The sequence below is a fragment of the Martes martes genome (assembly GCF_963455335.1).
Source record: "Martes martes genome assembly, chromosome: 6".
Lineage (NCBI taxonomy): Eukaryota > Metazoa > Chordata > Mammalia > Carnivora > Mustelidae > Martes > Martes martes.
In genome coordinates this window covers 78,563,521-78,851,878 of record NC_137893.1, presented here as the reverse complement: position 1 = coordinate 78,851,878, position 288,358 = coordinate 78,563,521, and the positions used below count along the sequence as shown (strand labels likewise).

At 35.2% G+C, this 288,358-nt stretch overlaps 2 protein-coding genes across 2 annotated transcripts; both read right to left on the bottom strand.

Moving 5' to 3' along the window:
* Window positions 1–65,884: 65,884 nt before the first annotated feature.
* TBC1D32 (TBC1 domain family member 32) lies at window positions 65,885–285,664 on the bottom strand. The gene is made up of 34 exons (XM_080805345.1): window positions 285,529–285,664; window positions 285,190–285,347; window positions 276,159–276,320; window positions 272,043–272,220; window positions 260,485–260,553; window positions 257,686–257,811; window positions 254,955–255,033; window positions 254,746–254,849; window positions 254,593–254,654; window positions 253,865–254,009; window positions 251,292–251,351; window positions 248,247–248,337; window positions 244,617–244,757; window positions 241,894–241,986; window positions 239,604–239,746; window positions 236,158–236,285; window positions 222,995–223,196; window positions 222,346–222,428; window positions 211,431–211,569; window positions 207,892–207,979; window positions 205,825–205,943; window positions 196,469–196,585; window positions 186,263–186,351; window positions 140,238–140,360; window positions 139,073–139,181; window positions 138,278–138,371; window positions 122,324–122,449; window positions 115,952–116,035; window positions 101,778–101,847; window positions 99,984–100,099; window positions 99,076–99,230; window positions 91,207–91,347; window positions 81,179–81,367; window positions 65,885–67,729 (listed from the first exon to the last, which is right to left on the bottom strand). The coding sequence occupies exons 1-34, from the start codon at window positions 285,547–285,549 to the stop codon at window positions 67,610–67,612; spliced, it is 3,924 nt and encodes a 1,307-aa protein (XP_080661471.1). The 5' UTR covers window positions 285,550–285,664; the 3' UTR covers window positions 65,885–67,609.
* Window positions 117,872–118,313, bottom strand: LOC308344028 (small ribosomal subunit protein eS24-like; the record flags this gene model as incomplete). Its single annotated transcript, XM_080805344.1, has 2 exons — window positions 117,872–118,168; window positions 118,236–118,313. The coding sequence occupies 2 exons, from the start codon at window positions 118,311–118,313 to the stop codon at window positions 117,872–117,874; spliced, it is 375 nt and encodes a 124-aa protein (XP_080661470.1).
* Window positions 285,665–288,358: the final 2,694 nt, after the last annotated feature.

The following is a 288,358-nucleotide window of genomic DNA, read 5'->3' as shown; positions in this document are numbered from 1 at the left end:
AATCAAGGAAAAAAGATTCAAGGAAACTGTACCTTTTGTTGTTAATGTTTTTCAGAATATCTGATCTTTTAAAGAGTACTAAATGTCAAGTGGATGCCAGATACTTACGTTGTTTGGGTTGTTGATGTTAAAAAGTTAGGCTGAAAGAGGGAAAGGAACTAACCTTTACTGAGCATCTAATGTGAGCCTGGCTCTATGCTAAGTGGTCTAAATTCATCCCATTCAATTTAAGTTCATCATAGGACTGTGAAGAAGAATTTGCTCTTTAGATCCATAGGTCAGAGCTCTTACAGCATGAAGAACTAAAATGACTCCGATGATTTTACATACTGACCGAAGCAATAATTTAAATGTTTTTGGTTTCTTTTTAAGATTCAATTTTTTAAAATAACTTTTTACCAATCTCTATAAAGTATATAGCAGGGCTGATTGCATTATAATATTTTATCTCTTATATCTGAATCATGGGCATGAAACAAATGAATAACAGACATGAAAGAGTTAAGAGATAATTAATAAATCTGTTGCAGTGGGTAGTGATATGTGTGACAGGGATAAGATTTGCGAGTCAGGGGGCACCTGGGTGGCTCAGTGGGTTAAAGCCTCTGCCTTCGGCTCAGGTCATGATCCCAGGGTCATGGGATTGAGCCCCACATAGGGCTCTCTGCTCAGCGGGGAGCCTGCTTCTCCCTCTCTCTCTGCCTACTTGTGATCTCTGTCAAATAAATAAATAAAATTAAAAAAAAAAAGATTTGCGAGTCAGGAATACCTTGAAATTACTGTATGTAGTGAAGGAGCATATAATTACTATATTTTCTTATTTTCTGTATTTTCTGGCATCTGGGGTCTTACTGACTGGGGAGAAACTAAACCTCACAAGACTCCAATTCTTAGAGACAGCAAACAACTTAACAACGCTACACCTTTGATTTTCAAAACAACCCATCCAGAGCCCTTACCTGTGACCACTTTCTTTATTTAACTCCCATATACCAAGCCAGTATTACCCCTGCTCTAAATTACCTCAAGGCCAGAAACAGAAAAATTAGGGAATACTCAAACAGCCCAAAGACTGCCAAAATTATTCAAACTATCCAGTCCTTTTCAAGCCTGCTAAACTGCTTACCCTGCGTCATATATCCCTGCCCATGGAAACCACAAAAAAGATTCTGACCAATGATCTCCCATCATTCCTTCTGCTTCCTGATCAACACTGTTGCTTCCTCATCAGCTCTGCATGGCATTCTCCCTCCTCTTGGTAATTCTCAGTAACAAGCCATCATCATCTCCTGATCTGTTGGCCTTTCCAGACCTAAATAAAAAAAAAATCCCAGGCACATTTTAATGCAAAGTAATATTCAGATTATAGTCAGTCCTGAAGATGTTTTCTTCTTTCTAACCAAAATGCCAAGGAATGGGGAAGAAATAAACCCTTTTTCATTCTACCACTACAGCTCCTTGCAACAAGGAACAGATGAAGACAGGCCAAGAAATCACAGCAAAATTCACAAGAACCATTCATTCCTAAGCAACCAATATGCCAGTTGCAAGGATCTTTGAAAGAGCATTGGGGATAGATAGATAGATAGATAGATGATATATATATATATATATATATATATATAGATATATAGATATATAGATATATAGATATATATATAGTAGTTGAGATTGGTGAAATCTAGAGTTACAGAAATATAGTTAATAAAAACTATACCTAGAACTTAATGTGTGCATTTACAAAAGAAGCATTTACAAAAGAAGACAGAAAATTGCCTATAATTTGTACAAAAGCTCTGCTGCAGTTAGACAATAGATAATGCAGAACTCAAAAGTAGAACACTGGAGAATATCAAAGTAAAATTATGATAGAAAAGGAAAGTTTCCCTCCTAAGATTTGAAGAAATGCTTGCTTATACCACAGGTCCATTATTCTAATGGAGAAGGTTTGGAAAAAAAATATCAGAACCACATTAAATATGAATTATAGCCATTCTACATAGTTCTTCCACAGCATGGGTTTAGCCACTTAATTATTCTGTAGTTATAATGAATTTTTCATGATCCTTTTAAAAATAGACATTTAAACCAACTGTCAGACCCAACTCATATTTATGGTCGTCATACTAATGCCCAGCCTAAATACACCAAGTAGTCACTTCTTTCATCCACGCTGCCTTAATAAAAAATTATTCTATCCTGGTACCAGAAATTTTGTGTGTTCCTAGTGAAGAGACAATCATAAAAACAATCTCTTTATTTTAATCGATCCAACCACCAAAGAATAAGGGTGGGGTGAAAGCTATCTGGGGAGCAATCTAATTATTTACATATATTAACAATTCAATTTACTGACTTGACCAGTTCGTACATTTATTGGTTCATCCATCAGTAAATGTGGATAGAATACTACTCTATGCCAAGCCCTCTGCTAACTTCTAGATAACAATTATGCACAAACCAACATGTTCTTTTTAAATTCAGACTCTAGTAAAAGAAGTAGACATTGAAAAAACCTCTGTGGGAAGTGTTAAAAAGGAAAGGAAACACCTATGAAAGGGAATAGTTAAGAGAATGTGAGTAGACATAGCCTGCATCAGAAATGAACTAATCAGCCATATAAGTAATTTGATGTCACTGAATATTTTTTAAAGAATATTTGAATTTTGTATTTCATAAGCATATGCTCTGCTTAGTAAATATTTTGTTGGAGAAACTCACTCAATTTAGCAGTTCTTTTATCTCTTATTTGTCTTTTATTATGTCAGAGTTGGATGTTTATCTTTTTAAAATTTTTTCTCAAAACTTAACATCTTGACCCAAGACTTCCCAAGCATTTTATCGAGCAGGAACATGATATAAATTATTAACTTTGTAAATACCTTTCTAAGGAATTTTTTCAATACAAGCAAGAATATGTGTTTCAGGAATTATTTTCTGGTCAGTAAAAATTAGCCTCTACCTGGTCATTACATGCTACATCATTCATTACTCATCTACATGAAACATGTCAATATTTTCTTGGCATGTACTGAGCTTATGTCTCTATGTAGGTAACTAATAATCTTAATAATAATCATAATGATAAAGTAGTACATAGTTTCATACATATTTTAAAACTCTTATGATTATATGCCTTTAACGAAAGAAGCATGCATGATATAACATTTATGGAGCCTTTATGATGTGCACTGAGTACCACTGGATCAAATAGAGTTTGATACTCGAGTTTAAAGATCCCGTTTTTCATACCAGTAAATTGCCAATAATTCAAGTGTGAGTGTGTGTGTGTGTGTGTGTGTGTGTGTGTGTAATAGGAAAAATCCCTAAAATCACATTTTGTGTAATGACATATATTCGATTCCATTACTTCCATCTTATTTCATTTATACTTATTAGTTATTTTCAGCATTTCTTTTTTCTCACAGCAACTCTGAAATGTAACATTATTTTATCCACTATTGAATGGGAGAATTCTGACTCTGATGGGAATGCTTTGGGCTTTTAATTTTTGAGTATGGGCTTTTTCATGTTAAGGAAATATATCTTTAGAAAAAGATGTTTATATCAGGATTTAATATTAAATTTTATCAAATATACTTGGCACTATATTAAAATAATTACATTTAATCTTTCTTTGATTTATTGATAAAGTAAGTTATGTGTTTCTAATACTGACCATCTGCTTAACCCTCACATAAAATCTTGGTCATAGCCTGATAGACATTTAATATGCATCACCTTTTCAACCGCATTATTTTATTAGTATCTTTACATCTATAATCATGAGAGAAATTGGTCTAATTTACCTTTTGTGTTTTCTCAGGTTTAGGTTTCAAACAAGTAGCTTCTGCAACATCTTCATATAAATTCTGCTGGGTGGCATAGTCCTGGGTAGGGTTTTCCAAGGAGAATGCAAAGGTATATTCAACATTCTCCCAGAAATGGAATTGCTGGATCTTATGGTAGTTCTAGTAGTTTTCCTGAGGAACCTTCATGTTGTTTAGCATAATGACTACACCAATATATATTCCCACCAACAGTATACAAGGTATCCCTTTTCACCCCATTCTCAACATCCTTGTTACTTATCTTTTTGATATTAACTATTCTAACCAGTGTGAAGTAATACCTCATTGTGCTTTTGATTTGTATTTCCCTGATGATTAGTGATGTTGGGCATCTTTTCATGTGCCTATTAGCAAGTTATATGTCTTCTTTAGAAAAATGTCTACTCAAGTCCTTTTTAATAGATGGTTTACTTTTTCACTATTGAGTTGTAGGAATTCTTTATGCACTTTAGATATTAAACCCTTATTTTTTATTATTATTTGCAAATATTTTCCCCCATTTCACAGGTTGCCTTTTCATTTTATTGATAATTTCCTTCACTGTGCAGGAGATTTTGAGTTTGATGTAGTACCACTTGTTAATTTTTGCTTTTATTACCTTTGTTTTTGGAGTCAGATCCAAAAACCACTGCCAAGAATGATGCCAAGAAACTTACTATTTTTCTTCTGAAAGCTAGTCTTAGATTCAAGTCTCCAATCCATTTTGAGTTAATTTTTGTAAATTTTTTAAGACAGTGGTCTAGTTCTATTCTTTTGCATATAGCTGTCCAGTTTTTCGAGCACCATTTATTGAGGAGCCTGCCCTTTCCCATTGTATATTCTTGCTTCCTCTGTTGTAAAATAATTGACCACAGATATATGGTTTTAATTCTGGGTACCGTATTCAGTCCCTATGTGTCTGTTTTTATGCCAATACCACAGTGTTCTGATTACTAAGTAATGTAGTTTGGAATCAGGGAGTATGATGCCTCCAGCTTTGTTCTTTTTTAAGACTGCTTGGCTAGCGAGGGTCTTTTGCACTTACATACAAATTTTAGGATTATTTATTCTATCTATGAAAAATGTCACTAGAATTTTATTAAGTACAGCACTGAATCTGTTAATTGCTTTGGGGAATATAAATTTAAACAATATTAATTTTTTAATACAAAAACACAGAATATCTTTCCATTTATTTGTGTCTACCTCAATTTCTGTCATCAATGTCTTATAATTTTCAGTGTGCAAGCCCTTTATCTCCTTGGTTAAATTTATTCCTAAGCATTTTATTCTTTTTGATGAAATTGTAAATGGGATTATTTTCTTAGTTTCTCTAATAGTTCATGGTTAGTACATAGAAACTAATTTTTGTATGCTGATTTTATACCCTGCAACTTTACAAAATTTGCTTATTAGTTCTAACAGTTTTTTGATGGAGTCCTTGGGGTTTTGTATACATATGCTCATGTCCACAAATAGTGATGGTTTTACATCTTCCTTTCCAATTTGAATGCCTTTTATTTCTTTTTCTTCCCTAATTGTTCTGGCTAGTATTACCAATACTGTGTTGAATTAGAGTGGCAAGAGTGGGCATACCTGTCTTATTCCTATTGTTACAGGAAAACTTTTTTAGCTTTTCACTACTGAATATAATGTTAGCTGTGGGCTTATCATATATGTCCTTTACTACGTTGAAGTACATTTCCTCTATACTCACTTTATTGAGTTTTTAACATAAATGGTTGCTGAATTTTGTCAAATTCTTTTTCTGCATCCTATTGAAATGATCATATGACTTTATCCTTCACTGTGTTAATGTGGTGTATTGCATTGTTTGATTTGTGGATATTGAACCATCCTTGCATCTCTGGAATAAATCCCACCAGATCATGGTGTAAAGTTCTTTTAATATAATATTGAATTCATTTGCTAATATTTTGCTGAAGATTTTTACATCTGTTCATTTGGAATGTTGGGGGGGTAGTTCTCTCTGTGGTGTCTTTTTCTGGTTTTGGTATAAGGGCAATGCTGGCCTTGGGAAATGTGTTTATAAGTGTTCCCTCCTTTTCAATTTTTTGGAAGTGTTTGAGGAAGATAGATATTAAATGAACTTATCACTTCTCAGGGAGAAACCCCATATTTGTGATTTCCTATGCTGGGAGTAGGGTTTCACTAAGACTGTGGCTCTGCCTCTCCTACCTATCTCAGTGTAGCCCTTTTATTCTTTCTTGTGGAGAAGCTTCCAGTTAGTTTTCAGGTCTTTTCCAATGGGAACTGTTCCATATGTAGTTGTAGATCTGCTGTATCTGTGGTAGGAGGTGAGTTCAGGATCTTCATATGTCACCATTTTGGACCACCCCTTTATGGTTTTTTTAGAAATCTTTCTAGGCATAGAAAACTTGCAAGAACAGTACAAAGAACTAATCCAAATCCACAAAATTCTAGTATTTTACAGAATTTGCCTTATATTTTTTGTACCATTAGAGTAGGTAGAACTATATCAAACAAAGAAGTTTCTACACAGCAAAAGAAATAAGCAACAAAATAAAAAAGCAACCTATGGAATGGGAGAAAATACTTGTAAATCATTTACCTAAAATATCCAAGAAACTTGACAACAAAAATAATCTGATTAAAATGGGCAAAAGCCTTGAGTAGACATTTTTCCAAAGAAGATATACAAATGGCCAACATGTACATGAAAAAATGGCCTACATCACTAATCATCAAGAAAATGCATATCAAAACCATAATGAGATTTTACCTCATACATGTTAGAATGATTACTATCAAAAAGATAAGAACTAACAAGTGTTGACCAGGTTATGGAGAAAAAGGAACACTTATGCACTGAAGGTGGGAATTTAAATTGGTATAGCCACTATGGAAGCCAGTATGGAGGTTCCTCAAAAAATTAAAAACAGAACTATGATAATCCAGCAATCTTACTTTTCAATATATATCCAAAGGAAATGAAATCATCATCTCAAAAAGGTGTATACACCCCCATGTTCACTGAGGCATTATTCACAACAGCCAAGACATGGAAACTACCCGAGGATCCATCAATAAAAAAAAAAAATGGATTAAAAAATGAACTATAGGGGCACCTGGGTGGCTCAGTGGGTTAAAGCCTCTGCCTTCGGCTCAGGTCATGATCTCAGGGTCCTGGGATCGAGCCCCGCATCAGGTTCTCTGTTCAGCAGGGAGCCTGCTTCCCCCTCTCTCTCTCTGCCTGACTCTCTGCCTACTTGTGATCTCTGTCTGTCAAATAAATAAATAAAATCTTTAAAAAAAAAATGAACTATACATACACACTGAAACATTATTCAACCATTAATAAAAAGAAAATCCTACCATTTGCAACAACATGGATAGACCTTCAGGGCATTATGCTAAGCAAAATAAGTCAGGCATAGAAAGACAAGCAGTATATGATATCACTTATATGTATAATCTTTAAAAAGCCAAATTCATAGAAACAGAAAAGTGGTGGTTACCATAGGTTAAGGCATGAGGGAAATGGGGGCATGTTGGTTAATGGGTACAAACTTCCATCTATAAGATGAATAAGTTCTGGGACTCTAATAAACAGCATCGTGACTATAATTAAGAGTTTTATATTATGTATTTGAAAGCTGTTAAGAAAATAGATATCTTTATTTAGATAGATTTATTTATTTTATTTGTTTGTTTGTTTGTTTGTTTTGAAAAGAGAGAAAGTGTGGAGGGGAGGGCAGAGAAAGAGGGAGAGAGGGAATCCCAAGCAGACTCCCTGCTGAGTATGGAGCCTGTGCAGGGCTTGATCTTATGATGCTGAAATCAAGAATTGGATGATCAACCACGTGCCCCAAGAAAGTAGATCTTAAATGTTGTAACTACAAACACACACACACACACACACACACACACACACACACACACACACAGGTTATCTATGTGAGAAAATGGCAGTGTTAGCTAACTTATTGTGGTAATCATTTTGCAATAATACTTGCATTAAATCATCAAGTTGTACAGCTTAAACTTACATATGTTATGTATAAATAAGAAGTTAATAATGTTGGGAATAAATAATTAAGTAAAGTTTACTATCTTAACCATTAAAAAAAGAAGCTAAACTTTCTAAAAATAGAAGAAATATTTCATATCTGAGTGACTATTTCAATAGGTCCCTTTCTATGACATCCCATTATAACATAAAGGGGGCTGCTCCTCACACAGACATTCTGAAATATTACCTCAAAGGATAGCACACTTCCAATCAGATTATCATCCTCCTATCAACTGCAGTATGAACTAACCTGAACAAAAATCTTTTCTTCCCTTTTAACTAGCCATAATTTATTTATCTTATTGTTAAATTAATTCTTTCCCATTTTTTGCCACTGAATATACCCTCTATCCAAAGCCAATCCCATCTATACGTATTAGTAGGCTCATTCACACCATTTGATAGAATGCTGCAAAAATAGAAACTTTGTTTCCTTCCCCTCCTGATTTGACTTGATCAATGAAACTACCTCAGCTTATTCACATCAAGTTTACACTTGTTGTGATCCTGCTTCTACCCAGTCAACCTCACTAGAACCAAGGTACTGGTCCAGGACTTCTAAAAGAATCATAACTGCTTAGAGAGTTCTGCCCCTCTGCCACTCTCCTCACACTGGTCTGGAACCTTATGGTTCTCTTTCCTGCCTAGACCAAATGGTCATCTTCCATTCCCAATGTGAAACAGGATGTGGAGACTTTATCAGGAACCAACTCGAGACTCGATTTTATAACCATTTATTTTATTCCATTATCCCTGATGGTCATAAAGAGGAAAGAAGAACTGTGGGGACAGCACTAATATATGTCTCAAAATAACAGAATTCTTCTCTATCCTATAACAGGACAAAGTTCAAGCCCTTTCTACAAGCACAAATTGAGGGAAACAAAAAACAAAAGTGAAACTGGTCCAGTCCAATGTGTGTACACACTAAATCTCTTTATTTTAGCTAATAATGGAAGATAACTTAAATAGATACCAGTTAAGCACATGGTGCTTTGTATTCCAATCAATTTGCTTAAAAGGATAGTAAGACATTCATCAACACACTCCGAGATATACATAACCTTACAGAAATGAAGAAAGTACTCTGGTCCCTGAGGTTTTTACAGTCAGCTCTTTCATAGTTTTGGGTTCCTATGGTACAAATACAAGTGACCCAGTGGCAACCTTTAAAAATTTCCTGTGGTCTTTGTCCTCAGAAGGCATACTTAATGTTCTGTCTCCATCCCTTGGAGGAATAATTCAGCCCCCAATAAATCCATCTCAGCACATTCTGTGCTGAGATGTTACTGTGTGACATTATGTACTTTAATTTCTTCACTTCAAATTGTGGATAATAATACATCAGAGGATGTATGAATGAATGAATACACACACACACACATTTAGAGACAGAGCATGCCCAAGTGGGGGCAGGGAGGGGAGGGACAGAGGGAAAGAGACTCTTAGTAGGCTCCATGCCCAGTGCACAGGCCAACTCAGTGCTCAATCTCAAACCCTGAGGTTGTGACCTGAGCTAAAATCAAGAGTCTGTCACTTACCCAACTGGGCCATCCAGGCACGCCAACCAAATGAATATTTCTAAAATGGAATTATCACCAAGACCAAAATTACACGGTGTTTCTAGAGACACTTGCAGATTAAGTATGTTTTTTAAAGATCCTTTGATATTTGTAGATGTTCCCTATAATGAGAGTCCTAAATCAGAATACAAAAGAGAAAAAGCAGTTCTTCCACTTGGGATATAAATAAATAGACTATTACTCCCAACCTAACTATGAAGAAAAGCCAGACAATCTGGATGATAATATCTTTATTTGAGCCTATCAGAGAACCAAGATTTTAAAACAACCAACAATTCAGAATTCCAAAGTGTGACAGGCTCGTCCAAGGAAAACTGGGAATCACAAACTATTTTGATCCTGGCAGAGCATGGGAAGAAGAAATGGCAACTGCAAAAGTAAGAAAATAAACCTTTAACAAATCTTATAGGCTTACTATAGGTTACCATCACAATTTAAAATCCTTAGAAGTCAAAGACATAAAAACGAGGCTATAAACACTTACTAGCAATTTAAGACTCCCTGCCAGTTACTCACAAGAAAGATTGGGGGCAGTACAGGAGAACTGGGAGAACTGCTCTCCCAGATTGCATAGGCACAAGGGTATGCAATCTGTTGTAGCATGGGCAACTAGCAGAAACGTAGGAGAATTCTAGGCTTTTCTCATCATACAAAGTAAAATCTCCACACTGTCTTCTCCTTCCCCACCCCAGAAACATGTTGGTGGGTCCTGGGAAAGTGTAAGAGATAAATCCTATGTGGCGTTAGGAAAAGGTCAGAAAGCACTCCTACCTGCAAATCCCATGAAAATGATTTCAGTTGCTAGAGGACAGTTAGAAAACCCACACTCCCACCTTGCATTGAACCTTAATAAAACCATCAATCATTGGGGTAAGGATAGGAAATGCACTCATACTCAAGAACTTAAGCTGACCCAAAGCAGAGGTCTATGGCACTAAGGGAAAAGCAAATAATTTGTTGTACCCAAGACCCCTCAAAAACATCATTCCGGCATAGAGGGGAAGGTGAGATATATTAAGAAAGCTCACTCCTCAGTCTAGGAACTCAAAACCTTACTAAGGCTATGAGTGGAGAAGAAAAACAGAGATCTCCTTCCCTGCCACTACTAGTAGTCTTGAAGCAAGTGAGAAACAATAGCACTCTACTACTGGAGAAAGTAAAAGAGCTGAAAGAAGCCTATTTGTGATGCAGGCATGGAAGGCTTAACAAAAACTACAAATGGTTCTGAAATAAAGGGGAAACATTCAGAATCACCAACACTTCCACCTCCACCATGTAAAATCCAGACCAGCTCTAAGGAAAAAAATGGCAGCAGTTTTCCACTTTAAGACTGTGGTGAATAACAAAAATCAGAGAAACTGCTGAAATTAGTCAAATTTCCCATACTACTAATGGCCTGATAGGAAAGGAGTTCTCACCATTTCAAGGCATAAACACTATTTACCTTATTTCTTACTGATTTTCCACACATAATATCAGCAATAAAAAAATTATGAAACAGAAATATCAGCAAGAATAATAGATCTATTGTTAGGAAATCAAGCAATAAAAAGAAATAGACCCAGAGATGCTCCAGATGTTGGCACCATCAGAGACTTAAAATGAATATGATTAATAGTTAAAGGATAGATGAAATGAACACTCTTAGAAGGAATAGATAATTCCAAAAACCCTCTATCCATCAAAGAAACTGAAACTTCTCCCAAAGAAAATTCCAGGCTGAAATAGCTCAACAGGATAAAAGAATTAATACTAATTTAAAGTAATAATCTTTCATAAAGTAGGTGAGTGTGGAACATCAGCCAACTCATTTTATTAGGTCAGAGTAACCTTATTACTAAAATCAGAAAAAGACATTATAAGAAAAGAAAAACCACAAGCAAATTTATTTCATGAATACAAATGCAAAAATACCTTTTAAAAGTATTAGCAATCAAATCCAACAACATAAAAAGAGTAATAGGTCACAAGGAACTTAGGTTTATCCCACAAAAGCAGGATTGATTTAACATTGAAAAAAATCAATCAATATAATTTACCATATTAACATACTGAGAATGTATATGACCATCTCTACAGATACAGAAAAAATCCAGTAATTTACCTAAGAGAAATAAAACATATATCCACACAAATACCTATGCCTAAGTGTTCACAGACCTATTCATTATATCCATCCCGGAAATAATCAAAAGTTAATTAATTTCTAAAAGCTTAAACAAACTATGTTACATAAATACAGCAGAATACTCATCATCAACATAAAGTCTAAACAATAGATACATACAACATGGATAAATATCAAAATCATTATGGTAAGTGAAAGAAGCCAGACTTGAAAGACTGCATGATGTACAATACCTTTTAGATGACATTTTCTTTTCCTTAAAGATTTTATCTATTTGAGAGAGAAAGAGAACATAAGTAGAGGAAGGGGAGAGGGAGAGAGAGAATCCTCAAGCAGACTCCCCACTGAGAACAGAGCCCAGTGCAGGGCTGGATCCCAGGCTCCTGATCATGACCTGAGCCAAAATCAAGAGTTGGATGCTCAAATGACTCACTCAGGCACTCTAGATGACATTCTCAAAAAGAAAAGAAAAGAAAAAGCAAAACCAAAATTTGGAAAATTTATTATGTTTCCCTGGGACTGGGGAAAAGAGAGGCATTGACTGCAAAGGGGCATGAGTGAACTTTTTGAGATAATGGATGTATTATGTATGCTGATTATGGTGGTGGTTACATAACTATATACATTTGTCAAAACTTCAGAACTGAGAATTTCATACATATACCAAAGTACAGAAAGCAGCATAATACCCATCATAATACCCACTGAAATAAGAAATAAGAATCTTATTTCATTCTTAAAGTACATTTTAAGCATTATATCAGTTCACTTAAAATATATCATTTCATATTTCCAAGTGATGAGGACTTTTTAGCATTGTCATGCCAAAGAAAAGTTATAGCTAGTTCTTGATATAATTTAGTAGATAATAAGTTATGGGTTTTTTTGCTTTTTTTTCAGATGGGAGGAATGATAGGATGTTTCTGTGGTAATGGAAATAATACAGTGGAGGGAAAAATGATGATGCAGAGAGACGCAGAAAATAATACCCTTGAGTAGGCAAGAGAGCCATTGTTTTTAGTGCACAAGTAGAATTAGTTTTAGATAAGAACACGAGTAGTTCATCTATACTGAGCAATTCATCTATAGTAATAGGTGAGAAAGTATAGTATTTGCTTTGGTTACAGATGTTAGGTAGCTTGAAAAATGGGATGGTGAGCGTGTGTGTAATTTCTCTTCTATCTGTTATAATCTTTAGTAAAATATATTTCAATTTGTTAACTGAAATGGAGGATATACTGGATGGTTTGGAGATTTGCAGAGAAGATGATGTGTCAAGTAATAATTTGAGAAATTGAGAGAGTGACTAGGAACATCCACTATGATTTTAAGAGCCAGCCTGAAAGTCGTGGTCACAGATCTAAGGGGCAACTCATCATCATGGTTAGCTATTTTCCTCCTATCACATTCAGCTCCAGAATGGTGGAACTATCTACAGGATATTATAAATTTCTGTGGATCACATGATTAACCCCAATACTCAGAGAAAATGCATTCTAGATGATGCAACACCCAATCTGAGTCTAGAAAAGTAAGTAGAGATTGATCAGGAAAAGAAATATGGTGAAAGAAAGAGTAAGGACATACAAAGAGGCGCTGAAAATACACAAAGGCAGAGAGATGACATATAAGTGCTTGAGTTTAAGAAAGTATACTAACTTGATTATTTTCCTCAAATTTAATATGTGAAGAATAGTAGTGTAACACAACTAGAAAGCAATGTAGGTCGTGGAGAGCTGTTTTATCCTACAGGCAATGAAAGGTTAATGAGTGGTTTTAAACAGGAGAGTGAGAAGTTTCAGTTGTATAGTTTGGATAAAATATTAAAATAAAATAAATATATGTAAAGACTTGTGAAGACACATGAAGAGTTGAAAAACCACAAAATAAAGCTTGTGCAGCAGTCTAGGCAAGAAGTAATGAGAATCTGAGCCAGAGCAGTGGAAAAAGGCAAGAAATGAGATCAATTAAAAATTTAGAAGGTTTAGAATTAGCAGGATTTAGCATGACAATAGAGTGATTGTGGGAAATAAATATTGGATCTTTTAACTTTATCTTAAAAACATTAAAAAATCAGCTTTTCTTACAGATATGGATTGATAATATATGGAAATAATACCTAAATTAACTCACTTTGTAGTACTGTTTAGTATATTTTACTAAGTGCAAAGATCAAAAGAGTTTAGAGACCACTGATAGATATAGGAAGGAAGTAGGAGGGAAAAGGAATATGGAAGGCTACGGTTTTTACCTGAGTGACAAAACATCCTTTTTGTTGTTGTTGTTGTAACCAAATGAGATTGAAAATAACAAATCAGAAGCCAGTATGTGTGTTGAAGTATCTGAGGGATATCTTGGTAGAGCTTTCCAGCTGACAGTTGAATAAATTGGCTTAAAACTCAGGAAAGGAAGTTACAAATTTGGAAATTAACAATGTACAATAATGGTTAAAACTTTTGAGAGTAGGTAAGCAGAAGAACACTGGGTAAGGGTAATAAAAATATTTGGTGGCAGAGATGGTAGTATTGTTGGTAATGGGTGGTGCACAGAAGAAAAGATACTCATGATAGAAACTGCTCCCTTCCCCCCAAAAAAGAAAAGAGAGAGATGCATGAGGAAAACTGAAAGAGCTGGATACAGAAAAGTATGTAATATTTCAAGGAGTATGTGATCAATAATGTCAATGCTAGAAAGAGCCAATGAAAGTAAGGAGAAGTGTCAACTGAGTTTCTTTAAGAGAGCAGCATTTTAGGAAAAGTAATTGGTAGCAGAAAGAAAACTCGTCAGTTGATAAGTGAACAGGAGTGAAAAAGGGTAAAGAGTGAATATAGACTTTCTTTTTTTTAGAATTTTGGATGAGTAGGGGAAGAAAGATTAATTCTACATATGTCTCCTTTAATTCTTCTTCATCTTCATGACTATAATTCCTCATCATCTTTAACTGGACTATACAATAATGCTATCTCCTAGGAATGAAAGAAATGAAGAAAGAAAACAGAGAATATCAAACAGTAATAATAACAACTGCAATGACATTATTTAACATTTCATTCCCATTGGGGCAACCCATTGAGGTAGGCCCTGTTTTTGTTATATTTTTGCAAATTAACTGGGACAGGTTATTTGACCAAAGTCATGCAGCTAGTAATGTAGAAATGATTGCTGCGTAGCTTGAGATCAAACTATGTGTAACCTAGAGTCAGCTTCACCCACCCTGCCTCTCAGAATCTAAATAAGATTGGACTGAAAGCCCAGACTTTCTCAGAGTCACCTCTGACTGTAATTGTCTATGTTTAGTGAATTTTTAGTCTTGGTTCTGTGTTATGAGTTTGGTCTTTCCTATCCACTCTATACTGGTTAAGAAACTCAACCTCTTTTTTTTAGCTTTCACAAAAAGAAACTCTATTTCACGTGTATTAAAAAGCCATACTTTGTAGAAAATTTGGCTAACTGGAGAGAAAGAAGTAATATCACTGAAAAAGAACACCTTCACATGTGATACCTTTGTTTTTTAAAAAGTTCTTTGGACAATTTTGCCATTTCAGGCCTCTCTCCATGTTGCTTCATTCCATCTCTTTCCCTATTTCATTGCTACTCTCAAGATCCAAAATGCTAGCATATCTTTACATTTTTTTAATAACAAGGTAATTTTGCTCTAACATTTAAAAAAATTCTTCTTCAGTCAAATTTCCCTGGTATCTTTCCTTCCAATTCTTAGTTATCAAAGTCACCTATCTTTATTTTTCTAAGTAAAAATAGTTCCTTTTCTAAAAGGAATTTCATTTCTAGTGAATAAAAATAATTTTTCCTATTCAGTTATACATATAAAAGGTTTGGACATGTATTTTTTAATCTATATTCACAATTGATTCTATCAATTATTTTTGCTGTCACCATATTTAAGGCTTAATAATTACAAATGTGGCATCAAAATAGTTACAGCAAAATTGGAAACCTGACAAAATTATAGTTCACAATTCAACTATTTTCTTTGTGTGTGTGTGTGTGTCTAGATTTTTGCTTATTTTTCTTTCTTTTATTAACATATAATGGATTATTTGCTTCAGGAGTACAGGTCTGTGAATCCTCAGTCATACACAATTCACAGCACTCACCATAGCACATACCCTCCCCAATGTCCATATTGAATATATGTATAACTTTATTTCCAATTTATGATTTAGTACAAACATGAACTTTATGAGAACCCAAAGATTTATCATTTTAATAAAAGTATATTTAATATAAGCTGCACTGTAAGAAAGCAAGAAGGAAAACAATACTATAAGAGAAAGGTACCCCTAAAAACAAAAAATGGTGCTTCCTCATGTTGATAACTCCATTTGTCATATCATATAAGGAATAGGAATAGGAAAAATGATAATTTACCCTCAAGGCTGACTTAAGTTGAAAACTACATGAAGGCAGGCATTATAATGACAAAGTAATAAAATCTGAAAGAAGTTAAACTATGCCCCAGTCATATAACTAAAATGGCTGAGTTTTCTGGAGAGCTATAATTCGTCTAAATATCACGCCTAATTTGAGCATTAGCAGCAGGAAAAGAATTAGTACATGCTACCAAAAAAAATCCCATTTTCCCATTCATACCACAAACATTTATAGAGTGGCCACTATATGCCTCGATCCATGCTAAATGACAGGAAGCCTTATTTATCTCTACCTAATTTTCCCTGTAAATAATCTCTAACTAAGTACATCAAATTTCTGTATAAATCTATTTTAATATTATTTTCTCTATATCCTAAATTTACATGTTCATATTTTATGCAGTATTCCAGAAAAAAGTTTTACTGAAAACTATATTTTAAAGTTAGAAAAATGGAGAGATGCAAGATAAACAGAAGGCCATTCTTAGTTTCTGTAAGAAGAGCACCACTCACAATTTCTGAACCATTATTGTGTTAGTTTGGGTTCTCTAGGGAACAGATTCTGAGACAGGAATTTACATGTAGATATTTTCTTGAAGTATGCTCTTAGGAACAAGATTTCTAAGGAAGTGAAGGAAGAAGAACTGGGCAGAAAGAAAATCTGAACTGTGTTACAGTGACAACAGGGGACTTAGGAGATCATACAGGAAGTTCTAGAGTCAGGATGACTTTTCATATGTGCCTGAAATTGAGGCAAAAAGACTGAGTCCTTGAAACCCCACAATGAGGAGGAGGTATTGATCCTTTGCAAGGCAAGTCCCTTTAGTTAAAGGCAATTGCTAGAGAGGGACTCACCTATGAGAGAAAAGTAACCAATATACCTGACAGCTGGGGAAATGAGTGCCTAGATCATGAAAGGAAAGACCTGGACAGTACACCAAAATATCCAGTATAGCACATCCCCAACATAATTTGGATTCAATTACTTTGTATAATAAGTTTTTCCCATCTAAGAACAGATCAAATGTACATTTTTCCTGATAAAACTTATAAGAGGGAAGTTAGAGGGGAAAACTATAGCCCCCCCACTGCTTCTGATCTTAGAGCTACCATCAATACTCATCCCTCCCTATTCCATAATCCACTCTAGAGTCCCCTCACCTTCATCTAGAGTTTTATCCCTGAAAATTCTGAGTCCCTGGTCACCATACCCTTCTCAGACAATAACTGCTTTGCTTTTATACTTACCATCAAAACTTTCCTGTATACCACAAAGTACCCCCCAAGGAACACTTGAGAGCCAAATGTATTCTTCTTGCCTCCATTATGTGACAGTAGCCTTTCCTCCCCCATAGTGATCAGGGCTAATTATTTTGCCAACACAGTAACTGCTTTCTTTGCTTGCTCTTCTCTTGCCACAAGGTACTTGAAGTGACCAGAGAACATACATAGCTTAAAATTGAATAGAATTCATGCCGTGTCTCTGGTAGATGCATCTCCTCTCTGGGACTCAAGAATTAGAGTTTCTAAGAACCCAAAATATGGGTTGAAAGCACAAATTCCCCAACTGGGTTACTTGGAATAATGATAAACTGGATCATGCCTATTTTCACATCTTGGTTCTTGGAATTCTACATTCCTATAATGATAGTTGCCTTGGAGTGCATAGTGTCCATCAGGTGCCTCAGCTGCAGCTTTAATATGCTGTCCCATTGTTCTATAGTGCCAGCAGGCTTCTAAGATAGAAGTTTCTTTGTTGTAAAGTGAATCACTAAGTCCCATATGATGTTATATGGAATACTGTGTCAGTAGATCATACATTCTACCAGCCCATGAACAGTGATGTTGGCTGAGGCTCAGTGGCAGCAAATGCAAATATATACTCAGAATAGATGTTCATTCCATCCTGGACCTGCTCTGAGCCTCACTCAAAACTAAAAACTTACAGTTACTTGTGAGTCAGCCAGGGAACAAGGCCAAAGTTTTAAGAATTATGAGATAAAATAATTTGTCCTATACTTTGGAGGGGATGGCCCAGCAGGCCCCAGACTACTGTCTATGTAAAAATTTCATTGACATAATGAACCAATAAATTTTTGTAGGGTTTAAGTTCCATCTCTAAAGATGTCATATCCTATTAACCATTTCCATAAATTTCTGTGGGTCAGTACTCTGTGAATCAGTACACACACACACACACACACACAACCACACACACCCCTCTGATATTGCCACTCATTACCTTACTTCAGATGGTTTCAGATGGCTAAGTGCTATGACCTGGTTTCTATTACTTCAGAATCCTATCATTTCCATTGTTATTAGGGAGCGCAACTCTGTATCACCATCTCTTCTCATTACTTATGAATGTACAGAGGACAGCCAGCATTGAGAAACTCATTAATGCTGGTTCCTTTCATCAGAACATTTCTTATTACTTTGGAAAATGGGAGTGTCCTGTGTATTCACAAAGTACATCTCTCTAGCATGCTCACTTCTCTGTGTCTTTTGATTTCTTCTTCTATTGTTTGTCATGACAACTCTGTCATTTCTACATCACTTAGTATGGGCCAAGCTTCTAAGAGCCAACTAAGTTCCATTTTAGTACCATTTCCTGGGACCTTTAACAGTTAAATTCTGTATCAGAAGAGAGTATTCCCATATCGGCAGAGTACTCCTTTATCCAATTTAATGTTCTATTCTCTCTTGATTCAGTTGTCCCCAGAATTCAGTTCTACAAATATTCTTTAGACTCCTGCTGGTTCATGTTGGCTAGGTCCCTTCTCTTACATACTGAGCTGACCATTACCCTGGTTGGGTTAAGTTATTGCTTGACAAAAAGAAAGATGGAGGAGAACATTTGTTGTCTATGTTATCTTCAAGAAGAATTATAGTGCTTGTCTTCAAAAAGGAAGAGCAGACCACTTCTGTAGGTTCAGAGAGTTAAAGGAATGTGAGGCTTCAAGTTTTTCAAGTGTGTTGACCCAAATGTCCCTATCCCAAATCTCAGGATTCCATACCTTCCCGATTAGAGCCTTGACCTTGACATAGAGACTTGCAGAGTCTTGCCTGCAAGACTTTTTCTATCTTCTTTATAACTAAGTCTGAGGCCTGATTCTCAGCATGTTCTGTTCTTCATCTGCAGAAGATGCATCTACTCCTATAGAGCATACAGTTTACCTTTACTAAATGTGAGCAATAAACCTGGAAATCATCATTACCTTTAACATCTACACCCCTAAAATTTTAAACTATTGAAATTCTCTTCTCAGATTCAACTTCTTCATCCTACAGCTTGGTCTACTGATCCTGCTCTAACTTAACATAATTTAATGTTGATTGTGTTCTCTTCTGATTTCATTCCTTTCTCTATCCAGTCTAAACCCATTTCAACTCTTTTCTTACAAGTATTCACAAATTCTATGGCCTTCCCAACTTTTACCATGACAACTTCTCTTACCAACCCTGAAAAAAAACAAAATATTTTTCTTATTTCTTTCCTTTGGACTATTGCACATTGCTGGAGAACATTCATGTAACAGTAGAAATCAGCTATCATAAAATTTGTGAATTTCATCTTCAAAGTGTACTCAATGTTTTCTACTCACCACTGTATTCACCAATTTCTCATAATTCTATTTGTCAATGGAATAAAGTTGTTTCTAACCTAGTCTAATATGATATGATCATACCAAATTAGATTTCAAACAAAATCTAATATAATCTATCCTTCATTCTCAATAAACTCCTTTCTTTGCAAAAAAGCAAAAGCAAAAACAAAACAAGCCCATCTAAGATTTTCTCCTTCAGCTTCAGCTTACCTCTACATGTAATCTATAACATCATCAGTCCTAATCTTCCTCAGTGAGAAAAAAACAGTATTTCTGTTCTTTTGCATACCAATATCTTCATCTACGACTTATATTTAGGAACTTTCTCACAGCAACAATAACAGCTGTCATATATTGAATATTCACCTGCACCAGTAACTAGATAAGCCCATTAAATCAATTGCAACATTTAATCTTCACCATAGTCCTTAATTATTCCCATTTAATAAGTGACAAAACTGAGGCTTGCCCAAGTTCACACAGCTAATAAAAGATAAATACAAGTTTACAAACCCTAGTGGTCTAGTGCCAGATCATCCAAGATTAGCCTTGACCAAGACTTCTTTCTTTCTTGCTAAACCTCAATCTATTCCCATCATGTTCCTCTTGATCTCTAAACATGCTCAAGTATTTTTTTTTTTTAGACTTTATCTATTTATTTGAGAAAGAGAGAGACAGAGATAGCAAGAGAGAACTAGCAGGGAGGAGAGGGAGAAGCAGGCTCCCCACTAAGCAGGAAGCCCAACATGGCGCTCAATCCCAGTACTCCGGGATCATGAATCAAGGCAGACACGCAACCAACTGAGCCGCCCAGGTGTCCCCATGCTCACGTATTTCTATCTTAGAACTTCCTTTCTTCAGTCTTGATTTCTCTTCAAACCACTCTAGTTTCTTCTATTCTTTTATGACCAAGCTCCTTAGAAAAACAAGAGGCATGCCCTATCTGCCTCCACTTTCTCATCTCCAATTCATTAATCAATCTTCTATAATCTACCTTGTTCTCTCATTAATCTAATAAAATTGCCATTAATCACTTACCTGAGAACAAGCAGCCACCTATCAAATCCATCCTGCTCAACCTCTCTGTGGTTTTCATTCTTTTCTTATTCTAGAGTCAACTTCTTATAACTCATGTTACTATTCTTATTGGCTTTCCTCTTATTTCTTAAGTCTTCTACTTCTCAGTCTTATTTACTGTTCTATTTTTTTAACTAAAACATTGGTTTCCTTGCCCTTATCTCTCATTATTCCTCCCTTGCATGCACCTCAATACAAAAACTTTAAAGAGCTGATGACTCTCCTGAAGTTTATTAATCAGTTCACTGAGCAATACTATGCACAACACTCTAAACACATTTACCGAACTTACAGTGACCAGATATAAATGACTATACAAAGCATTATGGTACATTAAGTGTTTGAGGAAGCACAAGATAGAAGATTCAGTTGTTAAGGTAATTCATTAAGGTAGATTTCTCAGAGGAGCCGTGTGTTGAAGAACCTGTGGAAAATGAATTCTCTCTCTCATCTACTTAACTTGGAAAAGATGATCATTCATTTCCCTTCATTCTCAAAGACAGCCAAAGAAAACAATTCAGCTAGCTGCTTTAGTAATCAATCCTGTGTGTTTAATGATCCTGCAACTATTTTAATTTAGTCATCCATGAAATCATAAAAAAAAAATTGTCTGGTGAAGTTCAAATTCATAGTCTTTACCATCACTTTGCACATGATCCACATTATAACCAATTAAATAAAATTTTCCCACATTTTATCAAATGCTGGAATAGGGATATTTGAAGATGGCTGAATATTGTTTTTACAAATGATTTATTCATGTGCTCAAAGCCAGTCTAAGGATTTCCTACATTTCTTTGTCTTCTCCAGGTTCCACAGTCATAGTGCCAAAACTACCCAGAGTTAGTGTTCCACAGAGTTTTTTAAACCCCATGGTTTTTTATTAGCAGTGTAACCTTCTGTTTATTACTTGAAATAAATCTTCATTTTATCATAGATATGGTAGCAACAATTACATACACATACAATTAGGATATTGTGAGAATCAATGAGATCATTTGTATGAAAGAGCCTGACCTAAAGAGGGTCACTAAACATTGGTCACTAAAAGAGGGTCACTAAACATTGGTCTTCTCCCTTCCTTCCAGTTCCATCGCAAATTGGGATTATTTTCTCTTTGCCTATTTTACCCTTCATTTATATAGCAAAAAAAAAATTTTAAAAAGAGCATTACTTTTGAAAAACAATCTTTAAATCAGGTTGTTTATAACCTGAATATATGAATATATGGTAATATCCCTTGCACCTCCAGCATATTGTGTTTGATATTCCCAAGAAAACTTAAATACATATATCTTTTGTTGAAGTCTTTGTGTACTATCAGTGCAAGAGTTATGATAAAAATAATTATAAAGAAATTGCCAATCTATCATTATGATGGCTCTGCATACTTGCTGCTTATTTTTTCCTATTTTATTTAAAGAAACATTTTACTTTTTTTTTTAACTATAGAGAAGGTAATAAAATTAAAAATCCAAGTACGAAAATGTGCAAGGGAAATTATGTCTAAGAGAATTTAGTGGACACTAAAATTTGAAAATACATGTGTTGTGGGTGTCCATATAAAATAGGGAAAAGACTTTCATTGAAAAAATAGTTAAGTTATCAAGATATCTCTAAAATGCAGTAAGAATGAAGTGTTGGTATGGAGAAAGCTTAAAATTGGTAGCCACTGAGGAGCTAAGGCCGAGGTTAATTGAATGATAAAATGTAGTGCTTTGGTGGGGAGAGGGGGAATGAATGTAGGGTTTTGTTGTTGGTGGTGGTGGTGGTGGTGGTGTTTTTGGTCTACTAAAAATGGCTTCTTTTCTAGAAGAAAAAGAAATGAATTTGAAGGAGATCAATATTACTTGAAGAACAGAAGAAACATGTAACTTATAAAACCAAGTCCACTTGGGATTCATTCCAAAGGTTTTTGTAAAAGTGGCAAATGTTAGAACTCTCTATCAGCTATAACTCACATCTTCCTATAAATTGGGATGGGATCTACAGCCTACAAAAAAAAAAAAAAAAGAATATCACTCTTTCTATAATGAAAGAACCTTTAAACCATAATGATGATCTTGTTTACTTTTATTTTCGGAGAGTATTAGTCTTATAGAATGTGCTAGCATTTTTTTCTCTGACCCATTTTATTTCACTGTTTTCAGTTAACTGACTCTAAATGGTACATCTCCTTTAGCAATTTCTAAATTTTTTAAGATTAACATTGCTTTGCATTCAAGATGCTTTGGCAGGGACTGTAATGAGAATTTTAAATTTGAGCAAAACCTCTTGAAGTTCTAAATGAGGCCATCAAAGAGAACATTCACCAGATGGAATCAGTGATTGATCTAAAGCCTTGATTCTTGTTTTTAATCTCTTGTTTTCCAGTAAAGAGAAATTTTACAGAATCTTCTCTCTTCCTAAAGATTTAAACTAAAATACATAGTTAAAATAGAGATACTATACTCTAAGTATATTTATAGAATGGAAAGTGAAAAACTTTATGTCACATCCCAATCAAGAAACACGATACTCTAAAAAGAATGTGGATATCTCTAGTTAGGGTTCCTGTTCTGTTGCTATTCCTAAGTTAATTTTTCACTGCTGGAGGGCAGTCCCCAAAATTCTCGTGCCCCCAGATGATGGCCTATATTTGAGCCGTAGATTGCTCACCAGGATCTGACTTCCTCTGATTCCTTGAGACACTGTCAGCCTGCATTTCTCAGCTCCCTTCCACCTAGGGAGAGTTTCTTCTTACTCTCTCCTTTTCCCATTTACAAACTGAGTAGAGATGTTGCTGAGAACATAATGGAGGGCAGAGGTACAACTATAAACAGTCTGGATGCTCAGTATGCTTCATGGATGTTAAGCTCAGCAGCCATTGGTTTGTTCTCTGTATTTACAGCTTGCCCAATAAAATATGTAAGGTTTTGAATATCAATTATGTTTCAATTAAGTTATTTTTAAATCTTTAAAATACTAAAAAATTAGCTTCATACAACACTCTACTATACGCAATTTTTGATAAATAATACTCAATTACAGAATTCAATACCATACCAGCACATGACATATAATAGGTATTCAGTAAATGTTTAAATTTTACTCCTTTTTAATACAGTGATTTTTCTCAGTAATAATTTCTCAGATAAAACTTAGATAAAAATAAAAAAAAAAACTTTCATTGTGTTAAGCAACTAAAATGTTGGGTCTGTTTACTATTGCAGTTAGCCTAAACTTTTCACACCATTTCTCCTTCAGAATTCCATACATACAGAGTGAATTCAATGAAGAAAAAATTTGGAAAACAGACTTCAGCTATTTAGATAATTTCACAAGTAAAATCTCTGACTGATGTGGGTTTGAAGGTTTTTAATGTTCTTAGTGAAAATAACGTCCAACCTTATCATTAGTGTCTATAATGGTTAATTTTATGTGGCAAATTGGCTAGGCCACAGAGCCAAGATATTTGGTCAAACACATCTGGATGTTGCTATGTAGGTATTTTTAAGATGAGATTAATATTTAAATCAGTAGACTCTGAGTAAAACAAATTGCCCTCCATATTGTGGATGGGTCCCATCCAATCAGTTGAATGTATTAAGAAAAAGAATGACCTACTCTGAAGTAAAGGGAATTCTATCATTGAACTGTTTTTAGATCCAGTTTCAGCATCAACCCTTCTGTGAGTCTCTAGCCTACTGTCCAACCTTGCAAATTTTGGACTTGCCAGCCTCCATAATCATGTGAACCAAATTCTTATCATCAGTCTCTCTCTCTCTCTCTCTCTCAATCATGTGTGTGTGTGTGTGTGTGTGTGTGTCCATTTTTAAATAAATAAGTCCTAATAGAGATCAAATGTGAAGAAAAACATGATTACCAATTAGTCAGTGTCAAGTAAAATGGCATCCTATCTAAATTTATCTCATCTTTTCAATTACAATTATAAACAATGAGTTAAACTTTAAAAAGACTGACCCCAGAAAGCTCAAACAGAAAAACATATGCACATGAACTGAGAGCAATAAGCCTTTTTTGAAAATTACTTACTGGGTGCTCACTCAGCAGCACATATACACAAAACTGGCACAATACCGAGAAGATTACTGTGGCCCCTGCACAAGGATGGACATCTCATATTGGGCACTGTGTTAAGCATGAGTAATGTAAAACTTATAGAAGCATGGTTCCTATCTATGGTAAGTCAGATTTTCCAAAAATAGCAGTAACAATACCTCTTAACCCTCATGCTCTTATACTATATAATTTTGATATTCCTCCTATTGAGAGGCAGAATCTGTCTCCTTCTCTTGAATCTGGATGACCTTTTTACCTCAACAAACATAGTATGTAAGAAGTAATATGATGTGATTTTCAATAAGAGAATATAACAGTGCTATGTTCTTCTGCCTTGCTCTCTTGAGATACTTATTTTGGGGGAAGCCAGATGCCATGTAAGCAGTCCAACAACCCTAAGAGTTCTATGCTGAGCCTAAACTACTTAATATGGATGGAAAGGAAGATGGCAGCAGAGTAGGAGGACCCTAAACTCACTTTGTCCCATGAATACAGCTAGATAATTATCAAAGCATCCTAAAAACCCCAGAAATTGAGCTTAAGTCTGGCCCAACAAATTTCACAACTAAAGATAGAAAAGATGCCATTCTGAGGAAGGGAGGGAATGTGGAGACCTGGTTTGGGAGAGAAATGGATTATGGTCACCACAGTGGGGAGGGACCACAGCTGCAGAGAAGGGTATAGGGAAAATGAATCCCCAGAGTAACTGACTTAGAAAGTGAGAGTGGCCAAATTTTATGAGTTCTTGCAACCTGTGGAGCTTACAGTCTGGAGTTCTAAGGCCAGTGAGCTTGGCTCAGGGAAACCCCAGATGTTTTGGGGCTGTTCTTGGAGAAAAGACAGGGCAACCAGCCTGCAAACCTCCAGTGTGGCAACTGTAAAGATGTAAAGAACATCTGGGGCCCATGGTGGAGAGGTTATTTGCTCATTTCAGAGTGTGTCCCAGGGAGGCAGCATTCACAGAGACTTCTCCAAGAACAAAGGAACTGGCAGGTGCAATTTACCTTCTCCTACCTTAGCATAAGCACAGGGCCACCTGTGGGAACCAGGATAGCACTATTCACTTGCTTACACCAAGCCCTGCCTTCACTGAGATCCAACGGAATCACCCTTTCCAGCAATGCTTGTCTTAGTGTGGTGGGCCCCTCCCCCAGAAGATCAGCCCAAACCACTGCCCATAAGTGTCTCCCAACCCAGGAGTTTTTCAGGGCCTCAGCTGTAGTGGCAGTGGTAATAGTTCTCATTTCACAAACACACACGAGCATATTTAGTTAAAACTCTCCACATTTAGGCCAGGGACCAAACACTACCCACAACAGAAAGAAAACCTCTGTAGATGACTGGTGTGAAGGATAAAATAGCCAGACCAAAACAGCAGAGCATACACAGCACAACTGGAGACCTAAAGCACCAGGCCCTGGGAAGCAGGGGACACTGAACTGCAGGGAACTACAAGGCCTCTTCTCCATAAGGACATTACCCTCAAGAAAAGGAGATGTAGCTGACTTTCCTAACACAGAAGTTGGCACAGAGACTTAGACAAAATGAGAAGACAAAGAAATTTGTCCCAAATGAAAGAACAGAACAAGGCCACATGCAGAGATCTAAGTATAACAGATATAACATAACTGATAGAGAATTTATTTTTTCTAAAGATTTATTTATTCATTTTAGAGAGAGAGGGAGAGCATGAGCGGGAGGAAGGGTAGAAGGAGAAGAAGAGAATTCTCAAGCAGAATCCCCATTGAGTGTGGAGCCTACTGCAGGGGTCAATCCCACGACTCCAAGATCATGACCTAAGCCAAAATCAAGAGTTGGACACTCAACCAACTGAGCCACCCAGGCACCCCAAAGTAATGATCATAAAGATATTCACTGGACTTGAGAAAAGAATGTAAAACATCAGTGAGACCATTAATACAGAGATAAGGAATACCATAGTAGAGATAAAGGGCTCAATAAATGAAATGAGAAACACACTTGATGGGATGAACAGTAGGCTGGAAGAAGCAGAGGAACAAATTGGTGACCTAGAAGACATAGTAATGGAAAGTAATCAAGATGAACAAAAGAGGGGGGGGAGTTATATAAGCAAAATGAAAATAGACTTATGGAACTCAGTGACTCCACCAAACATAATAATATTCACATTATAGAAGTCCCAAAATAAGAGAATGAAAGGGGGGCAAAAAATTTATTGGACGATGTAAGAGCTGAAAACTTTCCTGTTCTGGGGAAGGAAACAGATAACCACATCTGGAAGGCACAGAGAACCCCATCCTCCAAAAAAAATCAACAAAAGCAGATCTACACCAAGACATATGATAATTAAAATGGCAAAATATAGTGATAAAGAAAAATATTAAAAGTGGCAAGGCAGAAAGGGAGAGAAAGGAAGGAAGGAAGGAAAGAGACAGTTACATACAAGGGGAACACCACAAGGGCATCAAGGGATTTTCAGCAAAAACTTTCCAAGCCAGAGAGAGTGGCATGATATACTGAAAGTGCTGAATAGAAAAAATCTGTAGCCAAAAAAACTCTAGCCAGCAGGGTTATCATTTAGAACAGAAGGAAAGATAAAGACAATCCCAGACAAACAAAATTTAAAGGAGTGGTCATGAGACCACTAAACGGTTCTGCAAGAAAAACTAAAGGGGACTCTTTAAATGGAAAGGAAAAATAAAAAGTGACAATTAAAAGGCAAGAAAAACAAAAGCAGTAAAAATTGATTTTTTTTTAAATACTAGTAAAGGAAATCACAAAATAAAAGTATGTAAAAGATGACATATACCTAAAAGTATGTAAAAGATGACATATACCTAAAAGTATGTAAAAGATGACATATACCTAAAAGTAGACAAGTAAAGAATGGGTTCTAAATTAAATGACTATCAACTTAACATAGACTGCTATATCAGATGTTATACACAAACCTAATGGTAACCACAAGTCAAATCCCCTAATAAACTTGCAAAGAATAAAAAGAAAGAAATCTAAGTATATCAGTAAAGAAAACCAGCAAACCATGAAAGAAAGACAGAAAGGATCAGACAAAATCTTCAGAAACAACCACAAAACAGGTAATAAGATAGCAAAAAACATGTATCTATCAATAATTACTTTGAATGTAAATGGACTAAACATTCCAATTAAAAGACATAGGATGAAAATGGGACCAAAAAAAAAAAAAACCCCCCAAAAAAAACCACCACTAGGGCTCATTTGTATGCTGCTTACAAGAGACTCATTTTAGACCTAAAAACACCTGCAGATTGAAAGTGAGGGAATAAAAAACATTTATCGGGGCGCCTGGGTGGCTCAGTGGGTTAAAGCCTCTGCCTTCGGCTCAGGTCATGATCCCAGGGTCCTGGGGTCGAGCCCCACATCGGGCTCTCTGCTCCGTGGAGAGCCTGCTTCCTCCTCTCTCTCCCTGCCTGCCTCTCTTGCCTACTTGTAATCTGTCTGTCAAATAAATAAAATCTTAAAAAAAAAAAAAAAAAAAAAAAAAAAAAAAAAACATTTATCATGCAAATGGATGTCAAAGAAAGGGGGCAATATTTATATCAGATAAACTAGACTTTGAACAAAGACTGTAACAAGAGACAAAGAAGGACACTATATAATAATAGTGGGACAATCCAACAAGAAGACATAATTGCAAATATTTATGCAATACAGGAACACCCGAACACAAAAGTTGTTAATAAATATAAACTACTTGATAATAATACAATAATAGTAGGGGACTTTAACAATCCACTTACATCAATAGACAGATCATCTAAACAAAAAAATCAACAAGGAAACAATAGCTTTGATGACACACTGAACCAGATGGACTTAACAGATATATTCAGAACGTTCCATCCCCAAACAACAGAATACACATTCTTCTCAAGTGTACATGGAACATTTTACAGAATAGATCACATTGGGCCACAAAACAAACTTCAGCATATTCAGAAAGATCAAAATCAGACCACGCACATTCTCTGTCCATAAAGTTATGAAATTAAAAGTCAGCCACAAGGAAAAAAGTCTGGAAAGACCACAATACATGGAAGTTCAATAACACGCTACTAATCAATGAATGGGTCATCCAGGAAATCAAAGAAGAAATTTAAAAATTATGTGGAAACAAATGAAAATGAAAACACAAAGGTTCAAAACCTTTGCGATATAGCAAAAGCAGTTCTAAAAGGGAAGTTTATAGTGATACAGGCCTATCACTGGAAGCAAGAAAAATCTCAAATAAACAATCTAACCTTACAACTAAAGGAGTTAGAAAAAGAACAACAAACGAAGTCTAAAACGAAGTCTAAAAGGAAATTATAAGATTAAAGCAGAAATAACTGATACAGAAACTAAAAAAACAAACAAACAAACAAACAAACAAACAAAAAAACAATAACAGAACAGATCAATGAAACCAGGAGCTGGATAACTGAAAAAAATCAATAAAATTGATAAATCTCCAGCTAGATTCATCAAGAAAAAAAAAAGAGAAGTGACCTAAATAAACAAAATCACAAACAAGAAAGAAGCAATAACAGGCACCACAGAAATACAAACAATTAGAAGAAAATATTATGAAAAACTCTATGCCAACAACTTGAAAATCTAGAAGATAAATTTCTAAAAACATATAACCTACCAGAACTGAAACAGGATAAAACAGAAAATTTAAACAGAATGATTATTAGCAAAGAAATTGAAACAGTAATCAAAAAACTCCCAACAAAGAAAGTTCAGGACCAGATGGTTTCACAGGCAAATTCTATCAAACATTTAAAGAAGAATTAGTACTTATTTTGTTCAAACTACTTCAAAAAATAGAAGAAGAAGAAAAACTTCCAAATCATTCTGGAGACCAGCATTACCTTAATACCAAAACCAGATAAAGACACCAGAAAGAAAGAGAACTACAGGCCAATATCTCTGATGAACATAGATGCAAAAATCCTCAACAAAATACTAGCATACCAAATCCAACAATGCATTAAAAAATAATTCACCATGATCAAGTGAGATATACTTCTGGGTTGAAAGGGTGGGTTCAATATTCACAAATCAATCAACATGATACATCACATCAATAAGAGAAAGGAAAAGAATCATATGATCATTTCACTAGATGCAGAAAAAGCATATAACAAAGTATAACATCCATTCATGATTTAAAAAAAAAATTAAGCCTTCAACAACAATAACAAAACAAAATCCCTCAACAAAGTAGGTTTAGAGGAACAATACCTCAACATAATAAAGGTCATAGATGAAAAACCCACAGCTAACATCATCCTCAATGGGGAAAAACTGAGAGTTTTTTTTTTATTAATTAATTAATTTACTTTAATAAACATATAATGTATTTTTATCCCCAGGGGTACAGGTCTGTGAATCACCAGGTTTACACATTTCATAGCACTCATCATAGCACATACCCTCCCCAATGTCCATTTCCCCACCACCCTCTCCCATTCCCCCTCCCCCCAGCAACCCTCAGTCTGTTTTTTGAGATTGAGTCTTTTATGGTTTGTCTCCCTCCCGATCCCATCTTCTTTCATTTTTTCTTTTCCTGCCCCCTCCCAGCCCCCCTACATTGCATCTCCACTTCCTCATATCAGGGAGATCATATGATAGTTGTCTTTCTCTGATTGACTTATTTCACTAAGCATAATACCCTCTAGTTCCATCCACGTCATCGCAAATGGCAAGATTTCATGTCTTTTGATGGCTGAAGAGTATTCCATTGTGTATATATACCACCTCTTCTTTATCCATTCATCTGTTGATGGACATCTAGGTTCTTTCCATAGTTTGGCCATTGTGGACATTGCTGCTATAAACATTCGGGTGCACGGGCCCCTTTGGAGCACCACGTTTGTATCTTTAGGATATATACCCAGTAGTGCAATTGCTGGGTCATAGGGTAGCTCTATTTTCAGTTTTTTGAGGAACCTCCACACTGTTTTCCAGAGTGGTTGCACCAGCTTGCATTCCCACCAGCAGTGTAGGAGGGTTCCCCTCTCTCCGCATCCTCGCCAGCATCTGTCATTTCTTGACTTGTTAATTTTAGCCATTCTGACTGGTGTGAGGTGGTATCTCATTGTGGTTTTGATTTGTATTTCCCTGATGCCGAGGGATGTGGAGCATTTTTTCATGTGTCTGTTGGCCATCTGGATGTCTTCTTTGCAGAAATGTCTGTTCATGTCCTCTGCCCATTTCTTGACTGGATTATTTGTTCTTTGGGTATTGAGTTTGCTAAGCTCTTTATAGATTTTGGATACTAGCCCTTTATCTGATATGTCGTTTGCAAATATCTTCTCCAATTCTGTCAGTTGTCTTTTGGTTTTGTTAACTGTTTCCTTTGCTGTGCAAAAGCTTTTGATCTTGATGAAATCCCAATAGTTCATTTTTGCCCTTGCTTCTGTTGCCTTTGGTGATGTCCCTAGGAAGAAGCTGCTGCATTTGAGTTCAAAGAGGCTGCTGCCTGCATTCTCCTCAAGGATTTTGATGGATTCCTTTCTCACATTGAGGTCCTTCAACCATTTTGAGTCTATTTTTGTGTGTGGTAAGGAAATAGTCCAATATCATTTTTCTGCATGCGGCTGTCCAATTTTCCCAGCACCATTTGTTGAAGAGGTTGTCTTTTTTCCACTGGACATTCCTTCCTGCTTTGTCGAAGATTAGTTGACCATGGAGTTGAGGATCTATTTCTGGGCTCTCTATTCTGTTCCATTGATCTATATGTCTGTTTTTGTGCCAGTACCATACTGTCTTGATGATGACAGCTTTGTAATAGAGCTTGAACTCTGGAATTGGGATGCCACCGACTTTGGCTTTCTTTTTCAATATTCCTTTGGCTATTCGAGGTCTTTTCTGGTTCCATATAAATTTTAGGATTATTTGTTCCATTTCTTTGGAAAAAATGGATGGGATTTTGATAGGGATTGCATTAAATGTGTAGATTGCTTTAGGTAGAATAGACATTTTCACAATATTTGCTCTTCCAATCCATGAGCATGGAACATTTTTCCATTTCTTTGGGTCTTCCTCAATTTCTTTCATGAGTACTTTATAGTTTTCTGAGTATAGATTCTTTGCCTCTTTGGTTAGATTTATTCCTAGGTATCTTATGGTTTTGGGTGCGATTGTAAATGGGACTGACTCCTCAATTTCTCTTTCTTCTGTCTTGTTGTTAGTGTAAAGAAATGCGACTTATTTCTGTGCATTGACTTCTGTGCATTGACTATCCTGACTCTTTACTGAATTCCTGTACAAGTTCTAGCAGTTTTGGAGTGGAGCCTTTTGGGTTTTCCACATATAGTATCATATCATCTGCAAAGAGTGATAAAACTGAGAGTTTTTCTCCTACCAAAGTCAGGAACAAAAAAATGATGTCTGTTCTCACCAGTTTTAGTCAACATAGTATTGGAAGACCTAGCCACAGCAATCAGACAGCAAAACCAAATTGAAAGCATCTAAATTAGTAAAGAAGTAAAACTTTCACTATTTACACATGACATGATAATATGTACATAAAACCCAAAAGACCCCACCAAAAAACTGCCAGAACTGATAAGTGAACTCAGTAAAGTCACAGGATACAAAATCAACGAGCAGAAGTCTGTTGCATTTCTGTACACTAATAATGAAGAAGCAGAAAGGGAAGTTTAGAAAATAATCCCATTTATAATTGCACTAAAAACCGTAAGATACTTAAGAATAAACCTAACCAAAGAAGTGAAAGACCTATACACTGAAAACTATAAAACACTGATGAAAGAAACTGAAGATGACAAAAAGAAATTGAAAGGATATTCCATGCTCATGGATTGAAAGGACAAATATTCTTAAAATGTCTACCCTGCCCAGAACAATTTACCCATTTAACACAATCCCTATCAAAATACCACAGCTTTTTTCAGAGCTAGAACAAACACCCTAAAATTTATATGGAACCATAAAAGACCCCAAATAGCCAAGACAATCTTGAAAAAGAAAAGCAAAGTTGGAGGCATCACAATTTCAAACTTCAAGTTATATTACAAAGCTATAGTGACCAAAATTGAATGGCACTGGCACAAAAATAGACACACAGAACAACAAAAGAGAATAGAAAGTCCAGAAATAACTCACAACTGTATGGTTAATTAATCTTCCACAAAGTAGGAAAGATGATCCAATGAGAAAAAGATAGTCTCTTCAACAAATGGTATGGGGAAACCTGGACAGCAACATGCAAAAGAATGAAACTGGTCCGCTTTTCACACTATTACACAAAAATAAACTCAAATTATATTAAATACCTAAATGAGACTTGAAACCGTAAAAATCCTAGAAGAGAGCACAAGCGGTAACTTCTCTGACATCAGTCATAACAAATTTTTTTCTAGATATGCTCCTTGAGGCAAGGGAAACAAAAGCAAAAATGAACAATTGGGATTACATCAAAATAAAAGCCTTCTGCACAGCAAAGGGTACAATCAGCAAAACTAAAAGACATCCTACAGAATGGGAGAACATATTTGCAAATGACATATTTAATAAAGGGTTAGTATCAAAAATATATAAAGAACTTACACAATTCAGCACCAAAAAAATGAATAATCCAATTTAAAAATGGGCACAAGACATGAATGGATATTTTTCCAAGGAAGACATCCAGATGACCAACAGACACATGAAAAGATGCTCAACATCACTCATTACCAGGGAAATACAAACCAATACTACAATGAGCTATCACCTCACACCTGCCAGAACGGCTAAAATCAACAAAAGGGGTTGGGGAAGACATGGAAAAAGGGCAACCCTCTTCCACTACTGGTGGAAACGCAAACTGGTGCAGACACTCTGGAAAACAGTATGCAGGTTCCCCCTAAAGTTAAAAATAAAACTACCCTACTATCCAAAAATCATATTCCTGGGTATTTGTGCAAAGAATGCAAAAAATACTAATTCAAAGGGATACATGCACTCCGATGTTTATAGCAGCATTATTTATAAGAACCAACATGCAGAAGCAGCCCAAGTGTTCATCAATTGATGAATAAAGAAGAGGTGGTATATACATATACAATGGAATATTATTCAATCGTAAGGAAGAATGAAATCTTGCCATTTGCAGCAACATGGTTGGAGCCAGAGAGTATAAGTTGGTCAAAGACAAATATACTATACAACTTCACGCATATGTGAAACTTAAGGAACAAAACAAACAAAGGGGAAGAAAAAAGAGAGCGAGGCAGTCAAGAAACAGACTCTTAACCATAGAGAACAAAGTGATGGTTACCAGAAGGAAGTGGGTGGGGGGATGCGTTAAATAGGTGATGGGGATTAAGAAGGACACTTACTGTGATGACTGCCAGGTGATGTATGGAATTGAATCACTATATTGTACACCTGAAACTAATACAACATTGTATGCTTAACTGGAATTAAAATAAAAAACAAAACAAAATAGAAAAACTAATTCATATGAACAGACCACATAGAGAGATCCTAAGAATATGTGAAGAAAGAAAAAGAGACTCAAACAGCTCGAGCTCCTCCAGTCCCGTGTGTCTCCATTTCATTCCTGTGAGATAGTCAACTATTACGGACTGAATCATGACCCACACAAAATTCACATGTCGAAGCCCTAACCCCCAAAGTGACTGTATGTGGAGATAGGGTCCTTAAGAAAGTAATTAAGGTTTAGGGGCACCTGGGTGACTCAATCCACTGAGCATCTATCTAACCCTCAATTTTGGATCAGGTCATGATCGAGGGTCATGGGATCAAGCCCTGCCACAAATTAATCTCTCAGCTTGGAGTCGGGTTGAAATTCTCTCTCTACCTCTTCCTCTGCCCTTCCCCCTGCTCATGCTCAAGCTCACTCTCTAAATAAATAAATAAGTAAAATCTTATTTTAAAAAAAAAGTAATTAAGGTTAAATGAGGTCATAATAGAACTGGCCCAACAGAACTGATACCTAGATACCAGAAATCTTTTCATATCTGCACAAAGGAAAGAGCATGTGAGAACATAGTGAGAATCAAATGACTGCAAGCCAGGAAGAGAGACCTCATGAGAAACCCACTCTGCTGGCACCTTCATCTTGAACTTCTCATAATGGCAATCTAAGCATACTAATATAAAGACTCTGAGCCATACAGTCAAACCCTCCCCAAATTACTGACCCATGAAAACCATGAAAGGTCATAAAATGATGATCCTCATTTTAAGTCACTAAGTTTTGGTGTGATTTGTTACACAGAAATAGGTAATTGAGACACTGCCCTTGAGGCACTTATAGGGAAGATAAAAATATAATTAAATATCAAAATGCTGTATTAGTTATGTATCAAATTATTTGAGCTAGAAAGTAAGTAAAGAGGGAAGAAGGTTTTTTGAACTGGAAAATTTGTTTATTTGTTTGTTTTGAGAGAGAGAGAGAGCACCAGTGGGGAGGAGAAGATGGAATCTTAAGCGGAATGCACTGAGCATGGATACCAGTTGGGGCAATCTCATGCAACGGGATCACAACCCGAGCCGAAACCAAGAGTCAGACACACATCTGACTGCGCCACCCAGATGTCCCTTGAATTGGAAATTTTAAAATAGTAAATAATTAGTCAGAGGTAGACCTAGGATGAAGACAGTTTAGGTGGATTCAAACTGGGAGAAGGGAGGTATCACTGAAGTGGATATTACTGAGGTATACTATGAATTTAACTATATCCCCCAAATTTCCTATGTTGAAGCCCCAGCCACCATGTGGTTATATTTGAGATGGGGCCATTAAGAAGGTGTCTAGGTTAAATGAGGTCCTAAGAATGGAATCCTGATGTAATAAAACTGGTGGCCTTATGACAAGAGGAAGAAACACCATAGTTCTATCATCTGTAAGCCAGGAAAAGGGCCCTCATTGGAACCAGTCACCCTGATATAAGACCAATTTCCAGAACTGTGAGAAAATAAATTCCTTTTGTTCTAAGCCACCCAGTCTATAGCATTTTGTTATGGTAGACTGAGCTTACTAGTACAGGTGATTTCACACTTTTTTTTTAGGACTTAGATTGAGTATCAAACCCTTAGTAAATGTGGAAAAAAATAAAAATATGTATATCATATGTCTGCTCCACACATTAGTCTACAAGCAACCTCAAGGCAGGAGTTCTATTCAATTAGGTTTATCCCAGCACCTAGATTACTCCTCTATCTGAGCAATAGTAACTGCTGAAAGAATGGAGAAAGGGAGGAAAGAAGAGTTAGGAAACTAAAATCTTTCAGTGATACAGAACCTAATACCATCTGTAGAATATCTAAAATAACCCAGAAAAAGAAACCTTCCAGAAAGAATGAGTGGAACATTATCAAATAGTGGAATAGAACCTGCCAAAATGGAGAAAATATCCATGAATCATTGGCCTAAACAGTGTCAGCAGTACGCAAAAGGCTGGCTTGGTTTTTTGCCTGTGCTCCAGCCCACTCATTCTCAAAACTTTCTTCCTACTCATTATTCCCTAATAATTATTCAGTGCTGGTAGAATTCTGGTAGAATTACCTGTTATGACCAGTCTGCGGTGCATGGACTCCTGCTAATCCCCACCTTGCTTTCCAACCTCCAACAGCTCTTTCCTCTGCTAAATTTTCAGTGTTACTCCATAGACATCCCTCTAACTCATTGTTCAATTCTTAAATGTTAATACACATCTAGTTTTGGAAGCTTTTAAATGAGAAGAGTGCAAATAAATGTGTGCCTCACACAAATAATTTTAAAAGAAGCTAAAACTTTTAAAAGGCCAACTATGTGCAAAATAATCATTAAGAAGAAAATGGACATTTATTATGTACTTAAAATTCAAAAGTGAGTGCAAAGCAGGAAATGAAAGAAAAGTAGAAAGAGAAATTCCAGTCCAAGATCTCTCAGCATAACATTTTTCTTTGTCTTTGTGATTGTAAGCACTCATTTGCAAAAAGTAGATATTTTAGTGAACTTACTCTAGACCAAATTTTCAGCTGGCCTTTTTACTGTAATCAAATATCAAGGTGGGTAGACAGACCAGGCCAACTCCTAATACCCCTGCCTTCGGCTCCTTTGATTCCATAACTCTGGGCCAGATGGCCTATAGGATCTCATTGGAGGGAACAAATTGAACTAAAATTTCATCTTCCTTTACACTGAATATTACTTTGTAGTGACTTGCTATTTAATCTTAGGTATAACTTGATCCCTCACTACTCTACAGTTTCCCCTAAAAGGAGTTTCCAAATTTACTTTTAATATAGATACATATTTCCTACTGGATCTCTTCTTGGATCTATGTGTTACCAAAACCTATTGGATTGTGGATTATGTATAAAAGATATATAATTATTTCTGAATATTACCCAGTTCCAAATATGTGGTAAGAGTCAAGCCCTATATTGCAAAAAAACTAGAATTTTTTCAGTGTCCCAAGTATAAGCCACATATAACAACTCTGTGATATAGATAAACACTGAAAGAAAACAGGATTGAATTATGTATGATGAGCTGTGAAAACACTGCTTTCCAGCTAGAAGGCAACACTGAGTTTTGGGTTGAAATAGGTGACATCTATCTTACATCCTCCATGACTATTTGCGGACTTGGGAGAGCAGAACTACTCTGACTACAGCTTATCCTCAAAACCAACTTTAAATACAACTGGACAACAAAGGCCATAAATATTGATTGATTGGTCTGAATGGAAGGGTGTGCAACTGGCTCACAAAGAAAATAATTTCTTTTGAACAATTATACTAGGTAAGATTATAAAGTAATTTTTAATTTCCACAAAATACACACTGAAATCAATATCTTTACTTAGCAAGTTAAATGTTGCACCATCTAATTCATATATAACATTTAGAATTTTCTAATGCTTACAGAGTACAAAACAATGTATAGAGTTATCTGATGGAATAATGATTATTTCAAAGTTTAGTCTCTGACAGAAATATCTTAACATGCAACCCACTTAGTGCTGTTTCAGATTTATAATTATTTGTTTTTAAGAATTTTGAAAATAGGACTGTCATGAATTTGTGTTTACATCCCTAATGTAGCTAGATTTTAGCTTCTAGAAAAAAAAAAATTCTGGGCTCTGATGACTCTGTGTGGGTTTAGTCTATCTCTATAGCACTATCGTGCTAATTTGACAATGGATCCTTTTTAAGTTTGTGATCCCAAGACTTCATGTTTACCCTGACTTCATTTGGACTTTTTACTGCACTCAGGTAGCTTTGGGGCACCCTAGCATTTCTCTGCAACTTACATGGCAATGCTAACTCATACTACATCCTCACTTCTCACCCTGTATTCCCTGACAACCTGTGAATTATGAGTGAGTCTTCACTGGGTGATTGCTTTGTGAAGAAAAATGAATAATTTACCTGATAATCATGGTCATCTATCAGACTATGCATTTTTTCCTAATAAGTGATTTTGCTATGTTTGCTTAAAACTTACACTGAATTTTTCATGAGTTGGATGAGTGCTTTCCAGCATCTGTTTATGTCAACTAACATTTTCTCTTTTTTTTTATGAAATGAAACCTTGGAAGATGAGAACAGAAACTGGGTGTTTAAAAAAGATATATTACCTTTCAGATTGGGGGCTCTCTGTGCCTGAATTATAAGAAGGTCTCCAGAGGTTCCAGAGTGATTTAATTATTTTCAAATTTTCTGTTCAAATGATCACATGCTGCTCAGCATATTACGTGTCATTTGCACACTTCTTAAAGACCAAATTGTACTTGATGTTTTGAAAGACAGGAATCATGGGAGGTGAGTACTTATATTTATGTACTTTTTTTTAAATTAACATATAATGTATTATTTGCTTCAGGGGTACAGGTCTGTGAATCATCAATCTTACACAATTCACAGCACTCACCATAGCACATACCCTCCCCAATGCCCATAACCCAGACACTCTAACCCTCCCCACACCACTCCCCTGCAACCCTCAGTTTGTTCCCTGAGATTAAGAGTCTCTTATGGTTTGTCTCCCTCCTGGTCCCATCTTGTTTCATTTTTTTCCCTTCCCAGCTCCCCAGGGACCCCCCCTCCTGCCCTGCTTCTCAAATTCCTCATATCGGAAAGATCATATGATAATTGTCTTTCTCTGACTGACTTATTTCGCTTAGCACAATACCCTCTAGTTCTTGATGAGTAAAATCTAAAGGTCTGAGCACTAAAATCTCCTATTTAAAAGCTGGCTTTAAACCTTACCAAAGCAGCTAGTAGGTCTCTTTGATAATATTAAAGGCACAGGGGTGCCTGGGTGGCTCAGCTGGTAAACGACTGCCTTTGACTCAGGTCATGATTCCAGGGCTCTGAGATAGAGCCCCACCCCTGCATTGAGCCCCCACACTGACCCCCAAATTGAGCTCCCCCATCAGGCTCTCTGCTCAGTAGAGAGTCTCCTTCTCCCTCTCCTTCCACCCACCCCCCCCACGCTCTCTCTCTCAAATAAATTTTTCTACTACCAATGGAATAGTGAAAATGATAATTTAAGAATAAGGTTGTGGCAAGCCCTAGTCCAAAATGAATTGGATTTTGAAAAGTTATGGGCAAACAGTACAAATAATAACGGTCAAAACTTAAACTTACTTTTAGCAAAAATTTTAGAGTTTAACTTAGAAAATGAAAATATATAAAACTTAGTTAGTGTTTTATAATTTAGTAATCAATTATACATTATCGTATTTACTCTTCCCTCCTGGGATTTGGATATTAATATTGTATTTTATTTATTCTATTTATTTATTCTATTTATTTGGAGGATAGTAAAGATATAGGAAAGTATATAAAGACCGCTCACCCTGAGTGTATAGCACATTTTTTACATATATATGGGCCTGAGTAATCACACCCAACTCAAGATATAAAACATTTCCAGAATCCCATAATTTTCCACTATTATTAATTATCTCTGATTAGTTTTGTCTGTTCTCATACTGCATACAGATAGAACCACAGAACAAATGTGTTTGCGCCTGACTACTTTCTGTCAATATAATATCTGTAAATTTCATCCATATTGTATCATATATCACAGTTGATTATTTTTTATTGCTGCATAGCATTTCATTGTATGAATATACCAATATTTATTTATCCATTCTCCTGCTAATATTTTTGCTATTATTAATAAAACTGTGAACATTTTGCATAATACTTTCATTAACATGCACTCATTTGTCTTTGTATGTAACTGGGAGTGGAATTGTTTGAACTTAGGTTACATGTATATATATGGAGAAAATGCTGAACAATTTTCCAAAGTGATTATACAACTTTATATTACTACCAGCAACATATGTTCCATTTGTTCCATATGTTGCCAACACTTCATACTATCAGTCTTTTTAATTTTAACCATCAGGTGGATATGTAGTAGTATTTCATTGTAGATTATACTCATTTTAAAAATAAGAAAACTAAATTCAGAGCAATTACATGGTTTATCTATAATTACATATATAATATTAGCTATGATCCCAATCTTGGTGTCCTGATTCTATATTAATTGTTTAGTTTTTTCTATTACACACTAGTAGGGTTCTTCCTTCCCTCCTCTTTTTTCTATGGTCTTTTCTTATCTTTGTAACTTTTGTTATGAAAAATTTCAAACATAGAGAAAAGCAGAGGAGTACATATAATTTAGATTTAACAATTGTTCACACTGTGCTATATTCATGTATTTTTGCTAAAAACTTAAAAGTAAATTACATACATCATGACATTTTACCCCTAAACATTTCATTCTGTACTTCTAAAATACAAGGATATTTTCTTATGTAAAATAAGTTTTATCTCAACTCCATTAACAATAAGCCCGATATTATCTAGCAACTAGTCCTCAAATTTATCCAACTATTATAAGAATGTGTTTTACAGCTGTTTTGTTCAAAATAAAAATCAATCAAGACCATGCATTCACTTGCTATGATTCTGTGATATTTATAAAAATTCAAGGGCAAGTTTCAATTTTATTATTATTATTATTTGGCAAAGTGTAATATCAAGCCTTATAAAGGTTTTTCTTTTCATATTAAAGTCTAAGTATTATAGAACATGGGATAGCTAAACATTCTCTTAATATTTATTTAATATTTATTAAAACTCTACAATGTGTTCAGACACTGGGTACACTGTGAAAGAGTGGATATTACAACAAGATATCAAATACTGTTTCTTAAAAACAAATACCCCAGCGGTGCTCAAGTAAAAGAATATGAAAAATGCAGTAGATACGGAGAAAAGAATTAGTAAATTAAAGAAGATATCTTGGTCTTTGTTCTTTAAATGATTACTATTAACTATGCAGCTTTTTCTCACATATAATTTCCATTCTCAGTAGGAACTGATTAACCTTTTATTGCTACTATTATTACTAATGGGTGGAATACCAGATGAAAAGAGTCTGTATTCATTCTGAATAGAAAATCAAATGAAGCACACACATCGTTCTCGGTGCAAAACTGTATTAGATTTTTCTTGCTGCTCCAATTAAAATTTGAGTTTGTTTAAATATTCATGGCATACCTAAAGCAAATACATACAATAAAAGTTTACTGTATTTTTTGGTTTCTGTATTCTATAAAAATGTGGGCCACTAAATACACCAGAAAGAACTACATACTCATAAAATAGCAGAGGGCTGACCAGCTAATTTAAGATTGCTGCCACTTCTTACCCTCATTAGTCTTAAAACTATTGACCACCATGTATTACTGCTCAGTTACTTCTGGATTATTAATATTTGCACAACTCTTAACCTTAAAAAGGAAAAAAAAAATCGGCGGTGGGTGGGGGTGAGAAGTGGAGGTGTTCCTACCTGCTGGATAGGTTTCTTCTGTATTTAGAAGAGAAAAATAAAAATTTCTTCTTAGGGAATTGATCATGGCCCCCTTGACTTTCTCTTTTAACTATGTGTCTGCCAGTTATCTCTGCAAAATATTGCCAATTTTCGTTTCCTCGACATTTGGTCTTTTCTAGAGGCTCTACCAGGAGCAGCATAGGGTCCGCCTGCCAACAGGAGGAAGTGAGTGCTCCACTGAGGGTCATGAGAACAGGCCTTGACTTTCCCACAGCTAACTCAGTATTTGATATGAATATAGGGAATGCCAGTCAGACGGAGGCTGGAAGTTACTCCAAGAGCTGAAGACAAGTCCAAAAACCAATTGTTTTCCTTATAAGATTCACTGATTCTTCACTGGTGTCCAACATGTTGGTGAGAACTTGTGGTTTCTTTCTTAGTTTTGAGAGCTGGGGGAAGGTTGTCAGGATATGACCTTTAGTGGAAATAAAGTCTGTACAAAACCAAATGTTTCTTACTAAGGCTTCTGCCTCATAACTTAAATCCAAACAGTTAAAATAAATACATAAGAATCATTCAGTACACACCACTTCAGAAATCAATAGCTTCTTTGAAGCCACAGTAACACTTTAAGTATGCTTGACTCAGATACATAAATTTGGTTGGCTGGAAAGCTAATTACACTTTCAACTTGCTCTAACAGAATTTCAACAATTAAAAAATACATCCGCTGTAATCGACATCGGACAGCTGTTAGAATAGAATCGTGAGGTAACGAGGAATCCAGGCATCGCTTGACAGTCTTCTCTTTGTCCTTTTGCTCATTTTGAGGGGTGTGTGGAATTTTACCGGCAGCAGCAACTGTTGGCCAAATGACAGTCCCATTCTTCCTCCGCAGGAACCACAAGATGAAAGTGAGGAAGAGAAGTCCCGCACGCAGGGCTTTCCCACCTCCTTTACTTCAAGCCCCCTTCGCTCCAGTGAGGAACTCCAGGACGCCTGCGTGGTACCCTGCAGCCTTTGCGCCCACACGTCGGACGCTGGCCCTGCTACGTTTCCACGTCTCGCGATGCGACTGTCGGAGAACTGCTCACCAGTTCCGGATAGAAAGCACCTGGTTTTGGTGTTGGAGCCTTTCCAGCCTGTCGCTGTCATTTTTATTTCTTCTGGAACACAAACAAGCAAGGCAGAGAAAGCACTCATCAAACATCCGGGTAGATCCCCTTGCGTCCTCCCTGGCTCTCTGACTCACTGCGCTGTCCTCTATCTTCCCTCTCCCTTTAACCAGAACTGTAAGTTATGTTGGGAGAAAAAGCAAACTCTTCCAAAAGGTTATGACTAGTTGAACCAGAGGTTTGAGCCATATAGAGGATCTATTTTTCCTTTCTCCAGAGTGGCAGTATTTTACTTACGAAGTTACTGTTAATGTTATGGTGAAATTATGAAATGTGTGCCAAAGGAAGGCTTTCGGTTCCTGGCAGAATTTTTTTAAAATGAGCACTGAATGCTCGATCCTTTAGGAAAATCAACCATAGAGGAAAACAAGGTATCTAGAAATAGGGGGAGTGAAGTGTGGAATCCATGAAGACTCTTTCGAGAGAAAGCGAATTCAGCTATACTAAATGTCAGAGTGGCTCGAAGTAATTTGGCTTGTGGCGCAGTAAGAAAATAGTTTGGAGGGGCGCCTGGGTGACTCCGTAAGTGTCCGGACTCAGCTCAGGGCATGATCGAAGGATTCTAGGATCGAGTCCCATAGGGCTCCTTGCTCAGCAAGGAGCCTGCTTCTCCTTCTGCCTCCAGCTCCCCTACTTGTGCTCTCTCTCTGTCAAATAAATAAATGAAATATCAAAAAGAAAAAAAAATAGATGAGGAAACATCTTTTAAACTTTAGTTTTGTCTTTCCCTGCTATGAATTTGGAATCATGCCTACATTCTCACTACAGAAAGCAGGGGAAATTATCATACATTAATGAAGTTGTCTGTGAGAATAAAATGATGGCCATGCAAAATTTCTACTTGCTTAAAATGTTGTCTGGAATAACGATTGGAATTGACAGGCTGGGCACTAAATCCTCTGCCCCTCCATCTGTAAACTCCTGGGGCTCTTAGATTACAAACTAGAAGGATAACCTCCCCCAAATGTGATTTATTCCAAAGAAGAACCCTCACCTGATGAGATGCTTAATGGAAAGATAAATGGCAAAGATTACCCACTGCTTTGGGGAAAGACGTGCTTCTGTCCTAAGGCTTCTAACCTCCTTTGTCCTTGATTTCACCAGGGGGGAACACGCTACAGTCTGGCCCTTATAATTCCCCAATACATTTCATCATATTCAGAAGCCAGTATCTCCAGGTAGATAGAAGTACACAGGCCAAAATTGTACTTACTAGTAGAACAGATGGACTAAGTGTCTTAAATCAACTTCCTCAGAAGGAGAACCTGAGATGGAGAACCTGAGATGAAGGTTCTTGTGAACAGTTGGGGAAGTAACAAGGGCATAGTATCAGTAACAAGAGCAAAGTACTATTGGTATTGTAGCTTCAGTCTGATCCTTTAAAAGTCACCACACTGGGCATTCTCCTGACTCAAGCCAAAGTAGCAGGAACTCTAAGACTTACTTATTTTAGAGAGAGTGTGTGGGCAGAGGGGAAGAAAGAAAGGGAGTCACAAGCAGACTCCACACTAAGCCTGAGGTGGGGTTCCATCTCCATACCTCAAGATCAGGACCCTGAAATCACAACCTGAGCCAAAACCAAGAGTTTGATGCTTAACTGATTGCACCACCTAGGTGCTCGAGTAGCAGGAATTATATACTCATATTGTTTATGGAGACTAAGAAAGGGGGAAGAGGCAATTTGCCAGTTTCCCAGATCTCCATAGGTCATGGACTTCAGTATTTAATAACCATTCTCTATAAAAGAGCTGCTGGTGTTGGCTGTTGGAAAAGAAAACCCACCAAATACTAGGGGATCTGAGTGGAGCACTAATATTAGCAACTTAAATCTACCTCTTGTACCTTTCAGATCCATTTGCATCTCACATTAAGTTTACTCCATCCTGTTATGGTTTAAATTATTTTTCAGAGTCCAACCACGTAGTAATTTGAATAGGGTAAGATAAAGAATTGTTAATTATAGGGGATTAGGGTAACAAAGGATTCCTAATAGGAAGCAAAGTGAATTCTAAATTACATGAATAACATTCTAAATAACAGGAATGCCAAAAAATGCCAAGGCTGAAATAGAGCCTAACAAAAAAACCTACTTAATATAGTCATGAACATTTGGGAGAGAATATGGAAAAATAGACATACTGAGAAAATCTTAAAGTTCTTATATAAAAGAAATATAAATATTAACATCCTAATAGGCAAGAAAGTAGAAGAACATAGGAAGAATGGGAAAAATTTTTTAAATATTAAAAATATGCAAATATATAATCATTGCCAATTTACATTGATTTAAAGTTAAAAAGGTCAGGCTGTCAGTCTGGAATTTTTAAAAATCTGGCTACATGCCCTCCACAAAGGGTACAAAAGTTGAAAGTTGAATAAAAAAGTATCTGGAACAAAGGAACCAAATGATGTTGCTCTACTGACATTACACAAAACAACTTTAAGCCAAAACTTTATAAAAGTCTCTAAATAATACTTTTTAGAAGACTTAATTCACCAAGAAGCTACAAAACTGTTCTATGTATACAGGCATAAAATAAAATACCCTCAAAATATATAAAGCAAAAATTGAATAGTAGGAAAAAATTAACAAATCCACCATCATGGCAGGTGATTTTAACAAAGCTCTAAATCACTATGACATAAAATGACACATAAGGAAATTAAAAATACATTTGTAAACTACTAGCAAGTATAATTTTATATACACACAAGTGCAGATCGCATTCTTGAATGACAATTGAAGCAGAAGTGAAAAAAAGATGAGTTTTTAAAAATATATGTATTTGAAAGATTATAAAAACTTTCAAAGAACTCAGTAATCAGACTATCATAATGTAAATTTTAAAATGCATAGAAGTAAATGAAATACTAACGTACCAAATCTTCAAAGATACAGTGACAGATGCCCTGTAAAGAAAAATTTTAGCCCTAAATATACATTTTAAATAAGAAATTCTGAAAATTAATAAATAAACTCCCTCACTTAGAATTTAATAGGATAAAGATAGAATAAATCCAAATAAAACAGAAGGAAAGGATATAGTTAAACCATATTTTTTAAAAAAACAATAAAAAAAAAACACAATAGGGATGATCCACAAAATCAAAAGTTGGTTCTTTGAGAAGGGTAATAGACTAGCCAAACATCTTGTAAAATATCATGACAAGAAAAAGAAGAGAGAGAAGGCACAGGTAAATAGCATTTTAATGTAAAATGGGACACAACTATAGAAATAGATTTTTTAAAGACAAAACTAACTGATACAGTTAAATAATGTAGTTAAAGAATTTAAATGGATGTATTTCTTAAAAATGTTACTTACAAACTTAAAAAAGAAATAATAGAAACCCACAGTAGTTCTATGAAAAGGTTTTTTAGTTAAAGGCAATCATTAAAAATTTTCCCACAAAGAATATACCTGAGTTTTAGAGGAAATTCCACCAACTTTTCAGGGAAAAACCATTTCAATTTTGTACACTTAAATATATATAGATATACACATCCATATATACATCCATCTATCTATCTATCTATCTATCTATCTATCTATGTACAGGCACTGTTTCACTTAACTAATCCAGAATAATCTCAATGCAAAACTGAGAACGCACATTATAAGAAAGAAAAAATGTCAGCCAATCTGTCACATAAGCATAATGCAAAATCACAAATAATATATTGGTGAACCAAGTTTAGATATTTATTGAAAGAGTAATACGTTATATCCAAGTAGGATTTATTCTGGGAATTCAAGAATGGTTTAATATTCAAAACTAAATCAATATAATTCACCAAATTTACAGAATTAGGGAGGAAAAAAATCACAGAATCATATCAGTCAGTGAAGAACATGATAAAATGAAAAATGCATTTTTGATTTAAAAAAAATTACAAACTAGGGGAAAGATGACTTCAATATGAAAAAATGTAGCTATAAAATTCTATTGATAAGGGAAAAACTGTGCTCTAAGATGGCTGACCAAATCAAGGGAATTCTAATACCTGTCTTAAAGCCCTTCCGGTTCTTTCCTTAATGCGTTTCCCACACGAGCCAAAAGTACTAACTATGTGGAAGTAGAAGGGTATAAATTACCCTCCCTGCTTGTGCTTGGGACTCAGACCCTTGGAGAACCATCTCAACTGAGCCTGCAGGTGTTACATAAACCTCCAATCTTCCAAAGTTCCCAAGTGCCACTTGGTTCTTCAACCAGGATCCAGTCCAGGTTCCGTAACATCATAAATGTTTTACTAAATAGTGCGAGGTTAAAAGATTTCCTTTTACAATTTGAAACAAGACAAGGACCTCCACTGTTGTATGTTTTATTCAACATTCTACTAGATGCTTTAGCAAATTTTACTAGATGGCTTAGACAGTAAGAATAAATAAAAAGCGTGAAGATTGGAAGGTTAAAAGTGAAATTTCAGTTCTAATCATATCAAAGTTGATTGTGTATAAAGGAAATCCAAAAGAATATACAAATAAATTATTAGAACAGACTGCTGGATAGATGATTGCTTTGTACAAATAATTTGCATTTCTACATATCAGCAACAAACAGAAAATTAAATCCAAAAAATTTCAGGTAGCATGAAAATACTAAATACCTACAAATATGTTAAAAGTTGTGTGAAACCTTGATACAGAAAACAAAAACAGATTTATTTTTAAAAATAAATCTTAAAGAAATGGACTGATTGGAAGACTCAATATTATGAGATGTCCATTCTTTCCATTTTTTAATCTAACCATTCAAAGCATCCCAAACAGAGCTTTATCTATTTTCATTTTAGGCCTGGCAGAAGAATTAATAAGCTGATCCTAGAATTTGTATTTAAATGCAAAGAACTAAAAATAATCCAGAAAATCTTGAACAAAGTGAGCTAAAATTATTTGCTATATATCAAGCTCATTAAAATGTAATAATTACCTCTGTATGGTATTGGTATAAGAATGAACAAATGTACAAGACGAATCAAATAGGGATCCCAGAAACAGACCTCAAACAGATATAGCACTTGATAACTGACAAAAATGTCACACTAGAGCACAATAATTTCTATATTTCAATAATAAGATAAGCAACCCAAATAATAAGATAAGATAAGCAATTATCAATAATAGATAATTTCTATATTTCAATAATAAGGTAAGCAACCCAATAATAAGATAAGCAACTGTAAACAAAAAGGACAAGAGACTTTAACACATAACTTACAAAGGAGAATATCCAAACAGCCAGTAAATCTATGAAAAGGTTTCCCATTTTAATAGTAATCAGATAAATACAAATTAAAACCACAATATACCATTCCAGTTTGGGGATAAAATGAAATACTCACATTTCACCCTATCTCCATAAGTGAATACAGCTATAAAACCTTGTCAGAATGCATGCAACAGCCGTTAGAAGACAGACAATTAAATATCAGAGGAGGATTGCAGAAGACCAAAAAAGACTTTGTCAGTGAATTTGACATTTTGTCCTTTCAGTATTTACTGACTTGAACTCAAAGCACTGGTGACGCAAAAAATGTCCCAAAGTCGGAGAATCTCTCTAGTTCTGGCTCTAGAAGCTGGAGAGGGAACTACTTCTTTTTTTAAAAGATTTTAATTTTTTAGAGAGAGAGCACAAGAATGAGGAGTGGGAGAGGGAGAGGGAGAAGCAGGTTCCCATTGAGCTGGGAGCCTGATGCAGGGCTCAATACCAGGACTGTGGTATCATGACCTTAACTGAAGGCAGACACTTAACTGACTAAGCCATCCAGGTGCCCCTGCAAAGGGAACTTGTAATGGTCACAGAGAGACCAGCATTTTGTTTGTATCAGAGTTTTTTGTTTGTTTTTGTTTTTTTCTCTTTATCTGTCCATTGTCTGTTATCCTAGCCCCCTCAGCACTTCCATGGTGATAGTGGTGGTGGTGGCAATGACTGGTAAGGAGATCCGGCAGGAAACAAATTTTGATATTGGGAAAATTCTCTTCCAGTTGGTGAAGCTAGGGTTTTAAGAAGGTGAGGCCAACCCTCATTGCTTTCTCTCTCTTTCTGTCACTTGGCCCTAGATATGAGCACAAGTGTGAAATTATGCAGCAGAGGGGGTAATTAAACCCCCGACTCCTAGTGAAAGGACCAAAACCAGTATTTGACCACCTATAGCAAAAGTAATAACAGTATAGTAAAATGTATGACAGTATTGCAAAGAGGATGGGAGGAATTGGAAATAAACAGTTGTAAACTTACACTGTAAACTTTTTATACTTATCTGAAACAGTGTGATATAATTGGAAGATAGGTTGTGATTAAAGATAAAAGGTATTATATTGTATATACATATAACTATTGTCATGTTATATATAGTTATAGATAACTATAATTACATAGTCACATGTGCATATATAACTATGTATATATAGATACAGATAAATTGATATAATAATATGGCAATAGTAGAGATAAAGTGAAGCCTGAAAATACTCAGTTAACCAAAAATAAGCAGAAAAACAGGTAAGTTAAACAACAGAAGTAAGAAATAGAAAAAATTAGAAAGATGATAGGTTTCCATCTAATTATACCAATAATTACATTAAACATAAAAGATTTAAATACCAACTGAAGGAAAGATTTGATAAAAAGCAAGACTTGACTACCTGCTGTCTAAAAGCAACCCAGTTTAAATACAAAGACATAGATAGGTTAAAAGGATAGAATAAGATATACCGTGCAAACTGGTATGTCTCTATTAATAAAAGACAAGGTAGATATGAGAACAAAGAATGTTACCAGGGATAAAGTTGGGATATTACATATACATCATTCGGCTATGTCCAGGAGACACATAAGTCCAGGAGACATATAAGTCCTAAATATATATGCATCTAACAAAAGAGCTTCAAGATGCATGAAGAAAAACAATAGAATTAGAAGCAGAAATAAGCAATCTACAAGTATAGTTGTATATTTTATCACTCTATCTCAGTAATTTATAGGAAAACTAGATGGACAGAAAATCAGTTAGTACATTAGTAAAATTAGTTTGACCTAAACAGGACTATGAACCAACTTAATTAATTTTATTGTATACTATACTAACAACATCAGAATATACAGTCATAAAGTGTAAATGAAACCAATAATGAAGTATAGTCCATATATTTGGCCTTAAAAGGGCTTAACAGATTTTAAATGATTAATATCATATAAAAGGTATTCTCTGATCATAGATTTAAACTAGAAATTAATAACCATAATATATCTGGAAAATCTCCAAATATCTGGAAATTAAATAACACACTTCTAATTAACTCAGGGGTCAAAGAGGAAGTCAAAAGGAAACTAGAAAATACTAATTGTATTTCTTGAGCTGAGTGATGGTTACAGAGTTTCACTTTGTGAAAATTCACAAGCTGTACATTTTATTTTGTGTACCTTTCTGTATATATGTTATATTTCTCAACAAAATAAAACTTGAAATGGAAAAATTACTAGAAAAATATAAGTTAGCACAATAGAGTAAGAAGAAATAAAAAGGGAAATTGGAGCAAGACTGCAGCTACGGTAGACAGCCTACTTGGGTAAATTCCCCAAGTCCCTACAAAATGAAAGTAATTAGGATAACAAAGAAAAAAAATCCACAGACAAAATCTACAATAAACTAAAAGACAAGTGGTCTCCACAGATTCCAGAATTAAGTGAGTATGGACAAACAGCAAGAGCAATAGGATATGTGTGGTGCCCAACAAAAAGTGAAGGTAAAGCAAAAAGACCTGTAAGAATGCCAGAATCTGACATGTCAGCAGGTATTCACCTCTAAAACAGAGTCCCTCCTCAACATAGAGAGCTCAGTAGGCCAATCTCAGAAGAGTAGGCAAATTTATGACAGAACTCCTAGGTAAGAGTGAGGGAAAACACAAAATTCAGGTGAAGCTGGTGTGATATAGACCATAGGAACTTTTGAAACAGCCAAACACAAGCTCTCTTTTAGGATAAAGCCCTAAAAGAGGAGAATTTACTCAGAGAATCCAAGTTAAGCCAGACAGAGACACACTGGCTAAGAAACAAGATGGATAAAAATGAGAAAGGAGAGTAGAGGGGACATAGAAAGGTCATATTTTTGTACACCTCAAAATAACCTTAGAAAAGGGAGCCCTAGAGCTGAAGCTAGCAGTATCTCCTGGCTCACACTAAGAGTTCAAGAAAACCTATCTTAGTTATATCTTACACATACTTCAGCAACAGAAAAGAGAGTAGTCAAATCTGAACAGTTATGTAATAAGGTTATATAAACTCTCCTTTTTATGAAGACTAGCAAAATCATTACCTTTATTAAGTGGTGACAATTTACTATGTTACAGGATCATATACGAGAGACAGATGGTGGGTTGTGTGGACCTCATTTGTATCAATTGTGTTCAAGTTCTGGCCAAAAAAAAAAAAAAATGTACTAATATAACTACCATAATATACATAAAACTCAGAGAGGTGGAATTTTTGCCTGGTGGTTTCTTGTAGTTAAAATGCATCACCGGGTCAGTAAAGTATCTTAAAGCATTTAAGGAAACTTTTAGTAATAGCAGAGAAGATAGAAGATGTTTGCACAGTGATGGATGACAACATAAACCTAGATCTATTAAATTCAGGAGCTTGCATCATTAATGTCAGTAATTATTTCAAGCAGTGACTGCCCAGAGGAAACGTGGTCCACGCCACTACAGAAAACAACATAGCAATAGCTTTTGGCCATTGTACAGATTTATGGCTCTACAAAAACTCATTAGTTTGGGCTTTTCTATTCTTCCTTCAAACACCTGTGGTGAGTATAATGAAATTTGGACTAAATACCCAAAAGAAAGAAGCACACACTTTTTGCAGGTAGAGGTAGGGTTTAGGTTCTGATCAAATATGAAGCCTTGTGACTATGTTTCCAGCTGGGCCTTAACTGAGTTTCCATGTTTTCAGGCCCAACTTCTGAAATTTTCAGTTTACATTTTGCTTTTCTTTAAGATTTTGTAAGTGGGTGCATCTTTATTTTTTAAAAAATGCTATTTATTTCTGTCAATTGTATAAATATGAGTCTATCTGGTATGGTTTCAGGCATTTGTGCAACTGCCAAAAAAATCTGTCAAAGTAGAAGTCTGAAATAATTATATAAACTCAGATATTAAAAATATTTTCAAAATATTTAATATGCTATTGAAAGTATAGCATCACCAGTAACATGTCAACTAAAGAGGACCAGTGATGCTGTGAAAAAAATATTAAATCCATTGCTAAAAATTTGGAAATAAGACTCACAGTTAAGGTTTTGGTAAACTATTAAATTACTCTTTGTAACTGTTTTACTTCTTCCAATTCTAATTTTCCCCTGAGATACTAAAAGGAAAACTTCTTATTTCGAATAAAAAACAAAAGCAAAATCTTTTGTCTTGGACTATCAAAGTAGCCTAATCTCATTTCACCTACACTTATTCTGCGCCTACTCACTTGACTACCACTTGTCTATTTTCTGTATAAGACATCTTCCTGCCACATTATTATCCCACCTTCCAAAATCCCATCAAAATAATAGAAAATGGGTAAAAAGATATCTAATCCATAACAGCTTTGAGGATTGAAATTGAGAATATCAAAAAAGTAATTTCTGCAAGATGGAAAGAAGGAACTATATTGACAGGTAAGCCAGGGTTGGTGGCAATTCTTTTTTTTTTTTTTTTTTAACGATTTTATTTATTTATTTGACAGAGATCACAAGTAGGCAGAGAGGCAGGCAGAGAGAGAGTGGGAGGCAGGCTCCTTGCTGAGCGGAGAGCCCAATGCAGGCTCGATCCCAGGACCAGGTCATGACCTGAGCCGAAGGCAGGGGCTTTAACCCACTGAGACACCCAAGCGCCCCTGGAGGCAATTCTTGAATAAGACATAAAGAGAGATGAATCCAGGGCAAAAGCTATTTCTAGGACAGTCATCAGTTATGGAGGGTGAAGGAATTGGAAAAGAGAATTGGGACAGAAATCAAAGCTAAGTACTTTCTGAAAACATGGAACATTATATGGAAGAAGGGGTGGGACTCCAGGATTGGGGGTGAGGAGGTAGAGGCATAGTCAGTCTGCCTGTTTGATTCATAAATGCACAAAGGAGAATCTGCCAGTGGATGAATTTAAAACATGTATGTTGAACAAATTAATAAATGAATGCAGAAAGATTACTCTTATTATTTACCAGCCATGAGGCAAGCAAATTGACTGAATTGTAATCCTGGAAGCAATTAACTCCAAACCCAGAGTTACAGAAATTTCAACTTCACCTACTCCTCAAATGAAACTAGAACAATCAGAGAAAATCCTAAACCACAATCTTATTCAAGTGTTCACACTATCCCAACCCTCAATACCAAGTCACTAGTGTTCCTAAACTTCTACTTGCAGCCTCAGCCATTACTGTAGTTTATGACTCCTCTCCAGTTGCACCTGGTTATTCAGTGTTGTAGGTGCTACCATCCTCCAGCTCATCCACTGGGAGCCATAGCTTCTTCCATCTCAACAGAGAAATTTCTGCTTGCGCTAACACTGACTTCAGTCACCTTAGATAACTGATTTCCCAGTGATTAAATTTTGTTCCACCGAAAGCAGCTATATTCTTTTAGTAAGTTGTGTCACATTCCTCAAGGATCAGGCTGAGGGGGTATTTGTGTGACATACCCCTTCCTCCCATGTTTAGACTCACTCAATAAAAATTTACCTTGTGTCCTGAGAGGCCACAGATCTTTGGGAGTCTACTGAAACTTGAGCCATGCAGAGCTGCACTGCTTTTGGCCAAATTCTGTTACTCAAGACCCTTAATCCTGATACTAGTATCCCCTACTTTTCAAAAGTTTGTATTATGCCACTACTCTTTTACCAAAGACCTACATTAGTACCTATTTTCATTAATAGAAGGAAATCTGAAGAGGATTTTTGTTTTTACAAAAAAGGTGAAGAGTGAAGAGAGTACTCAGCATTTGTTTTGCAGCAAGCAGTTACACAGACAAGTGCACCCCAAGGAGTGAGAGTGGAACCTCCAACCTCCTTCCCCAAGACCTACACTCAGCATCTCAGCATCCAGTCACAGGTTTTGACTGTGTGAGTATCTGCCTCATCTCAGGGTTTGTTTTGTGTGTGTGCATCCATCTGTTAACAATATGTGTCCTAAGGTGTTAGAAAAGCCCGAGAGGTTATTTTTGGGGTTTCAGAATGCTCAAAAAATTTTCCATATAAATTAATGGTACTTGCTTCTTTGATCTATACCATTTTGGCTTTGAACATTTTCGTAGGAACACTCTACTTGCAGATAACAAGGGAAACCTGTATTTGCACATATGATCCTAGTTTTGGTCTTTCCTTCATTGTCTTTTCAAACTGCTTAGGGAATCTTTTGCACAAAATACTTCACTGGCCTGCTAAGATGACCCAGATTTCCTGAAATGAATGGTCCTCTAGAGTAAGCTAAATAGTCATTATTACCGTTGTCTACTCAGGGTGTTTAGAATTTTTCCAATTGAGTAGCATGGCAACTACACTATTTTGTTAATCACTAGAACTATTTTAGGACCATAGGTTTTTGTTTTTGTTTTTTAAACTTGGAAAGCAACCATGAACAATATTATGATTATAGTATTATTAGACTGGCTTAGTCACATGAAGAGATCAATCCCCTTTCTTTTTAGTCATACCATATTATTCTGATTTCAAATCCCTCATTGTCCTGCTTTGCCTCATGTATCTTAATTTTTTCATCATGTTCCAGAGAGGTTAAGATTTGTTGAGCCAAATTGATATTCTGATAGTTCTCAGTGGTTTAACATTGGTCACTCAAAACAGGAATTTTTATGGTTTAAAAAGTTGCAAGAGTTTCTGTGATAAGTTTGAGCCACAAAATTAGAGTTGATGCTGTGAATTTTGTTTTTTGACATTTTTTAGCTCCATTGCTAAAGTCTTGGGTTTTTTTCCACATCTTTTCTTTTCCATAAACCAGTATCCCTGCACCCTCAACATTCATACTAACAATCTAGTTACTATTTCACTATATTTTTCTTGGGGCTCATGTAACAATTTACACACACACACACACACACACACACACACACATTTTGTTTAACACAAAAACAGTCTCAGACATATATTTTTGTGTATCTTGATTTTTACATTCAAAAATACTTCAGGGACGCCTGGGTGGCTCAGCTGGTTAAGTGGCTGCCTTTGGCTTAGGTCATGATCCCAGTGTCCTGGGATCGAGTCCCACATCGGGCTCCTTGCTCGGCAGGAAGCCTGCTTCTCCCTCTGCTTCTGCCTGCCACTCTTCCTGTGCTTGCGCTCTCTCTCTCTCTCTCTCTCTCTCTGACAAATAAATAAATAAAATCTTTAAAAAAATTATTTAAAAAAAAAAAAACTTCAAGAAAACTCTTCAGGTTAGCTGAGAAAGCTCTAAATTATGCGCCTTAATGGCACAGTGTGAGGACATACCGGGCTTTGGTCACCCCTTTCTTATTAAGGAGCATTCACATTGTTTCTAGTTTTTCATCATTAGAAACAACACTACCATAAATATCCTCAAACCAGTGTCTTTTATATGGGTGCCTTTATTTCTATGGGAATCACCTCCAAGGAGAAGGGTGACTGGTTCTAAAGATATATGGACTTTTAATTTTAATAGATCTTGCCAGATTGCTTGCACACTTTGTTTCTCTGCCAACTATACATAAAAGTACTGCTTTAGAGGTTTTACATATTTTAAAATACAAAATTTTAAATTTCTATCCTAATACATTTCAGACATTGAATACTTTAAAAGGATGAATTATTGCTGATAGTTAGTACTTTCTATTAAACTTTCAATACAAATTTTATGAATCCAAGCACTATAGTTTCTCCTAATTTCCCAACCTCATCTGCACTAGCAATATTGCCATCAAATTAAAAAATGACAACAAAGAAACCTAAACAGATGGCCTTTCTTACTATTTTCCTAGGCACTTAATATCCTTAGAATGCAGTTTACTGCCAAGGTTACTGTAATGGTTTCAATTTTTGCCTTTGCAGCATTCAAGTAAAGAATTAGCTCTCCTCCCTCTCTGTGCTAAAAATAGTTTTACTGTTGATTAGGGATTTTGTTTAAACTGAAAGAAAATGGAAGTAAGATGAAGCTACATAGTAACATCTCAGTCATAATGGATTCTCAATATAAGGAATTCTAATAGGCAGCAGTCTTTCACTGTTCATGTTCAAAGGCAAACTGTTTTAAGACCGTCTTTCTCAATACCTGGTTATCATTTTTGAAGTGTCAAATACCCATTAAATACTGGCTCATTATGATTATAGACCAGATTCAAAAAGAGTTCAGACTTGTTTCAGTGATATATCTGTAGAAAAAAAGTAGGTAAAGATTATTGTAGTCTCACAAATTATCTTAAAATAGTGTTTTATTATTTACACTGAAAAGTATTGTATTTATATAATTCTTTGTTTCCATGGACTACACAGTAAGTATATCATCTCCATCAGTATTCCACATTACTTATCATTCTCATCAGGAGTCCTTTTAACTGAGGTGCCTGGGTGGCTCAGTCAGTTAAGTGTCTGCCTTCAGCTCAGGTCATGACCCCAGCGTCTTGGGATTGAGTCCCATGTTGGGTCCCTGCTCAGTGAGGAGCCTGCTTCTCCCTCTCCCTCTGCCTGCCACTCCCCCTGCTTGTGCTCTATTTTTCTGTTATATAAATAAATGAAATCTTTAAAAAAAAAAAAAAAGAGTCCTTTTAATGAGAAACACAAAAGCAGTTCATAGTGTAATGCCTAGTATGGCCACTGGTTTAAGAATCACATTTAATAAGTTTATTTTGAAAATGCCAGTGGGACATGGATACAAGATCACCTGAATTAGGCTTCAGTAACGTGGTACAAAATATTAGAACTAAAGGTTAGACTAGGGTGATCCCAAGAAGTTAGCTGTTTAGTACCTTCATTTTATGTCAGAAGAAATGAGGCCCATAAACATTCAGGTGCTAAGATGACATGGTTCATTGTTCATGGTACCAAGACTAAAATACACACTATTAACAATTCTGTTCCAGTGTTCTTCACTGCACTATGTAATATGATTAAATTTGAAAGGAGATTAAAGTTAGGTAAAGCTCTAGAGTGGAATATAGAACAAGGGTACCTTGGAAGGAGATCAGAAAGGATCAAAGCAGTTGATTCCCTAAGGAACTGTGGGCAAATGATGAAGAAGAGGTACATTTCCTAACCAACAGCTTTGTCCAGGGCTTTGTCCATACAGCATTTAAAAACAGCATTAAACCTATTGTCAAGATTCCTGCACAAAGTGAAAACAGTGGAATTGAAATAACTTAAAGTAAAACAAAAAACAAAAAACAAAAAAACACAGTAGGGATGGTGGCCTTTCAAGGTCACATCCTTTCATCTGCTCTCTACGGCTGTGTTTTAACAGTCAAGAGGATTCTATACAGTGCTTTGTTTTAGCTTTGCTCTCATTAAGGACTCATAAACTTAATTACTTAATATTCCTTAAGAAACACAGCTTGAAATAATTACTTCATTAGAAAAATTTAGCAGTGTTCATTTGAATAGATTCTTGTTCTAGAATTGCTGAAGGTTTTATTTGTCCTTTTATTCTGAATGCAAACCTCTTCACCTTCATGTGTCTTATAGAATTGCATTTCAAATTCTGTTTAAGAAGAAATTTAAAAATCCTCCTTTAAGTCAATTTGAAGGATACTCCTTATTAGCATAAATCACAACTTAAGAAGTTCTAGAGATAGGCACTACTGGGAAATAACTATGAGGTATATGGTATATGATAAAGACTAAAGAATAGAAAACTTTGATTTTAAATGTTTTCAACATAGCATTTCAGTTGTAATAGATTAATGTATTTATTTCAGAAAATTTGTTGAGTAAAAAGTGATTGCTAAGCTAGAAATTCTTCAGAGAAGTCTTTAAAGAGAATTTGAAATAAAGCAGATTATATTTGTAGTTACCAGAATATTTAAAGATGTTTAAGTTTTGGGGTGCCTGGGTGGCTCAGTGGGTTAAAGCCTCTGCCTTCGGCTCAGGTCATGATCCCAGGGTCCTGGGATCGAGCCCCACATCGGGTTCTCTGCTCAGCAGGGAGCCTTCTTCCCTTCCTCTCTCTGCCTGTCTCTCTGTCTACTTGTAATCTGTCAAATAAATAAATAAAATCTTTTAAAAAAAAGATGTTTAAGTTTCAAGATTAATTACTACATCTTGTTCCTCTTCTGTTGAAAAATCTTCAGTAATACTCACAACCTGCAGGAGAAAAGTCTGAATTATTTGGCCAGTCAAGTTTATCTTCCAGTATTTTCCCTTAAACAAAACCTCCACACTAGCTAGAGGGTTTCTTTCATTGCTTCTGGTTGTCTTACTCTGCTCAGGCTATTCTCAATATGCCCTGTACTGTTCCTAATGTTTTGCTCTATTCCTGTTGTTCTGGATGAAAATCCTGCTACCTCCATGGTCACTTAGCTTGAGGTAATACCTGCTTCGGTAATACCTGCTTCCTCTGAGTCTTCCTATCACAATTGCTCTCAATACTGTTCAGAGCTTACAAAATATGCACTTGTGTTCTCCTCTTTTCTTGTACAAGTTTTATCACTCTCAATCATAAACTCCTTGAGGGTGGAGATTATCTTAATTTTCTTAATTAATAATTATTAATGCAAGATTGATTTCTTCCTTGGGTCACAGTCCAACCTGGGTTGGTAGAGAGGTTTTGCTTTGCACAGATTCAAGTATCCAGGCTCCAGGAGCACCAGGAAAAAGAAGAGAAAGCACGCAGAGAAGGCACACCTGCTCGTTATGCCTTCGCTAGCTTACTTAACATCAGTAAAGCTGATTAAATGCCCTGCAATATACTTAGTCCAGGAAGAAGAATCTGTGGAACATTATCCAGTCTCTCCTGTACCTATCATCCATTCTAATAAATACTTTTTTTAAGCCCAAATAATTTCACGATAGAAAGAAAAATACTAATGTGAGAAATTTGCTCTAAGGAAAATTAAAATGGAGGCAGTTATGTTGATATAATATGGGGATCATTTGACTAATAGAAGCATTTTGGTTTCCATTATCTAATGATTTCCAATGTAACTGTAGTTAATTATATCTGATGTTGTAAGAGAAAGGATTTTAGAGATGCTCTAAAAAAGATGAAATTTAGCATTTTAGTTAAAGACTAAATATAAACATGTTACTCAATAAAGAACTGACACTTATTCTGATAGCAGATCAAAGCCTAAATCCTGGATTAGATGATCAAATTTTAACAGCCAACATTTTAATAACTGTCTTCCCCAATGTATCTCAAATGCACTCTATTAGCAAACATGACAGTCCAATTATTTCCATGGTGCTTAGCATTTCATGGTGGCCTACTGCCAACAGTAGAATATGGAGTGGGAAACATGCCAAGGAAGTTAAATGATTTTAAAAACTAAAATATTGCTAGTGGTGAAAATTCAGGTTTTATGTGAGGCTAACTGCCCTGACCCTGTTTAAACTCATCAGATAAGTAGGTGCCAAAGTATTTACTTAAGTAATAATTCTTAATATTCTGCTGAAAAAAAATGGAGGTAGGTCAGTTTTGCTACAGAGAACATGTTAGCAAATTTTGTCACATAAAACATTTTATTTATTACTGGAGAATATAAAACAATTCAAAAATACATTGCAAATCCATTAATCTGTATCACATTGATCTGTATCACAAAATCTAAGGTATGAAAAAATTAACCTTTCAAAATAGGAAGGAAACATAGGGAAACTGAATAAAGTACAAAGATATGTCTAACCTTGGATTGTATAGGACTTTTCTGTCATTTTATAACCAGTAAGGAAAACATAAAATAGGAAAATATGTTACTCCTGGAAAAAGCTGAATGACAGAAAAGATTATAATTATACCTAAGAGCATCTGATCCACAGTAGGAATTTAATAAAAATGAATAAATAAATAATACAGTTGAAAGAGGTTTGAACTTAAAGTCAAAAGAACTAGGTTCCAGGCTATGCAATCACCAACTAGCCTTATGATAAAAAATAATAATAATAGCCACAGTTTGCTGAAAAAACATATGCATTGCAATTATAATCCTATGAGGTAAGTACTACTATTATGCCCATTTTACCAACAAGTAAACTGAGGTACAGAGGAATTAAATAACTTAATGACAGAGCCAGGATCTAAATTCAGGCAGTCTGCCTCCTGAGCTCCCAGTTTTATCTACTGAATTATATTTCTCCTCTATATAATCTTGGTACCCCCTTCTTTACTTTCTGAGTCATAGCTTCATTTGTGAAATAAAGATTTTTGGATTACATGTCTTCTAGCATCTTCTGTATTTCTAAAAAGTTTATCCAAGTGGATTTGCATTTATACATGTAATTAGTACTCTAAAACAGAGCTGGCAAAAAACTAAAAGACTAGATAGTAAATATTTTAGTTTTACAGGCCACACATACTGTCACAACTCTTCAATGCTGCCATTGTAAAAGAGCAACAGATAATACATCAACAAACAGTGTTCAGTAAAACTTTACAGAAAGAGGCCATAGTTTGTTGGCTATGTCTAAACCATCATATATAAAACAGGAATCGTTAAGGACAGGCTTAGCAAGAACAAATTTAGAAATACTTAGCATCATTGTGCTAAGAGAGACCTTGACACATGAGATGTTCAAATCTTCTGCCTTCGGAACTACATCATTTAGGATACTTGACTCTCTACCTGGTTATACAGATTCAAACACCAAATGTACCTGTCCGTTTTTATAAATAAGAGATAAGCACACATAGTATATTTTAAAAAGGTATTTCCAAATAACGTTAGGTTGCTGAGCTAGGTCACACAAACCTATCAGATGTGTGTTATAGCCAAAATAATACCAATATGCAATGAACCACTCACACATGCGTACACACACACAGAAGGAAAACACACATATATTTTTGGTATAATTGTTGCTAAAGAGAATTTAATAAACTATTATTTTTACTAAAAATACATTCCACAATAAACAATAAGCAGAAAACATATTTGTAACAAGAACATAAGTTGTTTCCTCCCTGATTTACCTATTAAAGGAGTGGCGAGGAAAATGAGGTCTAAGGTTTCAAACTGTGTTCCTTCTGTATTATTGTAATAATTCAAAACAACTTTGATATTTTGTTCAGCAAATAATCTGATATTCTGCTCTGTGCCTGGCACTGGGCTAGAATTTCTGGGAGATGAGAATAACCTTTGCCTGTGTCCTTTTGAAATATATACTTAATTTTGGGGAGATGACATTCCCAAAGAAAAGTATTTGCTACTGATCCATTTGTTGAATAACAATGCTGGCATTAAATAATGAGAGTGAAAAAAAATTAAAATAATAATACAAGAAATAGCAAGTAAGGCTATATAATTATTTACAAGAGGATAGTTAAGGAACCTTTTATAATTTAAGAGAAATGAGAGAATGCTTTGGATTAGAGTGACCCAGTAAAGTTTTGGAGTTTACTGGTTATAAGGTTCCTACACTAAAGACAAAGTAGTGTAATATTATTTGAAGGTAGACTATGGATAACTAAAGATGTGTAACATAAACCTGAAAGATTCACTAATACAAAGAAAGAAATACATCCAATAAACCAGTGAAGGGCATAATATGGAAATCAACTAAAACAATCAATTAATCCAAAAGAAGGCAGGAAAAAAAGGGGGGAATAAAAACAGTTGAAACAAACAGAAAACAAACAAGATGATAAATGCAAATATAAAATGTAAACCCAAGCATATCAATAATTACATGAAATGTAAATGGTCTAAACAAGGTCTACAATGTAAAGGTGTACAAGGTTTACAAGGTAAACGATGGCCTAAACAAGAAGGCATGATTTGCTAAGACTGGGGAAAGGGAGCTAGACCCAATATGCTGCCTACAATAAAATCACTTTAAATATAAAAATACATAAGGGTAAAGTAAAATAATGGAGAAAGATCACCCAAATCCTAAACAACAAAACAAAACCTTGGAATAGCCATATGAATATTAAATTCAGAAGACTATTAAATATTAGATACTAAATTCAGACTTCAGAGGAAAAAAGTATTACTGGGATAAACACAGTTATTTCACAAGGATAAAACAGTTAATTCATCAAAAGTATATAACAGTCAAAAATTTATACACCTAATAATTGGCCTTCAAAATGCATGAAGGAAAAACTGAACTGAAAGGAGGAACAGGAAATCCACAATTATAGTTAATTTCAACATTATTCTCACAATAGCTAAAACAAGTAGCCAGAAAGGTCAGTAAAGATACACAAGACAAATGATACCAAATAATTTGATCTGAGATTCACAGACCACTCCACACAAAAACAGCAAAATATACATTTCTTTTAAGTTACATGAAAAGCATTTATGGGCAGATAATCTGGAACATAAAATACATTTTAATAAATTTAAAAAGATTAACATAAAGAATGTTCTAGCTACAATGAAATTAAACTAGAAATCAGTAGCAGAAATAGAGTTGACTGTTGAACAAGAGTGTTTAGGGAAGTGGACACTCCCACTCCCCATAGTGGAAGATTCACATAGAACTTTTGATTTGCTCAAAAATGTGACTACCAATAGCCTTCTGTTTACTGGAAACCTTACTGATCATAGTCAATTAATACATATATTTTGTATATTTTATGTACTATATATTCTTAAACTAAGCTAGATGTAAAAACGTTAAGTCATAAGGAAGAGAAAATACATCTACAGGACTGCACTGTAAAAACAAAACAAAACTATAAATGAACCTGCATAGTTTAAATCTGTGTTGTTCAACTGTATACCTGGAAAAATCCCAAAATATATGGAAACTAAATTACATATCTCTAAATAACCCATGTATCAAACAAAATCAAAAGGTAAAATATAAAGTATTTCCAACTATATAAAATGTGTAAGCAACAAATCAAAATTTGTGAATGCAACTAAGGCAGTACTTACTGGGAATTTCAAAGCACTAACCAGCCATACTAAAAAAGTAGGATCTCAAATAAATGACTTTAAGAAACTAGATAAATATGAGCAAATGAAACTGAAAGAAAATAGAAGGATAATAAAGTTCTGAGTGGAAATCAATGGAACAGAAATGGAACAGAATCAATGGAACAGAAAAAGAAAAATTGCTGAAACTAAAAGCTGGTTCTTTGAGAACATTTATAAACTTCTAGCCAGACAGATCATGAAAAAAACATAAGATGCAAATGAACATTACCAAAACTGAGAGGAGTGACATCATCACAAATTCTACATGTATTAAAAATGTAACAAAGTAATATTACAAACAATTCAACACCTATAAATTTGACAGTTTGATAAAATGGAGAAATTCCTTAAAATAAATCACCAAAGTTCACTTAAGTATAAATATTTTGAATAGCCATGTATCTATGAGAGAAATTAATTTTCTTTTGTAAAAAATCTTATCACAATGTAAGTTGGTGCAGCCACTTTGGAAAACAGTGTGAAGATTCCTTAAGAAATTAAAAATAGAGCTTCCCTATGACCCTGCAATTGCACTACTGGGTATTTACCCCAAAGATACAGATATAGTGAAAAGAAGAGCCATCTGTACCCCAGTGTTCATAGCAGCAATGGCCATAGTCACCAAACTGTGGAAAGAACCAAAATGCCCTTTCAATGGACGAATGGATAAGGAAGATGTGGTCCATATATACTATGGAGTATTATGCCTCCATCAGAAAGAATGAATACCAAACTTTTGTATCAACATGGATGGCACTGGAAGAGATCATGCTGAGTGAAATAAGTCAAGCAGAGAGAGTCAATTATCATATGGTTTCACTTACTTGTGGAGCATAAAGAATAACACGGAGGACATGGGGAGATGGAGAGGAGAAGTAAGTTGGGGGAAATTGGAGGGGGAGACGAACCACGAGAGACTGTGGACTCTGAGAAACAAACTGAGGGTTTTGGAGGGGAGGGTAGTAGGGGGTTGGGTGAGCCTGGTGATGGGTATTATGGAGGGCACGTATTGCATGGAACATTGGATGTGGTACATAAACAATTGATTCTGGAACACTGAAAAGAAATTAAAAAAAAATTTTTAGATCTTATCACAAAGAAAATTCCAGGCTTCACTGGGAAATTCCATCAAACATTGAAGGAAAAAATATAATACCTTTTATACAAACTTCTAGACTATAATACCATTTCATATAAACTTCTAGAAAACAGATGAACACTTCTCATTTTATGAAGCCAGTATTATCATGATACCAAAATCAGAAAAAGAATACAGATCAATATCCCTTATGAACATAAAAATCCCTAATAAAATTTTAACAAATCAAGTCTGACAATATGTAAAAATGATAAAATATTATGACTAAGTAGAGTTAATCTTAGGAATGCTTGATTTGTTTGGTATTAGGAATATTGGGAAGTTACATATCAACAGACCAAATAAAGATGAAACTCATGCAAAGATTACTTTCACATAAAGTATTCGATAAAATCATTTCCAAACAAATTCTATTCCTGAAACTCTCACCAAAATAAAAATAGAAAGGATTTTCCTCAACTTGTTTAAGGCATCCACAAGTAACCTACAGCTAACATAATTGCTGATGTTGAGACACTTCCATTACAACAGATTTATCAATTTTTCTTTGCAGTATTTATCTTTTGATAATCAGCTTTATTGAGGTGAAACTTAAAATACACTCATTTTAAGCACACAATTCGAAGTACTTTTAAAAATATAGTCATGTAGCCATAATTACAATTATGACATAGATGTCCCCTCTGCCTCTATGCAGTAAATCCCTTTTCTTCACACCCAACCCCAGTCTAAGCCCTGGAAATCAGTAACCTTCTATCACATAGATATACCTTTTTTAGAACATCATGTAAATGGAATTCTATGTATACTTTTGTGTGCATCAGTAGGTGGTACTTTTTAATGCTGAGATGTATTCCATTTTATGGAATGAATTACATTTGTTTATCTATTCACCAGTTGGGTTGTTTCCAGTTTGGGACTATGATGAATAAAGCTGTATTATTCATGCATGCCTTTGTATGGAGATATCTTTCATTTCTTCAGGGGAAATGCCTACAAAGAATATTGCTGAGTCACTCAGCAAAGTGTGCGTTTAACTTAATTTGAAAAAGAAAAAACAAAACAAAACCCAAACTTCCAAAATGGCTGTTGCAGTTTTCATTCCTATGGTAATGAGTCTCATGACATTCACTCCAGCATTTTTCTCTTCAGCATGTTTTCCTTTCTTTACTGCATCATTTCCACTCACATATAAACATGCTTCCATTCTCCATCTTAAAAAAGTCTTTGACCCCACGCCTCCTCTGGCTACCACGCATATTCTCTTCCCCTGTTCAGCAATGCTCCTAGAAGGATCGGTCTCCAGTCTTTCCTCTCAGCATCAATTAAACCTGCTCCAAACAAACTTCACTACTCCATCAAAACTGTTCTCATCAAAGCCACCAAATCCAGAGATAAATTCTTGTCATCTTTAAAACTACATTTTCACAGTTTAAAGTTATTCATCTCTCCATGAGGACTGTGGACTGTGTGAGTAGTAGTGCTGTTATTTTTCCTATCCTGAATATTAAAAATATTACACGTGCAACCCTCAAAACATGTCTGTTTAATGAACAACCAAAGAAATTTCTTTAACATTTTGAATTGGAATATCAAACTAGAACATGCCATAATTTAATAATCATAGATTAAGTTAGAATTCTATTAAAGTTAGATTAATTTTTGAAATTTACTTTACCTTCACAGATTCCTTAGATGCCTATGCATTATGAGGAGGCATAACTACAGAGATGAAATTCTGAAAACAGGTATTCAAAGATTTATATACAAGTGCTTATATTTTCCCTTTTGTTTATACTGTTTTCACATTTGTTTACACTGTTATCATAAAATATAGTTTCTCATAATGAATCCTGTAAAATGTATGAGCTACCCGTTCACAAAATAGAAATAAAGTCTGTCCTAAGGACTTATACTTTAAATAATTAAAAACAAAACTGAAAGTCAAGGCAGGGTTGTGTTTATTTCTATTCTAAATAGTATTCTTAGAATAATAGGTACAAAAATAATTTATAATGCTAGCTACATAAACGACCATATTTTACATTTTATTTCACCAAATTGCTAGGTCATTGTTCATAATACATTTATTTAACAAATGAACACAAACGCCTTCTCGCTTCAGCTGAATTCACTTTTCTAAAATGTAACTGTTATTATCTAGATCTTACTTCAGTTTCCAATAAAAATCACCAATGAATATTATAAAACTAAGATAGTTCCTTCTCCATCTATATTTCCAAATACCATGTAAGAGCTTTTAAAAAGGAAATAAAGCTGCAATTTCTTAGTATCAATAACAGTAACTCAGGAACAGAATGGGAAGAAATGAAACCATAAACATGTATTACAGCTTTCCAAAATTAAGTTTGAAAGTAGACAAAAGCTTGGTATTTTGAGTAACCTACGACTCTCTTACTTAACTCCTATCAACCAGAGCTAAAGGGAGCAATATGTCAAATTAACTTGCTCAATTTTCTTTTCTCAACTTTTTCAATGCCCTTTATGAACACCATTACTGAGCAGCTACTGTTAGCATTAACAGCATAAAACCCAATTTTGGAAGGTTGATATTACAATAGCCTAAATATCACACAGCTGAAAACTGTACGGTGCCAGTTGTTTCATGATAATGAAAGGAAAAATGAGTTTGTGGATGAGCTATTTTTGGTTTTAGAAAAAAAGCCTTCAAAATGGTTTTATTGGTTGATTTATATTTAAATATAAGTAATGCATACAAAATGACTACCACCCATAAGTTAAAAAAATTTGTTAAAATTGCTAACTGAAAAATATTTTTGTGTATTATTTTTCATATATTAAATGTGACAGTTATAAGAAAACAGACTTTAGCAAATTGTATTAATCTCACTGGAACAAAGCCTTCTATTTAAATAAAACATTGTGTTACTCATTTAAAATAATTTAGAAGTTATTCTCCTTAATGTTTTTAAGTTCAGTACAAATAAAATTTATCACTAAGAAAAATGCATAACAAATGAAAAGTCAAATGCTTATCAGTATGAAATAACCAATCTATCTTCTAAATGAACCATGTAGAGCCTACATTTCACATGAAAAATTGTAAGTTGATATAGGTATCAAAAACAATTCCTAGAAAAACAATTATGTCTGAGAACAATAGTTTTCTTAGCATTTGCTATGATAAATATCATTTATTTCCTCCACATGTAAAATTAGTAATTGTGGCTTTGTCTATTTTCCTTTATAGGTGCAGACAAAACATGAAGAAAATAAATGTCTTCCTTGTTCGTATGGACTCTCTCTCTGGCTAGTTAAACAATTATTTATAATGTTGATGCTTCTTTCAAAACTCATTTAGAAAAAAATATTTTAATCTTCTGGTAAAGAAAGAGATGTCAGTTGGGATCAGCTTTTAAACGTAAAGAACTATAAGTAAATTAGATCTGATTCTAAAACAGCCTCAGAAAACAACGAACTTAACAAAAATGAATTTACTTCATGTCACAAATTGAGCTAATTCCTAATCGAATATATGTTATTATATTGAAAAAGTCCCAGTACTGATTCACAATATGTGTATTCACAAAGCATATGTTGTTTTAGACACAGAAGACAATCAAGTCCTCCTGTCTTCTTTACAAATAAATAAAACATGACATTAAACCGTGCGCTCCACCATCTATGTGCTCTGCACTCTAACATTCCGCATGTCTCTCAGCACTACTGTTCGATAGTTTTGTTCCAAAATCTCCATGTATTCAAAGTAATCACTCACTCGAAAACCATGCAGTGCTTCTTCCTGTCAAAAAATACAAAGAGAAATCAATTCGCTTGCGTAAAGAAACACAATTCTTAGTTGATGAATTTTAAATAGTTGACTTTTTTCAGCTATAGATGAGGGCTTTATGTTGCTAGCAAATGTGTAATTACTTTTTATGTAGTAGGCTATGTATGTATGTGATAGCAAGAAATCATGTACCTATGAAACAAGCTTGTCTGTCTATAAAACCAAATACGTTTTACAGCTAACAAAAAATAAGACAAATTTTTACTTAATGAAATCTTCCTACTATTTTGGATAAAGTTTCAATTATAGAATGATTGTTCACATTTCTAATGAATAAAGGCCTTAAAGCTTATCAAAGGATACTATAATGTTACAAGAAATATCTGTTCCACAGCTCTGAAGGTTCATAAAACCTTCAATAGTCTATAACTCATCATGTTGGTACTGTGCATGTCTATGCTAATTCTGAATTTAATGGTTAATGTCCCAAATGAGGCACTCAAGAATAAATTAAAACAGTAGGAATATTCACTTAAAATCCTGGAGACTTTAAGGGAATTGTACAGCTATTTCTTTTAACATTTCTAAATACAAGTTATGAAGTACCTACCCTCCAAAAATTCTAAAGAAAAATCATATCTAATCCAATGTAGTATTATGGTCAGAGTTTTGGAGGTTATTTTAAAAATTGGACAATTCATGCCCTTCTAGAGATTACAGTTTAGAGATAAAAGTACTAACAAAAACCAAAAGCAATTCAAAAAGAACAAAAGATAATATACTACTCTACCAGATATTGTGTTTGAGGTGATCAGTTTATAGATGAGATACACGAATGTATAATGACTAGGAAAACACTACACGCAATTCTCAGTAAGGATGAATGTTTGTAAAAGCCTTCCTCAAATGTTACTGCTCATTTATTTAAGTGATAGTTCTCAGCTTGCAAATGACTTGGGAGAACTTATACTTATTTTGCCCTGTATCACCTGAAATATGGATAACCTGGAGGAATAGTTGGTACATCAAAAAAAAATTATTACTGATCTACAAGTCTGATGTTATAGCTCAAAAAAATTAAATGATGTTAAGTTGTATGTGTAACATTATAACACTGGCTAGAGCTAAGTCCTCCCAACATAAAAATTTGAACTTTGGGCACCTGGGTGGCTCAGTGGGTTGAGCCGCTGCCTTCGGCTCGGGTCATGATCTCAGGGTCCTGGGATCAATTCCCAACTCGGGCTCTCTGCTCAGCGGGGAGCCTGCTTCCCTCTCACTCTCTCTGCCTGCCTCTCTGCCTACTTGGGATCTCTCTCTGTCAAATAGATAAATAAAATCTTTAAAAAAATTTTTGAACTTTACCCTTAATTTAAAAAATAATTGTTATCTATTCTTTTATTTCTTCATTAACTCATTCATTCTTGATTATAAGCTGAAGACACAAAGGTTAATTTGGCAGGTTCCTGTCCTAAAACGTTAACAGCTGAGGTATATATTGTGTCTCCAGTTTTATGTGTAAGCAACTCAATCAAAGGGAAGATGTTCATCTTATGAATAGCAGAAATACTGGGTCTTTGTAAATTTCTCTCTTATCAAAAAAATATTTCACTTTGCTTTTGGGGAAAAACAGGATTAAAGTAAGACAATTCTTACTGTTCAAAAATTCACTTTAAACAGTTACTGTTTGTCGTAGGTCATGGAACTATTTATGAATTTAACCATTCTTTTCATTCAAATTACGTGTGATTTGGCACTGATCAACTCCTCATTAAAACTTTAATGAGGAGTTTGTATGTCAGTGGAGAGAAATTATAGTAATGTGTTATTCTAACCAGATAAAAACCCAATGTCTGAAAAATTGCTCTACTGCATACACATGATTTTTAAAAGAATGCTTATTGTTCATTAACTGAATCACAATAGGAGATGACACCATTTGAATAATAGCTCTAATAATTCTTTTCTGGGCAAAAATATGCAAAATCTATTGAACATCTTTTAATTACTGTTCCACTTATGGAGAACCATTGTTATCACTTGTTTTACATATATTTTTTCCTTAAAATATTTTTTGAATTATGGCTTTAATTTTTGGACATTAATTTCAAAATAAAGAGAAAATACCCTGATAACTATTCTGAAGAGACACCCATAATGCAAACTGGTGCAGCCACTCTGGAAACAGTATGGAGTTTCCTCACAAAGGTAAAAATAGAACTACCTACAATCCAGCAACTGCATTACTAGGTACTTCCCCAAAGGACACAAAAATACTGATTTTAATGGACACATGCATCCCAGTGTTTACAGTAGCATTATCAACAATAGCCAAATAATGGGAAAAGCCCAAAGGTATATCAACTGATGAATGGATAAAGAAGATATGGTACATGCATACACACACACACACACACACACACACACACGCTGGAATGTTACTCAGCCATCAAAAAGAAATAAAATCTTGCCATTTACAGTGATGTGGATGGAGCTAGAGAGTATTATGCCAAGCAAAATAAGTCAAAGATAGATACCATATGATTTCATTCATATGTGGAATTTAAGAAGTAAAACAGATGAACATGGGGAAAAAAAGGGAGGCAAACCATAAAGTAGATGCTTAACTATAGAGAACAAACTGAGTGTTGCTGGGGAGGAGGAGGATGGGGGATGGATTAAATGGGTGATGGGGATTATGGAGGGGCCTTTTGATAAGCACTGGGTATTGTATCTTAGTAATGAATCACTGAATTCTACTCCTGAAACTAATATTATACAGTATGTTATCTAAGTGGAATTTGAAACAAATAAAAATGGCCAAATAAGTCTATAAAGGTCATTATTTCATAAGAGAAAAACATTCATTTTTAAAAGAATGTTTTTAAATGATGCAGTTCATTATTTAAATTTTACAATTTATAACTCTGAATAAAATCTTCAGAATCTCTAATTCTACTTTTTATCTTCACAGTGGTGTATTTTTCATTTTATCCTAAATGTTCTCTAATGACTTTAGTGGATAACTTTAATTTGTAATTATAACCATTTAGACTGCCAGCTTATCATTCAATTTATAGCAGACAATTTCTTCAGAATACTGCTTTATCATTTTGTTTATAGATCTCAGTGTATTGGACTCTGTAAAAAATATGAATTCACTTATTTTTTTTTTCAGTAATCTCTACCCCCAATGTGGGGCTTGATTTTATGACCCCAACATTAAGAGTTGCATGCTGTCCTGAGCTAGCCAGGCACACCTGAATTCCCTTATTCTTTAAGTAGGCAAACATATGTAATTATATAAAGCAATACTATCCCTTTTTATATAAACAATGGACTATTTTTTCTAATATGTTACTTCTGAAGTGGTTTATATCTTGGTTACAAGTTCATTTTGAGCATACTGCATTTTCTTTTTTGTATCTTAATAGCTTTTCAACCAGTGATTGGCTCTCTTCATTAACGCTAGGTTTCAAATGTTGACTCATCAAAAAGCATTAAAAAATTACTATTCTAGGGTGTCTGGGTGGCTCAGTTGGTTAAGCATATGCCTTTGGCTCAGATCATGATCCCAGGGTCCTGGGTTTGAGTCCTGCATCAGGCTCCCTGATCAGTAGGGAGTCTGCTTCTTCCTTTCACTCTGCCTCTCCCTCTGCTTGTGCTCTCTTTCACTTGCTTGCTCTCTCAAATAAATAAAATATTTTAAAAAATGCTGAGCCTGGTGGGTATTATGGAGGGCACATATTGCCTGGAGCACTGGGTGTGGTGCATAAACAACGAATTTTGGAACACCGAAAAAAATAAAATGAAATTTAAAAAAATAACAAAATAAAAAATAAAAATTACTATTCTAAACCACAATATTTCATGTGCATTCAATATTACATGATGTGGCATATACACAGCTTGTCTCTCTCCTTTGTATACAGAAGCCACTTTCAAATATGTATTCACTGATTTTTCTTTTACTATTGAGAACATTTAACTAGAAGGTCCACTGAATTTAAGGTTTTTAAAAAGGTAACCAGATTAGTTAGCGAGAGTCAACCTGATATACTAGAAGGAGTACAAGATTTGGATTCATACCAAAAAGGGTCCAAACTCCCCTGTACTAGTTACTAGATGTATGAACCTGAACCTGAGGAAGTTTACTAACACTCTAAGCCTCAATTTCTCCTGTGCAAATGCAGACAATAATGGCATAAAGTTGTACTGTCTAGACTCCTTTTCCTGGACTATAAAACCTTATATGATTTGGCCCTGACTCCTCTTACCGTTCTATCTCACCTCGTTCTGCCACAACGGTCATCTCAACACTTTCTAAGTGGGTCAACCTCATGCTTAACTCTAAGAGTCTGCATTTGCCTTTCTTTCTATTTAGAAGAATTTTGCCCAGAAGTCCTTGCTTTGCTTTTTCCTTTGCTTCATTCAGATCTCTGCTTACTCTCTCAGAGTGGCCTTTGCTGGACTCTATACAGCATCTCTGACTTAGTATGACTCTCTTAAGATGTTTGATTTCCTTATGATAAGATCTATCAATACCTGAAGCATTATGTATTTTTTTTAAAGATTTTATTTATTTATTTGGCAGACAGAGATCTCAAGTAGGTGAAGAGGCAGGCAGAGAGAGAGAGAGAGGAGGAAGCAGGCTTCCCACTGAGCAGAGAGCCCGATGCAGGGCTCGATCCCAGGACCCTGGGATCATGACCTGAGCCTAAGGCAGAGGCTTTAACCCACTGAGCTACCCAGGCGCCCCTGAAGCATTTTGTATTTATTCAAATACTTGTCTACCACTAGAATGAAGGTCAGTGTGGGTAGGGACACAGCCTGTCTTTTAACACAGCTGTGCCTGGGACACAGCTGTTGTACAACAGTCGAGTAAGTCAATGAGTGAATTAATAATACCCATAAATCCCTTTGCCCGGTGCCTGGCATTCAATAAGCACTCAGGGTGTTAATGGTTTCATAGTAAGAACATCTTTATTTACTGATGGTCTCTAAAACGGCTAAGTTAGATTTTCTTGATCACGCTACAAATCTATAATTGTATAGATGTTGTTCAACATCGAAGATTACTGACTCATCTGTTTTTCCACCCCTTGACAAAAACATAAGGGAATATTTCACTTAAAATATTATATTACTGTCTTTTCTTGCAATGTCTCAGAAACGTGCCCCTTACAGAAACCAAACTATACCTATGCTTTCAAACATTACTTGTATCAGTTAAAGTTTCCAAAAATAATTTCTAGCAAAAATGTTTTTTATTTTATTTATTTTCTAAATATTTTATTTTTTTATTTGACAGAGAGAAAGAGAGATAGAGGGGGAAGCAGGCTCCCTGCTGAGCAGAGAGCCTGATGCGGGACTCGATCCCAGGACCCTGAGATCATGACCTGAGCCAAAGGCAGAGGCTTAACCCACTGAGCCAAACATGTTAGAGCCACTGAGCCTCTTAAAAAAAAAAAAAAGTTTTTTAGAGCTACTCCAAGTCTTGTAAATCTGGAATATGAATCAAAGATAATGCCTTTTGGGGTGACAAATTATACAAAGTACAAAAAGACTGGGTATGCTAACACTACATGCCTTAGTTTTATGACTTCAGGATCAAGTTTAAGCACGTTTGCTATATTATTTCCCAAATTTAATTATTAATGCATTTGAAAGATGATTTCAAAAAAAGACATAATAGTTCTTTATTAAGTCTGAAGAAAAGTCACTTTGAATAGGTTAAATGGGAACAATGAGTTGACACTTATTAATAATCACCTGGAAACATATAAAAGTTTAGGACAAAAGGTGTAGAACTTAATATACCAAGGTAACTTAAAGGATTTACATGGATATCAAATCTTACATAAGAAGCATCAAATTATATAGTAAGAGTCACATGAAAGAAGGAGTTTTGTGAAATTGGCTCTGCTCTTTACCTTTGCTAGAGATGATTTTTTGTGTAGGACCTTCTTTCTTGGTCAAAGTGGTAGAAAAACAACCAATCTGTAAGTAATGTTTTTTCCAGTATGTTTCTCCTGGGGTGCTTGGTATAATCAGAAATCCCAGAGCTCAATAGCCCCAAAACTATTAAATCTCTGGGGTTGGCATCCTGGATTCAAGTCTCAAAAGTAACATTTTTACATAGTCAAAGGTTTCAAGCGATTTGAGATTTTATACTAAAACCTGGCAACTCAGGCCTGTCACGAAAATTGTTTGGGTAGGTCTGGGGAGGAGTCCAGATATGTCAGTTTTAATAAGCACACTAAGGATCCTCAGGATTAGGGAAGTTTATAGAGTGTGTGTAGCTCTGGACAGAGTACGAGGTTCATAAGTATTTAGGAAAGACTATGTGATTCTTAAAAGATTTTAACTCATATAACCTCACACTGATCATAATGGCTAGAATTAACAACTCAGGAAACAACAGATGTTGGCAAGGATGCGAAGAGGGAACCCTCTCACACCATTGGTGGGAATGCAAACTCGTACAGCTACTCTGGAAAATTGTATGGAGCTTCCTCAAAGAGGTAAAAATAGAACTATCCCAAGAACCAGCAATTATATTACTAGGTATTTATACAAAGAACACAAACATAATGATTTGAAAGGGCACATGCACCCCAATGTTTATAACAGCAATGTCCACAACAGCCAAAATATGGAAAGAGACTAGATGGCCATCAACAGATGAACGGATAAAGAAGATGTAGTGTACACACACACACACACACACACACACACACATATACAATGTAATATTAGTCAGCCATCAAAAACAATGAAATCTTGCCATTTCCAATGACATGGATGGAACTAGAGGGTATTATGCTAATCGAAGTAAGTCAGGCAGAGAAAGATAAATACTGTATGATTTCATTCACATGTAGAATTTAAGAAACAAAGCAGATGAATATAGGGGAAAGGAAGAAAAAATAAAATGAAAACAGAGAGGGAGGCAAACCATAAGAGACTCTTAACTATAGGAAACAAACTGAAGACTGAAGGAGGGGATGGGGGTGGAGGGATGGGGTAATTGGGTGATGGTTAATAAGGAGGGCACTTGATGTAATGAGCACTGGGTGTTATATGCAACTGATGAATCGCTAAATTTAGCCCTGAAAGTAATAATCCAGTATATGTTAACTAAATTGAACTTAAATACAAAATTTAAAAATAATAAATAATAAATTAATTAACTTTAACTTAGCTGAGGGATACGTGGGCATTATGTGATGACGAGAGAGATGATCTAATCCTGGCGGGGTAAATGAGGGAATAGGCATTGATCAGATACAATATAAGAGAACGATCCTGACCTAGATCTGAAGTGTATATCAGGTATTACTATGATTTCCTAAAATATCTACAGGGCTAGAGAAGAAAAAAATGGAAGCAAAGTATATGGTCTAGTTATGGACTCAGAAAAAAGGCCTACATCCTTTGCTGTGCTTGTATACAATCTTTTTCTTCAGTTAATAACAAGAGAAGGATGGGACAGGGATGTAGATATTCAAATAACTGCTATTTTTTTTTAAATGCACTTGCTATGTGCCAGACAGTGTTCTAGAAGTATTTTACAAAAAGGTATCATTTAATTCCTCAACAATTCCATGTAATAGGTATTATTTCACACCTAATTATACAGATGAGAAAACTGAGGCACAGAGAGGTTAAGCAAGGTGTCCAAGCTTACAAAGTGACAGAGCCAGAATTTGAATGCAGGCAAACCCAATGATACAAGAACAGTGAAAAACACTTATTTGCAAACCACAGTTAACATAAAACCGAACGTGTTTTATCTATTCCCTCGGATGATGAATTATTTTTTGTACCATCTATACTTTTGTCTTTTAAAAGCTTAGCAATTCATGTGCTGTTTCTCAGACTGATCGCCATTCCTTACCCTGTCAACATGTTCTGGCAACAGCTGCAGGAACAACAACAACAACAAAATTCCTCTTGACAATTTACTGATTGGATTGAAATTAATTTGATTTTTTTCATAATTATAAATTGATTTTGCCATAACATGCAGGATTTAGTTGAAGCATTTTAATTAAGTATCTTGAGCATTCACAGCCTGATTTTCACTGCAAGGCAATCTTTTCCTAACCTGGCATTTCAGTGACGTTTTTCCCAAGTTGAAATCAATTGAATTCACAAACTAAAACCAAGATCACTGCCAACCTATTATCATGCTAGAGAGAAATGCAATATAGCCAGTTGGCTAAAACAGTGGGTCTTCTAAAGTACTATTAAACTCTTTCTAAACTGGCTTGCTTGCATGAGTGAGTGAGAGTGAGTGAGAGTGGGAAAGAGAGAGAGAGGGGGAGGGAGGGAGAGCGAGAAAGAGACAGAGATGCTCCACTTAAAAAGGGGGGGGGGCAGCTGGGTGGCTCAGTGGGTTACACCTCTGCCTTCGGCTCAGGTCATGATCCCAGGGTCCTGGGATCGAGCCCCGCACTGGGCTCCCTGCTCAATGGAGAGCCTGCTTCTCCCTATCCCTCTGCCTGCCTCTCTGCCTAGTTGTGATCTCTCTCTCTCTGTCAAATAAATAAAATAAAAAGGAAAACCAACAAACTTTAGACTTTTAAGTTCACTGGTATATTTAAGAGTACTGTGCTTATTTTTCTAGAGCATGTTTTTCTTTCTGGTAAGTGTAATGCTCACATATTTTCTGAACCATCATCTGTCACTGATAAAAAAAATCCAGGACCCTAAATCCAAGGACTAAGTAAGCCCTTCAACAAACCTTCAAAGGTTGTCTTAGCTCAGGACTGATCTATCAATCACCACGTGTGGGAGTAATGCACTCATTACACATAATATATAATGCTGCTCTATTATCAAACCCACTTATTTATTGTGTCTACAAAGAAAATGTGAAAAACTCAGAAGACACCTTGCTGATATCATCTTATACCCATGCCGTTCATTTAATCATTTAGTGATTTAGTCAAAAGAGGAAAAATAAAGTGTTTGGGGTTTGAGGGGGGGATTTTGTTTTTCAAGTAAACTTGGCCTGACTATTCATGTTCACCACCTGGTCTAAGAAATTCCAAATCATCTTTTTAATACACTGATCATGAAGAATTGCTCAGTGGGCTATCAGAAATGTAGGCAATGAGTCTAGACTCCTAATTGCCTAATTTAAAATCTTGAGCCTAAACCCAAATGAATACAAATGGGTTAATATTGTTTCTATACTATATGCTTCAGACAGATTATTATTATTCCTAAAGCAATGCTTCTATCATGTCACTCTCTGTTAATAAATGAAACTTAAACCAGGAAAATTTTAACTGCATATTTTCAATCTTCTGGAACCATCCCATTACCTGAAGTTTCTCAGGATAACTGATAATGGTTGAAAACATGTTTGTGGTTTTCAGTGTTTTGGAAACTTTCAATTGGGCCTGATTATTTGAATATATTTATAACAGATGGCTTGTTTTATCTATTTTTATATAATGATTCAATATCCCCCTTTTAAAAAGTTTTATTATGAAAGAAGTATGGACCCATTCTTCATAAATAAAAACAACAACAACAACAAATATACTAAAAAGTAAAAGTCCTCTATTCTACTCCACCTCTACAGAAGCAATCATATTTAAATATGTAGTGTCAGGAGATAACATGTAACCTATATAAGAATAGTATTATGGCTGTGGTTTATAGTTATATGGATAATTACTACTTTTTTTTCACCCTTTGTACAAGTCTGAGATTTCTGGATTAGAAAGTATAAAACACAATTCCCCAGGTTTAATACCTAAAACTACAGTTGAATGAGAAATTTTTAAATTATATAACTATTTCTGACTTGTCTTCAAGGGAAGGAAAAATGAACATCACTTTATTAACCAAAGTTTCATGACTGGTTAAAATGTGAGTAAATGGAAAAGAGTCTATATATGTTTATAAACATGGGAAACAACAGGTCATAACAGTGCTTAATAGAATAAAGGGGCATGTAATATTATTTAAATAAACCATGCTAGAATTTATCTCACAAGAAAAATAACTGCCCACCAAAAGAGGTCAGTGAACTTGAGACCTACCTGTTGGAAATAGAACAAAAAATAAAATGAAGTCCAATATCATAAAGATATTTTTCCTAATCCCTCAGATGAATACAAACAGAAGGAGTAAGGTTAGTTCCAGGACAAGTACCAAAATTAATTAGTTCCTTTGCCAACATGTTCTTAGTTTGGATTTAAACCAATTCAATTAAAATTTTAGTAATTTAAATAGGACTTGAGTAATAACCTTTTCCCCCCTCATTTAAAAGATCTTTAGAATTTATCAAGAAGTAGTCAACAAAGAGAAGAAACTGCAATAAGCACCAACATCAATTAGATTTAAAGAATTTAGTAATGTTTGTTTTTAAATGTGAACAAAAATAAGTTCATCTTTCTCTTATATGTGTTATTTGTTTATTCTATCAACAAGTATTTATTAGGCACCTATTACATGCCAGGCCCTGTTAAAGGCATTAAAAACATATTAGTAAATGAGATAGACAAAAATCACTCTCCTAGTGGAACATACACATTATACTGAGGAAGACTAACAAAAATATATATTAAAAGATTTTGGCTACGACAAACACTGTAAGAGAAACTGAAGTGGGATAAAAGGTTAGAGAATCACAGGTTAGAGGATATTGTAAGTGCTTGGGAAAATTTCAGACTCTGAAATTCCTATAATTGACCACGGTAATAATGAAAGTGTCACTTACTAAAAAGAAACCCATATTTTGTCCTCAACATAATCCCCATTTGTTTAACCATCCCTGTTCTCCAAATTACCTCTTTCAGATAATTGTTTTATTTTTCTACATAAGTTTTCCTTTCACGTGTACAATCATTGTCTTGGTATATTTTTTCATTAAAAATGTTCCTAAGGAGGGCCTGCATGACTCAGTCGGTTGAGCGTCCAACTCTGGATTTTGGCGCAGGTCATGATCTTGTGAGATGGAGACCCATGTCAGGCTACCTGCTGGGCATGGAGCATGCTTAAGATTCTCTCTCTCTTCCCTGGCCCTTCACTCCCACCTTGCTCATGCTCACTCTCTCTCTAAAAAAAAAAAAAGTCCCTGAGCTAACATTCTAGGGATATATGTAAAAAGTTTGAGACCTTTTGAATTCAGTATTTATGAAATAAAAAAAAAAAATTTTTAAAGATTTTATTTATTTATTTGACAGACAGATCACAAGTAGGCAGAGAGGCAGGCAGAGAGAGAAGGGAGGAAGCAGGCTCCCCGCGGAGCAGGGAGCCCAATGCGGGGCTCGATCCCAGGACGCTGGGATCATGACCCGAGCCGAAGGCAGCGGCCCCAACCCACTGAGCCACCCAGGCGCCCCTGAAATAAAAATTCTTGATAGTTTGGCAATCTTGAGTAATCAGAGGCATTTATTTATAGAAAATCATGATTAAAGGGAAAAGAGCTCTGAGTGGTAAAGAATGATGGTAACATTAAAACCACAATGAGATACCACCTCACACCAGTCAGAATGGTTAAAATTAACAAGTCAGGAAATGACAGATGTTGGTGAGGATGCGGAGGAGAACCTTCCTACACTGTTGGTGGGAATGCAAACTGGTGCAGCCACTCTGGAAAACAGCATGGAGGTTCCCCCAAAATAGAGCTACCCCATGACCCTGCAATCACACTACTGGGTATTTACCCTCAAAATATAAATGTAGTGATCCAAAGGGACACCTGCACCCCAATGTTTACAACAGCAATGTCCACAATACCCAAACTATGAAAAGAGCCCAGATGTCCATCAACAGATGAATGGATAAAGAAGATGTGGTATAGATATACAACGGAATACTATGCAGCCATCAAAAAGTGAACTCTTGCCATTTGCAATGACATGGATGGAACTAGAGGGTATTACACTAAGTGAAATAAGTCGATCAGAGAAAGACAATTATCATACAATTTTACTGATATGTGGAATTTGAGAAACAAGGCAGAGGATCATAGGGGAAGGGAGGGAAAAATGAAACAAGACAAAACCAGAGAGGGAGACTAACCCTAAGAGACTCTTAATCTCAGGAAACAAACTGAGGGTTGCTGGAGTGGAGGGAGGCAGGAGGGATAAGGTGGCTGGGTGATGTGCCATGGGGAGTGCTATGTATCGTGTAAGACTGATGAACACAGACCTGTACCCCTGGGGCAAATAATACATTATATGTTAATTTTAAAAAAGCAAAAAAATGATAAAATTAATTAACATAAATTACTTGTTGAGCTAGAGAAAATCTAGCAAAGGACAAATGCTGGTTTTGGTGTATGCATATATATGTGTATTTGTGGGATGGTGAGGGGAGCAGGGGGAGGGAAACATTTGAGGGAATCTCTCAAATTCAAGGAGAGATTTTAACTTAGGGTTGGAGTTCCATCAGGAATTGCACACAGGGATGTATTTATATAACCATATTTCTTAAAGTCCAGAGCTTCAAAACTCACATTATTGTGACATAGAAAGCAAGTTATATCTTGTTTTAAAATATTAACTTACATAATGTAGTGACTTTTTATTTATTTTTTTTAAGATTTTATTTATTTGCCAGAGAGAGAGAGAGAGTACACACAAGCAGGCAGAGAAGCAGGCAGAGGCAGCGAGAGAAGCAGGCTCCCTGCCGAGCAAGGAACCCGATGCGGGACTCGATCCCAGGACCCTGGGATCATGACCTGAGCCGAAGGCAGCGGCTTAACCAACTGAGCCACCCATGTGTCCCTGTAGTGACTTTTTAAAAAGAACGTTATGATAGAATAATCTTTCATGGAAATGTTCTATAAACATAGGTAAAGGTTTAAAAAATGCAGAATATGAAGGCATAGGAAATTACATTAAATGTTTTTAAAATATTTCAAACCTCTATCTTAACATAGTAACTTGAACTTTTAGTAACTAGATAAGATATAAGGAATATATAGAGATTGATACAGATATAAAATACATCTTGTGGGACAGCACACTGGCTAACAGCTTAGCTCCTTCACACTGCAGTCCCACCACTCCCAAGTGCATCATCCTGAGCAACTTAAGTTGGTGCCTCAATTTCTTCATCTCTAAAATGAGAATAATAGTACCTACTTTTTTTTTTTTTTAAAGATTTTATTTATTTGAAAGAGAGAGAGATCACAAGCAGGGGGAGAAGCAGAGGGAGAGGCAGACTCCCTGCTGAGCAGAGAGCCATACGTGGGGCTCGATTCCAGGACCCTGGGATCATGACCAGAGCTGAAGGCAGAGGCTTTAACCTATTTGGCCACCCAGGTGCCCCTAGTACCTACTTTTTAAGGTTGTTTTCAGATGACTGTCGAGAAAAGTGTCTGACATATAAGCATCCCATCAAAGTTAGCTATGAACTCTTTATTTTTTTAAGATTTTATTTATTTATTAGCTATGAACTCTTAACCACCGTTTTCCCTCTAAAATTACTTACTTTCAGGAAAACTTGCAGATCTTGAGTCTGAGTGTGCTGCAGAATGTCTTGCTGCAGATGTTTGAATATAGCTATACAGATATATACTTGATAATCAGGACCAAGGAAAACACAGGTAGCAATATAATGGCAGATTTCTATCCAATCCAAATAATTCCAAAAACACTGAGTTATCCATTGTAGACAAATCTAGAAAAAAAAGAAGTCACTTCATTAGAAAGCTTATAAAACCATATTTTTAAAAGGCAGTGATCACTAACTCACACAAAACCAATGAAGAGCTTGGCATATGATCCAAATAGAAAGACATCCTACATATTAGGATGCTTCATCTACTTGCCTAATGCATGAGAAAACTTTCATGGCCTAGGGACTCGAAACTTAGAGTAAACTGATGATGTTCCCACTGCTCATTTACCTATTGCTAAATGCCTTCTTTATTCATACAGTCCTCCTCTTACCCACAACAGCAGTCTGCTCTCTACAGATAACAAATGCTAACAGATCATTTTAATTCAGAGATGGGAGTTTCTTCTACCCTACCTTTAATCACAGAAGTATAATTATGCAGATGACAGATTGCTAAATGTTGTATTAATGCAAATGGACTCTTGCTGAATCAGAAAATAATTTAAACCAAACAGGACTGTATAACATAAAAACTGGGAGCTAATGTAGAAAATAATTTAAAAGTGAGATTTTTACAAAAATCATTTATCTTACTTTCTGAATAACATTCAGATTGTTTAGCTTATAAAAGGAATACATGCTTATTGAAGGAAAAAATAGAAAAGATTAAAAAAAAAACATAGTAACAATGGCACAGTGGTTAACACTGCTAACATTTTGGTACATTAATGTTATGGGTGGAACTGTGTCTCTCCCCCAAAAAGTATGTCCAAGTTCTAATCAACCCACAGTACTTGTGCTTGTAACAATATTTGGAAACAGGGTTTTTACAGAGGTAATCAAGATAAAATGAGACCACTTTAGGATAGGTTAGTCCTATCCTAATATGACTGGTATCAGATAGGGAAAATGTGAACAGAGAAACACATACATACAGAGAGAAGATGAAAAGGCACACATGGGGAATGTCATGTGAAGACAGAGGACTGGAAAATGGCATTTACAAGCCAAACCATCTAAGGCTATTAGAACCTAGGAGAGAGGCATCAGAGAGTTCTTTCCCTAGCACCTTCAGAGGGAACACAGTCTTGTTAAAACTTTCATTCTGGACTGCTCCAAAACAGGGAGTCAATAAATTTCTGTTGTTTTAAGCTACCCAGTTCATACTATTTTGATACTGTGGTCCTAGGAAACTAAGATAATTACTTTCCAGTATTCTAATTTTCATTTATGATTTACAAATTGCCAGTGAAGAAATATTTCCTTTGCTGAATCTCTCTTTTACTTTTGTTTTTGGGGTGGGGAGCCGGGAATGGGAACAGATCTCAATTATCTCAATTTGTCACAGATCTAAAAAAAAGATGCAGAAATCTTCCTTTTTTGTTCTATTATTTTATCCTTTAAAAGATATATTCTTGAATACTTTCTAAAACTCAGTTTGTATAGATCTGATTCAATTTTGGGGAATGTTGATTCTACCTTTAAGTAGCTTGAACATGGTGTATTAGTCTGCTCGGGCGACCATAACTAAGTAGCACAGACTGGGTGACTTAAAAACAGAAATTTATCCTCTCACAGTTCTGCAGAAGTCCAAGAACACAGTGTTGGCAGGGTTGGACCTCTCTCCTTGGCTTGTAGATGGCAGTCTTCTATGTTTTCACCTGGTCTTCCTCTGGATATCTGTGTCCAAATTTCTTCTTTTAAGGACAGCAGACAAACTGGATTAGGGCCTACCCTAATGTAATCTCATTTTAACTTAATTACTCCTTCAAATATAGTCATTCTGAGGGTAGTGGTGGTGAAGGTTTCAACATATGAATTTTGGGGGTGGGGTGACACAATTCAGCCCGTACCAGACGGTATTAATGAATTTTTGTTTTTCCATGTGTTATTACTTATGTCAACCAGTAACATTATTTGCAGATATTACAGGCATATCTTTTCATCTCATTTTCTACTTGCATTTCCTATTATTGATAATGCCAACTACATATCACCTATATTTTCTTCTGGTTTTTTACTGCAATTCCATTCTTAGGGAAAATTTTTTGCTTTATAAATATTATGACCCCATTCTATAATGCTCAAAATCTAGTCATAGAGCCTATGAGTTAACTCAGTATTGAAATTTTATCTATGAATGTCCAATGCTATCAACAGGCAGAGTGTATTTAATTTCCTTTTCTCCCAACTTTAGTCTTAGCACTAATAGGATTCTTCTCTCAGATCTTGACCTGAAGGGTCAAGGGTCTGCTTGGCATGCAGAGTTCATTACCAACCTTCTATTGCCCACATAATATGGCTCTACTGCACTGGGGAGAAAATATCTTCACTATTCTTACTTTGCTAGATAGGTTGAAGCACTCATTTTTTGAGAAGTAAAACTTTTAATTCCCTTAATGCACTACTGCCAGGGTTCCGTCTCTGTTCTTTGCTATAGCTAGTAAGGCCAAGCAACTTATGCCATGCTAGGTTAATAAAAATGAGTCTCTGAATGAATTAAGGAGAAACAAACGAAGAGTAGAAATTAGTACAAATGATCCCACAACCAGAAAAACCAGTGCCAGAAAAAGCAGTTCCCATTCAGTTGTCAGTTTTAGGCAAGGGTGAGTGACATGTAGACAGCGATGAGGGGGTCACAGCTTTTGACTGTCTTCTTTTTCAGCAGTCTTACTGCCCTACAGGTTGGACGGTGTGAAACTGCTGATCCTCAACTATTTTGATCTTGAAGTCTCACAACTTTATATGGTTCAAACAAAGATATCTGAACATAAGACATATGTAGGGAAATATTCACTTTTATTGGTTAAAAGAAAGTCACCCCAGAATCTGCAATTAGTTCTTTCTTATACATAGTTATTAATGCAGTTTTCTGGTGCTTACATACATTCAAGCACTGTTTTATTACATTGTCCATTTTTATTCCATTAAACGGAAATAATGCCTGCCTTTTTCTATGTATGGGAAATTTAGGAAAGGAAAATGATTATAACTGAAAACACTTTGAAAGTACACAAAGCACTATATAATATTACTCTATAACAAAATACAGATGTTTATTTTCATTTACTATTTATCAAGTACTTAATATACAAACAAGCATTATAATTTTTAAGTAAACAAAAGACATTTAGTCCTTGCTCTCATAGAGTTGACACTCAAAGGGGAGATGTGCACTTTTTTAATATATGTCCCTCTTCATTTGGCAGAAATTATATCAGATATTCCGTGTGCAAGATGGTTCAGAATTATTAAACTGTAATAGAATTCTAAAATCGTATTCCCCTAGAAGAGTGAGCAATGAGTCACAGTATTTAATCCTTAAGTAAATAACTTCTCTATAGAATGCAAAGGTTTGCAAATCAGCTAACAATCTAGAATTCTAAAAGGACAGAGGAAATAGCATGTGTCTAAGCAGAATGATAAACTCATAAAACACTTTTTTATTATGGAATTTTTCAAATATATATATATATATATATATATATATATATATATATAAAAGGAAAAGCAGTTCATGAACCAGGCCCATCACAGATTCGAAATTTTGATTGGGAAGGTTCTTCAGCACATCCCGCCCCCCCCAAATAGGATCCCCTTCCTTAAACTTTTTAAAATAAATAGATCATAAGTTGTGATGAATTATATGTGTTTGCTTTAAAACATACAGAAAATCTGTTACCAGCGGCATCAGTTTTTCTTTTGATCTATCACACAAGACAAAAATAATCTTAGAATACCAGCACTACTACAAGCAATATAATTACTTAAAACAGTATTTTTGCTGTTCTTTGTCTTTATGCAACATATCACTCTACTCTTACAGTCAAATTACTGTGTTTTAAAGTGATTTAAAGTGATAGGTTATACTATCAAATATGTACTGTTGGGTTCATTTGCTTCAGTTTGATTTTATATTCTTAGGGACAGAATTTGTTTATTTTGTTGGTTACATGTATCTATATCACCATATGAAATATTTAAATGATTCCAAAGTAAAAATACAAAAGTAAGGTATATTCCTTCACTCTTCAGCTCATTCCTTCCTTATCCCTATAAGCAATCGTTTAAAAAAATGTGGTATATTCTTTCATGTTTTTAATAAAACATATTTGTACATGCATTTGTATCTTTAGTCTTTCTTATATAAATGGTAACATACTAAACACTCTTTTTCTTCACCTTTTTAACACTTAACAAAGGATCCTGCATATCATTCCAACACAATATACCGAGGTATTTTTCTTTCTTTTTTTTTTTAAAGATTTTATTTATTTATTTATTTGACAGACAGAGATCACAAGTAGGTAGAGAGGCAGGCAGAGAGAGGAGGAAGCAGGCTCCCTGCAGAGGAAAGAACCCGATGCGGGGCTCGATCCCAGGACCCTGGGATCATGACCTGAGCTGAAGAGGCTTTAACCCACTGAGCCACCCAGGTGCCCCCAGAGGTATTTTTCATTTTTACAACTGCATGGTATTCCACCAAGGATAAACCATAATTTTTCAACCAAGTCCCTTTCGATAGACATTTGCAGTTTTTAGTCTTTTGATACTAAAATCAGTGCTATAACAAACAACTGTATGTATTTTCCAATTTTTGTCAGATAATTTGACAGATTAAAATAATAAATTTAATTTGATAATTATGATTAATTTTATAATTAATATGATAATTCGATAGATTTCCATAAATGAGACTGCTGGGTTAAAGGATAAATGCATGTAAGATTTTGCTAGACACTGCCAAATTCCCCCTTATAAGTCCAAAAAATGTACTGCATTTTTAAAACTAAGAATTTGAGTTCTTATATTCATGGAAATATATTAGTAATGAAATAGTTTACAAAGAAAATGAAACAAACTAATTACATTTGTTTTTATAGTAAACCAATGTTCCTTAAACCAATTACTTTTAAAAACATTTAAATGGTGTTTTAGGCTTACAAGGAAAGAAAATCATTTGTATGATATACATCAAAATACACCACAACCTTCCGAGGAAATTTTGCTCTTCAACCATACTTAAGCTTCTAAAGGACATTAAGATGTAACATTGAGATAAACATAATTATTTTATCTGAGGAAATTATTCTCACTTGTATCTAGATTTAAAAAACAATCTCCAAAAAATGCCATAAGAATTAGGTAAAAAAAGTTTGGTTAAAACAATTTTTTAATGGATACCTGATTAAGTCAGAATAAGTATGAACTAAATGACCAAGCTTTATGATTCAAAGACAATGTTTTTAACAACTCCTCTGGCCCTTATTTTATTTGCTCTCACCAAAGAAAGAATATTAGCAAAAAAAGAAAGAAAACTAATTTCAAAATCAAAAGATGTGGCTTCAAGTGAAGTCCTTGCTGTCAAGGTAACTTCAATAAGTCAGTTGACTGACTTCACGGATTCTGAATTTCTACTTCTGTCTCATGAAGCAGTCAGAATTTTAAGTGAGATAAGCTCTAGAAATACATCTTTATACTGCATAGGGTTGTTACACATAAGAGTATTTCTGTTGTACTTCTAGGCAAGATACTGTGTATCACACACCCAAAAAGAACCTGTAGATAAATCAGGCACACATACCTTTAAGGAACTTTCAACTATTAAAGAGGTAAAGGACAAAATAACTATTCCACAGGGCAAGATAAAGATTTCTACCAGAAGTATAGAAACAGTACACAAATTCAAATCTACTTGTAGTTCATTAAAAAAAATTTCCCAGGTGCCTGGATGGCTCAGTCGTTAAGCAGCTGCCCTCGGCTCAATTCATGATCCCAGAAGCCCTGGGATCAAGCCCCGCATCAGACTCCCTGCTCAGCAGGAAGCCTGCTTCTCCCTTTCCCACTCTCCCTGCTTGTGTTCCTCCTCTCCCTGTCTCTCTCTCTGTCAAATAAATAAATAAAATTTTAAAGAAAAATTTAAAAATTTCCATTTGGACCAACATAAAGAGTAAGTAGTTGACACAAAGATGTGGCAAACAGAGAAGGAAGGTACTATTTCAAAAGGCAACATCAGCAACATGAGAAGAAGGAAAGCCCAGGGAGATAGATATATATCTATATCTATATATCTATATCATCTATATCTATATCTAAGTCTACATATATACATATAGATATATATATGCATTTATGAATAGGAGCATGAACAAGAAACATTCTGTTTTGCATTTATATAATTCTGCACTTGCAAAAAATACAATGTCACAAAATACAAAATGTAAGGATAGTTGTTTTTTTTTTTTTTAAATCCAGTCTTCATGATAGGAGGAGAAAAAAACAGCAAATGAGAAAAAACCATGAGGTTTTTCTAAAAGTATATTCAGAGGATTATCCATGTTAGCCCATTTGCTGACACAGTATAGTACATAATGATATGCAAAATAATGACCCCCAAGGAATTATAAATCATTAAAGATATGTGGTACTTCTTAAGCTAGGAAAGTTAAATAAAGTACAATAAGGGAAGTGTTTTACCAAAGGATAAAATTCATCAAAATGTTAATTAGAACATGTGATTTTTCTGTTCATTTAAAAAGGAGGACTACGTATTTGAATTTCTATTTTCTACTCTGTCACTCTTAAACTCTAATCAACACATATTTCTGTTTTAATTTTTTTGTATTCTAGTTAAACATATATTTTTACTCTAGAGATATGTGTTTTTTATTTAGCAACCTACTCACAAATCCTTCATTAATCAACCAATCCCTTAGTGTCTGTAAATACACAACTTCAAAAAGCACTGCTCCTAATTAGATCAAAATGAATAAGCTTTGAAATACAAAATCTGTATCCAAACGACTACTTAAGAACCTATACCTATTCGTTACTTAAAAGTTGTTTCTTATTTTATAATTAGCAGTAAAATGGCATATAGTATCAACAAAGCAATGATATATACTTAAGGCACAAAATGATTAGCTCACATCAGGAGCCATTAAAAAGGCATTTTTACATTAACTAAGTTACGAAACATAACAACATCACTGCTTAGAAATAATGCAGTGGGTTTTATTAGATAAATCTGCTACATATATGCAAGTTCAAATTGATAAATGCCAAAATGATAAAAAGGTATCAAATTGATACAGTGAGGCCAGAGGTACTGCAAGTTTTTTCCACAGTTTGTGATAGTCCATTTTAAAGTTAAAGGATGTATGTTAGAAACTAATAAATGACTGTAGACATTAGACAATATACATTATATTACTCAAGACTAGAATGGCAAAAAGAGCTCTCAGGAACATTTTGTTACCTAGATTGGATTTTTAGAAGAGTAGAAAGAATAGATTGTTGAGCTTATAGTAAACATTTAAGTATCTATTTCCAGCAGAATTAAACATTTTATGATTCAAAATTCCCAAAAGTATTTAGGTACATGCTAAGTGGGAGCTACAACTAGGCAGGAAAGAATATTCTTTTTCATTACACACAATTCCTTGTTATATTTAGACTTATTAACTTCAGGAAATTTAAAACTCAACAAGCACAGTAATCAGATGCAAGTAAATGTAATTACATGACATAAGGGCTCTTCAAAATAAGTATAAAGGCACATTACCAAGAACTATATTGTGTAGTTAAGAGGAAAAGATTTCCAGGAGGACAAATCCAAGGAAATGCAACCATTGTTTACTATTAAGAAATCTATCAACGGTCACCTAAACTAGTCAAATAAACCCCAAGATCAAGATAATCTTAACCCTAAAAGAACTTGTCAAAATTCAACATTATTATTTGATTAAAAGAAAGGAAACAAAATTCAATTTTTACATAAAGCAGAAGGATTCTTCCATACCATGACAGGGAATAATTCTCTTAATGGTAAAATACTAGATGATGTCTTAATAACTGTTCAAGTCTAAAATAAGCAAGCCACTATTTAGAATTATTCTGGAAAAAATAACAGAATTTAATTAAAAATGAAAGAGAAAATACATTACAAAGTTGTAAAAACACAAATCTAGAAAAAATATACAACCTAATGATTATACAAAATTTAATACCTTTACTAATTATTAACAGTAACCACAAAGGAAATAAAATTGAAAAAGAGATTTCAAGCTGCATTAATTAGAACTATCTGTAATAAGAAAGATACTACACCTATATGGGAAAAAATAGACAACTTCAGTAAAATATAGTACAAAGAAAATAAATGGAAAAATTACTGCATTCCTAGACAGGAAGGCTGAGTATGGTAAAGACATAAACTGTAAACTACTTTAAGAAAAGTGAACATAATAGCAATTTAAATTTTATCCTAATCTAAATGCCCAATTTAAACCGGGAAAAATCACTTTAGAGGTCACATAAAGAAATCAATAGAAATAGCTGAATTAGCTTTTTCAGGGGGAGTTAGGAAGTGTATGATAGATTGATTCTTACCAGCATTAAGACATAAGAATGTAAGAAGAAAAATGTAATAAATAATACAATAGTAAATACATAAAAACACTAACAGTAAATAAGTCAATAATAAATTACAGTAGTAAATAAAATACATAACAGGAATTAAAGAGATCTGGATAGTGGGCCACTTTTAAAGAACATACAAATCAATAAGAAACATGCTAAGACAGGTAGGCAATTAAGAAGATTCAACTATTAACTAGGCTATGAAATTATAGTCAACCTTGCTAATGTTTAAAAATGACAAAACTTTAGAAGAGAAAATGCTACCTATTAATCTAGCTATTAGCTTTGAAAAAGCCTAATACCCAGACCTGAAGAACAGATACTTTCTCCATTTCTGTTAGAAGAGTAAGATCAAAGCAAATTGACAACATGCGTCAAGAGTCTTAAAAGTGTTCATATCTTCTGGTTAAGTATTTTCTACCTTCTGGAACTCTGACTTACAGATTTAATTCTAGGGGTATCTGGATGACTCAGTTGTTAAGCATCTGCCTTCGGCCTTGGGTCATGATCAACCCCTGCATGGGGCGGGGAGCCTGCTTCTTCCCCTCTCCCACTCCACCTGCCAGGCTCCCTCTCGCACTCCCCTTGCTTGTGTTTCCCCTCTCGCTGTGTCTCTCTGGGCCAAATAAAAAAAAAATAAAATATTTTTTAAAAAGGTTCTTGAAAAAAAAAAAAAGATTTAATTCTAAATTATAAAAAGGTTTAAGCTCTAAAATTTTAAGTTGTAGCCTGCTTATACCAGTAAGAAACAATTCACCTCTCCACCAATGAAGGACTGCCTATGCACAGGAGGCACTCCTGCATATGACAAGCATAACTCCAGGCCCTAGAAAAATCATTACTCCTTTCCAGATCCCAAGAGCAGAAATAGAGAGCTGGGTTTTTTTGTTAGGTTAAGATACAGTATGTCAAATACCAGATGTTCAGTGTTAAGAACTCTTACCCACAGTTACCTCACTTAATCCTTACATTAGCCTTATGAAGCAGATACTATCTCCATTAAAAAGCCTACATGTCACAGACCTCCAGAATGTCTATGTCCTTGAACAGCTTAAGTTGAACTTGAAATTTAAATGCTAAGGATCTACTATAAAGAAATCTGTATATTGTAACAGACCTACAGGAAAAAATGCAATTTAGAAATTTAAATAGAAAAATATGAATACTTACAAAAAGGATCTTATTAATTTAAATGTATTTCCTATATTTGAAGAGAATTTAATTTTTTTTTTAAGATTTTACTTATTTGACAGAGATCACAAGTAGGCAGAGAGGCAGGCAGAGAGGGGGTGGGGGGAAGCAGGCTTCCCACTGAGCAGAGAGCCTGATGCAGGGCTCCATCCCAGGACCCCGAGATCATGACCTGAGCCGAAGGCAGAGGCTTAACCCACTGAGCCACCCAGGCTCCCGAAGAATTTAATTTTCTTTAAAGACACTGAGATCTGGGAGTTGAAGAAATGCTATTTCTTCTGGCTTACCTGGGATGGTGCGAAACCAGACATGTGAAAAGCTGAAAACACAAGTGGCACCTCCACCTTCAGGAGCATTTCAATGTAGTGAGTGCTGCAAAAATATACTGGATGGATGCCAGATTGTATAGTGTCAGTAGCTAGGTATCTCTGTATAAAAAGGAAAAATTGAGAATTAATGAACATGCAACTAATGTAAAATAATCAAATCAACTTACCTAAATATTTTGCTTTGAATTGCTACTTCAAAATTAATGTGGTGGCCTAACAAGTTACTGCAAACATTGTAATTATGTAAGTTAAAAAGTCAGAATGTTACAAAGACCATAGAAAAAATAAATCTTAATTAAGGCAATATTTATACCTTCCAAGACAAAGAAATAAAGTTAATACTGTAATTCAATGCCTGTGGAATGAAGGGGATGGCTGTTGCGTGGAAGAATAAATGTACAAGTACACAAATAATAAAACTTTACATTTTAATACTTGAGCGTACATCTGTATGCTTGCTATCTTTGGCTCTGGCCAATGATTCTATCACATTAAAAAGTTTTAGTTTGTTAGGTCTTTGGGATATTTGCATAGTCCCTTTTTTTCTAAGATAACATTAACCTATATCTGAACTTGAGTTACTAATAACTGAAATTAGGAACTCTGTAAAAAATTTATCACGAAACTGGGAAAAACGCATAATGCATTCCCATCAAAGTTCTTAGACCAGCTATTTTGTATATATTTCTAAAATAGTTACAAATTAATCTTATATAAATTATATATTTTATATTTATTTATATGTCCATTTATATATGTGTGGATATATACACACGTACCTTACAAACTTGCATTTTTCAGCAACTTCTTCGTAAAGTTGGTTATATTTTTAGTTTGGCTCTTAGGTACAATTTATGTCATCATGATTGCTCTATAATTCTTCAATGAATGTTACTATAAATACAATATCTAACCACAACATTTTAAAACAAATAATAAACTTGGCAGGTATCATTTTGTGTCAAGAAAAACTGACAGACTAGCAACTATACCCAATAGACTTATACTAAAATTTATATTCAAATTAGTTCTGAAGAATACATAATTAAGAAACTTTCAGAAAGGCATTTATGTTCTTTACCAGGTAACTGTAATAAAAGGAAATTAATGCTTTTAAAGTAAAACAAATCAAACTTACATATAACAATTATATATGAGTTAAAATGAGGATTTATTTCAAACTTTATTACTAAAGTGCTCTTAAGGATTTAGGTTTGAGTTATATACTAAAATTTCTGAAACCAGTGAGATGATTTACCAGTGATTTTCCTGTTTTATCATTCATCATCATAAAGGACAATTTATCATTTCATAGGAATATATCATAGGAATATATATGTAGAAGTATATATTTTATGACAAGTTCTCAGAGATACCTTGGAGAACACATTCACAAAATAATTTTATATACTGATGACTGGAGAAATACTATAGCATATTAAGTGGACATCTTACAGCCAACCTCAGATGAATGTCTAGGACAAAAAATAAACTTTCTTTTGAGTAGTTAAAAATAATATAAACTAAGGGGCACTAGGATGGCTCAGTCAGTTAAGCATCCAAATCTCGATTTCAGTTCAGGTCATGATCTCAAGGTCATGAGATCGAGCCTAGAATCAGGCTCAGCACTCTGCAGGGAGTTTGCTTGAGATTTTATTCCTCCCTCTACTTCTCCCTCTGCCCAAATAAACATCTCCCTCCCACCCATCCCCGCACACATGCACACATGCATTCTCTCTCTCAAGTAAATAAATCTTTAAAAAATATATATACACATGTATGTATTTATACACATATATTTTAATATGTATATACTAATGTATATGTATACACATATATAAACTGAGAATCTGTATCCTTTATCTTCTTTTATGAAACACACACTTCACTAATGACTACTTGTCTAATAGAACTAATGAGTTTAATAGATGCAAAAAAATCAACTTATACATATATATTAATTTTCAATGCAAGCTTAGGTAATAATTTTCTGAATATATGTAGAATAGTAATGCAAAAAATGTATGTATAAGAAACAGTTCTTATACAGTATCATTTCTATGTTGCACTGAAAACAATATATTTGGAGTAGGTGTATTTAGAGATGAAGATGAGACTAATTACACTCTTGGGAAAAAACAAGCTATTATGTAATGGAGTCCCAAAGCTCAGGCAAGAGTTCTTCTACTCTTGTAGATTATCCTCTCTTGGAAGAAATTATGCCATACTTTTTTGTAACCAACATAGCTCCCAGCACCAAGCCTTGCACAGAGTAGATATGCAACAAATTATTGACTGAATTACAAGAAAAGATGTTAATGATTATACATTGTAATCATAGTACACTCATTTATAATAAAAGTTTTATTAATTGGTCTATTAATTGCCATTACATAACTCTAATTTATAGTAAATAGTGTTCATAAAACCAGATCAATAATAACTCTAAATCACCTAAATACAACACAGTCTTCTAACTCATCTAATTATAAAGCCTGTTTGTTATACTTTTAGTGTTTTGATGTATTTTGCTTAGTCACAACTCTCTGAAAAGATGGCAACTCTTAATAAAAGTAACTCTAATAAAATTCAGAATATAGGATTAAGCACAACACATGTAGGAAAACAGTATTTAAAACATCATGTAAGTGACATAACATACAAACTATGCTAAAACTGTGAAAAAGAGTATCAGTAAAAACTTTTGGGTTGGGATATACTAGTAAGCATCGTAACACGAAGCAAGGACTTTATAAAATAACATTCTTTAGAGTATTTTATTTTAGTGATTAAAAATGAAAGATATGTGCCTTCAAAAACGGACTGTGTAAGCAGTCTTTTGGTTTTTCCCTTCCACTATAGGTAGTTCTGATGAGTCACTCCAATCCCGACACTAAGAAAAATCTAATTCCAAGTTGCTATGGGAATTAAATAGAAAGACCTTGTAAGACAAACTCTCCAAACCAGTTTAAATGGGCCCAAAGTGGTCCAGTCCAGTCCTTCAGTCTGGGGATTGGTGTGCGGAGAATGGGCCATGCTGACTGGGCGATGCTGCAGTCAATGTGTGCAGCACGTGGGTCATGCAAGAGGGGAATAGAAAACATTTTTTCTTAACTCTGATTCTATTATTCTAGAAAATAAATCTTTCTCCTCTCCAGGGGGGAAAAAAAAAAGCACATGGGAAAATGGAATCTTTAAATACGGCTCTAAGATTTAAAGTTATATATAAAACAATGGGGTTTTGACAGTAGATTTCTGTCCTACAAGTGACTGGTCACGTGATTTGCTATTGCTAATGCTGTGCAAATGGTTACAAGTGTGCCAGGACATGCTGATGGTTGTAAAATTTAAATCTAAATGTACATTTGAATGGTATTAGAATTGTTAACTCTAAACTTCCTGTGTTAACTGTTTTTTATTTTATGAGGAGTAAGAGAGGAATAAATATATAGATCCACACACATTTTTATATATATAAAATATATATAACTCTCTGATGCTCTTCCTGTTGAACTACACCAGTTCATTTGACTATTACTTTAGCTTGATTCATAATCAATGGAGCTTTATCTGTATGTGAATGTGAAATAGTTCAGTTTATATTTGAATTTAATTTGTTCTCCTTTTGTGTATTTTTTTTATTTCTTTATTTATTTTTTTATTTTAATAAACATATAATGTATTTTTATCCCCAGGGGTACAGGTCTGTGAATCGCCAGGTTTACATTTTTCACAGCACTCATCATAGCCCATACCCTCCCCAATGTCCATTTTCCCCCACCACCCTCTCCCATCCCCCCTCCCCCCAGCAACCCTCAGTCTGTTTCTTGAGATTGAGTCTTTTATGGTTTGTCTCCTTCCCAATCCCATCTTTTCATTTTTTTTTTCCTACCTCCCCCCAAATCCCCCCGCCTTGCATCTCCACTTCCTCATATCAAAGAGATCATATGATAGTTGTCTTTCTCCGATTGACTTATTTCACTAAGCATGATACCCTCTAGTTCCATCCACGTCGTCGCAAATGGCAAGATTTCATGTCTTTTGATGGCTGAAGAGTATTCCATTGTGTATATATACCACCTCTTCTTTATCCATTCATCTGTTGATGGACATCTAGACTCTTTCCACAGTTTGGCTATTGTGGACATTGCTGCTATAAACGTTCGGGTGCACGTGCCCCTTCAGAGCACCACGTTTGTATCTTTAGGATATATACCCAGGAGTGCAATTGCTGGGTCGTAGGGTAGCTCTATTTTCAGTTTTTTGAGGGACCTCCACACTGTTTTCCAGAGTGGTTGCACCAGCTTGCATTCCCACCAGCAGTGTAGGAGGGTTCCCCTCTCTCCGCATCCTCGCCAGCATCTGTCATTTCTTGACTTGTTAATTTTAGCCATTCTGACTGGTGTGAGGTGGTATCTCATCGTGGTTTTGATTTGTATTTCCCTGATGCTGAGTGATGTGGAGCCCTTTTTCATGTGTCTGTTGGCCATCTGGATGTCTTCTTTGCAGAAATGTCTGTTCATGTCCTCTGCCCATTTCTTGACTGGATTATTTGTTCTTTGGGTATTGAGTTTGATAAGCTCTTTATAGATTTTGGATACTAGCCCTTTATCTGATATGTCATTTGCAAATATCTTCTCCCATTCTGTCAGTTGTCTTTTGGTTTTGTTCATTGTTTCCTTTGCTGTGCAAAAGCTTTTGATCCCTTTTGCGTATGTTTTTACTAACAGAAGGCATTATGTGGTTGTTACTTTTATTATAATTATTGCTTCAGATTAGGTATTCCTATAAGGAAATAACTGATTTTTTTATCTTTCATAATCTGTCATTTTATTAAAAGCTTTTATGTTAAAATAAGGCAAACTCTGAATCTTGATAAAATTCCATAAAGAATTAGTACATTATCATTTAGGAAGTTGTTTTCTTTTAAGAACAAATAATAATGAAAGACAATTCAATACAGTCAATGCATTAAAGGATTCTTCTGATCTCAGCAGCTTCAAAGAAAAAATATTTTCAAATTATTTATCTCACATGAGTAGATAGTTTATAAAAGTTTAAAAACTTCAAATTATTTCATTATGTCCTATATTGCTCATCCAAGGTCAGTTTTTTCCACCTTTTTTTTTTTTTAAATTTTATTTATTTATTTATTTGTTAGAGAGAGAGAGTGAGCGAGCACAGGCAGACAGAGTGGTAGGCAGAGGCAGAGGGAGAAGCAGGCTCCCTGCCGAGCAAGGAGCCCGATGTGGGACTCGATCCCAGTACGCTGGGATCATGACCTGAGCCGAAGGCAGCCGCTTAACCAACTGAGCCACCCAGGCGTCTCATTTTTCCACCTTTTGATGCAATCTGCTTACAACATTCTTAAGAATGCAGAGGATCAACTATCTTTTAAATACATTTTTAAAATAAATAAATAAATTTTGAAAAGTAATAAAAGCTTACTGTCCTTTACATATTTGTATTTATATATTAATTCATACACTCAACACCTATTTGTTGAATTAATTACTACTGGAAATAGTTTGGGACACATTGGTAAACAAAACAGAAACTACTGTCCTCCTAGAACTTACATATTTAAGTGTTTAAAAAACCAAACACAGAAATTAAGCAGCATATTAGGAACTGACATAGGCTATGGTAAAAGAAACAGGGTAATAAGGTTGAAGAATGTGGGACTGGGGCACAGGCTGAAGCTTTTTTGAGGTTGATTATAATAATGAGATTGAGCTAAGGAAGGTAAACTAAAGCCAAAGTGTCTCACCACAACTGCAGATTAACTTATTTTATCAACCTGCATAGGAAGTATCACCGCAATGTTTGAGACCAATGGAACAAACAAAATAGAAAAGGGATTACTTTTTAAATAATGTATTAAGATTACTACTGAATGTATTAACAAGTGGCATAGAAAAACCACTAATCCATAAAATGATTAAATCAAAAACATTTAAATCATAGAGTTGTGACTACAGAAGCATTAGTAACTACATTTAGCTAACAGCTCTAAGACAAAATCCCTGAAGAGGAATATTAGCAGAATGTTATTTTATAAAGAAGCACTAAAACAAATTCCTGGTAATGAAATAATTCAACTTGGTATATTGAAAAGTTGAAAAGAAAAAATGATACTATGTAAGGCACTTCCTAGGTGTTCACTGATGGTACAGCTGCACCAACAGAAAGGTGTCAAGGTGTCAATGGTGTCAACACCATATTCAATGATGTTATCAAAATAAATCTAAATAAATCTAAAAAAATATAAGCTGCCTGATTAAGTCCTTCCTGATGGGAAGAAACCCTATTAGAGCACAACATCACTGTTATGTTAAAAAATAAAATAATGTCTTATGAAAAGTTTATAGATTCAAAACAAAAATGCAACCTTACAAAATTATGGTTAAAAAAAGTTGACTGGTGGGACACCTGGGTGGCTCAGTTGGTTAAGCGGCTGCCTTCGGCTCAGGTCATGATCCCAGCGTCCTGGGATCGAGTCCCACATCGGGCTCCTTGCTCGGCAGGGAGCCTGCTTCTCCCTCTGCCTCTGCCTGCCACTCTGTCTGCCTGTGCTCACTTGCTCTCTCTTCCTCTCTCTCTCTCTGACAAATAAATAAAATATTAAAAAAAAAAAAACTTAAAAAAAAGTTGACTGGTGATATCTGACAGTGTCACAATCTGAACACTAAGCTAGAAGAGTTAAGACTAGTGGAATGCAAGTATCATTTTCACAATACTTGACATGAAAATGTATGATTGGATTCAAAATCTATATTCATTATCAAAAGATTTTTCAACAGTACATTTGTAAATGGAAGAAGGGAATATCTACAATTTTTAAAATCTTCATGTACAATTTAAAGAATTATTCAAATTCTGGTTAACAGAAGGAAAATAGTTCCACTGATTAAACAAAAACTGGCACACATTCTTTTGCCATTTGCTTCTGCCTGTTCATGTGAACAAATTTTACATTTGCTAAAGTATAAGAGCTAGAAATTCTTATTCAGGAATTATGTACAGCTATTTTAAGCAAAAAAATGATAAAATTTCAATATTTATAATATATTCCTCCTTGATTCTTTGCCTTTATATTCCTTATCACATATACTGTGAAAACATGTAATACATGCTTTCATTGAATGCCACATATTCTCTCAATCCATTAACTTTATCTTTGGGAGTAATGTGATTGCACTGTCCACATGCAGTATGTCGTAGGAGAGGTTTGGGAAGTGTGAGCCTAACTTGTATAGTAGACAGTGTCCCCAGGTTGGAGATTTTAATGGCAGTAAGTAAAACAAAATACAGAAATGTTAGTAAACTGAGGGATGCTCTTACCTCTAAACTCTAAGATCTCATGAAGCTAATAAAACCCTTTAAAATACACCATAATACTATAATCAAAATCATCATAGATTTCCAAACTCATCATAGATTTCCATATTCTGTATAGAATACGTTTACAATTTTGACTTATTTTCTTATGTTGTAATTTAACTGACTTTTTCTAACAAAGCAACAATTAAAAAAACATTCAATAGCTCTTTTTACTTTTTTTTATAATTTACTAGATGACACGTTTAAAATTTAATAATCCATCTATTATCACTAATCTTTCATTCAGTTACCTTTAAGTAAGACACCAAGCATTTGGGAAAATGTCAAATCTGTATCTTCAAAGAGAATCAGTCAAAAAGCATTCAGGTAGAAAATGAACATAAATTATTACAGAGCTCTCTACAAATAAGATCCCAATGAATTTAAATAGGATCTGCCTTAAAATTTAACACACTCATTTAAAGACAGAGTAAAAAGTCTTACAGAAATATGAAGTCTTGGCAACCAAAGGAAAGCAGAGGTCAGAAGCCTGGAGAACCGCTGAAGAAATCTCAGTGTTTTTTCTTTGTCCCCCAACATTATCATGAACAAAGAGGATACAAACCAGTCATGGCCAGCATAAGTCCCCTGCAGGCAGACTGAAAAACACAGTTAAGGAGTTTTTGCATATTTTGTCTTACAAGATGAAATATAAGAACTCTATTAATATTCATTTCCAGGATCCCTATCAGGAAAGAGATACTGATACTTCAGTCTTCATTTTATCTTCAATCAATTTATAAGCCAATGTGTTGTTTATTTATATAAGTAGAGGAGGGCAATGGCACTAGCAAATGCAGAAAAAAATATCTGTTTTGTGGCAACACTTATTCAAGTCATTAAAATCATAGTACCTTCTCTTTCTCTGGTTTAGGTTATCTGCTAAATTACTAACATAATCAAATATTTAAAAATCCATATATTTTTAGAATTCAGTAAGGCAAATGGCTTGTATACTTTTTTCTCTTCAAGTCAAATCTATTTCTGAAAAATAATCAATTCAAGTAAAATAAATGTATGTTCTATTGTTATTCTAAATTTACTAACTCTAGAATATTCTTATTCTAGATATACTAAACCTATTTTTAAAAAATTTCTTATATGTATCTGAAAATACAGCCAAATAACTTTAATTACTCAGTTTAAGATTAAATAAGTAAGACTGAATTTAGTAATTACTACCCAATTTAATAAAATTCGTATTTAAAATACAGAATACTATAAAGGTACATCAACGAATCAGCAATATAGGTTAAAGTATTATTTTACTATAAATGTGTTAAGGTACCTTATCAAAGAACTATGAAAAACACATAATGTTCAACTGCTGTGAATCCACTCAAAAAGGATATGAAGAGAAGATTTAATGGGAGCTTGCTGCTGTTTTAGGAATCTCTCACAGTGCTTGAAAACCAAGGTAAGATCATTTTCTGCGCTGTCTTTTAACAGGTTGAGGAACTTGCCATATCTACATTAAAAGCCCACAAAACATGCAAAATGAAAAACTTCAGGCCCTGCATTACAAATTCACTTTTTAAAATCCATCAAGTGTAGTCCTCTTGAGATCTCAAGGTTTTAAGTTTTCTCCTACTTCTACCATAACTATGCTATACAGAACACTCAGTAGGGAGAGCTTTACATTAAGTGTATGTTCCTGATAATCATATTTGGATTAGCAGTAATTATCTGGTAAATACTCACAACTTTAAAGGAAAATAAAACAATAATAGAGAACAAAATGCAGATACCGTAGATGAGAAGAATACAAGCATTTTTTCCTGAACTTAACCTAAAACATGTAATGTTGACAGGGTAGACTGACTAAATGTTAAGTCTAGAAGCAATTTTAGATTTCATCTTATCCAAAGGTTCTGAGAGGGAGTATTTCCCCTCCTGCAGCCGCCTGGGAAATTCATGGGGGCATTTCTGATTGCATAGTGACTGCGGACACAAATAGTAGTTGGTGAGTAATGGAGGTTAGATGTGGGGCAGTCCTGAACAACCACTTACAAATGGCCTGCCTATTATTTGCATGGATGAAGAAGCTATTTATAATTATCTGAAACCAATTCTGCTTTATATAATATCATAAAATATTTTTTTCTATATTTTTTATTATACACTGAATGCAACTAAATGTGTAAATCAGGAAAATATAGTACTTTTGTTGTTTGAAGCCTAAGACTTGTTTCCATTTTGGAAAGTCACTTTGCCAGTGGCAAAACTTGAGCCGTATTTGAAGCACCAAAACATCAGCAATCTATTTGCAGCTGCGAAAGTCACAGTGATTCTATATGGCTGACAGCTCAGTCATATACTGTAGCTGGGTATAAACATTTCATTACAAATCACTTTCCATTCACATCTTACCAATAAGACATTATACTGAATTTAAAAAATATGTGACTAGCCTGCTCATGTTATCTATGGATTCCATTTCAGAATAGAAATTGGACATTATAAAATAAAAAGCAGATATAGGGTCACAAAACAATGAGTTACATGCTTTATGTGATACAGACGGATTAGCCAGAATTACTATCACACTTTTCATTATAATGCTATGAATTTACTAAAAATAGTCATTTTAAAAACTTCCATAGATTCTAAAGATTACCCACTGAAGTAGGATGGAACTGTGAAATCCCCATTTAGTAAGCAAGAGAGGAGACTCACTCCTTAATTCACAGTCTGCTGTTTGGCTTCTTTTGAAAATTACTATTTGGGTACTAAAAATTCAAACTACTATAATTAGTTTATTCATTTTTAACTTCGGCATCTATCCTTAAGGTACTTTTGTACTCATTACCATAGCTTGACAATTAAAATCTATATTTTTAAAAATGGCATGATTGTGCTACCAATGTGCTGATTTTTACAATTCATTTTTCTAAAAAACCTGCAGTCATAGAGGCTTAAATATACTGTAATTAGCCTCTGAAATGATAATGAACCATAACTGATTTACCAGCAGAGGTAATTTAATCATGTGCCAATATCTCCAAAACAAAGTTATTATTTTCTGAATGATAAACTCTGCATCTAAAGTACACAAAATAGTTGGTTGTTAAATACTATTAAACACATATCAGGTAGATAAAACAAATTCTAGAAATGCACAAGGGAGATATTTCCCTATAATATACCTGACAGTCATTTTAATGCCAAGCTGCTGCACAGATGAAAGACTTTCGTTCTTCACATTTGCATCAGTAGCTAAAAACAATAGCAAACTGGGTTATAAAAATGTATAAAAGTCTGCATAATAATCACATTTTAATTGAAAATTGATTAAAGTAATATTTTTACATATTTTAATGTGAATTTTGAAAACATTGATGAATTCGTTCTTTTAAGAGCTGTCAGTTACATTTTCAAAGAAATTAATAGGAAACTTTTTACAAATAACTTTTCTCCTATAAGAGCCATTTAAAAGCATATTAAGTACAAAATAACTAATTGTAGTTTTAAAGCAACCTATTTTTACTCAGCTCTCAGAACACAAAAGCTCTTAACCCCAAAATGATGTAGAACATTGTACGTTCATTAACCAGTGCATTTATAAGATTTTGATTTACAAATATGTATAAGTATGGCTGTTCACTTAAAGATTTAAACATGAGTGTCAAGAAGGAATAATCAGTATACTGCTTATAATGTATAACAATATATGAGGTTGGGGTGAACAAAGTTCTTCCAGCAGGTGCATCTTCTTTGAGGAGTAGGAGTTTGTGATCTATGAAAAGTGAAGGGGCTATATGGGATATATAGGAGAGGTTGAAAATTTAGATTGGTTCTGGAGAACATGGATGACGAAGCTAACAGTGAATGCTCAGTAGCATCATTAGAAGCACTGAGGGTTCTAGTTGTAACTTTCAATTTTTGGCTAAAGAAACTGTAGCGTGCATGTGCAAACACACACATACACATGTAAAATATTAAGGAACTTGTCCATATAGTTATCTAGTGGTAAAGAGGACTAAAGGCTGGGTTTCTCATACTCATGTCAGTAGGGTTTTTTTTGTTTTGTTTTGTTTTTGTTTTTTTTGTTGTTTTTTAACAAAGCTAATATTAAACTACGGCTTATTTTTTTAAAGATTTTTTTATTATTTATTCATTTTTTTATTTAATTGACAGAGATCACGAGTAGTAAAAGAGGCAGTCAGAGAGAGAGAGGAGGAAGCAGACTCCCTGCTGAGCAGAGAGCCCGATGCAGGGCTTGATCCCAGGACCCCGAGATCATGACCTGAGCCAAAGGCAGAGGCTTTAACCCACTGAGCCACCCAAGTGTCCCCCAGCCACCCACCATTTTTTTTCCTCCTATTAAACACTGGTGCATCTCATCCTATTAGCATAATCTACTTAACTTGTGGATTCATTCATTCCTTTTAATACACCCTTTCTGATAAAGTAAGTGTGAAGCACGATGCTAGAAGCTATGGGGGATAAAAAAGAAATCATACATCATGCCCTAAAAGAACTTTCCATGTAGTGCCAGAGATAAAATTCGTATATAGATAACTCTGATAAAGATGTTTTAAAGGACTAAGTGGAACAAGAATGGTACAGATAGAGTGTTCTGTGAATTCAGAAAGAGAGAGAGATTACATAGAAGTGGCACTTAAACTGAACGGTAAAATATGGCTAGACTTGAGATCTACAGAGATAAGGAAGAACAACAAATTAAACATCACTGTTATCAAACATCTACTCATTGGACCAGCAATAATTCATCTTTTAGCACTCTTAGAGGTAAGGTACCCTGTTTCTCCTAGTTTGCCTAGGTCCTGCATGGTTTTAGCTCTGAAAGTCTCATGCCCCAGGAAGTCCTCATAAGCCCAGCCAAACCAGGCTAGTCTTTTACCTACCTACAGTGGTCATTTTCTTTAAAAATAAATAAATTAATTAAAATAAAATAAAATTGGGGCGCCTGGGTGGCTCAGTGGGTTTAAAGCCTCTGCCTTCAGCTCAGGTCATGATCTCAGGGTCCTGGGATCAAGCTCTGCATCAGGCTCTTTGCTCAGCAGGGAGCCCTCTCTCTGCCTGCCTCTCTACTTACTCTCTCTCTCTGTCAAATAAAAAAATAAAATCTTAAAAAATAAATAAATAAAATAAAATAAACTTAAGAGCTCAGTTAATTTCCTGACAAGCTACATCTGAGTTTTACTTATTCGGTTCAGAACACAAACTTAGCAGTATTTTACATTTGGCCTATAAAGAGCAGTTAAGCTATTTTTTATAAACTTAGAATTCCTCCCTATTTAGAACTCTAACTATACTAATAGATGTAAATTCTAGATGTACAGATTGCTAAGGACAGTTTTGCCCCATTTATAAGAGCCAGTATCTTTCTCCTACACACACACAAAAAAAATTGAGTTTCTATTACTTTATACCAAAAACATACATGTCACATGTCACATATTATTCTCACTCTCATAAAATGGCCAATTTTTAAACTATTAATCATTCATATGTTCCCTATAATTTCAAGTTCTTAGTCTTATCAAGAGCATTTTTTTAATTTTTTTATTTTTTTAAGATTTTATTTATTTACCTGACAGACAGAGATCACAAGTAGGCAGAGAGGCAGGCAGAGAGAGAGAGAAGAGGAAGCAGGATCCCTGCAGAGCAGACAGCCCAATGCGGGGCTTGATCCCAGGACCCTGGATCATGACCTGAGCCGAAGGCAGAGGCTTTAACCCACTGAGCCACCCAGGCGCCCCTCAAGAGCATTTTTAAAAAGTCAGCCATAATTTAAATAGCTGTACCAATGCCCATTACAACACAATCAGATAAAATTCATTTGGGTAGTGACCAGGAAGTTCCTTCTATGTCAGTACCTGAATACACTCCTGGTGATCCTCTATTTTATTATTAATTATATTTTAGTTTCCCAAGTTTAAATAACATTAAGACTTTGGTGCTGCAGTGTTGGTGACACTGGCTGACTTTGCAAAATTTAAGTAGTTTCAATAAAATATGTTGCCTTTATATATGTTCATAGATGTGAAATAGACCTACCTCCTATCAACTATCATAATAGGGTATTATAAGATTGCTTTTTAATTAGGAAGATATATTTTATTGAGGTATACCTTATGTTCAAAGAAATATAAAGATTTTAAATGTACAGTTTAATTAATTTTGACAAATGCATACAAGCTGTATAACCCACACGCTTCTAAGATATGGAATATTTCCCTCATGTAGATGTCCCCTTATGCTCTCTTCTAGCCAATTCTTGCACATCCTTCTTCGCTAAACCAGACAGTGTTCTGATCTCTTTCACTGTTGGTTTAGCTTTACCTAGAACATCATATAAATGGAATCACATAATATGTACCCTTTTGTGTTTTTTATTTCTCTTAACACAATGTTTTGTGATGCATTCCATATTGTAACATGTATCAATAGTATTTTTTTATTGCAAGTAGTATCCCATTATGTAGATATGTTGAAATTTGTTTATTCAATGTATATCCTGAAGTTTATTTTTTTGTGACATTTGTGTTTCTTTTCTCAGATTTTGACTTTCGTGAATAAAGAAGTCTGAACATTCTTGGGCAAATATCAAAGGTGAGCCATCACCTCACACCTGTCAGAATGGCTAAAATATAAAAAATAAGAGATAAAGTGTTAGCAAAAATATGGAGAAAAAAGGACACTTGTAAACTGTTGGTGGGAATATAAACTGGTACATCTACTATGGAAAACAGTATGGAGGTTCCTAAAAAAAAAAAAAAAAACAGAAATAGAAATACCATATGACCCACTAATCCCACTATGGGGTATTACCCAAAGAAAATGAAAACATTCAAAAAGATACATGCACCCCTATGTTTACTGCAGCATTATTTACAGTAGCCAACATATGAAAGCAACCTAAGTGTCCATCGACAGATGAATGGATAAAGAAGATATGGTATGCATATGTGCATACATATATGCGCACACACAGACACACACACAGAGTATTACACAGCTAAAAAAGGATAGGATCATGCTATTTGTAATAACATGAATGGACATAGAGAGTATAAGTCAGACTGAAAAAGACAAATAACACATCATTCCACTCATATGTGGAAAAAAAAGAATAAATAGCAGAATCAGACCTACAAATACAGAGAACAAACTGATGGTTGCCAAAGGAGAGTGGGGTGGAAGGTTAGGCAAAATGGGTGAAGGGGTTTCAGTTATGGAATGCATAAATCCTGGGGATAAAAGCCACAGTATAAAGGAATACAGTCACTTGATACTGTAATAGCAACACATGGACACAGAGGGCAGCTACGCTTGTAGTGAACACAGAATAATGTATAAACTTAATGAATCACTATGTTGTACACCTGAAATTAGTGTAACTATATGTGTGTCAACTACACTCAAAAACAAAACAAAACAAAAACCACCACAGTTCTTCACGCTGAAGAGAAATGGTACCAGATGAATACACGGATACATACACATACAACACACATTAACACACATACAATGGTGTAAGAAATTGTAAATGTATGTGCAAATATAAATAACTTTGTTCTTGTTTCTTAATTTACTTAAAAATAATTGATTCAAAGGAATAATAACATGTAAAAGTAAAATGCATAGAAAAAATAGTAAACAGGAAGGACAAATGAAAATAAACTTTTGTAAGGTTCTTATGTGAAATACATGGTATTAATTCATAGTAGACAAAAATATCAAAATCATAGATAAAATTTTAAAATATCAGTAATCATGTAAATGGGCTAAAAACACAAAAAAAAATGGCAGAAATTCTGAGACTGAATTAAAAGCAGGAAGCAAGATGCAACCACACGCTATATATCTTTAGATGCCTTTTAAACTAAAAGACATGATATTAAAGATGGGAAGACATATTATACTGACACCAGTTATAAGAAAGCTGAACGTCTGTATTATTATCAGACAAAATACATTCCAGGGCAAGGAGTATTACAGATAAAAAAGACTTTTTAAAAATAACAGCATGGTCAATTCATCAAGAAGAAAAAGCAATACTAAATATTTATTTACCAAATTGGAAAACCTTACAATACATGAAGCAAAAACTAAAGAATTAAAGGGACAAGTAGGTAAGCATAAAATAATAAAGGGAGAGCTCAACACTACTGTATCTGTGTTTGTACCAAAAGCAAGACAAAAATTCAGAAACTATTTAGAAAATCTGAATAGCATGAGCAACTAAATTGCCCTTCTTGGTTATTTACAGAACACTACAACTATCAATTCTAAAATATATATCCTTTCACTTGTCAATGGAACATTTACTGAGACAGAATATTTACTCACCATAAAAAGTTTTAAAAATTTTGAAAGAAATTAAATTATACAGAGTATAATCTATAAACACAAATAGAATTAAAATAGAAATCGGTAACAAAAAGATATCTGGAAAATCTCCAAATTCTTGAAAGTTAAGCAACACACTGCAAATTAATCAAGGTCAAAGCAATCTAGCAAGCTAAATTAGAAAATATTTTTAATGAAATGGTAATTAAGACATTTCTAAACATGCGTTGGGAGGCAACTAAAGCATTGCTTAGGGGAAACTTTATAGCTCTATATACTTATATTAGAAAAGAATAAAGGTTTAAAGTCAATGATCTAAGCTTCCATCACAGAGGCTAGAAAAAGAAGAGGAAATTAAACCTAAAGTCGGCAGAAAAAAGAAATAAAACACAATAGAAACCAATAAAATAGAAAAAAAAGTAGTACAGAGGATATCAATAAAACAGAAAAAAAAGAAGTACAGAGGATATCAATAAAACCAAACGCTGATTCTTTGAACAGATCAATAATATTGACAAATCTCTACCTGGCTATAAAGAAAAAAGAGAAAGAGAAAACACAAATTATCAGTATCAAGAATAAAAGAGGAAATATCACCATACATCCTACAGGCCCAAGAAGAAATAGAAAATCTGAAGTCTTACATTTATTAATGAAACTGAATTAATATTTAAAAAGCAGACCATGAAGAAAACTCAGACCCAAATGGTGTCACAAGTGAATTCTATCAAATAAGTAAAATAACAATCTTGCACACTTGTAAGCACAACATAACCATGATCCCCAAATAATTCAAAGACATTAAAAGAAAACTAATGACCAATATTGCACATGAATATAAATAGAAGAATATTTTTAAAATATTAGCCTTTCAAATTCAGTAATATATTAAAAGGATGAAGTATCATGATCAAGAGGAATTCATCTGTGAAATTCAAAGTTGGTTTGACATTCAAAAATCAATGTAGAACTTTTCTCCTAAGAATAAGAACAAGTTGTATATTCTTACTTATATACTCAATTAAGTTTTGACAAAATATAAAAGCAATACAATGAGGTAAGAAAGATTTTCAAACAAGTGTTCTGGAACAAGTAGATATCTGGGAAAAAAGATGTAAACCCTTACCTCACACATACACAAAAAAATATTCAATATCGATTATAGACCTGCAGGTAAAAGGCAAAGTATTAAGTATAGAAAACTATCTTTACGGTCCTCATGTAGGCAAAGATTTTTCTGAACAAAACCCTGAAAGTACAGACCATAGAAGAAAAAAAGAAAAGTTGACAAACTGGATTTCATCAAAATTTCATCATGAGACATTAAGAAAATAACTAGACAAGCCACATAATGGAAGAAAATATATGCAGTATAAATTGGACAAGAGATTGAATCCATAATCATTATATAACTACCACCCATAATTCAAACATAAAAAGTCATGAAACCCATATAGAAATAATGGGGGTGAGTGAGAAGCAAAACACTTGCACAGACATCTCAAAAGAAGTGTTCAACATCATTTGTCATCAGGAAAAAGCAAATTAAAACAACATGGAGATATTACTGCACACCCATCGAAATGGCTAAAATTTAAGATGGAAAATACTGAGTGTCAGTAAGAATAAGGAGGAACTGGAACTGTCATATGATGCTGGCAAGAGTGTAAAATGGTACAACTATTTTGGAAAATGGTTTGGCAATTTTTCGTAAAATTAAACATACTTCCATTCTCTGATCCACGAATTCCACTTCTCCGTACTTTATAAAAGATTGATTTTTATAAACTATTACCAGAACAGTTTTAACTTCGATTAGATGAGAACACTTTGAATTCTAGTACATATAAAACTGGATTATTAAACATGAGAAATATTTATCTTCATTAATACATTGATCTGGCACTTGTAATACTAATGTTCCTCTTCTGCAAAAGTATGACACAGCTAAGTATCTTTACAGTAAGAGGAGTGTGAAGTTGGCTAATGGTGCTAATAATGAGTGTCCCTGATGCCATTGTATCCTATACATCATGGTGGCTTCTAGGAGAAGATGCTGACCTCTCTGTCAATGAAGAATGGAATAGTTAAGGATCAAGGTGAAAGTAGTTACCCAAAAGGATTATGACACTTAAATGTTGTATGATTCAGGTTCTTACTTCTTTCCTATGGAAGGAAAGAGTCATTCCAGAGTGGTCTAACTGTCGTCTGAGGAGTCCTTTGAACTTTTCTAGGATTGTGTAAATAATTTCCCAGATCTATTCTCTCTCTAAAAGTTTATGTTTCTGGGCGCCTGGGTGGCTCAGTGGGTTAAAGCCTCTGCTTTCAGCTCAGGTCATGATCCCAGGGTCCTGGGATCGAGCCCCGCATCGGGCTCTCTGCTCAGCGGGGAGCCTGCTTCCTCCTCTCTCTCTGCCTGCCTCTCTGCCTACTTGTGATCTCTGTCTGTCAAATAAATAAATAAAATCTTTAAAAAAAAAATAAAAAAAAAAATAAAAGTTTATGTTTCTGTATATTCAGAGTAGAAACTTAAATCTGCACATTTCAACAGATAATGGTTCCCAATTACAGCTGTACATCAAAATTCTGAGTTTTTTTAAAAGTAAAGACAAATACACTTCACTCCATACTGCTGATGAGATTGCTGAGCGTGAATATCCAGTCATTTGTATTTTTAAAGACCTCTACAGCTTATTTCCTCTGCACTGAACTTGAGATCCACATTTAAAGGAATAAAAGTTTAGATATAGTTAAAATCAGACAGTAATACTCCATTTCACAAATTTCACTTTAAATAATGTAGTGGTTAAATCTTCAAAAAGTGGTTAAATCACTTTTTAGTGAGAATATACGGGGGTATTAAGCATACCAGAATAAACATCAAATACCCACTCAAAAAAACCCCTAATATTCGATAGATACAGGGACGGTAGTTGAATAAAACCCATTTGAAAAAAATAAAGTTTCCAAGCAGGAATGAAGAAATCAGAAAGTAGTTTTCTATTTACTATATATTTTACTAAAAGAGACACTTCAATTTTAAATTTGTGTTTGATATATGACAACTTGACAAACGGAAACAGATATTTGACTACAAAAGTTCAGTGAAATAATCTTTTGTTATATACAATCTGGACTAAATACAACTTGTGAAGCAGTAATTAAAATCTTCAGAAATAAAACTGATGGGATAAAATTAGTAAAATTATTAAAATTAATTTTTTTAAATTAAAATTATTATTTAATATTAAAATTATTAAAATAAATAAAATTCAGTGATAAAAATGGATGTCTTCACTGGTAACCAGTGACTCACTGAAATGTGCACATCTATGTGTAAGATACATAATAGGTGCTTAACAAACACTGAATGAATGAATACATAAATGCAAAAATGAATGAATAAGAAGTTGCACTGCATATCAAATGGAGCAAGTTGGAGAAGGAAATAGATAGGGACTTAAAAATATATTCTGTACATTGAAATTAAGTAATAAATGGATGATATAACTCCTACTCCCTGGAGTCACTATGAAAAGTATAACAAGTTACTGATAAAAAGTCAAACAAACAATGACACCTGTACCATCATACTTACCCTACTTAATGTCTAATTTAATCAAAGCATTAACTATTTGAAATAACCAATCCATGTAATTGTAAATATAATGGTCTCAGAAGAAAATGAGTTGGAAAAATTGACTTAATATTGACTGAAATTGCTCACTCTCGTAATGCATTCTGTTCTATTTTTGGTTCACAAAGCTAGCACATAGAGCAGTAGAAGAAATGAAATCTATTCTGCCTGGCACTTGGCTAATGGTGTGGAAAAAAATTAATTTTCAGAAGAGCAAAGAATTTCTCCACTGGAATACATTTCCATGGTTAGAAAAGCAGTTACTGCTTGGCTGTTTACTGATTCTTCTGAAGTCCTGCTGTAACTATCTAAAGTCAAAGAACTCTCACCACCCAAAGAAGTCAACCAGTCAGTACACTCTCTCCTACTTCCTTCCTTTCCCAGAGTTGGTGGGCAGATTCTGTTGCTTCTCTTTAAACACAGGGTTATAAATATCCATTTTATTGAACTCATATGGACATAAAATTCAATTTCTTGTGGCCAAGTTACTGTAAGAGTGTCAGCCCCTAATTGGTATAGTCAGCATTATTTAGAAAAAAGGATTTCTTTCCATGTCTTTATGCTACTACCCTTTCCCGCAAGACTCCTTCTCTCCTACTTTTTGTTTTAGCCATACTAGCACCACTCCTCTTGCTCCAGTATTGCTTCTTCCTCTTGTCTTTCACAATGGCACTAGTCAACACTGATCACTCTTTCCACTAAACACCTATCACACTTAAAACAAAACCCTCATTTGACAATAACCCAGTACAAATACTATACTTAAAGGCACACTGCCTGAAAATAAAGTAGCCAGCTGAAAAATGTCAGTTTTCTTTATTTTATTTTACTAGTTGTTGCAATTTATTTAATTCATCATTTTAGGTGGATACACTATTTCCCCCACTTGAGGATATCATAATTAATTCATATTATATACTTCCTTGCAATTATTAAGCATACTCACAAACATGCTCCATAAATGGAAGGTGGCAAAGAGCATATTTGCTGAATATCCAAAAACTGTATAAAAGATTTTTGACAATATATATTAAGTTTAAAAAGTATTTTAATAATCAAAAGGTAAAACAATACAAAATTTTCTGATTTCTTTCCAACTGTTTGATAAGCAACATAAAGATAAAACATTAAAAATATTTCCCACCTTTAAAGGAGTACTTAGTTTATCATTTAAAGAAGCAATTACATTAGGAAAAAAATAATCCCCAACTCATTCCAGGGAACTGAACCAACAAAAAATTAACATCAGTTAAGACTTGGAAAAATACTTATATAGACTTATAAACTGCAAATGTGCAGAACTTTGTTCATTCCTCTTTCTTTAAGGGGATAAACAGCTAAACTAATTTGATTTTTCCAGATCTGCAAATTTTATAATAGATTGGAATCCTGAGGGAACTAACAACAGATGGATGATTGTGTTATTCTAATTTCAGCTACCTTAGGGTTTAAGCAAGCTGTCATTTTTAAAAAGATAATCAATTTCTCATTTCAAGAAACATGAAAAAATACTGAATATATCCATCTAGGATTTTCTTTTTTATATCGAAACATGGTTTTTATTTATTTAAAGTAAATACAGTGAAATTTTATAATAGGAAATCATTGTTCCACCAGCACCCCCCCAAAAAAGAGGTGAAGGGTGAGGATATCATGGGAAGAAAATGATATTAACAAGCTTACCGTATCATAATAACATATATTATACAATCAAACAGGAAGTGACTTTATTTTTGGCTGTACTCTAAAATTCCAGTGGAGAGCTGTTCAGTTAGAGCCTTTAAAGAATTTAAATTCACATTTGGGGTTTATCTGCCTAGAAAATACATTCAAAAGAGTCAACATCTGACATCTTCCACATCATAATTTAGAAATTCTACAAAGGGCACTGAATATATACACACTGAGCAATTAGTCTTGTTGAGTATTTAGATTATGTATACAACATAATGTTAATTTTAGATTATCACAGAAAATATGATACAACATAACAATGTGCCAAGGAGAGCTATAGAAATTGGAGATTATAGTGAAGACTAGGGAGATACCCCCCTCTGGCCATGCAAATCTCCATAATTATCACTTCTTATTTCCTTTCATACTCATAGACTTGACCAATAATTAATCTCTGTATCTCTCCATATACATTTTCAGGTTTATTCATAAAGTTATAATTTTCTTCACAAATATTTTTCTTCGAAACTCTCCTCACAATCTCTGTTTTCCTTCCTCTGTACCTCAGTCTCCTGATTTTAAAAGTGATGATTATGCCTACTGCAAAGAGCAGTTATAGAGTTGAATAATATAATACACATTATGTACTTCAGCACACTATTTAACTCACAAGAGGTACTCAATAGGTATCAAATGCTTTCACCTACTTTAATCTCTATTTAATGCTACCTTACATTTTCTTCTCATTTCTTTGTTCTCATTTTCTTAAGTTCTCTTTTATTCCTTTGTCAAATTTGCATTAAAGGGGCTGTGTAAATAATTAGGTATATGTTCATATGTGTATTTGTAAATATCAATATATTTAGAATTACTACACAAATGTATTGGTGTGAATACAGATGCTGATGTTACAGTTTATATATTTAATTCAATAAAGATATATCAAATACTATACCAAAGGTACAAAGGAGTTTGAAACCTAATGGAATAATCTGAACTAGCCACATACAATATAATAAATATCAAAACGGTAGTTTAAAATGAATATAATGAGCAGAGAAGAGGAACATCTACTTCAGAGTAAGAGGGAAGTGAACATTTTAGCTGCAACTTTACCGTTAAGTTTTACATTATCATATGGGGGAAGAAAAGCTCATCTAGAAGGAACAGTAGGAGCAAAGTTTCAGTGGCATGAATGCACAGGGGGCCTTTGATCAGTGGTGAGTAATAGGGCCAGAAGTATAGGCTGGGCCAGACTGGAAGCATATATTTTTCTTTTTAAGGAAATAAGATGTATAGTGTCTAACTTGAATAAATATTTAAATGAGGATTTCTTCAGCAAACAGAGAAGTCATGTTACCCTTATAAGGAAGAGGAACACTATCCCTTGATTATTTTCATAAGTCTCTGCTACTCCTCTACTTTACTGACCCTCATGCCTGGAGATTCATCTCTGGCAGATTTCAGTTCTGCACTCTAGTTCATCCTTTATATAGTCACTAAAATAATCTTCCTAAAGTACAGATGAGTCAGGTAAAGCTTCTGCTCGGAAATCTTAGAGGTTTAATCTATTGCCTGTTAAAATTAAGACAAACTGATTGGCACTGTTTATAAAGCCCTCCCTCCTTCATTCTTTTAGCTATTCGTTCTTTTATTTGTCAAATATTTCTTAACACTGTCATTCTAGTTGCAGAGGATATGACAGATAAGACATAAAAACTATGCTACAAGAGTTTACTGTCACATGAAGAATTAGACATTAAGTCAGAATATGAGAAAGACATGACAGAGATGCATACTGGCTTTATATACTAAGCTGATGATTTAGCAATATGTATTTCCAGCCCACACCTTTCCCCTAAATTCCAGATTCAAATATCCAATGTATAAAAAATACGTTCATTTAAATATATAACAAGTATCCAAAACATAACATAAAAGCAAGCTCTTCACCTCCTCTCTCCAACTTATTTTTTCCCCCATTCTTCTTCATCTCAGTGTATGATAATTTAATCCTTCCAGTGACTTGGATCAATAACTTGGGAGTCTTCTTTGATTCCTTCCTTCTCTCACATGCCATTGTCAATCTGCTACTCAATTCTGTTGGCTCGATCATCAAAATATACCCAGAATCCAAATACTATCTCCCACTGACATCCTCATCCAAACCATTACCACTTTTCATGTGGATCTTCTTAATAGCTTCCTACTTCATCTCCCTGCCTTAGCCATCTTCCTCCCTTCAATCTTTGCTCAACTTACCTGCCACAGCGATCTTTTTTGTAAAAATGTAAATCAGAGCCTGTGTGGCTATGCTCAAGACCCTGCAGTGACTTTCAAAAACCCTCTATCATCCTTCCCTCTCTGACTTCAATACCGACAATGCTTCTCGCATACCATGTTCAGCCATACTTGTCTCTTTCCTGGTCAATAGCTGGAATTTCATCTCCTGAAAACATCTACATATCTTGCTCCCAACTCTGCTAGTCTGAACACGATTTAATAATGTAACCCCCATCCCAAGCTAGCACTCCCTAGCCTTCTTTCCTGCTTGGCATTTCTCATTTGCCACCATACTATTTGATCTACTAAAGATTGTCTGTCTTCCCACAAGAAGGCAAGATCTTTTCCCTCTTTTGTTTATTGCTGTGTCTAAATGCTTATAAAAATTCTATATGCATTTCATAAATGAATGTGTCTTTGGGTGGGGGAAGGGAGAAGCTGGCAGTCCTGCTAATAGTTTAGTGTTCCTGAAAAATAAACAGAAGGCAGGGAGAAAAAGACAAGATGCCAGAGAGAATGAAAATGTAAAAAAAAAAAAAAAATGTAAGGCTTTGGGTATCATGGAAAGAAGTTTAGATTTTATGCAGTGGTCAATGGGTATCTTCCAAGGGGCAGAGGAATGAGTAGGTCACATTTGTACTTCAAAGGTCACTTTGAGAGCAGCATAAAGAATACCTTTGAAAAGAAATCAGATTCTAATCAGCGACACCAGGAAAAGAGGCTGTTGTAATACCCTAGGCAAGAAGTAATAGCGGTCTGAACAAAGAAGAGATCAATCAAGTAGATAAATTTGTGATCTATTAAGAACATAGGATTAACATAGTTTGGTAATTGAGAAGAAAATATGGACTTAGATCATTTTCCAGTTTCCAGTTTAGACGGACAGTAGATGACTGTTTTGCCCACCAAAACAGATAATGTAGAAAAAAGATACACATTAATAAGGTATGATGAGGTGAGGGCCCTGCTGGACATTTCCAGTTTGAGGGTTTCTGTAGCACATCCAGGTGATGTTTACCCATTAAGCAGTGAAGCTTATAGTAGATCTCTGAATAGAAGATGTGAATTTTGAAGTTATCAATATATGAGGTTGGTAAAATAGTACAAACAAATGAGATCCTAGAGGATAGTGGATAGAATCAAAAGAGAGGAAGACACTGCCTTAATGAAAAACAACTTTTGATGGGTAGACAGGAAAAAAAGAGGTCAAAAAGGAGTTAGTAAGTTACAAGAAAACCCAAATATTTGCAAAAAAGATATAGAAAGATATTCACACTGTACAAAGCACAAAATGAGAAATTTTTAAGATGAGAAACCTTGTGCATATTTTTAACCTAATTAGACAGCTCTATGAAATACTATTTTTTAGATAATTGTTTTTTAAAATTCAAGATGCTCAAAACATACCTATATATTCCACTGAGGGGAAATAGCATTCAGAGAGGTTTTCAGAGATATGAAGCACAAATTTTTCAAGCAATTCCAGTAAATCTGTAATAAACAAGAGAATAATTAGGATATTAAAGGTCAAGAATAATACATGATAATGTATCTCTAAAGTCACAGACTAGTAGATAAAAGTCATCTGAACTTCTTCACAGTTATACTCTTAAGGGGGTCCAATTCAAAACACATACCACTTTAATATTCATAACAATGTTTCTCATGTAAATTAAATTTTAATTGCTTCACTGCGAACCTATTCAATGTAAAACTGGAAAAGAATCATCTGTTATCTTTAGATTCTCTAAGTATTACTTCAGAATTTGCTAAATGATTTTGATACAGAAAGAAAATCATCACTAATTAGGCTATAATATCTTACCATCATTATTCACACATACAGGAAAAATTTTCTGAACTCCAAGACCACAATCAAGGCATAACAACTCCCTTCCCTTTCAAGACCAGGACATATGATATGTTTTATACACTTTGCAACTTTGTATCTGTTCGAGGCAACTGGATCATAAGTAAACTTGCCAGTAGTTGGGTGGAGGGAAAGATGCAAAGGCAGAACACAGGATTTTTAGGGCAGTGACACTCTTTTCTATGACACAACAATGGTGGATAAACTTCTCCATTATACTTTTGTCAAAACTGATAGAATGTGCAAACACCAAGAGTGAACCCTAATGTAAACTATGGACTTTGGATGATAATGATGTGTCAATGTAGGTTCATTGATTGTAACAAGTGTATCACTCTGATGTGAGATGTTTATAGTGGGGGAGATTGTGCATGTGCAAGGCATAGAACATATATGGGAACTCTGTGTACCTGCTGCTCAATTTTGCAGTAAATCTGAAATTGCTCTAAAATATAGAGTTCATTAATTTTAAAAAAAGTTGGAAAAGATGCCTATCTCTCAGTGAAACAATAAAGAACTGTGTCCAAAAAAAAAAGAAAAAGTAAGCTTTTCTCTATCTGGTTTAGAAGGGACAAATGATTCTTTCCTGGACTGGACTGATAATGCCATATAGATGATGCCACTATGATTGCATATATTATTCTCAAAATGTACATAATCAGTTGTATATATCTGCATATATTACTCTCAAATGTGTGTGTATATATACATATCAAATATATAAAAATATATTTGCATATATTACTCTCAAAATGTATATAATCAGTTGTATTACTCTCAAAATGTATATAATCAGTTGAATTATACTTAATATAGTATCCAGAATTGTTTTTTTGGAAAGAAATGTATGAAGTAAATGATATGCATATACAGAATATATATATTTTATATATTTTATTGACTGATCTATATTAACTAAATATAATATATGATATATATTATGCATAACATGTGTTATATGTAATATTACATATAATATATAATAATCTATAATAACTATGTTAATTAAGTGGACCCTTTTTTCATATCCAAGTACATTTTAAGCACATAAGTCATAAAGAAAATAAGCGTTGAACATGTGAAAAATGTAAAATCAAACAGGAATAACATGTGCTTTCCAACAATTGTGGCTCTAACAAGCTGCATACCACAGTATTTTAATGGCTTAAGATAAAAAAAAAATTTTAATCACTGAACTCTATTCATATTCTGACTTCAAATTAAAATAAGTATTAAAAGGAATAATTAAAGTATTAAAAAAGTATTAAAAAGAATATAGTAGTTGAGGGTCAGAAAAGGCACCAGTATTGTCAATTATTTAAACTTACAGTTGTTGTTGTGGGTTTTTTTTCACATTAACATTCTTAGTTTATTAATCCTCTCATGAAAAATCTGCACAATCACCACAAATAAAACCACTGCAGCATCTTTACTCCTTCTGTTGTCCAACCTCCAGCTCACTTTTTGCCAGCACCAACACTGGCTTTCACAGTCCCCCTGACTTTCTTCATTCTGTTCTTGCGTTCTTTTCGCTGTTTTCTTGAGGTCTTTTTCTTCTCATACAGACCATGTCTTGCAAGTCTATGTTTGGGTTCATTTCTCTTTGCATAATCCAAGGAATCATAAATCATGCCAAAGCCAGTTGTCTTGCCACCACCAAAATGGGTTCTGAATCCAAATACAAATATGACATCTGGTGTGGTCTTGTACATTTTGGCTAGTTTTTCCCGAATTTCTGTCTTAGGTACTGTTGCCTATGACATCATGCCTATGACTGTTGCCTATGACTGTTTCTGTCTTAGGTAGTGTTGCCTAATGGACATCAATAACCATTTGTTTGCGCTGAAGTAGTCGGTTGGTCATGAACTTCCTGGTCCGGATAGTTACTGTGTCGTTCATGATGGCGGCCAAGCTTCAAGCAGCCGGAGAGGAAAAGAGTAAACTTAGAGTTGTTTAACTCTTCTATCTTCACATGCATAGGGATAAATTCTCTCACTCACAGAAAAATCTTTCAAAGTTTTTAATCCACGAATCTATACATAAATAGCCCTTAGGTGAGAGCTGTCAACCTCCATGTGTTTGTTTATAAGTCATTTAATATAGAGAGAAAGAAATGAAACAAGAAGAAACCGGAGAGGGAGACAGAACATAAGAGACTTAATCTTAGGAAACAAACTTGAGGGTTGCTGGCAGGGGGGCAAGAATGAGGGGATAGAATAATGGGATGATGGACATTGGGGAGTGTCGATGTTACGATGAGCACTGGGTATTATATAAGACTCGTGAATTACAGACCTGTACCCTTGAAATAATACAGTATATGTTAATTAAGTGAATTTAAATAAAAAATGCATAGTCTCTTGAGATCACAATTTAAGAACATCTCAATGATTTTTAGAAAATCATTCTGAATTAAATGACTAAAATGTGAGATACACATTAGTAACAAAGGTTATATAAAAAGTTTACTTTAAATGGAAATATCCATTTAACATTATAATTATTCTCATTTTAGCACAACCATATGGTTGCTACACGCTATGCACTGAAATAAAGTACCTAAGTTAATGGGAAAGGTCACAGCATACCGCTAAGCAATTCTTTGAATCCTATGCCCAGAATCGGGTTTAGCCATCAGACAGATACCTAAACACACTTCAGTGAATTGGGAAAATTATCACATCTGTGGCGCTAAACACAATATGATTTGAAACTTAAGAGTTACCAGACTAATCACAGACTTTGCAAAGCACACTATTTTCTGGCAAGTACTGATCTTGAAATGCAAAATTATGCTATTAGGTACATACACTGGAGGCTTTTAGACAAACTACTCCACACTGTCATAGACAAAAATTTTATCACCGAACTATCCAGAGAAGGTTTTGGATTTCTACTGATTCTAATAGATTCATTTTGCCCAGGAAGCCTATGAACAACACTATGCACTTCCAAATATTTTGAGGGATAGGCTATAATCATGGAATGATAATAAAAACTGATCTATATATGGTAGTTGAACCTGTGGCTAAAATCTCATTGGCACATCTAACTTATCACACATAAGTGTAGCTGAACTTACATAATTCCTAGAGTGGCTATTTATCTCAGTATGACTAACCACTCGTCAATTCACTGAAAATTTCATCATCTATAATTCAAGGAAATTAGTTCATATCATGAAACACTTAACTTTAAACACAAATTATTTCTTAATATTATTGTCCAGAAAGTAAACTATAAAATATTTTTTCTTAAAAAATTTTTAAAAATATTTTTTTGTTAAAATCTTAAGTGGATCTTTTTATTTCAAATGATAGACCTGGAATTTCTAGAAAGGATTTTAGATCATAAGCCACCCTCTTTTAAACATACTTATTCCATGGGGCTATGACACAGATTATAAAAACAAAATGCATAAGATATGTGTGTGTGTGTGTGTGTGTGTGTGTATACACATATACACTACAAAGGGACATGGGTTTATCTAATGAGGAAAAACTGAGGGCAGATTGTTCAGGGATACTTGGATATAACTGCTTTCTCCCTTGGCACTGCTATCACAACAAAGCTGGTTCCAAAACTAAGGCAGCACAGTGTTTGTAAACATGCAAAATTTCTCCTGGATTCATCCCTTTTTAATTCTTTATCTTTGATCATTGTTAGCGTTGTCTTCAGATCGTAAGATAATTACACTAGAGACCCAATTTTTTCCCAATCAACCCATGTTGCATGTAACCACCAGAGGTTGTTCCTTGAATACTTGCTTATTCAAGAAGTAAATCATGGCCGTCATCTCCCTACCCCATGAAGTTAACACTATGCTCATAGGCTTCAGGCAGTTTACAATCTTACTGCACCCAACCATATCCACTTTTTATACAAATTATTATGAGCATATTCAGATTATTTTTCTCAATGTTCTCAAGTAGTTTACATTCATTTTCCTCTATATTTTTTAAGAAAACTTCTTTCGTATAATTACAGAATCTCATGAAGTTGTGAGGATAGTACAGAGATACAGAACCTCCTTTATCCCTTCATTTAGGATAGGTCTGCAGTTGACAAATTATTCATCTGAGAATATCTTAACTTTCTGTTCCTGAAGACTATTTTCAATGCATAGTGAATTCAGGTTAACAGTTCTTTCTTTGAGCATATGAATGTCATGCCACTTCCTCTGTCCTCCGTCTTTTCTGGTGAGAAGTCCATGGCCAATGATACTGATTTTCCCCTGTAGGTATGTTGTTTCTCCTCTGCTTTCAATATTTTTTTGTCTTTAGTTTTTAGAAGTTTGACTATATTGCATCTTGGTGTGGATTTCTTTGGGTTTACCCTGTTTCTGGTTCTTGAATCCATAGATTTAGATTTAGGTTTCTTGATAAATTTGGAAAATTTTAAGTTTATGTTTCTTCAAAGACATTTATAGTCCTAACCTCTTCCCAGGTCTCCAACGACACAAATGTTAGACCTTTTGTTATGGCTCCACAGGTCTCTGCAGCTCTATTAATTTTTTTGTTTTGTTTTGTTTTTCAGTCTATTCCCTCTCTGCTGATACCTTCAAGTCACCAATTCTTCCCTCTATCCATTTTATTGTTGGACCAATCCATTTAGCTTTTTATTTTGGTGATAGTATTTTCACTTCTAAAATTTCCTTTTGGATTTTATTTCTTTGCTGATTACTTTCTAATTTTAAATTTGTTGCAGGTATGAGACAAATACATGTGTGGAGGGAAAGGTGGAAGTTTGGGCCTGTTAACACTGAATGATAATGAAACTCCTCAACTTTCTAAGTGTCCTCTGCTATAATTCTAGCAAGGAGCAGCAAGGGTGTCCCATTACTGACAGGTAAGGAGGGAAGTCCAGGCTGTGCCCAAGTCTTGTCAGCAGGATTTTCTGTGGTGTCTGGCTGGATTAAAGTGGTCACTTCCTATAAAAATGTGTCTTGATAGCTACCCCTTTCCTGGTCCTTTTGCTAGAGAGAGTAGGCATTTGACCTATTGACCCCCACCTTTTTATATATCCTGCATCTGATGGCATTCTTAATCACTCATTCTAGGATATAGGAGGCAAAAAGAAAATCTGGGGAATTCATCTCTGAGCTGCCCATAGATTATATCACTATTCTCAGAAAATATAATTTCTCCAACAACAAAATATAAACATTTTTATTTCCAACTTTTAATTTTATAACAAATGATATAAATATGAAAACTATAAAGCATGGCTAATGAAGTTGACAATTTTAGTTTTCAAAAAAATCTACCTTATATTTCCATTAGAACCTTTTTCTTAGATCTTTATTCAAAATAATGCTAATTTATAAATGATAATTTTTAGAAAACAAATGCACATGTAAATACTTGAATATAAAATAATTTATTTGCTAGTTTAGGAAACATAGCTATTCCCCCAAAATAAAATTTCAGTTTCCTTAAGAGTGACTAAATTTACTTGGCTAGATGTGGCAGAGTTTCAAAATATGTGTCAATTAAAAAGTCTATAAAGTTTCCAAAAATATAGCGATATGGTATATTCAAGTGAAAGTTGGTGAAACTGAGCAAATACCTAGTTGAGACAGATCAGTCTTCCAATTGATTTAAAAAAAAGTTTAGTAGTTTCTCAGATTTCAGTTTTTTTTGGCAGTTTTTATGCTGCCTAAAATTTTATTGTCATTAAGGGGTGAAAGTCAGTGGGCCTCTTCTTTGCCTTCTCTCTGGTCCCCCGCTTCCCTGCATCTTAGATTATAATTTTTGTTTTCTAGGATCTTAAGTTTCTCAGAAGTCAATAGACTTCTGGGATCCGTATTATGTACTCCAGAAATGTCAACGCTGATCTTTAGGAAATACAGCTTTCATTAATACAATTTTCATAACAAAAACACCCCAAAAATTAAACAACATACTTACTACTTCCACTGATTATATCAGGTTTGGCCTTCATCATTTTGCAAAATTGTCTTCGGCAGTTCTCTATCCACTCAGTTTGTTTATCAGACATTTTGAAGCATAACAGAAGTTTTCCAAAATCATTGTCTAATAAGAAACATGGCATGCTATATTATGAGATGCTAGAAACACTGAAAAGTAAGAATTAATGTTAAATATGTAAACAGTTACAAATTCTAGAAATAGTATTTGGCTTTCAAAAGAAAACACATTTTTCTATAATTACATCTTATGCCATCAATTATACTTATTAAAAGCCTATAAAATGAATTCATTAAAAGCTCATAAAATGGATTGACTTATAACTCTAATTCTTGAATGTTCTTCTTCTTATATGAACATGATTCATTACTGATATCTGAAGTAACAGACATCAAATAACAGATGTGATAGTGTAAGATTTCACTATATAGACTGACATGAACATTATACTCTTACGCACATTCAGACACAATTTTATTCACTTCTTTAAAACCAAAAAGAAAACATAAGCACAGAAAATTTCTAGTCAATTATTAATTTCCACTTCTTACAAAGAATTATACCAAAAATGAGTGGTGCTGAAAGAGTTTCTATGGCTAAAATATAACTTCTTGGGGCGCCTGGGTGGCTCAATGGGTTAAGCCTCTGCCTTCGGCTCGGGTCATGATCCCGGGGTCCTGGGATCGAGCCCCACGTCGGGTTCTCTGCTCAGCAGGGAGCCTGCTTCCTCATCCCTCTCTCTCTGCCTGTCTCTCAGCCTACTTGTGATCTCTATCTGTCAAATAAATAAATAAAATCTTTAAAAAAATAAAAAATAACAAAAAAATAAAATAAAATATAACATCTTTCTAAGCAATTTCACGAATACATGGCAACTTCCATATAATTTTATTTTTTCATTTTTTTTTAAAGATTTTTATTTATTTATTTGACAGACAGAGATCACAAGTAGGCAGAGAGGAAGGCAGAGAGAGAGGAAGGGAAGCAGGCTCCCCGCTGAGCAGAGAGCCCGATGTGGGACTCAACCCCAGGACCCTGGGATCATGACCTGAGCCGAAGGCAGAGGCTTTAACCCACTGAGCCATCCAGGCGCCCCTATTTTTCCATTTTAACTTTAATTTTATTCCCATGAGATTTTTCCATCTTCCATTTTAATATCATTCCCATGAAATTTTGTATAGAAAATATCTATAAATAATATATTAAAAAGGATGCAGGTGTCCTTAAAAAAAGGGATATAGAAGCATACAGGTATAGGTAATCACACAAACTCATACCGTTTAATACTTTCCTTGAAAGAGATTTTAGAATCAAAAAGGATAAAGAGCCTTTTTAAAATAAAGGGTCGGGGACATCTGGGTGGCTTAGTTGGTTAAGCGGCTGCCTTCGGCTCAGGTCATGATCCCAGCGTCTTAGGATCGAGTCCCACATCGGGCTCCTTGCTCAGAGGGGAGCCTGCTTCTCCCTCTGCCTCTGCCTGCCACTCTGTCTGCCTGTGCTCACTCTCTCTGACAAATAAATAAATAAATAATCTTTTAAAAAATAAATTAATTAAAATAAAATAAAGGTTCAAAGTCCTGATGCCCCTGCCCAATGATGTGTCTGGGAAAACTAACACTACAGAATATATCTGCCAAAGCTCTCTTTCAGCTGATAAATTATAAGAGTGGTCAATGTAATACTAGGAGAGAGTTTCAATCACACAGTCCTCATGGTTATGATATCTAAAATAATATGTTTAAGTATATAAATAATAATTTATTTAAATATGTCCCTATTGGACATGTAGGTCACCAAAAAAAAAAAAGCCACCTCTCATCAAAGCTACATAGTCTTTTATACAAACACAAGTATACAAATAAATATATCAAACATATACATACTCACACAAGTATACATATGACCCAGAACGAATTGTGTTATTGAAAGAATGTGTAATTCAGATATTCAGTTCTAATCTATTCTCTTTGAAAATATTAAGACCAAATGATCCTGTAACATTTCATAAATCGCTTCAATCAGAAGCAATAACTAGAGAAAAATTAACGTTATTAAGTCAAAGGAGAAAATTATTCTTTTTAATAAAAACTCTCAAACCTTTAACCTAAACCCAAGAAATATCAAAGCTGATAATTTTGCTGAAAATTATGTTATTAATAACAAAGTTATAATGTTAAATGCACCTTAATATGAATTAGGTAAAAGACTTAATTCAACAGCATTAAAGTAATTTTTTATAGTTTCTATTTAGAATATCTACATTACTTATTTTCTAAGAACAAACTACCTAAAGCCTAATAAGAATCACTAGTGGCATAAGATTGCAAAGACAAATGTGTTTTTCATCTGCTTCCTCCTCTATATCATCTTTTCTATCCATGTGTAACCTTTTATAACTACTACTTACCTCCTTCAAGTAGAAGATGCCCATGTAGTTCTTTTGTAAATTACCTGCTATTGAAGAAATCCTGTATTATCCATTCCCTCTTCCCTCCTGCCCTACACGCTCCTCTTGCCCTCCTATTCCTTCTACATTTGCTATTCTGTTTTGCTTTTTCATCATCTCATTCTAAGAAAAAGAGCACAAGGCTCCACAATTGTAAATAGTACTAAAGCAGCAGATGTGGTATGCATGTGAATCTACCAGCTGGTGGAGGGGCTCAAGGGTCCAATTCACCTCAAAATTAGAATTTAGGCTGAGCCAGAGACAGAGTGACTACAAAGACTCCTAGAGACAACTTGGTAGCCTTTATGTATGTATGTATGTGTATGTGTATGTGTATGTGTGTGTGTGTATATATATATATATAGATAGATAGATAGATAGATAGTTACATTTCCCCAGTCAGTGAGAGTGTGAACTTTTCAATTTGCATTCCTCACATTTAAAAATATTTAGTGATCTGATATAATACTAATTTAAAAATATATATACCTGAGATATTTAGGTTTGAGGGGAACAATGATTCCTTTATTCCCCCCTCCAAATCTGGGACCAAGTAGTAGACAGGAGAAGATGAATGGAGTCCAAGAAATCTGTTAGTACTGAAACAGCTAAAGTAGACACCATTACTTGGATCCGCTGCCACATAGACTTCCAAATGTCTCCCCTAAACTGAATTAACCTATTTAATCACAGACAATGATAGACAACCAAAGGTCTCTGCTAAATAAAAGGCACCAGCATAACCTAAAGATAGGCTAACTTGGGGGCGCCTGGGTGGCTCAGTGGGTTAAAGCCTCTGCCTTCGGCTCAGGTTGTGATCCAAGGGTCCTGGGATAGAGCCCCACATCAGGCTCTCTTCTCAGCGGGGAGCCTGCTTCCCCCCTCTCTCTGCCTGCCTCTCTGCCTATTTGTGATCTCTGTCTGTCAAATAAATAAATAAAATCTTTAAAAAAAAAAAAAAAGATAGGCTAACTTGAAAGTACAGCCTATACAAGTAGGTTAATCCAAGATTTTCCAACCTTCTCCCAATTACCCCACCAAACATTCTTCCTACCTTTGTACAGAATAAGTGGGCAAGTTCAGAGAGAGGCCAATGATATTGGACCAGCAAAGGCCCTTGGACATAGAGAATGAGGCAAGAGGAAATGGAATCACAGGAATGGTACTATAGGAATACAATAAAGTAGTAACTGTGTGAGTAAAGCAAATATGAATCTGATGTTTTCCCAAAATTTCTATGTTTATAATAACACAAAAGAATTAAAACCCAGAGTTTTGCTTCTGGCCACAGTGGAGGTACTAGGAAGTCTTGCTGTCCTGCTGTAAACAACCTGAAAACTGAGTAAAATATAACAAACAACTGTTTCCAAACATTAGGCATCAGGCAGTACACAGGACTATTTTTCCTGAGAAAAGGAAAACTAATGTGGTGAACTTCACAACTGGCCTTTTTCTTGAAGGCAATTTCAAGATCACTATGCAGGAAGGAGGATGATGCTATGGAGGTCTTGCAGAGTTGAAGAGACAGAAGTCAAATTTCAGAGATGGAGGAGGCTAAAATTTGGGGATCATAATACTGAAAAGGAAGAGCAGAGCAAAGAACTACAGAAATCTATGTAAGTCCTTGTCAAGCTGATTGCAAAATAATCAGCTAAGCAAATAAAGAATGAAAATCCACAAAGTTGGGCAAAAAACAGTTCGGAGCTTGTAAAATGAACAATTCCCAGAATACACTTAGTGCTAGCTGATGCCCAAGTTCCAGAGTGAAGAGTCCTTTAACTACCAGGTAGTCCATAAAGGTACCAGAAAAGTAACACCTTAGTAATAGAGTTAAATGAACAATAGAGGCAACTCTACACCACCATAACCAAAAAATGAAAGCCCTGAAGGATCAAACTGATCCATGAATAACTTGACAGCACTCCAAAAACATGTCCATTACTAAAGAAAAACAAAATCTCCCACTCAACAATGTAAAATGAATGACAGCTGATATTCAATAAAGAAATCACTAACATGAGAAAGGGGAAAAATGTGGCTCATAACCAATAGATAAATCAGCTAAGAGATCCAGAAAGGACTAGAGTGATATGATTAGCAAATATGTTAAAGCAGCTTTTTTTAAGTCTTTAAATATTTAAAAAAAATATGAACAGAACCAAATGTTTTGGTACAATTTAACCAAATTGCACTTTATTGATACTGGAACCCCATTTGGTAAAGAGATAACAAATGGTACATGTGCCAACTTGGATGCATCTCAAAACCATTATGCTGAGAGAAAGAAATCAGGCACAAAGTTTCCTATATGATTCTATTTGTATGAACTGCAAGTATAGGAAAAACTAATCTTTGGTAGCTGTTCTCAAGGGGACTATGTTTTGCTCTCCAGGATTAGTTCAGCAGTCTTTACAGACATTTCTGATTGTCGTACCTTGGAGTGGGGAGTACAGAGAGAGTTCTACTAGCATCTAGTGGGTAGAGACTAAAAAATGCTACTAAAAATCCTACAAGGCACAGAACAACACCCTCTGGCAACAAGCAATTACCTAGCCCAAAATATTAATAGTGCTGAAGTTGAGAAATCCTAATCTATAGCAGTGGGGGAAAAAAATCAGTAATCACCTGAGGCTGGGAATAGAGAACAGATGACTGCAAGGGAAAAAGGGAACTTTTGTGGAATCATGAATGTGTTATATACTTGATTATGGTGGTGCTGATGTGTGCACAGACATGTCAACATTCAAACTATTCTTAAAATAAATGTATTCTGTTGTTATAAAAATTGATTATATATACCTATGTGTATGTAAATGTAGGGTATAATTGAAAGTGACAGTGACTAAAAGCCTCTAAGCATATTACTGTCACTAAAATATGAACAATTATAGTTCCTAATTTGGTATAAAGTCTGTATAAGAACTCAATAAACTTTAGTTAAAAGTATGGACATGTATAAAATGATTCACTTGCAAGAGCCCTAGTCACAATTTTATAGTAAAGTGTTTTAAAGTACAAATTTTTAAAATCCTCATTGTTTTATCTCCTTAAGAGGTTCTAGCTCCTTTCTGGGTTCAATCCAGTCTCCTGTAATGAAATGAATATTCACTTCTTAGGGTTAAATGAGAAAACAGTTGATCTATTTCCCCAGGAAGAATCCAGGTTTATATTCTACACACTGAACACAATTTCTCTCTTAACTTACATTTTTTGTATCAGCTGTTTTTATGTAATTATTACCCTACAGTATTATTTTTAGGAAAGTACCATATCATAATTTAGGTTCAGTGTATTAATTATACATCTAGTTATGAGGTTACCATGGTCAAGTACTGTTTTGTTTTCCCAAAAGTGGTTTGGTGTGTCTAGTGAGTATATGCACTTCTTCTCTTTGTTCCTTCAGACCACTATGATTTACAAACAATGCAAAGTTGGAAGAGAAAGTAAAAAATCTATCTTAAACTCATTCCTTAAAACCATTAAGGAAAATGGGAAAAGAGGGGGAAGAGAACATCAAGTTTCATGTTCACCAATCATAGCTAACAATATTTCATATTTAAACTCTCAAATTCTTTGTTTTGGTGAGCACTATAATCTTTTCATACTTGAGGATACTGTATAATTTTTTCTCAAAAGATCATTACAAAGAAATGTTATATTGATTATAAGATTATTATAGACAATATAAAAGGAATCTCAGTTTCAAAGGGAGTAAAATATAAGCTCAATATAAATGCAGAGAGAAACTGCTATTTACACCGAAAACTTTTAGTTTCCTAAATGCAATTGTGAATGCCCACTTTACACAGAATATCACAACAAATTCTACAAAAGAAACAAAATAATGGAAGATTTCATTAACTAGAAACGGATCCCTAGGCTCAATTCAGATAGTCACCTATGTCTTATCCTGAACCTTATTTGTGTAATATTTACTTTCCATTTGTATTTCTGCTTATCTTCTTCCATGTAGTTTAACATAGTCATTTCAGTTTACTTTTATTATAACATACAAGGGAAGACTTTGGAGTGGTCTCTGAGAAGCAACTGAAAAGATGCCCAAATTCTATTAGTTCTCTGTCTATCTCTAAATTTGGGAGTTTCTAAATTTATTACACATTTTCAATTTATTTGAACTACGGGGGCTCTTAATACACGGCATCTGTATTTTACACATGTTATTCCTCACTGTAAGTTGTATCACTTTTTCTTTTTTAAAATATGTAATAATCATTTACTATAAAAGAAATGAGTCACATTTTCAAGAAATGAGGAATTCGCTTTCCCCTATCACCTGCACTTAAACCAGCAGGTGATCTGTTTTCCCTGGTTGCCATAGATATATATGTTGCAAACATGAAGTAATAAGTACATGAAAATAAGTTTTATTATTCAAAAGTAAATACTTACTCTGATTTGTAAGCTAAGTATCTCAACAGATGCAGCTCAAGATTTACTACACTGAAAAGAAACCATAATCTCATACTCCTAGTCCCCTCACTTAACAGAATGATGTCAAATAAAAGTCATTTACCTTCATCTGCAGAAAATAAATCTTAATTAAAAGGTTAGAAACAATAAGAAAAAATATTAAGAAGATGTCTGACTTGACATAAAGGCCTAAATAAGCAGTTGATAAAAGACAGAATTCATCACTAAAAATATTTTTAGACTGACTATAGTGCAAGACATAATTCAAAAAGCTTTTTAAAATCAGAACAAACAATATCCATCATTATGTTACACTGTATTTTATGTAATGCCATACTATTTTCAAAGTACTCTTACAGTTTTCCCTATGCATTCTGTCCTCAGTTGACTGGAGAACAAACGGTAATGCTAAATCTTACATAATTTATCAGACTAGCAATGAAATAATCCACTCAACTTGTTAATTGGATAACTTTCACTCTTTTATTAAAATGTAGGAGCAATTATGGTTCATCTATTCTCCCTTTTTTCCTCTTAAAAAGTTTACTTCTACATAGGTAGGATTCCAATTTTGATCTATACTATCAGGATTACATAATGGATTGTTATCCCATTTGTAAATTTAGAAAGACAGGAAAATAATTCATTAAGGACATGGGCATGGACTTAATGTCTTAAAAGACAGAAATTATCAAAGTGTCAGCAAGAAGTAGTATCACTGAATAAAGGATTAAACCCAGTAAGGACACAAACATTTATTAAACAAAATCAATATAGATTCATGAGAACACGTCTTGTTAAAACAAGAACATTGTCTCAATGACAAAATTACAGAATTAGTAGTTGAAAAAGCTAAATTTCAATATCTTTTCACGCAAATTATTTAAACTACCAGCATGTTTTGAGAGCTAGGATAAAATATGTTGGTACAGTAACAATGTAACTACAAAACCCATAAACTTAACTGCTCATTCACTGCACAATGCCTAACTCCAGAGACAGAGAATATGGTACTCTTGTTCTTCAGTTCCATCTCTAATTTAGAAAGTTTCTCTATTAATACTTGTTTCTTTCTACTTAACAAAATACAGTGCAATGATTATCTTATAAACAGTAGTCTGCAACTACAAAATGTTCAAAGTGAATTCATATATAATACCTATCAAAAAGCCTTTTCTAGCCCCAAACATATTATTAAACATTGCCAATAGTTTGCATTTTTGTTTTTGCTTTTATGAAGAACCAAATCTATGCAAATGATATAGATTTAATACAGTAACTTAGATCAAGTTTCTCACCTAAGAAGAGAATATGGTCCTCATGGACATTTGATCAGTACCTGGAGCCTAATGATTCAACATATATTTTATACCCAATTCATCCAGAGCTGAAAATGTGCAAACTGAAAATTAAGTTTTAACTAGAATTCACTTCAGTTTTGTATAATATCCTCCTTCCTTTTCCTATTAATTTGAAGGAAGAAAAACTACTTCATGCTATTGGGGAAAGATAGTATAATGAGATAGTTATATCTCATAGATAATGAACTTTAAAATGATCTGTTTTCTCCTATAGGAATAATATCATCTAAAAATATCCAACTAAAAATATCTGAACAATCAGACTATAAAGATTTAACATTATGTGGTGCATTCCATCAAAGGGAATGATTATCACCATGGAACTTACTCCTTTATATAGTATTTGAAAGAGAATGTTTTGCCAGGCAGAAATTCAATTTCCTATCAGATAAGTAAAAATGCAGAGAGGAAGCAGTAGAGTTAAGATACTGAAGCTGAAAAGATTAAATTTGAAGTAATCACAGAATAAAGGCTGTACATTTTTTGGTTATTTTTTCAATTGTGGAAAAAAATGAGATGTAATACTAACAATGTATACCTTTTATGTGCTATAAAAACATAAAGTACCACTTTGTAAATGATAAAATAACTATAAAAAGGTGTCCACTTCATGAATGATATATACAGAAGTCTAGCTCAAGGGGCTTTCTAACTACAAAGCTATTGATATTCTAGAAAAATGAGTGAGACCAGAGATTATTTTAGGTTTGAGTCAAAACTTCTAAATTTACATAGCAGCCTGAAAGGAATTCCCAACGTCCACCCACAAAGATTTGGAAAATAGAGTTTGATGATGGGAAAAATAGAGAAGAAATTCAACAGACACCTATTGTTGCCTACTACCTACGGCAGACAGCGTTTTTGTCTAATGGAAGTTACACTGCAGGGCAGCAGAGCGTGAACAAAAACATAAACTCATAGTAAGGAACGGTGCTATGAGAGGAATCCACAGGAAGCGGGACAGACAGACGGAAGGGAAAAGGTGTGTTTTAGATAAGGTGGAGGTAACACGGCTCTGAAGAAGGAACATTCAGACTCAGCATAAAAGCTTAAGAAGGAATTACCTGTGTAAAGAGGAGAGGTAGTACTCCAGGAAAATGGAACATCAAGAGCAAAGGCCCAGAAGCATACACTTAATATTCTGAGATATGAAAGATGTTCCCCAATCATATATCCCTTAAGGAATTTATACTCAGAATATATAAAAAACTCTTACAACTCAATAATAAAAAGACAAAGCATTAAAAAATAGGCAAAGGATGTGAATAGTTAATTTTCCAAGGAAGATATATAACATGAAGAGATACTCAACATTATTAGACATCAGGGAATGCAAATCAAAACCACAATGAAATAGTGTACTTCATATCTACGAGGATGGCAAGATCACAACAGATGAGGAGGAGGAGGAGGAGAAATAAGAATCCCATAAAGCTGTTGGTGAAAAGGTAAAATGGCACAGCTGCTTTAGAAAACTGAGCCCGTTCCTCAAACTATTAAACACAGAATTACCATATAACTCAGCAATTCTACTTCTAGGTATATATTCTAGAAGAAATAAAAACATGTTCATGCAGAAATTTGTACACGAATGCTTATAGCAGCATTATTTAATAGTCAAAAGGTGGAAACAACCCAAGTGTCCATAAGCAGATACAAATATATAAACAAACAAATTATGGTATAGGCACATAATGGAATATTATTTAATCATAAAAAGGAATGAAGTATTTATCCATACTACAACATGAATGAAACTTAGAGATGAACCTTGAAAACATTACGCTAAGAAAAAAGTCAGTCATGAAATACCACATACTACACTATTTCATTCATATGAAAAGTCCAAACTAGAGAAATCTCTAGAGATAAAAAGAAGATTTCAGTGGTCGCTTAGGGCTGGGTGAAAGAAGCAGGGGAAGAGGGAGTACTGGGTTTCTTTTTGAGGTGGTAAAAATGTTCTAACGTTTTTTGTGGTGATAGCTGTATGTATCTATTAATATACTAAAAAAAAAATCACTGAATTGCATGCTTTAAATGGGTGAATTGTATAGTATGTTAATTACCTTTCAGTAAAGCTGTTTTTAACAAAATAAAACAAGACCCACAGGGTTATACAGAATATATAGGTCAATTACTATAGAGACAAAAGCCATGAGATGAAGTCAAGGGTAAGGGAGAGAAAAGAATGGGAAAGTGACACATTTATTTACACAGCCGGCTCACATTAGCTGTTATTGTTTACTTCTCAGAAAGCCCAAAGGAGGTAAATGTTTTTCTTGTTTTGTTTTGTTTGTTTTTTAAGGAAGAGCCTTTGGAGGGATATGTGGGTAAAGAGTGACTATGGAGGACTTGCAAGGAACATGCAGAAGTTTACTTGCATTACGAGTAACTGATGTATTTGAGGCTTTCAATGAGTAGCCATCTGAATTTCTAGATCAAAGAGCAATGCCAGTGGCCCTGCGAGTCAATGCTGTGCTTTTACTGCTCTGCTGGCCCTGTCAGGGCTACTAGACACAAACAACCCATGACACAAAAACTCACTCTACTTTGAAGGTACCAGCCCCAGCTGAGTGAATACAGATCCAAATGATTTCCTGATAGAGACAGGCATTCCACAGTAGTAAGGTATATAGAGTACAGATGTAATCTAGATCGCTGATTATTTTATAATTCAGCCTGAATAAACATTATAAAAGTAATTTAAAAACAAAATGAATATAGGATGCTAGAAAGGAAGACCAAATTTCTTACTTGCAGATGTCTCGCTAAGGCATGCTATTTAATAACCAGAGCATGCTATTTAATCCCTCAAGTCATTTTTATTTCTCAGTACGAAAGTACCAAATTTCTGTTCCTCTTTAGAGAAAGAAGTCCCATCCTGAACACACCAAAATGGAATGGAGTAGAACAGACTAGCCAATTAGGGGTATAACAATAATTCCTGGGAGATCTAAGTTTAGCTTAGGGAAACAAAGCAATCTGTTTTGTTTTGTTTTGTTTATCTCACGATCTGTTTCATACAGAAAAGACATTATGAGTTAATTTCTAGTAGTACACTTTAACAGCTCCTGAACACACTAACCTGTACTGGCTTTTAACCACACTACAACTCTCCTTTCCCTTTTATCTGCTGCACAGGTAATAGTAAGTTATTACACTCACAATATTCTTCCAATTTATCTAAACTCTAGGGTAACAGAAATATAATATTCCAAGTTATATCTACCACATGAAAGGTAACTTTATCATGTGTATAAGATTATTTATATCATACACACATTATTTATATATCACACATTTATACATCAAACATATATATACACAAGTGCACATGTGTACATATATACCTGTACAGGCTTATATATGTATACACATAAAGTTCATATATACATACACAAACAGATAATATTAATCATTAGCTTTTAAAAGGCTTTTACATTTTAGAATGGTGACCCTAAAATAGTGCACAAAGAAAAATAACTGAACCAGATGATATCTTGAGATTCTTATTTACAGATGAAGATAAATTATCTAATAGCTAACACTAATGCCAATGAGCTAACAAGAGACAATTTAACAGATGAGGAGATGCTAACTGTAGCAAGGAGGATAAATGTAGAAGCTGGGAGACAAATGAGAGGATGTCACTACGTGCACACAACCGAAGCTGATTTTTTTCCCCCATAACAAGGAAATGATATCCCAAAATTTTGCAGTGCAAATGGCAACTAAAATAACATCTATCAGAATCAATGAATCATTATTTTCAAATTTTAAAAAAAGCAAAATGAAAAGTATAAGAACTCCTGTCTTCCAAACAGCTATGTTTTAAAGTATTATAAGTTTAAATACAGTATATTTAAAATTGTACAATGTTTAATTTATTGAGCTGTATTTAATCAGAAGCATACTTTCAATTTAGCTTTAGAACTGTTAGAAATTCATTTGGCTCCATTTTTCTCACTGAGTTCACAGAGATATCTCTATGATGTTCGTTCTGGATTATCCACTGGTGCCTAGATTATTCTCTCCTGCTCAACAAAAACCAGGACCATTATTATTAGGAGGAAGTATTAGGTACTACTATTAAATTGAGGATAATGTCTTAGTCAAATACTTATATTTTAGGGATAAACAGAAAGCAAGAAGTTTTGTCCAATATGGTGAGGAAATGTGGCATTAAAGAGGTTTGAAATGTGGTACTGAAGTAAAACAGAGCTTTGACAGGAATGAAGCCACAACCATACTGGGCCTTGTTAGCTATGAAACCATTGGAGGGTTTCAATTAAGGAGTAATGTGATGCAATCCACATTTCAACAGCATTACTCTGGTTGCTGTGCTGAGAACACATTGATTACTTGGCAGATTGCTGCAATAATACAAGTGAGAGATGACGGGTGTGCATGAGAGAAAGTGATTTCAGATAGGCAGAGTCAAGAGCATTTGCTGACAAATTAGATGTGTGTATGAAGAAAAAGGTAAGTCAAAGAATGCCTTTAGGTTTATCGCGCAAAGAACTGGAAGCAAAAGTTGCCATTTCTGAAATGAGTAAAAATAATCAAAAGAATAGATTTTGAGGGAGTATGAGAAGTTTATCTCAGATGTGTTAGGTTTGATGTGCTTATTAACCTTCCTAGCAGAGGTGTCAAGTAGGCAGTTAGATATGAATGCAGACTTCAGGGGAGGGATAGGGGTTAGATATATAAATCAGATAGCCCTCAGCATACTGGACATTATTTTAGTCATGAGATGAGATGTTCTCCAAGAGTAAGTCCTGCTAGAAAAACAGGCAACTAAGAACTGAGCCCTGGGGTACTCCAAAGTTAAGAAGTTAGAGGGAAGTTAAAGATCAAACAAAGAAGACAAAAGAATTTTCCAGAAACAAAGGAAAATCCCATCATACATTTTCTAGAAGCCAAGTGAAGAAAGTGTTGCAAAAGAAAGGGAGGGAGTGAACATGTTGAATAATAATGTTAAGTCTAGCAGGATGAGGACTGATCTACACAGTAGATTTAATCACAGTGTGATGGTAGGGGCGAAAGCCTAGTTAGCTTTGTGGATTCAAGAGAGAGCAGAAGGAGTTACTGGAATACCAAGATTAAACAAATTCCTTCAAAGAATTTTGCAAAAAAGAAAAAAAAAAAGGACAGATTTAAAAGTAGATTCAAAAGAAGATATTTAAATATGAAAGAATTAATAGCAGGTTTTTGGTTCACAAAGAGCCACAATGGAGACCCATCCACACCACTCCCCCCAACAAAAAAAGAGCAATAAAGGAAAATGGAGAACTGTTAGAAGCAGTATCCTTGAGAAGAAGATGGAATGTAGTGCATGAATGGAGAAGCTAGCCTTTGTAAGTTAACATTGGCAGTTTATTCATAGTAACGAAAACCCAAAATTGCAATAGATTCAGCTGAGTTGGTGCTTATCAGGAGCACGTGGAAGATTTTTTCTTTGCTATTTCTTCCGTAACCTAGAAAACAAAATTATCATTGGACAGGATGGACAGGGATGAAGTGAAGGTTTGATGAGAAAGATTTTAAAATGGTCATCTAGGAGAGTGGGAGAATATGGACCCAGGGACACCATGTATGACTGCCCGGCAGTACAATGGGCCCACTTCCAGTTAATGACCATTCTGCAGTTATCTTCTGGGCTAGTCAGAGATATTATTATTATTCCCTTTTCTAAATCACTCACAAGAGTAGAGCAAGGAGTAAAATTATATTCCTTTGAGCACCACTTCCTAGGAATTAATGATACATCTTCTTTCAGGGAAGTGTCCATTTAACCTTATTTTTCTTATCTTTGTCTTCCTTGTTCTGTTTAAAAATATAAGGGACACTTTTTTTAAATCAAACTATTCTGAAAAATCAAATTATCAAATATGACAGTCACATAATGAAATTGATAATGAACTTGTTGTTCAAAAAATTAATATTTGTTACCAAGTGAAACTTAGCAAAGATAACAATGCTTCATTGTAATAAGGAAAAGATCAGGAAAGAGTTGGGGTACCAAGAATGGACCATGTCTTAATGCACATTTTATCTCCAATGCCTAGTGAAGCACCTGGTAATTAGGAGAGGGCAAATAAATGATGAAACCTACAACAACAACAAAATATAAAGGCATTAAGAAGACTGAAAGTAAGTTAGGAAAGCATGAGAGTGACTGAGAAAGGCTTGGGTTTACTGAAAGATGTGAATCAGTGGGGTAAAGTGTTCAAAGTGGAATTCTCTCAAGAGTTTCTTATTGAAAAATACTTCCTACCACTCACACATCTCTGAAATCAATAGTTTAGGTTGCACAAGAAGAAAACAAAGCCAGAATTTTTAGTGCATTATAAAGACAAATATTAAAAACTTTAGGGACACTTGGGTGGCTCAGCCAGTTAAGCATCTGTCTTCAGCTTAGGTCATGATCCTGGGGTCCTGGGATGAGAGAACGATGTTGGTAATCCCTGCTCAGCAAGGGGTCTCCTCTCTCTCCCTCTGCCTCTTCCCCTGCTCATGTTCTCATGCTCTCTCTCTCAAATAAATAAAATCTTAAAAAAAAAAAGTTAAAAAGCTCCCTTATGTTCTTTCTTTCTCTTTTCCTAAACTCTAAGTAGACAGAAATGAAAAAACAAAGCAACAAAGCACAGTTTTTGTTCCTATCCATCTGTGAAAAAGGTAATATATATCTCGAACACTGGATAGAAATAAAAACAATACATATCAATGAATGGCTTCTCTTAATTGTTCGAAAGCAAATAAATGTAGGGAAAAGTGAAAGACATGAAAACCATTTTTTCAAAAATCACTCCATAAAATATTAACCTATGTTAAATGAATCCTTTTTTCTAGCACAACTTCAAGAATATTGAAGATCACACTGACATAAGATTTAACTTCTCAAATTAATGAGTACTTTGATCATATATCTTCATATTTCATCTTGGAATTCTCTAATCTAAAAATGGCTGGAATTTTCATTGCTCTCACAATAGTCTTCAGCTATGCTGGCCTTATGGTTGAACTTGGATTACCAGCTGTCTTACCTCTGGTTTCTCTTGCCCTGACACCAAATCTCAAACATCCTGAACTACTCACAGTTCTCTGAATATAATGTGCTCCTTTCAATCCTCTCTGCTGTTTTCCTCAGTCAAAAATGCTCTTATATTACCCAAAAAACACATATTTCACGCCTTGCATTAAACACTGATTTCTCTGGAAGGGGTCCTAGCAGGCTACACATTTGACTATTTAGTTTCTATCATACTGCACTATCATACAATTATTTAATTGTATGTACTCTCCAAAAGTTCATGAACTCCTCTAAGGCAGACACCTGAACTTTTATTATATTTATATAATTTATATAAATAGACCAGTCTTGAGGACACAGAACTAACCTATGGCACGCAGATACCAAAAAATATCACTCTGCTGAATAAAGTCCTATGTATCTAGAACTCATCAAAAATCATAATTCCTTTGTTTAAACGAAAAAAAGGTTCTGATAAGAATTATTCAGTAGCATACAAATAATTTAGTAAGAAATTTACATAGAAATAGGCATAAATGTATCCACATACACAAGCTGTATGAAAAATAGTATGAATCTCTCATAACAATACTTTTTCTTTTTTTCAAATTATAACCATAAAAGCATTAAAATAACATGACAGTTGATGGTAAATATCTCACCTTGTTTTAGATCAGCATTTCTTGTAACTTCTGAGAGATAGCAGTTTGGTAAAGGATATGAAGAAAACATGGGCCAAGGATATGGATTATCACCCTAAAAAAGAAGACAAATGACTTTAGGAAATATTCTAAAATACTGAATTTTAAGGCTTTCCGAAACACTAAAGTGATTATTGTTTCATAGACACTAGAATTGTAGCCTAACTAACCAAAAGCTATGTGACAATTATAATTCAATACTCCAAAGGATAATAACTAAAATGAAATGTAATAGAAATGGCATTAAACAAGCCCTGAAGACAAATACATGGTAACTTGTTCTAGCAACTAGGACTGATAATGACAGCCTATTTTTTTTCCATGAAAGAGAAATTAAAGTCTTCAAAAGAAACCCGTATTTCCTATATTGAAATAGGAAACAAATTCAAAACACCAAACTGTTTATCTTGTATTGTCAATCATTTCTATCTCATCTTTCCCAGGCTAACAGAGCAAAAATGTACTTAATTAAAAAAAAATGTCCCTTCAAGAGAAAGCCAATGTCTATGAGTATTGATGGAAGGAGAAGTACTCAATCTTGCTAATTAAATACAAAAAATACATTCATCTAATAAAAATTAGGTATCATGAAAAACAAAGACATCAAAAGTAAACATCACAGACACAGAAAAATGACAACTTTTTAATGAAATAATAACATATCCTGCATCACAAAGAATACTACTTTCATTTTAAAGTGTTTACTTGTATCCTACAGCTTCTCTACTAACAAAGATTCCTCTTTACCCTACTCACCTTCTCTAGTACCCTTGGAGGCAAAATTCGTTCCATGGGCCCACCAATAAAATTTATTCTAACAAGAACATGATTTCTCTCTACTGATAACCCATCAATTATGAAATTCCTGAAAAATAAACATATCAATTTTATTATCTTAATTGAATATGATTTAATTCCAAAATCAAATCAGTGCAATGTAAAGAAAAAAATAAAATTTTCTATAGAAAAGTTTAGAAAATGATTAACAATGTATCACTTAGAAAGGGCTAAATTCTCCTTATCTTACAGCTTTCTTTGTCAGAAAGCAAAAAACTGATGGAGATATAACTACTAAAACGAGATAAATGATACTATAAAATAATATTTTCTTGTCAAATGTTACTGCATTTAAAGAAATGGAATTAAGACCTACATTATTTCCACAATGACTTTTTCACTTTTTTAGTAAAGGTTTCCTTGGGTTCTAGACCCAGTGCCTTAAATTCAAAATCTAAATGTTGCTTTTGAGCACATTCCACACTTCCTGCAGCTGTTAATATCACCCTTCTGTATCAAATCTAGAGAATCCAGTCATGTTCCTGAGCTTCTATATTCTTCTAACATTGAGCTAGAATGGAAGAACAATTTTTTTTTAATTACAGACATGAAAACAGTACCAGCTATTGAATGTGTATACAATAAATGTCAGCCAAACTGAGGTAATGACAAGTAAAATAGAAAAAAAAAAATCAAGATATTACCATAACCTCATTTTGCAATAATCAGAAATTATGAATGTGAACTAACATAATTAAGAGAATGGGGTAAAGAGTAACTCTGTAATGGACAATAAATCAAACATTTTGTTTAATGAGTCAACTTACACTCCAGCCGTAATTTAAAGGTGATAGAACTTCATGGAACCATCAATAAAATCAGGTCTTAAAAAAAAATGCTAAATGAAACAAAAACTCAGAAAGCAGTACTGTTCAATCCTCCAAACACCTATCATAAGCTTTCGAATGGTGACATTTGTATTTTCATTGCTTTTTACTCAGTTTTTTAAATCTATTGAATTCAGATAGGGGAAAAACATGAAACTACATATACAAAATCACTGCCTTAACAGAGCATCTGTAAAGAAAACTATTGTTAATAATATTGTCTTAACAGTTTTTTTGGTTTTCTTTTTTGTTTTTACCTGTGACTTTCAGAGGTCTCTAAGATATTTTCTTCTTGAGCATTTAGTAACACTTCAGATACTTGATACTGAGCCTCTAGTAGAAGAAGAGTGTCTAGATCACAGCATACCACACTTAATAACCTATATAAAAAGGAACAATAAAAAACAGATTTTATAAAATACATTCTAAAAGCTTTCTTGTTGTCTCAAAATAATACCCACACATGAGAACACAAACTTTATGACAGAGATCACAATTACTTCAAATACATTTGTAATCATTTTGATTATTAACATACTTCAAAAGTTTTTCTCATCGGAATATTATTTAAAGACCGTGGGTAACTTCTAGTCCAGTTTTTCTTAAAAAATTATCTAAATCCAGGAATAGCAAGTTCTCAACAGCTAATTTAAAAATTAGATAGGGAACATTAGCAAATCCATAAAAACTGCAAATTGTCACCATTTTTTATCAGCAATTAATTACATAAGGAATAACAGAATCATTTGCTACCAAACCAGGAAATGTTCACTAGGTGAAATGTCAATGGCTAACTTTATAATTGTCAGATAAAGCTGAGAACACCAAAACACACTGATCTCTCCCTAAACATGCATGATTTCCACCTGTCTATCAACAGTGGTACGAGAGACAGGTGGAAATCATGTGGCTCCTATTGTGATGAAAGAGAACATATACTGAACAATCTATGAAATATTCTTGCCAAAAAAACTGAACCTGAAGTGAACAAATTACTACACATTACACTATCAGTTTACAAGAAATACAAAAATCACAGAAATATTTTAAAAGATGATCTCAAGGAGGAAACAGTCAACCAAATCCAGAATTTGAAAAATCACATCTCATATAACATTTCTTTAGGGGAAAAAATTGTGAAATGGGTAAGGTAACTTATAAGTTAAAAGCAAAATATATTTTTTAAAGATTTTGTTTATTTGACAGAGAGAGAGAGAGAGAGAGACAGACCACAAGTAGCCAGGCAGAGACAGGGGGGAAGCAGGCTCCCGGCTGAGCAGAGAGCCCGATGCAGGCCTTGATCCCAGGACCCTGAGATCAAGACCTGAGCCGAAGGTAGAGGCTTCAATCACTGAGCTACCCAGGCATCCTTAAAAGCAAAATATTAAGCAAATGTGAAGATTTGGTTCTGACTGTGATTCAAACAAAAACTGTAAAGTGCATTTTTGAGTCGCACAGGAAAATATGGGATAGGTACTAGAGGAGATCAGGAATATGGTGTTAAGTTAACTGTAACAATGACAAAGTAGTAAAGTTGTTTGTTTTTTTATAAACATGTCTTATATATTAGAGATACATACTGAATTTTCTTTTTTAAAAATTTTACTATATTAGGTTAGTCACCATACAGTACATCATTAGTTTTTGCTGTAGTGTTCCATGATTCATTGTTTGCATATACCACCCAGTGCACCACGCAATACGTGCCCTCCTTAATATCCATCAATGGGCTAACCCATCCTGCCACCACCCTCCCCTCTAAAATCCTCAGTTTGTTTCCTGAAGTCCATAGTCTTTCATGGGTCTTCTCTCCCTCTGATTCCCCTCCCTTCAGTTTTCCCTTCCTTCTCCTAATGTCCTCCATGCTATTCCTTACCATATGATAATTGTCTTTCTTTCTTTGACTTATTTCACTCAGCATAATCTCCTCTAGTTCCATCCATGTTGATGCAAATGTTGGGTATTCATCCTTCCTGATAGTTGAGTAATATTCCATTTTATATATGTATCACATATTCTTTATCCATTCATCCGTTGAAGGGTATCTTGGCTCCTTCCACAGTTTGGCTATTGTGGACATTGCTGCTATGAACATTGGGGTGCATGTGCCCCTTCTTTGTACTATGTCTGATTCTTTGGGGTAAATACCCAGTAGTGCAATTGTTGGGTCATAGGGTAGTTCTATTTTTAATTTTTTGAGGAAACTTCACACTGTTTTCCAAAGGGGCTGTACCAACTTGCATTTGAACCTATAGTGTAAGAGGATTCCCCTTTCTCCAGAACCTCTCCAACATTTGTTGTTTCTTGCCTTGTCAATTTTTGCCATTCTTACTGGTGCAAGGTGGTATCTCAATGTGGATTTGATTTGCATTTCCCTGATGGCTAATGATGATGAACATCTTTGCATGTGTCTATTAACCATTTACATGTCTTCTCTGGAGAAGTGTCTGTTCATGTCTTCTGTCCATTTTTTGACCAGGTTATTGGGGTTTTTTTAGGTGTGGAATTTGAGAAGTTCCTTATAGATCTTGGATACCAGCCCTCTTCTGTAGTGTCATTTGCAAATATCTTCTCTCATTCCATGGGTTGCCTCTTTAGTTTTGTTGACTGTTTCCTTTGCTGTGCAGAAGCTTTTCATCTTGAGGAAGCCCAAAAAGTTCATTTTCACTTTTGTTTCATTTGTCTTTGGAGATGTGCCTTCAAAGAAGTTGCTGTGGCCAATGTCGAAGAGTTTATTGCCTATGTTCTCCTCTAGGATTCTGATGGATGCCTGTCTCACACCGAGGTCTTTCATCCATTTTAAGTTTTATCTTTGTGTATGGTTTAAGAGAATGGTTGCATTTCATTCTTCTGTATATAGCCAACCAATGTTCCCACCACCATTTATGGAACAGACTGTCTTTTTTCCTTGGATATTTTTCCCTGTTTTATCAAAGAGTTGAGAGTCCATATCTGGTCTCTCTGTTCCATTAGTCCATGTGTGTGTTTTTCTGCCAGTACCATGCTGTCTTGGTGATCACAGCTTTGTAATATAGCTTCAAATCAGGCAACAGGATGCCCCCAGCTTTGTTTTTCTTTTTCAACATTCCTTGGCAATTCAGGGTCTTTTCTAGTTACATACACATTTTAGGATTGTTTGTTCCTACACCTTGAAAAATGCCTTTGATATTTTGATGGGGATGGTGTTGAAAGTATAAACTGCTTTCGGCAGCACAGACATTTTAACAATATTTATTCTTCTGATCCATGAACATCAAAAGTTTTCCCATCTTTTTGTGTCTTCTTTGATTCCTTTCAGGAGTGTTCTGTAGTTCTTAAGGTATAGCTCCATTAGCTCTTTGGGTAGGTTTATTCCCAGGTATCTTATGGTTTTTGGAGCTATTGTAAATGGAATCAATTCTTTAATTTCCCTTTCTACAATTACATTGTTATTGTGTAGGAAAGCAACTGATTTCTGTGCATTGATTTTGTATCCTGCCACATTATTGTTGTAGGAGTTCTAGTGAATTGGGGGTGAAGTCTTTTGGATTTTCCACATAAGGTATCATGTCATCTTTGGAGAGAGAGAGTTTGACTTCTTCTTTGCCAATTTGAATACTTTTAATTTCTTATTGTTGTCTGATTGCTATTGCTAGGACTTCTAGCATTATGTTGAACAGCAGTGGCTAGAGTGGGCATTCTTGCTGTGTTCCTGATCTTGAGGGAAAGGCTGTCAGCTTTTACCCATTGAGAATGATATTCACTGAGGGTTGTTCATAGATGGATTTTATGAAATTGAGGAATGTTCCCTCTATCTCTATACTCTCAAGAGTTTTAATCAGGAAAGGATGCTGTATTTCATCAAATGCTTTTTCTGCATCAATTGAGAGGACCATGTGGTACTTCTCTCTTTCTCTTATTGATTTGTTCTATCACACTGACTGATTTGCAGTATTGAACCACACTTGCATCCCAGGGATCAATCCCACCTGGTCATGGTGGATAATCCTATTAATGTACTGTTGGACCCTATTAGCTAGGATCTTGTTGAGAATCTTGGCATCCATATTCATCAGGGATAAATCAGATATTGATCTGAAATTCTCCTTTTTGATGCGGTCTTTGCTTGGTTTGGGGATCAAGGTAATGCTGACCTCATAGAAAGAGTCTGCAAGTTTTCCTTCTGTTTCTATTTTTTGAAATAACTTCAGGAGAATAAGTATTACTTCCTCTTTGAATGTTTGGTAGAATTCCCCAGGGAACTCATCAGGTCTTGGACTTTTGTTTTTTGGAAGGTTTTTGATCCCTGTTTCAATCTGGTTACTGGTTATTGGTCTATTCAGATTGTCAATTTCTTCCTGTTTCAGTCTTGGCAGTTTATACGTTTCTAGAAACATATCCATTTGTTTGTTTAACTTATTGGCATATAGCTGTTGATAATAATTTCTGATAACTGTTATTATTTCCTTGGTGTTAGTCATGATCTCTCCCCCTTCATTCATAATTCTATTAATTTGTGTCCTTTCTCTTTTCTTTTGGGTAAGTCTGATGAGTGGTTTATTGATCTTATTAATTCTTTCAAAGAACCAGCTTCTAGTTTCATTGATCTGTTCTACTGTATTTCTGGTTTCTAATTCATTGATCCCTGTTCTAATCTTATTTCCCTTCTCCTGTATGGCTTAGGCTTTATTTGTTGTTCTTACTCTAGTTCTTTTTTTTTTGACGATTTTATTTATTTATTTATTTGTCAGAGAGAGAGAGAGAGAGAGAGTAAGAGAGAGAGAGAGCGAGCGAGCATGCACACAAGCAGGCAGAGGCAAAAAGAGAGGCAGGCTCCCCACTGAGCAAGGAGCCCCTTGTGGGACTCGATCCCAGGACCCTGGGATCATGACCTGAGCCGAAGGCAGCGGCTTAACCAGCTGAGCCACCAAGGCATCCCATTACTCTAGTTCTTTAAAGTGTAAAGTTAATTTGTGTATTCTGGATTTTTCAATTTTTGTAAGTGAGGCTTGGATGACTATGTATTTCCCCCCTAAGGACTGCCTTTGCAGTATCCCACAGGTTTTGGACCAATGTTTTGTTTTCATTGGTTTCCATGAATTGTTTCCATGAATTGTTTAAGTTCTTCTCTGATTTCAACATTCTTAAGCAGGATGGTCTTTAGCTTCCAAGTGTTTCAATTCGCTCCAAACTTTTTCTTGTGATTGAGTTCCAGTTTCAAAGAATTGTGGTCTGAGAATATGCAGGGAATAATCTCAATCTCTTGGTATTGTTTGAGACCTGATTTGTGACCATGCATGTGGTCTATTCTGGAGAAAGTTTTATGTCCACTCTTGAAGAATGAGTATTCTGTTGTTTTAGGGTGGAATGTTCTGTATATATCTATGAGGTCCATCTGGTCCAATGTGTCATTCAAACAAAGCTCTTGTTTCTTTGTTGATTTTCTGCTTAGATAATCTATCTGTTGCTGAGAGTGGAGTCTTGAGGTTTCCTATTATTAATGTATTATTATCAATAGGTCTCTTTATTTTAGTTAACAGTTGGCTTATGTAGTTGGCTGCTCCCATGTTGGGGGCATAGATATTTACAATTGTTAGATTCTCTTGTTGGATATACCCTTTAAGAACGATAAAGTGTCCTTCTGTGTCTCTAACTACAGTCTTTAGCCTAAAATCTAATTTGTCTGATATGAGAATTGCTACCCAAGCTTTCTTTTGAGGTCTACTGGCATGAAAAATGGTTCTCCATCCCTTCACTTTCAGTCAGGATGTATCTTTAAATTTAAAATGAATCTCTTATAGACAGCATATAGATGGGTCACGTCTTTTTATCCAATCTGCAACCCTGTGGTGTTTCATGGGAGCATTTAGGCCATTCATGTTAAGAGTGATTATTGAAAGATACGATTTTACTGTCACCCTGTTGCCTGTGAAATTCTTGTTTCTATAGATTGTCTCTGTAAATTTCTGTTCTATATCACTCTTGGGGTCTTCCTCCTTTTATAGAACCCCCCCTTAACATTTCTTGCAGGGACAGCTTGGTGGTCACATATTCTTTCAGTTTCTGCTGGTCATGGAAGTTCCTTGTCTCTCCACCCATTCTGAATGACAGCCTTGCTGGATAAAGTATCCTTAGCTGCATGTTTTTCTCACTTAGTATCCTGAATATGTCTTACTAGCCCTTTCTGGCTTGCTAGGTCTCTGTGGACAAGTCTGATGTTACTCTGATAACTCCTCCTTCTGTGCGTAAGAAATCTCCTGGGGTGCCTAAGTGGCTCAGTCAGTTAAGCGTCTGCCTTCAGCTCAGGTTAAGATCCTGTAGTCCTAGAACCAAGGGCCGTGTCAGCCTCCCTCCTCAGTGGAGAGCTTGCTTCTCCCTCTCCCTCTGCTGTTCCCCCTTCTTGTGCTCTCTCTCTCTCACTCTTGCTCTATCTCAAATAAATAACTTAAAAGAAAAGGAAAGAAAAGAAAAGAAAAAAGAAATCTCCTCCCTCTCCCCACTTTCAAAATTGTTTCTTTGGATCTAAGATTTGCACACTGTACTATTATACGCTATGGCGTCGGTCTCATCTCATTGATCTTGGGAGGGTCCTCTCCGCCTCTTGGACACAAACGCTTGCTTCCTTCCCCACATTAGGGAAGGTCTCAGCTATGATTTGCTCAAATATGTCTTCTAGACCTTTCTCTCTCTCCACCCCCTCAGGGGTCCCAATAATTCTGATATTAGAACATTTCATTGAGTCACTAATCTGTTTGATTCCTTGGGTTTTAATTTGTTTCTCCCATGTTGCTTCAGTTTCCCTCTCTTCTATCATCTTATCCTCTAGCTCACTAATTCATTCTTCTGCCTCACTTACCCTGGCAGTCAGAGCATCCAGTTTAGACTGCATTTCATTCATAGCATTTTTAACTTCAGCCTGATTAGATCTCATTTCTGCTCTTAGAGATTCTGTATTGTCATTAATATTTTTCTCAAGCCTAGATATCATCTTGATAATTGTTACTCTGAAGTCTATTCCTGACATCTTGGTTATATCCATATCAATCAGGTCTGTGGCAGAAGCCACAGTCTCTGAAACCTTCCTTTGTTGGGGGTTCCTCCTCTTAGTCATTCTGTTGAGGGGTGGTTGAGGGAATGTACAGAGTCCAAATTACTGACCACAACCCAATCAAGATGCGCCAGTTTTATAGGGACCTTAAGGTTGTCAGCCTCTTGTTCTTCCAGCCTGTCTTCTGGGGGAGGGGCCTGTCATGCTGTTACCCAGGCAACCCTGTTTGGGTATGAGCTACCCTTCCCCCTGTGTAGGGGGATGGGCTCAGTGAAAACCAGTTTTGGGTGGCTCTTTCCCTCTGGTGGCTTTCCCTGGCATTTTTGCCCATCTCTTCCAAGAGTCAGGGCAGAAATGACCATATCCAAACCTCTGTCTCAGAACAGAGAGATCCCAGTCTGTTCTCCAGAGAGCCCTCAAGGCCACACTGTCTTTGTTTCTGTTTCTGGGTTGTGTGTCCTGGGAGCAGCACTCCCAGCCCTCACTCCCAGGGCCTGGCACACCTCTTTTCTTTGTGGTTCTAAAACCACAAGCAACCCCCAGTTTACATGCGAGCTCCAGGTTTTCAGTCTAGAGGGTGCCCTAAAGTCCTTTCCCCACTACTACCAGTCTGAGAGTCTGTGCCTGGTCCACAGTGCCAGAGGCTTTTGTTTTCCTGGTGCAAGATCATGGAGGCTTCCTCCCCATTCCATTTATCTTCTGATATCTGCCCACAGAATCACGGCTCCCTGCTTCATACCTCAAGACCAATCGCTGGAGATATTCTGTTTGTAGAGATACTGGTGTATCTTCTTACATGTAAGGCAGACTTCATGGGTGTTCAGAATGGTCTGGTAGATATCCAGCTCAATTCAGGGGACTGGTTGAAATAAGGTAACCTATTCCTCTGTCATCTTTTCTCTTCCCCATACAGAATTTTCATAGGTAAAATGACATATCTGGAATTTGCTTTAAAATTCTTATGAAAAAATGTGTGTATGGGAGCAGAAGAGAGATAAAACAAGATTGGAAAATACTGATAATTGATAAAAATAAGTAAGATACATGAAACTTTCATTATATCATTGCTCTTTCTACCTTTTATATATTTAAAAATTCTATGATAAAAAAGTATATTAAAAAGATGATGTGAAGGCAACACCAGGTGGTTATGATAGATTAAGTGGTTAGGGACAATTTCTCTGAAAGGTGGCATTTGAGGAAACAGGAGGTCCAAGAAGAAACCAACTTTGTAATCTTGCATTTCCTTATTTATCTTAGAATTATATTCAAACATGAGCATAAAGTCATACTTATAAGAGCGGTCATAAGAGCAAATAAAAAAATTTAAGCATCCATTCGTAGCATGAAGTTCAAATGTTTGGAGTAGGTTTTATAATGTTATACTATGCAGATATTAGAACAAAGCAACTATATATGTTTAGAAAAAGAATTATCTCCAAAGTATGTTAAGTGAAGAAGGAGAGGCACAAAACATTGTATATAGCTGTAGCATTTGAACAAAAGTGAAACAGCATCTGAATATACACAAATATGTATTTGGAGGGTTTTTTTGTTTTTTGTTTTTGTTTTTTAAAGATTTTATTTATTTTTATTATTATTTTATTTATTTATTTATTTATTTTCTTATTTATTTATTTATTTATTATTTATTTTATTTATTTTAAGAGAGAGAGTATGTGTACAATAGCAGGTGGTTGGGCAGAGGCAGAGGGAGAAAGAATATTAAGCTTTAAGCCCAATGTGCGGCTCCATTCCATGACTCTAAGATCATGACCTGAGACAAAATGAAGAGTAAGATGCTTAATTGACTGAGTCACCCAGGTGTCCCTAAATACATATATATTTTTACATAGACTCTCTCTCCAAGGACAAAACAATTGTTAGGAATTGTTAGCTTTAAAAAAAATTAATTTTTTTAAAAAATGAATTGTTAGCTTTCGGGAAGGGAAGGAGCTCTGAGTAACTGGAGAGGAACATACTTCTCACTAAATATCTTTTATTGTTTTTGAATTTTGATGCAATTGCATGTTTTACCTATTCAATAGCATCCATAGGAAAAAAAAAAAATGTTTGGCAGATGCCTTTAAGAGTCAACGATGGGGGGCGCCTGGGTGGCTCAGTGGGTTAAAGCCTCTGCCTTCGGCTCAGGTCGTGATCTCAGGGTCCTGGGATCGAGCCCCGCGTCGGAGCTCTCTGCTTGGTGGGGAGCCTGCTTCCCCCTCTCTCTGCCTGCCTCTCTGCCTACTTGTAATCTCTGTCTGTCAAATAAATAAAAATCTTTCAATAAAAAAAAAAAAGTCAACGATGGCAAAAGAGTTAAAATCGTGGAATAGTAGGAAGACCTTATGCTTCCTTCATCCCTCAAACATAGTTAGATAATTATCAAGTCATTCTGAACACCCAGGAAATCAATCTGAGGACTGAGAGAATAGACTGCACAACTAGAGGGAGAAAAGAGGCCACATTGTGGAAGGTAGGAGGTGTGGTGATGTGATTTGGGTAAGAAAATAATTGTGGGTGCTGCAGAGAGGAGGGAGCCATGATCATGGAGAGAAGAGAGAGAAGACAGAGAGAGACAGAGAGAAAGCAGCACAGAGGGGACTGCACAAAAACACTTTCCCAAAAATACTGAGTGGGAAACTAAGAGGGGCTGATTCTTCCAAGTTTTTATAAACAGTGAAGCCGAAAATTTGAAGTTTTAGAAGTCCATACCACTGCCAGGATAACCTGGGGGGCACAGCACTGCTCCTGTAGAGAAGCATGTTAGAGGCCCTGGAGTTGATGGCATGCTCTGAGGATCCCCTGAGTCATGTTGGGAGAGAGTTCCCCTTCTTGAAGTACATTTGGGAGAGGTGACACTGTCTCAGGGGACAAAACAGCCCAGCCTTAGGTGCCATTGAGCTGCCCTGGTCATTTGCATATGAGCAGAGATGCCCGCTAAAGACAGCTAATCTGGATGTGGGCTTTTTGCTACACTTTACCATAAATTCCAAATCCCTACACTGTTGTGCAACTGCTTTTCTGGGACAAACCAGTACTAGCCACAGCTCAGTAAGACCCTCCCCAGTGGATCAGTGCCAGGTTCCTAAAATTTGGAGTTTTGAAAACCCAGCTGCAAGCCCGAGATAATACACAGGAGCACTAGGCCGCTGGCTTGGACACAGGTAGACAGAGAGGAGATTGTCTGCTCTCCTGTGAGGGCTTCCCGAACAGTGGTGCATGAACTCTGCTGTCTAGAAACAAGAGCAGGCTGACACTATTTCACCCCTCCCATCAGCATAGAAGGACTTCGGCAAGGGGCACAGTATACACAGTTGAGGCTTGAGCAGCTTATACCACACTGTGTCCCCCTGGGCTCTACAAGTGCCTTTTTAATAGAGAAAGTATAATTGAGAACCAGAGCAACAACAGGCCCCTCCCCTAGAAGACCACCACAAACACCCTGCATGCACCAAGTCTACTGATCAAAGAGTGAAGCAAATCTTTAGATCTAGTGGAAACAGGACCAGGCACAGCTTTTCTAACATGCAAACTAGAGAGACCTAGACAAAATACCAAGATGGAGGAATTCATCCCAAAACAAAGAACAAGAAGAGGTCACAGGCAGGGAGCTAATCAAGATAGGTATAAATAATATGCCTGAACCAGAATTTAAAACAACAGTCATAAGGATACCAGCTGAGCTTGAGGAAAGCACAGAAAAAACAACAGAGAGACCCTTACTACAAATATAAAAGACCTAAAAATGAGCAGGCTGAAATAAAAAATGCTATAACCAAGATTAAACAAAGTGGATGTAATGAACACAATTAGGGAAGAAGCAGAAGAATGACTAAGTGATATGGAAGACAGAATTATGGAAAATAATGAACCTGAAGAGAAGAGGTAAAGAAAAATATTGGATCATAAATGTAGCCTTAGGGAATTCAGTGGTTACATAAAGCATAATAACAAACATATCATAGGAGTCCCAGAAGAGTAAGAGAGGGAAAAAGGAAAAGGAAGCAGGTTTATTGGAGCAAATTATAGCTGAAAACTATCCTAAATCTGGGGAAAGAAACAGACACCCAAATCAAGGAGGCACAGAGAACTCCAATCAAAATCATCAAAAGCCTGCCAACATCAAGATAAATGTAGTAAAATTTGCAACATACACAGATAAGGAAAGAATCCTGAAGGCAGCAAAGGAATAGAAATCCCTAATCTACAAAGACAAATCAGGTTAAAGTGGACCACTCCACAGAAACCTGGCAGGCCAGAAGAAAGTGGCATGATATATTCAGTGTGCTGAATGGGGAAAATCTGCAGCAAAGAATATTTTATCCAGCAAGGCTGTCACTCAGAATCAAAGGAGAGGTAGAGTTTCCCAGATAAATAAAAACTAAAGGAGCTCATGAACACTAAATCAGCACAAGAAATATTAAAGGGGATTCTTTGAGAGGGAAAGAAAAACAAAAAGCAAAAATGCCTGAAAGAAAAAAAATATATAAAGAAACAACAACTTTACAGGTATTACAATGGCACTAAATGCATATCTATCAATAATCACTCAATGTAAATGTAACAAATGCTCCCATCAAAAGACACAGCATAACAGAATGGATAAAAAACAAAAACAAAAACAAACAGAACAGAACAGAACAAAACAAAACAAGATCCATCTGCATGTTGCCTAGTAAGAGATTCATTTTAGAGCTAAAGATACCTCTAGATTGAAAGTGAGGGGATGAAGAAATATCTATCACACTAATGGACATCAAAAGAAAGTCAAAGTAGCCATAATTATATCAGACAAACTAGATTTTTAAACCAAAGACTGTAACAACAGATGAAGAAGGGCACTCTATCATAATAAAGGGGTCTATCAAACAAAAAGATCTAATAACTGTAAATATTTATGTCCCCAACTTGGGAGTACCCAAATATATAAATCAATTAATGACAAACATAAAGAAACAGTAATAGTAGGAGACTTTTTAATACCCCACTTCAGCAATGAATAGATCACCTAAGCAGAAAATCAACAAGGAAATAATGGCTTCGAATGACACACTGGACCAGATGGACTTAACATACATATTCAAAACATTTCAATCTAAAGCAACAGAATACATTCTTTTCCAGTACACACGGAACATTCTCCAAAAGAGACCACATACAGAGTCACAAATCAGGCCTTAGCAAGAAAAAAAGATTGAGATGAATCCTCTCTAGCCACAATGCTATAAAATGTGAAGTTGACCACAAGAAAAATTTTGGAAAAACCACAAATACATGGAGGTTAAGGAACATCCCATTAAAGAATGAATGTTTTAAACAGGAAATTAAAAATGAAATTAAAAAATACAGATGAAAACATGACAATCCAGAACCTTGGGATAAAACAAAGACAGACCTAACAGGGAAGTATATAACAATATAAGTCTACCTCAAAAAGTAAGGAAAGTCTCAAATACACAACCTAACATTGCACCTAAAGGGGCTAGAAAAGAAACAGCAAATAAAGCCTAAAGCCAGCACAAGAAGGGAAATAATGATGATTAGAACAGAAATAAACAAAATAGAAACAAACAAACAAAAACAGTAGAAAAGATCAATGAAACTAAGAGGTGGTTCATCAAAAGAAATAATAAAATTGATGAACCTCTGACGATGGAATTAAAAACTCATTTTTTAGAGCCAACTTATGTAAAAGAAAAGAGAAAACCCAAATAAATAAAATCACAAAGGAGAACTCATAACCAACACCATAGAAAACAATTATTAAGAGAATATTATAGGGGCGCCTAGGTGGCTCAGTGGGTTAAGCCTCCACCTTCAGATCAGGTCATGATCTCAGGGTACTGGGATCGAGCCCAGCATTGTTCTCTCTGCTCAGCAGGGAGCCTATTTCCCCCTTTCTCTGACTGGGCTCTGCCTACTTGTGATCTCTCTCTCTGTCAAATAAATACATAAAAATCTTTAAAAATTTTTAAAAATATAAAAAATAATAAAAATTTTAAAAAGAGAATATTATGAAAAATTAAATGCCTAAAAAATTGGGCAATCTAGAAGAAATGGACAAATTCTAGAAACATACAAATTACCAAAACTGAAACAGAAATAGAAAATTTGAACAGACCCATAACTAGCAAAGAAACTGAATCAGTAATAAAAAAAAAAAAATCTGCCAACAAAAAAAAGTCCATGACCAGATAGCTCCCCAGGGAAATTTTTCCAGACATTTAAATAAGAGTTAACAATGAAATGACCGGGTGGCTCAGTCAGATGAATGTCGGAATCTTGGTTTCAGCTCAGATCATGATCTTGGAGTCATGAGATCAAGCCCCATGCTGAGCTTCACTCTCAGCAGGGAGTCTGCTTGAGATTCTTTCTCTCCCTCTCCCATTGCCTCTCCCCACTGCATGTACACACTCTCTCTCTCTAAAATAAATAAATCTTGAGAAGGGGCCAGATGGCGGAGAAGTAGGAGACCCTGTTTCAACCAGTCCCCCACAGTGAGCTAAATATCTACCAGAACACTCTGAACACCCAAGAAATCAGCCTGAGATGTAGGATTATACACTTCTGGATCTCTACAGGGCAGAAGACACCAGTGGAGAGGTAAAGCAGAGTGGGAATGCTTGGACTGATATTGGAGGATAAGAATAAGGGGGAGGGAGCCACCAGAAGCAACCCATTGGAAACTAATACCCCAATAGGAAAGTGCCATGTGGTTGGGAACTAGTATCAACTTGGAGTTTGGTTGAAAGCACTCAAAAAGAGCAAAAGATCTTAAGGAGCAAATGGTGGAACTGGGTGGTCACAGGCATGGGCCTAAGCCCACAGACCCAGGACGGCCACTGCTGGTTACCACCCACTCCAGAGAGAGTGCAGCAGAGCCTCCAGTTCCTGGTCGCTAAGCCCCTTGAACTGCTTGCACCACTGCTCAACTGGGTGCATTCCCTCCCACCCATAAGGCAGTCTGGTGGGCACTCTCTAGAACCACACCTTTTTGTGCTCTGAACAACCCGGGTCTGACCCACTCCCTGCCTGTGCCTGAGAGAGCTCTGTGCAGGCACTAGCCGATGATCTCTAGGACTGGCTGAGGGTCTGGACACTCCCAGTCTCTGCCTGAAGGAACACGGCACAATCTCTGGTCGGGATCCCTAGGACCGGCTGAGGGTCTGTACGCTCCCAGTCTGTGCCTGAAGGAACTTGGCACAATCTCTAGCCGGCATCCCTCAGCGACGGCAGCCTTCTGTGACCTGGGTGACTGAGCACACCCAGCAGCATGGGCCTGGTCCCCAGACAGCAGTCCCGACAAAGGCAGCCAATGGAAGCGAGCTCCGTGGACCACTATCTCTCGCAGTTTTAGCGGCACGAGGGTGCAGAGACAAGCGGGTGCTTAGGGTGACCCCTGAGACAGTGGCTGTGGGCATGCACCACCTCTGGGAGGTTGCACAGCTCAGTGGAGTTTGCAGAGGGGGAGTCTGTGTGTTCTGGACCACCCAGAGGGGAGCAGACTGAGGCTTCTCTGAGACAGAGGTCTGGGTGCAGTTTGCTTTCCACTAAACCTCCAAAAAGCCACAAAAAGCCGCCAAAAAAACAAAAGCCTCCAGAGAACAAAAGCCTGAAAAGCCAGTTTCCACAGAGCCCAGACCCTAGATAGGGGCAGGAGGACTCAACCCAAACAAGACTGACAGAAAAACAAAGGGGCAGGCCCCTCCCCCAGAAGGCAAGCCAAAAGAACTATAGGACAACCACCAGAGGGTTCCCATAAAACTGTAAAACTACAACATCAGGGGAAAACAATACATTAGGCTCCTGGTATTGCACTAAAACCTGTATATTTCATAAATACATTTTTTTAATTCATTCTCACAATTCTTGTTCTTTTAATTTCTTTAACCTACTTACCATTACAACTAAAGGTTTATTACAACATATTCCATAATAACCTTTTAATTTGAACTTTTTTCATACATATAACTGTGTTTGTCTTTTTCTTTCTTTTTGCTTTTTTTAAAAAATACATATAGATATAAGCTTCAAGGTAATCCTTTTTCACTATTCAATACTAACTCTCTATATAAACCAGTTTTAATCTCCCTTTATCTCTAGAAAGTTAAGTCCTTTAACAAAGATATCAAGATACATCCAGGAAGAACCAAAATAACCTTCCTCACTGACATCGAGGATTTATAACAACACTCCCATCTCTTTCTTCTATCAGTGTTTCTGTGTATTTGTTTTTGTCCTGTTATTATATAAATCTTATTCTTGGGGTTCATTTGGCTGTTTTTGGTTCTTTTTTTCTGTCATTTACTTTTGTTGGTCTTTTTGTTTGTCTGTTTTTGTTTATATACCTTTTAAATCATACCTTTGGGGCTCATTCTGGCTGGGTTTTCTCGTTTGTTTCTTTTTTTTCCCCCCCTTCTCTCTTTTTTTCATTTTCTCTCTTTATCTCTCTTTTTTTCTTTTTTCGTTCTTTTTGGTGGTGACTTCCAGTTGCTCCAAAGCATGCACCTTGCCTGAATTGTGGCTGATATATTCAGCTATACATCCCCTCAAGGAACTCTCACCAAAATGACCAGGAGGAGGAACACCCAACAGAGGAAAAATTCAAAGACTGTGCCCTCTCCAACAGAACTATTGGATATGGGCATAAACAGTATGTTGGAAAGGGAATTCAGGGTGACAATTATCCAGGCAATGGCTAGGTTGGGGAAAACCATTAGTGACAACATAGAATCTCCAAGGGCAGAAGTGAAAGCCACCCAGGCAGAAGTTAAAAATGTTATCAATGAGATCCAATCTAATCTAAATACTCTAACAGCTAGGGTAACCAAGACAGAAGACAGAATTAGTGATCTAGAAGACAAACTGATAGAGAAAAAAATCAGGAAGAGGCATGGAAGAAACAGCTTAGACAGATAAAAACAGAATTAGGGAAATAAAAGACGCCATAAAATGTTCCAACATCAGAATTATTGGGAACCTTGAGGGGATGGAGAAAGAGAGAAGATTAGAAGATATAGTTGAACAAATTCTGGATGAAAATTTTCCCAGTCTGGGGACTAGAACAAGTGTTTGTGACCTAGAGGCAGAAAGAACAGCCCCCAAGATCAATGAATCTAGAGAGACCTCAAGACACTTAATTGTGAAACTGACGAATCATAATTTCAGACAAGAGCTTCTGAAGGCAGCTGGGGGAAGAGAATCCTTATATACAGAGGAAAGTCTATCAGAATAACATCATACCTATCCACAGAAACCTGGCAATCCAGAAAGGGCTAGCAAGACATATTCAGGGCAATAAATGAGAAGAATATGCAGCCAAGAATACTTTATTCAGCAAGGTTGACATTCAAAATGGATGGAGAGATAAAGAGCTTCCAAGACCAGCAAGGTTTAAAAGAGTATGTGACCACCAAGCCGGCACTATGAGAAATATTAAGGGGGGTTCTATAAAAGAAGAAAGAACCCAAGAGTGACACAGAACAGAATTTACAGAAACAATCTACAGAAACAAGGACTTCACAGGTAACATGTGTCAATAAAAATGTATCTTTCAATAATCACTCTGAACGTGAACAGCCTAAACACTCCCATAAAATGACACAGGGTTGCATATTGGATAAAACGACAGGACCTGTCCATATGCTGTCTATAAGAGACCCATTTGGAACCTAATGATACATTCAGACTGGAAGTGAAGGGATGGAGAAGCATTTTTTCCTGCCAACGGGCCTCAAAAGAAAGCTGGGGTAGTGATTCTCTTATCAGATAAATTAGATTTTAAACTAAAGACTGTAGTCAGAGATAAAGAAGGACACTGCATCATTCTTAAATGTCTATCCACCAAGAAGATCTAACAACTGTAAATATTTATTCCCCCAATACGGAAGCAGACAACTACATAAGACAACTGTTCATCAAGATGAAGAGTCGTTTGCTATGAATACAATAATAGTAGGGGATTGTAAACACTACTCTCAGTAACAGACAGATCATCCAAGCAGAAAATCAATAAAGAAACAAGAGCTTTGAATTACACATTGGACCAGATGGACCTCATATATATATACAGAACATTCCACCTTAAAACAATAGAATACTCCATTCTTCTCGAGCACACATGGAACTTTTCCCAGAACACACCACAGACTGGGTCCAAAATCAGGGCTCAAACGATACCAAAAGACTGAGGTTATTCCCTGCATATTCTCAGACCACAATGCTTTGAAACTGGAACTCAACCACAACAAAAAGTTTGGAAGGAATTCAAACACTTGGAAGCTAAAGACCATCCTGCTTAAGAATGTTTGGATCAACCGGAAAATCAAAGAACTTAAACAATTCATGGAAATCAATGAGAATGAAGACACATCAGTCCAAAACCAATGGGATACAGCAAAGACTGTCCTGAGGGGGAAATACATAGTCATCCAAACCACACTCAAAAAAATTAAAAAATCCAGAATACACCAGCTCTCTTTACACCTTAAAGAACTGGAAAATCAACAACAAATTAAGCCAACCCCATGCACAAGGGGAAAATCAAGATTAGAGCAAAGATCAATGAGATAGAAACTAGAAATATAGTAGAATACATCAATGAAACTAGAAACTGGTTTTTTTAAAGAATCAATAAGATTGATAAACCACGGGCCAAACTAATCCAAAAGAAATGAGAGAGGACCCAAATTAATAAAATTATGAATGAAAGGGGAGAGATCATAACTAACAGCAAGGAAATAGAAACAATTATCAGAAATTATTATCAACAGCTATATGCCAACAAGTTGAGCAAACTAGACGAAATGGATGCATTCCTGGAAACCTATAAACTTCTAAAACTGAATCAGGAAGAAATTGACAACACGAATGACCAATATCTAGTAACAAGATTGAAGCAGTGATCAAAAACCTACCAAAAAACAAGAGCTCAGGACATGACAGATTCCCTGGAGAATTCTACCAAACATTCAAAGAAGAAATAATACCTATTCCCCTGAAGCTGTTTCAAAAAACAGAGACAGAGGGAAAACTTTCAGACTCTTTCTATGAAGTCAACATTAGCCTGATCCCCAAACCAGGCAAAGACCCCATCAAAAAGGAGAGTTTCAGACCAATATCCCTGATGAATATGGATGCTAAGATTCTCAACAAGATCCTAGCTAATAGGATCCAACACTACATTAAAAAGATTATCCACGGGGCGCCTGGGTGGCTCAGTGGGTAAAGCCACTGCCTTCGGATCAGGTCATGATCTCAGGGTCCTGGGATGAGTCCCGCATCAGGCTCTCTGCTCAGCAGGGAGCCTGCTTCCCTCTCTCTCTCTCTGCCTGCCTCTCTGCCTACTTGCGATCTCTCTCTGTCAAAGAAATAAATAAAATTAAAAAAAAAAAAAAGATTATCCACCATGACCAGGTGGGATTAATCCCTGGGATGCAAGGGTGGTTCAACATTGCAAATAAGGGGCACCTGGGTGGCTCAGTGGGCTAAAGTTTCTGCCTTCAGCTCGGGTCATGATTCCAGAGTCCTGGGATCAAAGCCCCGAGGCAGGCTCTCTGCTCAGCAGGGAGCCTGCTTCCCGCAACCCCCCCCCCCCACCTACTTGTGTCTCTGTCAAATAAATAAATATAAATAAATAAATAAAATTTTGAAAAAACATTGCAAATCAATCAATGTGACAGAACAAATCAACAAGAAGAGAGAAGAACCACATGGTCCTCTCAATTGATGCAGAAAAACCATTTGACAAGATACAGCATCTGTTCCTGATAAAAATGCTTCAAAGTATAGGAATAGAGGAAACATTCCTCAACATCATAAAATCTATGAAAAACCCCCAGTGAATATCATTCTCAATGGGTAAAAGCTGACAGCCTTTCCCTTAAGATCACGAACACAGCAAGGATGCCCGCTCTAGCCACTACTATTCACCATAGTGCTAAAAGTCCTAGCAACAGCAATAAGACAACAAAAAGAAATAAAAGGTATTCAAATTGGCAAAGAAGAGGTCAAACTCTCTCTCTTCACAGATGACATGATACTTTATATGGAAGACCCAAAAGACTCCACTCCCAAACTACTAGAACTTATATAGTAATTCAGTAATGTGGCAGGACACAAAGTCAATGTACAGAAATCAGTTGCTTTCTTATATACTAACAATGAAAATATAGAAAGGGAAATTAGAGAATCGATTCCATTTACTATAGCACCGAGAACCATAAGATACCTTGGAATAAACCTAACCGAAGAGGTAAAGGATCTGTACTCGAGGAACTACAGAATATTCATGAAAGAAATCGAAGAAGACACAAAAAGATGGAAAAGCACTCCATACTCAAGGATCAGAAGAATAAACATTGTTAAAATGTCTATATTGCCTAGAGCAATCTATACTTTCCATGGCATCCTGATCGAAATTCCACCGGCATTTTTCAAAGAGCTGGAACAAACAATCCTAAAATTTGTATGGAACTGGAAGAAAACCTGAACTGCTAAGGAAATGTTGAAGAAGAAAAATAAAACTGGGGCATCATGTTGCCTGATTTCAAGCTTTACTACAAAGCTGTGATCACCAAAACAGCATGGTACTGGCACAAAAACAGACACATAGACCAGTGGAACAGAGTAGAGAGTCAAGATATGGACCCTCGACTCTATGGTCAACTAATCTTCGACAAAATGGGAAAAAAATATACAGTGGAAAAAAGTCTCTTCAATAAATGGTGCTGGGAAAATTGGATAGCTATGTACGGAAGAATGAAACTTGACCATTCTCTTACACCATACAAGATAAACTCAAAATGGATAAAAGACCTCAACATGAGACAGGAATCTATCAAAATCCTAGAGGAGAACACAGGCAGTAATCTCTTCAACATTGGACACAGCAACTTCTTTCAAGACATGTCTCCAAAGGCAAAGGAAACAAGCAAAAATGAACTTTGCAGACTTTATCAAGATCAAAACTTTCTGCACAGCAAAGGAAACAGTCAACAAAACAAAGAGGCAACCCATGGAGTGGGAGAAGATATTTGCAAGTGACACTACAGACAAAGGGCTGATATCCAAGATCTATAAAGAACTCCTCAAACTCAACACCCAAAAATCAGATAACCATGTCAAAAAATGGGCAGAAGACATGAACAGACACTTCTCCAAAGAACACATACAAATGGCTAACAGGCACATGAAAAAATGTTCATCATCATTAGCCATCAGGGAGAGTCAAATGAAAACCACATGGAATACCACCTTACACCAGTTAGAACAGCCAAAATCAACAAAATAGTAAACAACCTGTGTTGGAGAGGATGTGGAGAAAGGGGAACCCTCCTACACTGTTGGTGGGAATGCAAGCTGGTGCAGCCACTTTGGAAAACAGTGTGGAGATTCCTTAAGAAATTAAAAAAAAAGCTACCCTGCAATTGCACTACTGGTATTTACCCTAAAGAAACAGATATGGTGAAAAGAAGGGCCATCTGTACCCCAATGTTCATAGCATTAATGACCGCAGTCACCAAACTGTGGAAAGAGCTAAGATGCCCTTCAAGAGACGAATGGATAGGGGCGCCTGGGTGGCTCAGTGGGTTAAGCCGCTGTCTTCGGCTTGGGTCATGATCTCAGGGTCCTGGGATCGAGTCCCGCATCGGGCTCTCTGCTCGGCGGGGAGCCTGCTTCCCTCTCTCTCACTCTCTCTCTCTCTCTCTCTGCCTCTCTGCCTACTTGTGATATCTGTCAAATAAATTTAAAAAAAAAATCTTAAAAAGAAAAAAAAAAAGAGAGACAAATGAATAAAGAAGATATGGTCCATATATACAATGGAATATTATGCCTCCATCAGAAAGGATGAATACTCAATTTTTGTATCAACATGGTTGGGACTAGAGGAGATTATGCTGAGTGAAATAAGTCAAGCAGAGAGAGTAATTATTATATGATTTCACTTAGTTGTGGAACATTAGAAATAACACAGAGGACACTGGGAGTTGGAGAGGAGAAGTGAGTTGAGGGAAATCAGAGGGGAAGACGAACCATGAGAGACTGTGGACTTTGAGAAACAAACTGAGGGTTTTGGAGGGGATGGGGGTGCAGGGTTGGGTGAGCCTGGTGGTTGGTATTAAGGAGGGCACGTATTGCATGGAGCATTGGGTGCGGTGCATAAACAATGAATCTTGGAACACTGAAAAAATTAATTTAAATTTAATTTAACTTAAAAAATAAATAAAATAAAATAAATCTCAAAAAAAAGAGCTAATGTCTATTCTTCTCAAACTGTTCCAAAAAGTAGAGAGAAAGGAAAACTTCCAAACTCATTCAATGAGAACATTACCTTGATTCCAAAATCAGACAAAGACCCCACTAAAAAGAATTATAGGCCAATATTCCTGATGAACACAGATGTAAAAATTCTCAACAAGATACTAGCAAATCAAATCTAACAGCACATTTAAAGGTTTATTCACCACAATCAAGTAGGATATATTCCTGGGCTGCAGGGGTTATTCAATATTTGCAAATCAATCAACGTGATATACCACATTAATAAAAGAACCATATGATCCTCTCAATAGAGGCAGAAAAAGCATTTGACAAAATACATATTCCATTCTTGATAAAAGCCCTCAACAAAGTAGTTTTAGTGGGAACATACTTCAACATCATGAAGGCAATGTACAAAAGACCCACAGCTAATATCATCCTCGATGGGAAAAAAACGGAGAGCTTTTCTTCTACTGTCAGGAACAAGACAAGGATGTCCACTTTTACCATTGTTATTTATCATAGTACTAGAAGTCCTAGCCTCAGCAATAAGACAACAAAAAGAAATAAAAGGCATCCAGACCAGCAAGGAAGAAGTCAAACTTTCACTATTCACAAACAACATGATACTCTATGTAGAAAACCCAAAAGACTACCAAAAAATTGCTAAACAGATACACAAATTCAGCAAACTTGTAGGATATAAAAATCAACATACAGAAATCTATTGCATTTCTATCCACCAACAATGAAGCAGAACAAGAAATCAAGGAATTGATCCTATTTACAACTGCACCAAAAACCATAAGATACATAGGAACATACCTAACCAAAAAGAGAAAAGATCTGTACTTTGAGAACTATAGAACACTTATGAAAGAGGGCTCAAAGAAATGGAAAAACATTCCATGCTCATGGATTGGAAGAAAAAATATTGTTAAAATGTCCATACTACCACTAGCAATCTACACCTTTAATGTAATCCCTGACAAAATACAAACAGCATTTTTCAGAGCTAGAACAAACAACCCTAAAATTTATATGAACTACAAGATCCCAAATGGCCAAAGTAATCCTGAAAAAGAAAAACAAAGCAGAGGTATCACAATTCCAGACTTCAAACTATATATTACAAAACTGTAATCATCAAGACAATATGTTACTGACACAAAATCAAACATAAAGTTCAAAGGAACAGAATCCAGAATCCAGAAATGGACCCACAAGTATACAATCAACTAATCTTCAACAAAGCAGGAAAGAATGTCTAATGGAAAAAAGTGTCTTCAACAATGATGTTGGGAAAATCGAATAGCCACATCCAAAAGAATGAAACTGGACCACTTTCTTGCACCATGGACAAAAATAAATTCAAAATGGATGAAAGACCTAAATGTGAAACAGGAAACCATCAAAATCCTAGAGAACAAAGGCAGCAATCCCTTTGGCCTCGGCCATACCAACTTCTTGCTAGACATGTCTCTGGAGGTAAGGGAAACAAAAGCACAAAATAAACTATTCGGACTTCATCTAGATAAAAAGCTTCTGCACAGAAAAGGAAACAATCAGCAAAACTAAAAAGCGGCCTACGGAATGGGACAAGATATTTGTAAATGGAATATCTGATAAAGGGTTAGTATTAAAGATATATAAAGAACTTATTAAACTCAATACCCCCCCCAAAAAAAAATCCAATTTAGAAATGAGCAGAAGACATAAACATACATTTTTCCAAAGAAGACATACAGATGCCAACATAAAAAGATACTCAATGCTACTCAGCATCAGAGAAATACAAATCAAAACGACCACGAGATAGCACCTCACACCTGTCAGAATGACTAAAACTGGCAACACAGAAAACAACAGTTGGTGAAAAAGTGGAGAAAGAAGAACGCTCTCACACTGTTGATGGGAATGCAAACTGGCGCACCCACTCTGGAAAACAGTATGGAGGTTCCTCAAAAAGTTAAAAATAGCACTAATCTACAACCCAGCAATTGCGCTACTTGGTATTTACCCAAAGGATACAAAAATCTGATTTGAAGGGGCACATGCACCCTGATGTTTATAGCAGTATCACCAATAATAGCCAAATTATGGAAAGAACACAAATGTCCATCAACTGATGAGTAGATAAAGAAGATGTGACATATATACATAATGGATATTACTCAGCCCTCAAAAAGAATGAATTCCTCCCATTTGCAGAAATGTAGATGGAGCTAGAGTGTATTATGTGCTAAGCAAAATACATCCATCAGAGAAAGACAAACACTATATTATCTCACTCATATGTATAATTTAAGAAATAAAACAGATGAACATAGAGTAAGGGGGAAAAAAGAGGAACCAAATCACAGACTCTTAACTACAGAAAACAAACCGGGTTGATGGAGGGGAGGTGGGCAGGGGATGAGCCAAATGGGTGATGGGTATTAAGGAGCACACTGGTGGTGTTGAGCACTGAGTATTATGTGTAAGTGATGAACCACTAAATTCTACTCCTAAAACCAATACTACACTATATGTTAACTAACTAGATTTTAAATAAAAATTTGATTTAAAAAAGAGTCAAAAATTGCAATTCAATGTAACTCCCCAGGAATCTGGCAAAATAACCAAATGCATACAAAACTAAGTGAAAATCTGTCATCAATTTAGGGAAATTGTCCATACTTAGTTTATAAAAGTAAAAACAGTTTTTGCTAGATAAAATGCAATGAAACCAAAAGACTCAGAGTTCTACTTTGAAGATTACAGAATTAATTTGGGATTTCCCCTTTCTCATCCTAGAAATAACTTCAATGATTGAGAGGAGAAGAAAATAGCAAAATGTAAAAATTTTTCACCACAAAATGAGTTGAAGGCTGTCATGCAGCAAGAATAGAACTACTTCTAAGGGAGAGATAGAAATTAAGAAAAAAAATGTCACGGCTGCCCATGACAGGAAAAACACAGCAAAATAACTCCCCTACTCCTGCCACCGTGCCAAGAATAAATTCCTGAGTAAAAACAACAAATTCCTCAAAATCAAGGCCTATAACATATATGGAAAACCTTATCCTCTGTTTCCAACAGTGAAAAAGGAATACATAAGAGAGCAAAAGGAGTATCCCTGGTCCTACTATGTTTCTTAGTGGAAGGAGGAAGGTGAAAGAAGGAGTCATAAAAATCAATCATTAACTATTGGTTATAGAGATAATTATTAATAACAAAACTGACTACCTCCATAGTAAGATGGGTGGGGACAGCACAAAAAAAGGGACACACACACACCCCCAAAACTTAGGCCTATAGAAAAATTCTAGCTAACTAGAAACATGACCCTGCTTTTTCTTCAACATGACCCTTCTACAAACAGCTGATAATGAAAAAATTGTCATCTCTCCAAAAATAAATACCATGAGGTACATACAAAGGTGCTCCAAGAAAAAGGAGGATAGATATTTTGTTAGAAAAATAGAAGGATCAACTAAGTAATAAGACTTTAAGTTATGAAGGTATCGGGAGACCTAGTGGCCGTTTTGCTTTCTCTAGGCTCTAATCAGTCAATAGGAAATGAAACTGACCCTCAACGTCCTCTGGTTTATGTCCCAAAGAAGGGGTCTATAGGATCTAGATGTACCATCAGATGGTCCAAGGTGAACTGGAGCAACTCTGAAAGCAAATACACACAAGACCAAATTCTCCTCATTAGAGAATGAGTAAATAAAAACTTAACAAATGATACAGAACTTTTAAGATCTTACAAGTATCAGGAATAATGTAAAGCTTAACAATTTGGTCCAGCAATGAAATAAAAGAAGAGCAGACTGTGACCATGTACAGTTCATTCCAGGAAGAAAAGAAGAGTTTAATATTAAAACATCTCTTGATGTAATTCATAACATCAATATGTAATAGAAAAGAACCATATAATCATCTGACCAGATGCCTAAAAGCTACTCAAGATTCAATATCCACTCTCTATTCCCTGCCCTCCAAGAAATTCTAAGTAAATTTAAGAAAGGTTACTTCTTTAATTTGATTTAAAAAACAAATTTATCTCAGAGCAACAGCTAAAAGCATAAACAGGAAATGCATTCCCATTAAGGTCATGAGGAAGGCAAAATTGCCTATCATTAACATTTTCTAGAAGTTTAAGTCAAATAAAAGATGGAAATAAAAGATGGAAAAAAATAATCTGGAAAAAGACAATAATGTTCACTATTAGAAGACAATAAAACTGTTTATTTGGAAACCACTCCTCCATGAAATAAAATTCAATTTACTTCATTCTAAGAAATACTGGTTAAATACCTACTAAATACCAACCACTACTGAAAGCACCCAGGATACATCATTGAACATAAATGTCCAAAACCCCAGTCCTTATAGGATGCAAAATACCAGAGGAGGAAAAGACAATACAAAGGGTTAAACAAAACACAGCACTGTTACAACTAAAGGAGGAAAGTGAATAAAAAGTTTTAACAAGAGGGTGATAGGGATGGATAACTGTAATTTTAAATTAGGTGGTTAGGAAAGACCTTACCAAGAAGGTGACACACTTTAAAGACCTGTAAGAGATGAGGAAGCAAGCCATGGAGCTACCAGAGGAGGGAAATGTTCTGTTGGTAGAACAAACAGCCTGAACAAAGGACCTAAGGTGAGAGCATGTCGGGCATGTTTGAGGAGTGAGGTGCCCAGTATAGCTGAAGAGGAATAAACAAGGGATAACTATTAGGAGATGATGTCAAATAATATTAGAGGTCCAGATCACATGGGACTCCCTAATAACTCCATATTTTTCTTTGACATGAGAAACCACTGGAGTATGGTTTTATCCTGATAAGAGAAACCTTGTAAGTACAGAATTGACATGATCTGATTTGTGTTTTAAATGGGATCACTCTGGCTGCTGTATACAAAATAGGCTGAAATCAGGCAGGGACTGAAAGAGCTACACCAATTTTAAAAAGCTATAGCAATAAGCTTATAGCAATAATATAGTGGCCTAAAACAGGGTTTTGTTAGTAAAGAATTTATTATTCAAAAGAATAGCTCTATGGTGACCACTCTCGGGGCGGTCCCTACCCTCCTGTACTCGTGATTCCCTTGATTGTAGGCAGGACCTGTGACTTGCCTTTAAAGGTGAGAGAACAGATATGATTATATGATTATATTACATAAGAGTCTGCATCCTTCTTGCTGGAGTCTCTCTCCTCTGACGGCTCTGAAGAAGCAAGCAGCCATTTTGGCAAAAAATACATAGCAAGGAACTGCTATTGGTTTCTTGGATTGAGAGGCGGCCTTCAACAGACAACCTGCAGAGGTCTCTAGCATCTAGGCAGCAAGAAAAAAAACTCTCGGTCCTAAAACCATGAGGAACTAAATCCCACCAATAATCTGTGTCAGTTTGAAAAGAGAACTTTCCCTAATTGAGCTTCACATGAGACCACAGCCCATTGACACCTTGATTGTAGCTTTATGAGACTGTAGAGGACCCAGCTAAGGTGTACCTCGACAGAAACTGGGATAATAAATGTGTATTGTTTCAAGCCACAAAGTTTCTGGTAATGCATTAGAGACAAATAGGAGTAAACTCCAAGACTCATATCTAAGCAACTAAAAGTATGATGTCCCATTTGATTGATATGGAGAAAATAATTAGAAACAAGAGGAAAAAATTGTGTGTGTGTGTATGAGATATATGAATATGAAAATTATGATGACCAGTAACAAAATACAAAAAAAAATTGTATATAATACACCAGTAATAACCAATTAAAACATTACCATGGAAAAAGAAACTGTGTTAATAATAGCAAAAATAATAACACAGAAGATACCAATAAGAAATGCATAGGTCCTATATGTAGAGAGATAAAATATATCACTAAATAATGTAAAAAATTTCACTAGACATAGCACCTATCTGGATTAGAATATTAAATATTATGCCTAAATAAAATGCCTCCACTAATAATCTAAAAGAAATTTTTTTAAAAGAGGATGATGAATGATTTGTATATACATTAAATCTCACAGACTCTTTAGCAGTAGTTTACCATGTTCTACATTTGGAAGAGGCATAACATATTTAGTCTCACAACTCTGTTAGGAAGTTTGTCACCCTATCCATTTCCATATGATGAAATAGAAGCATAGAGAGGTTAAAAATTTTATCTAAGATTACTCTGGCAATGTGATTCCAGAGTTTGCGTTCTTAACCACAGACTGTAGTAACTGCCACAAACTGTAGTATATACTGAGGAATATAATATTAGGCTATAAATATTAAATTCACAAAAGAAATAGAAAACCTCTTTGGAAAAAAAGAACATTTTAATGAGAGTAACTAAAGAACACTTAAACTAAATAGAGATATATACCATGTTTACATATTACAGAACTCAGTACTATAAAGATGTCAATTAACTCATTACTGATCTCTAGAATTCACTCCAATGATAATTAAAATCCCAGTGGGCTGGTTTGTGTGACAGACTGAATGTAAAATTTATATGAAGGGGCACCTAGGTAGCTCAGTCAGTTAAGCATCCAACTCTTGATTTTGGCTCAGGTCATGATCTCAGAGTTGTAAGATCAAGCCCTGCACTACTGGGCTCTGTGCTCAGGGCAGGGTCTGCTTGAGATTCTTTCCCTCCCCCTCTGCCCCTCTCCCTGCTTGCTCTTGTGCTCTCTCTCTAAAATTAGTAAATAAAATCTTTTAAAAAAATTATATGGAATTTAAAAAAAAGTAAAAGTAGCCAAGATATTTTTTGAAAAAGAATAAAGTGGAAAGAATTCCTCTGTTATTGTAATTTATTATGAAGCTATACTAATTAAAATAATGTGCTATTTATACAAGAATGAAAACAATTGAATTGACAATAGGAAATTCAGAAATGGATACCTGTTTCACAACACAATGAAAAATTATGCATGTATGTATACAAATAAATATGCAGCTGACATTTCACATGTAATAGAGTTGCTTATAATAGCCCAACGTGGAAAGCTGGAAATAACCCAAATATCTACCAACAAGATGATATATAAACAAAACATAATGGATTCATACAATGGATTATGCAGCAATGAAAATAAATTAACTGAAATAAATGCAACAGTAATCTTAGAAAAAATGCTACACAGAAAAGGTCAGACATGATAGAATATATAGTCTACACCATCATTAATACAAAGCTCCAAAGGCAGCAAAATTAAAATATATTGTTTAGGAATACTTGCCTATGTAGAAAAAATATAAAGTAAACCAAAGAAGTAAATTTAGCCATGAAAGTCAGATAGTGCTTACCGTTGTGGGAATGAAGGGACTTATGATCAAACAAAATCCATAGTGCTAATAAATTCTCTTGAACATGTTTACTCAATGGGAATTATGTGGACATTTATTTCACAACAACTTGTTAAGTTACAGATTTATATTTTATGTAATATTTATATTTTTAATATTTCAGAAAAAATCTTAAGTATTATTCTAGATGGGTAATGGAAAAAGTAAGTCATTAGAACCATAAGAAGTATAAACATGGGGCGCGTGGCTGGCTCAGTGGGTTAAGCCTCTGCCTTCGGCTCAGGTCATGATCTCAGGGTCCTGGAATTGAGCTCTGCATCAGGCTCTCCGCTCAACAGGGAGCCTGCTTCCCCCTTTCTCTGCCTGCTTCTCTACCTACATGTGATCTGTCAAATAAATAAATGAAATCTTAAAAAAAAAAAAAGTATAGACATGAATTTAACAAATTTTTTTAGCCTAATGATAATATTAAAGCTAAGTTTACAAAGTGAATAGTGTATAGATTATTTTACATCCACTAACCTAGAAGAATGATCAGGAAAACACGTCTCAAACTGTAAATATGTATAGGTATAAACAAACTGTCAAGTTTAATTTTTGTTGGTCTTAATCCCAATTTCCAGAAGCTATGGAAAAAATCTCTTCATTTCACATATAAAACAAGCTAGTTATATCCAGAAGCATTCCAAATAAAGTCAGCAATTAGCCAAGGTAAATCCAAATTCATAGGTAAACTGGATAAAGTTTTAGTGGTATATTTCCAGTTTTTTTTATGAACAGAGAAAAAGTACTGAAAATAATTTAAAGTAATAACTTATATAAAGGGGCACCTGGGTGGTTCAGTGGATTAAAGCCTCTGCCTTCGGCTCAGGTCATGATCCCTGGGTCCTGGGATTGAGCCCCACATCAGGCTCTCTGCTCAGCAGGGAGCCTCCTTCCCCTCCTCTCTCTCTGTCTGCCTCTCTGCCTACTTGTGATCTCTGTCTGTCAAATAAATAAACAAAATCTTTAAAAATAAAATAAAATAAATAACTGATACAAAAACATCAACAGTAAGTACCATGGGCAAATTTCAGAACAGTATATATATATATATATATATATTTATTTATTTATTTATTTATTTATATACATGTCTGTCTCTCTCAGGATACAGTTAGAAGTAGATCAAGTTTTCCAGACACAAACCTTAAGTTAGGCACCATTAGGTTACTTTTATTGAAATAAGTTTCTGTACATCAAAAGACAGACAACAGTCAAAGACCTTAAATGTTCCTTTATTCCCAATTTCATGTAATGCTAAGCAATATTACCTATGCTATTATAGTCTTATGGCTCCCATGAGCCCACACAGTCTAGCACCGAAGGGGCTATGAGGTTGCTGTTTGAAGGTGGTGAAGATATAAAAGAATTCGTCCATAGCCAAGCTTGTGGAGGCATGACAAATGACTAAGGTAGTGAGGGCTTCAGGCCCTTTTAGTAACTCTGTGAAAGCATCTGGATACCTGTGGCAATATTTAGGCAACTCTATTACCTCATTTGAGTCAAGTTTATTGATGACATCTAATAACCTGACATGCAATAATCCAGCTTTCTCACCTCATATCAGGCACTGAAGACTAAATCCCTATCTCTATTAGACATTTAATGCTGCACATAAGCATTATCTCTAGACAAATAATCCACAGAAATCTTATTGCCACAGGGAAGAGAAGATATAATAACTGAATTAAATTTTCTGTGAAGAAATACAGACATCTCTAAAATACATTACTCAAATAAAATGGTCACAATTTACAAACTGCATTTCGAAAAAAAAATCTATATAAAATATTGATAGAGGGTCTCAGGATTTTCCCAATCTTCTCATAACCATGGAAAGCCAACCATGTTTTTATTGCTGAGATCAAAATACTCTGAAATACTAAATATTGACTATGAGCTTCAGTGAAAGTGAAACTTTCCATATACATCAGAAATTGGAAGCACTGTTCAATCTGCCCAATGTTCTTATGTTTCCCTAACCCTTAGTGTGTGTTCATTATATGTAACAAAAGACACCAAGATAAAGTTTCTTTACAAGAATGAATTAACAAACCTTCTACAAATGATAAGATAATTTGTCCAATGTGAACACCAGAAGCAATCTGCTTTCACTGACATGGACAGCAGTTATACAACTATATCATTTTATCAAAATTTAGTCCAAGATGCCCTTGATTATCCTACGATTCCTCACATCATCAAGAAAAACCACTGATATAATGTTAACTGGACCTCTCTCAGTGGGAAGGAAGTAGATGGTACTCTAGACGTTTTATTAAAACATAGGTGTGCTAGAGAGTGAAGATCCATACAAATTGAGAGGTTTGCAAAACAGATGAACATATGGGAGGGGGTAAAAAAGAGAGAGGGAAAGAGAGAGAAAGAGGGGAGAAAACAAACCATAAGAGATTCTTTCTTTTTTTAAGATTTCATTTTATTCATTCATTCATTCATTTATTTGTGGGGGTGGGGGCATGTGTGAGTGGGTTAAGGTGCAGAGGGAGTGGGGGAGAGAAAGGGAATCTCGAGCAGACTCCAGACTGAACATGGGCTTGGAACTCCATCCAGGATACCACCCAGGGTCCGACTGGGGCCTAACCCTACCACCCTGAAATCATGACCTGAGCTGAAACTAAGAGTCGGATGCTTAACCGCCGAGCCACCCAGGTACCCCAAGCATAAGAAATTCTTAATGACAGAAAACAAACTAAGAGGTAATAGAGAAAGTTGGGTGGGGGATGGGCTGGATGGGTGATGGGCGTTAAGGAGGGCACTTGATATGATGAGCACTGGGTATTGTATGTAAGAGATGAATCACTGAATTCTACTCCTGAAACCAGCATTGTACTGTATGTTAACTAAACATAATTTAAATAAAACATTAGAAAAATAAAAAGCCATTAAAAATATAAAACACATTGAGAGGTGTGCCAACTCCATGAAGTTTGAGTTCTAATGGCCTAGATCACACACAATGTGCATAGTGTATTATTAAATTTTATATTATTTACTACCAAGAAAGTAACATAATGCATGATTTTAGCCTCTGAATTTTGGAAGCAATGTCTATGACATTTGAGTATGCTGCTCTGAACTACTTATCAAGTAACCCTTACTTATCAACTTTACATGACTCAAAGGCTAAAATAAGAACTAAAACTCAGGCAGCCTCCAAGTCAGTAAAATCTAACACTTGAGCATTTAGTCTAGCATTCAGTGTTGGTCAAAGTCTTAATGGTTGGTAAGATACTACATAAAGCTTCTGGCAACAGGCAATACAAGATTTACACAAGGTCTCCCATGATTTCAAAGTAAATCCATGTTCTCTTTTTTAAATAAATATTCTTGTTTGATGAACATAATCTCCAGCCCCGTCCATCATGGCTACTTGGTTCATAAGCCCATTTGAGTAAGCACTAGGGTAGCTATGATAAGAGGCTGACCCATCAACAAAAGGAATTATTTTACCTCCTTTATAGAAGGAGAGATCCCCTTCAAGGGCATTGACATGAGTCAAAAATACCTTAGTCTGGGTATATTCTCAGAAGACCATCTATATACAACTTCTTTTTTTTTTTTTTTTAAAGATTTTATTTATTTATTTGACAGAGAGAGATTACAAGTAGTCAGAGAGGCAGGCAGGGAAAGAGGAGGAAGCAGGCTCCCTGCTGAGCAGAGAGCCCGATGTGGGGCTCGATCCCAGGACCCTGAGATCATGACCTGAGCCGAAGGCAGAGGCTTTAACCCACTGAGCCACCCAGGCGCCCCTATATACAACTTCTATTTCTACAACTTCAATCTTCTTAAACCAATCTTCCAATTTTTTTTTCTTTTTTTTTTTTTTTAACCCTGAGTCCCTGACAATCCAGGACAGCCATTAGGCATGTTCTATAAGTTTATAAATCAATATCTGAACTCAAATCTCCTAGACAAAATAAATAAGCAGATCTGCTACTTCAAAATTTTTCCTCTGAAAAGCTATTAAACTATAGTAGCCCAATTCTGGCAGGTAGTAACATATGCAGTACCTGATTTAGATTTTTCATCCTCCCTGGTCATCTAGTTAGAGAAAGCTTCCCAGGACTCATAGGTAGTGTCATGAATGTGTGCGCCACATATTCATACAATACTTATGTTCTCAGGGCCAGTTTAATCTTCTTATAAATACGACTTGCACTTGGTGGTGGAGTTATATGCATATAAAACTTTTAGAAAATAATATAAATAAATAAATATAATAATATAATAATAATAAATAATAATAAATAATAAATAAATAATAAATAAAATAATATAATGCCCAATGCCTAAAAAAAAACACCATATATTGGCTGGTGGTTCAGAGTACCCTGTAAGACAGTACTTCAGTATTGCAAGGTACCATGTCCCACATGATGCCATACTGAGTTTTCAACATGTCATTCCACCACTATCTAGGATTAGCTACTTCGGGGAGGGAAGGGTACATTATAAAACTAGTGAATATTGTGGATGTTTGCTCAGTGCTTCTTTTGTTGTTAGTTTCTTGGTCAAAAGTATTGTTTTATAAATGTCATGACTTAATTTAGAACAACAGCTAAACCTACATAGGGAATTATCCATGATTTGAACGACATGAATTCTCTCATCACCGACGATCTAGCTAGGTTCCACTGCCCAAATTGCAGTAGAGAGAGACCAGCAATGGACCCAAAATGTAGCACATAATCTGGAGAGATCATCCAGCTACCTTGTGGCAGGTTAATTACATTAAATGTCTTCTTCAAATTTCATATGAAATTTGACATCCATCACCACCATGGTTCTCTACCAAATATGATCTCACCAACTCTGCACTTACTGATGCCTTACTGAAAATCATGGTATTCATAAACATGACTTCTGACCAAGAAACTAATTTAACAACAAAAGAAGCATTGAGCAAACATCCACAATATTCACTAGTTTTATAATGTAGCCTTCCCTCCCTGAAGTAGCTCATCTCGGATAGTGGTGGAATGGCATGCTGAAAACTCAGTATGGCCTCAACTAGGACATAATACCTTATAATACTGAAGTGCTGTCCTACAAGATACTCTGAACTACCAACCAATATATGGTGCTGTTTCTCTCAGAGCTATAATATGGGTCTAGGAGCTAAGGGGTAGACATAGAAATGATCATTTTCTATGGTTTTCTCACCCCTCAACTCTGTAGGATGCAGCATGGGGGTGGAGCACTGTAGTTTTCAGATATTATTCCAAAAAAGAATACTTCTATACTTCTACCACAACATTCCTCTAACCTTCTGAGGCTCCTCAAAACCCTGGGCCAATAAGCAAAATAAAGTAACTTTGTAGGCTAGAGGGATTGACCATGATCATAAAAATAAACAAACAAACAAACCCCACTACTGTCCAATAGAGACACAGGAAAGTCAAGTGTAGTGGCCAGCGAATACTCTGTACTACCTAATTGCCATACCTAGTAATAAAAGTTAAGTTAGTCTAATGCAGCTCCATACAGATAATATCACTAAGGGTTCAAGAACCACAAGGAAGCTCTGGAATGCCCTACTACATTAAAAGTCCTAAGCAGCTGAGGCCGGTTGGGTATCAAGGGAAAACAGAATGAAGTAATTGGGTAAAGAAGTTATAAATATCAACCAGAGCCTTATATCCACTTGTAGAGATGAGGATTATAGTAGCTAACCATATTTTCAACCTTGCTCTGGTTTAAGCAAACACTTAGGTATTAACCAATTTCCTGTTCTTGATTTCTTTACCTCCTATTTTACAAAGGATGTTGATTTGTAATTTAGTTTACAGGTGAAAGGATATGAATAAGTGACTGTAAATGAACTAACAAAGAATGAAAATCACCTAGAGATTTATGCTAACATTGAAAAGACTCTAGATCTCCCTGTCAGGGAAGATGGTGAGGGCATTTTTGTTTGTGGGAAGGAAATTATTTTGCACAAGTAAAGAGCGCTTACTGCTATCACTGTTGTTTGGAGCTTTAACGCTCTGAGGTTTAAATGACTCGAAATATTTAAAGTGCTTAGAATCACACCTGGCACACAGTAAGCAATGCTGTAAATACTTGACATTGTTATATTTTACAGAAACATCTTGAGATATATTACCACTAGATATAGGGGAAAATAGGCAAATGGAAGAAAGATGTCTTATTAATGTTAAGAAAAATAAATTTGGGGAGCAGAGGAATAATAGAATAGAGATAACTGGAATAAGAAAGGAATAGTAGAATAATAGCTCTTGAACTGGTGAAAGCAACAGTTAACCCTTTTCAGCACCAACGCCCTTTTCTCTCAGCCACACTAAATGCCTCTGACTCATGATTTCCAGAAGGTAAACCTCCAGTGTTCTGCTAAAAGAGGGAAAGAATGGGGTAGGAGCAGAAGGAATGTGAGGGCATATCTGGATCTTTTAATTTCAATACTACTATTGAAAGTCTTAGACTTTCGCCTATTGCTCTACTTCCATCTATATCCACTTTGGTTCCTCTGATTCCTAATAATTCTAAAATGTTGTGACACAAAAAGTTGCTTCTGGGCCTCCCCTCGTCACCTTGGGTCTTAGTTTTTCCAGCTCAATCAATCATTTACAACTACCCATTTGTTTTGTAACTCGTCCAGTTATATTATGGAAGTTTCCATCCCTTACCAGTCTTGAAAAACTTCCACACCATCCTTTCTTACTAAGAAAATGCCTCCATCAAAACAAGGAGTAAACTAAGAAACAGGAAATTGGATCCTATGTAAAAGAGGATCCAGCTCAGAAGAGAAATTAAAAGTGGTCCCCTGAATGATGAAGGGAAATCCCAGAGGGCTGACACATAGGGCTAAAAGATCCTCCAGTACAAAATGAAGCGAAGGGATGTGATACAAGGAAAAAAGCTGATATGTTACCTGATGTCCTTTAGCTTACTGTATGTTTCCACAAACATGAACAGGACATGGTCCCTGCCCTCAAGAATGTGAAAACTTTGGGACTATAAAAACATAACTTGAAAATAATGACTGTAAGGCATCTTGACATTTATGTTATAAAGCACTACTATGTATGGGTCAGGTATTACATTCTCTGGAACCAGACTATCTGGGTTCAATACCAGCTTCACTAATTACTTGCCGTGTCACCTTAAGCAAATGGCTTAACTTTTCTACAGCTCAGTTGAGTCATTTGTAAAAATGGGAGATAAGAGCACCTATTTCACAGGGCTCTTCTGAAATTAAGTGTTTAAATGTGAAACCAGTATCAGTACCAAGGACATAATGAGAACTATGTAAGTACTAGGTTGTGCTGTGATAGAGGCAGGAGTATATTTTTTAATGATAGTCTAGGCATACATTAGTAGATATATAAAAAATGAAGCAAGTGTAAAATCATGTAATTATTAACTTCAGGAAAAATAAAGTACTAGTAAAAATGAAATATAGTCATAGTTTACTACTTGGCCCATAAAGAAATAATATTTATACCGACATAAAAATGTAAGCTTTTAATAGTGACTTAATCAGGTTTGTGATAAAACCATAGAGACGGGAGAGAAGGAAAGCAGAGGACATCTAAATCCTAAGCTTCTAAATCTCTAAAAACAAGATAAAATCTAAAGTTTAAAAATCAAAACATAGGGATGCCTTGATGGTTCAGTCGGTTAAGCCGCTGACTTTGGCCCAGGTCATGATCCCAGGACCCTGGGATCAAGTCCTACACCTGGCTCCTCGCTCAGCAGGAAGCCTGCTTCTCTCTCTGCCTCTGTCTGCCACTCTGCCTGCTTGTGCTCTCTGACAAATAAATAAAATCTTTAAAGTCAAGACATAGTATAAACATGTTACTGAAAAATCTGGAGATAAATGACAGGAAAAACCAATTCAAGGAGTCAAAAGTGACAACCTCTGAGGACTGGACTTGGGAGTAGAGATGGATGGGGAGAGGATTACTCTTCATTCTTAAATGCTTTCCCCATACTATTTGGCTTTTTAAACTGTATACCTTTACTACTTTATTTTATCTAAAGATTCTATTCATCCACTAGAGAGAGGGAATGAGCAAGGGGGAGGAAGAGAGAGCCTGATGGGAGACTCAATCCCAGGACTCGAAGATCATGACCTGAGCTGAAGGCAGAAATTTAACTGACTGAGCCAACCAGGCACCTATACCTTTATTACTTTAATAAAAATAAATAAAAAATAGTGTTTGGTAGATGTGACAGAGACCATGAACTAATATCTTTTCAAGCTGCTCTGCCAAGGAGGATAAATATAGATTCTGTGCTGCAAGTGCAAAGTAAATTTAAGTCACACAGAATCTGGACCCTTAGTCCTTCACTTTTGCTCAAACAGATAAAACAAAAACAAATATATTTGTTTTCTAAGCTCTCAATTGTTTTTTTAACTTCTTTTACCTTATTAAATTTTATCTCTAATGTAATGAAACTCAGTATGATTTAATTTCTGTCATACAGAAAAATGTTTTGGGTTAAAAAAAAGATTTAAATGCCAATTTGGCATCCCAAATGACCTTATCTTGCTTATATAAGAAACCTGAAACAAAATTCCTCCTGGGCAAAGGATTTAGGCTTAACAACAGGAAACCTGCATTACTTACCTACAAAAATGGAGCTATTCTTATCTGGGAGGGAGAAAAAAATCAAAGTATACTCAGAACGTCAAGGCAAAGACTGTTAATCAGGTAACCTGATTTCTAAGACGTGCAAGATTTTGTGCTAAACATTAAGAATCAAATTGGTCACTATTCTTAATAGGTAACAATGTACTGTGGGGGCCCTGCGTGGCTCAGACACTTAAGCATCTGACTCTTCATTTCGTCTCAGGTCATGATCTCAGGGTGGTTAAGACTAATCCTTTCGCTTGTTTTCGAATGTATCTTGAACATGACAGATTCCTCCAGGAATTTGCTAATAATCCAAATCAAGTCTCACCACATGAATAATTCTGTGTTCTTAATTACTACATACTTTGTAGTATGTCACTTTCAAATATTACATCATTAATATGACCAAGCGGGCACTGTCCAAGGTATCTAGAATGGTTCTGTGAAGTTTAGTCTTAGCTACCATCTCCACTTGAAGAAATGTGAACCATGTTCTCTGTTTACCTCATGCCTGAAGTCACAAGCCCTTTCTCTCTATCCTACTACTTTTTCCTAGGATTTCTTCCTTTGAATCAACACATTTCATTTCTACTAACACAATGTATGCATTATGATAAATTCCATAAGTTACTCATTAATTCTGAAATCAAATGCATTGGCTAAGATATACACAAACAATACAAAATCCAACACAAAAGATTTGCTTCTGATCACCACATACAAATTAGCTAGCAGAAATGCAATGCCCAATTCCCTACTTGTTGACCAAAACCAGGAATGGGACATGGATTACACACATAATAACTATTCTTTCAAATCTGGAGATTAAAGTTTCTGATGCATATACAACCATATCTGGAGAAGAGTAAAGGGCTATTAGAGTCAGTTTGCCAATAAACTTACGTGGGCAGAGGCTGTAAAGAGCCTAATCACTTGCTCTAGGTACCAAATTCATCTCTATTTCAGAAAGTGCTATGGGATCTCCTGAAGCTAGAAGTTAGTTTGGACTTCTATAAGTACAGAATATTATTTTTGGATAGGATGACCTTGCATGTTATGCACACCTAACGTTCAATAAATCTGGATATATGATCAAGGGAAAGCTTAGGGAGTGACACACAGATACAGTATTATAGTCAGTAAAGAAGGGATAACTGAAGCCACTGCAGAGGAGAAAAAGTCAATGTACTGAAGACATACACCAGAAGAGAATTTAACTGAAAGGGTAAACAGAGGAAGAGGACAACGAATCAGCAAAAACAAAGGAGAAAAGAGAATCCAGAAATAAAAAGAGAACAAAGTCACAGAATCCCCAAGAAAACAGTAGATAGAGGCTCCTAGGTAGCTCAGTCCATTAAGCATCCAACTCAATTTTGGCTCATGTCATGATCTCAGGGTGCTAGGATTAAGCCCCGTTGTCAGGCTCTGCATTCAGCATGGAGTCTGCTGGAGATTGTCTCTCTCTCCCTCTCCCTCCCCCTCTGCTCCTCCCTATTCATGGATGTTCCCTCTCTCTAAAATAAATAAATAAAATCTCAAGGAAAAAAAAAAAAAGACAGTAGACAGCACTACAGCACTTAATAGGAACTCAATAAATATTTTTTGAATGAACAAGTTAATAAAAGGAAAAGGAGTCAATAGTGGGTGGAATATAAAATGGTACAGAGAGGTAAAGTAAAAGGAGTCATGAAAAGAGGGAAGATAGAAATATATAGTTTTGAAAATGTGCCTAAGTTTTTAACATAGCAAGTCCAATTCTAAAGAATTGTTGTAAAGATAATATGGGCATGGAGATATTTATAAAAAATGTACAATAATTTTTAAAAATAACCTACATGTCTAAACACAGAAAATTGGGATTCATCCATATACTAGAATATATTCAAGCCTTTAAAATTATGCTATACATGAACATTTATATATATGACAGGATGATTTAAAATTAAATTAAAAAGGCAGTGTTAAAATAATAAAACTCCTATTTAAAAAAAAATACATCCAGCAAAAAAACCGAAAAATTTTAGCATGAAGAGGATAACGGTAATTATTTCTAAGGAAAAGACTAACAACTATTGTTCTGTTTCCATTATTTTCTAATTATTATTTAAAAATAGGAATTCTTTGATTAAATAAGAATTTTCAATCCATTACTGATGTCAATTAGTAATAGATCATCTGTTTTCTTCAAATTAAATTAAATATTATGTATGTATTTATGTGTACATGTGTATATAAAATCCAAAATGTGCATGGTTTTGTAGTCAGATTGTATCTAATTTCTGATACTAAAAAAGATTGCAAGAGATAATTTTAAAACTGCGTATTACCGATGTTAATCAAATTTAAGTCTAGTTAGCATCTGGGTCACTGGGAATAAATAATTTTGTGATTTTCTGTGATGGAATATTAACACGTATCTACCTATGTTTGCTAAAATAACCACACTGGTTCTAAACTGAAAATTACTTTTTATTTTTCATCTTAAAGTCATCTTATAGGTCAGGTTTTTTACAAAGAAGGTAATCATACATAAAACTGTTATAGTGTGGGGTACCTGGGTGGCTCAATTAGTTAAGCGTCTGCCTTCAGCTCTGGTAATGATCCCAAGGTCCTAGGATCAAGTCCCACATTGAGCTTCTTGCTCAGCAGGGAGCCTGCTTCTCCCTCTCTCTCTGCCCCTCACTCCCTATTCCTGTTCTCCCTTGCCCCGCTTTCTCTCTCTCTCTCAAATTAATAAATAATCTAAAAAACAAAAACAAACAAAAAACCCTGTTATATTGTGTATATAATTTACTGTTGTGTGTAAATATAAAATAACTGAAATAGCAAGTGATACATTTTAAAAGGTGTTCTATAAATAAAGATTTCAGAGTTTTTTGTTTTTTGTTTTTTAAGAAAACTAACAACATGCCACATTAGAGTTTCAAATAGAGAATGAATAAGTTATAGGAGATCTATATTAACATTTCTTTAACCATATTAAATTTTAATGTGTATATTTAATGAAGAGTTACTACATAAGATTTAAGTTGCTAGAAATGCGCAATTCTAGAGTCTCTAATTAAAACCTAATTTGTAGTTTCATATAAAATATTAATACTGAATGATATAAATATTTCTCCATGAAATACAGTTTTTATACTGCAATAATGTAGGCATGAGCTTAACATTCCTCTAACCTAAAGACGGTTAAGAAGAACTTAAAATTAGTAAGCCATGAGAGCAGGATCAAAATTTTCCAGGGTATGTGACATTAAAAGCAAAGGCAACAAAAGCAAATAAACAGGTGGAAGTATATCAAACTCAAAAACTTGCAGAGCAAAAGAAATCATCAACAAAATGAAAAAACCACCTACTAAATGAGAGAAAATATTTGCAAATCATATCTCATAAGGAGTTTATAATATTCAAAATATTTAAAGAGTTTACATAACACCAAAAAAAAATTTTTTAAATCCAATTCAAAAAATGGGCAGGGGATCTGAATATACATTTTTCCAAAGACGACATATAGATGGCCAATAGCTACATGAAGAGATGCTATCAGGGAAAGGCAAATCAAAACCACAATAGCATCACCTCACACCTATCAGAATGGCAGTACTGTTGGTGGGAATGTAAACTGGTGCAGTCACTGGGGAAAACACTATGGCGGTTCATCAAAAAAATTAAAATAGAACTACCACATGATCCAGCAACTTCACTTCTGGGTATTGATCTGAAAACAAAAATATGAATTTGGAGAAGATTTATGCATCCATGTTCACTAAAGCATTATGTACAATAGCCAACATATGCAAACAACCTAAATGTCCACCAATGGATGAATGGCTAAAGAAAATGTAGTATATATATTATGGAATACTGTTTAGCCATTAAAAAATTGAGGTCTTGCCATTCGCAACAACATGGATGGACCTTGAGGGCATTATACTAAGTGAAATAAGGCAGAGAAAGAAGTATTGTATGATTTAACATGTGGAATTCCAAAACAACCAAACTCATAAATACAGAGAATATACTGGTAACTGCCAGAGAGGGGAGTGGGCGGTGGGGGAAATCTGTGAAGAGAGTCAAAAACAAACTTCCAGTTAAAAAATAAATCAGTCATGGAGATGTAATGTATAGCATGGTGACTGTAGTTAATACTGCATTGCATATTTGCAAGTTGCTAAGAGAGTAAATCTTAAAAGTTCTCATTACAAGAAAAATAGTTCTTAACTATGTATGGTGACAGATATTAACTAGACTTACGTGGTGACCATTTCACAATATATACACAAATATTGAATCATGTTGTAACCTGAAACTGATACATATCAATTATATATCTCTATTAAGCCTCAACTTTGGAAAAGAAGATATTATAGAGGATCAGAACCTGAAGGTGCCTTAATTTTTGTCTGTAAAAGACAACATTCAAGAAAATAATTTGCACCCAAAATTTTCAATAAATGTACAACTTTCTTAAACAAGTTAAAAAACCAACAGATTTAGCAAATAAATGTTAACCAAATAACCAGAAAGTACCTAGCAATGTGGTGGACATGAAAGTCAAAGAAAATGATATTCCCTTAGTAAGTTTAAGTTTTATCAGGATGAGAAATAAATACCAAATCTGTGGGAATGACTATAAAGGCAAAGGACATAGAGGAAAAAGACAAGATAAAAGTATGCTATCCTAAGTCATGGAGAAAGTAATTCATAGAGCAACCTTTGCCTTGAAGGATGAGTCAAGTTTTTATAAGATAACAAAAGTGAAAGCAATATTTGAGACAAAAATATAGGTATATAGGCAATAATAAACACTATGATTGAGAAGATAAGAAGTCTAACCTATTAAGCATTAGTTCAGGCTGAAGAAAGGTGGAAAATAATGAACATAGGAAAGGTGTAGATATATTATAGAATTCCCTAAAAGCCACAAAAGGAAGTACGGAACTCTCAGTTATTTAAAATGGGAAGGCGGGGAGTTTTACAAGGATGTGTTTCTTTTCTGCATTAATTACCTCACTTTTTTATTACCTTAACATCTGATTCCTCATTAGGTAGTAAGGTTAAAGAGAATGAACACATCTTATTTACTCATCATTACATCCCCTACATCTAACACAGAGCATAACAAGCATTCAATAAATATTGGCAGAGTAAATGAAGTAGAGAAGAGTAAACTAACAAATTATAAATATTAATCTGCAGCCATATTAAAGAAGTGCTGCATATCTCATGTCACTACACTAAGCAACCTAGATTAGTTTAATCTCCCTCGTGTGTAGAGAGGTAAGAAAGATCGAGGACTTAAGAAGGCAGGTTAGGAAACGACAGGAGACTATCCTTCAACACAGGCAGACACAGGGAAGATGCGAGGCCAATGAGAGCATTAATGTCCTCATCTCTCACAGTAGAGAGTCAATCAATACTGTATAAAAGTGAAATATAATGTTCAAACCACTTGAAATGTTTTACATAATCTTTTTTTCTTAAACTTAGAGGAATCTCTGGGGAAATAATTACCCCTGGAGTGAAAAAAAAAAACCAGTTACTTGAAATTCAGCAATTTCTTCTGTCTCACTAGTTTTTCTTTCCTATAAAATCCAGTTAGAATTTAAAATGGAAACTCTATTATGATTCCATTTTTATAAAACAATCTCCACATATCTATTCTTCTGTCTGTACATGCACAGAAAGATGTCCAGAATATTTCTCCTCAATGTTAATAATGTTACTTTCAGATAGGTGCAGGGGATTAAGAATACACTTATTTGATGATCACTAAGTACAGAACTGCTGAATCACTATATCGTACACCTTAAACTAATACATAATGCTGTATGTTAACTACACTGGAATTAAAACTTCTAAAAATAATGTTACTTTCAGAGTTAGGAAGAATGTCACTTAATGTGTTATAATTTAGTTTCCAGTGTTGGTTAATTTCTTTATAATAAAGATAAATCACTGTCTGAAAAGCAAACAAAAAAAGTTAAGACGACTTTCAAGACTGAGCTACTGAATAACTGGTTGGGCCACTTAATGAGATGGAAACAGATTTATTTTGTTTTGTTTGTTTTTGTGGGAGGAGATCCAAAAGTTCAGTTTTAGACATGTTAAGATGTCTGAGAAATGTATGAATTGAGACATCAAGAAAGAGTTGCATATTTGAACCTGGCAGCTCCAAATAATGATTAAGGTTAGGGATATAAACTATGGGGCACCTACTGCCATACAGGATACATAAAGGCAAAGATGTAACTGGATGAACTTGGGGCGGAACAAAGAGGAAAAAAGTGCAACTGGGACAAAGTCCTGATTATTCCATATTCCAGAGATTGCTAAGAGAATGCAAAAGAGAAAAAATAGCAGCTATGGAAGTTTTCATAGAAGCAAAGAGAACTCTTACACAGAAAGAAATGATCTACTATGTCAAATGCTGATAGTTACAGGAAGATGAGAATTAAAAAGAAGAATCTATTACATTCATCAGGATAGAAGCTACAGGCAACTTGAGCAGGATGTATAATTCTGACCAAGTTATAAAGTCAATGTCAAATCTAAGTGGGTTGAGAAGTAAAGAGATGTGAGCAAGTGGGGACAGTTTATACAGATTACTTCATATGGTGAGAGGAAGAGAAACAGGACAGTGACTTCAGAGACGGGAGGTCAAGAGAAATTTCTTTTTGAGTGTGCTTCATTGTAAGATGAAACATGTGAAGGCACGTCTGCACCCAGATGCCAAAATTAGAAAAGAACAGGCTAGAAGCAGAAACAAAGAGGATAGGAGGGCTAACCAAAGGAGCAACCTTCTTATATATTAGTCATTTACGATACAAGATTTTTAGGATCTGAACAAATAAAAATTTGAAATTTACAGAGAATGTGATACTATTAAAAAGTGAAAATCCACATTTCACTGAGCCCTGTATTAGCCTCATCTAAGTGCTGTGGCAAACCTACAGAAACTGTATTAAACTTACTGTTATTCAGAGGGGAAAAAAGTGAATGGAACAAGTAGTGATAAGTATACAAGGCAAAAACATTTATGAGATGAACTATTGAGGGGAACAGTATAATAAAGGTACAATTAGAAACAAAACCATTGTAGAAAGTAAAGAAAATGATACAGGTAAGAATTCAAAACACAGAGAATCACAAGATTTATAGAATACAAAGGCATGATATAAATTATCACTATTGGGCCTCAATGACCAACGCTAGACTAAAATTAGTAGAAGACAGTAAATTATCTAACCTCAAAAGTATGATTTAAAAATATAACTGAATATTATGAGCATGAATTTTGAAATACAATGAAACAAACATATGTCAAAGAAAAACTTGCTAAAAACCCACAAAAAATAAAATACAAACTTTTCCTCAGAAAGTGATTTGGTCTTTTTCTCTCTTATTGCTGATGCTGTAAACATAGCAAATTACTTGGTGGCATGTAGAAGACTACTGGGGTACTGAAAGAATGAAGACAAAATTTACTTCCTAGTTAAACACAAAAATCATAAAAAGCAAGAAGATATAAAGAAACACATGAAGTAATACTGCTACTACATCTATTATGAGCATTTTTATAGTGCTTGCTACATGCCAGGCACTGTCAATAAGCCCTTCTAGTTTTTCTTATGCAATTCTCATAATAGTTCTATGAGGAAAATAATACAATTTTCTTCCATTTTACAGATGATAACTGAGATCCCAACTCACACAACTAGTAGAGAGCAAGCAAGTCTTGACTCTAGAATCCATGTTGCTAATCTAACCACCATACTACACAACACTATTACACATATGGACAATGTCATGGCAAATTTTCTCCTGTAGAACAGAATGACTCCATTTGGATATTGCACTACATTTGAAAAAATGTAAATTAATATATTTTATTCCCAGAGGTATTTTACTTCTTGGATGGCTTTTTACATGACTTAAAATCCCATTATTATTTTTTTAACAAAAATACTAGGGAAAAATACTGTTCTTTATACAAAAACAAAAAAAAATCACTCACTATATCAGTTAAAAAGAGGCCAGAATCTATATTCTATATAACTCTGAGTTCTACAAAACTCAGAAATATACTTGCTATGCAGAAGAAGTTCTACTGAGTAGATTTTTCCTAGTATTTTTCATCATTGCTTCCTATATGATGTATCTGATGCTATACATGATAAGTTTAATGTGAAAATACATTTGAGATAGAGGACACATGAAGAACTAAAATAGCTACAGTTTTTCTACCTTCTTTGAATGAAAAAGTCCAAAAATGACACTCAGCTATTAATGGTTAAAAAAAAAAAAAAAAGAGTTTGAGTTTAAGATCTATAATATATACTACCATCACCAGAGATTCTAATTTTAGAAAAGTGACTGCTTTACTTCTTAGGTAGAGCATTCTCACTGATGCCCTCCCTGTTGGCTGAAAAGGTAATTTTGCTAGTGGAAAGAAAAAAAAAAAAAAAAGAATCACAAACCTATGAAAATGGAAAATGGTTTTAATTCAGCTAGTTTTAAAAGTGGTAATTTATAGGTAGGAAAACAAATTATAGGTCTATATATGACCAAAAAGTTTTAAAGCTTGGAAAAACTGAGGTTAAGGAGTAATGGTTAACATCAAGGAGCATAATTTGAGCCTCCAGACAGATCATGCATTTTCAGGCCTCTCTCAAGTCTCTATTACGGAAGGAGTCCCATCAAATACCAACACAGGGAAGCCCCAGTTGACTCCTGAGTGAACTGAAGAGTCTGAAAAAAAGTCCTGTTTTTAAAGAGGCATTTGTAATATAAATCAGACAAATGTGGAAGACATGGTACTAATACAGAACCTAAAGGTAGACAAAGCGATTATATAAAAACCTAATACCTATATTTATTTTGTCTATAAAGTTATCATTTACCTTTAAACATGCTTTAAAAATTAGCTCATTTTAAATACTTTTTGAAAGTATATAGAACATATGCTTAACTGTTTCTGCAAGATAGAAAATGTACCTCAAATAAAATTTAGTGCCTTACCTTAGACCAAAGATGTGTGATTGTTCATAGTTGAATAAAGAACGAATCTTAGCTTCTGAATTCAAAATTATAAGTCTATCTATAATATCCTGAAAAAGAAAGACTTAGAGTGAGACTGTGGTTGACTGAAACCATTAAAAAAAAAAAAAAAAACACAACTCAAGAAAGATTAAGATTTATGGTTCTCAAACTTGGCTTTATATTTGATCACTTAAGGAGCAGTTAAAAAAAAATTACCAATGCCCAAGTCTCACCATTAGAGATTCTGAATTAATTGGTCTTGTTGTGTCTGAGCATTAAGATTTGTTAAAGTTTGTGAAACAAGTCATCTCACGTTTAGCCAAAGTGGAGAATCACTAATTTCTACCTCATTCTGGTACTGTGTGAGCAACTTATACAATCGGCTAAATACTGACCAAACTGTTAAAAAAAAATGTAAACTACTTCGAAAAACAAATATGAAATCTACAAATGTGAAGCATGAACAGAGGATTTGAATAGTTTTATCTAGTAGCTGAAACTTTGTTGATAGTCTCTGCTCATGTAAATCAGTGGTTTCCAACCCTGGTTGAACACTGGAATCACCTAGAGAACTATTAAAAAAAATTATATATACATATACACGTATGACTAATGCCCAGGCTCTATCTACCCCAGACCAATTAAGTCAATATCCTTGGGGGTGTGATTTTGACATTAATATCCTTTAAAAGATTCGCAAGTTGTTACAACGTGTAGCCAGGCTTAAAAATCATGATGCAAGTGCAAGGAGAACCTGAGGACCAAAGTGCCACCAGCCATCCCAAACCCTGACAATGTAACCCTACTATGCAATTTTGAGCACTCTCTAAAAGTCTTTCTTTTTAGAATGCCCTGATTTGTGTAGATCTTTGGGTTTAGGCCTAAGAAATTTATTCACAGACGAATACTTGTCTCTCTCATTGTTCATTTTCTTGACCAAGAAACTTGCTACGCCCCAGTGAGTTCTAATTGAAGACATTTCTGTGACCAATAGGTAAAAAGGAAGGTTTTGCCAGGGAGTAAATATCTACAGACGTCTACATGGATGATAGTACAAATGTCATATCATCAAATAAATAAGAAGCATGGAAATGACTTTGCAAGGCTGAGAAAATAAGCTTTCAAAATTTGAAAAACACAAATCAAAACATAGTAAAAACTGGATTTTGTGCCAACTTGTATAGTAAAAGTTTATACCTAACACTTAGGAATGCATTTATTATCGTTATACGGATAGCCTGTAAAAATGTGTAAGTACTAACACAGAAGTTTATAATCAGCAAACATTATATAAACTGCCTAACATGAAGAATAAAAAGATTGCCCTCTTAAAATCTGTCATTTTGTCTGCTTCTAGCTGGTCACTCCTCTTTGAAACTTTATGATAGAACATGAACTAAGTAATTCATTCATATTCCCAGCTTCACATTCAGATTCTCAATAATTTATCCACTCTCTTCCTTTTCCTAATTTCTCCTTTGACAGTCCTGATTAGGCACAGTGACAGAGCCATGGAGCTCTCCTTGACTTGTCTAGGCACCTGGATACTATTAAGTAGTCCCTAAATATATGGAGAAACTTGTTTGCCAGGTGTTTCTTCAAATAGGTAGATATTTTTACTGTTAAAAATAATTTAAGAAATTATCACTGTTTTATCATAATCTTCACAGATTAATCTAGAATTATGTATCACTTGCCTTCTCTTATCTGAGAGAAGAGAATCTTCCCATCAGTTCTATGATTGTAGCTTTTGGAAGGATTACTATGGACTTCTCTTCATTAGTAGGATACTACTAGTATAGGTGACTGAAATTTGTCCAACTATCTGGATACTAAGCTCAGATTCTGACAGACAGTGACACTTTGGGACTCTATAAAGTTCTAGTTCCAAATGCTAAGTACTAGATATTTTAAGAATAAAAGAGGTAGAAAATATATTACCAGCAAGCTAATAGAAGACTAGATTGCAGTGATCTATCAATGATAATGCATTTTCAGAGAACAAATGTTACGGTAAATAATTTGTTCTTTAAAGAGGATTACATTGATGGATCACCACTTAGGGAAGAAAATGAAACTCCTGGGAAGCCTGCCTTATGGAGAACTTCGGTTTCTAAGCACTGCAACATGTGTCAATAAGGCAATCAGTTTTCTAAATCAAGCAGCATCTTCCTAACAATAAGCTAGTGGCAAGTAAGGCCTGGGACTCAAAGAAACAAAAACAAGTCTGAAATTCTTTTTAAAGGATACTGCCCAACTAGAAAATACACTCAATGATCTACAGGCCAGAATGAAACCAAAACTAGGAAAACAAAGGAATATCCATTTACACAAATACGTACATGCCTGAGTGCCTGCTGTTTACAAGTGTCCCAATGGTCATGTGTGTGTTACCTGACTCTTTTCACTTCAGAAAGGGATAACTGCAAGGTAAGGGACAGATCAGTTATAATGCCAATATTCCTGCACCTGCACCACTAGGAGTGGCTTGTGACTGGTTAGCCCATGAACATCCTCAAACAAAACTCAACCTTTAAGGTTCTTCCTTGGGATTTTTCAAGTGAGAGGGCTCTTAATCCATTCTGGCTGCTGTAACAAAGTATGATAGACTGGGTGGCTTATAAACAACAGAAATTTTATTTCTTTTCTTTTTTTAAAAAAAAATTTTAAAGATTTTTATTTATTTATTTATTTGACAGAGATCCCAAGTAGGCAGAGAGGCAGGCAGAGAGAGAGGGGGAAGCAGGCTCCCCGCCTAGCAGAGAGCCTGATGCGGGACTTGATCCCAGGACCCCGAGATCATGACCCAAGCCGAAGGCAGAGGCCTAACCCACTGAGCCACCCAGGTGCCCCAGAAATTTTATTTCTTACAGTTCTGGATGCTGAGCAGTCAAAAATCAAGGCAACAGATTTTGTGTCTGGCAAGGACCCACTTTCTAGTTTTTAGATAGTCATCTTTTCACTGTGCCCTCACATGGCAGAAGGGGTAAGAGATTTCTCTAGAGTCCATTTTTTTTCAATTATCCATAACCACACCTCAGATAAACCTCACTGGCTACAATATTGCCACTGTGCAAAACTGGAGTCTGTATGTTTTAAAGGTACTAATCACTTCCTGAAGGCCCACCCCCAAATATCACATTGGGGATTAGGTTTCAACATATGTATTTGGGGGGTACACATTCAGTCTACAGGAGGGAAGGAGAGGAAAAGGCCACTCTCCTGTTTGGTAACCTAGTGAGTTACGCTGTGACCCCAACAAAAGATATGTCCACATCCCAATCTCCGGAACCTATGATTGTTACCCTATTTGGCAAAAGAGTGTTTGAACTAGGTAATTAAGAATTCTGAGATAAGATCATTCTGGATTAACCCAAGTGGGCCCTGAGACTGTGACAAGTATCCTTAGAAGGGAAAGACAAAGGGAGATTTAAGACAGATGAGGGAGAAAATCTTGTGAAGATGGAAGGCAGAAACTGGAGTTATGTTAGCAAAAAGACATGAAATGCCTGGAACAACCAGAAGCTGGAGGAGGCAATGAAGAATTCTCCCCTGGAGACTTTAGAGGGAATGTGTCCCTATTAAAACCTTGATTTTAGACATCTGGCCTCCAGAACTGTAAGAGAATAAATCTCTGTTGTTGTCATCTACCCAGTTTGTGGTCATTTGTTATGGCAGCCCTAGAAAACAACAACAAAGGGAAATGGTGAAGATGTCAGTATAAAGTAACAGGTAGTCCTGTGTACTCTCCTATAGAGAACACCATCTGGAGAAGAAAACACTAATGATAATTATACCAGGCAATTCTATAGCATTTATTATCTGCCAAGCAGTGACTTGAACTTTTATATTTCATTTAATTCTTACAACAACCCTGGGACAGGAACATTACTGGTTTCTTTTAACAGAAAATTAAAGTTCATCTTGTCTGAAGTCACACGGTTTGTAAAAGGCAGAACTGGGAATCTAATCCAGGCAGTCTGGCTTCAGAATACAAACTCTTAACCTACACTGTGCATAGCTTTCAATAAAGCCAAGATAGGCAGTAACAGGACAAGATGACACAGACAGACAAATGTGAATCTAGCTTCGAAGTTCTATTTCTACTTGTCCTTGTTTTTTGTTTTGTTCTTTGCTCTTGTGGCACAATGAAGTCCACAAATATTTAATTTAGCATATATTGCACACCTTCTGTGTGCCAGGCATTATGCTAAATACTGCAAACATATCCTCAGGGTTGAAAAGAGCTTAAAGATTATGTGCTACAACCATCCAATAGGTTCTTGGATCTGATCTGCAGTATCTCCACCAAGAAGAACCAAGATAAGGAACTCACAGAATCCCAAGGTAGCCTATCCCACTTTTAGTCAGCTCTGACAATTAGCAAGTTCTCCCTTAGGTTAATTCACTGTTTACACTCCTTGGTTACGCAAAGGGAACTATAATCAGCTATCACCTCTTATTAAGAACACGGAATACTCCTGTCACCAGTACTGAGATCCAAATTTACCAGTTATCTCCCACATCATGACTCTACACAAGCTGCAGATGTTTATTAGACCAATATATTTTCTTATGCAGGTCAATAAATATCCTCATCTGCTGAAACTAATTCAAACTGAGTTTCTCCAATAACTAAAGAGGTCCTACCTAATACATCATTTATATAGCTGCAAATTAAGTTAAGTTAAGCTGCAAATTAATTAAGTTAAAAGAGCTGAAGAGCAATCAAAGATTGTATGTGTTAGAAGGACAGAATATTTTGTTATTGACCTTTAACTTACTAAAGTACAACTTGAGAGTTGTTTGCAGGACCTAGAGTTTTGGTAGATACCTGATACGAAATCATGAGAAGTTAAGGTCTAACATCCCTAAAATATAAAGAATTCCTCAAAACTAAGAAAAAGAAAACAAATAGAAAGTTATTAAAAATAAATTGAAACACCAGTCATCAATGGCCATTCAGCATAAGAAAAAAATGTGTTATTCACAAGAAAAACATACATTAACACTTTCCTCCGGTCAGATATCTACACCTCTGATCACATAAACAACTTAATGAGACTGTTAGAAAACAGTCACAATTACATCTCATTGATGGGAAAGCAGAAAGATTACTCCCTGTGGATAGAAATCTAGCGATATATACTAAAATTACATATGAATTTACCTTTCAACCCAGCAATCCCACTTCTAGAAATCTAGCCCAAATATACTATAGTAGGCAGAATTTTAAGAGGCCTCAAGATTCTCAGGCCTTAAACACTAATGCATGTATTGCTGTGAAGAGATTTTTGCGGAAGTCCTTAATCGATTTTAAAATAGGAGATTATCTGAGTGGCTCTGATATCACCGCAAGAGCCATTCAAAAGAAAAGAATTTTCTTGGGCTGTTCACAGAAGAGGAGATTCAAAGCATGAAGGGATTTGATAGGAGGGAGGTTGTTCACAGTTGAAATGGAGGGGGCCACAGGACAAAGCCCCAGGAGCAACTCTTGGCTGACAGCCCCCAGAAAGCCAGGCACTTTAGTCCTACAACCTAAGAAACTGAATTCTGCCCAGAATTAGTTTGGAAATGCAGTTTTCCCCAGGGCCTCCTGATAAGCACTTAGCCTACCCAACATCTTGATTTCGGCTTATAATACTCTGAGCAGAAAACCCAGGTACACAGTGCCAGACTTCTGACATACAAAACTGTGAGCTCATAAATGGGTGGTTTTAAATTTGTAGCAAGTTGTTATGCAACAGCAGAAAAAAATATATAGGCATACTGGTAAGTACATTAATATAAACCAAACTATTAATTTGGCATAACTTATAATACCAAAAACCTTAAAGGATCCAGTGTCTACCAACAGATGACTGGTGAATAAAAACACAACACATCCACACAACAGTATACCATCCATTTGTAAAAAAGGGTTAAGGGCAGAGCTCTATATACTGGTGTGCAGTAATCTCAAAGGCACAAAATTAAAAGAAAAATGCAGGGGCGCCTGGGTGGCTCAGTCACTATGCCTTCAGCTCAGGTCCTGATCTCAGAGCCCTGAGATGCTGCCCACCTCATGCCCTCTCTCTCTCTCAAACAAATAAAATATTTTTTTAAAAATAAGAGAAAATGCAGAGACAGGACAGTGTTTAGAGAATACTATCTTTTGCTTAAGTCTGGAGGGAAAAAATATATATACTTTTTTAAAGTAAAAGTTGTAAAGTAACAGTTGAAGGATAAACCAAAAACTAACAGAAAGTGTTAGCTATAAGGGAATGTTATAAAAAAGAACTTTCTGCAATGATGGAAATATTCTCTCTCTGTGTTACCTAACATAATAGCCATTGCCCACCTATGGTTAATGGGCACTTGAAAACTTGAAATGTGGATAGTACTTAAAGGAAAGAAATTTTGAATTTTATTTTGTTGTCATTAATTTAAATTTAAATAACTAGATGGAGCTTGTGGCTATTATATTGAAGATCAAAACATATATACACAGAGAAAAGACAAAGGGAGATTAATATGCAAGCACATTCTGTGAATATACCTTGTTACATACTGGAGTCACTTTTTTTTTTGAAGATTTTTATTTATTTCTCTGACAGAGAGAGATCACAAGGAGGCAGAGCAGCAGGCAGAGAGAGAGAGAGAGGGGGAAGCAGGCTTCCTGCTGATCAGAGAGCCCAACGCAGGGCTCGATCCCAGGACCCTAAAATCATGACCTGAGACGAAGGCAGAGGCTTAACCCACTGAGCCATCCAGGCGCCCCTGGAGTCACACATTTTAAAAGAACATTAAATCATGTAATAAATGAAAAGACAAAATTAATACAAAAGGTAAAACAACCTCTCAATTTAGAACATTCTAAAACAAATCTATCAAGTTAGTGGCATAACCAGGCAGAACAGAGATTTATTTACTTCAAGTAACTTTTTAAAACACAGTATTTTGATTGTTAATCACTGGTGGCATACATCCTAAGAACAAAACTAACTGAAATGAAATATCAATATGCACACACTAATCTTATTTTATTCTGAAACTATTATATGTACATTATACAATAAAAGCAAGTGAGTAGTTTTGTTCATGTCATTAGTAACCAAGCTTTTCTGTGAAAGAGAAAAAAAAAAGAAAAAATACAATATAGGCTCATGATGAATTTCTCTTTAAAAAAAAATGTTCTCCTTAGCTGTCTACTGAAATGACTAGAAATAATGACAACCCTAAACAATGAACATTTCTAGCGTCTACATTATAGTTTCTAAATAGCAATTCCTAGTAAAAGAAACAATTCTTTGAAGATGGCCGATTCCAGGACCGAGCCAGAAAATGTATATAATGAGCCTGGAACATCTTACACAAGAAAGAAATATATCAAACAGAAATAATTAAATGCGAAAAGGACTCCATAGCCAAGGAATATCTTGATTATCAAAAGCAATAATGATTAACCACACTGGATTGAAACATATACATATACAAAGTAGAAGCTCATAATGATAATAATAACAAAACATCCCTTTTGGAGATTACTAGACCAATTCACTACTCTCAGAATTTATAAATAGTCAAGTATTTATTCTGCCATTCCTGAAAAAAAGTTTTTCAGGATTTCCATTATTAAGTAATTCCAGTCAAGGACAAAAAGAATGCCAGAACTAGAATCACCATTTCACATCTCCTAGCGAAACACTGAATAAATGCAACCTAGGACAAATAACCCAGTTTTTCCAATAAATCAATGGCATGGAAACAAAGAAAGAACTGTTTTAGAAAAAAGACATAAAAGACATAATGACTGAATGAAATGTATGGATCTTCTTTGGATCATGACTTGACCAACTATTTAAAAAAAAAAAAAAAGACATCTTAAGAAAAAGGAAACTTTTTTTAGAAAAAAACTTTTTTTAGAAACTTTAGAAAAAAACTTTTTTTAGAAACTTTTCTTAGACATTATGCCTAAGATATGCTTTATAATTCTCCAGGAAAAAAAAAAATGCAGGAGTAAAGGGAAGGAAACTGTATAAGAGTAGTGGAATAGAGGGAAGAATACTGACAGAATGTTGATAAAAGCTAAAGTTTAGTGTTGGATATATGGGAGTTCATTAGACCATTTTAAATGAAAGTTTGAAAGTATCCACAAAAGAAAGCCCACCCATGAATTTGTGTAAATACGTGTACAAACACATATGCACATGCACACACACAGTTCCTCAGTTTAACTTCCTAGAGCTCCTGCCACAGGACTCCCAAAGAAGACAGAAAGATACCGAATTTATATTCTTTTGAGTAAAGCCCAAGAAGGGCGAAGATCATTTAGGGCCTATCAAACGATTAATAAAACAATGAAGTTACTGAGAACCTACCATGCTCACAGTAGCAAAAGAAAAACAAAACAACTAGCGAGACATTTTTGGCCAAAGGTAAAATATAGTTCCACTCCTCATGGATTTTACAGTTCATTAGGAGAGACAAATGCAAAAGTAATGATACAATAATGTGACCTATGAGATGACTTCACAGAAAGAGTAAAGCATGAAAAATGAGGAGATACTACTATCTAGCCAAAAGGCAAGGTTAGATAGCTTCCAGACCCCAGAGAAAGGAAGAAATTTGTCTGATTACCCTGGAAGTCAGAGAGTGGAAGGTGAAAAGAGACAAAAAAAAAAAAATAAAGGCTTTGAGAAACAAGGAGAAGCTGTCTGTCATGCAAAGGAACATGGCTACGCATGGAGGCAAAGGGAGATCAGCAAATATTTTAAATAGAATTACTGCATCTGCTTTTCATTTCTAAAGGACCACTCAGAATAAATCAAATAAATCAGCATGAGGATAAATTACAGGTTGAACTGGGAAAAAAGGAGTTAGGATCTCACTGATCTAGACATCAAATGACAGTCTGAGCTAAGATGTTCTTAATAGAAATAAAAAAAGTAAACAAGATGTGGTTATTAGGGAGGCAAAAATCTATACATGGTGATTAACTGCATATACAGAAAGAGAAGTCGACAATGACTTCAGGGTTCTAGCTCACTCAACTGTGTGGCTCATGGTGCCATATGCTGAGATAAGAAAACGGGAAATGGAACTGTAGAAAAAAAATTATATTCAGTTCTAGAAGTGGTAAGACTGAGATGCTCGTAAGTATTCCAGATGTCCATTAACTGGTATAAATCTGAGTACAGATTCAACAGTCAGGTGAGCAATATAGGTTAGAATTGTCAGTATACAACTAAAATTACACTACTGGAAGAGATCAATCTGGATGATAGGCATCAGAGGAAGAGAAGTCCACAAATGCCAAGATGCAAGTAAGCATAAGGTAAAATTGAAACACTTCAAAGAAAAGAGAATATAAATTAAAAATTCAACATTAGAAGTACCTATCTTAAGTCTCATTCATAAAATTATCAAAAAATTTACAAAGTAGAGAAAGTTTTAAAAAAATTATAATGTTTAGGATTAACAAGAATTAAAAGTATTCAAATGAGCAAAACTATAGAAAAAACAATTACACACAAGTCAAAGTGACCAGAAAATAAGAATGGTTAATAGAATTTCAGTGTTAATTAAATAATTCTTTATGAATGCATAAATATACATTATCTTGTGAGTTTGATTCAGAATTAAGTAATTCTTTATGAATGCATAAACACATATTTTGTGTATTTAATTCATAAACTTACCCAAAGATGAGGAACTAAATATCTCTAAATGATTAAAACAAGTTACCCATTTGGGAGTATGAATATGAAAAAAGTCTCAAATAAATATGTATATACTGCCCTCATGGGGCAGTAATATGTAGTTCATTAAAATATAAGCAGAAAATACATTTGACTCCTTGTATATAGTTTAATCCTAATTATCCTAGCCAATGAAGAAGCAACACTGGTGTGACTAATAACATAAACCATCTAAAAATCATTCATGTACATATTTCTGCTTATGCCAGGTTTCTTTCCTGATTGGGAAGCATTAACTTTGTATTCCAAGAGGTGTTATAACTTTAAGGTGACCTGGATCAAAAATTCTATGCACAGATAATTTGGAGCTGATATTCTATGGGTAAATAAATCAAATCAGCCTTTAAACACCATAAATAATGTTCCTTTTTTCTGTCAAACTGCACTGTATTATAAATCTCAAGTATCATTTATAAAAGGTAAAGATATTTTAAAAAAGACTTACAATAACACACGTTGGGACTTCACGAAGAGAATATTCTGCTTTATTAGGAAGATCTTGATTGCCTACCAGCTCATAAACAGCAGGATAAGGTAACAAGTTCACCAATCCTAAAAAAGACTAGGCAGGGAAGAAAGAAAACACTGTCATTTAAATGGTGCATTTTTTCAACCACATCCATGATACAGTTTTATAGGAGTATGACTATGAGGGCTAATTTTTTAAATAAGCCTAATTAATCCACATAAATGTGAAATATATACCTGCTAAGTACCAAACAGCTAACATCAGCAATATGTGCTCACGATGCATTAACAATTGTAACAGAATATACAGGAGTTGGAAAATGTTTTAAAATATCTTGTATCTCTTGAAAAGTTTGGTTTTGGGGGAAAAAAAATGAAATGACCCGTCCTTCTATTATTTGCATTGTTATAACTGATGCATAAGAAATACAAGAGAGTAACACTGTGGGGCTCTGGAGCAAGATAATAAATTCTAAATATTCTTGCACTCGGGCCGCAAGGCTCTCTTTATCCTTTAACTACATTCACTGGAAATCCAACTAACCTAAATATTATAGTTGATTTAATTTTTTTTAAATTTTATTTATTTGACAGAAAGAGACACAGCGAGAGAGGGAACACAAGCAGGGGGAGTGGGAGAGGGATAACCAGGGTTCTTGTAGAGCAGGGAGCCGGATGCAGGGCTTGGGGCTCCATCGCAGGATCCTAGGAGCCGCTTAATGAATGAGCCACTCAGGCACCCCTCTAGTTCATTTTTTTTTTTTTGTAAGATTTTATTTATTTATTTGACACAGCGAGAACACAAGTAGGCAGAGCGGCAGGCAGAAGAAGGGGGCGGAGAAGCAGGCTCTCCACAGAACAGGGAGCCGAATGAGGGACTCGATTCTAGGACCTTGGGACCATGACCCATTCTGAAGACAGCCTCTTAACCGACTGAGCCCCCCAGGTGACCCCCTATAGTTAATTTTTAAAAGCCCTGGCTTTTCCTATCAAAACCAGCTCATTTTCTGGTGCAATCTTAACAAGTTAATCTCTCCATGAAGTTTTAAGCTCTTACTCTCATTTCATTTTACTAAAATCAACCTGAATATTTTTCTCAGGCACAGTTCATTCTTTGGATCCCCGGCACAAAAGCATGCAGTGGTTGCCCATCACAAGAAGCTTAACTTAGCATGACTTTCAGGCACTTTACTAATTGACACCTTTCTCAGCTTCACAGTGTCAAAAGTCTTATTTTCCATTATTCCTCAGCAGGAAGTCACTACTTCAGTCAATTGAATGCCTGTGGTCTCCTTCAAATAAATGACTGCCACATATGCAAACCTTTTTATCCTAACAACATATTCCTCCAGGCCTCCCACTTACTCATTATCCCACTTCATAAGCTTGCCACATTTTTTCTAGAAGGCTTTCTAATGAACTCTATTCACCTCCAGAAACCCTGTATTCTGCCAATACTTGTATGTTTCATTTGTATTGTATTAACTGTATTTGTTTGTAACAATAGTATTAAGTTTTCTGCCTGCCATTTTAAAAGTTCTTCACTGGATTCAAAAAATTTGAGGATCAAATTAAGAACTTTCACTATAATCAGAACATGAGAAAATTTAAAAGAAGTTAATTCGATCTCTCACATAATAGATGAAAAAACCTAAGGACCAGAGAAGTTAAGTGACTCGGCCAAAAACACGCAATCAAATAGTTGGTAGCAGAACTAATCAGTATTTTCTTATTTTCAGGCTAGATTACTCATTACAGATCCCAGCGTAATCAAACGCTATTTAACAAGGCACCTATGCTACACAGTCTTTGTTTGAGGACTTGGAAGGTTCAGTTCATCTTGCCCCCACCTCCACCCCTATTATGCCAAATGGAATATTCCTTAACAAATAACAGTGGTTAGAGTGAATATATTTAACACAGTGGGTCTTAACAAACATTGCTGTAGAAAAATGAACTCTTTAAAAGCTTCCTTTTCTTCCCATGAATATTCCACAAAATGAAGATGGAATTTCAAAGTATTTCTAAGGAAATAATCTATATACTACTGATTTAAACCTAGTATCATCTGTATAGCAATAAAGTTATCATAAAGTAGAATAACTAAATTTAATAACCTAGTTACCACTTACTGAATGCTTATCTAAAGAACACTACGCAAGAACTGTTCACTATATAGAAAAAACAAAAAGTGGTAGCAAGAAAAGGATGTTTAAGGAATGTGTCAATTAATTATACATAAAATGAACTGCAGGGAAACTACAAAGTTCATGGCCACCTACAAAACCACCTAGGAAAAATTCACTAATCATCAAGGTGTTTACCACAAAAATGATTAAGATAGATTCCATATTTGTATTATTCATCTAGTTTATGAAAAAATAAGTTAAAAAATAAACAGAAAATGCTTTAAACATGGAAATATTTATAAATGTTAATATTAGCCCAATATTTAGAGTTATAAATGTCTTATTTAAAATATCCTTTCCATCTACTGTAGCCATGACGGATTACAGGAAACTTAATAAATGTTCATCTTAACATCTGACACTGTCCATCAAGGTATATGGTCTTTAGGGGCGCCTGCCTGGGTGGCTCAGAGGGTTAAAGCCTCTGCCTTCGGCTCGGGTCATGACCCCAGGGTCCTGGGATCAAGCCCCGCAACAGGCTCCCTGCCGAGCAGAGAGCCTGCTCGGCAAGGAGCCTGCTTTCCCCTCTCTCTCTCTGCCTACCTCTCTGCCTACTTATGATCTCTGTCTATCAGATAAATAAATAAAATCTTTAAAAAAAAAAGGTATACGGTCTTTATAAATCACATATCAATACTATACTGAGAGTTTCTGTATTATTTACACATGAGGAATTTCATAGGTAAACATGAAACTTCCTCCTTTCATCTAAGAAATAAAACCATTCAGACCACATAGAATCATGATTACTTCTGATATGGTACTCTAAACTAATTATATAGAACATAAGGTAAAAATAATTTTGTAATTATATTTGAACAAACTAAACAATTTTAAAGAAACATGGGAAAATTTCAGCAGCTTGCTTCTAGAAGAAAAAAAGCATTTTTCATACAATGAGCATTTTTTAAAAACATTAGCATACTGCAAAATTGTGATGTCTTAATAAACACTTGTAGAATTTAAGAAAATATTTGTAATATAATCATGAGTTCCCATAAAAACATCATAAGATGTTGCTAATATCAAACATTAATTATCCTAAAATTTGTATTAGCACAAAACATTTTACTTCCATGTCTTAAAGAAAATAAGGCTTTGTAAATAGTAAGGAAACTAATTAAAGGTTAAATATTTGATATATTTTGAGACTAAACCATTTTAAAATTACCCAAGATCAAACACTTTTTTATGAAATAAAACTCCTTCAGGTTGAAAATGATCACCCATTCACTTATTAATTCCAAATATTTTAACACCAGCTGCTTATTGGCAATTATGCCAGATGCTAAAAGTAAAAATATGAATGAATAAAGGAATGGTCCCTGCCCTCAAGGACTCACACAGTAACAGTGGACAAATACACTATTCGAGCATTTAAAATGGTTCTCCAGGGGTGCCTGGGTGGCTCAGTCGGTTAAACATCTGCCTTTGGCTCCGGTCATGATCCCAGGGTCCTGGGATCCAGCCCCACATGAGGCTCCCTGCTCGGCAGGGAGCCTGCTTCTCCCTCTTCCTCTGCCTGCTACTCTACTTACTTATGATCTCTCTGTCAAACAAATGAATAAACAAATAATCTTAAAAAGATTAAAAATAAATAAAATGGTTCTCTAAATTACCTGATGGTACCATACTATGGAGAGGGATGGAAGGACATTGGGAGGATCACATTATACAGCAAAGGAAGAGGTGGTAAGAGCTGTGACTGCAAAGTAGCAGGAAGGTAGGCAGGAGATGTACTATGTTAATGAGCACTAACTTTATCCTTTAGGAAAAAAAAAACAAAGGTTTTCCAGAAAAGTAATGAAAATTTCATTTTACCTTATAGATAGAAAGCTATGAAGGAAAACAGTTGTGAGGGTAGACAATACTGGGAAAAAAGAAATTAAGATTCAGAGTTCTAAGAATGAGATATCAACTACACTTATTACACCAAAAATGTATTTTTAAGTGTCTAATACAGAAATCAGAAAGTGATTTTAAAAAGGCAAATTTGAGATAAGAGAATCAAACCATTTTAAATAGTTTTACATCTTTCTAGTTTGTATGCCTTTTTTTTTTCCCCTTGTCTTATCACACTAAGATCTAATACAATGCTAAATTGGTAAGAGTAAGCAGATTTTAGGTCCAATATTTCACCATTAAATATGAGATTCACGTTTTTGATAGATAGTATGTATCAGATTGAAAGAAATCCACTGAGTTTTTATCAAATATGGGCATTAAACTTTGTCAAATGATGTGTCCATGTCTACTGAAATCATCATATGAGTCTTCTTTATTCTATTATATAGTGAATTATCGTCCCACTTTAGAATAAGAAACCAACTTTCTGTTGCCTGGGATAAACCCCACTTGATCATAAAAAATGATGGATCCTTTTATATATTACTATATGCAATTTGATAATATTTTGTTAAATATTTAAGTCTATACTCCTATTTATCTTTTTTTTTTTTTTTTGGCAACAGTTTTTTCTCATCCACATCAATATTATGCTGGCCTCCTCACATAAGCTAGAAATTGATTCTTCAACCTCTGTTTTGTGAAAAAATTCGTGTGAGACTGGTGTTCTTTCTCCTGTAACAGTTTCATAGAATCCACCAGTGAAATCATGTGGCTCTCTATGGTAAGTTTTTTAATAATTTGATTTCTTTAACAGAAACATAGCTACTAAGATTTTCTCTTTTATATTGGGTCAGTTTGGTAAGCCTATTTAAGAAGTTTGTCATTTTTATCTTGTTTAATTTATAGCATAAAGCTGATTGTAATATTCCTTCATTATTCCCTAGTAACTATGGGATCTTCAGTGAAACTCTTCTTTCATTCTTGATTAATTTTGGGTCCCTCATTTTCTTGATGACTCTAGCCAGGAGTCTGTTTTTTTTTTTTTTTTTAAAGATTTTATTTATTTTTTTATTTATTTACAAAGATCACAAGTAGGCAGAGAGGCAGGCAGAGAGAGGAGGAAGCAGGCTCCCTGCGGAGCAGAGAGCCCGATGCGGGGCTCGATCCCAGGACTCTGGGATCATGACCTGAGCTGAAAGCAGAGGCTTTAACCCACTGAGTCACCCAGGCGCCCCATGTTATTTTTAATAATCATTTGTAAGTACCAAATTTTGGTTTTGTTACTTTTCTTGTTTGTCTTTTTTGTTACTTTTCTTGTTTTTTCTTGTTTTGTCTTTTTTCTATTTCACTGATTTCTGCTTTATTATTTCCCTTCCTCCACGTTATTTGGGTATAATCTGTTCTTTTTCTAGTTTCTTAGAGTGAGAACCTGACTCATTAATTTTAGATATTTCTAATATAAATGTTACAGTTAAATATTCCTCTTAGAACTACTTCAGATACATTTGCAAATTTTCTATTTTATTTTTATTTTCTGCTTTAAAATATTTCCTCATTTCCCTTATGACTTCTTTGAGCTGTGTGTAATTTAGAGGTGTATTTTCAAATATTTCAGATTTTGCAGTTTCTAGCTTGTGATACTTAAATTCACTGTGGTCTCAGAACACACTTTGTATTATTCCAATCATTTTAAATTTATGCAGACTTAACACTCTAGCCCAGCAAGTCTCTTGCTAAGCATGCTGAGTGCTCTTGAAAAGAATATGTGTTCTGCTGTCACTGAATATAGTATCCTATAAAGATCAATTAGATCAAATGATGACTAGTGATATTCATATCATGTACCTGAGAACAGACTGAAAGATGTTAAATCAATTGCTATAAGAGGAATGTTAGTATCTTCAACTGTTACTATACAGTTGCCTGTTTCTTCCTTAAGCTATTTTAATACTTCATATATTTTGAATCTCATTTCTAGGACCATAACTTACTTATGGTTGTTGTATCTTCCTGATATATTGACCAGATTATGTTCAAATGTTTCTTAATCCAACATTACTTCATTTTCTATGTCTCTGACATTAAATACTGCTACTGCAAGTCTTCTAATGTATATTTTTCCTCTCTTTTTTCTATTCATTGACTTTCAACTTACCAGTGTCTTTTTCTTTAAAGTGAATTTCTTAGAGACAGCATATTATTTGGGTCTTATTTTGAAAATCTTTAGTCTCTTACATGTAATGCAATTATTGATTAGGTCTACTATTTTCCTATTTGTTTTCTTTTTTCCCATCCCTTTTCTGTCCCTTTCTGTGTTTTGGGATTATTTTTAGAATTTTGTTTTAGCTGTATCTTGCATTTACTTAGTGGTTTTTCCAGGTCAACTATCCAATAGACCTCTCTGTGGTATTGGAAATGTTACATTATTTGAACTATGCAACAGTCACTAGTTGCATGTGGCTACTAAACACTTAAGATATGATAAAATGTACTTGAGGGACTGCATTTTTAACTTTGATTTTAAGTAGGTTTATATAGCCATATGGTACTATTGTCAATCATATTCCAAAGCACAGCTAATAGAGAAGAGGAGGGTGGACTGGAAATAAATTTAGTGTACCTCATATACTGAGGTCACATTATTGTTTTCTACAATTTAAAAGACAGCAAAATTAAATCCCAAAAGTAAAATTAAATCCCAATTTTCTAGGGAATAATATTTAGAATTATAAGCTGGGTTAGAGGAGCATACATTTTTTTTAACAGAAATTAACATTAGTTTATACTGACATTTCTAATGCAAAGTCAAATTAGTTAAATAAAAATCCCAACCTTATAAGAGAAAAAGAATATTTTTTTAGGGATTAAAATTAATGTTGTTCCACTTCATGTAAAATTTAAGAATCGTGAAACCGCATAGATTTGTATACCATTAATACCACTTGCTTATCCTGTGTGGGAGACCTGTCATTTATATTAACTCTAAGTATAGAATAAATCCCATTATTGTCATAGTTTTCTTGTAAACAGTCTTATGAATTAAGAGAAAAACAGGTTTGTTTGTTTTTTAAGATTTTATTTATTTACTTGAGAGAGAGAATGCACACACGAACACAGGTGAGCAAGGGGTGCAGGGAGAGGCAAAGGGAGTGGAAGGGAGAGGAAGAGAGAGAATCCCAAGCAGACACCACACTGAGGGGGCGCTGGACAGAAGGCTCAGATTTCATGCCCCTGAGCCAAAACCAAGGCAAATGCTCAACGGACTGAGCCGCCTAAGTGCCCCAACAGGCTTTTTTATGCTCACTCACCTACCTGCAATTTCTTTTCAGTCTGAAAATCCAAATATTCATCGGGTATCATTGTCCTTCAACCCGAAGAAATTCTTTTAGTGTTAAATAAAATGCAGGTTTGCTGGAAAATATTTTCTTATCCTTTGAAGTTTATTTTACTTTTATCCTTGAGTATTTTTCCTGGATGCAGAATTCTAGGTGGACTGGGCTTCCCCCCTTTCAGCACATTAAAGATATGCTATTATCTCCTGGCCTCTGCAGTTTCTAATCAGACACACTGCAGTTTCTAATGGCACACTTTACTGCTATTCTCCTGTGTATATGATTTTCTATAGCTTCTTTCCAGATTTTCTTTTTATCTTCAGTTTTCAGCAGTTTGTATGTCTATAATGAGCCTTACTGTGGTTTCCTTTGCATTTTCATTCTTTGCATACTCTTCCTTGGGATTCACTAAGATTCTTGATCTATAAGTTTATATTTTTCAAGATATTTGGAAATTCAGCTTTTGTTTAATATCTTTCTGTCCCATTCTCTTTCTCTTCAATATACCAATCAAATGATACAAGTCTCACAAATCACAGAAGCATTCCTTAGTTTTTCTCTCTGCTCTTCAGATTATATAATTTCTATTGATCTATCCCAAGTTCATGGACTAGTTCTTCTGTCATATTTAAATATTCTATTAAGCTCATCTAGAAAATTATTTCAGATAAGATGTTTAGTTCTAGAATTTCTATCTGGTTCTTTTAAATGGTATCTATTTCTCTACTACAATTTCCAGTTTCTTTACTCATTACAAGCATATTTTCCTTTGCATGCTACTTATAACAACAACTTCAAAATTCTTATAGATAATTCCAACTCAATCTCTACCAGTTGCCTTTTTCTGGATTTGAAACACATTTCTCTTATTCTCCATATGTCTAGTAATTATGGACCAAATCCAATATATTATGAAAGGTATATTCCACAATGCTGATTTTAACTTAACAGTTTAACAGGGCAAATTCAAGCCCTAAACTCTGACGTCTGTGGTAAGAACATCTGATACCTCTTAAGTCCAAGTTCAGGGGAGAGTCTTATATTTGGATGGTATACAAACAAAGTTTAAGTGCCCCCTATGTACTTCTCTCCTTCCCAGAGATTTCCTTCCATGCTCCAGCTGCTGTGTAGCCCTAAAACTCTTCTCTTTTGATTTTTCAAACTTGTTAGAATATGGATATCTGTCTGTGGATACTTGCCCTCAGGCAAAGGTCTGTTAAATCCAGAATTTCAAGCAGTCCAATCTATTCATCTGCACACTGACTCCCCTCCTTTATTGGGGGGGGGTGTCTCTTTTTAGCCATTCCATTGCTTTTTTAAGTCATTTTTCCAGAGTTTGTGTTTACTACTGGAGGGAAGTAGCCTAGCATTACAGAAAACAGAATTTCATTTTTTAAAATAATTTTATGATATATCCTTTAAAACTTTCCCAGGCTGCCATAAAGTCAAAGTCAGGAACTCTCAAGTCATTTAGCTTTGGTGAAATTTGGGAAACATGTCAAATACATAAAAGTCATTGAATTATAATAGAACATTGTATAGATACTTTAGAATTTCTCTTTTTTTGGCACATTACTTTAAATAACAATTTTCTATTAGATTTAAACCAAAGGACAAAAGCTTCCTCCTTTTTTTTTTTTTTTTTTTTGCCTTTGGCTGATTTGTTTTTGTTTTAGGGTTTTGGTAGGGCGAGTGAAGTTGTTTTTCATAATGTCTGCTGTGTACTACTCTTTATTAGAGAAAAATTACAGTAAAAACAATGTGAAAGGAAAACATTCTTACAAAATGCAATTCCCATTAAACACTAGTAGTTCTAACCACTTATTTTGAAAACAAAAAAAAAAAAAATTAGAACTGAAACAAAGGAGAGAAAAGAAAGTTAGGAAAAGCTGCTGGTTGTAACTGAATATATATAAAGTCAGGATGAAGTAATTTCTGAGAGAGATACCCAGATCATTCCCTACCTTTTGACAGCTCCGGTCAATAGGATCCACTGGAGTAGATCTGGGATGGGTTACTCTAACATCATCTCTTCCACATTCCAGATTGGCCCATAATTCAGTTATAAGTGCATTAATAAATCCTAAGAAGAATTATTTCACATCATATTTACAGTATACTATTTCTTGGGATTATGGAGAAAGACATAATTATCCCTCTGACAAGACTGGTCCACAGTGACAACAGACACATACTTACATCTTGAGTGAAAAATAACCTCTAACCTTGGCAGAAATTGTATCTCCTACTGTTCACTATATCTTCATGATACGTCATTGTCATAAAACTGCATAATGACTAAATTCTGAGACACTATCTCCCTGGAGAACAGAATTTTGAGTCTTACAATTTACCCCTTAGCCAATAACTTCTCAGCATGTTTTCCTGAAAAATAAGATTTATACTTTACTCTGCAAATGGGCCAACAATGAAAAGCAGCTGAAAGGTGGTATGTATGCGTGTGTGTGCATGTGTGTAGGAGCTATCAGGAGGCAGGGTAGGCACTTAAACAGTGTGTGTTCCTTATCCTAATATATATACTAATATAACATTTTTTAAATTCTTATGCTTAAAACAATTCAATTTCACACAACTTCTGGCTCAACAGAGTTTAAATTCTCATGAGTAAGATACTATACATCTAAATGAAAGTGATTATTAAGGTTGATTATTAAATTTTTATGAAGAATCAAATTACATAAAAAAGTGTAAGACAGAACATCTAATCATAAAATCAGTAAGTTCATAATAACATCAGAGCAGAAAGGCTCCTGTGATATAAAAGAAAAAATATGGACTCTGAAATCAAGAATATCAGGGTTGAAATTATAACCCTGCCAGCTTAATAGTTGTATGTCCTTACACAAATCCCTTGACTTCTTAGAGCATCAGTTCCCCCTTTTGAAAAATGAAATAGTGCTATATTTGAGGGTTGACATGAAGTATAAATGGGATGATATATGTAGAGTTACTAATATACTACCCTAAGACATCATAGGAACTCAATCAGTGTTAGTCTTCTTTCCATTGCCCTGTAAAATAACTGATATCATGAGGCTTAGAAGCTTAATGACTTGGCCAACAGGGAAATCTGAGGTTAAATCTAGTCTCCAAATGCTTCCATTAATGTGACTCTACTATGGCAATATGTTATATTGTATACCAAGTAGAAGAAATAAGTTGTTCAGTTTATGACAACTTCTACCAAGAAACATGTTTCATAATATTCCAAATTAGCTTAGTCAAAAAGTTTTTAAGATATGGTATAGTAAAATATTTTCATTTAAGGAGAGAATCAGTTATGGTCAGTGATGTTATAATTCATCAACCCTAAGCTTTCAAAAATATAACCACAGAATCTCTATTAGAGGTATGTCTTGTCTCTGGTTCAGGGTTCAGATAACCTTAGTTATATTAAGTTAGCAATGTTTAAACTTCTTAAAAATCCAATCCATAGTAGATAATACATGCTGACTGCAAAGACAGTGGTGAAAACTAAGTGGTAAGAGGAAAGCTTTCAAGAACCAAAAGAGGAAGAAGGGAAATAAGGAAATGGGATGTATGTATATATGCTAACTATTGTGGTGGTAAATTCTGAAGCATATACAGGCCACTAAAACTGAGCATTAAGAAATCCTATAAGATTCAAAAAAAGAAAAAAGAAAAAAGAAAGAAATCCTGTAAGATTCAGCCATACTGAGAGGACAACATCCTTTTGATTTATAACATAAAAACAACTTCCTAAAGCATCAAGTACTTCTCAGTTTAATTCATTATGTTCCCTTTTCTCAAAAAAGAGAACAAGGCTGTGTGTGCATATATCTTTCAAGAGAAAAAAAAAAATCCCATTGCAATTTCATGGAAGGGAAAAAATAAAGGACACCCTGTAACTTTCCCTTACCTAAGGGAAAGTAACAGGAAAAAGAACTTTAGAATAAATATCCTGAGAGTTGATTGAGCCAGTTAAATTTTCCATTGGCCTGCTCATTTTATTTAAAATAATCAGAATTCTAATTAAAAGGAAAACTTACCCGAACTTTGTAGTGCTATTGCACCTGCTGCTGTGGATGCCACTTGTGTTACCAAAACTCCATAGCCAAACTTTTTATGCTTGCTGATCTAACAACGTAAGTAAGGAACAATGAAAAGCAGGAAAACATAAAATGCTAATACTTTATTCATATGTTACATGCACAGTTACTGATTCTTCTTATTACAGTACTATACATTCTTTCGGGTAAAGATAATTAGCAGCAAACACAAATCAGACACCCTATCAATGAGTTAATATTTTTGACAATCCTGTTTCAGATATAGGTCCTGGCCCCAGCCTTCAAATTAAGTAGATTTTTGCCTTGAATGAGTCACTTCTCTAGGTCTCTGTCTCTTCATACATAAAATAAGCAACTTTGACGAGATGAAGATTAAGAAGCCTTCCGACTTTAAATTGTATTATTTTATTCCCTAGTTTAGTTCTTCAATAATAAATTTCCTCATTAATAAATCTGTATTGACTACCAGTTGAACTACATTTGTAAATAACCAAGAAACTTTAAAAAATAATATCTTCTCAATGGTAATTATTTTTAGAGGAAATGTGATTTTTTTCTACTCGTTACATATATATATATATATATATACACACACACACATATATATGTATATATATATATGTATATCACAAACACACACACACACAAAGAATCCTCATCATTAACACACAGGTTTCTAAACAGTGTTGTAGAAGACCTTGGATAATTTGTTATGTCCCAAAGAGGGTACTATACATATATTCATGGTAAAGCACAAAAATATCACGCTTGGCAGAAAACAGAATATGGAAATAATAAACATTAAAAAAAAATTCCTTCTCAGATCTTAGTTATGACCAGGTTGGCTAATAAAATGACTGACTTCTAAACAAAGTTAACTAACCATTTATAATTTTTATTTTTTCAACATTCCATTAAAAGGATCTGTTTTAATCAAATTTTAAAAATATAAACTGTACGTTCAGATTTGAGGGCAAAAAAAAAAAAGTAGGAAGGAACTAAAAGATCATGGGAAAGAATTAGAGTTCTTCAATTTTCTGCTATTCATGTCTTTATAAGTTTGCTTTCCTTTTCTAATTTTATTACTTATATTTTCCACTTTCCTTCATTTACCATACATTCGTTCTGTAGTTAGATGACACACAGGTACAGAAATATGAATTTTTTTTCCTGCTTGCCCTCCCCTCTGTAATAACTCAAAAAACACCTTACACATCAGTCATCCCCACTGACTCTGCTGATTTTGATACTAGTAGCCACAGGAGCCTCCCAAATTCATATTAAGTACTGAAAAAGAAGAGGCAAAGCAAAACTTCAGAAAAGTTAGAGATGCTTGACTAAAGTAAGACTTAACTTTCAGGAACACTGTTATTTTTTTTTTCTTAATATTTTATTTATTTATTTACCTGACAGACAGAGATCACAAGTAGGCAGAGAGGCAGGCAGGGGGGTGGGGGGAAGCAGGCACCCCGCTGAGCAGAGAGCCCGATGTGGGGCTCGATCCCAGGTCCCTGGGATCATGACCTGAGCCGAAGGCAGAGGCCTCAACCCACTGAGCCACCCAGGCACCCCTCAGGAACACTGTTAAAGACAAGTTCTAGTCTTACTGCCTTCAGTAACTAGGTGTGAGCATTCACAGATCATTTTACAAAATGTGGGTCTCTACTTTCTCTTCAGCAAAATTAAGGAAATGGACTAGTAGCTTTGTTACAAGATACCAGAGACTCCAAATTTTCAAAAAATGTCCTGAATAGCATAAAGCATCATTAAAATATTGAATCATATTATAAGGTTGTGCATTACTGAGATTTAGGGAACAGTATCCTCTATTATAACCACAAGTGTGGTACAAAGGAAGGCTAAATTCTTTTAATATTCATAAATGTTAAAACAATGACATCTAGTCTTAGATATACTATCACAGTAGCAAAAGTTATGTATGCATAGTCTCAAGCATCTGAGAAAGAAAAATGTCTTTGAATTGCTTTAGTATTTTCAAAAATGTAAAAAAAAAAAACCACACACAAAAAAACAAAACAAACAAACAAACAAAAAAACCACCCAAACGGTTAACTAAGTACACAAGGAGATTCAAACTCACCAACAGAGAAATTCATATTAAAATGACAAATTCATTTATGTAAACTTAAAACTCCCAAGAACCTTAAATATTTACTATAGTCTGAATATTTGTGTCCCTATAAAATTCATATGTTGAAATCCTAAACCCCAAAGGTGATGTAGTGAATGGAACCTTGATTAGATCATGAGGCGGTTGAGTTCCCCAGAATAGGATTAGTACTCTTTCAAAAAAGATCCTGGAGAGCTCCCTAGCCCTTATCCATGTGAGGATACAATGACACATCTATGATCAGAAGAGGGCCCTCACCTGACCACACTGGCATCCTGATCATGGACTTCCAGCCTCTAGAACTGTGAGCAATAAATGTGTGCTGTTTACAAACCACACAATCTATGGTATTTTAACAGCCTAAATGGACTAAGACAATATTTGACAAGAAGTATCCACACCCCAAGATACTATACATATTAAACACATTAGCATGGAACCCAGGGATAAAGGAATACATGCGAGGTGAAATGGAACTGTGACTCAGAAATGACAGGGCAATCAAATTAATCAAGACAGACATCTTACATGCACAGATGAGAAGAGATCCCATAAACTGAGGTATATAAATAACTAAGTTCTCTATACTTGAGCTCCATTTAAATAAGAAATGAAAACACATCTGCACATACAAACCTAATATCATAAACCCATGAACTAATTTTCATATGTTTTATTTGTGAAGGGATGCTCAGAGCCCTCTCTCATAAACCACCTACTCTTCCAAGCAAAAACTCTTGAGTTATTTGTATTTTTACAGGTTTAAGCAAAAGCAAGAAATTAGAACTGAAGAACAAATAAAATGGTATTTACAACCTGGTAACCTAGTAACATCAATATACAACAGCTGCCAGAAACAAAGAAGACACAGTTTAAAAGCATACATATGATCCAAAAAGCCAGGAAGTTCAGGGATGTTTATGCTATCACAGCAAGAAGCTGAATACACCTCAATGAACTTCTGAGAAAGGGCTAAATTATGCTCGACATTTTAACAGTATCAGTAAAATCCCTCTACAAATATTTTTTTTAATGTGAGAACTAAATTCTTATTAACATGTGCATTTAAGCCCAATGAGGTTTATCCCCTTCCTGAAATTCCATCCAGTTTTAGTGTAACCAAAATTTATTATATTTATAACACATCTGGATGGTTAAATGTATTTTTCAATTCCATCTGGTTGCTTCCCATCCTGTAAACACATCCATAGATAGCAACATCAACTCTAATGCTTTCCTGAAAAAATATCAAGTTAAATACTACAATGCTATATGGCTTTTTAATTGAGGTTTAATAACCTCTTCTGCAGAGAAGACAGAATGATGTTCTTAATGGCTTTTACAACAACAAAAATTATTTTTGCCTGCGGCAGATGGTAATTCATACCTGTAATTTTTTTGCATATCGGTTGAACATAAATGTCACACATTCATTGATGGCACCTGTTCTTTGAAGAAAGAGTAGTCCTTTGGGAGTGGCAGCAAAATTTAGTAAATCATCTAACAAATTCTCTTCCCAAGCCATACTGAAACAGGTAAAAGAAAGGTATGCATTTCATTATTACACTCAAAACTGAAAAGAAAATAATTTCAGCTTAATACTGCTAATAAACTTACAGAGTACATACTGATGGCTAAGTATGTAGTTTAAAAAGTAAGATAAGTAAAAAGTATGGTTTCCATGAGAGTGAGTTTTTATTATATTTTCTATGCCAATAATTTTCTTCCACTTTAATCAAATGTTAACTACAGGTGTCAGCATTTTTATTACATCTAGTTTCTCTCATCTTCACTTTAATTTCATTCTCTTCTCCTACCATAATCTGCTGGGCCTGAATCCCCAAGTCCCAACTCTCCATTATTTTTATACTTTCTTTTCATTACAGAGTATCTGTCTTTCAACTTTATAAGGCATATCAGGAACAATACCCTTATTTTCATAGGTTTTTAATTTTACTTTTAGAGAATGACATTTTTTTCCTCAAAACACTTTTAAAAGTAAGGACAGTAACATCCTCCAGAGAAAAATTCTGAAATATTCAGAAGACACAGTTAATAGGAGAGTCAGAGCAAGAAATATGGAAATGTAGGAGGGGATATGAGCACTTCATTTGGAAGTACCAAAAGGAGAAAAAGTCCTAGTTGTCTGGAAAGAAACTTTGCATACAAAAATAGGCAAAAAAAACAATATCTACATGTATAGTGAAATTGTGAGTATGGAGATGAATGCCATTTTCCCCCAAGGAAGTATCAGAAGTCTGTTTTGAAAAGGATTGTAAAGAAATTTGAAATTTAAAATTGAATGATTAGTTCATGTTTTGACATCTATCCCTCTATACCAATAACACAAAGCAATGGCCAAAGATATAACCATGTTTAAATAACAAATTCCACCATGGACAGAGAACAGAAATACAAAGAAATAGAACTCTACTCTTAAGGTAAATGCAGGCAACAGAAACCAAATTTATTGTTCCAGTAGGATATAAAGGACTAACGGAATTAACCTCTGAGACACAAGACTAGTGTTAGACTCACTGCTTAAGACCTAAGATTGGATAAGACTAATAAAAGTAATATATATTTAACTGAATTAAAATAAAATTTATAACTTAAAAAAATATTACATATAGAGAAAATGTGAAAGAGGGGAGGAGCAAAATGGCAGAGGAGTAAGAGACCTAAATTTCATCTGGTCCCAGGAATTCAGCTAGATAGTTATCAAACCATTCTGAACACTTATAAACTCAACAGGAGACCATAAGAAAAGAATAGCAGCAATTCCATGAACAGAAAAGTAGCCACTTTCTGGGGGGTAGGACGTGCAGAGAAGTAAATCCAAGGTGATATTTGGGAAGACAGACCACAGGGGGAGGCAATAGCTAAGCGGGGAGTGGAACCTTCGCTGGGACACTGTGGTCTCAGGACCCTAAAGGTCACAGAAAGACCATGGGTGCCTAAGTGTGGCAGAGCTCTCAAGTATCAAGTGGGGAAGCCTGCTGCAAAGACAGAGTCAAGTAATGGGCTCTCAGCTTGGGGATGCCTTAAACCGTGATCGGCACAACAGCTGGGCCATTACTATTTGAGCAGGGACACAACAAGCGGCAGATCTAAGGACAGTCCCCTTCCTCCCTGGGGAGGATCAGCATAGGAGCACACCACAAGAATCTGCTTGGTTTGGAAACTCCAAACTGTGGCATGTGCCAGAGACAGAAACGCTTGGTCACAGGCCAGGTGAGCACACAGTGAGGCAGGAGATCAAGGAGACAGGAATGACTGACTGCTTCTCTCAAAGGGTTCAGCAAGGAGTGGGGCCCAAGTTCTTGTCTCCGCCAGGGCCAGAGACAATAGTAAAACTTACAAGCCTCAGAGACAAAGAGAAAATCCTGAAAGCCCTTCAGGACAAGAAGTCTGCAACCTACAATGGTAGAAACATTAGATTGACAGCAGGGCCAGAGATAGGGAGGCTGCTATTTTCATTCTCATCCTCCAAAGCTGTATGGAAAACTTTCTGGAAACAAAAGCTACCAAGAGCAACCCCAAGCAGATTACTCAGCCTGGCCCCTACCAAGGGCAGTGCAATTTCACCTCGGACAGACATTTAGAATCAATGCAACAGGCCCCTCCCCAGAAGACCAGCAAGAAAATGCAGCCAAGACCAAGTTTACCCACCAATGACAAGTGCAAAACTTCAGCACTAGAGGAATACAGCACATAGAATTCATGGCTTTTTTCCTATGATCCTTTAGTCTTTTGAAGTTAATTTTTTTAATTTTATTTTATCTTTTTCTAGGTTTCATTTAATTTTTCTTCTTTCCTTTTTCAACCAACATCTTATCAATTCCTTTTTTAAAATCTTTTTAATTTTTCATTGCTACAGTCATATTTTATTTCTTTACTGTATTTAACCTTATTTTTTGTATATACATAAGTTTTTCTTGCTTTAAAGATCTGGGATACAGTTTCTTCTAACAGACCAAAATATACCTTAAATCTAGTGTATAGATTTGTTCAAGTTTCCCAGCTGATCACATTCTCTCTTCTTTTTAAAATATTTTTGTTCATTTTTCAACCAACTTATTTTATCAATTCCTTTTCTAAAATATTTTTTAATTTTCATATTTATAGCAATATTCCATCCCTTCATCGTATTTCCCCTTATTTTTTGTATATATAGATGTTTTTCTTTCTTTAAACTTTTGAGAGGCAGTTTTTTCTAACAGAGTAACATACGCCCAAAATCTAGTGTGTGGCTCCGTTCTATTCCCCAGTATGATCACATTCTTTTTTTTTTCTTTTCCTTTCTTTTTGCCCCAATTTTGGGTCTCTTGTTTAGTGTGTATTTTACTGGGTCTGTTGTTACCCTTTTAGCATTTTATTCTCTCATTTATCTATTCTTCTTTGGACAAAGTGACAAAATGAAAAAGCTCACCTGAAAAAAAAAAAAAGAGAATAAGAGGCAGGACCAACTGGCAGGGACCTAATCAATATGGACATTAGTAAGATGTAGGAACTAGAGTTCATAATGACAATTATAAAGATAATAGTTGGGCTTGAAAAAAGCATAAAAGATACTAAAGAAACCCCTTCCGAAGGTACAAAAGAACTAAAATCTAACTAAGTTGAAATTAACAAGGCTATTAACGACATGCAATAAAAAATGGAGGCACTAACTGCTAGGATAAATGAGGCAGAAGAGAGAATTAGTGATACAGAACAACAAATGATGGAGAATAAAGAAGCTGAGATAAAAGAGAAGTGGACCATGGGGGGAGATTCGAGAGATAAGTGACACCATAAGACAAAACAGTATTAGAATAATTGGGATCCAAGAAGAAGAAGAAAAAGAGAGAGGGGGCAGAAGGAATACTAGAGCAAATTATAGTGGAAAACTTCCCTAATTTGGGGAAGGAAGCAGACATCAAAATCCAAGAGGCACAGAGAACCACTCTCAAAATCAATAAAAATAGATCAACACCCCGTCCTATAATAGTAAAACTTACAAGTCTCAGAGACAAAGAGAAAATCCTGAAAGCCCCTCAGGACAAGAAGTCTGCAACCTACAATGGTAGAAACAGCATTGACAGCAGACCTATCCACAGACACCTGGTAGGCCAGAAAGAACCGGCATGATATATTCAGGGCATTAAATGAGAAAAATATGCATCCAAGAATACTATATCCAGCTAGAAGGAGAGAAAAAAAGCTTCCAGGAACAAAAAAAAAAAAAAAAAAAAAAAAAAAAAAAAAACCCACAAAACTAAAAGATTTGCGAACACCAAGTCAGCCCTATAGGAAATACTGAAAGGGATCCTCTAAACAAAGAGAGAGCCCAAAAGTAACACAGATCATAAAGGAACAGAGATAATATACACTAACAGTCACCTTACAGGGAATACAAGGGCACTAAATTCATATCTTTCAATAGTTACCCTGAATGTAAATGGGATAAATGTCCCAATCAAAAGACACAGGGTATCAGATTGGATTAAAAAACAAGACCCATCAATACACTATCCACAAGAGACTCATTTTAGACCCAAAGACACCTCAAGATTGAAAGTGAGGGGGTGGTAAACCATTTACCACACTAATGGACATCAAAAGAAAGATGGGGTAGCAATCCTTATATCAGACACATTAGATTTTAAACCAAAACTATAGTAAGAGATGAGGAAGAACACTATATCATATTTAAGGAGTCTATCCAACAAGAAGATCTTACAATTTTAAATATCTATGCCACTAACATGGGAGTAACCAATTATATAAGCCAGTTAATAACAAAATCAAAGAAACACATGAACAATAATAAAATAATAGTAGGGGAATTTAACCCCCCCTCACTGATATAAACAGATCATCTAAGCAAAAGATCAACAAGGAAATAAGGCTTTAAATGACACATTGGACCAGATGGAAGTCACAGATATATTCAGAACATTCCATCTCAAAGCCACAGAATACACATTCTTCGCTAGTGTACATGGAAAATTCTCCAGAATAGATCACATCCTGGGTCACAAATCAGGTCTCAACTGGTACCAAAACATTGGGATCATTCTCTGAATATTTTTGGACCACAATGCCTTCAAACTAGAACACAAACACATGAGGAAAGTTGGAAAGAACTAAAATAAATGGAGGACAAAGAGCATCCTACTAAAGAATGAATGGGTCAACCAGGAAATTAAAGAAGAATTTTTAAAAATTCATGGAAACAAATGAAAATGCAAACACAACTGTCCAAAATCTTTGGGATACAGCAAAGGCAATCCTAAGAGGAAAATATATAGCAATACAAGCCTTTCTCAAGAAACAAGAAAGGCCTCAATTTCACAACCTAACCCTGCACCTAAAGAAGCTGGAGGAAGAACAACAAATAAAGCCTAACCCCAGCAGGACAAGAGAAATAGTAAAGATCACGGCAGATATCAATGAAATGGAAACCAAAAGAACAGTAGAAAAGATCAATGAAAGTAGGAACTGGTTCTTTGAGAGAATTAATAAGACTGATAAACCCATGGCCAGACTTATCAAAAAGAAAAGAAAAGGACCCAAATTGATAAAATCATGAATGAAAGAGGAAAGATCACGACCAACACTAAAGAAATACAAACAATAATAAAAACATATTATGAGCAACTATACGCCAGCATATTAGACAATATGGAAGAAATGGATGCATTCCTAGAGACATACAAACTACCAAAACTGAATCAGGAAGAAATAGAAAACCTGAACAAACCCAAAACCAGTAAGGAAATTGAAGCAGTCTTTAAAAATCTCCCAAGAAACAAGAGCTCAGGGCCAGACAGCTTCCCAGGGGAATTCTAACAAACATTTAAAGAAGAATTAATACCTATTCTCTTGAAACTGTTGCAAAAAAACAGAAATAGAAGGAAAACTTCCAAACTCATTTTATGAGGCCTACATGACCTTGATCCCAAAACCAGACAAAGACCCCATCAAAAAGGAGAATTACAGACCAATATTCCTGATGAACACAGATGCAAAAATTCTCACCAAAATACTAGCCAATAGGATCCAACAGTACATTAAAAGGATTACTCACCACAACCACATGGGATTTATTCCTGGGCTGCAAGGATGGTTCAACATCCACAAATCAATCAATGTTATACAATATACTAATAAAAGAAAGGACAAGAACCATATGATACTCTCAATAGATGCTGAGAAAACATTTGACAAAGTACAGCACTCTTTCTTGATGAAAATTCTTCACAATGTAGGGATAGTGGGTACGTACCTTAATATCACAAAAGCCATCTATTAAAAGCCTAAGCAAATATCACTCTCAATGGGGAAAAACAGAGATTTTCCCCTAAGGTCAGGAACACGGTAGGAATGTCCACTTTCACCACTGCTATTCAACATAGTACTAGAAATCCTAGCCTCAGCAATCAAACAACAAAAAGAAACAAAAGGCATCCAAATCAGCAAAGAAGAAGTCAAACTCTCACTCTCTGTAGACAGTATGATACTTTAAATGGAAAATCCAAAAGACTCCACTCCAAAACACTAGAACTCATATAGGAATTCAGGAATTCAGTAAAGTATCAGGATACAAAATCAATGCAAAGAAATCAGTTGTATTTCTATACAACAATAAAACAGAAAAAAGAGAAATTAAGGAGTCAATTTCATTTACAACTGCACCCAAAACTGTAATATACCTAGGAATAAATCTAACCAAAGAGGCAAAGAATCTGTAGTCAGAAAACTATAGAATACTCATGAAAGAAATTGAGGAAGACACAAAGAAATGGGAAAACTTTCCATGTTCATGGATTGGAAGAATAAATATTGTGACAATGTCTATGATACCTAGAGCAATCTACATGTTTAATGCAATCCCTACCAAAATACCACCAACTTTTTTCAAAGAAATGGAACAAATAATCTTAAAATTTAAATAGAACCAGAAAAGACCCCAAATATCCAGAAGAATGTTGAAAAAGAAAACCAAAGCTGGCAGCATCACAATTCTAGACTTCAAGTTCTATTACAAAGCTGTCATCATCAAAACAGTATGGTACTGGCACAAAAACAGACACATAGATCAATGGAACAGACTAGGGAGCCCAGAAATGGACCATCAAATCTATGGTAAACCAAACTTCAACAAAGCAGGAAAGAATATCCAATGGAAAAAAGACAGTCTCTTCAACAAATGATGTTGCAGAAATTGGGACAGCCACATGCGGAAGAATGAAACTGGACCACTTCCTTATACCACGCACAAAAATAGACTCAAAGTGGACGAAAGACCTGAACATGAGACAGGGATTCATCAAAATCCTTGAGGAGAACACAGGCAGCAACCTCTTTGACCTCAGCTCCAACAACTTTTTCCTAGACACATCGCTAAAGACAAGGGAAACAAGAGCAAAAATGAACAACTGGGACTTCGTCAAGATAAAAAGCTTTTGCACAGCAAAGGAAACAATCAACAAAACCAAAAGACAACTGACAGAATGGCAGAAGACATTTGCAAATGACATATCAGATAAAGGGCTAGTATCCAAAGTATCCAAATCTATAAGGAAATTGTCAAACTCAACAGCCAAAGAACAAATAATCCAATCAAGAAATGGGAAGAGGACATGAACAGACATTTCTGCAAAGAAGACTCCAAATGACCAACGGACACATAAAAAAGTGCTCAACATCACTTGGCATCAAGGAAATACATATCAAGACCTCAACGAGATACCTAACCAGTCAGAATGGCTAAAATTAACAAGTCAGGAAACTACAGGTGTGGCAAGGATGCAGAGAAAGGAGAAGAGAAAGGGAACCCTTCTACACTGTTGGTAGGAATGCAAGCTAGTGTGGTCACTCTGGAAAAGAATATGGAGGTTTCTCAAAAAGTTGAAAATAGAACTACCCTACGACCCAGTAATTGCACTATTGGGTATTTACCCCAAAGTACAAAGGTAGTGATATGAAGTGGCACATGCACCCCAATGTTTATAGCAGCAATGTCTACAATAGCCAATCTATGGAAAGAGCCTAGATGTCCATCAACAGATGAATGGATAAAGAAGATGTGGTATACACACACACACACACACACACACACACACACACACACACAGTGGAATATTACGTAGCCATCAAAAAACGAAATCTTGCCATTTGCGATGATATGGATGGAACAAGAGGGTATTATGCTAAGTGAAATAAGTCAATCTGGGAAAGACAATTATCAGATGATCTCACTGATATGAGGAATTTGAGAAAAAAGACAGAGGATCACAGGGGAAGGGAGGGAAAAATGAAACAAGATGAAACCAGAGAGGGAGACAAACCATGAGAGACTCAATCTCAGGAAACAAACTGAGGGTTGCTGGAGTGGAGGGGGGCGGGAGGGATGGGGTGGCTGGGTGATGGACACTGGGGAGGGCATGTGCTATGGTGAGCACTGTGAATTATGTAAAATTGATGAATCACAGACCTATATCCTTGAAACAAGTAACATATGTTAATTAAAATAAAATAAAATAGTATTACATATAATGAAATGCTTCTGTATGTATAACACAGGCTCTAAAAGTGGGGCTTTGGCAAGCCATAAGCCTAGGGCAACAGGAAGCCATAGACAGAGCCTCATTTCTAGAAATGAGCACATGATCAATTTATTTTTTAGTTCTTTAGGTCTGTGATATTTACATCATCACTGACAGGAGCCTCAAAATTCCAATACAATATTTATTTAAAATATGACCATAAAAAAAAAAAAAACATTAAACTGGACAGGAAAAAATGAACAGAAAAACTTAAGTAGGGAGAAACAGTAGGGGAAGAGGGGAAAAGTAGGGAAGGAAACAAACAAAAACAGATTCTCTTAATTCCACTACTAGGTATTTACCCAAAAAATGCAAAAACACTAATTTAAAAAGATATATACCCTATGTTTATAGCAGCATTATTTACAATAGCTAAACACAGAAGCAGCTAAAGTGTCCATCATTAGACTAATGAAGAAGAGGTGGTATGTATATAAATGTGCATGTGTGTGGTGTGTGTGTGTATATATATGTGCGCACACACACATGCATAATGGAATAGTACTTAGCCATAAAAGAGAATGAAATCATGCTACTTTCAATAACATGGATGGAGCTACAAAGTATAATGCTAAGTGAAATATGATAGCTGGAAAAAGACAAATACCACGTAATTTCGCTCATATGTGGAATTTAAGAAACAAAACAAATGAGAAAGGACAAACCAAAAAGCAGACTCTTAACTCTAGAGAACAAACAGATGGTTGGTTACCAGAGGGGAGGTGGGTGCGGTGATGGGTGAAATGGCTGAAGGGATTTAAGAGTAACACTTACCATGATGAGTACTGAGTAATGTATGGAATTGGTAAATCACTACACTGGATACCTTAAACTAATATAACACTCACTATATGTTAATTAAACTGGAATTTTTTTTAAAAAGGAAAAGAAACATATTAGGAATCTGCTATGTACTGGCATTAGGATACTCTAGTTAACTAACACAGATGGTTTTACACTCAAGTTTAACCAAATTATGAAGGAACAAAGAATGTCTATCTCATACTGACTTCTCAATTAACACAAAAGAACAGGAGACATTCAACTCTATGAGCTAACTGAACTCTGATGATGAAAATTAAATTAATAGTTCTGACTCTATATATCATCAAAAACCTATAAAATCTTTTATTTCTAAGACTTTAATATCATATTTTGAGAGATCCTCCCTTTCCCCCAGAATCAAGTTTCTACATGAAGCACGTTCCCCAGTTTAACACTGCTTGGCCCTCCTAATCATTAACTCGTCCCCTAGAAAGGACTCAGGAGATTTGCGGAATAACCTCAGAATGCCTAGCTAAGCAATGCCTCTCTCTCAGTCTACTTGTTTGTGATACAGCTACCTGTAGGAAACACACATTCTGCTCTGTTCTACTATGTAGTTAAGTCTGATCTTTGTAAGCTCTGTTTTAGAGGGAAGCCTACAGCTGTCCACGGCCAATGTGACAGAAGGGTAAATCTAATTCTTGAGATCTTAGGAACCCTCTGTTATTCAGTGTTTTGATTTGTTTGACTTCTTTATCATTATTACTCGGTTCACAACTCGGGAGGGAAGGAGTGGCATATAATTTACTAGCTCCTTCACACTTTAACTTTAGAATCTAAAAATATCACTGAGAGTAAAATGTATAAACTGCATTAATCATGTTCCCTCTTCTAGCCTATTGACCATACTATTTCTTCCATCTGAAATAATGTTCAGTATTTAGTCAATTAACATCTGTGGAGTTCTTGTGGAAAGATTTCCCCACAACTTCTTATGGAAAGACTCCCCCACAAGGTGCCTCCCAATGGATCCCACATGGCCCCACAATATAAATTTAGCATATTATATTGCCATGTTGTATTTACTTATTCTACAGGACACAATAAGCTCTTAAGGCATACAGGTATCCCCAGAAGTCAAAGCACTTGGTCCAATATATAGTGGAATGAATTAGAAAATGAATGCATAAATGAAATGAAAAATGACAAATCATAGAAGATTTCAAAGAAAACAGATCTGGGGTGCCCAGGTGGCTCTGTCAGTTAAGCGGCTGCCTTAGCCTCAGATCACGGTCTCAGGGTCTTGGCATGGAGCTCATGTCAGGCTCCCTGCTTAGTGGGGAATCTGCTTCTCCCTCTGCCACCCCCACCACCCAACCCCATTCCTGTGTTCCCTCTCTCTCTTAAACACATAAATAAAATCTTTTCAAAAAAAGAAAAGAAAAGAAAACAGATCTAACAATTACCTCAAAAACTGCAGAAATGTTCTCCCCTCCTCTCTCCCACACACACACAAAATGGCAATGGATTTAAGTTTGTGACAACTATCAATAAAAATTAACTATTTGTTAAACCATTATACTGTTAAGGAAATGAAAAAGACTTTTTGCTTGACTTCTTTAAACTATATCTACCTGAAATGTTATTTTTAAATTTTTCTTAAGAATATCCCTTAAAGCAAGTATTGTAAGTAATGCTAGATATAAGGGACAAATATGACACGATCTTTAAAGTTCCCCCACATATAATTTTCCTTAACCCTATACATATACATTTACCTTCCTGTATTTTCTTTTTTTAGTTTTTATTTCAATCCAATTAATTAACATACAGTGTGATATTAGTTTCAGGTGCATTTTTGCTACACTATTCAATTACATCCTCATTTAAATTATTTCAGCAAATGCAGAAAAACAGGTAAGTTTAGTTAATTGTGCTTACATGTTTTGGGATTCCTGGTTTACTGAAGAAACAGAATCCAAAACCTTTACTGGAGTAGGAATTCTTTCTGATAGCAAACTTGTCTAAAATACAACAGATTACATTATTTTTTATTGACAGCATTATTCATAAGATCTCATGATACATTTTTACAGTTGATCCTTAATATAATTAAAATTAAATTACCTTCAAATTTTAAGTTATTTGGTTTTTACTTAAATATCATCTAAAATTATTTTTAAATGAAGTACATAAATGCGGGGAAAAAAGGCTTAGTACTAAAACATACTACATTTGACTCTTGCTACATTATAATCTCCAGTGTCCATAACAAAGCCCCAGCTGTCCGTAAAAATCGCTCAGAAATAGCTTCCGAAAAAGAATGTCAGTTTATACAAAGATAATTATCTAACGTCTCTCCTACCAGAAGAAAAGACTTTGAAGTGCCCAGTTTGGTCCTAGAACTTTGCCCTCGTAGGAAATGAGGTGAAGTCATCCTGTACCAAATTAAAAAGCATTATGTTCCCTAGAGTACTGTGATGCTAAGAAAATCATATTTGCCCCAGTAAAAGATTTAAACTGCATTACAATAGTGACTATATTTGAAATAAAGATTTGCAGAGAGGAAAAAAAGACTGAAATTTCTTACCTTCTTCCATGCCTTTGCTATAGACTCATGCAAACAATAAGGAATTAACACCTGTAAGCCTTCACATGTACCATATATTTGACGACACACAGAAATAAAAGCTCCTTTAACCACAGGCAACATTTCCGATCCAGAAAAAATAGAAATATCGTCATCAAGAAGTTTTTTCGAAAATTGGGCAATTATATGAGCACCTGTAGGGCTAAAACACGACAGACTAAAAGTGATTCCAAGGTTATAAATCATAACCTCTTAAAGTAGTACCAAAAAGTCTAGCCATATCACAAACTTTGCATTTGCTTGGCTCCTCTTTAGTTCTCTAGCTGTTCTCTAACATGTCAACATTCCTGTTCCCACACATGTATAGATAACTGTCTAATAAGGAGAGCAATTTCAGGAGACAAGAGGAAGGAATACACAGAGAGAAAAAAGCAAAATTATACACTTAAAAAGCTATAGACATCATGGGCCCAGGGCCATATGTAACTTCACTTGATTGTAGTAAAAACGTAATTCTGAGCTCCCATGTCATTAATAGGACGTAGCTCCTTTATTTCAGAGGCTGGGACACTTTAATAGTAATAATAAGAAAATCATAGTAAATACTTAATCTTCCAGGCATTGTTCTAAGTATTTTAGATGTATTAACTCATTTAATCCTTACACTAACCCTATGAAGTAGATATATTCTTCATTTTTTAAACAGGTAATATAGTTAAAGCTTACAGGAGTTAAATAACTTTAAAAATATCATATAGCTAGTAAGAAGTGGAGCCTGGACTCAAACCCAGTGTATCTAGCTCCAGAGCAGCACACTTTACAGTCAGCTGTGGATAGGACAGGATTCTGACTCTCCATGTATCCCTCCACCCATCCTCCATAGTTCCTACATTTTACCAGTCTTGTTTTATCTATTCCCTGACATTTACCTCTACCCACCTCTACTGGAATATTATAGGTTAAATGTCAGACAGTGGTTAAGGTTTCTATGTTACATGCCAATACCCCAACTAACAAAACTATAATTTTTAATATTATCTGATAATTCACCCATATCAAGATTCTCCTGATTAGATACTCCTTATAACAGATTTGTATAAATCAAAATTCAAACAAGTTTCACAGAGTACATTAAGTTACTGTGATCATTTAGGCCCCCTATTTTCTTTTATAACCATGCCATTAATTTGGAGAAGTGACGTAGTTTTCCTACCCATTCTTTATTTGCATAATTGTTTCACCATGCTGTCATTTAATGTGTTCCTCTACTTTTCCATATTTCCTATAAATTGATAATTATATCTAGAGGTTTAAAGTTCAATTTCTTCTTTCTTGGCCGAACAACTTCATAACTGGTTGCTATTGTGTACCTTCTACTGCATCATTTCATTAGATACAGATCTGGTTGTCCCAATTTTAATAGTACTAAAAAACCAACTGGTCAGATGGTATGAGCCTGAACTGTCCAGTGGGAAGTTCTCCCCACATCAAGCCTTTCACCTAATGGTTTTAGCACCAATTCATGATAATTTCCTAAATCAACTATTTCATTAGGAGTTACCAAATGATGATTTTTAATTTTTTCTATAAAGAACTTTATCCTCAGTAACTTAAGAGTTATATTAAAATACAGTTTGTACAGGGGCACCTGGGTGGCATAGTCAGTTGTGTCCAACTCTTGGTTTCAGCTCAGGTCAGGAGATGGAGCCCTGCATTGTGCTCCAAGCTCAGCACAGACTCAGCCTGAGATTCTCTCTCACTCTCTCACTCTGCCCCTCCCACTCATACTCATGCTTGCGCACTCACTCTAATCAACAAAAACCTTTAAAAAAAAAATGGACTTTGACAGGAAATTGAAAAAAAGAATCTGAACATTTTTAATCAATTTGCAAAATGATGAGTCGGTGTCTTCATAACCTCAATGGATCACTGACAAGGGTTTGGTTTTTTTTTTAATTTTAGTGTATTTTTAAAATCATTTTTGTATGCTTTATGTATGTCAATCATTAAAGTCTTTTTTTTTTTTTTTAAGATTTATTTATTTATTTGACAGAGAGAGACACAGCAAAAGAGAGAACACAGGCAGGGGGAGTGCAAGAGGAAGAAGCAGGCTTCCTGCCAAGCGGGGAGCCCAACGCAGGGCTCAATCCCAGGACTCTGGAATCATGATCCAAGCTGAAGACTGAGCCACCCAGTCGCCCCTAAAGTCATTTTTTTAATCCTCAAATTATCCACCTTAAACCAGTAGGAGGTCCCTTCTGGTAGCCTGGGGTACTTTTGACACTATGTCTTTCGTCTTAGATAATTTCCTTACTTTCTAGAATGGTAAGATATCTCAGGATCACCTTGCATATTTCCCAGCCCAATCCAGAAACAACTACCTTCAAGGATCCCTTCCTCCTTTTGCAAGATAAAACAACAATAACAAAAATTTAGATATTTAGAGACCACAACCTGGGTGCCAACTCATTGTTAAGGGGTTGTCATTATTTGTAGGTCTCTTTAGTGGTAGTTCTGAGAAAAGCATAAGAAAAGTAAATTAATACTTATATTTCCATTATGAATTTAAAATTCAAGTTTAACTTCTTTAATTCTCTATTCTAATTCCTTATGATGCTCATTATTTATTTGCTTTATTTTAGAGTATGTTCATAATAGTTTCAAAACATACTGATAGCAGTTTAAGATTACTTTAAGAATTTTTTCTTTCAACCTTATGATGTATCCCACTAGAAATGTTCAAATCAGGTCACTTGAGGTAATTCTTTCCTCTGCATGGGTAGGTCACTAACTTGCTTGGTGGTTAAATTCAATTATTCCTATTTGTCTGAATTTCTTTGAAATGTGAATTTTTCTTTTTTTTTAAATTTTTCTTTTTTATTTAACTATTACATTTAGCATGTAAAACAGCTACATGATTCTGAAGTCAAATTTAGGTACAATGGAGGTATAACCCATATATCTTCCATCTCTACTTCCCTATCCACATGTTCTTCTCTCTTCCTCTAAAACTTCCTTTTCAGTTTACCCTTTTACCACTCCTTTTGAAAAATATCAGTATTTTATTTATTCATATTCCCTCCTATTATATAAAAGGTAGCATTCTAAAACATCCTTTAGTGTTTCATTTGTTCACTTAGATATCCTGAAGATAACTCCGCAGCAATACATATAAAAATTCCATGTTCCCATTGCACAGCTGCTAAGTGCTCCTTTGTGCAAACACAATTTAATCAATCAGCTTCTTGTTATTGGAAATTTGAGATGATTCCTGTCTTTTACCAATATAAATAATTAATCAGAAACAACCATAGCACAATGGTGATTCAAAAGAAACTGATAGTTAATGTCTTACCTGTTTAATGTAATCTGTCTAATCTGTTCAAGGTAAGGGAAACTAGTGAATCATTGAACACACCAAAAACTAATAACGTACTATAAGTTGGCTAGCTGAACATAATAAAAAATTTTTTTAAATTTTAAAAAATTAAAAACAGAAATACTAATGATTGGGGAAAAATTCACTACACAACTGCATGTCTATATAGCAAAAAAAACAAACACCCTCTTGACATACTAAATGCAAGTGAAGGGAATTTTCAGAAGGCTTTTACAGTTGTCAAGGAAAAAAGAAAGGATGTGACAGTAACAATGTTTTGGAATCTAGAAAGTAGAAAAAAAGAAGTAACTCAGAACCTGGAAAAACTGAATGATCAGCCACAATATAGAAAACAACACAATTTATTTCATAGAACCTCTCAAAAAAGTCCAATTGGTGGTAGCAACTATCTCTGGAATTAGGGGTAGAAGTGGGACTGAAAATAGAAGAGCCGCCACCTAAAAGTCAACTTAAAAAGAAGTCTGACAAGTCTCCCTTCCACATTCCATGTAGCCACCCCCATGGATCTTTTGGAAAGTAGGCAAAGATCAAGAACAGTTGAGAGTACCACAGGGTTAAATCAAAGCTTATACAATAAAACTTGAAAACCACTTTCTCCACTCAGTCATCTTTTCCTGCTAGGCTTTTACTCTCTGTAGACAGCTAGCTATAGGAGTCTTCTCTATGGAATCTGACCAGAACAAAGACTACAGAGGCCGATATGAGAGGTTCCCCAAACAAATCCATGACAAGATTCCCTGACAGCAAAGGCCACAAGTAATGAGGTCCCACGTTCCTACACAGTTTTCAAACAGCTATTTACCGACTTGTAAGTATTTGAAGAAATCTCTAATCTAAAATCTGAAGCTAAGAAAACAAATAGAAAAATCAATGTGGAAGGAAAAAAGAAAATGAAAAATGAGAACTTTGTATCTTCACAGTTGTAAGAGAATTTAAACTCATGAAACAAGAAAGAATAAGATAGTAGAATAAGAATGTTCTCTTATAGAAAAAATATAACTTAAGAAATGCAAATCTCAATCTGAATCTAAGGGCTAGAAAATAAAGCTGAGGAAATTTCTTAGATGGTAAAAAACTTAAAAAGCAAGCTCCTACAGGGGGGGATCCAAGGTAGTGGTAGGAAAAGTCCTCCTCCCAACAACACACTCAATCTACAGCTACATAAGATCATTTCCCTGTGCAGAGAGATCTAAAAACTAAATGAACTGATTCTCACAACAAAGGATTAAAGGACCATATCAAAACAGGAGAAGTAGAGACACAGTCTCCCAAAAAACACCCACTCATGACATGGCAACACACAACAAGAAGGGATCTCACCACACAGATGCATCTCCCAGAGGAGAAAAAGTTTGGTACCCCACATTGGGGACCCCACTCTTAGGATGTACACCAGAGAAATAAACCCACAGAACACCTGGCTTGAAAAACCAAAAAAACTAACACTAGGGAGTCTCAAAGTGCTATAAAGAAACAGATTCCCCTCTTAGAAGGATTGTGGTCTCCTCCAAGACCTAGCAAAGAAACAGTAGTCTGGAAAGGCCCCTAGACTGTATGTAAAGGAGACTTATTTGCTAATGTGGGGGCACTGGCCAGAGAGGCAGGGGACAGAGACAAATGAGGATGGTAGATGCCACAGACGCACTCTCCACGTGGCCTACTAGCACGCAGCCTACTAGCTACCACCACCTTGCTGGTACAGCAGGCATGAGCTTTTGTGGCACTTGCTGAGTCCAGGTGGAGAGTTGCAGTACTCCCCAACTTCCCAGCTGGAACACGAGCATGAACTGTCAGGCCAGTCTCCTATTCCCAACCTAAAGCCAGAATACAGACAAGGCACTCTCCTGTTCCATTACAGAAGCCCATGGAAACATACATTCAAGATATTTTCCTGTTGTCTTTCTAAAGCTAGCTAAATGTGCCCTGTTCTCTATACCTTCTAACTGTCTTGCTCAAGCCAGCAGATGGACACAATCCACACTCTTTGACTATCTCGCCCTGATGGCCAAGAGGGCTAACTATCCAGAGCTCCACCAGATTATAACAACTGGAAAGACTTTTCTTGGCAGGCCATCAATCCCAGGGCCCTGCACAAACAGCAAACTGAAACAATCCCAGTCTTCCTATGAAAAAGGCCCATTTACTCAGCCTACAGCTCTAGCCTCAGGAACAGGCTTCAGGTTTCCCACACATCAAGAGGCTAAGGAGGCACTCCAAGGGAACAAAAGCAGGGAAACACCATCCTCACACACCCCTTTGGCCTCACTACAGCTGAATAAGACTCCCCAGGGAAGATCATAAATATTCACCTGGAACTCAGATTTTTGCGACTTACACTCAGGGAAAATCTCCATATCTGACCTGGAGGCCAGCAATGATTACAAATGTGACCTCAGAGGACTAAATATATTTGCACACTTTCAAAGCTGGCCTGAGGGTCTGGCTTTTAATCAGACTGAAACTGGGTGCTATGATCCCCTTCGATCATGGATAGGCCTTGGAAAGCCCTCAAAAAGGGGGCATATTAATAATAAACCAGACAATAATAAACCAAGGCTACTGTTTGAAGACTGAGAAAAGTGCATCCATTTCACCTAATACATAGGAAAAAACAGAGCCAAGCCAAATTAGGAAACAAGAAACAAAAAAAACAAAAAACAAAAAAACAAAACCTCAGAAAATGACATGGAGATAAGTACCTGATTAAAAAAAATTCAAATTAATGGTCATAGAGATGCTCACTGAAATCAGAAGAATGGATAAACACAGAACCTCAATAAAGAGATAGAACACATAACAAAGTACCAAGCAAATGTCACAGACCCAAAAAACACAAAAACTGAACTGGAAAATACAATAGAGGTGTTGAACAGAACACTGGATAAAACAGAAAATAGATCAGGAAGCTGAAAGACAAAGCAATGAAATACACCAAGACATAGTAAGAAAAAAAAATTAAATAAAGATAACCTAAGGGATCATGGGACAACATCAAATAGAATAAAATTCAAATTCACATTATAAGGGTCCTAGAAGGAAAAGAGAAAAAGGTGCAGAAAACTTATTGGTAAAAATAATGACTGAAAACATTGCCAACCTAGGAAAGAAAACAGGCATCAAGGTCTAGGAAACCCAGAGTTCCAAACAAGATGAACCCAAAGAGAGATACACCAAGACACATAATTAAAATGTTAAAAGTTTCAAAGTTGAAGAGAGAATCTTAAAAGCAGCAAGAATAAAACAAATTGTTATGTTTTATAAATGAACAAGGGAAACCCTATAAGGATATCGTAGATTTCTCAACAGAAACTTGGCATGCTATAAGCAACATAGCATACTCAAATTCCTGAAAGGAAAAAACTTCCAAACAAGAATATTCTACTGGGCAAGGTTATCATTCAGAATTGAAGATAAAGGATTTCCAAACCGGCAAAACTAAAGGAGCTCATCACTACTAAACTAGCCTTGCAAGAAACCTTAAAGGGACTTTTTAAAGCTGGGGGGGAAAATGGCACTAATTGCAAAATATATGAAAGTAAAAATCTCACTAGGAAAGGTACAGATAAAGTTGGAATTGTTACTTATAAAGCTACTAAAAAGGCAAAACACAAAAGTAGTGTAATTAATTACAACTACAATAATTAGTTACAGGATACATAAAATAACAAGTTGTAAAAAGTTGAATCAAGGGGTGCCTGGGTGGCTCAGTTAAGCATATGGCTCTTGATTTCAGTTCAGGTCTTGATCTCAGGGTTCTGAGTTCAAGCCCCACACTGGGCTCCATGCTGGGCGTGGAGCCTACTCAAAAAACAACAACAACAAACAAACAAACAACGAAAGAAAGAAAGAAAGAAAGAAAGAAAGAAAGAAAGAAAGAAAAAATAGAGGGATATGTGCTTAAAAAAAAAGCTGACATCAAAAACATAAAATATGGTAGAGAAGTAAAAATGTAGAGTTTTGGAATATGTTCAAATTTAAGTTTCTATCAATTTAAAATAGATAACTATATACATAGGATGATACATGTGAACCTTACAATAACCACAAAGTCTGCAATAAATGATGAGGGGTATTACATAATGATAAAGGGGTCAGTCTAGCACAAAGATATAACATAAATATATGAACCCAACATAGAAGCACCAAAGCATATAAAGCAAATATTAAGAGACTGAAGAAGAGAAACTGACAGTAATACAATAATAGTAGGGGATTTTAACATCACAGTTATTACAGATCATCCAGACAGAAAAGCAGTAAAGAAGTAATTGGATTAAATAATGCATTTGACCAGATGGACTTAACAGATCTATACATGCGTATATGTATACATATATATGTATATAAACACGCACATGCACACACATACAACATGCTATCCAAAATTCAGAATACACCTTCTTCTCAAGTGTACATGGAACATCCTCCAAGACAGATAGCACGTGAGGCCACAAAGCAAGTGTCAATGAATAAGAGTTAAATAATATCAAGCATCTTTTCCAACCCTAAAGGTATGAAACTAGAAATCAATTACAAAAGGGAACTGGGAAAACTATAATTATGTGGAGATTAACATGTCACCAAACTACTATGTCACAGAAGAAATCAAAGATGGAAAAATACCTAGAGACAAATGAAAACAGAAATACAACATACCAAAATCTGTGATACAATAAATGTGGTTCTAAGAAGAAGTTCATAGCAATACTCAACTCTCTCAAAAAAAGGAACTATCAAACAATTTCACTTTATACCTAAAGGAACTAGGGGGAAAAAAATGAAGCCCAAAGTTAGAAGAAAGTAATAAAGATCGGATCAAAAATAAATCGAGACTAAAAAAGTGATAGAAAATATGAACGAAGCTAAGAGTTGGTTCTTTGAAAAGATAAATAAAATTGATAAGCTATTAACTAAACTCAACAAGAAAAAGAGAGCTCAAATAGTCAGAAATAAAGTAAGTTATAAATGATACCACAAAAATACAATGGGATTATAAGTGACTACTATAAACAATTATAAACCAACATATTAGACGATGTAGGAAAAAAAATGGATAAACTCCTAGAAACAATCTTCCAAGTCTGAATCATGAAATAGAAAAAATGAACAGACTGATTGCTAAAACTGAACTAGTATCAAAAACCTCCCAAACAAACCTCCAAGACCAGAAGGCTTTTTCAGTGGTGAATTCTACCAAACATTCAAAGATTTAATACATATTCTTTCAAAAGTCCTCCAAAAAGATGCAGAGAAAGGAAAGCTTCCAAATTCATTTTATGAACCAGCACTACCCTGACACCAAAACCAGACAAAGACACCACAAAAAGAAAATTACAGGCCAGGGGCGCCTGGGTGGCTCAGTGGGTTAAAGCCTCTGCCTTCAGCTCAGGTCACGGTCTCAGGGTCCTGGGATCAAGCCCTGCATTGGCTCTCTGCTCAGCGGGGAGCCTGCTTCCCTCTCTCTCTCTCTCTCCGCCTACCATTCTGCCTACTTGTGATCTCTCTCTCTGTCAAATAAATAAATAAAATCTTAAAAAAAAAAAAAAGAAAGAAAGAAAATTACAGGCCAATATCCCTAATGAACATAGATGCAAAAACTCTCAGTATCAGCAAATCAAATTCAACAATACATTACAAGTATCATACATCATGAACAAGTGAAATTCATTCCAGGAATGCAAGGATGGTTCAACATCCACAAATCAACATGATATACTATATTAAAAAAATCAAAGATAAAAATCATATGATTATCTTAATAGATACAGTAAAAGCACCTGATAAAATTCAACATCATTTGTGATAAAAACTATCAATTAAGCAGGTGAAGAGAGACCATACCTCAACATAATAAAGGCCATATATGACAAACCCACAGCAAATATCATACTCAACAGAGAAAGATGAGTAGGATGTCCACTCTCATCATTTATATTCAATATAATATTGGAAATCTCAGCCACAGCAATTAGACAAGAAATAGAAATAAAAGATATCCAAATCATAAAAGTACTAAAACTATCACTATCCACAGGCATGATACTACATACTGAAAACTCTAAAGACCACCAAAAAAACTGTTAGAATAAATAAATTCATTAAATCTACAGAATAGAGAATACGCAAAAATACTGTGTACCTCTATACACTAATAATGAACAAGAAAAATCAAAAAGGTAATAAGTCACATTAAAAAAAAAAAACAAACCCTAGAAATAAATTTAACCTCGGAGTAAAGACATGTATACTGAAAACTACAAAACACTGATAAAACATACTGAAGATACAAATAAATGGCAAGATATTCTGTGCTCATAAACTGGAAAATTATTAAAATGTTAATACAACATACAGTAAAGAATCATGGCAACTCTTATCAAAATTCCAGTGGCATTTTTCCACAGAACAAATAGATTCCATAGAACAAATAGCAAATAGTTTGGAAACAAATAGTTTCCATAGAACAAATAGCAATGTATAAAGGTTCTTACCAGGATAAAAGCTATCCATCAGACCAAGACAGCACCTGTCTTTTGTTTTTTGTAAGATTTTATTTATTTGAGAGAGAGAGAGAGTACACACAAGCAGGCCACAGGACAGAAGGAGAGGGACAAGCAGACTCCCTGCTGAGCACTGAGCCTGACACAGGGCTGGATCCCAAGATCCTGAGATCATGACCTGAGCCAAAATCAGACACATAATGACTGAGCCATTCAGGCACTCCCAGCACCAGTCTTGAATAAAGTTAGAAAGCTTTAAAAACATTTTTTAATAAAATTAAAATTAATAGAATTTGTCCAGTACTTGAATATACAAAGGATTTAATAGGAAAGACCATATAGATGATTTAACAAAGAAATAGAAATAAGTTAAAAAATATGCTAAAGAAAATTATTAATTCCAGAGAAAATAAGAAGTTGTGGAAAAAAAAAAAAGTAATCACACAGCTGGGCTGTGACGATTACAGGTAGATACAGTATGACCCTAATGAAGGTTACTGTTCAACTGTATTGCATTATTGATGGGCAGCAAGGAGTTGGGAGGAGGGACCCAGCTGTGTTTCTGTAGGTGGCTGGGAGGAATAAGGAGAAAGAAATCAATGGATTATTCCTTAAATTAAAACAAGTGTTAGAAGGATATTATCTAATGATCGTCTAAAGTTGCCAAAAGTAGTTGCATTGGAGAACAAAGAAGGAACTACTGTTTTTGATACTAATCCTTATATGTTTACTGTGTGCATAAAACACTTCAGATTGATGAAAAAATAAAACAAACGGAGAAATGGTATGGAAAGAAACCTTGCTATAATAAAATGAAAACAGCCAATAACCATATCTCCATAAGAGCAATGAGATGCTCAAACTCAACTAGAGTCAGGTCAGTATGGGTCAAAACAAGATCTTTCACCTATTAGGTTGCCAAAACATTCCATCACCTCATACTGCTTAGAAGAGCTTTTATAAAAGTTTTTTAAAAGTTCAATCGAATAGGAGCACCTGGGTGGCTCAGTGGATTAAGCCTCTGCCTTCAGCTCAGGTCATGATCTCAGGGTCCTGGGATCGAGCCCCACATGGGGCTCTCTGCTCAGCGGGGAGCCTGCTTCCCTCTCTCTCTCTCTGCATGCCTCTCTGCGTACTTGTGATCTATCTCTCTCTGTCAAATAAATAAGTAAATTTATAAAAAAAAAAAAAAGAAAGAAAAAAAAAGTTCAATCGAATAAACCTTACAATTCAGTTTGGTCATACTAGCCATATTTCAAGTGCTTAAGAGCCACATGTGGCTAGTGGTAACCTTACTGACAGTGCAGATCTAGAACATTCCATTATCCCATAAAGCTCTACTGGATAGAGCTATACTGAAGAAGGTAAGCCTGAGAGGCTAGCCCTGGAGCTGGAGGCCAGATGTGGCTAAGAACACCCATGTGGTATCCATCCAGACAGGTAGTCAGAGGGGCTGAAGTCAGCACTCTGGACCAGAAGGGCCCCTCCCTCACTGGGCCATAGGCTCTAGCCACCAGGCCCTTACTCCCTAGGCAGGAAAACCCTGTCCATTTGACAAGTTTGGAAAAAAGTACCAAAGCAAGGCCAAGAGCCTTGGTCAGAAATTAAAAATGGTTGTCAAGATAAATTCAAGAACAGCTTCTTTGTGCAAAACAAAGATTAAATGGGAAAAGCTAAAAGATGGTCACTCTTGGAAATTCAACATCCCCTTCACAGGTGCACCAGAAAGAGAAAGCAGAAGAAGAAAAATGATCAAACACATAACAGAAGAAAAAAACCCCTGTGCCAAAGGATGCAAGTCTTCAGCATAAAACTGTCTAGCTAATTCCTAAGTAAAAGTTCCTGGAATGAATTACACTCTCAGGAAACATCAGGTTCTAGAAACTTTTAGAGGCAAAAAAGGCAGTCTCTACCCAGTCAAGTTACCAACCAAGTACGAAAATATATTTCTCCTGCCTAAGACAGGTAGGGATTCAGAAAGCTTACCTTCTATAAAACTTGTCAGGTACCTGAAGAAAACATGCACAGCACAAACTCCCTTCATGTGTGCACACTAAAAGCTAATAACCCTTCATGCCTCACATATGATAATTTGTTTAAATTTTCAACATCCCTGTGAAGCAGGTGGTGATTATCTCTAATTCACAGATGAAAAAAACTCAGTCACAGAGAAGTGTGGTGACTGAGTGATAAAGCTGGGATGTGAACCCAAGAGGTTTAGAACCAGGACTCATGTGCCTAACCCTCATTCCATGCTCTCTCTCAACTTAATTACTATTACTACCTTCTTCCTTCCCAAATTCACTGCCAGTACATGTTACTTTTGCAGGCAGAAAGATAATTTTTAAGTGAATTAAGTCTACAGTAAATACAAGAAACAGTCACTCCCATTATACTAAATTAAAATTAAAACAAAGCCCCCCCCCCCGCCCCAGTAGCTACTGGGAGCATTAAATGGTGACCCAAGTAAAGACTTTAGTCCTGTGTGATTATTTTAAGACAAAATGTACCAGATGTAAACAGACTAAAACACACATATGATGGGTGTTGGGGGAGGAAACACTTATTGTGGCATTATTTATGGAGGCAAAATCCTAGATACAATCTGATATTAATAGGGTAAAAGTTTGAAAATATTATGGTAAGGCCATATCAAAGTACTATGGAGCTATTAAAAACAGTGTTTCATTTTGTACTCATCTGGGAAGATGCTTATGGTTACACATAAGAAAATTGAATATTGTATATGATGCTATTTTTATGAAAAGGAAACAAAAATTCTGTGATTATGAATATATGTTTGATAGATCATTATAAGTTCAGAGAAAGTCTAAAACCATAACCAAAATGTTACCATTGGTAACTAACCAGGAGATAGAACTAAGCGAGGGTAGAGAAGGAAGATGGAGAAGTTAGCTTTTCCTTTGTGCACCTTTGTGAGGTTTGACTTGAATCAGTCGTGGGTGGCTTTAGAAGTCTGAAAGAGTTCAAGCAGCAAAAACTTCCCATCTAGAGTGAACCCTCCTATTCTTACTTTGAAGTTGCTCACATCAAGACCTATTCTGTCTGCATATTCCATAATCCTGGTTACTACTTCAACCTGTGATCATATAATACACTGTTAGTAGCTGATCAGGAACCTAACTATCTAGAATAGTTATCCTGATTTTCATTATTAATATACTGTATGACATTCTGGAAACTTTGAATCAGATCGAGAAAATATGCTAAAAATTCCAAAAACTTAAAACATAGACATATACCTTTTTTCTTCAGAGGAATTCATATTTTCTCCATAAAGTAGTAAGGTAAGTCCTTCTTCTACAGATGCAATTCTTGCCAAAATATCAGCTATATGAATTAAAGCTGTTTCAGAGCAATTTGGAGCAGCCTATACATTAAAAAGATAACAAATCATATAATGTTATGGCAGGCTAACAATCCACAGACTAAAATTTAAGTGTGGTAGTGTAGTCTAACAAAGTTACATTACCACAACAAAAAGAAAGTTAATGATTGGCTATGAAGTATGTCTGATTAAATGTGTCATATTCACTTACCAGGACAGCTGATGAGGCAACTACATATAGACTTTTTATCCAAACCAGTTATTATTTTTTGAGACAGTTGAGAGAACTGCTGTTCTCATTACAGTTTTATATATAATTCTGTTTGACAAATGCAGTAGCTCCTCTAAATCCACTTTGCCCTTTACTTCCCACTCACTGGTTCCTGAATATCTACCTTAATTTTATTATACATGGTTTCTAACACACTGTCATCATTTCTAGGGAACACCATTCCTTCATGCAATTGGTTGGGTTATGAGTTATAGGTCTAAGTAAGGACATCCAATTCCATGGGCTGGCCCATAACCAATGATGTCATCTAATGGGGGGTGAACCAATCATATTTCTTTATTTTAAGTGGAAATACTAAAAATATCTTTGCCAGTATATAGCAAAAATTAGTATAAGGCAAATAATAAAAACTAGAGTCATCCATAGATGACTGGAGCCCATCTAGAAGCCTAAGTCTACTAAAGTTCCTGTTCTTTCTGGGGCCTGTTTACTGTCTGTACCTACACAGCTGCCAATACACATATTCTCTATAAGAAATCTGAGTACTTATACTTTGCAACCAATACAGCCTAATCAATTCAGTGGGTGAGCATAACTAATGAGTCAGGCATATTCACCTGAATATTTCCTTATTATATTAGGCATTATTATATAGTCTATTATTTTCACATTAAATACCTTTCTTGAAAAACATTTCTGACTGGAATACTTTCCTTCTCTCATATATTCACTTTTTAAAAAACCTTTCTATTCCTCATCTAGTACTTTAATAGTCTGCTTTTCCTAGTAGAATTGGTTCTTTCAGAGAAAAGTATAAGTCTTAATCTCTTATTTCATGGGAATATAGAGAAATAAACACCTAACTTTCCCAGGAAGAACCAGGACAAATTTTCAGAGAAAAAAAAAAAATTATACTCTGAATTTTTCACTTAGACCAAGACTTCCCAGGGTGAGGGAAAAGTATGTAAAAATAAGGAAATATTATAATCTTATCAAAAAATGCAAATGATCTGTTATAACTGAAATACATGGGAAAAATAGGTAGGATACAACATAAAAGTTGATAAATTTCAGACTTTTTAACTATACATTTATCTAGCGAGCAACAAGCAAGAAAGCATTGTGATGGCTTTAGTGACAATACAGAGGACAGGCCAGAGAGGTGACAGACTGGAAAAAATTAGAAAATTATTTCAATATTCCAAGCAAGGGATTATTAGAGCTTAAACAAAATCAGCAGCATTAGGGATTAAAAGACATACACGGATTTTAGAGCTACATAGGAGAACAAGTCTACAGGGTTTAACTACAAATGGAATGAAGAAAATGAGGAAGAATTCTAGATATGAGAGCTTGAAGAAGTGGAGAAGAGAAAAAAAAAAAAAAACGAAAGAAAATGAAAAGAAAAAGAAAAACCTGACAAACCGAAAACTATTGTTTTGAAAACTAAGTTTGATTTGCTCATGAAGTAACTCAAAAAGTGTTTAGCAGGCATCTAAAAACAAATCTGGAGCTGAAGAGATCTAAATTTAGAAGTTAACTATACATCTAATCTCAGAACTGGAGGAAATCATCTAGGAAAAACTCCCTTCTGAAAGAGAAGAGTAAACTAGGTCATGACTCACTGAAGACAGCAGGGACCTGGAAGGGGGAGCCCTCATAGGTGACAGAGAAAGAATGGTTAGAAAGCGAGGGTGAAAAATATATAGGAATTTAGGAAAGTCATATAAACAATTTTAGAAGTTGTCTATTGTGTTAATAATCAGGTAGATAATAGTCTGAAAAGTGGTCACTAGTTACAGGTGTAGGAAGTTATAAACAACAGCAATCAAAGCAGCATAAATACTGTGCTGGGGGTAAGATCAAAATGCAATGTTTTGAAACATGACAGAATAGAGGGAACGAGGACAACAATGGCAGTCTTCCATAATTAAAAGCTTATCATTAAAAAGATCAGATATTAGGTGGTAGCCAGAGATGTGTGTCGGATGATCAAGAGCTTCTCTCATCCTAACTATGAGACAGATTCAGGCATATTTACAGATAAAGGAAAGAACCTACAAGAAGGTAAAAAGTTAAAGATGCATGCAAGCAAAGACAAACAATGGCGTGGAAACAAAATCCAAGAGCACATTTCTCAACTCTGGTATAAGGTTCATATTTCATGTTACTATTGACATTATGGCATTCTATTATATTAAACTGCATTAAGAATTCTGTTGGTTCTTCTCTACTTATCTTCCCAAGGCTAACCATAAAATCAAAATTACAGCCCTTTAATTTCCTAGAATTCCATACTTTGTAGCACATTCACATAAATGCTTAATGTTTTCTGAATGAACAAAGAATAATGACTACATGATGGGGTGAACAGTTGCCCAGCCTATAGAGGGGTGGGCATAGGAGATGAAAACAGTAAAAACACTATAAAACACAGACATGGAAAGGCAAAATCTTTTAAGCCTATTATGACTTAAGTCATTCCCCCCAAAGCTTAAGTCATAGAAATGGACAGTGCTACTAGTGGTATCAACTCTGCCACCTGTTAAATGTCTGACCTTGAGCAATCCACTTCTTTCAGCATCAGTTGTAAGGATTACATTATACAATTAAAGGAACAGGCCAATTTAAAAAATTAATTTTAAAATAAATTTTAAAATAAAAGAAGAGGCCATACAAACTGTAAAGAGATATGAACATCCCCGTTTTGAACATATGTATTCTTTTTTCCAAAAAACTAGTTCTTCACATAAAACAGAGCTGACTTCAGAAAAATAATGCAAAGGCTATAAAATTACTATTAAAATAAAGAATAAAATTTATAAGATTTATTAGATTTGTAAGACAAATACCTTAATAACTTCTCTCAATCCTTATAATTATATCTAAGCCTGACTAGAAAAAAAATTATGGTATACGTATTTCCCCCCACATTGTCAATAACAAATAAATCAACTGACTACATAAACTAATATTTAACAGTAAATAAAAATCTATGTCAGCACAAAATACATTCATACATGGAAAGATAGTATAATAAATATTTCAAATACATCAAATTCAGAAATAAAGTCCCTTTGAATATTCCCTAATACCCAATTAAGAGACTCTCTTTAGTAAATACCAACCTTAGTTCCTTTCATTAAATTATGAATAGGATGAAGAAGTGCCTCAATCACAGTGTTAGTATATAAGCATTCGATTGCACATTCTTTTTGATCACACAGTATCCGAAGAACTTCAGTCAGCATACTTGCAGGAGAGTAACTATCTGATAAACAAGTACTTTTAGAAATTAAAATTTTAAACATTAAGAACTTAATACATCTTATTTATGACTTAGCCATTGCTGTTCTAAAAAGATCCAACAACAAAAAATAAACAAATAAAAAGATGAACAAGGTTAAATAGTTTAAAAAAAAAATCACACAACTCAATGCCCAAAGGATGAGGTATTGTCAAATTATTACTTGAAACCTAAGGGAAGATCAATTAAGCTCAATATATCCTCAAGTTAATTTTTAAAAAGTAAACAACAAAATCTGAATGCTGAGAAACAACAGACCACTCACTGTTTGACATTAAGTCACTGATTAACAGTGAAGATGTGATTTGAAGCAAATTTACAACTTTTGTCCTCCCAGCAAACACTTACTTGTATTTACTTTTTCTTTTTCTTAGAATATATATTTGGAGCACCTAGGGGGCTTAGTCAATAGGCATCTGACTCTTGATTTCTGCTCAGGTCATGATCGCGGGGTTGTGAGACAGACCCCGCGTCAGGCTCCATGCTCAATGGTGGGTCTGCTTGAGATTCTCTCTCTCCTTCTGCCCCTCCCCCACAAATGTACTCTTTCTCAAATAAATATGTAAATCTTTAAAAAATATATATGTATTCAAGTGTCCAGCCTAGTAGAAAATCAAAGCAAACCAAAAGGATAGCTAAAAAGGCAGAAGAGGTGAAACCTCCTTCTTTAATACACCACTATTTGTTATCACCAAAAAACTGGTGAAATGAATGAGCATTGTAAAGACTTTCTTTTAAGATATATACAGGAAAACACAAATACAAATACATGTAACACAGGGAATAGTCACTAAAATAAGTAATGTTTTTTGTTTCACAAACCAATATATTTTCAGGTTATTTGACCCAATCTACACACAAAATAGTATTTTACAAGACAGTAAGGAACCAAAAGTTAGCAGCACAAGGTTGTAAGCTATAATGGTAAAAGCAACATTAAAATTCATAATTTAGGTTCTAATATTCTATAGTCCATGCACACTAAGACTTCAAGTCAATACTTGACAAGAAGAAAATGGAGAAGAAAAGTTCAGTGATGTTTTACCAACCAGTTCCAGACCCTGTTTACAATGAGAGATACTACTGCTAAGCATATGGCCATTCATTCATTCATTCATTCTTTTATCTACTTTTGAGTGCCTACTATGTGACAGACACTGTGCTAAGCACTATAAATAGAATTAACACACACCAAAAAAAATTAAAAAACAGTCCACTGACAAATAATTACACATAGGAACATTTTTAACAAAGGAAGCACAGTATGTTATAAGAGCATATCTCAGGAGGACCTAAGCTACAGATTTATACATGGAAATGCTGTAAAGGCAGAAAGAAGTTTGAGAACCATTGTTAAGACTAATAAGCTGTTATAACTGCATAAAAAAAGCATACCGGTTGATAGATGCATATAGCATTAATATATATGGCCCACACTAATTTTTTCTTTGATTCGCTTGAATTCTTCTCAGAATTTTGCCAGCTTTCCTACGGTAACACGCAGGTTTAGAACACTATGAGTCTATAGATTATGGGAGCATTTTGTTATTAAATTGTTTTACTTTGTAAACTTTCACTGATACTCAAAGGAAAAAGCATGTTATCTTTTAAATGTTAATATTTTAAACCTCTTGATCCAGTCAACAAAAAGACTAAAAGTTATTACACTGAAAATCATGGTTTTTGTTTTTGCTTTATTATGTAATAAGAGAAGATCTGAAGTTTTAGATGTGAGCTAAAACAAGCAGACTGATCAAAACATCAGGCAAGTATAAAGCACAGAAAATGCAAGAAAGAACACAGTAGTACCTATCAATCAAACCTACCTTAACAGCATTTCTTAAGAACATCTTGACCTTAAGAACAGCATTAAAATTCTCAGCAAAACTGTTTCTACATAAAAAGGTAGTAAATTAGGAACAACTTAAAACATCAATGAACAAAATTAAATTTCATGGCTTACTTCCAGGACCAATGTAATTTGTTATGAATAATACTGCATCTTAGGAAACCTCTTTACCCAATTAGGTCAGTCACCCAAAATGTCTAGCCAATAAACTATTATTTTTAGAAGTTTTCTATTACACTATTTAAAATAGAAGCAGAATTACCTAAATGTGCAGTTGATGTCATCTTTGGACAACTTGGTGAGTAATAGATAAGTTGGGTGAACAGAACCAGAAGATCTTTAAGGGATACTAAATCTTTGAAAAGGAAAAAAGAAAAAGATTATTTTCTAGTATATACTTACAACTTAGAAAAATTTAACTGAGCTTCCCATCCTCCTGAGTTTTCAGAGACTGTGGTAAAATTAGGGAGAAGGGAGCTGGAATCCAAGACAGAAGACTCCAGGAAAACAAATTAGACATGGGGAGTTAAAGGGTGGCAGGAACAATAATGCAGTAGGTGCTACATACACGTGCAGCTTCACCACCTATGGTGGACACATCACTTCATATAAACCTATGACAGTAAGATCTAGGAATCTCATCAGGACCATGAGTTTTTTAGAAACAATAAAATTCAGCTTCATATGCTGTTCCAGCCAGCTTATCTATATAGAACTATAGAACAGGTATCAAACTTTCCCTAGGAAATATTTTAGGTTAAATACCCAAACTGTTTCTGTTACAAATACTCAATTATGATGCTGTAAAGGAGCCACAGTTCACTTGCAAATGAACAAGTACTGCAGTCTTCCAATAAGACTTTACACACACCAAATTTTAATTTTATTCCACATGTCACAAAACAGTCTTATAATTTTTTTCAGTAATGAGCTCACTAGCCATACAAAACAGTACCAGATTTTGCCCATGGGTTGTAATTTACCAATTCCTCCTGCAGAATCTTTTCATCACGATCCCAGTGAAAGAAAATACAGGTGAAGCTTAGAGGTAAAAGTTGACTTCCGCTAATACTGTAGAACAAAGCTCTCAAAACAGAGTTTTGAGATGACCTGTGACATTTGTCAGGCCAAAAGGTTGATATTAAAAGTCAACATAAACTGCTAAATTACAGATAGACATATAAACTTCAGTTCAATACTTGCAATAACATCACAAGTATTTATTAATCTATTTCTGTAAAGTTCAACAATATCTATAAAATGGCAGCTCTTTTCTGGAAAGTCCATTTTCTAAGTGCTCATTATGCCTAGAATTACATGACCACAGGATATAGAAGTACATAAAACGGTTCTTTTTTTTTTTTTTTTTTAGCTCACAACCAACATTAATGAGGAGAAAACCTTAAGTTAAAACAACTAGGAAACAGTACAAAAGTGTTCAAAATGAAGATACTCCATAACAGGATTGGCAAACTACAGCAATTATGGCCTAATTACCTAAGGCTCACAAGCTAAAAATGTTTTGTTTTACACTTTTAAATGTGTGTAAAATATGTCAAAGGTCCCCCAAACCATACCCAAATTTACGGATTCACTAAGAGGATTCAATGTATAGTTGTACTCACAGCTATGATATATCACAACAAAAGATACAAAGCAAAAGCATCTGAGATAAGGTCCAGCTGCAAGCATCCAAGGGTCCTCTCCCAGCGGAGTCACACAAAATACACTTAATTCTTCCAGCAACAAGCTGTGCCAACATAGCTAAAATGTTGGCTACCAAGAAGCTTCTTAGAGACTCAGTACTCAAGCTTTACTGGAGGCTGATGATATAAGCACTCTCTGCCTAGCACATACCAGGATTCCAGACTCCCAGAAGAAAAGCAAGTATTCTGTATAAACTATACTACGTGTACAAAACATTTAGGTAGGCACAGTGAACCACTCTTATCGGTTCTGGGAAAAGAGAGAAACCCAAGTTCCCAGATGCCAGCTAGTGAAACCTTGCAAGCAGGCCTTCCTAAGGATAGCAGTCTCAGACCTGCTGTGGTAATTCTTTTACACACATGAGCACATGAATACGCAAAAACACAGGATATGCAACAGAGACAGTATGTGGCCCACAAAACCAAAAATACTATTGACACATTAAAGAAAAAGTTTGCCGGCTGCTGGACAAGCTATTCCTGGTATAGCCTTAAAGTTTTAAGGGGGGCAAAAAAGTAACAGTGTGTGCCCAAGTTTGATGGGGAAAACTTTAAAAATAAGAGTTAGGAGCACCTGGGTGGCTCAGTCATTGAGCATCTGTCTTCGGCTCGGGCGTGATTACAGAATCCTGGGATCAAGCCTGGCATTGGGCTCCCTACTCAGCAGGAAGCCTGCTTCTCCCTCTCCCACTCTCCCTACTTGTGTTCACTCTCCTGCTGTGTCTCTCTGTGTCAAATAAATAAATAAAATCTTTTAAAAAAAATAAGAGTTAGGGAACTTAGTAATATATTAAGTGGTACAGGGCTTTGCAGTTTATAACAGTATTCTGAAACTTCATCTTTGATCATCACAAAACTGTGTGAGCTCAGTATCACCGATATTATTCCATTTTTGTAGATTAAAACAAAACAAAACAAGCAATGGTTAAGTAAGTTGCCCAAAAGTCACAGCCAGTTTATAAGGGAACTAGAATTTAAACAAGGTCTTCTAGTTCTGAACCCAGAGCTGGATCATTCAGTATGTCCAGGATTTTGAAAAACAGGGAGAAATAAGAAAAGCATTAAAGGTTGGATGAATAAAAAAAAACTAGAATGTAGGGGGAAAGTTCATACTGATAAAAGCAAATGTAATACTTCAAGGCATATAAGCCATCAGTAAACTAAAAGGTTTGTCACTATGTATCCTAAAAGGGACCAGGCAAAATCTCCAAAATTTAGTAATTCATAGCACATAAACCTTACCAAGCTAAACATATTTGTTTTTCCTAATTGTACTTACCTTTTCTATTCTTCAGTTTTATGGGAAATAGCCGTCTGCCTTGTGTATAGATCAATAACCTTCCTAAAAGGCATAGTGAGTGAATGAAATAAATATATTGTAATTCTTGTCCTGAGTAGTAGAAGGTTTTCTGTTTATTCCCTTAAAAGAAAAGCAAAGAAATACATTTATTTTAATGCTATTATATTTTAGGTAGTACCTATCTTCATTCCCTTCTGAACATTAAACAAGGTTGCAGTCTATAATGAAGACTCTGCTGGTGTTAAAAAGAAAAAAAAAAAGTTAATTAGCTTCCTTAAGATCCTATAATACCTAAATCTCTGGGGAAAAGCATTCACCACAAAATTTAGACTCAATAAAGTATAAGATGCATACAGTATTCATTCTAAAATGGCATAAGATTGTCAGAATTATCATGTTATCAAGAGAAACTTCAGGTTAAGGGAGAAAGTCAATAGAAAATATTGCTGTTTAATTCTACCAATTAGAAGTCTATACTATAAAAAACTATATTTATAACCATGTTAGCAAATAAAATTAGAATCTGTAAAATACATACACCTAATATATATCATTCATTCATACATTCAAGATCTAATGAGTACCTATTTGATTAAGGACCTTGAACTATTTGCTGGTGTCAAAAACCAGTAAGAAGCATGAAATTGGGCTTCTAATTCAGAGTATGGCAGGCTTGTATGACCAGAACTTAAGGAGGACAGTGGTAGAGATAAGAAGCTAGAGGGTAACAGGGGCAGATCACAGAGGACTAAGCTGCAGAAGGAAAATGAATTTTATTATAGAGGTGACTGAAAAGATATTAAAGGGTTGTAAGCATGAAAGTAATCAAATATGCATGTGAAAAACTAACCCTGAGAGTAGCATAAAAGGTAGATGGGAGAAGGTAAAGGTCTAAAATGAGAATAAAAAAATCATGAGCGAGGGTGCCTGGGTGGCTCAGTGGGTGGAGCCTCTGCCTTCAGCTCAGGTCATGATCTCAGGGTCCTGGGATCGAGTCCCGCATCGGCTCTCTGCTCGGCAGGGAGCATGCTTCCTCCTCTCTCTCTCTCTCTCTCTCTCTCTGCCTGCCTCTCTGCCTACTTGTGATCTCTCTCTGTCAAACAAATGAATAAAATCTTAAAAAAAAAAAAAATCATGAGCGAAAGCATCAGCAAGAAGAATGGAAAAGAGCAGACAGATAAATATTTAAGAAAATTAAGTCAACAGGCCTTAGACAGGACTACATGGGGACTGTGAGAAAATAAGAAAATTCTCAAGTTCCTACCTCAGCATCTGCATACATAGTGAATGTCTATTCTATTTAAGTAATTCTAAAGGAGAAAAGAGGAAGAAACCAGTCTAGATGTAGAATAAAGCGATTTCAATCCTTGATATTTTAATATTAAAGTGCCATGGAGCACCCAGATAGATATTCTAAGTATGATATGGGTATATGGATCTGGAATTCAGTAAAGTGGAGACTTAAATATGTCAGAGTCACCATACAGTATTTGAAACCATGAAAGTAAATGGGCTTCCGCAAGAGAGAACAGATAGACTAAGATGAGAAGGGTCAAAACCCTTTTGAGTACATACTACAAAGAAAAGAGCCTTTCCAGTGAAATGAGGATTCCTCACAAGAATGAGGAAATCCAAGAAAGAATGGTACCATGAAGAAGAGAGAAAGGGTAAACAGAGACAAAGGCTGTAAAATTAGGATAAGAAAGAGGGGACGTTGATAATGGGAAATTCATGGAGCACTAGAAATTGCCTCATTTCCACTGCTGAAAAGTGAATAGGAGGTTAAGGAATGGGGCCTGGGTGTATTTAGGATACTTAGAAGAGTTTTCGCTGCAGGGAAGCAAAAAGGTAAAATACATGTGAACTGGCTCACGTCTTTATTTAAAAGGTACATAAGGAGGTTCAGATGATGCAGGGGAAGTACCAACAGAAAGGGAAACACAATAACAATTGAAGCAATATCCTGGTTCTAAAACAGAAACAAAACCCAAAGAATGCCATATAGGAATAGAAACAAGAACAAAATTATCAATTTGGAAAGGAATACCTCTTCAGTGCAATCCAAAAAAAAGGGACATTGGTAAGGGCATACAAAAATGCACTTGTATGCTCAGAAGCAGGAAATTTGGGGAATTCGTATCTGCCAAGTTCCCCTTTTTTTAGTACAGTAGGATGCAAAGTCTCCTGCTGAGAGAAAAATGGGCCAGGGCAAAGCAGACCCCTTAATAAGACTGGTAAAAGCTTCTAATAGCTATTGTGGAAACTGAAGAACGAATATATAAGAATATCTAAGAAAGAGTATCTAAGAGGACACAGTTGCTATAGTTAGAAAACTATGTATGCCCACTGGACGCCGGGGTGGCTCAGTTGATTAAACATTTGCTTTCTGCTCAGGTCATGATCTCAGGGTCCTGGAACTGAGCCCCACCTCAGGCTCTCTGCTCAGTGGGGAGTCTGCTTCTCCCTCTCCTTCTCCCTTTGTGCTTTCTCCCTCAAATAAATAAAATCTTAAAAAAAAAAAAAAAGTATATATCCCCATTAAGTATATAACAAATGCTCTCTGCTCAATTTCCTAAAGACCAAGGAGAATGGAAGACTGAACTGATCTAAAGACAAGAAACTGCAGACAGGAAATTCTGAAATGAAAGAGAAAGAGCAAGGATTCTGAAAGAAATAGCAAAAAGGAAGAAAAAATAAATAAAAAGCATGAAGCATGCCAAGTCTTCACTAGATAGGGAACAGAGCAAAGCCATGATGTCCTAGTAGAATGGTGGTCAGGAAAAAAAAGAACTATATATAACATTTTAATATCAAGAAATTTTAAAAACCCATAAATTTATAAAGGAGATAGTTTATGTAAACTTATCCTTCTCCTCCTCTTGAATAAATTCTGGCTTCTGTACTTTCCCCTTTACAACACAACTCTAGTTTTTGAAACCCACTTATTATTGGTCTTTGACCATTTTTCTTGCTGAGTTAAAGAATTTACCCAAGGATAAAAAACTAAGACCTTCATATTCTCAGAGAACTTACTATTTGCCTAGAGAAATGACAAAAGAGAATTCAAAAAGATTAACAAAAGTGTTTAGACACTTGTATGTAGCAGAATCTGACTACAACAGAAGATCCATTCTAATTATTCCTAAGATTTAATAAAGTGATTAAGGCCAGATTATGAAACATCTAGGGTATTTTAGCTCAGAAAGAGGACAGGCAGACAGGAATCACAGGGTGGGGTATCCAGTAATAAAATAATATTTTACAGTAATGTTCCTCCTCCTAAAATGCATAAAAAGGACAATTAAATGACTAATATACCAGAGGAAAGAATGAGCAGCATATTATTGCAATATAACAGACTAGGACATATACTCTAGTATAAACTGAAGAGCTGCATATGTAAGAATCTATATGATAATGCATTAATTTCAAATGCACAGCTGTTGTTAAAGTCATCATCATGCTGTATCTTTTAAAATTTGTGAAAATATTTTACATTAGCAGAAGTGATTTAATTTACCATGCTACTGACCACTAAAAAGTAACTTACTAAGCTATTAGTCAAAGGTATCATCTTTAAAAGCATGTAACAGAGAAAACAATACTTACCACAATGCTTTGAATGACCCAAAATCTCATCAGCTTTCATGGCTTCACACAACTCAAAGTACTGAACACACTGCTGAACTGCTGTAGTTATCTAATAAAATAATAACTTATTAATTCTAGAAATTTACAGCCCCCAAGCTCAAGCAGTTTAAAAAAAAAAAAAAAGGCTAGTGAAGGTTCTAAAAATATGCTGGAAAAAATATTTAACAAAAATATTTAAAATAATACCTTTCAAAGGCCACTGAAGCTCAGGATCCCAGTTAAATTTTAATTATGGCATCATTCTGGGAAACACCACAAAAACATGTGGACCAACAATATTGCTATAATGTCAGTGTCAATGGATAAAAATAGATTCATACTGCTACTTTATAGTGAAAGATGCAAAAATTCTGTGACCATGACTTTAGGAACTCTCTTGCCAATATCCCCAGTTCACTTGCCTTAGAGTCTTTTCTTCCTATCTAGCCAACAGAATATGAACTAGATCAAGCCTTCTGTTCCCTATGGAGCATTCCTTTATATATTCAGTAGAGGCAAATATCAAAAGATTTGTGTTTGAAAAAAAAGAAAAAAAAAAAGATTTGTGTTTGTGTGAGTGTTTAAATTTTAAAGTACACATGGCCCAACTTTTGAAAAGAAACATTGGGGAAAAATGAATACAAACTCTATCCCCACTTTTCATAAGTGAAGTTCAGATTCTGTGCATGTATAGTGGAAATTTTATGACCATTCCAAGCATTTGTCTTTTGCTTTATAAGAGTTCCTCACATGAACTTTAATGACAGCAGTATGTCTGGCACAATGATCTGCTAAATCATTTCTTCTATCATCTCCCCGATACCTTTGGCATTTTCTGCAACTGTGGAATGTCTGCACTGTCCAGTAGAATGGCTACTAGCTCTATGTGGCTACTAAAATCTTATAATTAGGGAAATTGAGGAACTGGGCATTTTTGAACTTTCTTTCATTATAATTTAAAATTAATACATGGTTAGTGACTACTCTGCAATCTATTACTTTTATGTAATAATACATTTACAAAATTTCAAGTAGGATAACATTAGGGAAGACAATGTATGTATATGCTGTCAATTTTTTTTTAGATTTTAATTTATTTATTTATTTATTTACTCACTTACTTACTTAACGTATTTGAGAGAGAGCCTGTGCACAAGCATTGAGCGGAGGGGCAGAGGGAGGAGCAGACTCCCTGCTGAGAGCAGGTAGCCCAATGTGGGCCTCCATTCCCAGGACCCTGAGATCATGACCTGAGCCGAAGGCAGAGGCTTGACTGACTGAGCTACCCAGGTGTCCCCCGCATTGTCAACTTAAGAGCTGAGAAAGCTGAGAGCTTTATTTTCATAGCATTGTAAAGTCATGAGCTAGCTGAAAGCATTTTGGCTATCAGCATATTTAACTTATTATTTTAACAACTTCATTCTTTGTCCTATCTACCCTTAAGGGAATGGCTTCTGTAGTGTATTTCCTTTTTCTTGCCCTCTCAAAGTCATTTAAAAAAATATTGACAACTAGAATGTGAATTTCCTCTTGGTTTTGCACATACCCAGTTTTTTTTAACTTCCCTCTTCTGCCCTCCCTCCATCTTAGGGGTTAGCAATTAAGAGTACCTGAGTTGCCATCCCTCCTCTACTGATAATGAACTCACTCATATTTTTTTAAGTTTAGGAAAGCTTTTTAAGAGAAAATGAGGTTTAAGTTGAAATCTCATGCAAGTTTGACCCATTACATACAGGAAATATTTGATATAAAGTTCTTTATAATAAAGTAACTATTTTCAGATTGATTATGGTATAATTAATTCTTAAAAACCTGTTCCTTATTTCAAAAATTAATCTATCAGAAACATTTGCAATACTTCCACCCAGGCCCCTGTGATAGCAACAGTGAAATATTTGTAAGACAAACCATGGAGAGGGTGAATCGTTGATGTTTCTCCTCCTTTCCTCTATTTTGACAAGATCAGTCTATATTCATATGGCAAAAATCTTCATTTAAAATAGGAATGGGAGGGGGAAATGGGATGTAGAAGGAATTTATTTCAATTCATTAACCATTTTTAAACACTACTTTTTTAGGATTTATCTGAGAAACAGAAAAAGAGCATCTGTGCAGGTAGGGGGAGGGGACAGGGGGAGAGAGAAAGAATCTCCAGCAGACTCCCTGCTGAGCTTGGAGCCTCCCTCTGTTAGAGAGCATGACCTCTAAGAGTACTGATTGAGCCACCCAGGCGCCCCAAACGGTTACCACTTCTGCTATAAATCCCCACCCTATTCTTCAGCATTCCTCTCTTCTCCTTTCTGAAACTCAATGCTCTTGATTCTCAAACACACAAAAAAAATTGTTCTTTCATTTTATGCTACACTCACCAAGAAGTTCACAACTCCAGAAATATTTCCCTTGCCCTTTTAAACTGAAGATTCTAGCTACAGAAATCATACTTATTATTTCAAAGTCATATTGGAAAAATATTTTAATAAATTTCACATTTTATGTTTGTCAATTATTATCAAATTTGATTGCTTTTCAATTCCTTCCAATCCCTTTACACACTATTCTACTAATAGCAATAAACATAGAAAATTTTGCTAATATATTTTACGATATTAGTTTATATTTAGTGTAACTTGAATTAATTTTTGTAAATGCAAAAGCATTTATCATTCTGAGTTTTTCATACAACTTTCAGTCAAAGGCATGGGTATATTTTACAGAACTAACTCCCCTACGAATAACTGACCTGAATTAATAAGTTACTATACTTAAAAATAAGGCTCATCTCAAACTAGCTTATTACATTTTACTATGTAACTAAGGATTTCCTAATTGTTATCCTGACTATAATTTAAGTCTCTACTTTTATCCTTTTATGTTTCACAGAATGCTAGTTTTAAAAAATCATATAAAAGGGGGATTGACTCATCAACCAAGATTAACTATCACTCAACTTTGCACATTTAACTTATTACGTCGTATATCTTTGTGTGATATTATTTCTCAACATAAGGACAGAAACAGACTTACCAGGGATTTATATTTCTTTTCTAGAAGTCTCAGTACTGCAGTTCTGCTATAATATGCATGCTAAAATTAGGAGAAAATGATAAATTTAATATTCAAGTTATACCAAAGTCTATTTTTTCTGCATCATTTCTAATAACATAAATTACCAACAAGTTAAATTATTGTAATCAGTACAAAACAGGTTTTTCTATGTACAGTGGATTATGAGCAGAGCAATCACAAGAATGCAAATGATACGAAAAAACTATGGATCATTTATTGACAGACCAGCAGAAAAAATACTCTATCCCTCAACTGCAACCAGTTTCTGTGCTAAGTTATTTTAAAACCATTATCAACACCCATATCTGAAGGAAAGATAGAAAAGTTGGGATGGGGAAGATCACAACCCTCCAAACAAAAAGGATACTCTACTATCTACATATGCAGAACTTTGCCAAGCATGAAATGCTATGAAAGTACAGTATCTTAATCATTTTCTGCCAATCATATATTTTTAAGTGATTCAAAGTACCAAAAAATAGTTTTCTCCTTAAGGCTAAACATAATAGGATTAAAAGATGCTTTTTATGCATTGCATAAAGGGGAGACTATACATAAATATTACTGAATATATTAGATATCATGTGTTTTCAATGCAGCTTCTTCATTTTACCTAATAAAAACTACTAAACAGTATTATAGTTGATAAAAAACTACCAGAATTCTGGGAAATAAGAGTATAACTAAATGGGGAGTGGTTAATTGAAATTTAATAGAAACCCTGTGTGCTTTAACCCTAGTGGCTTAAAATGTTTTTAAAAATGATTAATCCTTTCTTCAGCTTTAAAAGAGAAATGCTAACCAATAATCCGACTTTTGACCATGTTCTGAAAAGAAATCCTCATAGGGCATACTGTAGACCAGTCACTATACTATATCCCTCAAGCCAAGTTCAGCTGCCACCTGACTTGGTACATGAAGTTTTACCAAACAGTCATATCCATTCATTTATATATTATCTATGGATGCTTTGGGGTTACAACAGAATTGAGTGGGTGCAGAGACAGTAGACCCCACAAAACCAAAAATTTACTGTATGACCCTTTAGAAAGTCAGCCAGCCTCTCACTAAAATGAGTATAGGATAATGTGATGAATTTTCATTAATACTAGAACACACTAAGGAGCTAATTTTTTTTTAAAGAATTTTCTCTTGGTTATGTGATCTGCTACATACTCTTGAGAATCAAGTACTAACAATAAAAAAGGTTAAGTAAAAAAATTATAAACAGAATAGGATTTGTTTTTCTTTTAAAGATTTTATTTATTTATTTGTCAGAGAGAGAGTGCACAAGCAGGGGGAGTGGCAGGCAGAGGGAGAAGTAGGCTCCCCACTGAGCAAGGAGCCCAACATGGGGCTTAATCCCAAAACCCTGGGATCATGACCTGAGCTGAAGGCAGACGCTTAACTAACTGAGCCACCCAGGTGTTGCAACAGAATAGGATTTATTAAAGATCTAAACCAATAAATTTACAAGTGCATATAATACAACTACATAACCAAAATAGTTATATCTGTGTTGTAGAAATTTAATTTGTGCTTTTACTTATTTCACATGTTTTCTACAAATATATGATTTGATACTTAAAAATTAAAAACAAAATGTCAGATATAAGAAACAAAGGGTTCAAGTTAATTAAATTGAGCAAACACCTACCAACCATAAACATAAACAGCCCAGGGAAGGGCTAAACCCTGAACAAAACTAGGTTTTGGTTAATTAGGCATTACTATACAGTTTAGATAACAAAAGACAAAATAAAAATAAAAATAAGCCATCAACCAGGTAATGACCAAACTGTGCCAAGCAGTAAATAAACATGTTGCCGCTCTGCATGGCAAGTCACGCCCCGCCCCTTTCCACCCCACAGAAACAAATACATAATGCCTAGCAGACCAGTTTTTGAGGGACAAACATAGGAGAATAATAAGCCAACACTGCAGCTACTATGACACAGACCACTCTTACTCCACAGCAGATGAGGGAGGTAACAGCATAAGGATCTCTTTTACTTTTACATTAGTTTGAGTTCCAGAACAGTAATAAGCTCCCCTGGAAATCACTGGCATTCAGGCATTAAACATTTTCCAAACTATATGTTCAGGAGGAAGCAAATGAAAGGGTATTTTCAGACATACATCCTAAGTCAGAGAAAAAAAAAACACTGAATTCATGTTCTACCATATCTGCTTTAAAAATCTGAAGCTTTTAAACTAAAAAAGACTAAATTTTGGATACATCATTCAGCTTATTAGACTCAAATAAATTATCATTTAAAATTCTATTCTGACTCTATCACTTACTAGGTGCACAATCTTGAGTAAGTTACTTCTCCATGCCTCAGCTGCCACATCAGTAAAATGGGGTAATAATACCATTTATCTCATAGATTTTTGTAAGATTTAAATGAGTTACCTTTGTAAAAGTGATTAGAACTCTCAGCACACTGTAAAAACTGGAATGTTAGCTATTCTTTGAAACAATACAGCAATGCACTGAAAAGTATAAAAACGTTCCATTTTTTTCTTACCATCCACTTTTTGAACCACACAGCCTTGGTATCAACCAATGCAAAAAAGTAAATTGGATCCAAAATCTTTTGTGTTATAAGATGGCTCTGATCATGTTTAACTGATAATAAGGACAAAGTATTTTCCACAATTTCTTCCATATACCTTGAAGTTTGGGAATGAGACAGTTTTAGAAAAAAACAAATGCTATAACACATATACACATAGTACCAGTGATATATTTTATATTTATGGAATAACAAAGTGAAAATTTTTAGAAACAATTTTTTTTTTGTTTCAGCAAATGGTAGAGGTAGGATTCACACTCAATTTCCTCCTGCTTTTTATAAAACATATGTTCTTTCTACTTCAACAATGGCTCTCCAAACATAACTTTCCTCTTTAGACATACAGTTGCTCTTACAACCTTATTAAAAAATTTTAGAACTGAACGGAAAAAGTTTAAAAAACACTTAAGGAACTTGTCCAAAGTAGCAAAGACCAATAGTAAAAGAACTGGAGGTTACAACAACCTCATTTCCTTTCTTGTGGTAAATAAATGGTATAAAATGATATTTGTACAGAGCCATTCATGTAGGAAAGCACAAAACATGAAAAGCTAAGTAAACTTATGAATCCCTTCCCCAAAACGTAAGTCAATTAAGACCGTCTCTATTCTTTCTCTTTGTAATGTACGCAGGGCAGTAACACCCCTATGTTTTATATTGGCATAAATTGGAGGACTTACTTTTCTGGGTGACGAATCCAGAAAGATGGAGCCTCTTTCTGATATTCATTTAGAAGACGAACCTGAAAAGCAGTGCATAACAGTTCTCAAAAATTAGAATTCTTAAATATAGAACTACTTAAATTTTTTAAAAAGCATATAGCAAGTGAATACCTTTTTAAGTAAGCAGATCACATTAGGATTACTTGTATCTACACCAGTTGAGAGAGTAGGAATATGATTTTCTCTAGAAAGAAAGTATAACTTCAAATATTTAGCTGAAAAGAAAAATTTAAAACTATGATTATCATTCATTTATAGTGTCATCTGAAAAGTTGTTTCCTATCCATTTTCTTAAGCACAAAAAAATTTAATAAACATACCTAGGCTTGTATAAATCTCCTTGGTCATATGTAGTGGTGAAAGAGTAAATGTCTGTGCATAGAATTTTAAAATCCGGTCCTGTGGAAGTGAAAAGATTTGCATCAAAGATTCTTACACAAATAGAATAGAGATGAAAAAACCACTTTTCACATAGTGAAAAACTTAGAAAATAAACAAAATAACTATTTAGAAACTTGAATAGAAATATACTTATAAATAAGAGCACAATCATGTTGGCCAGTAAAAAGTAAAATTGACCAAAACTACATGGGGGGAGAGAGAGTGAGGTTTAAGAGATAGAGTAAGGTATAATGAGAAGGTATCAAGGGAAAAGTAGGTGTACTAAATGGTTAAAAAAGAAAACAAACAAAAAATACTCCACTCCTTTCCAAATTCAACATTTGTTGTTTTTTTAAATTGTTTACATGGGTAGTTTCAGTAATTTGACACTTAAGACTCTATTATTTTGCTATTCCCAAGAAAAGTATTATTTAATACACTTTCCAAATTTACATTATTAAAACCCAAAGTAGAAAAAAAAAAAAAAAACCTAAAGTAGAAACTATCACAACATAAATGAATTAAATGTTCATAGATGTAGCTAGAAAAGTACTTGGCACTAGTCTGTACTTATAAATGATAGCTATCATTTTAATTTTACCAACTTAAATATTGTGATGAAATTAATCCTAATTGTGAAATTCAATATCCCATTAAAGAAACATGTAAGATCACTTCAAGTGCTCTACTCTGGGGTGGGGGGTGGGGGGAAAACTTTGCCTATATCAAATGTTACCAAAATTAGAAAAAAATGGTTACACAAATGATCAAAAATTTCTAGTAACCCGAAGGAATTCCTACTGAATAGAGGATATTAGATATCTTAGAAAGCTTATTTTTATAGTTGCAGCAATTGATAAGTATCTGCCATACTCTTCAAACATGACAGGCTTCACTCAGTTACAAGCAAGAGTCCTTTAAAAGAGGAAATGAAAAAACAGAATCAACTCAAGAATTTGGATCAAGCAGAAATTCAAAATCAAAAGAATGCCATGCCTTGTTTTTCTACTCCAAAATGATGGGTTCTGTTACCATTTCCCCTCCATAACAACTTTTTCCAATTTTATTGAACACTGATAACACTTTTGCTGAATAATCTATAATGGCTAAACAAGCCACTTATATTGACCCACTAAGATATTTACTGTTTATTAAGTTGTTACATAATTTTTTAAATAATAAAAGGAAACCTATCTGACCACTATTCTTTGTTAAGAAAAAAAATACAGAGAAATTTACAACTGTATTTCCTTGAAATGTAAAAAGTGACCCTGAAATATCTTTTTCCTTTTTCAAGTTCTTGGATCATTGAGTTTTTACAGAAGTCTGCATCATCACCTGGTGTCAGTAAAGTTGAACTGTGTCCAGGTATTAGGTAATTGAACACATTTTCCCCCCTTATAAAAACAACAAACCACTTGTTTCCAAACCACTTCTGTTTACCAGTATAATTTTATCTTCATTAATGGAAGAATGTGATTTTCAACAGATAAATGTATTGAGATTCTTTTTTCTTTAATAATTGCTTACTGTCTGACTCCTCTACTAGAATGTAAATTCTATGAAGGCAAAGACTTCTGTCTTGCTCAGTGTGTTTTCAGCATCTAAACTAGAATGCTGCACATTGTTGGTAATCAACACATATTTGCTAAAGAGCTAACAAAATTTAACTCTTGTGCTAACATCTTAAATTCTGTAGAAAACACCATAACAATTTTAAAGCCAACTTTTTCTTTCCTGACACATCAGTTAAGAAAAAGACCCTCTAAACCTAAATTTGCATTTAAATGTGAACATGGGATATGGTAGAATTTTTTTTTAATTTACATCACTGATATTACCAATACAACTATACTTTTTAATATAGTTTTACTCACATAATAGTATTCCTGAAAAGGTATAGGAGAATCATTTTTTATATACAATAATTTCTCTACTGACTTCATAATTTTTAGAATTTTCTATATTTATGATTCATCTCAATTATCTTCTAAACTTAGCTTTAGTTTTCTTCCTCTTTTTAAGCAATTAAGCAATCTCTAAACAAACATTTAAATGCATAAGGGAAATGCTTATGATTCAGTTAGAATAAATTTTAATCATTTTAAGTTCAAAGTTTCCTATGTCATGAATTCTTTCAAAAATGCGTTAAGTAGTCTTTTAAAGTACTTTTCTTAATTCAAAACAAAACACGAATATTTGGATATCCCTTTACAAGATAAAACAATGCACAAGGCAACAGTCTACTATTATTTGGCAGTGAAGTGTGATATTGATCATACTGGGAATCTAATCATGAAATAGTAAGTTAATGTCTTTAAAGAAAATCTTTACAACTCAAAAGCTGGAATTGAAATTCCATGATTAGTAGAGCCACTATTAAAGAAAATAATTCCAGTTGCTTATAGAATGATGGGAAAACAAATTTTTTTTAAAAATATTTCTATCAGGGGCACCTGGGTGGCTCAGTGGGTTAGGGCCGCTGCCTTCGGCTCGGGTCATGATCCCAGCGTCCTGGGATCAAGCCCTGCATCAGGCTCTCTGCTCAGCGGGGAGCCTGCTTCCTCCCTTCTCTCCCTGCCTGCCTCTCTGCCTACTTGTGATCTGTCTGTCAAATAAATAAATAAAATCTTAAAAAAAAAAAAAAAATTTCTATCAGCATTTCCTTACACTAAACACAGGATCAGGATCTGAAAGACACACTGTCAGTTTTTCACAAAGAGTCGTCCAATTTTCACAGTTCAAAACATCAGATGGTGGAGCCGAACATAACGTTTGCAAGGCTTCATATCTCACCTATAATTTAAAAGATTTTTATTAATACCCAGCCACTAGGATACCACCAATACTTAAAATATTAAACACTGAAAAGCAGTCTAGATGATTGTCTTAAAGAGCCAAAAGATGAAAATCAGAGGTCTTTTTATAAAACAATTTTAGAGAACTCATTTCTTTTAAACTAAGTGTTAAACAGAAAAAAATAGGTTGTCACTTTACATAAAGCAAAAATTATAAACTAACTTTTGGAGATTCTAGGTCATATATCGAAGTGAAAGAGGAAGAAGGACAGTGGCCAAATCTGAATCACCAGGGCAAGGTTTTCCTACTTAAGTAGGCACCCCTAGGTGGTCCTATAGTTTGAGGGCCTTAATTTTAAAATTAGCATAATATGCCCCTGGTGAAGCATTCCCATTCCAGAATATAGGAACAATTTTCACAAAATAATTAATTTGGACTAGTTTTCGATGCTATACCATGTTTTCTGACCTTCTAGCCACTGAGGTAGGAAAAGTCAACAGTGTGATATAAAACTGAATGTCTCTATTTTCAGGGAAAACTTACTTCTTAATCATTCTTTGCAAAATCATATCAGAATTCACCCAAAACAGTATGACCCAAAGGAAAGCAGTAAAAAATAGCTCTACTCCAGTCATGAATGGAGCAAGACTTCTCCCCCACCACTCTCCAACCAGTGAGTAGTAACGCACTGATTCCAACCTGTTTCTCAAAATGTGGTTGTTTCCCCAGCTAAAATAACTGAAACCTAGTGGTTTAAAAAGGGCAAGAAGTTGGGGGGCAGGAGAAGCTAAGACCTTATAAAACCAGACGCTCTAAATCAGGGTATCAAGTTTCAGGTGAAAAAGAATACACATGCACTTCAAAGTGTCTATATATTCATATGAAAGAAAAACTCCTAAACACAACTGTATTTGTGATAGGACTGGGGGACTTTGGAGGGATTTTGGAAACATTAAGTATTTTCTCCCTTTCCGTTAATTTTTAGGACAAAATCCCATTAAGAATTTACTACTTGCAGAAGTACTATAAACGTTTCCAAGCAAGTATAGATTTCCAAGTAATCCACTTAAACTGAAGACAATAAGACTCTCATCATATACGGCGCCTAGATGGCTCAGTGGGTTCAGCATCTGCCTTTGGGCTCAGTTCATGATCCCAAGGTTCTGGAATTGAGTCCTACATCAGGCTCCCTGCTTGGCAGGGAGTCCACTTCTCCCTCTATCCCTCCCTGCAGCTTGTGCTTTCACTCTCTCTTATGCTCTTTTTCATGCTCTCCCTCTCTCTCAAATAAATAAATAAAATGTTTTAAAAAGAGAGAGATTGTTATCATATAAAATCAAGTCCCATTTCTAATACCTTTTGAAACATTTACTAAGAACCTAGAAAATAGGGGCGCCTGGGTGGCTCAGTGGGTTAAAGCCTCTGCCTTTGGCTCAGGTCATGATCTCAGGGTCCTGGGATCAAGCCCCAAATCGGGGGGTCTCTGCTCAGCAGGGAGCCTGCTTCCTCCTCTCTCTGCCTGCCTCTCTGCCTACTTGTGATCTTGGTCAAATAAATAAATAAAATCTTAAAAATAAATAAATAAATAAAGAACCTAGAAAATAAATCAGAATGTGAAATGCTAAAAATTATTGTGATTAAAAAAAAAATCAGTGGGAGTAAATCATAACTATTCATTTACTTTAATATGAAAAGTTGTGGCTTGCCTGGGTGCCTTAGTCAAGCATCTGCCTTTGGCTCCGGTCATGATCCCCGAGTTGGGCTCCCTGCTCAGTGGAGATCCTGCTTCTACCTCTCCCTCTGCCCCTCCCCCCGGCTCATGCTCACACACGCTCTATCTCAAATAAATAAATCTTTAAAAAATAAAATAAAGTGAAAATTTGTAAAACATTTCAAAAACTGAAACCAACTGGCAAGATATGCACAAAAGTCTTAGGTACTTAAAATCCTATTTTCTATTTCAAGACTGACTTAATGAAATAAGACTTGATAAACAGTAATTTATGAAATCTTAAAATATAAACAGGTACAATTCAATAGAACTGCTTCTTTAAAATCCTTTTTCTAATAAATGACAGAGTCGAAGTTCCTCACATTTTCCAGAAGTAGAAAGAACATTAAATGAAGATCATTTCTCTTTAAGGAAATCACTAAAATATCACATAAAAAGCAACAATGAAAGAACAGTTTGGGAGACAACTGCTTATTACTTAATCCCTTCAAAAACCGAAACTAGACAAAAATTTCTTCCTACAAACCATGACAATTCTCTGGCAGCCTCCCCTACTCTGTGACCTTTCATTTCAAGACTGGAAAGTCTAGGGGCGCCTGGGTGGCTCAGTGGGTTGAAGCCTCTGCCTTCGGCTCAGGTCATGATCCCGGAGTCCTGGGATCGAGCCCCGCATCGGGCTCTCTGCTCGGCGGGGAGCCTGCTTCCTCCTCTCTCTCTGCCTGCCTCTCTGCCTACTTGTGTCTGTCAAATAAATAAATAAAATCTTTAAAAAAAAAAAAAAGACTGGAAAGTCTAGCAGGGACATTAGTCTAGGAGCACCATGATAATAATGGCCTATTTTCAAGAGAAACAGTTCAGCTGCTTACTGATTACAATCTAATATATTATAAATATATATAAATATCTGACTGAACTTGACAGCTATCCTTTAAACTTACCTCTTTAGGTTGCCCTGGATCCAACTGGTCTAAAATCAATTGCAATTTTCCTTGACAAAATTTGTAACTCTGTAACAATTGACAGAACATTCATTTAGTAGACTTTTTACAAATACTGCTATAAATTATTTTTTAATATAATTCCAAGCACAAAATGCATTCTGAGCAAGAAAAGAGAGTGATCTATTCTCATCTGGCAGAAAACTTAGAATTTGTTTTCCAAGGCATTTAAATGGGAACTGAAGTCTCAGGAGAACAGTGTACCTCATGTACATGAAAATTATTATTTGTTGAGCAACTGCAAAATGTAGTACATTATAAGATTCAAAAGATATAAAGCCAAGATATTTTACACACAGAAATAGGAGATGAATGTAACAGAAAGATAAAACAAGAAGGCATTAATGGTATCCTAGGCACAACTATGATGCTGCTTGAACATTTTTGTCCCTTTATCTTTCCTGTATTTTCCTTAGTCCTCCATGCCTCCTCTTTGGTGGAAAATTTCCAATATAAAAGCCTTATCTAGAGAAAAGTTTAATAGTAGACCATAAGTTATTTTGGAAAAGGAAAGGGTCTTTTTTTTTCTTGCTGAAGGCAGTTTAAATATGACTAATACCTAAAATAACCATCTAAAAATTAAACTGCCATTAAAATAATAGTTGTCATGTATTACCTTTTATGCAACAAGCCCTATATGATCCCAATTCACAATGACTGAAATATGAGAAATATGAAAACTAAGGTTAAATAACTTCTCTAAGTCACCCAGCTATCATAACTCAGACTCCCATCCATATTTTTACTATCTATACTCTTCCCTCAGGTGTTCTCATCCAGTTCTTTAGGTGCATCATGATGACTCAAACTTCCATCAGTCACTTCATCTCCAAAGTTATATATAATTATCCTTTCAACATTTCCATTTGGATGTCTAATAGGCATCTCAAACTTAACATGCCCAAGACAGAATACTTGATTTTATTCCAAACCTGTTCCTCCCTCAAACTCCTCCATCCTCCTAAATGACACTACCACCCATCCAGATTTTTTACTGAGATTAAAAATAGGTGCCAATTCTGGCTCTTCACTTTCTCTTACCTTCTATACCTAATATCATTAAGTCCCATTAAGACAATCCCCAAGTTCCACACATCTTCACTCCAACTACCCCATATGTCCCTGCTAAAACCTTAAACCAAGGCACCATCAACTCTAGCCTAGAGTCCTTCAATTCATACTAACTGGTCTCCTTGCTTCTACTCTTAAATCCTATCCTACTCCACCCTACCCCCCATTTATTGTCCAGCAACAGTCATATGGAGCTTCTCAAACTTACAAATCCAATCTCTTCATCTCCCTTACTTCAATCCCAGAAAGAGACTTCCCACATTACACAGAATTAGATTTACTTACATGAATCTGGGTGCCTGCTTCTCCAACACATTCTCCCACAACTCTTGCCTCTGCCATCCAGACTTCCACCACACTGGACTTTTTTCCCCATGCCTGGATGATACGATGCTCATACTAGCCTAAGAACCTTTGCCATCGCCATTCCTCCTGCCTGGCAATGCTCTTCCTCCAGAGTTTTGCATAGCTGCCCTACTATCGCTTAGAATTTGGTCTTTTTCACTATAGTATCCCAATACCTGAATTAGTGCCTCATACAGAGTACTCACTCAATATACATTAGTTTAATACATAAACGATTACAAAGTGAGGCTTTCCACAATGTTACATTGTCCCTAGCAACACAGGGTACATATAACCGCTCTATAAAGAAACCAAAACAGCCTGATATTCTATTTCTTAAAGAACCTTAAGTTTTATTGAGTTTTACTCCTTTCTAAAAGTATATAGTTGAACTGCTAAAGACTCTGTACATGCTACTTTTCACAATTAAAAGTACTTTATATTAAATAGACCTTTAATTTTGAATTTTTATATTACAGTTAAAATACAAAAATTTATGAATGATAATAATAAATATAAGTAATATGAATGCAGCAGTCTTGCTAAAGGGGAAAAAAACCATAATACAGAATATCTTAAATAGTATATATAAGCATATGTACTTATGTGCATTTGTGATACATACATAATGCATATATTTACATATTGAAGTATATATACACATGCATATGTGTATTGAAATACATGTAAAATATATATTTATATACTTAGTCATTCTGTACTATTGCTAGACAACTTTTTCTCCCCCTTTAGCCGGCCCTTTGCCCCTCTTATAAACTTGATTTCTTCTGATCCTTACACTTCCATCATGACTTTTACAAGATCATTATCTAGGTCTGAAATGTCTTGCTATCTAACTTACTAAAAAATAAGTATGATGTCAAGGACACAAATTTTAATTGGATAGAAGAAGTTTCAAAACCCGGCTCAATCTTCAACTAGTTACATGACCCTGAAGTCTCGAACCCCATCCTCAGTTTTCACATCAGGAAAACTGTGAAGTTTTTTGCTTTGTTGTTATAAAATTTTCAACTTTGAAGTAAATTTCCTGTTTCTCAGGAAATTCTCTATGAGAAAATATAAAATAACTGACTCTACCTACCATCTACCTATTCAAGATCAAGCAATCTAAAGATATAATTCATTGATTTCCATAGATTCCCATTCTAATCTAGCCTCTCCCCCAATATAGAGGCATGTTCTATAACAGCCCTATAAATGGGGAGCCAGACATTGTTCGAACATTCTCAACTATAGCCAGTTCATACTTGGTGAAGCAACCAATATTATATCAAAGAAGCAGTCAAAAAATGTAATACATAAATCTTAACAAAATTCATTTACTTAAATGTTCCCCTTGACAAAACTTTGTTTTCTAATCTTATGTGCAATACTTTAGGCAAGCAACCTTTACTCTCTGAAAACGGTTTTGCCTTTCATTTCACAAAAATGATCAAGGCTAATCAACATGATGATCCTTCAACTTTACCTCCTCTTCCCCCCAGTATTATTCTGTGGTGAACTCCTAACGAAATTCAAATAGCTTTTCTTAGTACTCAGCATTGATGTTCTCTCTAGCCTTCATTACGGCTAGTTAACCTTGAAATTAACTGGCTTCCACCTTGAAATTCACTGCCCCTTAAGTTCCTACCCAGTGAATTATGGTTTGGTACCTTCTTTTCTGACCCATCCTTTAGTCTCTCCTAGCCCTCTGAAAATGTGTTTCCTAAGGTCTCACCTATTTAGGTGGACCCAACCTTTCTACGAAGTGAATCCTGCATTTTCAACCACTTGCTATACCACTGGACTATCTTACTGGTATTTGACATTTAAAATCTTGGGGGGAAAAAAAAGAACTCACTATATTCTTCTCCAAATGTAACCTTCCTCCCTAATCCCAGGCATGGTTTATGACACCATGGTCTTCCCACCACCTCAGCCTGAAACCACAGCTAGACTTTTGACTCTTTTTCCCACTCTGTACTACTCCCCCCACAAACACTTCAATAATGACTTTGACTCTCTTCCCATTCTGCACTACTCTCCCCAAAACACTTCAATAATCAAGTTTAATGATCATGCCTCTGTAATAATTCTCACATCAGTCCCTATTTATTTCTACAAAGCCTCCTCAGTTCTGGCCTTCTTCTTACTTCAACTATCATGATAGCCTTCTAACTTCTCTCCCTACATCTTCTTTCTCACCTGCTCATGCCTTTCTGCACACAATTATCAGGTAAATCTCACCAAAACGCTTTTCTGTTCAGCAATCTAAAATGATTTCCCTTTACTTGCAAAACAATCCAATTTAGCTTTTGAATGCATTCATTTATTCCTCATATATTTATTAGACATCTACTATGTTTTGGACACCAATTACATAACATACCAGGCACTAGGATTTTATAAGCTAGGAAAAATAATTAACATCGAAACCTTGCTCCATAATTTGGCCCTCATCTACCCTTCCAGTTTAATCCCCACAAACTCTTTGTTCTAACCCTTTACATAAACAAACTACTCAGGTTTCCCAATAGGCCACATTCTTTGTTGATTTAGAGCTTTTGTCCATTCCCTTGTTTGAAATACTTTCCTCCATAGTTCTTTGATAGTCTTAGTTACAAAGACCCTTTAGATTTTCCAGGATGCACTATTTCTACCTTACGACTCTGTTATTTATGTAAATAATCTCCTCATAATCCCAGGTAAACTCCTTGAAGAAATAACATATACCTGATTCATCTTTTCAGTTTGGCAGTGCCTATCACAAAATATGTTGGAGAACAGACAACCATAGAGTTGAAATCCTCCAATTCTACCATATCTGCCTTTTCTCCCAGATTAAAATACATATTAGAAAAGCATAGTCTGGGGATGTCCAAATCTTGGTTTCAGCTCAAGTCAGGCTCTTAGGGTGGGGAGATGGAGCCCCACGTTGGGTTCTGTGTTCTGCATGGAGTCTGCTTGAAATTCTCTCTCCCTCTTCCTCTGCCCCTCCCACTTGTGACTGTGCACGTACGCTCTCTCTAAAATAAATAGATAAATCTTTAAAAAAAAAAAAAAGCATAGCCTCTAATAGTTATCGGCTTGGAACAGCTTCATTAATCTATCTACTTCCCTTTTATTATTTATCATTTAATTATTAATTCTTTTATCTCCTTAAATATAGTATATACTATTCTTTAAAAATGGTATTTAAGCAATGAAAATTTTTTGTTACACTAGACATCAGAATGAACCTACTACCTGCCTTAAAGGTTACCTATTTTTAAGGTCTGTGTGTTACTGTGTATTAGTGGACTGACATAAAATCCCATAGCAACCAACTAATAAGTTCTTTAACTAGAGCAAGTAGACAGTGTGTCCCATATAATACAGATTTGTTAAGATTTTTCAACAGTTTTAGATATTTCTTAAACTGAAAATTCCTGAGGAAAGTAGTATCTGCCAACCTGATTTGTAAAGCAATGCAAGACAGATCTGTTGGTGATATCAATATAGGTAGATACTTCCAAAAGGGAGTTTTTTAAAACATATTTACATATGTTAAAGCATATGCTAAGCAAATAATTTCTGAGCACATTCTAAGGAAAAAGAGCAAGAACCAGAATTGAATGATAATCTAAAATGTATCTGGTCCTCTATGGATTATACAGATCCTATTTAAAGATATTTTTATGCTAAAATAAGATTGGGATATATTTCTGTCAAATGCAGTTTACTAAGGATTGCAAAAAAACATCCTGTAGTTTTTTGGTAACAGATATCACACTCAATTACTTTATCACAACATATACTAAAGAATATTTACATTATTCAGTGACTACACTTAAACAAAATCAAACTACCCTCAGATTTAATTTACCCTAGAAATCTCCAAATGTTTGGTTTATAAACTGTATAAACCATTCAAATACAACCAAAGACAGACAACTATTATTGTTGTTTAAAAAACATAGCTATGGAAAATAAGAAATATATAAATATTGAACCTAATGATACTTCAGGCTTTAATGTCTAAATGCACAAGTTCTTTCCTAAGCTTAAAAAGAGAGAGAGAGGGGTGCCTGGGTGGCTCAGTGGGTTAAAGCCTCTGCCTTCGGCTCAGGTCATGATCCCAGGGTCCTGGGATCGAGCCCCACATCGGGCTCTCTGCTCGGCAGGGAGCCTGCTTCCTCCTCTCTCTGCCTGCCTCTCTGCCTACTTGTGATCTCTGTAAAATAAATAAATAAAATCTTAAAAAAAAAAAAAGAGAGAGAGAAAGAAAAGAAACAGCACCCATTGATGAGGAACAGGACAAAAGCAAACACTTAGTGCTTACTATGTGCCAGGTAGTATTCAAAATGCTTTACACACATTAAGTCATTAAGTCCACAAAACAACCCTATTAAGGTAGGTTCTGTTATTATCTCCACTATAACAGATAAGAACACTGAGGCATTGAGAGAAAAAAATCCAAGGTCCACAACTCATCAATGGCAAAACCAGACTTTATTTCAGACTGGTTTGTTTCTAAGATTCAGAATGAATTAGCTTCCTGTAGAGTAGCTTTTTCAAATTTTAGTGCATCTACAACCTTTTAAATTATGCACCCGCCTTTCATAATGCCTTAAATATAGAACAAAGTTACTAATCCAAAACAAAAACAATCTTTTAAAAACATTTTCAAAAGATGGATTGTTTCTTAATTTCCTATGTTTTAATTATGTTTCAACAAAAACAGCTTTCACTTTAAAAGTGCTACCATTGAGAGGTAATAACAAAAATCTATTAATATTTTAAAGTATAAAGAAACTTTAGGTTTCATTAAGAAGAAATTCAGCACTGTTAATCAAAGAAATTAGTTTTTCTGGTGTTAAATTGTCTCAAAAGAGAACTATTAAGCAAGCAAGCAAAAAAGCTCACACCTGCACCTACCCAATTCTTCTCCCCAGCAATCTACCTGCCTCCAGTCTCACACAAGAAAGCTGAATTATCAATGATATGATCATTTTCTCTAGTCTCAGCTACCTTCTCCTCTCATTACTACATTTAAGACTTCAGGCTCCTAGCTTTTTCTGCTTATAAAACACGAATAATCAAAATCTGATGAATTGAGGGTAGCTAGAGATGGAAGAACTTCTGAAGTGTGGTTTGGGCTGTGGCTATCCTACCATTCTTTGGCTGATATTGCTAAAAAAGAGGAGAGTCTTACCATCTATCAGCTATAGTGTAATATCCTCAAAAGCAGAATTCCTCACCAAAAGAGCACTGTAGAAGCTTTGAAGATTTTAGGGAGCCCAGAAAATGGGTTGCACTCAAAATACTTTGAGGTTTGAGGGGTTAAGATAAAACATAACACTAGAGATGTTGAAAGCACTATTCTGAAAGACGGGAAAGACCATGCACCCAATAAAGGGAAAAAAACTATTCAAGAAAATTCTTACTGGAAGAATTCAAAGCCTAGCAAAAGACAGGGTTCAGATTGTTCCCAGGAGACAGTTCAAACACAAAGTCAAAGGAATACTGTCTTCTTTTCTATGAATAAAAAAAAAAGGAAAGACCAGCCCTGGCCTTTGTTGAGAAGACAGGTAAACTAGCAAAGCTGGGGCACTAGATTAGTTTCCTACTGCTACTATAACAAATTACCATAAACTCAGTGACTTAAAACAACACAAATTTATTATCTTACAGTTCTGCAGGTCGGAAATCTAAAACACATCAGCAAGGTTATGTTCCTTCTGGAGGCTCTGGGGCAGAATCCATTTCCTTACCTTTTCCAGCCTCTAAAGACTGTCTGCACTCTCCTTAGTTCACTGGCCTCCTTCCACCTACAAGGCCAACAATCCAATCACCTCGACCTCGACTTCAGCCTACCTACACAGTACCCTCTCTGACTCTGACCCTCCTGAGTTGCTCTTATACAGATGCTTGTGATTACATTTGACTCTTCTATGTGAGGATAGCCTCTCCATCTAAAAATCCTTAATCACATTAACAAAGACCCCAATTACCATGTATGCTAACAGGTTCACAGGTTTTGAGGATTTAGACATGGATATCTTCATGGGGTCCATTATTCTGCTGACTATAGATACCAAAAGATGGGTTTCAAAGAGAGGCTGTCTTGAAAGCAAAGAAACAGTAAATGCTTTAAATAAATTAACATTATGCAAGAGTAACAGGTTACTGCTAACCTAAACTCATCTCCTCCATATAAACTGTGCACCTTGGCATTCCTTCGGAACATAATGAAATAGTTTGCACACTATAAAACAGCCTAATGCTTGTGCTGTACCAAATACTGTCAAGGAAGAGTAAGACAGAAAAACTGCAATAGGAAAGCTTATGAATTCTAAAGCTTGAAGTATATTAGGGTAATCCCCTTACTTCCCAGCTGTAGAAAACAACCTGGAGAAGCTGAGATAGAAACCACACAAGACCACAGCTGAGAACTTTTCTATTTTGGCATGTCCCTGAATGGCACTCATTCCAGCACGTCCTTTAAGAGATGACAGGTAACATGTATAAAGCAGCAGCAACAGTTCTAAGGACTTGATATACATTAACCCAGTTAATATTCTCAGAAACCCTATGAGGTAAGTGGTGGTTTCATTCCCATTTTACAAATGAGAAATAGCATAGCACAGGGAAGTTAAGACACTCTCCAGGGTCACATGGCTAGTAAGTGATAGAACTGAGATCTGAACCCAAGCAGTCTCAGGTAATGTGGTATGGAACAAAAACTCTGGAAGGAGAGAGACCAGGCTTAAATTCATTAGCAATACAAGTTTGGGAAAATTACTTAACTAGTATTGTAAGCCTCACTTTTCTTCTGTAAAGTGGGCCAGTAACATCTATAGTGAATATAAAGTCAAGTACAGTCTGTAAGTACCAATATATGGCAGAAATCTCGATTACACACAGCTAATATTATTATTTCTATCTTTCCAGCATTATTTTTTTTAAGATTTTATTTATTTATTTGACAGAGAGAGAGATCACAAGTAGGCAGGGAGGCAGGCAGAAAGGAGGAAGCAGGCTCCCTGCTGAGCAGAGAGCCCAATGCAGGGCTCAATCCCAGGATCCTGAGATCATGACCTAAACCAAATGCAGAGGCTTAACCCACCAAGTCACCCAGGAGCCCCTTTCCAGCATTATTTTGCAGTGACTTTTTTTAAGGTTTAATCACAATACCAAATCTCTCAGTGCTCTCCTCACAATTATAGTAAAAACCAATCTGTCTTCTTTATTCTTTAATATCCTCAAACATACACCAATAGTGTCCAAGCCCAACCATGTCCAAAGTTTTTCAATAATGGGTCAGAAATTCATATATAATTGTAATTGTTAAAATAATAACAATGAAATGAAGCCTGTCTTATTCACAAAATGCAAGCTTTCTACCAATATCAAAACAGCAGCATCAGAACTGTTAATTCAATGTTATTCTTACAACAATTCAGACAGATTTTTCTAAGCCCAAAGCAAATAACTTAACAATGTTGCAAGCATTATCAACAACATCAGTATTTAATGCAATGAATGACACATATCTTCACAGACCCTTTCAACTTCTGTAATTCAGGCTCTCTTTGGTCATGTAAAAGAATCTCTTTTCACTAAGCAAAGGCACCCAGACATCTCCTGGAGTTTGATCACACTCAAAGAGTTTTGGGGGTACTTCTGGCATTCATATGCTTTTTTCCAAACTCCAGGGATCCCAGGCCTTTGTGGGTGGACACAGTTCGCCTTCAACTTAATTAGAGCCTTCTGAAACAAAGTCATACCCATAGGACAGATACCTGAAAATGCAGATATACCCTTTTGGCATCCCAAAAGAAGTCATATAAATTTAAAGTCTGATTCCTTCTCAAGAATAAAACCAAAACAAAATAAAAAAACAAGACCATTTTCTGAAACTATGACCCCATTTCTACAAATGCTTTGAATTTCTGAAAAAATCTATTATTCTAAGACTGGAAATACTTTAGCATTTCAGATGAACACCTCTTCACTGCTAGCTATTTGGTAAACCTTATGTGGCCTGAATACTCAGACTTCTTAAAACAAATAACAATGCTTCATTTTTTTTTCCTCTTATTGTTCAATTTCAATGTAAACAGATGGTTCATCAAATAAGAAAGTACAATCTTGTGAGCACCCAGAGTCCTAAAGTTGGGTTTTTCTATGCCTTCCTTGATCTGAAGAAACAGTTCGATAAACCTGCTGAATAAAACTAAACTAAAATCTCCATAGCCCAGCTCCTTCCAAAGAGTCCATCAATGAAGAAATATTAATGGCTACAAGGTGAAGAAAATTCAGTCTTTGCCCTTTCCTCCATCACATCAGAAAATAAAGCTGAGCACAATCTCTCCTGAGCAGAGCAACTTTTAAGTTCTGCTTTAATGACTTCTAAACATTTTTCCTTCATAAATGCAGTCTCAACTATGACCAGTATGTGTGACTTTTTCACATTTCACCAAAATTCCCCAAATTCCTCTTTGGTATATGGTTAAGATCTGTTATGGTATGTCCCCAAGTCAGCACTAATTAGGTGAAAAATGTTTCATTAGAAATAACGGGTAGGGGGATGCCTGGATGGCTCAGTCCGTTAAGCGGCTGCCTTCAGCTCAGGTATGATCCCAGGGTCCTGGGATCGAGTCCCACATCGGGCTCCTTGCTCCACAGGGAGCCTGCTTCTCCCTCTGCCTGTGCCTGCCACTCTGCCTGCCTATACTCTCTCTCTCTGACAAATAAATAAAATCTTTAAAAAAAAAAAAAAAAAGAAAAGAAAAGAAATAACAGGTAGGATTCACACAAAGATCAGACAGACTCCAGCTGGCCTGGAAGTTTCTGTGGGGAAGTTGATGGTACATGCATATATGAGGCTCTAGTCTAACTAGTCTCCTATTAGAACTAACCTAAGCTGTGGCCATTCTGTTAGCTCTGCTCTAGCCAAATGACGAAGATTCCAATAACGTGGAAAGAGACAATGTAAAACCTCAAATCTCTTGATGTCAAAAAGAAGAGGCTTATGATTTTGTTGGTTTTTTTGTTTTGTTTTTTGGGTGCCTTTCATTTAAATTCAATTAGCCAACATACAGTACTATAATTGTCCCTCAGAACAATGTATTACTTAAAATACAACTTACAAGAATTGTACTAGCCATCAAGCATGTTCAGATATATCCTTAAGAAAAACACGTACTGGCAACAGGCCTCTGGGGGAGAGGACTTGAAGCCAAGCAGCTGGGAACTCCCACCCCGCTCAGGGCAGAACACTGCCTGCTTCATTTTTCCATTATCTCCCCTTCCCTGTAGAGCTCCTGTGGCTAATAAGGTGAATCCCTTTTGAATGTGCTTGCTCAACTATAAACTTTATACTGCTTGACCAGATATACTTTGCCTTCCTTCTTGTTTATCTACAAGGCATCTGATTAATGTATAGTCTTCTTCAGCTCCTTTGTTGATTACTATCTATATCTAATAAAAACAGCACTGAGTAGTTGTTCGGGGCGACAACTTTTCTACTGTTGTCCCCTACTCCCATTCTCTTGCAGCTGACTTGTTTGTGCCTCATTCTTCTCCCGTGTGCCATCAGGAAGCGGCAAGTACATCATTAGTTTCTGATGCAGTGTTCAATGACTCATCAGTTGCATATAACAGCCAGTGTTCACCATGTTTTAAAACAAATCACAGTGACCTTCATCTTAGAAGATAAGGGAAATGTTTTATCTTCATATCTCATTTATAATGCTGTTAAACTTTGATTAATAAAAATCAATTAGGAATAAGATGTTTTGTTTAACTAAAACTCAAGCAGATTTGTTTCAGGTATTTTTTTTTTAAATCCAAAATCAATTAGTTTATTTCCATATCTCATTAAGATATGTCAAATATAATGTAATCATTCACTGAACTTATAATTCTAGAAGATGTTATTTCACGTACTCAATCTTTAAGATTAGGTAATTTTATTATTTTTCTTCTGAATCTTAAAACTGGAAAGCAGAAAAAAAATCTGGCTAACAAAGAATATACTGAAGTTACTGATTATTAAATATCATTTCAAGACATAAACGCAAAAGGAAACAACACACCTGATTGAATGACGAATCACTATCAGAGCAATTATCTGTGCAGTAACTGTTGCTTTTCTCCTTCTGGATTTTTTTCTGCCTCTCTTGACTTCGCATCTCATCTTCTTCAAACTTGTTAATCATAGATTCCACCACTACCATCATGATACTCTTCAGGGAATGCATCATTTCTTTGTATCTTTAAATTTAAAACAGTCTTGGTAAGAGAAAGACTATTAGCACAAATTAAAACACTCAGCTAAATTAAATATCTTATTTTTTTCTGTAAAGTCCCTCTAAGGGCACAGATCTAAAAAGGAAAAAATATGTCAGCTTTTTTTTTTTTTTTAAAGATTTTATTTATTTGTCAGAGAGAGATAGTACACACAAGCAGGCAGAGAGGCAGGCAGAGAGAGAGGAGGAAGCAGGCTCCCTGCCGAGCAAGGAGCCTGATGCGGGACTCGATCCCAGGACCCCAGGATCATGGCCTGAGCCGAAGGCAGCGGCTTAACCAACTGAGCCACCCAGGCATCCCTATGTCAGCTTTTTTTAAAGAACAAGTGGTACAATGGAATTCATACAACAGGAATAAAAATTAATAAGAATTCCAAAACATGTGTTATTTCCCAGGTTTCTTCATCTGATTACACAGACCGAGGTAGTAAAACTAACACAGTCTAAGGCAAGATATTCCAATAGCATGGATACCAGTACTCCACAATAGTCAACTGCTAATACCATACTACCAGAACAGTCTATCTTACATATCTCTTTTATTTCTTGTTTATTTCTATCTCTTTCTCTATCCTCCTCCCTTCTCTACTTTCTTTCCTTCCCTTCTTCCCTGCCTATCTTTATAGGTACTTATAGTGAGCATTAAGACCTAAATAAGAGTTAAGCTATCAGTAGGTCCTTTGAAGGACAGAGGTTAAAGAACCTACTGTCAGAGATGTTAAGCAAGGGATTCCTGAAACTGGTAAGAGTTTGAACCAGATAGCTTCTAAATTCCTTTCAGCTCCAGTCTTAGAAAGAGGGATGCCTGGGTAGCTGTTTATGTATCCTTTATGTATTCTGATACATAAACAGGGATGCCTGTTTATGTATCCAACTCTTGATTTCAGCTCAGGTCATAATCTCAGGGTTGTGAGATCGAGCCCCACAAACCTGCTTAAGATTCTCTCTCTCCCTCTCTCCCTCTCCCTCAGGCCCTCCCCAATTCATGCCCATGCTCTCTCTCTCTCTCTCTCTCTCTCTAAAATAAATACAATCTAAATAAATAAATAAATAAATAAAGGCCTCAAAAAGAACTTATAAATAAAGTTCTCCACTTACTATGTGCCAACTCTCAAGCACCCATATTAGTATTAGATAGAGATCCCAGGGTGCCTGTGTGTCTCAGTCGGTTAAGTGTCTGCCTTCAGCTCAGCTCATGATCCCAGAGTCATGCGATACCCCGCATCGGGCTCCCTGCTCCACGGGGAGCCTGCTTCTCCCTCTGTCTCTCATAAATAAATAAAAATCTTTAAAAAAAAAAAAAAAAAAAAAAAGACTGAGGTCCCCAAAAGCCTAGAAATAAAATTTTAGAGCTAGATGAAACTATTTTTAAAACTCTCATCTAGCCTTTCATTTTACAAAGGAGGAATATGTGACCCGGACACCACTGAAAAAGCTATATTTAAAACAAAAAGGCATAAAGATTTAAATAAACATAGCGAATAAAGTACTATTTTGGAATTAGAAACCCTGGATTATAATTCTGACTACTTGACCTACCAGTTTTGTCATCATAAATCAGTTTCATTTTCCTCAATGATAAAATGAGATGAAAAGAATATAATCTAGCTGACCTATTTCACATAGCTGTAGCAAGACATAATAGTATGTATCTGAAAGTTCTTTGTAAATATAAGGCATGAAACATGTATTTATTATCATTTTGTAATAAAAATACATTAGGAAAATAAGCAAAGAAATGCCCCTTTCTTTATACGTCTGGTAAATGGGTTATTATAACTCCATAAACCTAAGGAAGGATAGGTAAGTTACTCTTATAAAAACAATAAAACCATGATGGGGTTTTCGATATAAATAGGAGGCTAAGATTTTAAAGCTTAAAGGAATTTTAAATACATTTTAAATTATATGATATACATCACATATTAGTAACTATATATAATTCTATACATAACTTAAAATATATTCTCATATCGTTACTATGGTTCAGCAATATATAATTTACATAATATATAACTAGAATCAAACTTAATATATAGTTTATTCATGTATGTGTTTTTAAAGCATCAGAAATTGTGAGAAAACACAGAAATATTAAAAGAAGATGAGAATAGGAACAATGCAGGAGGAAAACACATATAGAAGAGAACTGCTATAGAGGTGAGGAAAGGTCCAGATCCAAGTTTAAGGTAAGGGGATATAAAGAGCAAGAAGGAATCCTAGGACACTCATCAGACTAACCGGCAAAGTATCTATGGGATAACTGAAACGAAAGGGTCCAGCTTTCCTCTACACATTCTCAGCAGCAAGAAACAAGGAAGCCTAACAATGATGCCTTGGTAGCAATCAAGAGCAATCCATCAAAAGCTGCTCTCTCCCTCCACAGTATTTGTATTATAGCTGGGCACAGGTCTAAACTACAGTCCCAGACTACTTCGCAGTTAGGCACAGCCATGTAAACAACATAAAGTCTTTTCCCCTTATAATTTACAATATAGTAATTTAATAAATGAATATAACGGTAAGAATCTAAATGATGTATATAAGGTAGGACTAAGGGTCATTAAAATCCACAGAAAATCTGTAAGTTTCATCTTAGACATGCTTCCTCCAGGCCTTTTTGAAAACTCTAACATGAATTCTTCTGCAAGAAGTACCAGCAAGCTGTCCACAGAGATAAGAATAATAATTTTTATTTTTATCTTTTTTTAAAGATTTTATTTTTAAGTAATCTCTCCATCCAACGAGGGACTTGAACTCAGAATCCCAAGATTGAGAGTCACATGCTCCTCTGACTAGCCAGCCGGACACCCCAAGAATAATAAATTTTTTTTTAATTAAAAAAAAAAGAAAAAAAGCTAGAGGCCAGACCCTCAATATTAAGACTCAAATGAACTAGTCTTCAACAGTAGCCACTGCAGTTTTGAAAAAGCCAAAGAAAAACAAATATAGTATGGACTATAAACACCATTAAGACTCATTCAATACTCCAAGAAGTCAAAATAAGAAAAAGTTCTAACAGGTAGTGAATAAAAACCACATCAATTAATAATGAAAATCTACATGGTGAGTAGTTTCACTTACACATATGAGGAATAAATGATAGACCCTACAAATGAATTCTTCTATCTGTAAACTTCTATTCAAAAAATATCAAAATGTTTAATTAAGAAAATAATTTCTAATTATTACAGTAAAAATGCTGTTAATAGAGATACTATTGCCTCATCATTAGTCCTAAATAATTTCTGAATCTCACATACCAAGAAAAAAATAATACTCTGCACAACTTAAAATCTTTCATCTACAACTGACAAAGCAGAAGATAAACACTCATTAAGACACAGAACATCTTTGTGAGGTAATTATAATTGTTTTAATTTTACACATGTATGAACTAAAACACAAGAAAATTAAATGGCTTATTCAGAGATTTTAAAAAATTCCTAATATTCCCATATAAAACTTTGCTCTTAGCATGAAAATGTTTTTATTTTCTGACTAATAAAATATTTTAATATTCCTTTTAGAATAAATTTAATAGCACTGCCAGAAATAGATTACTGGAAATTATATTATCCAAAGATGAACATGACTCTAGTTTGTGTTTTTTCTTCAAATCAAGAAATAAGAAATCTTGGGGCGCCTGGGTGGCTCAGTCCATTAAGCATCTGCCCTCAGCTCTGGTCATGATCCCAGAGTCCTGGGATGGAGTCCCACATTAGGCTCCACAGTTAGGGGGGAATCTGCTTCTCTCTCCACCTCCTGTTCCCCCTATTTGTGCACTCACTTTTGTGCTCCCACTCTCTCTCTCTCTGACAAATAAATAAATAAAATCTTTAAAAATAAATAAAGAAAGAAAGAAAGAAAGAAAGAAAGAAAAAGTTATTGTGGCATACTCACTCTTTAGATTCCTGAATCCTTTTAGTAACATGCTGTACAACTGTGTCATAGCCAGATTCCTCATCCTGATTCTGATCAGATGTCCATTTTTCCATTTCTTCTTCAATCATAGACTCCAAAGTGTTACATATATGCTGCCGAAGATATTTCACAAATTCATAGCTAAAACAAGTATTTAAAAAATAAATGCAGTAACTATCATGAACTCGCTTAGGAACCATACCCAGGAAAAAATGTTAGCACAGAAATATTTAAAAAATACTCAGATTTCTTCCTTTAAACTAGGCTTAAACTTCTCATCCCAAATCATCAAGCTGATCTAGAATTTTATGGCTTTTTTTCTGGGACATTGGCATTTTCTGCATACATTCCATGCCCACTCACTCCATTAGTCCACCCAGTCATCAACACTTGATAACACTGCCTACACATCCTTTGGTTTCATCACCTCTCCTTTTTTTCCACTTCTGTTGGTCAGTGCAAAACCACATCACCTGGGGCGCCTGGGTGGCTCAGTGGTTTAAGCCTCTGCCTTCGGCTCAGGTCATGATCTCAGGGTCCTGGGATCGAGCCCCGCATCAGGCTCTCTGCTCGGCAGGGAGCCTGCTTCCCCCTCTCTCTCTGCCTGCCTCTCTGCCTGCCTGTGATTCCTGTCTGTTAAGTAAGTAAATAAAATCTTAAAAAAAAAAAAAAGACACATCACCTCACACAGAGATTACTACTGCGGGCTTCTTGCTCATCTTCTTTCACTCCACCCCTTCCCTCTCATATTTATCCTGAACACTGTAGTTATCTTGGTCCTCAAAAATCACAGCCTTCATTATTTCTGAGTTAGAGCCATTTTATTCATACTAATACCTCATACCACATCACATACATAACGTCTGAATAAATAGTTGTTGTATTTAAAACTAATTATTGGCTGTCTATTATCCTTCAAATACAACTTCCTTGGCTTGGCATTTAAATGCCTAATCAATCAAGCCCCTTAATTACTGTATCTCTTACATGAAGCCAGACTCAATTTTTTCCAGAAACCACCATTTTGATTTGCATATAAACAAGGAGGGACTTTTAAGTGATTATCATGAATTAGACACTGCTCTAAGTATTTTATTAATATTGTCTTATTTACTACATGAAATAGGTAATATAGATGAGGATGCAAATGAAAAGCTAAAAAGCCTTGTCAAATTCACAAGCTACGGGAGCCTATGGCTCAGCCGGTTAAGCGGCCCACTCTGAATTTCTGCTCAGGTCATGATTTCTGGGTCCTGGTAGGAAACCAAGCATCAGGCTCCATGCTCAGCTGGATTTTGTTGGAGGATTCTCTCTCTCCCTCTGCCCCTCCTGTTTTCTCTCTCTCTCTCTCTCAAATAGATAAACCTTTAAAAAAATTCACAAACTATTAATTCAGGTCCACCTTAATCCAAAACTCTTGTCAATCCCACAATCCCACACTCTCTCAAAAATGGGAAAATTTCAAAAATGTTTAAGAAATAACATGTTCTGTAGTGCTCAGTGGAGATTGGAAACGGAAATAAATGTAACACTCATGTTTTTACCAACTGTATTATTTAAATTTCTTGCATTTAGGGAAGTAAATCTATTATTATTTTATTTTCTCAAAATTATAATTCACATTAAATTTAAAAGTATAATTTACTTGAAAATTTATTTTAAGTTATTCATTGAATTTACTTTTAAATGTTTAGTATTTATATTCAATGTTTAAGTAGTAATTTATAAGCTTTAAGAAAATAGGGATCTATTAATGGCAGAAGAAGGAAACAACATTGTTTTGTAAACTTAATGACCTGCAATATTAGATCAAATGACAAACACTAATTTTCAGAAATACTAGAAGAAAAACTTACTGAATCATGTATCATAGAAAATAGCCTCTAATCATCATTTAAGCAGTTCTGTAGTTTTTGCTTCTTCTGGTGATTCATCATTGCCTTATATTACTTGAAGACCTTCCCTTATATAAGCAAAACTTCCCACCCATTTTAAATGTTAACTTATTTTTTATTTGTGTATTTGTAATTATAAACCAAATCTTTGCATATTCTACACAAAATGGCAAAAACTTATACAAGCAAGAAGAATTCAAAGATTAAGGTTTCGAGAGAATCTTTTAACGATACTAATTGTTTCACATTTGACAGACCCTATATTTTGCCTCCACAGAGGGACAGGCGGCTCTGAGATTAGAGTTGGCAGATGTGTGTGATGAGATCTGAAGATCCCAAAAAATATGTTTACCACATCCATCCCACCACAACCAGAAAACCTATAAAGAATCAGAATATCTGAAATTCCAATACCATAAATGTATTATTGTTTCTTTAAAATGTCCTTGTAAATGAAAAAGGATCTAGTAATAGATAATCCTTTCAGCCCAATCATTATGACACCACTGGGAAAAGGAAAAGTGTAATTGGAAGAAAGTGCAGAGATGAAAGGTCCCTAAAAACAATATTGATCCTCCTCACAATCCTGCCCTAGTCTAGTCAAACAGACAGTTTTCCTTCACAACTCTGAAATACTCAGTGAGAAACAAAACATGGGAAAGCCTGAGTTAGTTCTCTGAAACTAAAGGAAGGGCCATTCTGAAGATTAATTCTACATCTCATCATCATCTACTATGAAAAGGCAAATGATTCCTTAATTTGATCCCCCCGTTTCTGTGCCACAAATCTTGAGCAAATATGAGAACTGAATAATTAACTGAGAAATAGAACTTTTGTGTTTGTGTTGTTTAAAACCCAAACTATAAGCAACAGAAATGATATTTTTTATAACTAAGGCAGTGAGGAAATATGAAACAAGCCCATTAACAAAATGTATTCAGAAAGTTGAGAGAAGGGGCACCTGGGTGGCTCAGTCAGTTAAGCATCTGCCCTCAGCTCAGGTCATGATTTCAGGGTCCTGGGATGGAGCTGCAAATTGGGCTACCTGCTCAGCAAGAAGTCTGCTTCTCCCTCTGCCTCTGCCCTTCCCCCCGTTTGTGCTCTCTTTCTCCCTCTAATAAATAAATAAAAATCTTTAAAAAAAAAAAAAAAGTTAAAAGAATAGCATTCTAAAATAAAAGACACATTAAAAACAAAAAAAAAAAAGAAAGAAAAGAAAAACACCTCCCCACTATGTAGCATCATCTATAAATAGCAAATAGCAAACATGCTGAGAAAAAGTTAAAACCTCCTCTTTGGGAAACTGACAAACCACATACTTTTTCCCAATGATATCATTTTTACCTATGACTGTAGTATTAGTTCCCAGAAGACACAATTCAAAATACTTCAAGGTTTTGGTTCATCTTCCAAATTAAATGAAACCAAGAACCCCAAAATTGAATCTTGCCTATGGGTTACTGCTCTTTTAAGAAAAAAAGATCTCCAGGGAGGATAAGGCCCTCTGTCATATGAGGACTACCAGGCTGCCTATGGCCCTTTGGATACTCTACTGACTCCCTGATCACTGGAAGATTCAAATTAGTAAACAGTAATTTCTGCAAGTGGACCCTTCTCCTCTTTGGGTAAAAAAATCCAAGGCTTCAAATTCTCTTCTGACAATTCATTTTGTGTTGGTTTTTTTACCATATGGATTCATGGCAACGTTCCATAAAATCCTACAAGGAATGCTGTTTTCTATAGTGGTGCCCATGATAAAAAATTATTGTTGCTATAGGCTGGGAGAAACACTTCTATAAAATTAAGTACTGTGTTGCCTTCATTGTAATCCTCATTGTATTGGTGCCATTGAGTAGCTCTTACGTCTGTAACTAATCCAAAAGATTGATGATAAGTTCTTTAAATCAACCCATTACATCATTTTTAGAAGTTATCCAGGAGGTGTAGCAATATTCTTATTTTGTATAAAAGCAAAAGCCTGGATGCACAAAAGAAACTTTCAAAAGTTCCCATACTTATTCCAGGACTAGCAAACTCAGATCTTACCAGGGGTAGACAGGTAAAGTCAAGTCAGTTATGTGTAAGAGAAAAGAGGCAGGGGTAAAATAAAAGGACATGTCTCAGCTAAAAGGAAGAGCTTCTACATGGCTTTAGCCACTTTTTGCCATTTAGGAATATTAGCCTAATGTTGATTTTTCTATGTTTCAAGAAAAGCCAGAAAACTATTTTATATGCCATCTCTCAATTTTTAAATGTTACCTTTAAAAAAAAAAAAAAAGCCAAAGAAATACATCCACAGACCAAATATGGCCTACAGAATTCAGTTTGACCATTAACATCCACTCACTCCAAGCATTATAAAACCCTTACCACTAAAGATACTGGTGAATCACCTCTGTGTTTAAAATTTCTATTTAAGAAATGTAAAACTTCCCTGAAAAAAAGGTACATTCTTAATAACTTATTTTAGATGATACTTATGAAGCTTAATCTAAGTCAGTTCTGCTACAATTTAGGTCCTTTCCTTTCAGATTTATTTTTAGCAGACTCCTCTGTGTTAACATTTTCAGATTAACATACCCTAATTGCACTGGAAATATAAGGAATCGTACAGCTTTGCCGTGGACTACAAAAAATACAACTTCCATTTATTTTTAAGTCTATTAGTATTTCCTTCTTGTTCATCTTAAAATTTTCTAATAACAAAGTTTCTTATTTTTTTTTAAAGAACATGATCTATACAATGAATAAGTATTATACCTTTAGAAACCTATGAATCCCTTTGCTTCGGGTTTAAGTTCTAAATTTTATACTGGTCAATCTTGTAACCTTAGACAAAACACCTGACCTTGCCAAATTTCAGGTTCCTGTTATGTAACCGTAATGGCAATTCTAATGCGAAAACTGTTATTTATTACATATAGCTATACTTTGACACTTTTCAAACCAAATATACTATACGTATATTTGACTAACCATTTTGTTACCTTAAAAAGTAATTTAATGAGAAAAAATTAATATCTGGTTTCAAAGATACTATTACCAAATGGACACAAAATATTTTTTCCCAAATATCCTTCAAAGAGGGACATTAAAACCTAAAAGTACAGTTGTTTGCTGCTAAGGAAAAATGTGTTCACCTCACCACATTTCAAAAGCAGCTCAATTGAAATACACAGCAATGTGCTTCATCATTTTGCTTTACTACTGATGAATATGAAATTTTTCACATTTACACAGGAAAACTTTACAAAGTTGGCTAAAAGAACAGTCATTGTTTTCAATATTTCCAGTTTTATTACCTAGATTTTTCCAAGAAAATCAATTATTTTTTCATGATGAAATTCTGACGTGTTCAAAATACACCAAAGTATGCAATGATACAGAGTACTAATACAACAGAAAAACATTTAAAAATCTGATACAAGTTTGTTTCAAGAAAGCATTCTCTTAGCTATTTAAATAAGCAAAAATTTTCAATCATATATAGAAAAAAATTATAGTAATGATATGCTTTAAAAAGAGACTTTATTGGAATAAGTTATGAATTATAATGCTCGTATTTGGAATTCTTATTTCAGAATCAAAAGATTTATTATATGATCAACCTAACTTTATATATCATATTAGTATATAAAAGGTTATATAATAGAAAGAAGGAGTATTTTACGTCACCTACAACCTTTTAGATCAAAGAATAGGTTTCTGAGTCATGATAAACAATTACTAGAAATGCATTCATTAATTATAAAAGCACACATATAATTCTTAGTAATTTTACTATACATGAATATCATTTTACACAATGGAGGCTTTCTTGAAGTTACCACTTAAACACCCTAGAGTTCACTGGTAGATTCTCCTGTGAAACAAAAAGTAAACATCTGCCAAGCCCCCCACCAAAATTCTGATTCATTTATGAAGAGGCCCAAGCACCAGTATTTTTTTTTACATGGGGCCCAACTGATTCTGGTGTAGCCAAGACTAAAAACCAGGACTAATTTGTTTCCTGGGGGCCAGTTTAAGTGTCAAAACCAACACAACACACACACATAATGAAAGCAATGGCCTCATCCCTACCTCTCTCCCTCCCACAGGCCTCAAATCCTTGCTGCCACTTTCAGAGACAAAGGGGAATCTTGGACTGTTTAGAAAATATATATTGTTTAAGGCAGAAAAATAGAAGTTCTGGAAAGTAGAAATAGTTTAGGAAAACTGCTCATTGGGACAAACCCCAGAAAGGGCTTTACTGCCTACACTATGGTTTCTTCCCCAAATGACTGTATTTTCCCCCACTTTACTTGATTATACTATCCGAAATTCCATCATGTATGGACTCAATTGTCCTAACCATCTTCCTACAAAAATAGTCTAAAGACACCAGTTTGCCCTGTAAGTCTGTTTAATAAAATTGCTCTGGTAGGGGTGCCTGGGTGGCTCAGTGGGTTAAGCCTCTGCCTTCAGCTCAGGTCATGATCTCAGGGTCCTGGGATCGAACCCTGCCTCAGGCTCTCTGGTTGGCAGGGAGCCTGCTTCCCCCTCTCTCTCTGCCTGCTTCTCTGCCTACTTGTGATCTCTCTCTCTGTCAAATAAATAAATAAAATCTTTTAAAAAAATAAATAAAATAAAAATAAAATTGTTCTGGCCAATACTAGGACAACACTGGGTGCATTTAAGAAACCAATGTTCTGATAGTGGAGATGGGAAGATAGATAATTCTGAAGTAGCAAACACTTTGGAAAGCAAAATGTATCTAAGTTACTCAAGAATATACAATGCAGGGCCCCTGGGTGGCTCAGTGTGTTAAGCCGCTGCCTTCAGCTAAGGTCATGATCTCAGGGTCCTGGGATCGATCCCCGCATCGGGCTCTCTGCTCAGCGGGGAGCCTGCTTCCCCTCCTCTCTCTGCCTGCTGCACTGCCTACTTGTGATTTCTCTCCCTCTGTCAAATAAATAAATAAAATCTTTAAAAAAAGAAAGAAAGAAAGAAAGAAAGAAAGAACATACAATGTTCAAGAAGAGTTAGGTCGTGAAAACAAACACACAATATGAGCAACCAGGCTAACTGATCTTTAATATCATATCAACTCTGAACTGTAAGATTCTATGACAATACCAAAGACAAGCATCTCCTCCTCTTTTCCTCTCCCACACAGAGTTCCTTTCTCCTAAGACACAGATCTCAGGTTAATGAACCAACACATAAATTTTGCCATCTCTGCTTTTAAGACTACTCAAAATACTTTCAGGATTATAAGTCTTAAACACTACAAATCAGTTATAATTTGAGAGTGTCTGGATTTTTTTTAGGTAGGCCAAAAGTAAATCCTCAGTAAACAGTGAACATTAACCATAAATGTTAATCAGCAGGCATTTAATCCAATGCACTGTTGAAGAGTAAATTACTTTATTACAACAGTCATTAAACTGCTGAGAAGAACAACAATGATCTAACTTTAATTTGAAAAGTATTTTAAAATTGGAGCAGCTGAAACAATACAAGCAAATATGTAGCCTTAAACATTTACACTAAAAAGAAGAAGAAAAGCTGAAAATTAATGAGCTAACCACTGATCACAAAAGTTTTAAAAATTTTCCAAAGAAAAAATAAGGAACAGAATGTAAAAACCATAAAGTATACATGTAATAGAAAGGAAAAACTAATCCAATAGCTGATTCTTTTAAAAGACTAACAAAATAAACTTCTAGCAGAACAGAAGACGGAAGGCACCAAAAAAAAAAAAAAAAAGAATAAAAAGGGGGGCATATAACTACAGATACTAAAAATAATTAAAAAGTTAACAGGATATTAGTGAAAAACTATATAGCAATAAATGTGAAAATCTAGATGAAATGGACATATGCCCAGAATATGATCCTAGCAAAAACTGACAGTAATTTACAATTATTTAAACTGCTTGCATGTGAAATAAAACCCCAAACTTAATGTTTAAGAGTGTCTGTGTGAGATAAATTTGTATTACATGAGTTTACAAACACTATTAATTAAATCTTAATTTGAGAAAGTTGCAATTATTTTACAGTCTACAGCTATTAGCAGTGGATTTAATGAATAAACAAGGAAATCATGGAAATACAAATAAATATATGTATAACCAGAAATATTAATGAAATTAGTAACCATATTAACAAGCGTTCCACAAGAACAAGAATTCCACACTTTTGAAAACTCCCTTGAGAATTTGGTGAAAACTCCTATAAAACTGCAAGTAAAAACAAACTTTTACATTAAAGGGCTCAAGGATCCCTTTATGACCATGTAAGAAATGGGTGGAGTTCCAGATAAATACAACTTCCGGGCACCCACGAATCAGTTTAAAGGTAACTTAAGATAAAATTTTCAGTACCATCTCTGTGAGATCAAAATCAAATACACACACTGAATTTAAAATACTGCTACCAATAATAATTATTTGAGATACCTGTAAGAAAACTTTTCAATGGAGAGGATTAAATGAACCAGAACAAAGAAAAAAATCTCCAAAGAAACATAATCTTCCAGAATAATCTCAAATGGTATCTCTCTCATTAAAAACTCCTATGTCTACTGCTCCCAAGCCCAGAGTCTCTAGCCCTTCTGTAGCACTTAAAATTCCGCCATCTATCACAGGCATTGCAGTATGTGGCTTATCCTTTTCTAAGAACTTAAGCTATTCCATAGGACGTTAATAATCTCACTTCAGTATTTCTGCAGTGCTCAGAATGAGCAACTGGTGCAGTCGCTGAAATACCACATAGCAAAGGAACAGAAATCTTGGGAACTCCCTGCTTTCAGGCACTGTGACAGGAATCCCTTCATAGAACAGAATCACTCTTAGAAAAACGTGAACAATTTACAATTATTGTTACTGTGCTGCTCATAAGGAAAAAATGAATTAGAATATGTTGGTGTGGCAAGAGAAACAGAGAGGAAGCAGAAGCTTTCAAAGTAAAAAATAAATAATACAAAAATTCGGTAAATAAACCCAAAGAAATGAACCTCCAACTTGGGTGCTACTTTTAACAATAACCAAACGAACATTCTTTCTCTAATCATACTTGGACCTTTTCTGGATCAGCTGGCTTGTTTGCTTAAGACATCAAAAGCTATTTTACTTGTGAAAATTTTCATCAGTTTCCTCCAGATGTAAGAGGATTTCCTCGGCGCACTCCAGAGAGGGGGCACCCGTGATCTTCTCCTTCACGCTCTGGAACAGCTGCCTCAGCATCGCCTGCAGCATCACCTCGTCCTCGCCTGGGAAATGGGCCATCCTCTGCAAGAATCAAGCGCCGACGCCCATTACTCCAGGCCGGCGCAAACGCCGCGCATTGCGCACGCGCGCCCCCTCCCAGCCCAGGCCGGCGCACTACGCCGTTCCCCGGGAGACCACGGCTAGCGCCTGGGGGTGGATTCTCGGCTGCCCGCGCGTCTTTCCGGAACACAAGTCTCCTTACTTTGGGGAAGCAGGGGTCCATAAGGACCCGCCTTTGGTCCTAGTCGTTGCCGGCTTCCGTACGAATACTGTTCAAGCTGTCCCCGCTAACCGCAAAAAAAGAGAGATCCCGGAAGGTTTTGATGGGTGGGCCTGACGGCGGGACGTCAGCGGTGCGCGTGACGTCAGCACGTTTGCCGGGGCTTCCTAGGTGAGAGAGAGTGCCGCTTGGGGACCCGCCGGGCTCCTAAAGAAAGGTTCAGGTGCGCTCGCTGTGCTTAGCATTGGACTTGTAGATGGGAGGGAACGGAGTACGAAGACAAAGAGTTGAATAAAAGTGAAACTGAAAATAGATTGAAACGTTTTAATTACGTGAATGGTATTGAAATGTTACGATGCTGTTTCTCTTTAACAGCAAGCATCGATTGATTGCTTCCCCTGACCAAGCACCTTGCTGGGAACTGTGAAGAAGACGGCCCTCATAATCAGACACAAAAAGAAATCCGCGTTTACAACACAGTGCAATTAAGTGTTAGAGAAGTACACAGGTAGGTGTTGTGGAATCCAGAATCCTCTTTTAACCTTACAGAAGAAGAGTCAGGAAGGAAGCGAGGAGAGGTGTAACATACTCCAGTACTGGAGTTAGTAGGGTTAGGAGGAGGAGGTGAGGAGCTTGAGAAGCAAGTAGTCCACAACTGAAAGGGTCATATTTGGCATATTTCTGGTTTAGAGATTAATCTTAAAAGTAGCAGGACACAATTGGATTCCATAGTGACACCATGAGATACTGTATATGAGGAACCTGTGCAGGAAGCAGCAGTGGATAATCATAGACCATCATCCAGTTTCCAATCTAGATAAATCCTCAGACCATGGTCACACCCAAGGTAAGGAGCCAACCCAACAGAGTATTGGGATCAGTTCCTGGTGTCTATGGATTTGTTCCAAGTCACTGATGAGTGGTTTAATGTCAATGAATTCTCCCTTACCCATCTTAAATTTTACAGTTCTGGTCCAATAACATCTGAATCAGTTCTCATGTTAGCCAAAATCAGTGATTCCCTTAACGTCCATGCTGTTATTTCCAAGAGTAAAACTACAATATGTCCTTGCCAACTATGGCATCATGTTTCTTGGCAAAATGTATGTTTTATCTTGATTGTCTCACTAATAATTAAAAAAAAAAAAAAATACTGGGCACCTGGGTGGCTCAGTGGGTTAAGCCTCTGCCTTTGGCTCAGGTCATGATCCCACGGTCCTGGGATCGAGTCCCACATCGGGCTCTCTGCTCCACGGGGAGCCTGCTTCCTCCTCTCTCTCTGCCTGCCTCTCTGCCTACTTGTGATCTCTCTCTGTCAAATAAATAAATAAAATATTTAAAACAACAACAAAAAAAACAAACACACTACCAGAGTAGGCACACTTGTAACCTTATTTGTGGGTGAACCTAAAAAAAACCCAATATGTGTATATGCATATGTGTGTACATGCACCAAATCACCAGCAATGTGACAGCTACATATCTAGATTAACACAGATGAGTTGTATTGGCACCTCAAACATCAAGATTAACATAGCTGTTGATGATGAGATTTTTCTGAAACAGTAAGCTATTTGTTAAAATTCAGAACAAAAAATAATACTCCTTCTTAATTCACATAGTTTTTGCATTCCTGGAAAATTCAGTGTGTTAAAACTGCCAATTATTTTTTTTAAAGATTTTATTTATTATTTGACAGAGAGATAGAGAGCATGAGTAGGCAGAGCAGCAGGCAGAGGGAGAGGGAGAAGCAGGCTCTCTGCTAAGCACGGAGCCCGATGCAGGGTTCAACCCCAGGACCCTGAGATCATGACCTGAGCTGAAGGCAGCCGCCCAACCAACTGAGCCACCCAGGCTCCCCTGCCAAATATTTTTATATAAAATGGAATTCATGCCCTCTACTCAAATACTTTCCAAGAGCTTTTTCATTTGCTTGAGTGTCCTGTAGGATCACTGAAGGTCATACAGGAAGCAGAACAATTCTTTTGTGTGGGAGATTGTCCTGTGTGTAATTCAAGATGTTCAACGTCTGTAGCTCACACTACAAATGCCAGTAACTGCCATCTAATTATTGTGATAACAAACATGTCCCTGTGTATTTATAAAATGCCTTCTTGGGAAGCAGGGGTGATTTGAACAGCACAGATTGAGAACCATCTTTTAGTTATATCTAAAAGGTATAACTTAGGAAAAAGAAAAACAACCTTAATAGAATACCTGAGATGCAAGAAAAGAAGATAGCCAAACAGCAAGTGAGGGTGGTAATACATTTAAGTAAATCTCAACAAATATTGTCTGTGTAAAATAATAATAACCTATAATATTCTAGTTTGTGAAGATAAAATGCATAGCACTAAAATACTATAAACAATCATGTAAAGTAGGAAGTCATGGTAGGTTGAAGTATTCTATAACTCTTGTATTTAAAATGTAACCATTACAAAATTAGAAATAAAGAATTTAAGTTTAAAAAATGGAAGGAAAAATGAAATGAGAGAAAAGCAAAAAGTCCCAATCAACTAAAAAAAAAAAAAGTCAAGAAAGAAAAGCATAAAAAAATAGGAAAAAAATTAAATATACAAAGATACATGATAGAAAAAATCCAAAATACTGATAAATTTAAATAAACTCAGCCCTCCTCTTATAGGAATGGTCAGACTGGATATTAAAATAACCAACTATAGGGGAACCTGGGCGGCTCCATCAAGTGTCCAACTCTTTGTTGTGGGATTGAACAGTAGGCTCCCTGCTCAGTGGGGAGTCTGCTTTTGTTTCTCTCCCTCTGCCCCTTCCTCCACTTGCACTTTCTCTC

Coding starts and splice junctions, on each gene's coding strand:
- TBC1D32 (XM_080805345.1), bottom strand. CDS start 285,549: ATGGACCCCTGCTTCCCCAAA. Junction 239,747..241,893: donor GACATCAACTGCACATTTAG/GTAATTCTGCTT, acceptor CTTGTTTATCAG/ATAGTTACTCTCCTGCAAGT. Junction 100,100..101,777: donor GGCATTAAAATGACTGTCAG/GTATATTATAGG, acceptor CTTTTAATGTAG/ATATGGCAAGTTCCTCAACC.